At 38.5% G+C, this 288,358-nt stretch overlaps 2 protein-coding genes across 5 annotated transcripts; one reads left to right on the top strand and one right to left on the bottom strand.

Annotated features, from left to right (window-relative positions):
- Positions 1–41,120: 41,120 nt before the first annotated feature.
- On the bottom strand, positions 41,121–205,360 carry COLEC10 (collectin subfamily member 10). Of its 4 annotated transcripts, none has more exons than XM_059901186.1 (7): positions 205,275–205,360; positions 80,156–80,231; positions 58,331–58,402; positions 56,866–56,937; positions 47,465–47,518; positions 45,756–45,851; positions 41,121–43,892 (listed from the first exon to the last, which is right to left on the bottom strand). In XM_059901186.1, the coding sequence occupies exons 3-7, from the start codon at positions 58,341–58,343 to the stop codon at positions 43,501–43,503; spliced, it is 627 nt and encodes a 208-aa protein (XP_059757169.1). In that variant the 5' UTR covers positions 58,344–58,402; positions 80,156–80,231; positions 205,275–205,360; the 3' UTR covers positions 41,121–43,500. The 4 variants fall into 4 exon arrangements, with proteins under 4 accessions (XP_059757169.1, XP_059757167.1, XP_059757168.1 ...); XM_059901184.1 differs by lacking the exon at positions 205,275–205,360 and adding an exon at positions 86,007–86,081; XM_059901185.1 differs by lacking the exon at positions 80,156–80,231.
- On the top strand, positions 188,422–216,520 carry TNFRSF11B (TNF receptor superfamily member 11b). The gene is made up of 5 exons (XM_059901182.1): positions 188,422–189,086; positions 207,141–207,510; positions 211,345–211,536; positions 213,231–213,455; positions 215,374–216,520. The coding sequence occupies exons 1-5, from the start codon at positions 189,057–189,059 to the stop codon at positions 215,760–215,762; spliced, it is 1,206 nt and encodes a 401-aa protein (XP_059757165.1). The 5' UTR covers positions 188,422–189,056; the 3' UTR covers positions 215,763–216,520.
- The last annotated feature ends 71,838 nt before the right edge of the window (positions 216,521–288,358 follow it).

Consider the following 288,358-nt stretch of genomic DNA (forward strand, 5'->3'; position numbering starts at 1 on the left):
CCCTGCATTAGCAGGCAGATTCTCAACCACTGCGCCAGCAGGAAAGCCCTCTTACCAATTCTTATTTGGGATTCAATGGCATTTGACGAGAACCCAAGATCCACAGATTCAAGAAAGCATTATGCCAAAGGGATATTCTAGGGGAAAAAATCATTATTTTTTAAAGACTTTCCATCAAATCCCAATAGAGTCTTCTTATCGTACAATGCCATGAGAAAGTCTTTAGCATGGGCTATAGTCAGCAGTTCAGCTGGTCTCTTTGGCCTCATTTCTCTAGGTCTGCACCCTACTCTCAACTTTCCATCTTAATGCTGTGATGATGAGTAAAACAGTTCCCAAAGAAAAGAAAGGAGAGCAATTATTTGTTTATACTTCTTATACTAATGATTCAGTAATATGGCCTGAGTTGTTCTCGGACTTGATCCCTGTAAAGTAACAGATCTTTTGTGGGACGATGAGTAAAGATGAGCCTTGAACACCAAATGCTACTTCCTTGCAAATATCATGAATTGAATCTGCACCAGTCCCTCTGCATTTTCCCTTTTCTAACTGAATATATACAGGTCTTCAATTCCAGCTTAGTCTTTACTAGTTTTGTCAGTTTGAAGCAGTTATATTATCCTTGAGTATTAATTTGTTTATCTGGGAATGGAGATAGCTCACTCTAGGGTTGTTTGGGGGAGGAATAAAAGATTATAGAAGATATTTTTGGAGCTTAGCTGGTACTCAGAAAGTGTTAATTCTCCTACAAAACTTTTTCAGATTAATTTCGTTTTCCTATAGTCACCTCGACCTTAAGAAAATTTTGATATAAACAAAAGGCAAGGGTTAATGGGGAATATAGGAAAACCGAAAGATCTCAAGATAATATGCCAAATGAATATCTACCCCAATGAACAGTCATTGCCTTGTCTGTCCAGTCATCCTTCCTTCCTTCTGGAAATTGTTTCTCCTTCCTTATTCCCTCCTGGGAAATAGCATTTATCTCATTTTAGCCATCTAGTTTGAATGGGAGCTACCACTCCCAGACACACAGAATGATCAAGGTGAATCAGTAAACTGTGAGTGACATCACACTCTGCCTGACCTTAGCTGATTGGTCTGGGAAAGAAGCTTTCACTCAACCTGGACAAACTAGAGGTCTTTTTCCTGATTTTTTGATTTGGGCAAAGAGACAGCAGGAGTCAGTCATTTTCTGGTGATGATAATAGAAGATTGAAGATGGAGTTGCTGCCAGATTCCATGTTTCCTGCTGGTGGGAAAGCCTTTCCTAAGAAAATGAAGCCAACATGTGAATAAAGGACATGTAGTATGTTCTGGAGATGTTGCAATTCCTACTCCCAGTCGGTCCCTGAGCCACATTTGCTCTTTTAGTAGTTCCAAGTCTTCCAATAAATTTCCATCTTTTGGCTCAACTGGTTTCTTGTTGGCTTGCTGTCACTTTCAACGAGAAATAAACCTCACTTAGGAAATTCTTTTTTAAAAAATCAAGACTACATAAACTTTCACTCCAGGGCCGATAGGAGGTCTGAGAATTTGCCCAGACAGGAGATGCTGAGGTTGGGGCAGATTGAGGAGTAGATGTAACTCTTGGCTGGCTCTAAGCAGAACTAAATTGCAAGGCATTAAAGATAGGGGCAAAGGAGAAACTGGGAACTAAGAGACCATCCAAATAAATCTTCTAACCTTATGAGCCCAACTACAGAGTAAATAAGAAAAATAACAGGGACTTCCCTGGTGGTGCAATGGTTAAGAATCCGCCTGCCAATGCAGGGAACACGGGTTTGATTCCTAGTCCGGGAAGATCCCACATGCCATGGAGCAACTAAGCCTGTGCGTCACAACTACTGAGCCTGCGCTCTAGAGCCCACACACCACAACTACTGAAACCCAGGAGCTCTAGGGTCCACAGGCCGCAACTACTGAACCTGTGTGCTGCAACTACTGAAGCCCGTGCACCTAGAGCCCGTGCTTTGCAACAAGGGAAACCACCGCAATGAGAAGCCCGCACACCGCAAGGAAGAGTAGCCCCCGCTCGCTGCAACTAGAGAATAGCCCACGAACAGCAAAGAAGACCCAATGCAGCCCCCCAAAATAAATAAATAAATAACAAGCACGCACAACAAACAAAGAGAATCAGAGTCTGTGACTGGACATAATTAAATGGAGATTTGAGATGGGTAATTGAGAGACAATATCTACTATACAGATGCTGATGTTCAGGTACTGATACAAAGAGGCCAGTACTCCAATCAAACGGTGACCGTGACTCCAGTTGTGAAGGAAAGAGTGTTTGCTGTTAAGTTGATGATATGAACATGGACAGACTGTTATCCCACCTAAGATAATAATTTCAGTAAGACAACAGTTAAATGACAGAGTTCTAATTCTTCATTTTTATTGTCTCTTGGCTCAGTGTAGGTCCTTCTAGATCACGAGTGAGGCTCTCAGGTCAAGAAAAAAGTCATAATGAAGTTATATTCCCACTTTTAGAATATTAGGCATGTAAAAATCTAAATTTACAAGACCATCATTTTTCTATACTGAAGGGATTCTTTACTCTGCAAAAGATTTACCACAGCATTTCTTTAATCTAAATAAAAATCTCTTTCCAACATAGTTAAATATGAGTCAATTTGTATGTAACATCTCAGGATACATCTCTTACATGAAGAAAGGCAAACCTATCAGCACAATAAATTGTCCAGTGTATTTAATCTTGCAAGGTCTAGCCTGTTGTAGATGATGTATGAGAGTTCAAAGGCTGAACACAGACCCACCTCATTGCAGATGAGATGAACACACTTTACTATTTTAGCAGTTCTCAGATTCACTCATACCTACAATCAAGAGGAAGAGGTTGTAATGTCTTTAGATGGGGCTTTAGAACTCAACATCCAAAGTTGTAGATTCGCTGATACTATGGCAAAGACTATTGTATGGAAAATAATAACCACCATTCTTTGATGAGTGTCCTTTATAACAGAAAGCATTTTCCATTTATAATCTTACATGAGCCTTATTGCAATCCTTTGAAGCAGGTATCATAGCCTTTTTAAGGATGATAAAATTGAGACTAGAACATTAAATGACTTGCTCAAGATTATACATGGAAGTAGTACATGAGAGAGCCAGGATCCACATCCATTCGTCTTTTTTTTTTTAATTAAAGTATAGCTGACATATAATATTATGTTAGTTTCAGGTGTACAACATAGTGACTTGACATTTAAATGCATTATAAAATGATGCCATGATAAGTCTAGTAATCATCTGTCCCCATACAAAGTTATTACAGTATTATTGACCATATTCTTGATGCTGAATATTACATCCCGTGACATTTATTTTATGACTGGAAGTTAGTTTGTACCTCTTGATCCCCTTTACTTATTTCCCTCAACCCCCCCAAGCCCCTCCCCTCTGTCAATTACCAGTTTGTTTTCTGTATCTAAGAGTCTGTTTTCATTTTGTTTCATTTGTTCGTTTGTTTTGTTTCTTGTGACTATTTTGCTTTCCAGTACAATACAGCTGCTTCCCAGCAAAATACCTTATCTGTCTTTGAATGAGCTGTCTGACATATCTTACAAATGACACTAACAACTTCTGCTTAAGGTAGTTTCCTGTTTTCCAAGCATGATACTGCATAATTGGCCCAGGACTGAACTTCCTGAAAATTGTTCAGAAATCAAGGGCCAAAATGCATTCAAGCAGTTTCTCTATTACCTGGCACCAAACTTTTCTTGGATCTGATTCTGCTGTCAGATAACTGACATGCCCCAGTTTCTAAATTAACTTCTACTATTTGTCTGTGTTAAACAGATGTAGCAAAATATATTTATTCTACAACAGCTCAAGTGTACTAAAGTAGAGTAGAACTTTTGGTTGTTAATTTTGTGTAACTAGGTTGAAGAAGAATGTTTAGCAATTTAATTTGTATTTAAATATTTGGATATTTTATTACATTTAAAAGAGGTTTCATTACATTTTAGAGGTTTATATATTCATCATGAATATATATTTTTGTGAATCTGAGAGATATATAGTCATTATTTTTATAGCAATGTGTTTGTTTTATTGGTCAAATCCCTGGCTAAAAATTCATTAAGGGGAAGGGATAATCACATAGGATATTGAGATTGTTTTATTTTAATTGATGGATAGATTTGGGAAAGAACAAAATATTACACCCTTGGTAGAACTAAAGTACTTTTCTGGCTTAATCAAAAGTATTAAGGCAAGTTAAAATGTGCTTATAATTTCAGGCAAGAAAAAAATTGGGAAATAGAAAAATAGTTGATTAGTTGGGTTGTTTAATAAACAACTAGAAAAAAATTCTTCTCTAGTCAACCTGTTACACCATATCACTTCTTTTCTCCAAATGGGAAGTTTTAATTATGTATTAAAACACTGTTTGTAGCAGGGAATGAATATCATTAGGCTTAACATTTTCTCATTATGGTTTTATATTCACATTTACAAGTTGAAAAAATGAAAGGAAGCAGTTAGTCACTTTACACAAGAGATTTTTGAAGGAAGCAGAGCATTAAGCAGCCATTATTAATCTTTAAAATTTGTATTAACTCAATATTAATGATGGTGACATTCAGAGAATCCCTTAGTGGATATGTTCAATCCTCAGCTAATTTGAATCTGTGAAAGATAAAGGTTTTTCTGAATAATCCTGTTGCAATAGTTGCTTCCATCTTAAAATCATTATCTGGTAAGGTTGTCTGCTGAGGTCTTTTTCTTCAGTCCAAGAATGTATGCACAAGACATTTGATTTATTACTTCATTTAAATTTGTTATTTACAGGACAAATCTTGCAGCAAGGATTTCATGCTTGGAAAAGTCCTCTTGAAAATAACGGTGTATTTTGCTTAATTCACAGTGTTGCAATATGCAGTCAGTTTTTCAATAAATGCCATATTAACAGGATAATTATTCACATGTGCACTTCATCTTATAGTAGGAAAATCCAAGCCTTCCATATACTGGATCAAACATTCTGTGTCACAAAATTAAGTCGATAAAACATCACACCTGTGTATGCTTGACATAGGTATTTATAAAAATTTCTTCTCAGACATTTGGCCCATATTCATGGCCTTAGGGAAAGGGAAAGTATCTCTCAAGGGAAACCAACCAGTGTTGGCACTTTATCCTGTTTTGGAGTGTGATATTTGTGGGTTGGATTCCAAATGTTATTGAAGTTGCCTAGCTACCACATCTCAATAGAAGGAGAAACTGAGAGTTTTGACAGCAATTGGCCATGAAGCAAATTACCAGGGCCTTTTTTGACGGCTGGGTGGTAGGGAGTTTTCTGTTTTCACCTACCATATCTCCTTTTAATAAGACTGACTGTGGGTAAATGTTAAGGTGAAAGGTCCTCCACTGCTCGTGAATCACATCAAGTTTTAGTAGCTTTCAGGTCTTCGTGAACTGGGAGAGAGTTAAAAAGTCGGTGAACAAATATTTTTGAGCCCTGATTATGTACCAGGCTATGATACAGGGGTACATAAGGCCTGATCTGAGGGAGTGGTGTTGGTGAAGAAAACTTCCCTGAGGAGGAGATCACTAATCTGGGACAGGAAGAGTGTGTTGGCACAGAAAAGAACAAGAGCCTGATAGGCAGAACTGCCCGTGTGAAGACTCAACGAAAAGAGCTTTGTGTGTTCAAGGGTCTCAAGAAAGCTTAATTGGGCTGAAAAGAAGACAATTGTATGAGAGGAGCAAGAAGTAAGTCTAGGCCAATTCTTACATGGGCTTAAAAGAATATTAAGGAGTTTGGGCTTTATCCTAAAGATAACAGGAAGTTAATAAAGGGCCTTAGCAGAGGAACTTCATGAATCATCATTACAGTTTTCATGAGATCCTACTACTATGAAGATAATAGATCAGTGGTAACATGAAAGAGGCAATATTAGATGCAGGAGACCAATTAGAAGACCATTATGTATTTATTGTATTATTCCAGACAGAAGATGATGGAGACATACACTAGGGTGGTGCCACCAGAGATGGAAGGGAGGAGATGGATTCAGGGGGCTGTAGAGGTAGAATTGGCCGAGCTGGATGACTGGCTGTATGATGTGATAAAGGGAAAGTAGGTGTCAAGTATGAACACACATTCTCATGAATGATCATGAGAAACAGAGGAGGAGCAGGAATTCTTCTCTGGGAAAGTAGAGTTTTGGATGCTGTAAGAAGTCCAAACGGAAAGCCTGAGTGGGAAGTTGGATCTATGAATCATGGACTCGGACATAGATTTGTACTGGAGACACACATAGCAATGGAAGCCTTGAAAATGTTAGGGCTTGTCTAGGAGGAGAGTGGACAGAGAGTACTGGATAGAGCCACAAGGAACTCCAATACCCTATTGCTACTTGGAGGCATGTGACCCAATAATGGAAATAGTGTGGTCAGAGAAATAGAAGAAAAAAATGAAAAGCAAAGGTATCAGGGAAGCCAAATGAAATGACTGTTTCAAGAAAATCAGAACCAAAAACGTTTCTGTTGAATGAGGCTAAGAAATAAGATGAAATGAGGACTGAAGAGTATACTTTAGTAATGTTTACTTTTAAAAGTATACTTTTAGTAATGTTTAAATTATTAGTGACTTGGCAAGAACAATATTAGTGAAATGGTAAAAGAAAAATGCTAAATAGGGAATGAAAAGTGAGAAACCACAGGGAATGAATATAGACAACTCCGTGAAATTTTGTTGTGGAAAGGAAAAAAGTTAAGATAGTAACTAGAAGGGTGGTTGGTCTTAATGGAGGAATACATACATAATACATGCATATGAACACATACATACATACATACATACATGTAAAGAACAGGTGAACACATTTGGCTGATGATGGAGAAATAACTAAACTTGCGAGGGTCCTAAGAAGGTCATTAAAAGGATTAAAAGAGAAAAATTTTGGAGTAGACTTGAGTATTTTTATAGATTTCTAGACTGGACGTTGAGACAAATTTCATCTGATGGCTTCTATTTTTCTGATAATTTGGAAGATAACTTGAGGTCATCTGATGAGAGGGAGTGGGGTAAGGAGACATGAAATGCTTGAGAAGAGTAGAAAAAGAATTATTGTAAGGAGGTATGCACAATGACTTTCATAACAGGGTAGTCCTTTCAATCCACACTAAAGGCTCAGTTGAGAATGCTGAGCACATATTGATAGCGATGTCAATTTGCCCAATAATGGGACTTTCCCAGCAGTACTCATCAACCTAGGGGTAGTCACAAAAGAGATGAAGAGCTGGATTCTTGGCTATTGGTTGTCTATTTGCCATGGAGGAGCAATGGAAGAACAAAAGAGCAAGGGAGTTTAGAATCTTAGCATGGCATACTATAAAGTCAAAATGAATAGGAATAAAACTAAAGAAAGAAGATAACACCAGGAAAGGTGGCATACTTGATTTATTTCCCATCAGAAAACACACACACACAGACACACACACACATCTTTATCTTATTTATTCTCCTTTAATACTTGCCTTCAATATGTACTTCTGTGTGATATGAGACATTGACGTAATTTTCAAGTTCCTTTTATTTTTCTTATTCTTCATCCCCCTATTGAAGCATAATATTCTTTATGACAGAGGATTTAAAATGTTCACATACATATGCACTATCGTGGTCCATTATTTTCCTAGACCATACCAGTCTGTGAGATGCTAATGTGGTCACATTAACTATAAAAAACAACAGATTTTCTTTTGTCCCATTCCCTTTTCAGGACCTTGAACTCTCCCATTATTTCTGGGTGTCCCTGAGGGTATTTTGTATATTCTCTTAGTCACTTTGGCTGCAGGTGCCATCCATTAAGGAAAAGAATACAAATACCAAGTATGCTATTTCCTGTTTCTTTGAGAATAATGCTACCTCTTTCCTTTGGTCCTCTCTCCTTCAGATTCTGTAGTCATTCATTCTGAATACAATAATGGTTCCCCTCTGGATACCAAATTTACTGATGGCAGTAAGGGGCTAGAACCCTAAGAGTAACAAAGCTTCATTGGATTTTCTGTAGTCTACAATGGGAAAATTCACTCTATGTTCCATGCTGAGAAAATTTTCTCTCTAGAGATACACCGAGTACCACTCTCTGCTTCTCATGTGGGTCAATTCTCCTTTTTTCTTAGCAGATTATTTCCTAGCAGATTGTTCCTTATTATACAAAAAAATCTTGTTGGGGATATCAACCATTGTAGACCTATGAATAAACTGGTCCCCATGCTAAAAATTCCATAATCAAAATCTAGGATTTCCCTTCATATCTCTCTTCCAATCTACCCACCAACCAGGAGAATCAGCACTTCCCTTATATGCCCAGTTCTTTCCAGCCAAATCTACTAAAATCCCCCTATAAGCAGACACCAATCCCAAACCAATGTGATAGTGGGAGCCATTTTTATGTACTTCTTTCTAAATCTTGTGGGGTTTTTTTTGCCATCTTTCCTCTTCTCCATCCTGAGTGATCTCTGGTTTTCACTGGCTCTCCCTGATCCATGGCTTGAAGCCAGTTGGCTCATCTGGATCTCTTGTGGAGCTGTCTTTATGTTCATTGCTGTTGCTGTTTCTTTTTATGGTTAATTTATGGATATGATAATAGGATTTAGGTGGGAAAGAAACCTCTCCCTTATTTCTTTCTCAATAATATTGTCCCCAAATTTCTCTTTTGAGACCGTCCAGAAAGGGTATGAAGGAGAGAGTGGAAAGTTGTGTGGGTGGGTGAATGAATCACTTTTCCTGTTTTGGGAAGTTTTAACTTGTGGAGATTCTACTGATGATTGCTAAAAATCATCTTAAACCCATCACTCTTAAGACTTAAATGTGAAAATGTATGATATTTCAATATAATAGTTCTGTAGGGGATTTTCTAATAACTGACTTTTTCTAGTAGAAAATGCATGATCTCTTGTTACTGAACTTATGATACTGATGATACTGAGCAGGACTCTGTGAGGGTCCTGGGCACAAAAGCCTTTCTCTGTTCCCCATTTCTTGATTACAGGAAATAAGCTTCATTCGGCCTCCATGACCTTCCCTGAGTTCCAACAGGCAGGTTCAAACAAATGCTAGTTAGGGAATTGGGGGAATGTGGAGACAAGGGAGGAACAGTCAAAAGAGAAAGTAATGCAGCCTTGGGGCAGAGTCCTTGTTCCCCATCAAGTGATTATACATAACAATATCTTTGAGCTGTTTTGCAGATACTGAAACCCCCACCAACTGTGCAAGAGGGTTCCCTTTTCTCCACACTCTCTCCAGCATTTATTGTTTGTAGACTTTTTGATGATGGCCATTCTGACCAGTGTGAGATGATATCTCATTGTAGTTTTGATTTGCATTTCTCTAATTAGTGATGTTGCACATCCTTTCATGTGTTTGTTGGGAACCTGTATATCTTCTTTGGAGAAATGTCTATTTAGTTCTTCTGCCCATTTTTGGATTGGGTTGTTTGTTTTTTTGATATTGAGCTGCATGAGCTGCTTGTAAATTTTGGAGATTAATCCTTTGTCAGTTGCTTCATTTGCAAATATTTTCTCCTGTTCTGAGGGTTGTCTTTTCATCTTGTTTATGGTTTCCTTTGCTGTGCAAAAGCTCTTAAGCTTCATTAGGTCCCATTTGTTTACTTTTGTTTTTGTTTCCATTTCCCTAGAAGGTGGGTCAAAAAGGATCTTGCTGTGATTTATGTCACAGAGTGTTCTGCCTATGTTTTCCTCTAAGAGTTTTATAGTGTCAGGCCTTACATTTAGGTCTTTAATTCATTTTGAGTTTATTTTTGTGTATGGTATTAGAGAGTCTTCTAATTTCATTCTTTTACGTGTAGCTGTCCAGTTTTCCCATCACCACTTATTGAAGAGGCTGTCTTTTCTGCATTGTATATTCTTGCCTTCTTTATCAAAGATAAGGTGACCATACGTGTGTGGGTTTATTTATGGGCTTTCTATCCTGTTCCATTGATCTATATTTCCGTTTTTGTGGCAGTATTATACTGTCTTGATTACTGTAGCTTTGTAGTATAGTCTGAAGTCCAGGAACCTGATTCCTCCAGCTCCATTTTTCTTTCTCAAGATTTCTTTGGCTATTCGGGGTCTTTTGTGTTTCCACACAAATTGTGAAAATTTTCGTTCTAGTTCTGTGAAAAATTCCATTGGTAGTGTGATAGGGATTGCATTGAATCTGTAGATTGAAGCTCAGGTTCTTGATGTCTCATCACAGAAAGAGTTCAGTGAGAGACAAAGTGATAGGTAAGAAGTGGATTTATCTAGAGAGAAACACACTCCACAGAGTGTGGGCTATCTCAGAAGGTGAGAAAGGCCAGATATGTAGATTTTAATGAACCAAAACTTAAAGAAAACATTTTCTTTCTGTTCCTTTTCCTTAAATGTTTTAAAAATAAATAAAACTAATCAAACCTGTTAGTCTACATTCTTAGTAAAGCATTACCTGTTTCTTGACACAAGAGTATAAAAATACACAATCTATATAAAGACATCTTTGATCAAGGGCATGTACCTTACTGCTTATGTTGGCATTTGAGATCAAAGATAAAAAACTTCCTCTTTCATCTTACATATTCTCTTATCAGCCATGCTATTGATTCAATGGAGATGCTAACTACACCTATGCACACAGGTAAGGTTTTAGTGTAAATGGGGAAAGGAGCAATGCAGAAATGTTTGTGGGTTATCTTTTCACGGCATTTAAAAGTGGGAATAAATGAAAGCTGTCACAAGAGAGAATTAGGTGTGGATGCCAAGTAACGGGTGTGGTGTTCATGTCAGCAGAAGGGGAAGCTTCTGTTACTGCTTAGATTTGTCTGAAGAGCAGTGGAATAAGAAGACAATTTTCTCACCATGTCAATTGTGTCTTAACTTTTACAAAACTGAGCACATTGCATAATGACAGATATTCTCAAGCTACTGGAAATAGTTGTGTCAATAACAGGTGTTCGTTTTAGGCAAAAATATACTTGCTAGTAGTTTTTCATGGCTGCCTCTCATCATACATGCATATACACATCTTTTTTGCCCTTTTTATTTAAGAACTCTACACTTAGATGTCTGACTTAAGGTACTCGTATTTGGGAATTTTAATTAAATTAATATGAGTTTTGGTGGCAATTTGGAATGAGTTTAGAGAGGTTTTGATGTGCTAATGGCCATTAGAATAAGCCAATTCTGAAAATAATAAAAGAAAATGTATTAGTTGCTAATGCCGCTGTAACAGATTAAATTCAGTGGCAGGAAGCAACATAAGTTTATTATCTTAGAGTTCTGAAAGCCAGAAGTGAAAACATATGTTCATGAAATTTGTAAAAACACGGTCAGAGAAAGTTTTTCATAATAGCCCCAAACTGAAAACACCCCAAATATTTACCAGTAGGTGAATGGATAAGCAAGTTGTGATACTACTCAGTAAAATAAACTATTGATACACGTAGCTACATGGATGAGTCTCCAAAACATTGTGGTGTCAAAAGAAGTGGGACAAAATAGAATACATTCTGTGGGCTTCCATTTATAGAAAGTTCTAGAACAGGCAAAACTAATCCATGGCTATAGAAATCAAAACAGGGGATTTCCACGAGTTGGAGGTATTGATTAGAAAGAAACATAAGAAACATTTCTGGGATGATGGAGCCATCCCATATCTTGTTGGGTACGTGGGTATACTCGTGTGCCCAAACTCATTGAACTGTGTTTTTAAAATGTGTGAATTTTAGTGTATATTAGTTTTACCTAAATAAGCAAATAAAAATAATAACACAAACTAAATATACAGCATTATTTTAATTTTATTTTAAATAATGTGAGCCTGCTTTATGTTTTCCACAGACAAATTACTAGAAATAAATAAACTGATTTATAAACAAAGGTTATTGTCAAGTGGTAAAAGCATTGATATATTTGTTTCTTTACACTTCCAATATTTTCTACTCTTCATTCTTTATAATAAAATCACTTAATAAATAGTGCAATCACTATTGTAGTCTATGGTTAGACTATCTGTAATTTTTGATATCCTATTTTATTTATGTGTTATTTATTGATAGTACTTATATATTATTATTTATTTATATTATATTATATATCTATAATATATTATATTTTTATTTTACTTATTTCATTATATTTATTTATACTTTTATTTTCTATTTATATATATTTATATTATTTTACTTTAAAATTTTTATTGTATTTGGTTACTATTTTATTCAAATGATGTTTATTGGAATCCAAGCATAATTTATTAGTATAAAAATTGTTTAATAACTAAGACCAAATATTAAAGAATCTCTTGAAGAAATCAAGCCTTGATCTTGGGAAGCATAGCAGAACTCTTCAAATGCTGGTTATTTCTAGGGTTCCTCTCCTTGATTTCCTATCTTTTTTTCTACTCTATGTATAATTTTGAGGGTTTAATCACATTTAATAACTGCCTCACCCCCAAGCTAACAATTCCCAATATCTTTTTCTATAAGGTTAATCTCTCTTGAGTTTCACTCCTACATATTTATCTGCCTTCTTAGTATCTCCAACAGAAGGGCAGTTACCTCAAATACAACACTTTTCTACTGAAAATAATTAACAAACTGCTTTCCTAAATCTTTATGTATTTGGGGGGCACACTTTCTCATCACTTAACCAGGAACCTAAGGATTCTCCTCTTTCCCCCATTACCTTTACATCTAATGTATGCTAAGTTCTAGCCAAGCAGTCTCCTAAATAGCTCTTGTGTCTGCCTCTTCCTTTTCAACCCGACGGTCACACACAGCCACAGTCGGGCCTCTTATTAGCTCAAGTTTGACCAAGGTCAGTAGTAACCTGCAGACTTATTTCTCTGCTTCCACCTCAACGTTTACAGTAATTGCACTAGGGCCAGTTGTTGGTGTGCCCTTATCAAATGCAACTTTGCTTCCAAAGAGTCACAGTGACACAGTGTGAGCAGTAGAATCAGCCCGCCTATGTTCAGATGGAACTCCACCACTTACTCTGTGTAAACTGGGATAGGTTATTGACTTCTCCTTCCTCATCCTCACAGTGAGGACGTAATAACACCCTCAAAATTAGGAACCATACATGAGATAATCCAATGAAAAGTACTCCATGTGATACCTGGCTTATGTAAAGAGATTAATAAACTATATTTTACATGAACATGAATTTATAATATATTATATATAAACACACATTTAAATATATATGTATAAATTACATTTATTAACTAAACGTCACTCTCTCCTCAAGGTGGCATACAAAGCTGTTGCTGATAGACTTACAACATTGACTAAACTTATTTGGCTCATATGTTAGGAGTCTTCAGGACTCAATTTCCATTTTACATCAAGAGAAACTGAGTTTTCACTTCATAAAGGGCAGTGGAAATGTCCACCTTGTGTTATCTTTCCCTGTGATACAATCTTTTATTTTCCACCAGTTATTGCTAAATTTATCTTGATTCTGTGGAATTCTTTAGCATATGTGAAATCTTGGAATTACTTAGTGCAATTTGCCATTTTCTGTTTACTCAGTCATTTCTGTCTACTCTGTACAATACAAAAAGCAAGCCTGAAGTGAAAAAGAATCAGTGACCTATGGAACATACTGCAGTGTACATACTGCAGAACCACACCCAGTTAAACTGCTTTTTCTTCCTGCAACAGGGGACATGACCTAATTTCTAGCTGAGTGGTCTATATTGAGGTGTATTTAACAGGTTCTGATCAGGAACTAATTAATTAATTACCTTTCTCTTCTCTCTCTCTCTCTCTCTCTCTTTCTTTCTTTCTTTTTATCTTTCCCATAGTATATGAGAAGCTGGCCAAACTGTAAGGGTGACATGGCTTTCCATTGACTTTATAGTGCCTATAGAATTAGGCTGTTTCTTTCTCTGTCAAAAGGGATAAAACTGTACTTACCTACTAGAGCAGTTGTGAGAGTTAAATGAATTAATATATGTAAAGCACATAGTTCCTGGCACATAGTTAAGGACTTGATAAATGTTTACCTATATTTTTTATTATTCCTATTATTATTATTATTATTACATTCTAAGCATTCAAACTCTATGACAATCTAGAGATGACATCAAATGGACACATGCACATTCATACTTATATATCAAAATCAGAACCAAACACAACACATATATTAAATATATGAAAGATTTTAGTTAATTTCCTTTGACATAGTTTTAATTTCCCTTGCAGGTAGAAATGTCTCATTATATTTTCAGTAAATGATTGGAAGAAGTTCTGTATTACTTTACCTGTTCAATTTTGTTCTTTTCAACTGATATTTGTTGGGTTGATTATTATGTGTCATATACTTTTGTGTGGCATTGTACATTAAGTGACAGACAATACTAACGCATCCCTGCTCCTGGGGGGTTTAGAATCTAACAGTGAATATACTTATTAAACAAGAGATTACAAGTTTGATTAACGCTACGTTTGGGGAAATATTATGGGAAGGTACAACTGTCATCCACTGATTTATTAGTTTCCAGGTAATGAATAAAGTAAGTTACTTAATTCATTTTGATAATAGTTTCTCAGACAATATATCTTAAAGAAGTAAACTTTTGTGCATTTTGCCTAAATTATTTTAAAAACAGACCCTTGTGAGCAGTGGACTTATCCTGGCAATCAGACATTCAATAGCTTAGAATAAATGAACAAAGCTTTTGAACCAAGTTATTCACAAAATCAGAGCATACAATGTTAATGAAAGAAATTTAGGCACAAATTTCTCATTAGTAAATGATACTCTGGAATGATCAGTGCACTGAATGAATGAATGAATGAATAAATGAATTTAGCAAACAGAATAGAAATTTAATTCTGAATGCAAAATTCTGAAATATATTCTTTAATTTCAGATTGACGCCCCCCCCGCCCCAGATTGACTTTATAAACTTTGGCAAGTCATATTTTATCTCTTTTACAAAGATTTTGCCCTTTTAAAACAGAAAATAATTAACAGAAGTAAAATGTGTTCTTCAGAGTTTACAAACTACATCAACTATTTTGAATGAAAGTAGGTAATAAATATAAAAAAATAATGTTATAAAACCTTATAAATTTCAGCTTTATTTGACATTTAAAAGAGGTATGTTGACAAATATTACAGTAATAAACAAGCCTTCAATATCATAATGTATATTGTATTCTTCAAAGAAACTACAATCCCCTTCAAGGCAGAGACTGTCTTACTGATCCAATTAACTTAAAGACAAAAAATATCTTTGCAAGGAATGAAGGGTTTTGTTTAGAATTAAATAACCAATGAATGATCGTTTCCCAGTATATTTATCTATATATTCATGCACAGGTATACCTATATAGCCAGGCAGCCAGCCATTTGTTTTAAGTTTTTACAAAGGTAACAGTTATTCTTTTGATAAGCTTTTTTTGAGCATCTGCTATGTGCAATGCTAGGCTAGACATTGAGGAGAGACAAAAATGAACAAGCTTGGTCCCTGGTTTCGAATAGGTCATGATTATTATCTAAAGATTATTCTGTGAATATCATTAATTATGTTAGTCATTTGTTTGCTCAAAGGTACTAAATTTTCTTGATTGAAACCATTCGGTTCACATAATTTGGAAGTACCATAGAATATAGTGTGAGTTGAATAAATTTCTTGAAATAATTTTCAATCTTTACACTGAAATTCTTTTACAGTTGAAATTTCTGAATTTGAATTTTAGGACTGCCATCAGCCTAAAATTTCTGTGTCAAAGTCTTGGTCTTGGTTTCTCTCTTACTCTCACTTGGCTACATCTTCAAGTATATTAATATAGTTATAATTTTCTATCATTAAATCATTAACTTACAACCCTTTCCTTCTTTATACTAGATACTTTATGCCTTATTCTCTGTGTGTTTGTATGTGTGTGTGTGTTTGCATACAACACACTCTAGTATTACATCAAACATGAGGCTACCTCTGTAGGTAGGGCACAGTGAGCTAGACAAAAATGAGTAAGAGTGAATGAGGGAGCGGGGGTGCGGTGGGGAGAAATTCTATTTGCTGAGAATCTAAAAGAGCTGGCAAATAGCACAGCTTAGAAAGTCAATGAAATTTACTACAGGAGGGCTTTTCATTTGCATTTGTTTTCTCCAGTTTACACACAATTCCTCTTCTCTAGCAAATAAGGGCACCAAAATGTAGTGACTAGCCACTGAGATCATAAGCGTGTTCAAGCAATAATAGAAAGAGATAAGTAGTAACTTCCTATTACTTTCAGGAAGAAAGTAATAATAGTAATAATAATAATATTAAAATCTAGACACCAAAATTCTGAAAGCACAGACATCTGGATTAGTAAAAAGTTTCAAACACCTTATAAGTCCTCAAGGCATTCTTATTTTACAATACCATAATTCATATTTATAGTAACCACTTCAATTATCAAAAATGTTTTTACATTTCACATGTTCTTTTGAAGAACAAACGCAATTATAAAAATTCCGTGTATAAAGTTTTCCTTCAAAATCGTTAACATTGTTTAAGAGTCTGATTACTGAATAGTGAAAGTTCCATCAAGCTAGACACTCTTCTGTGAAATAATTTACGTCTGTGAAATAATTACTTCAATAATTGTCTTATTGTAAATAAGACATTCACTCACTTTTCCAGGGGTCCAATCCTATGCATTTCTTTCTTTTTGGATCATCTCCATTGAACTGCCTCCCTCTGATAATGAGATTTCCTTCCACAAATGCAATGTTCTAAGTATCAATAAACAGAAAGATTTGCCTCTACTGTGCAATGGGTATTGCTTTAAGTTTGCCATACTTTGTCATGACAAAGTTTTTAGAAGTTATTACCATAAATATTGTATTTTCAAAGTTGCTCCACAGTCCAGAGTTTGGGTAGATCCTATGATTTTCCATTTGCTGTGTGCAATTCTATTTATTCACTGTGGCTTTTTTGTTAATGCATCCAGTTTCCCTGAATGACTATAACATTTCTTGGCTGTTGATACCATCAGTCCTCCTGGAATCATGAAATGTAAAAGCAGAAGACAATAAATCTTAAACATATATAAAATCTACTGTCTATTTCATCTATTTTATTTCTTTAAGCAACCACCAAGTTTGAGCACAATTTGGTTTTCAATCCAGATTTGGTGGCTTATAATTTTCTTTTTTCCCTTCTTTTTTGTTTTCTTCCTGGTCATTCACATTCATTCCTCTTTCTTCTGTTAACCCCAATTTTCCTCCTTTACAGAAAGTAGCCTTTGTGGGATATCCATCAGGTTTCCCTGACCTTCCTAAACCAAGAGGTGTCTAAAGACTTAAAAACTGAAGTCTAAATTAGCATAAATTAGTCATTTAAGAATGCAGGGAGATTCTAGATTTTATACTTTACATCAGAGAAAGGAGTGGTAATAATGTATATTTTTACATGCTAAATTAGGTGATTATGAGTTCTTCCTACTCTTCTCCTAGCATAGGTGGCTTCCTCCATTCAAGAAGGAAAGATGTCTGTGACAACTCCAGTTCCCATCACCTTTATTACTTGTACTCCTAGAGGAAGAGAGATCCATCATATCTCCCATTATCCGTATGTTAAACCTTGACAAAAAGTGATTGGCCTTGTGCTTGAGTCACGTTTTTGAACCAATCACAGTAATTAGGAAAAGAAGTTTATTTGCTTGGCCAGCCTAGAACATGTTCCCATCATGAGGGAAGAGACAGAGTAACATGTTTACCAGATCCATCACAACCACACAGAAGAACAAATATTGAGCAAATAACCAATACCCACTATAGGGAGTATTCCAGTATTCCAAGTATTCATTCCAAGTATTCATTTTTTCTTCTTTCCTTTCAGACCTACAGGTGGGAACTGTGCTCAGTTTTTACCGGCCCTTGTGCACTACATTATTGCTTGTGTTTCCCCATACTTTACTCACACCTTTGTTCATAGTCCCTTTTTAAAACTCACCTTGACTTATCCATTTTGAGTGTACCAGTGATTTCCTGCCAGCACCATGACTGATATGCTGGAGGAGGATAAAGTATGTGGGTGCTGGCATGAGACAGTCCTGGATGTAAATCTGAACGCTATCATTTCCTATGCTAAGTGGAGAAAAGTAGAGCATCTATGGTACCTTTCCAAACTCCAATTTCTTATTTATTAAAATGTAGATAATGATGAATTCTACCGCATACGCACACAAACTATTCAACCACCATAGGGAAAATCAATTATTTACAGCTTTTTTGTGTAACTCAGTGCCTAGCATGTATGAAATGCTTATTAAATTTCGGTAAATGAATAAATCATTTTATGAATGAAAGACAATGTTTTCTCACACAAATTCAATTCCTGGTAAATTTGGCAGTCATTAATCAGATAATTCCTCTACAGCCATTAGGAAGAATATTCCTTGAGTGAGTACTGGATTAGACCCATCTGAAGAACTTTCACTAGTGTCTCAACCTATTGGTTTAACACACAATCTAAAATAAATCATGCAAAATTGAAATGAGTTAAAATAGAAAGACACAGAATGAGAGGCATGCATTATTTTGGCCTTAGAGCCACATGGGTTGGGGTTTTTATTTTTTGTTTATTTATTTATTCTTTAACATTTTTATTGGAGTATAATTGCTTTACAATGGTGTGTTAGTTTCTGCTTTATAACAAAGTGAATCAGTTATACATACACATATATACCCATATCTCTTCCCTCTTGCGTCTGCCTCCTTCCCACCCTCCCTATCCCACCCGTCTAGCTGTTCACAAAGCACCGAGCTGATCTCCCTGTGCTATGTGACTGCTTCCCACTAGCTATCTATTTGATATTTGGTAGTGTATATATGTCCATGCGACTCTCTCACTTTGTCCCAGCTTACCCTTCCCCTCCCCGTGTCTTCAAGTCCATTCTCTAGTAGGTCTGCGTCTTTATTCCCATCTTGCCCCTAGGTTCTTCATGACCTTTTTTTTTTTTTTTTTTTTTTAGATTCCATATATATGTGTTAGCATACGGTATTTGTTTTTCTCTTTCTGACTTACTTCACTCTGTATGACAGACTCTAGGTCCATCCACCTCACTGCAAATAACTCCATTTTGTTTCCTTTTATGGCTGAGTAATATTCCATTGTATGTATGTGCCACATCTTCTTTATCCATTCATCTGTCGATGGACACTTAGGTTGCTTCCATGTCCTGGTTATTGTAAATAGAGCTGCAATGAACATTGTGGTATATGACACTTTTTGAATTATGGGTTTATCAGGGTATATGTCCAGGAGTGGGATTTCTGGGTCGTATGGTAGTTCTATTTTTAGTTTTTTAAGGAACCTCCATACTGTTCTCCATAGTGGCTGTATCAATTTACATTCCCACCAACAGTGTATGAAGGTTCCCTTTTCTCCACACCCTCTCCAGCATTTATTGTTTGTAGATTTTTTGATGATGGCCATTCTGACCGGTGTGAGATGATATCACATTTTAGTTTTGATTTGCATTTCTCTAATGATTAATGATGTTGAGCATCCTTTCATGTGTTTGTTGGAAATCTGTATATCTTCTTTGGAGAAATGTCTATTTAGGTCTTCTGCCCATTTTTGGATTGGGTTGTTTGTTTTTTAATATTGAGCTGCATGAGCTGCTTGTAAATCTTGGAGATTAATCTTTGTCAGTTGCTTCATTTGCAAATATTTCCTCCCATTCTGAGGGCTGTCTTTTCATCTTATTTATGGCTTCCTTTGCTGTGCAAAAGCTTTTAAGCTTCATTAGGTCCCACTTGTTTATTTTTGTTTTTATTTCCACTTCTCTAGGAGGTCAAAAGACCTCTAGGAGGTCTCTAGGGTCAAAAAGGATCTTGCTGTGATTTATGTCATAGAGTGTTCTGCCTACGTTTTCCTCTAAGAGTTTGGTAGTGTCTGGCCTTACTTTTAGGTCTTTAATCTATTTTGAGTGTTTTTTTGTGTATAGTGTTAGGGAGTGTTCTAATTTCATTCTTTTACACGTAGCTGTCCAGTTTTCCCAGCACCAGTTATTGAAGAGGCTGTCTTTCCTCCATTGTATATTCTTGCCTCCTTTAGCAAAAATAAGGTGACCATATGTGCATGGGCTTACCTCTGGGCTTCCTATCCTGTTCCATTGATCTATATTTCCGTTTTTGTGGCAGTACCATACTGTCTTGATTACTGTAGCTTTGTAGTATAGGCTGAAGTCCAGGAGCCTGATTCCTCCAGCTCCGTTTTTCTTTCTCAACATTGCTTTGGCTATTCAGGGTCTTTTGTGTTTCCATACAAATTGTGGAATTTTTTGTTCTAGTTCTGTGAAAAATGCCATTGGTAGTTTGATAGGGATTGCATTGAATCTGTAGATTGCTTTGGGTAGTATAGTCATTTTCACAATGTTGATTCTTCCAATCTAAGAACATGGTATATCTCTCCGTCTCTTTGTATCATCTTTAATTTCTTTCATCAGTGTCATAATTTTCTGCATACAGTTCTTTTGTCTCCTTAGGTAGGTTTATTCCTAGGTATTTTATTCTTTTTGTTGCAATGGTAAATGGGAGTGTTTTCTTAATTTCACTTTCAGATTTTTCATCATTAGTGTATAGGATGCAAGAGATTTCAGTGCATTAATTTTGTATCCTGCTACTTTACCAAATTCATTGATTAGCTCTAGTAGTTTTCTGGTAGCATCTTTAAGATTCTCTATTTGTAGTATCATGTCATCTGCAAACAGTGACAGCTTTACTTCTTCTTTTCTGATTTGGATTCCTTTTATTTCTTTTTCTTCTCTGATTGCTGTGGCTAACACTTCCAAAACTATGTTGAATAATAGTGGCGAGAATGGGCAACCTTGTCTTGTTCCTGATCTTAGTGGAAATGGTTTCAGTTTTTCACCATTGATGAAGATGTTGGCTGTGGGTTTGTCATATATGGCCTTTATTATGTTGAGGTAAGTTCCCTCTATGCCTACTTTCTGGAAGGTTTTTTATCATAAGTTGGTGTTGAATTTTGTCAAAAGCTTTCTCTGCATCTATTGAGATGATCATATGATTTTTCTCCTTCAATTTGTTAATGTGGTGTATCACATTGATTGATTTGCATATATTGAAGAATCCTTGCATTCCTGGGATAAATCCGACTTGATCATGGTGTATGATCCTTTTAATGTGCTGTTGGATTCTGTTTGCTAGTATTTTGTTGAGGATTTTTGCATCTATGATCATCAGTGATATTGGTCTGTAGTTTTCCTTTTTTGTGACATCTTTGTCTCATTTTTGTATCAGGGTGATGGTGGCCTCACCACCATGGTTTGGGAGTGCTCCTCCCTCTGCTATATTTTGGAAGAGTCTGAGAAGGATAGGTGTTAGATCTTCTCTAAATGTTTGATAGAATTAGCCTGTGAAGCCATCTGGTCCTGGGCTTTTGTTTGTTGGAAGATTTTTAATCACAGTTTCAAATTCAGTGCTTGCAATTGGTCTGTTTATATTTGCTATTTCTTCCTGCTTCAGTCTTGGAAGGTTGTGCTTTTCTAAGAATTTGTCCATTTCTTCCAGGTTGTTCATTTTATTGGCATATAGTTGCTTGTAGTAATCTCTCATGATCCTTTGTATTTCTGCAGTGTCAGTTGCTACTTCTCCTTTTTCATTTCTAATTCTATTGATTTGAGTTTTCTCCCTTTTTTTCTTGATGAGTCTGGCTAATGGTTTATCAATTTTGTGTATCTTCTCAAAGAACCAGCTTTTAGTTTTATTGATCTTTCCTATCGTTTCCTTCATTACTTATTCATTTATTTCTGATCTGATCTTTATGATTTCTTTCCTTCTGCTAACTTTGGCGTTTTTTTGTTCTTCTTTCTCTAATTGCTTTAGGTGTAAGGTTAGGTTGTTTATTTGATATGTTTCTTGTTTCTTCAGGTAGGATTGTATTGCTATGAACTTCCCTCTTAGAACTGCTTTTGCTGCATCCCATAGGTTTTGGGTCGTCGTGTTTTCATTATCATTTGTTTCTAGCTATTTTTTGATTTTCTCTTTGATACCTTCAGTGATCTCTTGGTTATTAAGTAGTGTATTGTTTAGCCTCCATGTGTTTGTAGTTTTTACAGATTTTTTTCCTGTAATTGATATGTAGTCTCATAGCGTTGTGGTCAGAAAAGATATTTGATATGATTTCCATTGTCTTAAATTTACCAAGGCTTGATTTGTGACCCAAGATATGATCTATCCTGGAAAATGTTCCATGGGCACTTGAGAAGAAAGTGTATTCTGTTGTTTTGGGATGGAATGTCCTATAAATATCAATTATGTCCATCTTGTTTAATGTATCATTTAAAGTTTGTGTTTCCTTGTTTATTTTCACTTTGGATGATCTGTCCATTCGTGAAAGCGGGGTTTTAACGTCCCCTACTATGATTGTGTTACTGTCGATTTCCCCTTTTATGGCTGTTAGTATTTGCCTTATGTATTGAGGTGCTCCTCTGTTGGGTGCATAAATATTTACAATTGTTATATCTTGTTCTTGGATTGATCCCTTGATCATCATGTAGTGTAATAGTCTTTATTTTAAAGTCTATTTTGTCTGATATGAGAATTGCCACTCCAGCTTTCTTTTGATTTCCATTTGCATGGAATATCCTTTTCCATCCCCTCACTTTCAGTCTGTTTGTGTCCCTAGGTCTGAATTGGGTCTCTTGTAGACAGCATATATACGGGTCTTGTTTTTGTATCCATTCAGCCTGTCTATGTCTTTTGGTTGGAGCATTTAATCCATTTACATTTAAGGTAATTATATGTTCCTGTTACCATTTTCTTAATTGTTTTGGGTTTGTTATTGTAGGTCTTTTCCTTCTCTTGTGTTTCCTGCCTAGAGAAGTTCCTTTAGCATTTGTTGTGAAGCTGGTTTGGTGGTGCTGAATTCTCTTAGCTTTTGCTTGTCTGTAAAGGTTTTAATTTCTCCATCAAATCTTAATGAGATCCTTGCTGGGTAGAGTCATCTTGGTTTTAGGTTTTTCCCTTTCATCACTTTAAATATGTCCTGCCACTCCCTTCTGGCTTGCAGAGTTTCTGCTGAAAGATCAGCTGTTAACCTTATGGGGATTCCCTTGTATGTTATTTGTTGTTTTTCCCTTGCTGCTTTTAATATTTTTTCTTCGTATTTAATTTTTGCTAGTTTGATTAATATGTATCTTGGCATGTTTCTCCTTGGATTTATCCTGTATGGGACTCTCTGTGCTTCCTGGACTTGATTGACCATTTCCTTTCCCATATTAGGGAAGTTTTCAACTATAATCATCTCTTCCAATATTTTCTCAGTCCCTTTCTTTTTGTCTTCTTCTTCTGGGACCCCTATAATTCGAATGTTGGTGCATTTAATATTGTCCCAGAGGTCTCTCAGACTGTCCTCAATTCTTTTCATTCTTTTTTTTTATTCTGCTCTGCAGTAGCTATTTCCACTATTTTATCTTCCAGGTCACTTATCTGTTCTTCTGCTTCAGTTATTCTGCTATTGATCCCTTCTAGAGAATTTTTAATTTCATTTATTGTCTTGTTCATGATTGTTTGTTTGCTCTTTAGTTCTTCTAGGTCCTTGTTAAACGTTTCTTGTATTTTCTCCATTCTATTTCCAAGATTTTGGATCATCTTTACTATCATTATTCTGAATTCTTTTTCAGGTAGACTGCCTATTTCCTCTTCATTTGTTAGGTCTGGTGGGTTTTTACCTTGCTCCTTCATCTGCTGTGTGTTTCTTTGTCCTCTCATTTTGCTTAACTTACTGTGTTTGGGGTCTCCTTTTGGCAGGCTGCAGGTTCGTAGTTCCTGTTGTTTTTGGTGTCTGTCCCCAGTGGCTAAGGTTGGTTCAGCGGGTTGTGTAGGCTTCCTGGTGGAGGAGACAAGTGCCTGTATTCTGGTGGATGAGGCTGGGTCTTGTCTTTCTGGTGGGCAGGTCCAGGTCTGGTGGTGTGTTTTAGGGTGTCTGTGACCTTATTATGATTTTTGGCAGCCTCTCTGCTAATGGGTGGGATTGTGTTCCTGTCTTGCTAGTTGTTTGGCATGGGGTGTCCAGCACTGTAGCTTGCTGGTCGTTGAGTGGAGCTGGGTCTGGGCATTGAGATGGAGATCTCTGGGAGATTTTTGCCATTTGATATTACATGGAGCTGGGAGGTCTCTTGTGGACCAGTGTCCTGCAGTTGGCTCTCCCACCTCAGAGGCACAGCCCTGACGCCTGGCTGGAGCACCAAGAGCCTGTCCTCCACATGGCTCAGAATAAAAGAGAGAAAAAAAGAGAGAAAGAAAGAAAAAGATAAAATTTAATTTAATTTAATTTAATTTAAAAGTTATTAAAATAAAAAAAATTATTAAAAAAATTTTTTTAAGTAATTAAAAAAAAAGAAAGAAAGAAGAGAACAGCCAAACCAAAAAACAAATCCACCAATGATAAGAAGCACTGAAAACTATACTAAAAAAAAAAAAAAAAGAACAGACAGACAGAACCCTAGGACAAATAGTAAAAGCAAAGCTATACAGACAAAATCACACACAGAAGCATATGCATGCACACTCACAAAAAGAGAAAAAGGGAAAAATATATATATCGTTGCTCCCAAAGTCCACCTCCTCAATTTGGGATGATTCGTTGTCTATTCAGGTATTCCACAGATGCAGGCACATCAAGTTGTTTGTGGAGTTTTATCTTGAGGCTGCTGGGAGAGATTTCCCTTTCTCTTCTTTGTTCGCACAGCTCCCGGGGTTCAGCTTTGGATTCGGACCCGCCTCTGCGTGTAGGTCGCCTGAGGGCATCTGTTCTTCGCTCAGACAGGACGGGGTTAAAGGAGCGGCTGATTCGGGGGCTCTGGCTCACTCAGGCCAGGGGGAGGGAGGGGTACGGATGCGGGGCGAGCCTGCGACGGCAGAGGCCAGCGTGACGTTGCAGCAGCCTGAGGCGCGCCGTGTGTTCTCCCGGGGAAGTTGTCCCTGGATCACGGGACCCTGGCAGTGACGAGCTGCACAGGCTCCCGGGAGGGGCGGTGTGGATAGTGACCTGTGCTTGCACACAGGCTTCTTGGTGGTGGCAGCAGCAGCCTTAGCGTCCCAGGCCCGTCTCTGGGGTCCGCGCTGATTGCTGCGGCTCGCGCCCGTCTCTGGAGCTCCTTTAAGTGGCACTGTTGATCCCCTCTCCTCGCGCACCAGGAAACAGAGGCAAGAAAAAGTCTCTTGCCTCCTCGGCAGCTGCAGACCTTTTCCCGGACTCCTTCCCGGCTAGCTGTGGCGCACTAGCCCCCCTTCAGGCTGTGATCACGCCGCCAACCCCAGTCCTCTCCCTGCGATCCAACTGAAGGCAGAGCCTCAGCTTGGGCTGGGGTTTTTAAATATCTGTCTTTCTAGTCAAATAGACTTATTATAAAATGGCTCATTTGCGGGGACTTCCCTGGCGGCGCAGTGGTTAAGAATCCTCCTGCCAGTGCAGGGGACAGAGGTTCGATCCCTCATCCTGGAAGATCCCATATGCCACGGAGAAACTAAGCCTATGCACCACAACTACTGAGCCTGTGCTCTACAGCCTGCGAGCCACAACTACTGAAGCCCCCGCCTAGAGCCTGTGCTCCACAACAAAATAAGTCACCGCAATGAAGAGTAGCCCCTGCTTGCCGCAACTAGAGAAAGCCTGCATGCAGCAACGAAGACCCAACACAGCCAAAGATAAATAAATAAATAAATATATTAAAAAAATAAATTAAATAAAATGGCTCATTTGCTAATTATCCTGGTGTGCTCTCTACTGGCATTTCAACAACTTGCTATATAACACTTATATAACCTTACATAGCACTTACCGTATGCCAGGCTTTTTCTAATTATTTTATATATATGTATAAACCTATGACCGTCTGATGTAGTTACCCTTTCATGATCCCCACTTTACAGGGGAAGAAACTGAAGCACACAGAGGTTAAGTAACTTGCTCAATGTCCCATGGCCATTATATGGTAAGATCAGAATCATTACACTTAACTACCAGTTTGTAGTCGCAGGTAGCAGAGAAAGTGGTATGTGTTTACTACAACATTTTCCTCTTCCAGATCACACAGAAAGGCTACATTTCCTCGATTGCCCTGAAACTAGATAAGGCCCAATGACTGAGTTCTGGCCAGAAGAACGTAGGCAATAATGATGTAAACTTCCTTCCAGGCTTGGCCTTTAAAATCATCCTTTGCGGTCCTCCAGAACTCTCTCTTTTGGCAACTAGGAAGCCAGGGGTTCCACGTGGGACCACCAAGAGATGGAGACGGACTCCCCAATCTCTTTTCAATGATAATATGAATGAGAAAGAAACATTTATTACATTAAACCACTATGATTTGAGAGTACATTTACTTGCACATACCTTGATATATCCTGACTAATAAAGAAATTGGTATTTTGAATCAGATTGCTTTAAAATAAATTATATGACATTGGCTTCATTGTTAGGCATCAAGAAGGTCCATATCAAAGGCTAGGATATATGAGAAATAGCTATTCTTTTTATACTGTGGAAGAGCAACTGGAAATAACTGTTGCTTTTAGTAACTCGGGAGACAGAATAGGAAGATTTAATTTGTAGTTTTAGGAGAAATGGATGAATAAAAGACGACTAGTGTCTATTGGCTATTACTGGCTGCCTTTGGCAAGGTTATTATCAAAAAAAAAAAAAAAAAATGGGGAAAAAAACTGGCCAGTAATAAATAGAATTGAAAGAAAGTAGAGTGCAGAAATTGGGGTCTTGCTATGTCAGAAGATGCCAAATAATTAAAGAAGATGAGATGTCAGAAGACATTCAAGGAAAAGGTCTAATAAAACTTCTGAGATGAATAAAGTAATCTGAGCAAAGACAGATGAAGACTCTAGACTTCCCAAACACAGTTCCAGGGAGCCTCAAAGAGAGGGGATGAGATAGGCACAGAGCAAGGAAGCAGAGAAATACATGAGGCTTGAAAATTCTTCCTATAATTTTGTGTGTGGTTGCTGATGGAGCCTAAAGCAAGAAGATCAGAAGCCTACTAATTTTTTAAGGAATTGCATTGTTAAAGAAACCATAACTCTGGCTTAAAAAAAATCCTTTGACTGGATGAGACCTAAAACAACCCATAGGTCCCAAAGTTTTGAGGAAAAGAGTCAAGCTTCAAAGGCTATTTAACCCCCAAAGAAGGCATGGTCTCTAACACCCACATCAGATATGGCCAAGGAGAATAATGAACTAGGAGGAACTTCCTTGCAGATAGAACCAGGGGTGGTAAAGTACAATGGTCAAATGTATTCCCCCTACGAGTAGAATGAGAGTGGTAGGTCAGCAGAATAAAAGAGCACACGTGCATTTATTCTTGCAGCCTGAACAACTTTAGATTCTTGAATTGGCTGATGGCCCTGTCAAATTGCCAGGTATAATATGTCAATTTAATAGCCATATGCTGCTTTAAATCATAGAAAGAGCCTTTTTCACCTCAAAAATGTCAACTTGATTAAAAAAATAAATAGATAATAAGATCACCATGAACATTATAACAACTTGAAGTATCTCATGGCCGTTGCAATAATTGCTAGTTCCTCATTCGGGAAATGTCTAGTAATTGTCAAAACACTCAGAGCAACTAAAATTTCAGTAAATGTGAAAGTGGTACTGCACAATCGGATGGATTTCCAGCTGGCAATCATATCCCCGTGGTCTTCCCAACTTTGCTTTCCATGTGAGACAGTAGCACAGCCTTGCTTATTGGACTGAGGTATACCAAGCAGTATGCCACAAAGGTACAGTGGAAAGCAGAAATGCGGTCTGCTTTTCTCTGCCGCCAGTTTTCCTGAAACAGCCGGTAGGCACATTGTTTTATATTAAAATAAACACACTATATTGTATATGAGATTGAGACATTTAGATGAATTTTGGAGATGAGCTATGGAACTGCAAATAAATGTATTTTTGCGGCATTGGCAGACTTCAGCTTCCCTGGGCTGAATCACTTAGCAGAGACAATTCTGACTGCCTTAGTTAACTGAGAAACTGGGAGGTGAGAAGGAACAGAAGGAGAGAAGGGGTGTAGGAGGCATTTCACAATTTAGCAGGATGGATATTGGTGCCTCCTGTAGATATTTATATCTAAAATCCCACTGGTCTTAAGTCACTGGGTAGAAGAACAAAATTCAGGCCTAGGACTTTTAAGGATGAATGTTCCTTACAAGGAATTGGGGTTTATTGTGATGTATGATGTCTCCCAGGTGAAATGAAGGTGGAGTAATAGCACAGCTATGTCCTTTATCCCTTTTCATTTCTTTTCCTTCCTGCTATTCAGCCCTTCAGTCCACTTCAAATCAACAGCATTCAAAATATTATTACTCCATACAAAGATAAATGTATTTCAAGATAGATAGATAGATAGATAGATCAATCAAAATATAGAAAGAAAAAAAGAGAGACACACAGAAAGAGATTCCATGAGTTAATGGAATTGTTACTGCCCCATCCCACCTATTCTTCTTCCATAGTGGAGGGCATAAGACCAAACCGAGCTACTTGGGGCCAACAACAGGACATTGTGTCCCAGTCAGCAAGACACACTGTATTTTCCTTGAGGTCAGTGAAAAGGAAGAATGAGAATCAACATGAGGCTTACAAGTGACCAGCATCCCATCATGGGACGAGAGTCTGTAAGGAGACAAAGACAAGGAGAACCCAGAGAAGGCAGAGTTCTTTCAGGTCCTGGATCCAGATGAGCTCAATCCAGCTGCAGCCCTATGTTTCCCACTTTCCTTCCCTACTTCAGTTAGTCTGAGTTGAGTTTCTCTTTCTTGCTATTAAAATATTCTGGCCCAAAGAAGTACAAAGGGAGAGCTATAAGCCCAGAAGTGGTGGTGCACAGGGAATGGGGAAACACATTTCTAGAGTAACCATACTACTTGCACAAATGACTTTTGCTTGATTGAGCTGATTGTGATTGAGAATAAAATTTTGATTCTTGACCTGTGTGTTGAGTTTTAATTAGAATTAAAATAGACTCATGATAACGAACTTATTGGTAACTTTTTGAAGAATTTAAACATATAACTGTATATATACATTTTCATTCTATAAGCACGATGGCCATGACAGCAAAGAATTTCAGGGCCTTGTGGAATTTTTAAAAAATAGTTCTCGGGCTTCCCTGGTGGCGCAGTGGTTGGGAGTCTGCCTGCCAATGCGGGGGACACGGGTTCGAGCCCTGGTCTGGGAGGATCCCACATGCCGCGGAGCAGCTGGGCCCGTGAGCCACAGTTGCTGAGCCTGCGCGTCTGGAGCCTGTGCTCCGCAACAAGAGAGGCCGCGATAGTGAGAGGCCCGCGCACCGTGATGAAGAGTGGCCCCCGCTTGCCGCAACTGGAGAGGGCCCTCGCACAGAATCGAAGACCCAGCACAGCCATAAATAAATAAAAGTTAAAAAAAAAAAAATTGTTCTCAAGGACTGGGGATCATGAGAGTGTCCTCCAAGACCTGAGAAGCCAGGATATGCCAAGGGGTGGATGGCACACCTGAATTCCATCTGACCCTTTTGCGTTGGCAATTTAGAAAGCTCCTAAAGTTAGGACTCATACATTAGTCCCCTTTGCATATGCCAAAACCAGCTCTGTAGACGTAATAGCTCCTTCTTCTCCTGTGAATAAATCTGTAAACATTTTGTGAAAAGTCCCTACAATGAACCCTATTACTTTAGAGAGTGTCTCCTGGCCCCACCTTCTAATTTTCATTGAAAATTTCCTGTTCAATCCTGGGTTCATGTCCCATTGCCTCACAAATTGTATCCACAATTCTGCCTATCTCTTTATTCTGATGCTTTATTAGAACTGTCTGTATTAATGCTGGCTGTCCACTGCTTGCTGCCTTTCTAATTTCAATGATCTTCCAACTTCCTTATCTTATCCTAGTTCCTAAAATCCCTAATAGGCATTGTCAGCCTCTGCTTGCTGAAGAAGAAAGCTTGGACTCCGGTCTCTGTGCTAGATATTTTTGTTCGCCCTTCAACTACATCTTTACTCGGCTCCACCATGTTTAGAGACTGGGGATGTTGAATTTTTTAGCCTACAACAACTGGATCCTTTACTCTCTGGTTTCTGGTTGGGATTGGCCAATGGGAAGCACTTGTGGGTTAACAGGAAGCAGTAGGAGATGCTAGTCAGCTAATGATCTGTTGGTTTTCCTCCCTACCTGGCAGCAGGTTGCTTTCCTACCCCTAAGGCCACAGATCCTCTTAGGTAGCTCTCCCATGAGCTCTCTCCAGGTCTGGTAACCCATTCCTCACATTGGCCCTACAGGTCCTGCTGTTACTACCCTACATGCTTCATCACCTCTTGGTGGTTTCCCTTAACTCTGCCTACACCTTTGTAAAATTTCCCTTTTCAAGGCTTCTCAATCACCTCATTTACATGTGCCATCTCTTTCCCATAAGGACCCTGAATAAGACACCCCTTTGTCCTAAAGTGCTGCTCTGAACATAGTAGGACCAAGGTACACCAAGAGACTTTGAATTCTGTGCCTGGATTCACCCTTTATAAGGTAGTTATTGAGCTAACATATACTGGTTACTTATTATATCCTAGATATTTTCCTCAGCCATTGTGCTACAAGGATGAATGTGGTAAAATCCCTGGCCTCAACAGAAATGCCCTGACAGGAACATATAGAATTGTGTGGAGAGAGAGCAGTGGAAGAAACCCCTGAGGGTCTTAGAAAGCTGAGATGTATACGTTGCGTTTCATTGGATGAGTGAAAAGTTGCTAAGCAGACAATAGGGAAAAATACGCAAAGGCAACATACACAAATCAGAGAGATGAAAATGCCGTGGAAACTTCTAGTACATGTGCAGATTTGGAGGTGCGTACTTAGAAGGGGAGGGGAACGGAGGGGCTGAAAATGTAGGCAGAAGCCATATTACAAAGATTGCATATTCGTTCATCAAGTATCTAAGTTTCATAGTATGTTATATTATGAATTCTTGGCTTTATCCCATAGGACTATAAGAGTACAGGTCAGGATTGGAGGCAAGATTTCTGTGATGTAGAACTGCAAAGGCTAGAACATTATTGCCTAATGGAACAAGTGGAACAAGTGGAACAAGCATGGAACAAGTGATATTTCATTCTTAAAATTAAATAAAAACAGCATATCCCACTATATACATCACAGTAATAGAAGAGGAAGATAGGGAGTCGTTTTTCCAGGCTAGAATACTGTCTACAGCAGCGGGACCCGAATGCTTTCAGAATCCCAAACAGAGGACTCAATGTCCTCACTAAGGGGGACACACACGGCCACACTTCCCTCCAGAGGCACTCACAGTGTCCTTTAAGAAGACCCCTGAGCTCTCCATCTTCCTGCCACACTGTATCCCAGGATCACATCACTTCAGCCTAGAGGACCCCAATTATGTCATTTTTCCTCCTCTTGATCAGAGCAGTTGCTTCTCAAGGTTCTTTTCAGGAACTTCCTCATGTCTGACTTTAAGTGCTTTCCACCAGATCCCCTCGGAACGCTCTGTCTCTATTAGTCACTTCCTTTATGTGAAGCTGTAATTTTCCTTGCCTTCTGAGGGACAGAGAAAAGAGTAGTCTTCAGAATTCTTGAAATATCTATTTGTTCCTTTTGAGGCATGGACAATATGTTCTTAAGTTTCAAACCTATTCAGGACTGATGGAGGTGTTGTGAAACAGGAATATGTTTGTACAGTTTTTCCTCTTTTCCATACATCCATCAATAAGTGTGTTGTACATGCTGAAAACATGCCCAGAAAAATTGAGTGAGTTGTGAAATTCATCTAGAACCTAAGTACCAAAGCCATAGCAGAAACTCTGGACTTTCCAAATATGCCCATTATCGTATGGTAAGATGGGATAGTGTAGTGATTTAACAATGAAAGCACTGAACTGAAATGCCTGCAATGAAATCCCAGCTCTAAGGCCCAGCACTGGACCTTAGAGATGCTACTTAATGTCTGTGTTTCTATTTATTCATAGGTAAAATGGAGGTAGTAACAGTGTGTACTACATAGGGTTGATTTGTGGATTAAATTGAAACCACATATAAAATGCTTAACATAGCACTCAAATTATATTAGTTATTACTATTATTTTGATTGACAATGTCCAACTTCCATTCTTGATTGGATTGCTTCAACTCTCCTTTACTGAAAAGCTTCCGGAAAATATTACCTGTATATACTATCTCTACTTCTTTGCAGCCCATTTCCCCAACAACCCAGCTCTACTTTGTCTCTTGCCTCCCTCATACTATTGAGACTTTGGCTAAGTTCCTTTAGGATTTCATGTTGACAAATCCAATAGGTGCTTTTTAACTGTTTGTCCTTGAACTCTCAGAGACATTCAATAAATTTGATGCTCCCTTCCTGAAATGTTCCTGATTCTACTACTATTCTCTGCCCACCCTTTATCAATGAACCTTAAGAAACCTACCTTTATCCTTCTTCCTAACCTTTAAATATTAGAATAACTGAGATCTCAGGCCTGGGATATCTGCTCTCCTCACTCAACATTCTTACCCAAAGCAACTTCTCCCATTTTTGTACCTTCAAATCTCAGCTCTACACCCAGGATTGCTGTGGGGGACTCTCGCCAGGACTGCCCATGGAAAGTCTCTAAAACAAGATGAATGGGAAATGTCTACGTGTTATGATACAGACTCAAGTAAACTGAAATTTTAAAATTGCTAGCACAGAATTTCAAGGTCTAGAACCTTGTCTTCAGGCATATATGACATGGCTTGCTGATTTGCAGAATTATTGTTATATAATAGCATATGTTGTTTCTGACAAGGTCTTTTGAAGAGAAAGAAGCTTGATTGCTCAGGACTTCTCAGACATAGTGCATTACTCTCCTTATGTGGGGTGCTGAGTATTACCACTGTTTTGAGTGATTCTTAGTGAGAAATAGAAAGAAAACTTGCTCGGATGTATAATTTGGTGTATATCACTCTTCCTAATTAATAAAGTACAAATGAGTTTTATTTCTTCAGTCTTTGAGTTCATCCTTGATTTCTCTGATCTAGGTTTAAGACGTTTAGCAACACGAGCTAGATGGTAAAAATGATCTAATAACTTATATGGGAGGAAAGGAAAGAAGGATAATACAGCACTCTCCTCATGTCAGAGTAGGCTAATGCTAAGCCTGGTACCTGGTGGTAAAAGAATCAAAGTCTTATTGGGCACATTCCTTTGATGAGAAAAAAGAGGAATTTATGGTGATGGATTCAAAAGGAGATAGATTAGAGACTAACTCTTCTTTATTAGAGACTAACTCTAGGATAGCTAGAGAGATCAAGTTTAGCAGAAAGGTAGGACGCTGAGAATAGAACAGGGAAGCAGAAAGCAGAAACCTCCACCTCTCCAGATCACATAGTAATCAAAAAGGCAGTACATGGAGTTGCTGATAACACAGGTGATGGGGCCATGGCCAGAAACCTCAATGCCCACCAGGAATCTTTAAGTTAGAGGGAATTCATTAAACATGAGATTTCTGAGGAAAGCCCTGGAAGAGCTGGGATACAGAAAATGATCAAATATGACAAAGTCTCAAAGCTATAATTCCTTGAGGTCTCTAAAGTCCATTGGGTATCCCAGGTTCTTCTGCTGTTTGCCACTGAATAGAGTATTTTCCACATTATCCTTTACCACAACCAGCAGCTTCAGCTGAGATCATCTTGTAGGAGTATGGTGAGAAGTGTTTGAGACCCAAGCTAGACAGTATAACTGTAAAAATGGCATTCTTCTAGGACAAATATTTCCTGAAGCTGGGATACAAGTTAGATAATCAATTTGACTGGTTTTGGTGAGTTGAAGTGGACTTTGTTGAACTTGATGGGAAGGAGATTCTCTAGATCAAAGGTTTAACCAAAAGTCCTTTATGGGCACTGAGCACATAAGCCTAAATGAGGGTGGGGTTACTTCCAGTGATCTTTGCACAAAATAAAGTAGAATTGCATTTTACTCTTCATCATTGGATGTCAGTGGAAGAAGTCATGTTAAGAGTAAAGGAACTAACCAGACAAAGATGTCACAAAAAAGAAAACTACAGGCCAATATCACTGATGAACACAGATGTAAAAATCCTCAACAAAATACTAGCAAACAGAATCCAACAGCACATTAAAAGGATCATACACCATGATCAAGTGGGATTTATCTCAGGAATGCAAGGATTCTTCAATATATGCAAATCAATCAATGTGATACACCAAGTTAACAAAATGAAGGATAAAAACCATACGATAATCTCAATACATGCAGAAAAAGCTTTCGACAAAATTCAACACCCATTTATCATAAAAAACCCACCAGAAAGTAGGCATAGAGGGAACTTACCTCAACATAATAAAGGCCATATATGACAAACCCACAGGCAACATCGTTCTCAATGGTGGAAAACCTGAAACCATTTCCACTAAGATCAGGAACAAGACAAGGTTGCCCATTCTTACTGCTATTATTCAACATAGCTTTGGAAGTTTTAGCCACAGCAATCAGAGAAGAAAAAGAAATAAAAGGAATCCAAATTGGAAAAGAAGAAGTAAAACTGTCACTGTTTGCGGATGACATGACACTATACACAGAGAATCCAAAAGATGCTACCAGAAAACTACTAGAGCTAATCAATGAATTTGGTAAAGTAGCAGGATACAAAATTAATGCACAGAAATCTCTTGCATTCCTATACACTAATGATGAAAAATCTGAAAGGGAAATTAAGGAAACACTGCTATTTACCACTGCAACAAAAAGAATAAAATACCTAGGAATAAACTTACCTAAGGAGAGGAAAGACCTGTATGCAGAAAACTATAAGACACTAATGAAAGAAATTAAAGATGATACAAAGAGATGGAGAGATATACCATGTTCTTGGATTGGAAGAATCAACATTGTGAAAATGACTATACTACCCAAAGCAATCTACAGATTCAATGTAATCCCTATCAAACTACCAATGGCATTTTTCACAGAACTAGAACAAAAAAATTCACAATTTGTACGGAAATACAAAAGGCCCCAAATAGCCAAAGCAATGTTGAGAAAGAAAAATGGAGTTGGAGGAATCAGGCTCCCTGACTTCAGGCTCTACTACAAAGATACAGTAATCTAAGCAGTAAGGTACTGGCACAAAAACAGAAATATAGATCAATGGAACAGGATAGAAAGCCCAGAGATAAACCCACACACATATGGTCACCTTATTTTTGATAAAGGCGGCAAGAATATACAATGGAGAAAAGACAGCCTCTTCAATAAGTGGTGCTGGGAAAACTGGACAGCTGCATGTAAAAGAATGAAATTAGCACACTCCCTAACATCATACACAAAAATAAACTCAAAATAGATTAAAGACCTAACTGTAAGGCCAGACACTATCAAACTCTTAGAGGAAAACATAGGCAGAACACTCTATGACATAAATCACAGCAAGATCCTTTTTGACCCACCTCCTAGAGAAATGGAAAGAAAAACAAAAATAAACAAATGGGACCTAATGAAACTTCAAAGCTTTTGCACAGCAAAGGGAACCATAAACAAGACCAAAAGACAACCATCAGAATGGGAGAAAATATTTGCAAATGAAGCAACTGACAAAGGATTAATCTCCAAGATTTACAAGCAGCTCATGCAGCTCAATAACAAAAAGATGAACAACCCAATCCAAAAATGGGCAGAAGACCTAAATAGACATTTCTCCAAAGAAGATATACAGATGGCCTACAGACACATGAAAGAATGCTCAACATCATTAATCATTAGAGAAATGCAAGTCAAAACTACAATGAGATATCATCTCACACCAGTCAGAATGGCCATCATCAAAAAATCTAGAAACAATAAATTCTGGAGAGGGTGTGGAGGAAAGGGAACACTCTTGCACTGTTGGTGGGAATGTAAATTGATACAGCCACTATGGAGAACAGTATGGAGGTTCCTTAAAAAACTAAAAATAGAACTACCATACGACCCAGCAATCCCAATACTGGGCATATACCCTGAGAAAACCATAGGTCAAAAAGAGTCATGTACCAAAATGTTCATTGCAGCTCTATTTACAATAGCCAGGACATGGAAGCAACCTAAATGTCCATCGACAGATGAATGGATAAAGAAGATGTGGCACATATACAATGGAATACTACTCAGCCATAAAAAGAAATGAAATGGAGGTATTTGTAATGAGGTGGATGGAGTTAGAGTCTGTCATACAGAGTGAAGTAAGTCAGAAAGATAAAAACAAATACAGTATGCTAACACATATATACGGAATCTAAGGGAAAAAAAAAAAAAAAGGCCATGAAGAACCTAGTGGCAAGACGGGAATAAAGACACAGACCTACTAGAGAATGGACTTGAGGATATGGGGAGGGGGTGGGGTGAGATGTGACAGGGTAAGAGAGTGTCATGGACATATATACACTACCAAATGTAAAATAGATAACTAGTGGGAAGCAGCCGCATAGCACAGGGAGATCAGCTCAGTGCTTTGTGACCACCTAGAGGGGTGGGATGGGGAGGGTGGGAGGGAGGGAGATGCATGAGGGAAGAGAAATGGGAACATATTGTATATGTATAACTGATTCACTTTGTTATAAAGCAGAAGCTAACACACCATTGTAAGGCAATTATACTTCAATAAAGATGTTTAAAAAAAAAAATCTACAAACAATAAATGCTGGAGAGGGTGTGGAGAAAAGGGAACCCTCTTGCACTGCTGGTGGGAATGTAAACTGATACAGCCACTATGGAGAACAGTATGGAGGTTCCTTAAAACACTAAAAATAGAACTATCAAAAGATCCAGCAATCCCACTACTGGGCATATACCCTGAGAAAACCATAATTCAAAAAGAGTCATGTACCACAATGTTCATTGAAGCACTATTTACAATAGCCAGGACATGGAAGCAACCTAAGTGTTCATTGACAGATGAATGGATAAAGAAGATGTGGCACATATATGCAATGGATATTACTCAGCCATAAAAAGAAACGAAACTGAGTTATTTGTAGTGAGGTGGATGGATCTAGAGTCTGTCATACAGAGTGAAGTAAGTCAGAAAGAGAAAAACAAATACTGTATGCTTACACATATATATGGAACCTAAAAAAAAATTGGTTCTGATGAACTTAGGGGCAGGACAGGAATAAAGACGCAGAGATAGAGAATGGACTAGACGACACAGGGAAGGGGAAGGGTAAGCTGAGACAAAGAGAGAGTGGCATGGACATATATACACTACCAAATGTAAAATAGATAGCTAGTGGGAAGCAGCTGCATAGCACAGGGAGATAAGCTCGGTGCTTTGTGACCACCTAGAGGGGTGGGATAGGGAGGGTGGGAGGGAGACGCAAGAGGGAAGAGATATGGGGATATATGTATATGTATAGCTGATTCACTTTGGAGTGATTACAGACAGCTTGACAGTAAAGATTTCCAGTGTAAGGTGTTTCCGTACCAGGGCCCAGATATCACATTATTCCTCTCCATATGGAACTGAGGGATTGTTTGTGGTGATCAAAGGAACACATCCTTTTTTCATGTATAATTTCACCCTCCAAATACTATCTTGATAATTCATACAGGCATGAATCAGTGAGGTCTGGACATTAGTGCATACTGAGCTACTGAATTTTTGAAAATGTAAGAATGAGGAAAACTTACAACAAAACTTTTTAAAAGGAGCAGTAGTGTAACGCTCCATCCCGTCCCCAGTAACACAGATTATCTGAGGAAGGAAGAGCTTAGGTATTTTTTCTTTTACACTTTCAAAGATGGAGACACAAACATATATATTTACCCCCTGCCCTGCACTTTTTATAAAATATCTCTATGCAAGGGTGTTTAGGGTTAGAAACCCCAGAAGAAATATTTTCAAGCTTCTTTAAAAACTGTGCTTTTTGATATTTCATTCCAGTGTCTCAAAATGTATTTTTGGATCTCCTTTTTCTCAAATGTAGAGATCAAAATTTTGGACTCTTGGAAATAGCTTCCTATGTTTGTTCACCCTATTCTTTAAGCCCTAAGGTCCTTTAAGGCAAAGATAATATCCCTGTTCTGTGGAAGAGAGAATTGTGGTGATTGTAATTTTGTGCCTGTACAAAAATCCTTCATTCTTCCTGGAGACTGAGTCCCTGAAAAGTACCAACGTCAGCAGAATCAAAGATAAGGTCAGACAAACCAGGGAGTTTGGGGAAACATATTTTGAAACATTATTATTTTAAACATAAACATTTCCAAAAAGCATCTATTTGTAAAACACATATGTTTCTCCCGGTTAGCTTTCTCCAGAATCATTTTCTCTGACTTGATTCAGGAAATATCCATATGAAATTGTGATCTCCTAGGAAAAAGTCTCCCACAGTTGTCTATTATGTGCCCTACACTTAGTAAAAATATTCACCTAGACTTTATTGGATGTAAACTGAATGTGTTTTGCAATTACGTCTCCACTTACCTCATTTTCTCAAGACTTAGGAAATTTCTGTGCCTGCCTTGGTTTTTCACATATCATGGCGGAGCTTATGAGTATTCTTCCCGACTGACGTTCTATCAATATATCGAGGGGTGGGTTGTAGACAATCCTCATCTCTATCACCTCCCCCAGAAGCCCACCAACCCAGTTTGTACAAAGGATAAGGCTTACCTCTTGATAAATTCATCTGTTTAAGGGTTCTAAAGTGAAAAACACATAGGCCAAAGCATTACATAGCTTTAAAATTGTGTGGACACACATGAATCTGCATTATTTCCCAACTGCAGATGCCAACGTGGTGATTAATTTAAGGTCGCTGTGCTCACATTTTAATAAATTATAAAATTCTGATTCCCTTCCCCCTTCTCCCTACCTGTCTTTATTTTAGTATGAAAGTGACAGTCAGTGGGAAATCTGGGTTTCACTGAATGTCAGCTGTAGGTCACCAGAAAAAAATAATGCGGAGGAATATTTACCAAGTGTTAACGCTCATCCATGCACAATCACAAGGATATATTCTGTCTTGTGAGGAAGTGGTGTGGGTGAGTATACACAACGACGTGAGAACTTCTTGTTCACATCAAAATTAGCCAGCCTACAGGAAGTTATAAATGTATATGAAGGGACGTGTCAATGTTGCTCTTCAAGAAATGGTAACGTTGTACTTTTACAAAAAAAAAAATTCTCGTTGTCCAACTTATTTCAGTATAATTTTGAAGAGGCGTTATGTTGAAGAGGAAGTAGGAGTAAAAATAGAATAGGTTTATATATTCCATCCACGACAGTGGATTAACTCTTGGGCTTCAGTGTGGTAACCTCGATGTTCAATGAGCCGAAGGAGATGCTCTGTTCTTGAGGCTAGAAGTCTGATCTGTCTTCTTCTCCACTGTGTCTCCAGCCCTCATCACATGGTAAATGCTCCATAAGTACATTTGATGAATTAATGAGTTAGTGAGCTCTACTAGCCACCTAAGCCAATTGTTCACCATGTCAGTTTCATGAACCTGGTCTCTGACTTGGACTTCATCCCACTGGCACTGGACATCTGCCTTGAACCCTCTCAATCAGGTCTTACCAAACCATCAACCTCTTAACAGATACCTCCCTTAGGGTTGAACCCTCTCCAATGAATACCCTCTCCTAATAAATAGATTATTTATCATTGAGATGCCCCACGTGACTTTCAATCCCAGTTCTACTCTGTATCTGTGCCTCTAATGCCTCACCAACAAAATTTGAATTCACTGGGAGTGGGGCATACCATATAGGTTTAGAGAAATGTACAAAACTGGGTATCCACCTTAGTAACCAGTGCCACAGTGAGCACAGTTCCCCTGTCCTGATTTGTACTTTCATTTAGAGCCTGCTGCAGCTTGTCTCGGGGTCAGACCTCTCAGAGTTATGAACAGCAGAAGGGAGAACAAGGACATAGATGGAAATTAGAGACAGCGTATTTTATTTCACTGTAAGGAAAAACTTTCTAATGGGGTTAGAAAATTACCCAAAACCTTCAAATATGGACCGTGTGACCACCTGTTAGGAGTGCAGTAAAAGAAAGTCCTATATTCAAAAAAAATTTATGTATACCTTATCTGTGGCAGATGCAGTGGATGCTGCTATTTAGTTAACCTTTCCTATTCCACAGACGTCTTATGGTCTCCAGGTACGCAATCCAGAGAGCTGAAAATTAATTGGTTAACAACAATCAAAGAAGCTCATACATCTAAGCAGGAAAAAATACATTTTCTTTAATGCCAGTAGTTTTTATGGGTGAGTTGTCCAAAGTGTAATCAATGTTTGTTATATTTCTCTCAACACAGGATGTATACCTTTCTACAGTGTTTGGGCAATGACTCTGGACATAAGATATTTCTTCTTGTCTGGCTATAGAGTGTGTTGCTTTGAAAAGGCAGCATTGTGCAATTGTGAATAAATTTTTAATTTTCTTCCCCTGGAGCCTTTATGCCATCCTTGGGAAGTGCCCAGATATGTTCCTGAAAAGTTGAATATACATTGAACTTTTGAGAATGAAATTGATTTTAAATGCTAATTATTTAAGGGAATTATCTACTTTATTCTCTTATGGGGCAAATAATTACTTGCTCATTTTTATTTTTGGCAAATCTTAATTTTAATATATCTGCCTTGCTTTCCCTAAATCTGTAGTTATTTGCAAAACTGTAGTGACACTGTACTAAATCACCTCCTCAACATTAATGACATGTGTAGACATTCCTGAATTTAAAAAGAAACCAGTGAGTACCATATTTGTAAGGCAAGTTTCTGAATCCCCAGCATTTCTATTAATTAACCCTAATCTTTAACTTTGGAAAGTAATCAAGAGAGATTATTTGAGCCCCTGTTATCACAAGAGAATCGTGGATGAAATTCCATTCAATATAAGAGCAAAAAACATAGGCTGGAGAGAACACTGGATCGACAGTTTCAATCAGCAGAGTGAAATCCTGCTTTTCTTTCAAATGAGTTGATTTTGGTAAACTGCTTAGCTTCCTTGGACCTCAGTATTCTCATTGGAAAGATGGTAGTAAAAACGTCTGCCCTTCATACTTCACAGAGTTTACCAGGATCACATGGAAAATGTTATGTGAAGGCATTTATTCTGTAAAGCACAAAGTAAGTTTTATAGCAAATCTAATTAAGTGTGTGGTGCCTTCAAAATTTCTCCCAGGCCAGGTCTCAGGATGAATCCTATCTTTGAAACTCTGTCATCTTCTCTTGGAAGCACTGGCAGCAACGATGAGTCATTGAGAGAAATGTTGCTATTATTATAATAATCATAATAGAAATTAGAATAGCATGGACAGTACACACAATTAATATTCATTCTTGGGGGGCTTAGAACAAATCAGAATATGGATCCCGGTGTGAGCTGCCCATAGGCAATGTTTACTGTCTGTTCCCTCTCTCCTCTTTTCTAATCCCTTTCTTTTCCTCTAGGTGCTTCTAGATTCTTGTTCCTCAAGCTCTTGGCTGGCATTCTACCCCAGGATACTGGATTTGATATGGTGTCCTGCTTTGTCATTTTGATTTAATTGCCCTGCGTTCAAAATATGCCACATTCTCAAAAGTCTGAATTAGTAACTAATCTATTAACCTGAGGAATGACAAACATTGACTGAAGTCCTGTTATGAGCTGAATTGAATGAGGCATAAATGGGAGATCTTGACTTTGATGTCACTGTGCCCTAATGACATCCTACACAGTTAGAACCTTCAGAACTTTTCCCCAGAGGTGAGAAGTGGAAAGGTCACAATTTTGGTTAGCAGACTGTTTTGTATAACTTAGAATGTGGATTAAGAATTGATTAGTTGCCAACATTTAAAAATATAAAGGTATCTTATAAAGTTCCAGCTTTCTGACTTCTCTTAAATATCAGAACATGTAGCAACATTGGGTCCTCCATGGCAAAAACAGCAGTGACTGAGAAGCAGCTGGTTCCTTTGGGAGGGCAAGCTGTGTTCAGTGTCCCAGGATCCCCACCTGCTCCATTTCATTTATTTATGTCATCTGTATGGCCTCTGTAGAACCTGAGTTTGTGACCCTCAATAAACTCACAGAAATAACCTAATTAAGTCCTATCTCATAACCGGTTAGTCATGGTTGAAATCATAGACAGGTGGTTTAAGGTGAACATATGTTGTTGATCTGTTTCTCTTACTTCATTAACTGTTTTGCCAGCATTTTAAACGTCTAATTATATGTCACAAACTATAACTGGAGCAGCAGTTTATAAGGGGATAATCTAGGGTTTTGTTGAATTTTTATTTTTAAATTTCAATTTAGAGCTGCTTTGAGGTTTGATCTGCAGTTCAAAGTAGAATTTTACCAGCTTAGTAAATGTGAGTCTCAGGCATGTTCCAAACTCCACACTTGACACATTCTTGCGATGTCATAGTACTTGAAAGCATCACTGATGTGAGATTTTTACAACATACAGTTACAGAGAATAAAGGGCCTCCCACAAAATGTCACCGTGCATGATATATTAGAGGCAGAGAAGGGTCTTAGAGACTTGGTGTTGGTAGCACCCTGAAGCTTCTAGAGTTTTCTGAAGGCTTCACAAACCCTTTCCTTCATTCTCCATGCCCAAGGGGAGAAAAGTTGCTATGGATAAACTTAAGATGAGGAAAAATGGAGCCATATTAATAGAAGGGGACAATTTAACAGGAGGATTATAAATGATATTGTGTGGGAGCTAACCTTTTCTTTTTTTCTTTTCAATTTCTAGAGTTCCCTTTTCCTCAGATCAGAGGGTTAATATCTGGAGGCCTGGAATTAACCTGTGGGCCTACAGAAAGGGGGCCAAGGCTTGGTATACTTCAGTGAAGGCTGTCAACCAGAAGAACAAAAGTTATCTGTATGATTCCATATGGTCTGGAACAGGGCACTAGGCTAGAAGTTCCTCATATAGAGGCTTAGAGTTGAAGTATTTCTGAGTCTATGCAAAGAAGAGGACCTTGCATGTGTGGCTATGGCCATGGTGGATTGGGTCAAAGAATTGGGGATTTTGGGTTCAAAGACAGATAATACCTTGACATTCCTAAGAGAAGAGCCTCTCATATGCCTGGCTTGGAGCCTAATCATCCCCAGCCAACTATCCAATTATCCACTGGGCTAGACAGACAGTGGTTTATGGCTCTAGGGAGAGGTGGCAGAGCAAATGCCAAGAGAGACTTTCATTTGAGACACAGACAACCACCTCCTGCACAGCTAGTAATTCAAACTCTCTCTTGGGACCCATAACCTGGTGAGCTTATGGCTCAATACCATACCGTGTATGAAAATGTTCAAAATCGTCATGGACGAGCATGGCGATGGAGATTGCAAACCTCAGTCTAGCATTTCTCACTTGCCTTGAGTCAGAATGAATTTAGTGTAATTAGCCAGAAAAAGGTGGATAAAAATAACTGCCATGGTAGTCACAGGGAAATGACAACTGTGCAGCAAGGGGGAAGTTACTTTTTCTTCTTGACAAACTCACAGACAAAGTACATGGTAAGATGGCACTCTGTGTCATTCCACCGGCCTGAACTCAGCATTTCCACGCAGTCCTCGTGGCCGTAGGGGTCGCTGGGCTCACCCTCCTTCCAGTTGCTGTAGTTCTGCAGTGGAGTGTTGTCGGTGAACACATACTGGCCCTCTCTCTCGAGGTCATTCACCCCGATGAACACCCGGAAGAAGCCACTCTTGGAGACGTAGTCTGCCAGGAGCGTGTTGGCAGCTTCGTCCTTCGGCATGGCTAGCATTCCACCCCGGATCCGGCAGTGGGTCAGGGATTCCCTGTAGTTCTTTTCCTCCTGAACGATGTAGTAGAATTTCTCTTCGGTTTCCCGAATCCTTGCTATGACTTTGCAGCAAGGAAAAGAAGAATGTGATTATATATGTCAAAAAGAGAAATGCTAAGTATAAAATATTGCTAATTGAAATTCATTTATTCAACGTTTAAAATTCTTTTCCAAGACCCTATCATGAGGTGGGCACTGGTTCAGTATTTTCTCCACCTTTCTAGTTGTTGGACGGAGAACAAACGCCTGTCATTGGTCCTCCCTTGTCTTTTTCTCCTTCAGTTCCCTCACAATGTGAAGCAGAGAGCTATTTTGACAAAGATGTGTTATATGAACTGTCACTCAGCTCATCTCAGACAATTTTTCCCCTCCTAGTTTATGCTTTTGCCACACTTACAGTTCCATGAGCATGACCTTCTCTCTTCCACTTCCGTGCCTTTCATGCCTGGAAGGTCTTCTTACTGCTTTATCCGGCAAATTCCTACCTGTCCTTTAGATCTTAGTGGAAGCGTTCTCTCCTATGAGAGCCTTTTCAATGCTCCTGGACAGACATGAGCACTCTTGTGCGTTCTCCCCTGTGTTTCCATTGTCCCTTTCACTTCACAGCACCTGACACATTCTAGTCTAATTGTTTGTGTGTCTCTTCTACTGAACTGTGGGCATCCTGAGGCCAGTGACCATGTCTTTGCGACTCTGTAGCCTCAGTGCCTGGAACAGTGTTAGGGGGTGGTAAAGGCTTATTGGACTGATATGGAAATAATACAGAAGTTTGTCCCTATGGGCCAGATTCCTAGATTGTGAACATATACATCAACTGAGATGGTCTATACTTCACTCCAGGTACATGAAGTAGACTGAGCTTCTGAGTAGGATTCAGGACAGAATTGGGGACTCAGAATCATCCCGGGCTCATAATATGCTATGTACGTTTTGGCCTATGGGGGCATCTACATACATCTTTTTAGGGTCTATAAGTTAAAATTTACAAATCAATCTATGAGCACTCAAATGTTAAGGACTATTGTGCTATGTTGAACCTCTGGGGTCTGGTTTATTCATTAAGGGCCAAGTCATGTCAGATGCAGCATCTCCTGTATAGGTTATAACCAGAGTTATAACTGAAGGTTAGTTCATATCAAGCATTTCCTATGCCTTTAGTATTACAAGATGAGAATGGACACAAGATGGCATCTGTGTGCCTCCAGTATTGTACAATAAATATGGCTGGATTATAATAAATTAAAGTACAACAAAGTGAAACCAACTGTAACAGTAACTAAAACAGTTACCTCATTCATACTGTCTCAGGAGAGGGCACATAAGCCCCACTTTAAGGGCTTTATTGCGAACTTTAATAGGGAAATACAAGGGAAAACAAAAATGACTAATATGGAAAACTGCACAATTTAGAGAAATGCATAATGTTCTTATTGATTTGCACTGAGGGTAGAGGAGTCATGAAATCTGTGTTCAGATCCGTGCTCCACTGTTCATTAGCTTGTATCTATGGGTAAGGTAATCTCTCTAAGCTTCGGTCTAATCATAAAAATTATTATTATTCCAAGTACTCAAGAAAGTAGCTGTTGTTTTTATTATTACTTTTATCTTCTGAGATGCTGGCTGTTTGAAACCTGGGCCCTTTTTTTCTTAAGGCCCAGCTAGCCAAACTCTGCCTTTTCTTCATTCCTCTCTCTCACTAAAGCACCCTTTTCTACCCATAGGAACGCACATATGTATGTCCACAGGAAGTGGACCTGAAATGTCCTAGAGTGAGTGGATAATTAGGATTTTGAGAGACCTTTAAACTGGTGACACTATCTCAGTAGGCCTTTGCCCAAAGTTATTTCCTGCTAGGGAGTTGGAATTGCAGTGTTGAAAGAGATAAATCCATGGATAAATAGTACAAAGCAATAGAAGAGACTCACCATTCTTGACAAACTTCATCGATGTCTTGAGGCGAGCCACACTGATATCCAGTTGTCCAACAACTTTTCGGTATCTTCCGCAATCACAGACAGTCCCTTTTAAATGACAAAGCTGTGAATTCATGTTGAAGCACAAGCAGACTGGTTGAAAAGAGCAATTGCTCTCTTCCCAATATTTACTGTCTTCTTCTAGTCTGGCTACGTCTCTCTGTGAACGGCTATGCTTTCGTCTTTTATTTAAGACAGGGTTTCCAATATACCTTGTCTTTAGGAATTCAGAAAATATCTTTTGAAATATTTTAAATTAGTTAAAACACAGTTCTAAACCAGATTTTTTAAAAGAACAGTAAATATGACTAACCACTGTACACATATTGTGGACCATTTGGCATTTTTTTGAACACAGAACATGCCAGTCTCAGAATAAAATCTTTACAGCTTTTAAAAAACATATTTCTAGCCAGTCTTCTCTTCTGTTACTGCATTGTTCACTGGCTCTCACAACTCTCCCAAGACAGGAGAAAACTTTCACGATGAAATAAATGTTAATTCTGATTATCCATTTGGAGTATAGCTTAATATTTCAAGGACTAAGTTTAAATCTTGTGAATAGATCTATGTTACAATTTCAAGAGTCAGTTGTCCCATTTGTGGATAAACTATGATTTTAACTTCTGCCATTAATTCCCCTTTGCTCATTTACCTTTTCAATTACCTACTGGTAATGTGGCAGAGAAAGAATTGTAAGGAAAATGACGTAAAATTCAAATGATTCCCAGATAACCAACAAGGGCCTGCTGTATAGCACAGGGAACTCTGCTCAATATTATGTAACAACCTAAATGGGAAAAGAATGTGAAAAAGAATAGACACGTGTATATGTATAACTGAATCACTTTGCTGCACACCTGAAACTAACACATTGTTAAGCAACTATACTCCAATATAAAATAAAAAGTTAAAAAAAAATTCAAATGATTCCCTTTTCCTATTTAATGGCTGCTTCATGTCAACATTTCCATTTGCTTTGTTTCTTTGGTTGTTGAAAAGCAAATTGAATTCTATTAGCCAAAGGAAAAAAAATATATCTGTGGCTTTATTTATCCACATTCACAGTTAAATATAAGGAAGTTAAAACAGCTCTTAGAATTAGTCTGCACTACACCTTTATGGATAGAAATAATTGAAGCTCACCAAGAACAAGCTACTTTTTTCCTTGCATCAAGCGCTGGAAATCGACCTCTCTTTCAGTATCAGGGAGAAGCTCCCGGCCATTGAGGCATGTTCTGTAACCACAGGGCCTCAATGGATCAGGGCAGTTTGCTGCTGGCAAACCGCTTGGCCAGTATTTGGCTGAGATGCTGGTGGAATGTAAGACGTGCTGGTCCAATTGTTGTGGCCCTCATGGATTTTCCTCCTGGTCTCGGAGAATGAGGGCTGCTTCCTGATGTGCTGGGTTTGCTGCCTCATGGTAAGCACAGTGGGGTGGGGGTGGTGGTGGAATGCACCATCCTCCCCTTCCCCAGAGGCTTGGAAAGTCACCAGCAGATAGAGAGGAAATTTTCATTCTTCCCTTTCTTCTGGCCCAAGGAAAATGAGGTTAATCCCACTGAAAAGACTATTGTTTTTCTACAAACTATATTCATTTTTAAGATGAATAGATTTGGAATGATGCTAAAAATTAAGAAGAAAAACTGAGTATATTATACCTGCTTTGCCTTTTCCTCCACGTATCCCAGGCAAACCCTTTTCCCCTTTGTCACCTGAAGAAAAACCATAGCCATGAAAAGAACAACTACATAAAATAGTGTTATTGATGAATAGAATGCATAAAATATAATGAAATTGAATTATTTCAGGCACACAATATCTTATACACTTAAAATAACAGGAAAGAGGTTTTAAAATTCATTGCAATGTCTCCGACAAATATTCCTTGGTTTTATAAAAATAATTTGATTTTGAGTTGGCTGTACAGGTACAACAAATCAAACAAGTCATAATTTAATTAGATGGAATGCAGAATTCCAGTTGGATGTATAAACGTTTAAGTTTGTGTCACTGATCTTACTAACATGTTTTTATAATGTGGCCTTCTGGGCAAAGCTAAGACAATATTCTGCATGTTTTTAATTTAAAAAGTGCCATTGTTTTACATATCTGGATCAACTGATTAGCACTACACAGTGTCTGTGTATTTATTATGCCCCCAAGTTCTTCCATGTGGCTTTGCCCTTGGATTTTCAAAAACATGTATCGTGCTTTTTCAATTTAATTCAACAAATATTTACTATTTACTTACTCTATGCAAGACAAAAGACTTGATTGGTACTTGAAAGGGTATAAAGAGAGACAAGATTAAACATCTGGCTTGAAAGAGTTTATGCTTTTTGGAAGAGATGTGATGTATGCAAATATCTATAGTATAAAGTTGTGTCAAAAATATTATACTGACATATCAACCTTGATAATTTTCCTCTCTGCTCTTTTTTGTATTTGACCCTTTTCTTATTCAGTCAGAGACATCCACAAAACAGTTCTCAGAGAATCAGAATTATTAAAGCAGAGAGAAAAAAAATGTTGATTTTTTTTTTTTCAACTTCAAAATAAGCTCTTGAAGCCCACATCAGGCACAATAATTGAAAGCAAAAGCTTTTGATTTATAAGAGGAAATGTTTGCCGGAAGTTTTGGGGACTCAAAAGAGAAGACCCTGATAGAAGTAAAATAGAGTTTATGCTTCATCGGTGATCTGGAAAAAGAATAAGAAAGAATTCAGGGGGATGAATACAGGATGAAGGTCACCCAGGCTAGAGAAGAGTATGAGGCTTACTCGTGTAGGATAATGACGTGGCCAGGAATTGGGTATATGACCGAGGCTGCAATGTAAGGGGCAATGGAGTCAGCATTGAGGTTCTGCCTAACGCCTTCCTTTCCCAGCAAAAGGGAAAAACTGGGAGCCACTCTAAAACCCAAAGGGTTCCCCATGTTGCCTGCTCACTAGCTATTCTTTCATCACTGTCTGCTGACTGCTTTTCATTGAGTCCCGTACATATTGGCCACTGATCATGCAGAAAGGTATGCCTGCCAGGGCCCCCAGGACTTGCTGAGCTTTTCCAAATTGACCCATGTGGACACTTTTCTTTACAGTGATGCCAGACATCCATGAGCTCCCCAGACCAAAGGAGGGGAGTCCTTGAAACCCCAAATGTAGTTTAAGGATGCTGGGGAATGCCTCAGAACTTGTACTTGGATGAAATGAGACAATGGTGAAATCTATGACAACAGAACGTGATAAATATTATAAGAAAGACCATGAACAGAGATAACATACTCTGTCCAATGCAGAAGGGAGTTGGAAGAGGTAGTGCCCCAGCTGGAAGAATGAAGGAAGGCTCTCCTGAGGAGATGGCATTGGAGCTTCAGCAGGTGAAGGTGAAAGCAACATAGGAAGCAATGTACAGCAGAGGTACAGTTGGGAAAGAAGCATAAAACTATGCCAAGCACCCTGATGAGGAAGATTGATCTGGACGCACCTAAGCTGTGTCCTGCAAACTCCTCATTTCCCTTATATGTAAATTGGAAAAGATAAGACTAGATTTTGAGAGTATGTTAATGGAAGAAAAGGAATATATATTTGCTGAGTGCCAATCATTTGTCAAGTACTGTTTAGATACTTTATAGGTATTATCATATTAAATCCAATGAGCTAGGTACTATCATTGTCTTTATTCTACAACTGAAGATATTGAAGATCAGAGAGGCAAAATAAATTGCTCAAGGACATCCAGCAATTCAATAGCAGTGCTGGTATTGAAACCCAACCACTTCTGACTCCCCAATTCATGGTGTTTTTCAAATAACTTAACCAATGACTTAATGAAGGGAAGCAAAGACTTCAAAAAATGTTATAAAAAGTTGAAAGGAATATCAGTCCTATCATCACCAAAAGCAATATGGACTTGAAAGTTCATATGAATATGGCTTAATATTTTAATTAAAAATAGTTTATTTTCTTTATATGTGAATCGTTTCAATTCAACATAGGTTGAAAATTGACTCTAGTTCTGCTATGATCCTGGTTCTGGTCTAAGGCCAATAATGAACATTTAAAAAAAAGCATACATAGAGTATTTGCTTTAGAAAATGATAGGTTTTGGGGGACTTCCCTGGCGGTCCAGTGGCTGGGACTCTTTCACTGCCGAGGGTGCTGGTTCAATCCCTTGTCAGGGAACGAAGATCCTGCAAGCCACACAGCACAGCCAAAAAAATAGGTTTTTAAGGAAAACAAAGTGCACATAAGAGACCAAGGAGATGAGACATTAGCACCATTGTCTACAAACAGAATGAAATAAAGGAAATGCCTGGTAGTTTTTCAGAGAAGGTAAAGACGGCTGTAGATCAGAGCAGGGAAAGATTCATTGAAGCAGTAGCCTTTAACTGGATCTTAATGTGGGAAATAGATACTTGAATTGATACATGGATTTTTTTTTTTTCTGAGAAGATGTAAGCACTGTGACTACTTTCCAGTATTTTGACATGAATTCCTTTCCTTTTTTTTTAAACAGATGGGAAAGTCAAAGCAGTGTGGTGGAATGAAAAACCATGGAAGTCTGAAAAACCAGGGCTTGAATACTGACTATGCCATTTAATAGCTAAACATGGACAGGTTACTTAATTCCTTTAAGCCTCCATTTCTTTCATTTTTAAAGTGGAATAGTGGTACCTTAAGTCATAAGATCATTAAGAAGGATAAATTAGATAATGTTATCATGGGATTAGGTCTGTGCTTGACTCCCAGAGGATGTTCAACCAGTGCTAGCTTCTGCCCCCTAAATCAGAGTTGTGGTAAAGGAAAGCATGCCAAGTACTTAGCCAATTCATGGTGAATGTGAGCTCATAGTGTCTACTTCCCCAAAACGAAATCTGGTTTAAAGCATACACAAAAACTTATTTTTGACCCATAAGTGAGAACACCTCTGTGTTAACTGTCTTAATGTTGAAGAATTAGAGGTTGCATTTAAACAAACAAGCACCATAATACTTTCACTGTAAAAAGGATTATTAACCTTAAGTAAAAGCATCTGTCATGAGATTGAATTTACCTCTACTAAATCATCCTTTCCTATTCCTGAAATGAAATATTGACATCCAGAAAGCTACCTTATCCATTCAAGTGACAACATTAAGTTCAGCCCAGAAAGCTGAGATTAATCTGAGTCAGTGAAAAATTTAGAAGGACCAATGACAAAATGAGAACAATAAATTTCAAAGTTCAGATTAAAAATGAAATTAATCCAGGTGAGCCAGAGCACTGAACCTCCATTTTTTTTTTTTTTTTTTTTGAAATTCCAGGACATGACATAGCTCTGGAGGAGAAAAAAATCTTAACCAATGGTGAAAACTGATGTTAAGGGAAAGTGGTACTTAGAAATAAAGAGTAGAAAAGAAGGTCACATCATAGGAAATAATGTATATCATTTAATTTTTCATCCTTAAGGCAACAAACATTTAGAAAGTTTCTACTGTATAGTAGACATTAGAATAAAATGATTAAAAAGCAGCATCCTCACATACACCTTATAATTATTTAAACAAAGAGATCTGATATAGCTTTCGTTCATTTGTTTCCTCCAGAAATCCACAGTGTATTGGATGAAACAGACAACTTAATAAGCCATAACGATAATAAAGTGGTGGAGGTGTGCTCTAGGTGTATAGGCAACTGAGTTTGAATAAGGAATTGCCTGAAGAAGATAAGGTTAGTTAACCCTATCCGTTCCAGACTGTTACTTCTCCAATTTTTGGAAGTTCATCCATTTTAAGGCTCAGAAAATCATACGAAAACTTTTGATCCTACCCTTTGACTCTGTCGTCTACCACCTTTCCTTCCAAAGTTACCTAGTCTTATTCTATGAAAGGATTAAGACTAGGCTCAAGATCATGAACTTCAACCCTCCTGGTTGGAGTCTCATCTAGATTTGGCACATCTAAATCTAGGAATGTGCAGCATCTAGAATAATTAATGAAGGTCTTGAATTCCGGACGTGTTCGTGGCAATGACTTAGCCTCCCACTCTACCTCTGCTCATCTCTAGGGCAATACTTGAGATCTTAACCTTATATAACATGGTCGCATCTCAGAAATCTTGAAGTCCAACATCCCACACTCTGGCTACACCTTTCCCTCCCTTTAACCATTTGTTAAATGAAGCTGATAGAGCCAGAAGCAGAATCATGATGTATTTTTATCTGAAGCTTATACAATTTGAGGAGACTTCTTTAAAAAGAAAATACTAAATTACAAATGATGAAGTACTTATAAAAATGAATCCTTATTATAAGAAAACTAAGTCACTAAATTTTAAAAGTAGCCAATTACCACATTACAAAATTCACTAAAAACCATAAAATTTTAATAAAAGAATCTTGTACCTTTATAATTCATTTTTTTCATATATTATGTGCTGCATATGTTTGGCTGCATTCATATACATCCATTGACCTATCATATACATCCATTGACCTATTGATAGCTGCATCATTTCCCATTTCAAAAAAAATATCATCTTTGCATAATTCAAGTTTGGGGTCTGTTTCTGTATGCTGTATTCATATCCATTGGTCTATTTGTCTCTGCACTAAATCAATACTATCTTAATTGTTTAACTTTATAATAAATATTTAAATTCAGTAATTTATGTCTTTCACTTTTGTTTTTATTTTTCAAGATTGTCTTTGGGTATTCATGGTCCTTTTCATTTCCATATAAATTTTGAATTGGCTTATCTTATTCCAAGAGAACTACTTCTGGGATGTGAATTGAAAGAGCACTGAATCTATTGATCAATTTGAGGATCATCTTAATAATATTGATCATCTCAACAATACTGAGTCATCCAATCTATGAATGTAGCTTTACCTCCATCTCCTTAGATATTCTTTAATTTCTCTCATTATCAACATGTGGTGTTTGTTGTAGAGAGCTTATGCATCTTTTGTTGGATTTATTCCTAGATATTTGACCATTTTGATGCTATAATAAATGGAATCTTTTTAATTTCAGTTTTTAAAATTGTTTCTAGTATTTAGAAACAAAATTGATTTTTATAAGTTAAAAGTCTAAGTCTAAAAAACTTAACACAAATAGCTAATCTGTAGATTCTTTTGTATTTTCTGGGTACGTTATCATGTCATCAGGAAATAATCACCCTCTTCTTCATTTCCAATTATTATGATTCTTATTGCTTGTTCTTGCATTTTTGCTCTGGCTGGCACCTCTTCTATAATATAATGTTTTTTTCTTTTTTAACATCTTTATTGGAGTATAATTGCTGATTAGACTTGGTGATGAAGGCTATGCTCATCTCATTTCCAATATCAGGAGAGACGTGTTCAATCAGGAGAGACGTGTTCAGTAGATGTCCTCTATTTCTAGTTTGCTACATTTTTTAAACATGAATGGGCATATGTTTAATCAAATGTTTTTTTCAGAATTCCTGGAATTCTAACTGGAAACTTTTGTTTTTGAAATGAGAAGAAGAGTGGCATTTCCTGGGCTACTCACCTCTGGCAGGCCTTGAATTCCCAATGCAGTTTGAGTTGCTTTCTGCTCAAGCCTCTTAGTCTCTTAATGCTGCCTCAAGTATGAATTGGTAAATGTGGAAAATCAGCACAGGATGTAGAGCTTACCTTAGCGTGGCTCCCCTAAAGTCTTTTTCAATCTGGTTGCCCTCTCATGCCTTCAGATGTGGTTTTATTTATTTTTTGACTCAACTAGTCATTCTTAGCAGAAGGATTAATGCAGGTGAATCTCTCATGGCCCATAGCAGAAATCTGAATTTAATTTTAATTATTAATAACGTAAGAAGTTACTTTCACCTTCACAACTTGTTATTGATGGTGTATGTAAATTAAGAATATTGTCAACTTTGAGAATACCTCTGTAAAGTTTTGTTCATATCTGAGCTGTTAGATTTGAAAATTTTTTCCACAGATTAACTCTGGCCTGGTACATTTCAAGCCTTGTTTCTTTTGCACAATCGACACATTTCTTGGGCTGAATGCCCCGGACACATTCTTATAATGATCTGACTTCCGCCCCTGCACTTTTTCATTATGACTTTGGATAGATCTGCACAGTCGGTGGTAGGAGTATTCTTGGAAGTTATTCCTACTTTGGAACTGTTAGCAAGAACTTAACTGTACATGGAAGTAACTGAAAACTACACAGATATATCTCATTAAGTCCAAACAAAATATTTCCCCCACTCAAGTTCTTCTTAGCTAGCTCCCAAAATACTTGTATACACTCCACAAACTGATACAAGGAGAAGTATGTTGGAGGGAAGTTGGAGCAGGAGACAGTGCTCTCTCTCTCTCTCTCTCTTTTTTTAAGGCTGTTATTGTCTTTATTTTGTCCGTGAGGGAACTGAAGCACAGATAAGTAAGAAATGTATACAAGGTCACATGGCAAGAAAGACACTGAGTCAGGATTGAAACCCAATCATTCTGATTTCAAACCTCAAGAGTTCAAATATTCTGCTGTATGGCAGCCCAAATAATCCATGATGGAAGATGTTCACACCTTAACAGATGTTCAAACTCAGGTTGAGAGCACAAAGGAAGGGCTCAGGAAAAGCTTTATAAAGGAGTCTATTTTTCATGGTCTTGAAGAATAAGTGGCATTTTGACACACAGTGATGGACTAAGAGGTGTGTAGGGGTAGGAAACTGTCTGAGCAAAGGCAGAGGGCAGAAGAAGGCACCTTGGCATGCTTGGGAAACAGCAAAAGGAGACAGTACCCTTAATCCATGCATTCCAATGGGGACAGTACCACCTCATGGATGCAAAAGTCAGTGCAGGGGGGCTGAAAAAAATCTTACTCTTTTTTAATATATAAAGTATAAATATACACAAACTACATAACATATAGTCCATGGATGGTGTTAAAATTTCACGGAGGGGTGGGCAAGAAGGAAAAATATGTCTAAACATCTCATTAAGGGGGCGATACATCTCAAAAGGCTTGTTGGCAAGGCATTGATTTTTTAAAATGTTGAGAGGCACCATTTTGATGAGTTAAGGTTACTTTACAAATTTCACCAAGACTTGTGGCCACGTGAACCCATCGCTGAGGCTCCTCTTGGCGGCTGGGGAAAAACCCAAACAAGTGCGGGGCTCTGAAGCCAAAACTTCATCAGCTTCTTGGTAAAACCACCACAGGTGCATCCTACAGCAGGACCATGAACTATGATAAGTCCGCGTAGCTCTTCTTCAGCTACGAGGATTTCAACTTCAAGTGAATATACACTCTACGGTGGATATAAGCCACTGGATCAAAAGTAACCATAGTAAGTTCTTTCCAGTGGTACTGCCTTCTGTTTCTGCCCTCAAATGCAGGTCGAAGGAAGTTTTTCCAAGGAATGAGTTGGAGGGTGTTCCAAGCCACAGAATGAGAGGGGAGGGGCCACAGCTGGAGAGCACACCTCTGGCCACTGCTGGTTTAATTATGCAGCTGCTCAAGCACGTATGGAAGGCTGCAGGGGACATCAAGGCTGAAGAATTCTATTACCCATAGCACTGAGTTTCCCCACTCTGCACCTTTGCACAAGTATCTCTTGCATCTTCCTCAAATGCTTTATCCCCATTTCTGTAAACATGTTACTATTCTTCAAGACCTCGGTCAGTTCTTCTTCATACCAATCTGGCTTTACTCTCTGACATGGTTCCTATAGTAGTCCTGTAGTTATTCAGCATTATACAGTTGACCCTTGAACAACACGGGTTTGAACTGTGCGGGTTCACTTATGTGCAAAATTTTAATATAAATATATTGGGGAAGTTTTGGGAGATTTGCAACAATTTGAAAAAATTCACAGATAAACCATGTAGCCTAGAAATACTGAAAAAAATTAAGAAAAAGTTAGGTATGTCATGTATGTATAAAATATATGTAGATACCAGTCTATTTTATCATTTATACCATAAAATATACACAAATTGATTATAAAAAGTTAAAATTTATCAAAACTTACAGACATGACTATAGATCATACATGGTGCCATTCCCAGTTGCGAGAAATGTAAGCAAATGTAAAGCTGTAGTATTAAATCATAACTGCATAAAATTAACTGGAGTAAATACTGTACTTAGGTCATAATTTCGTAGCCACCTTCCACTACTACTGTGATGAGCTCCAGTGTAGCAAGTATCTGCTTAAAATGCCCCTGTGATGCAAATCATCCCCCCTTGAGCCCGTTCTCCTATGCTCAAATAAATTGTGTATCCAGGTAAAAGGAGATCGCTTTGTAACTTCAAACCAACAGAACGATGTCTGTACGAGTTGCTGAATATCAGAAGCAATAAGGGAGGGTGGGATGGAGGCTCAAGAGGGAGGAGATATGGGGACATGTGTATGCATATGGCTGATTCACTTTGGTGTACAACAGAAACTAACACAGTATTGTGAAGCAATTATACTCCAGTAAAGATCTATTAAAAAAAAAAAAAGAACCTGCTACCATTGTGGTGTTTTAGGAGAAGAAGATGGGATAGGGTGCTTAGATAATAAAGGGGAGGCTACCTCTGTTTTATAATATTGAAGCAGGAACGTGCAGGGTCAGGATATGACTAAAAACAAAAGGATGTATATACACACACCTCAAATTCCTATCCTGTTAATAGATCTCAGACACAGACTTATTATTATTCCACTCACATTAAAAAGGAATATTATACTATCCTCAGCTACATTGAGTTTTATGAATAATTGTTTTCTACAACGGAGTGTGCTTCATGGTCATGACACCCATTTTAATTGCATAAAGGATTGTAACCAGTAGACCCCAGGAGAGCGTTCTGGGTAGAGACTAACTGAACTTTATGTTTGAATCTGTCCCTGAATTTCAGCTGAATTTTGCTCAAGGCCTTTTTTAAAAGACACATTGCTTACGTATGGAAGAAACTCCCATGATAGGAGGAAAGAGAAAACTCGTGTTTTAAAAGAAAGGAAAGGGATCATTTTTCACGATACAGAACATTTCAACATATATTGAGGGTAGGTTCAATTGGCTTTAAATTGCTACTGGAGAATAGTAAAATATAGCTTACCCTTCTTGCCAATGGGCCCGGTCTTGCCAATATTGCCTTGGTCTCCTACATCACCCAGTTCTCCTTTAATTCCTGAAAAGCAAAGCATGTCATCTTTATATCCTAAGGTTTTATATTCCCTTTAATGATGTGCCTAGTATATCATATTCACTTGAAGGAAATACCAAAAAGTGCATTCTTCTATCTGTGGTATATAATATACATCCTGTGCTATATTAACTATTTTAATAGCATTATAATGTACATATTAAAATTAAAATGTGGGTGAGTGTGACAGTCCTGGGCCTGATGATATTAAAATGCAATATTTCTAAAGGACTACAGCAGAGGATGTTTAATCTAAAGGTCAGATAAGGAGCTGAGCAAAAAAATTCTTGCCGTTTATTCTAATTCTGTTCCTCCTGAGATCCAGTTTGGCTTCACTTTGGGATTCTATTTCCTCGCTACTTTAAAACAAATTGGACTATCTTAGCCATTTTTTTAAAGGGGAGGGAACATACAATCATAAAACCTAGTGATTAAAGGGACATCAGAGATTGTCCCACCAAGTTTTCATCCAAAAAAATATAATCAGGGGTTCCTGAGTTAAAATATAATCAGGGGTTAAAAATATATAATGAGGGGTTCCTACAAAATTGTTACTAATTTGCATTTTTAATCTATGATTACCTACAAAATATTTACCAGTTGTAAAGCTATCTAGTTGTGAGAATAATTTTGCGGTTCATTATACATATTTATAGAATAAGAAGAGTTTAAATCAGCCTTTCTCAAATTGAAGTCTCAAAATCCTATGAGTCTTTTCCTCTCTTTAACTTACTGAAGATTTTAAAATCAGGGGTCTAGGGCCACTACCTTGTTGCAGATGGCAAGGAATAGTTCTAGGGCTCGGAAGACACGCGCTTACACATCACAATCTAGAAGCTGTATTCTGGCGAGGCTGAGTCTTGGCTTGGGAGTAAAACCATTCCCTAATAGCCTTTGTGTTATATTCTCATTTTCTTTTCTCCTGTTCTTCCCATATACACCCCACCATTTGCCAAGAGATCTTGGAGAAAAGTGAGTAAATCAGCGGGTCAGACAGTTCTTTCTGCTGTTGCGCATCTTCTTCCTCACGCTCTAAGCCCACCAGCCAGCGGTGCTTAGCATGGCATCTGAGGGGGGACACAGCGATGAACATGGCTGTGTTTCTAAACCTCAGAGTTCCTTAGATATTCCCAGAGACTGCAATTCCCCAGGGCTCCCAGGGTGTTCCTCTCCCACCAGCCCTAAGGATGAAGCTTGAGAAATGTGTCCAAGTCTTGTCGACAGGCAATCTCATAGGAACTCTCTGGTGGCAAGTAAATTCATTTAGGAAACACATCTCATGAATCTTTGGAGCAGAGGGTGTTATGAAAGCTGCTAACTTCCAAGGCAAGTCCAGTAGAGAGAGAGAAAAGTGTCAAAGTCATATCATGTTACCTACCTTTCGGCCCCATGCGTCCCACTTTGCCATGCTTTCCCTCCTCTCCTGGATCTCCTTTTTCACCCTCATCTCCTTTTGAAATGGAAAATGAATGAGTGGAGCAGCTCAAATAGTAACATAAGCACAGACTCCCCAGGAAAAGCTGAACATGGTTAGAATCTATCCCTCGGCTCAGTGCTGGCCTTACAACTTCGATTTGATTATGTCTATAGGCCCACGTGAACGGGACACTCAGGGAAAGAGAAGAAACTCCCATTAACATTTTTCTTTCACTTCTCCCATGTTGTTGGAAGAGGTAATCAAGAGGATGTGACCACTGGTTGACCAGCAAGCTAGACCCTGGCAATCAGAGGTTCCTTACCCTCTCCCCTGTCCTTGGAATGTATGTTCCATCCAGCTCCCATAGCCCAAGCCATTTCAAGGATGCAGCCTTGAGGCCACCTGGACTGAATACATGCCTGAACCCAGTTAAAGCATCTATATAAACATTTAAGATTCTGGTGGGTGAGTGCAGAGATCGACTAGTCTTAAGGCCACTCAAGACAAGCCTTGTAACTTCCCTTGCTTATTAAACCTCTCACCTACCAATCTGGAGTGGCCTGCCTCTTTCTTCATCTCCCCTTGATCTCTGTGTATGGGGCCAGTTTCAGATTTCACCGAGGAAATTCCCAAAATTGCGAACCAACACACATCGAAATCTATATTTAAAGAATTCCCCTTATTGGCAAATCCCTGAGAAGTTTGTTTGGCCTGGCAAATCTTTATTCTTGCTGGAGAATCTGGCAAATTCTGGAAGCCTGTGCATGTATATATATCCATGTACATGAATATCTATGCACAATACGTATAAATATATAATACAAATCTATATTTATATATTATGTAAATATATATACATTGTATACATATATAATAGATAGATAGATATGTAAACATATATATAACTTTATAGCCCTCTGACTGCATGCTTGAGAACCCCCAAATCATAGGCATGGACCTGGAAGATAAGAGCAGAAGATTAGCTAGGAATGGGGAACAGCTGCAAAGCAGTTCTGTGTGAGCAGAGGCTATTCTAGTCATAGGTGGGTCTAGGTCTAGCAACTTGCCCAGTCAGGAAGAACTGAAGGAGTGGTTTGATGAAAGGTGTCCCGAACTGTGAATCAGGAATCCTGGATTTTAGTGCCATTTTAGTCACTGATGGGTTAATCAAATTTTCAAAAGTCAGTGACTGAGCTTATTGGCTTTGGAGTGAGGTAGATCTGGAGTTTCTCAGCTCTACCGTTCAGTATCTGGAGAAAGTTGGCTATGTCACCTCCCTTTATGAGCCTCATTCTCCTTTCCTCTAAACTGAGCTAATAACACCTACTAAAGAAGGCTCTTGATAAGTTTAAATAAGATATTATGTGTGAAAGACCTGGAACGTTGCTGTACACCTGAAACTTACACAACATTGTTAATCAACTATATTCCAATATAAAATAAAAGTTAACAAAAAAAGACCTGGAATATAAGTGCTTAGCAATGGTGGCTATCGTTGTTCTTTCCTTTATACTTCAGTTTCCTCATCCTTAGTGTAGAGATAATCCCCACCCTCCCTAACTCTCCCAGTTGTATTAGGATCAACAAGGTAAGCATGTGAAGGTGCTTTGAAAAGAAAGAGCCCAACAGACAATATTGTTAAGACGAGCTACCTGCCTCATCCCCACAGCAATCCCAGGACAGGAAGGTATCCTGGTCATCACCAGTGGAAAGTGGTAGATAACAGACTTCGTAAGACAAAAATGAAATTCCCGGGATTAGATTAGATTAGTTTGGGAGACAGAATGTTGTGATGTTCGTTCATTTATCCAGAAAAAGCATAACAAGTCATTCTCTACTTTTTTCTAAGAATGAATGTCAATATTTTATTTTTTGTATTTTTTAGAATGTTAATATTTTAAATGAAATAATATTTTAAATGGAGCAGTTAGATTTCCAGGTTGTGAGATTGGTCAGGCATTGGAACCCTTCACACATGAAACTCTAGTATCTCCTTCTGGGGAAGGATTTCAAAAAAGATGCACAGATGATTTGTGTGATCAAACCAGTGGGGTGAAGTGGATGAACTAGATGGTGTTTCTCTAGCTAAAGTTATTAGTGAATGTTTATCAAGTGAATGTTTATCAAGTGAATGTTATCATGTGTGCCAGCACTGTGCTAATGTGATCATCACAGCAATTCTAGGAGGTGGAAACAATTACTGCTCCACTTTCTGAATGGAAAAACTGAGACTCACCGAGGTTAAGTTGTTACCCTATTGTCATAGAGCTTGTGAGTGGTAGAACTAGGATTCAACAATATGTATGTCTCTGCCCCTCCAGATCCCTACTAGCAAGTAATTGTTCCTTCTAGTCTAGGATTCTGTGACTCTCAGCGGACTGTGGATTTTACAGAACTTGGCGCTGTGCCACATTTTTCAGGGAGAAAAGTGGAGATACAGAAAGTGCGTCTTGTTCTTTTTGAAATAAGATGGATAGTGGGGAAGATGAAACCAGCTCAATGTCTCAATGACTTAATTCATAGGGAATGTATCCTTGAGGTAATTTAGTATAAGTAAGACCTGGCTTTGCCACTCATGAGCTGAGGTACCTTGGGAGGTCCTTGACCTTGAGCCTTGTTTCATCCGTTTGTAGAATGGACAAAATAATACCTTTTTCAGAGAGTTTTAATAAAGGTAAAATTAGAAAAGTATTTTCCTTCAGGAAGTTCTCTCTGACACTCTCAGGCTGGGCTAAATTCTCCTTCTGATTATCTTCATTGTTTAAAGTACCGCCTTCTACTGAGTGAGTCTGTTTATCTCTGCTATCCCTTATACTCATCTGTGACCTGTGGGATAACCGGGGCATGAGTGTTTCTACCACCTCCAGAATTTAGCAAAGTGGCCCTGGAGCTTAATAAATATAGTTGAACCAGACATGTTTTATGAGCCATAAAACATTTTACAAATATAATGGTAATGTTTATTGAATATTAAGCACCAAAGGAGTTCCTCGTACTGGACATGCATCCTATCATTTGATCCCCACAAAAACCTTTAAGATGGACACTATTCTTAGCTCCATTTTATGAAAAAATGAGGTCAAAGAGAGGTTCAATCACTTCCCAATGTCACATAGCTCATAAGTAATAAAGCCAGAATTCAAACCAGGGAAAATGCCTTCAAAGCTTTTGTTCTGAACAAGGTGTATGGTTAGGAACACATTTCTGTTTTAACATTTCTGGGTTTGGGGATTGCTATTCTGCACAACGGGACCAAAGATGCGTGTCCTGCTTACCAAAAGGCAAAATCAAACGCAGACATGTACGTGGTTTGGTGAGTCATAAAACCACACTAATGTGAATTATTGGTGCCATTATTATGTCTTCTCTCCCCCTTCTTATGAGCTTTCCCATTCATTTTCAAGCAAGTATCTAACTGGAGGCAGCCAGGTGAGTGACTTAGTCATTTGCTGCTCCCTGTTGGTTCCTGATGGAGACCTGGGAGGGTGAAAACAGGATTATTATTCTTCTGACCAGTGTGCCTGAATCCCAGCCCGGTGGTGAGAGGGCTGCTGGCAGCGATGAAGTAAACAACGTGTACCCTTGCCTTCAGCTTGGGTCCCAGCTTCATTTGATCTTTGGGACTTGTTTTAATGAGAACAGAAGAGAGGCATAAAAGCAGGCTTTGGAAAGGATCTCCCACATGGCGCACAGTTGTCTGCTTTTACCCTCTTGGCAATATTTCATTGGATTAGTAGGGCAATTTAGACTTACTTTCCTTCTTTTAAAAATAGCCACTTACATTTTAAAATTAAATGAAAAGCTATAAACTGTGATGAACTAATTTCAGTTTTACAAAAATTATTGGTTTCAGCTCCTGCCAGGCCACCAGCTTGCTGTGATAATCCCTCCAGCAGAATTCCAGCAGAGCACACAGCTGACCAATTTTTCTTAGGTACAATTTTTTTCCCCCAAAAGCAAAAACTCTTTTAAAATGAAATTCTAGTTTGAAATGAAATAGCCGAACCTAGATCATTACCCCTGCTCAAAGGAAGTAATTATTAAAACTTAGTGAATTGGTTTTGGAAATGCTAAAGAAAATTCACTGGAAGCTGTACTTTTCCCACTGCCAGAATAATCTTATGGACTGGGGGCAAGTTGTTAACAGTCCTTCTCCTGGTCAGCCTTGGAATTGAGTGATACAGGTGTTATGGTGTGCTTTATCAATGAGGCCAGATTCCTACCTAAAATATATCCTCCCCAACCCTACTTATGCCCTTTTTCCATGTATGCTGATTGCATCTTCATTTTTGGAAATTTTCATAGTTGTATCAATTATCATCTGGACCTCTCATATATATGAGATACACTAGTAAGGTCACAAAGTGGACCACATCCCAGTACTTTTCCTTCCTCAATCACGACCTCATTATTCCACAGAAACATAAAAAAGAACAAAATAATGCTATTTGCAGCAAGATGGATGGACCTAGAAATTGTTATACTGACTGAAGTAAGTCAGACAAAGACAAATATCTTATGATATCGCTTATATGTGAAATCAAAAAGAAAATGGTACAAATGAACTTATTTACAAAACAGAAATAGAGTCACAGATGTAGAAAACAAACTTATGGTTACCGGGGGAGAAGAAGGGGAGGGATAAGTTGGGAGATGGGATTGACAGGTACACACTACTATATGTAAAATAGATAACTAATAAGGACCTACTGTAGAGCACAGGGAACTCTACTCAATACTCTGAAATGACCTATATGGGAAAAGAATCTTAAAAAAGAGTGGATATATATGTATATGTATAATTGATTCACTTTGCTGTACACCTGAAACTAACACAACATTGTAAATCAACTCTACTCCAATACAAATTTTCTTAAAAAAGGAAAAAGAAAACTTTTAGGCCTTCCTGGGACCTGCTATTGTTTGCCTTTCCTCTATTCACCCAGCTTACCAGTCCCTCTGTGCCTCGACCTACCTCCCCATACGTCCTGGATCCCTTCAACTCAGTCACATTCACAAGGCTTGCCCTAAGGAAAAAGGAGTGCACTGCACTGGAGAAAAGAGCTCTGGAAAAAGTCATTTCATTTCTCTGAGTCTCAGTTTCATCCGTAAAATGGAGGAAAAAATCCTTACGTCAAGGGATTGTCAGGGACTAAAGGAGACAATGCATGAGAGGTGTTCAGCACAGTGTCTGGTGCTTGGTAAACTCATCTATTCTTGTTTTAATGAGAACAGAATGGAGGTACAAAAATGATGATGATGATGACGATGAAAGGTAATCTCTTTTGAACCTATCTCAATCCTTATTTTAAAATCATTACTTACTTTTTTATTTGACTATGCATTTTTTTTACTCATTACTATGAAGATTTTCACGCAAAGATAGCTAAGTAAATATACACCCATTAAAGATACTGAGGTATCTTTAACAATTAACAAGTTGTCATTGCTTCATCTATGTATTTTTGCTGATTTTTTTTTGCTTGGTGCAATGAACAGAACAGGAGTTTTATAGTCTGTTATGGGCTGAATTGTATCTTCTCCCCCAAATCCATATGTTGAAGCCCTACCCCAGCACATCAGAATGGAACTATATTTGGAGATAAGGCTTTTAAAAAGGTGGTTAATTTAAATTGTGGCTTTTAGGGCAGTTCTAATCCAATCTGACTGGTGTTCTTATGTGAAGAGGAAATTTGGACACGCAAAGGAACATGAGGGATGCGTGCACACATCTCTGAAAAGGCCATGTAAGGACACAGTGAGAAGACAGCCAACTGCAAGCCAAGGAGAGAGGTCTTGGCTAACAGAGACCAAATCTGCCAACTCTTTGACCTTGGACTTCCAGTCTCTAGAACTGTAAGACAATAAACTTCTGTTGTTTAAGCCCCCCAGTTTGTGATATTTTGTTATGGCAGCCCTAGCAAACGGAATCATAATCACAGAGATCTAGGTGCAAATTCTAAATCTCCACTTAACAGCTCTCTAATCTTATACTAAATAATTATCCCCTCTGCTTCAATTTTCTGGAAAATTAAGATAGTTACACGTGTCTCATGGAGTTACTGTAATATTACATAATACTATGGATGGCAAAATTCATAGAGGAGTCCCTTGCACTGAGGGGGACTCATTAATCCACAAAATCTGTAACTTTCACCTACCTGGGAGCTTCTACCTGTGCTTCTGGTAACGGCCCCACAACTTGCCATAGGAAACAATACTAGCTTATTCTCAATCCATGTAGTTTGAACCTTCTCCACAGTAACTGGTTCAGCAATGGACATGTGGCCCAATGAGAGCCAACAAATTTCAATTGGTAGATAAGTCTCCTCAATCACTCAGACAGTTATGAATTTCAAGACAGAGACTTGCTCTTTCTGCAGGGGTTGCAGAGAGGATAGACTATTACTGAAGTATCTGAATCTATTTTAGCACCACAAAATAAGAACCTTCTTTAAAATGAAGTCATTATAGGGGAAAAGAGAACCAAGGTGTGTTTGATTCTGATCACATCACTTGAGCCTGGATATAGCTCTGCCTGAAACCCTTCCTGTTACATGAGTCTATAAATTCCTCTTCTCTCTTTTGTTTGTATGATTTGGCTTTGTTTCACTTGCAAACACAAGTTTCCTTACTATTATAACTACTAGGCACTGATCAGGATCTTCTTATGAGGAGATCAAAACTTCAGGAGAGAATGCGCGAGTAAACATAATTACTGTGATAGATGCTGGAAAAGTAGCAGTTATGGAAACATAAAGGAGAAAACATCTAACTCTGCCTGCTCACACCTAAAACTCTCCCGTATTCTTTCACCAGAAGAAGTAAACGAGATCCCTATCCTTGGGCTCCACCAGAATAAACTATATCTCAAGGTAAGTGCAGAAGAAAATAACCTAAAATACAAATTTGTCAATATATTAGGGCAGGCTGATACTAAAACGTTCTCATCAATAAAATTCATGTGGATTTTAATCTTTTGTCCAATTCCATGCACCCTGTAGGTCCAGCTAACGTGTCACCTCCTCTACCCAAGAGTCTTCTCAGCATCTGCCCCCATCTCCCTCTTTAGCAGTCTGGATTAATCTCATTCTCTGCAGGTAATTCCCCTCGGACTTCATAGCATCCACCACATTGTGTCACAGATGATGGGACGGGTTGGGGATGATATATTATTTTCTTTGTATCCCTAGTACTTGGTACAGGGTCTTACATGCAATTTCTCAATAAAGGTTTCAAAGTAAAAGGAATAACATCCTTAAAAACAAGATGGATAAATGTGAGGTTAATGAAAATACAGTCAAATTAATTACTAATTGATTGAAATGTCATTCTTAATAATGGCTGATTAATGAACTGACTTCAGCCTGCTGGGGGTGGGGGAGTCTATGGGAAAGGCTTATCATCTAGTAAGGCAGCCCAGGCAAATACAGACAGTCCCCGATTTACGATGGTTTGATGCAACAATTTTTTGACTTTACAGTGATGCAAAAGTGATATGCATTCAGTAGAAACTGTACTTCAGATTTTGAATTTTGCTCTTTTCCTAGGCTAGCGATATGCAATATGATACTTTCTCTTGAGGCTGGGTGGTGGCAGTGAGCTGCAGTTCCCAGTCAGCCATGCAATCATGAGGGTAAACAATCAATGCACTGACAACCCTCTGTACCCAGACAACCGTTCTGTTTTTCACTTTCTTTTTTTTTTTTTTTTTTTAACTAGGATTATTACTTATAACATTATACCAGAACATATAAGATTTTTAGAAATTTCATGTAATCTGTTTTTCACTTTCAGTACAGTAGTTAATAAATTACATGAGATATTCAACACTTTATTTTTTAAAAGATAATTTTGCCCAACTGTAGGCTAATGTAAGTGTTCTGAGCATGTCTAAGGCAGGCTAGGCTAAGCTATGGTGTTCCCTAGGTTAGGTGTATTAAATGCACTTTCAACTATGATATTTTCCACTTAGGAAGGGTTTATCAGGATGCAACTGCATTGTAAGTTGAGTAAGATCTGTACACAAATATCTGTCTCTACTGTTCCCTCCACTTCATATTTTTGTTTCCTCTTCTGATTTACCCATCTTCCAATATCACTGCCATGCTCCAATCCCCCAGGCTCAATACCCAAATTGGCTTTGACTCTTCCTCCTTCCTAACTCCCACCTTGATTCTTATTTTTTCTCACGTCCATCCTTTCTTTTTCCTTCCATCTCTACTGCCATTGTTTTACCTCTTCCTGTCCTCGTACACTAACCCGTGTTCCTTGCAGGTGAGCCCTAAATGGTCTTCATGGTGTTTTATTCACTGGTGGTTCCAAGGGCCTAGAATCGTGTCTGTTCTATACATAGTTGTTGAAATATTGGTTTCTTTGGATCTGAACTTCACTTTTTCAAACCATCCTGCAAACTAATCTGTATAAAATCACATTTTCATTATAAAGCTGCCCCATTCAAAACATTTCAGCAGTTCCTCTGTGTTTATAGGCCAAGTCCAAACTAATTAGTCTAGTGTTTGGACTTTCACAGACTGGTATCAATGGAACTTTCTGGCATTATTTTCTGACATTGACCTGCATAACCTTCTATTCCTGCCCAACTTGTCTATTCATTGTTCATTAAAATGTCTTTCAATGTTTGCTCCCACTGAAAGGTACATGGTTTTGTGTTTGAAATTCATCTCCTCAGGGGAAAAAGTTATAAAATAAAAGACATATATGACCATATGAGAAATTAAAAGTCTTTATATGACAAAAGATGCCACATAGATATATAAAGTTTATCAACAAAAATATGAGAGACAAGGAAAAAAATCAAACACTAAGACGTAAAAAATTTAATATTTTTAATGTACAAAAAGTTTTTGCAAATTGCTTTGCAATAAAAAGACAACAAATGAAATTAAAAGGTAATCTAAAAATATAAATAGTAAATGATGGATGAAAATGCCCAGACTCACTATTAGTCAGAAAAACATATACATGTAAATGTCAATATCATATTTTTCCATCATATTTAGTAATAATTACAAAAGATTAATTGCATCTGAAGTTGCCATAGCTACAGAAAGCACTCGGTCATTGCTTTTGGCAACATAAATTGCTACAACATTTCTGCAAAATAATCTGTCAATCATGATTAAAATAAAAAATCCACATACTCTATTTTACCTTAGCGAACCTATTTTATGGGACTTAACTGTAAGAACAAATGTATACATGAGAATGTTTGCTTGTAGTGGCAAAAACAAAAAAACCATAAACAATCTGAAAGTTTATCATCACGAGACTGATGAAAATATGAGGAATATTGTGCAACTACTAAAAATAATGAGAAAGATCTCTGAATAAGGAGTGAGCTCCATGTTATATTATGTAAAGAATGCCTCTTAGAGAGTCATATGCATATGATCCCATTTAGAAGAAAGAACAAATGAACAGAACAAATATAGAGAAAAGTGTTAATACCAAGCTATTAATGATGGTTACAGGAGAGATTTGGATCTGTAAAGGGAAGCGTCACAGTGAAAAGAGAGATCATTAGCTTTTTCTTTATATATCTTTATTTTGTACACACTTATACATGCTATGTGTTACGACAAGCCTGAATTACTCTTATGATTTAAAAAATAAATTATAAATAATATAAAGGAACTGTGGCCCTTTTCTCCTTTTATAAGTCGTACCAATGAGTCATCTCAAATTAAATTCTAAATTATCTGAATTTACTGGTAGGATTATTTCCTTGGTAATTCACCATCTGGCTCCTTGTTACTACTTTCTAATTGCTGCCTTGAAGTATTATTTAAAAATGCATTGTTATTTAACTTCAGAATGTAAGTTCCTTGTGATAAGGGCAGACATTCTACACTTTGTTCTCAAGAGCTGTTCAAACTTCACAATGTGCTCAATCATTCATTCCTTGGACAAATATTTACTGAATTTCTACCAGCTACCAAGTTCTGTGCTGGATCCTAGGGATACAACATTAGCTCGGACAAGACATGATCTAAGCCGAAAAGTTTGGTGGGAAGGAGGCACCAAGCAAGGTCTTGTAAATGTCATGAATCTTCTGAAATGGAAATTACTGCCTGCTTTGTTGGAGTCTAACAAGGTGAGCCTTTGGAAAGATCAATGATGTAGGGGTAAGGAGACTAGGCTTTTACTCATCTCTACTGCTCTCTCCTCAGATGACAAGATAACATATCAAATAAGAAAATAAAATGGAAGTGCTTTTTCAATATTAATATGCTAAACAAATGCAAGGAAATACAAAATGTAAGGAGATATGTATATTGTGACTAATTTATCACAATAATAATAATAATATCAACGTCAATAATGATAACAGCTAATGTTTATCGGGTGCTTGATACGGCCCTAGCTGGGTTGTTAGTATACATGGCATGTTGTCAGCCAGTCCCTTTACTGTGCCCCCCTCATTCCAGGGACCCATAAACTTCATTCCCCCTTCACCTCACTCCTGTGTAACCTAGCAAAGAAAAGTGAGAATTTCAAGAATCCTGCAATCTTTCCTACTTGAATTACAAAGCACCCACTCTTTGTTTTCAGGCTTATTTTGTTTAAAAAGAATTCCTACTTGGAACCTGCAAGTCTTCTGCAGTCACTGCATGTCTGAGTAACAGGGAGGAAAAAAACAAAAGGCAAAACACACCTAACATTATCCTTAATGAAAAATACAACATTAAGTTTTGTGGAGCAGGTTTTCTTCTGCCTGAACATATCATTCATTATTCAAATGCATTCACAGCCAGGTCAGCAGAAACAAATGCAAGGAGGAGGTATCCCATCCACCTAGGACTGAGTGCTGTGTTTCTGCAATGCAATGCAGTGGTTAAGAACAGGGCATCTGGGATCAGCACTCACTGGCTGTGAGATTTTGCAACTACTTCAATTCCTTCAGCCTCAGTTTCCTCGTTAGTAAATCAGAACAGTGAAATCTCTTCCCCAGGGTGCTGCGGAGAGGAGTAAATGTGATGATACATGTGAAGGGCCAAACGGTGCCTGGAATGCAGTTAGCACTCAGCAAATATTACCTTATGACGGCATCATCCAATCGGCCCCCAGAGTTCCTAGCCACTGGAAATTAGAGGGATACATATTTTCTAATAACCTATAAGGGAAAAGAATCTGAAAAAAATATATATGTATATCTTGGATATATATACATATATATGTACACCTGAAACTAACACAACATTGTAAATGAACTATACTTCAATCAAAAAAACAATAAAATAAAGAGAATGAGAAACCCCCCTCAAAAAAGAAAGAAAGAAAAAAGAAAAGAAATTAGAGGGATAAAAAGAAGAGGCCAAGGAGAAGCAATGCATCTTTTAGCTCACACCTTGGCTGTGCGGATTTGCCATGCCCTGGCTGATATATACTTTTTTTTTTTTTTTTAATTTTATTTATTTATTTATTTTATTTATGGCTGTGTTGGGTCTTCGTTTCTGTGCGAGGGCTTTCTCTAGTTGTGGCAAGTGGGGGCCACTCCTCATCGCAGTGCGCGGGCCTCTCACTGTCGCGGCCTCTCGTTGCGGAGCACAGGCTCCAGACGCGCAGGCTCAGTAATTGTGGCTCTCTGGCCTAGCTGCTCTGCGGCATGTGGGATCTTCCCAGACCAGGGCTCGAACCCGTGTCCCCTGCATTGGCAGGCAGACTCTCAACCACTGCGCCACCAGGGAAGCCCTGATATATACTTTTGCTTCCAGAGATTTGTGTATCTGGCATTGAAATGTTTACAATACTCTATAGATGTAACATACAATATTCTGTCTAAATTTTCTTTCAGTACAAAGTGGGGCAGAAAAAAATTTAAAGAAAAAGAGTAGTGTTGTTATTAAGTGTAAGTCATAACTGCTATTATATAAACGAATGTCCTGGTCCATGGATATCCCAACTATCTGTGAGAAAGGCAGTCCTCCCTGCTATCACTAAATAAGACAAAATATAAAAACTAAGAGTCGAGGCTACAGGTCATGTGATGAGCTTTTATTAAGAAAAAATGCCTAAAGAGTATTTATGATGTCTATTTTCAACTGCCTATTGGACTTTTCCATCTGGATGTTCATAGGTGGCTCAAACACAGTTTGGAACTCATTATAATCTGCCATTTTGCTTCTGAAATCTCTCTCTAATACACCCTCTTCTCCCTCTCCCGACAGCCTTAATGCATCCCTTGTTTTTAATTCATGTTGCACCAGGAGCTTCTCACATCCTTCAGTCTATCATCACCCCTTCCAAGAGATTTATCTGCCTGAAAAACAAATTTAATTACATCATTCTCCTACTCAAAAACTTCCATTGGCTGCTCTGGTTTAAATGATCATTTGGCTGCTCAGACCTGATAAATATCACTTCTACAGAATAGCTATGAAACCTGGGGAAAAAAATTTAAAAAAGAAAGAAAGAAAGAGAGAGAAAGAAGAAAAAAGAAAACCCAAGGTACAATGAAAATTAGGTTAACAAAGCATCATGAAGCATATGAATATTTACATAGAAGCCACTGGAGCTGGGATAGGGGAAATCATTCTGTCTTCTTCCTTATTAAAAGATCACTCCTATTTACCTAAAAGGAGGTAGAACGACACTTAGTTCCTCTTCCACTGGACACCCCTGCTCCAAGACTAGGTCTCTCCTGGCAAGAAAATTGAGTCAGTAACTTTGTTACATTAGTGATGTTTTTTGACATGGCAGAGCACTGCGCCCTAACCTAATGCCGAAAGGTGAGACAGAAAGGGATATAGGAGGACAGGCAGTGGAACGATGCATTTGGGTAGCTTCAGTTCCCAGTAATAAAACGTTTTAGGAAGGCACAGGGACACCTTGGGAGCTGTGAATGCTGGACATTTCAGTTTTGCATACGTTCATTTGTTCAGAGTTAAAATGTTAGTCAATCGGAAAGAGGGAGCAGGAAAAAGTCCCATGTTAGTGTTGTTGGGCAACATTAGAATAATACCAACATGGTATTGCTTTCCTTGATCATCAGGAGATGATAGATATAGATATAGATATTGTTGATTAAAAAATATGTACAACCTAAAAGTGGAGAGTTATGTTTTATTTGGCAGACAAACTGAGGACTTCAAGCGCCGAAGGCAGCATCTCAGGTAACCCCGAGAAAACTGTTGCGAGGAGGCGAGGGGGGAGCTAGGATATATAGGAGTTTTGCAACAAAGGGCAGGTAGTCGGAACAAAAGATTACTGTTTATGAAAGAAAACTAGATATCTCAAGTTTAGGAATTTAGTGCCTTTCTATGTATGGGAAGATGCAAGGGTCTGGGCTCACAGAAATCATTCCTTTGATATGCACCTCAGCTCTCTGGGGCCAGTATCCTGTGTTTTCTCATCTTGAGTTTCCTCAGGGCTCACCGTTGGGAGCGGCTGCAGTCTGATGGCTGCTGGATGGCAGGTATTCTTTCCTTCCTGTGTTCCCTCAGGGCTCACCAGCTGGCCTTTGGAGGTGGCTGCAATCTGTAATCGCTGATAACTGTGACATCCTTTGTTTACTGATATGACAGGCAATATTTTATTTCTCAATATAGATCTAGATACCTATGTATATGTTAATCAAAAATTGCCCATTTTAATAAAAATATAATGTCCCCTTAGGAGTACTCTAATGTAGGCAGGCAGGTCATATCCCTTGCCTTTGTACACTCTAGGTGAGCTTTATTTCAGTGTATTTGGTCTGTGCCTATGGTCTAGTACTGGCTTTTCCCCGAGATCATTGGTGGCATTGCCCAGCCTTGTTCTTCAAGTGCTAGGGCAACACTGATAAAACAGTTCCAGAGACGCTCCTTTGTGGTGTATCAAAGTCTCCCAGTCTCTTTGGGGACTCTCATTTTGGTCTGGAGCACATTGTCACACTTGCTGCCAACTTCCCATTGGACATATGGGCCTCTTCCTTTTGGTTGTCCTGTCATTTGGTCACTCAGCATGTGGTCTGATGAGAGAGAGATGACATTGTCATAGCTATTGGCTCTGAATATCAAAATCTTTTTCTCATCCTCACTCATCTCAGGCCAGGCAGAACAACACCATGTAAAATATTTTTGACTGCAACCAATATTGTAATGTCTTACACATACACCCATCCCTGGGTGATATGTTACATAAATGACCTTCAGAAGGGTCACAAACAAGAGTACTGTGCTTTAGTTTCCTTCTCTTTAATAGGGATAATGATTCCTATAATACGTCAGTGGAGCTAAAGCGAAATAATGGATAAACCCTTTGTAAATTCTAAAGACTCGTATTTATATGATTTATTTCACAGATACAAGCACTGTCAAGAGACCTGAAAGGATGCTTCCAGAGTTTTCAAATCAAGAACAATCACGATAAACAATTTGAAAACAATTAAATTATTCAGATGTTACTTGAATTGAGTCTCTGAGTGTCAGATTTTAACCGCATATATTTATAATTCTTTTATAAAAGAGCAGAGAAAGCTGTAAAATATAACTGAAAGAATTTTGGAAAACTATAGAATATTGCAGATCATATAGCAGTGTGAAAACCAGACAGACTGGTTATCAGTTGGAATATCCTGAAAAGAGGTAGAGGCCAAATAAAACCATTTCTAACAGAATTAGAAAGTTTCCAGAAGTAGTATTTCATAAACACAAATAAAAAGAGACACCTAAGTTGTATCTGGCCTACACATATGGCTAATGACCTAAGGCCAACAGAATTGCCTACCTAGGGCACAGACACTGGCTAAAGGAAAATATTCCTTAAAGGAAAAAAAAGAAGAAGAAGGAAAAATGGAAAAATAATTCTCATTCTCCCTTGGGTTTTGCTAATCTGTGGTTTTCTAATAGTTAAAGAGTCCTTAACAATGTGTCAGAGATGGTGCTAAATGCTTTATGTGGCTTAGCTGATTCCTCCTCATCACAATCCTATGAAGTAGTCATACCATTATTAACCCATGTTACAGATAAGAGGACTGAGGCTTGGTTTTTTCTGTCTTAATTCATTTAATCCTACTAGGGTGTATTTACACTATTATTATTCCTATTTAATTGATAAGAAGCCCCAGGCTCAACTGGAGAACTACAGAAAGAAAGCAACATTAGTGAAGAGAAAGGGTGGTCTCAAGTTCGTGAGTGTCTGATGAATAAAAGTTGACTTTGCAGTGAGACTAAAATAGGTAGGAAATGGCAGCAAGGAGTACAAGGTGGTGCATTTCCCTGGTAGATTTCTGTTTGTAGAACCAACGTTACAACCTATGAGCCTTTGTTTAGGGATGTGGGAGAGAAGGCTTATGGTGACTAGTAATAGCAATGGAAGCTAATGAAAAAAAATGATGATAGCTGAGCTGTACGCTAAACATGTCTTAATTTTCAAATTAAGCTGTTGAGATTGGCAATAAAATTATCTCCATTTAAAAAATGAGGACACTGAGACTTCAGATCACATAGGTAGGTAAGTGGCGGAGCTCAAATTCAAAACCATAGATTCTGTCTCCAAAGCCCATGACCTTTACCAACATGCAAGCACCTATTACTACAGTCCCTAGTAACGATTGATATATAGCCAAATTATTATGTAAGTGAGCTGGGGAGAGAAATGGTATAGGTAAAGGATACAACTTTCTTAAATGAAACAAACTAATTTTTTTTTTTTTTTAATTTTTGGTTATTACATCCTCACTCATCTTTGCCCACACTTTGATTGACTGGACTTTTATTCCTCCCCTGGTGACCTAACCTTGAAATGTTTTCTTGGCATCTATTCAAAGGGAAAAAGAGGAGAAAAATTGGTTCAGAACATCCATCCATTGGAATATAAAGTTGAAAAAGCCAAGCCTCTTAAAATTTTGGTCTGACCTTATGCATAACATACATATTAAAACTCTTAATGAAAGAATCCAGTGAATTAATACAATTTAAAAAAAGGTTTTGGGAAAATACCTACTTGCTTAACCTCTCCGATAAAGTCACCAGAAAGAAATCAGCAACTTAATTTGTACCAAGGTGACCGAGCTAAAACAATTCTGTACCATGTTTATACATTGACCTCCTTTTCTAATGTTAATTTATAAAACCGAAGGAAGGATCATTTCATGCCTAATGAGGATGATAAAACGTGAGGACAACGGTAGAACACGGCGGAATGAAACAATGACTGGCTTGGGAATCTGGAAGAGGAGTTTTAGCTCTGCCACCAATGAACAGCTGTGTGACCTAGAACAAGTGATTTTACCTCTCTGGGCTTCAGTTTACACAAATGTAAAAATAACTGGGGTTAAACCAAATAAACTCTGACAGTTACTTTCCACATAGTGAGACTTCTGACTGGAGTGCGAAAGTGACCCAGACCTTGCTCGGCATACTGGCCATCTGTTTGGAGGCTGAGAACACTTCTGGGAAATAACTCAAGTGTGTCAATTGCTGGGATCCAGAGCCATGTTCAGAAAAAATACTGGCCAGATTGAAGTCCATTTCCTAGAGGTAAGGGGTTTTCTGGGAAAGAAACTATCCCGTAAGACACAGGATAACGTCCTGGCAAAGCCACATGTACCTCGTAGTGTCTGGCACTTAGATGTGGGCCCTGGACCACCCATGCATGGGTTCCATAGGGACCAATAGGAGCTTTAAGCAAAAACTAAAGTAGCTGTTTCATCCTGCCCTGTAAAATCCTGTGATGCAGTCAACACTGCTTAGGGGCCCCTCCAGCTGATTAGACGGTTTAGCATTCTGATTGGAGCCTGAAGTCCAACTAGAATTGAATTGGGTTCCAACCTGCCACCTTCCAGCTGTGTGACCTTAGGCTAGTGACTTAATAGTTCTGAACCTCGGTTTCCTCATCTGTCAGATGAGAATTATAATGCCTTCTTTCTCAAAGTCTATTGAGATAGTTCAACTTAAAACTGGCCGGATAGCACTCACGCAGGGCCGGGTCAATGGCATCTATTCAATGTGTGTTAGTATTGCTGTTGCCGCCACCATGATTGAGGTGGTCATTACAGTCATGCTGAAGGGGAGAGAGCCTTTCTTGGCCCCATGAGTTCATCACAGGCCAGTTGCGTGGAGTCAAGATGGTTACTTGTAGGAGTTGCAGTGCCCTCAGAAGCAAAGGAAAGCCTTCCTTACTGAGGGAAGGGCACTGAGTTAGTGGCCAGGCCAGGTTGAGACAGGGGTACCAGGGAAGCGGTGGCACGGCTGTGCTTAGAGAAAACCAGTGGCCACTGGTGGGAAAGTTCTTTGACCACTGAAGTGGTACAATGACAGTGTCTCCCAAGACCAGCTGTTTTCTTGGAAGCATTGCAACACATTTTGGGGAACTGCAAGACATCCTTGGAAAGTATTTTCAAGGAACGGTCAGGGGATCTTGGAAAATTTGGGTTTGTTTATTTCATCAAAAATATTTATTGAGGGCTTCCCTGGTGGCGCAGTGGTTGAGAATCTTCCTGCCAATGCAGGGGACACGGGTTCGAGCCCTGGTCTGGGAAGATCCCACATGCCGCAGAGCAACTAGGCCCGTGAGCCACAATTACTGAGCCTGTGCGTCTGGAGCCTGTGCTCTGCAAAAAGAGAGGCCGCGATAGTGAGAGGCCCGCGCACCGCGATGAAGAGTGGCTCCCACTTGCCGCAACTAGAGAAAGCCCTCGCACAGAAACGAAGATCCAACACAGCCATAAATAAATAAATAAATAAATAAATAAATAAATAAATAAATAAAATTAAAACTCACAGCCCAGTCTCCAGAAGGCTAATGGAGGAAAGAAGTAGAGGGAGGGAGAGGGAATAAGAATTACAGTGACTGTAACTTAAAAAAAAAAAAAAAATTTATTGAGCAATCGCTATGTGTCAGGAACTCTTCTAGACAGCAGGAAAACACACTCAGCAAGATGAACAGGGTCCCTGCTTTCATGAAGCTTGTATTCTAGGACTGACTGTAGATATATAAAAACACAAGGGATTTCATTTAGTAATAAGTCTGTGAAAATAACAACAAAATATCTTGGGAACTATGACAAAGAGTGAAGGGGGTCGTCAGGCAAGGCCCCACTGTGCAAATGGCATTTGAGCTAAAACCAGAATGAGAAGAAGGAACTCTCCTTGGGAAGACCTGGGGCAAGTTTGGGTCAGACAGAGGGAACATCAAGTGCGAAAATCCTGGGTCGGGAATGGGAGACAAAGCAAGGATGCCTGAAGCAAACTACAATTGGACAAGTAGTTTGAGGTGGGAGAAGTTGGGAGAAGCCAGATGGATCGCAAAGGAGCTTTAAGACCACATACATGGACATACACCCAAATTTCATTGAAAGAAAAACCTCCTAAACCAAAAACCAAAATAAGCAATAGGGTGAAATATCATTAATTTCCAAACAAACGAATGAAGTGATGGAGTTCATTATCAAAGAGGAGGCACGTCATCACTTTCAGCATGTTTTAGGGTCCAGTACAATGTTGGGCTGTGAGCTTGCATAAATTCCATGTTCTGAGGCAGAGTCCTATCCATTTATCAAAAAGGGGTCAGTGGGCTGTATTTCCAAACATGATTCTAATAGACTCTAGTAGATGTCATGGAATGATTGTGGACACAGAGCCAGAAGGCCAGGGGTCAAGTTCAAATTGCATGACTGTGCAACATCTACGTGGAAGACCTTGGGACCTCCACTTGGCCTCATAGAGACTGTTTCCTTACCTTTAAGGTTAAAGTAATTGCTACCACGTAGGAAAACTGTGAAACTTAAACAAGATAATGTATTTGAAAGTTCCTTGGAAATTGTGAAGCATCACCCAAATATTGCTTATTGGTTTTACATTTCTTTTTAACAGTTCTTGTTAAAATTTCTTGTCATTGCTGTTTTCAAGTAAAACCACTAGAGGTCAGAATTTCACACAAATTGGTTAAAGAAACCACCAACGTGGGGGAAAAAAGAAGAGAACATTTTCCTACTAAGCAGCATAAAATAATAAGTTTAAGGCATAGAAAGAAAAATAAAAATGGCTTTCAATGAAGAATTTTTTTACAACTAGAGCAATACTCATTCTCAAAATTACTACTCAACAGACTTAGACAAATAGGAAGGAGAAGGAAAGATAAATAGAATCTGTTAAGTATCTATTCATAATGTCTACACAGCTTAAAGTTCACTTTGATTATCCGATGTTATTCTTAAAAGAGGTCTGTGATGAAGCTCATTTTGCAAATAAAGAAACTGAAGCATAAACAGATGTAATACCATACTGAAGATCAAGCAGATTCAATCCAATGTCTTTTTTTCCCACTAAGTCAAGCTTGGGAAGTAATGCAATAAAAAATGGTGTGTCTGTCTTAGACAATACATTATATGACAGAGTAGCATTAATGGTTTTCCATTTGCAACTCTCTATATTTTTATTAAATTCCAAGTCTCCCAAATGAATTTAGGGAAAACTCCTTTTATTGTTTGTTTCTCAGAGTATCTGGAAGTTTCTGTGCACAGTGCTGATAAATAGGGTATTGAGATGATTAGCCATGGAGAAAAATATAGACCAGCTTGCTCTTAAAAAAATATATTAAACAAAAGCAAAAGCAGTTCTTTAAAATGTTTAAAATGTTTGCTTAGCCATCAAGCTTTTTTTTTTTTCTTTGTCATTTTGTAGAGATAAATATACAAATCTGCCTTATTCATGGGTGGGGAGGACTGTCACGGTGTTCATGACAGGAGGAAGTAGAGTAGATGGCAGTTTATATCTTGAGAGAAGACAAAATACCATGCCTTGTGTTTTGGTGTATCCACAATGTCTAGCACAGGACACAGAACAGAGGAAGGGCAGTGATAAATAGGTTTTTGATGTTATGCATGTGGTACCCATACAGGCAATTTGCAAATTAAAAATGAGTTAACTGACCCCAAGAGTTTGCACTCTAACACCAGCTTTCAATGTAGGTACAAGTTCTAAGACAAGTTCTTCCTTAGCTTGAAACCTTTAGAATCCCACATGATGCCTGGGACTTAGTTGGCATTTAGTACGTTCCAGAATCTTGGAATCTTTTTAATAAGAAAGCCACTGAGAACCCATTTGATGCCAAGTCCCCAGGTTCTAGGGGAAGAAGAAATCATACCAAGTCCATAACTTAGTTCTGAAACCCAGAGTTCTAGAGGGCTTCTTCCCAAGTCTTTCTTCCCCAGGAGCACTTGCTTCTTCATTCTGTCACATTTCTGCTTGTAATCATCTCATAATTTCTACACAGGCTCAGGAAGAGAGTTAAAGAGGTTTCCACTGTCTGAAACCTTAGAGTTTCTAATGGGAAGGGAGAAGTTTTGTGTTAAGTTAAAAAATGAGGGTTGGAAGACTCATAGTGGACCCCACGCTGGAATCCAGCAAATATTAATTGCCCTCTGCTCTCCCTCGTAAATTATTTACATCTCCATTGCTCATGACACTAATGCATATAATTTAATGCATCGCTTGTGCCTAAAATAGTGCTTAGCACTTAATAGGTATTCAATATACGTTGGCTGAGTTGGAATGAATAGAATTGTTGAATTGGACGATATTTTGGACATTATTTGAACAATTCTTTGTCCATTCTTCTTCCAGTTTGAAAGTTGCAGTTTCTCTGCAAGGAAAACTGCTTAACAGTTCTATTCTAAAATGGATTCTCCCATTTGAAGGGACAGAAAAATTTTAATTTTTAGCATTTTCCATGAAACCCAAGGAATAATACAAAGTTTCCTCTATTCTATGAAAAGTCCAGTAATGGTTTTAAGTACTTTATTTCTAATTGAAACTTTGTTTTCTGAACATTTACCCTCGCATTATTCATTTATTCACCCAAGAAATTATTTGGAAGCCCCAAGGCCTCATTGTTCTTCCCTGCATTTATTTTATGGTATCAAAGGTTAAAACTTGGATTGCAATCTTAGGAGGAAATTAATTCACTGATTAAGAAAAATGCACTTTAAGCAATACACATTTAAATAACTGACAAGCATGGGGCAATGTTTTTCTATTTTTTTTTTTTAAAGACCCTTTTTTTCCTACTTAAAATTTTAAGCAGATGCAATTCTTCCACCATGTAGCCTGGAGAAACATAGCATGAATTACTAATGAGGGAGCACCAATTTGTACTGCAGTGACCACTTTCAGAACAAAAGGGTCAGAGCTGAAACCAGGAAAACAGCAGCATTTTTTACCAACCAATTGCCTGAAGCGCATTTGGACCTTGGCTCTACTTGAAAAAAAAATGTTTGCAATATTCTATCATCCTTCAGCTGAAGGCACTTGGCCCTAAAACTCCACTTTCAAATAAAGAAATGTTCATTTCTATGCCACCTCCAATCCTTGATGAAAATTTTCCTCTTCATTGGAACCCAGAAGCCCATTAATTTATGAAATATATGAAAGAATTCATTTTTACTTTACTGAGCTTTTGTCTAGTAGCTTTACCAAAATCAGCCTGAGAAAGCAGTTGGAGTAAAAACAGCCCATGAACAGAGATGTTCTTAAGGAAAGGATTCCTGAATGTCTTGCTTGTGTATCTCCCCTGGAGCAGCATGGAAGATGAAACTTCCCCCTGCCCTGGGTGAATTCCATCACATCCCTGGAGGCCTTCCAGCGCCTCCCCACGTTCTCTTACCTAACATCAAGGGAGATTTTAAAATAAGTAACAAGACATTGATTTTTCTAAAATAGAAGGAAAGTGAGAGAACTCTAAGGAGGGGAGTAGAGAAAGTCATTGGGGGCTAGAGTGGGGTTGAGAGATGAAGTAAGAGCTTACTTACTAGATATGAACATTTCATTTTTCTTTCCTCACCTTTGGGTCCTGGTGAAACTGTGTGTGTGGCACAGACTTCAGTCGTAGGACGACTATCAACGTCCAGACCCAGACTCTGAATTTGCAAAAGAAAGAGCACCAGGAGGATGAATTGATTCCTTCGAAGATGGGCTCCAAAGCCACCCATTGCTGTGGTTCTTCAAAAAAGAGCTGCCCAGAAGTGCCAAATAAACAGCTTTATTTTAAATAAAACCTTCTTCTCTGGTGAAGAAGGGGAAATATCTGGAACACACATTCCAAAAAGGGCTGTAAAAACAGGAAGGAAGCATATCCTAGGTTGTTTATTTTCTCAGTGTTCCAAATGAACCATACATTGTCCAGACTGTTTATTTTCAAGTGACAACAGTTTATTGAAAATTATCTCTGAACTAAACACTCAAGTGTGCAGGTCAGCAGAAACAAATCAGAGAATAGAGGAGACAGAGATACCTTCAACTCAGTGCATGAATGGATAATTTAATACCCAAATTGCACTTAAATGTTGGGGTTCCAGAAAGATTGAGCCAGAGATTTCTTGAATTACCTACATATTATGTAATCGTTATGCATGGCATTGAGCTTTTTCACAAGGAAATATTCATTACTTGCTGCTGGTGGCAGTTGAACACTAATACTCCCACTGATCTCCATGACCTTATTTCTTTCTTCTCTTGCTACAAAGAATTGTCTTGGGATTGAACCCCAAAGGAAGGAACACCACTTCACTGCAAAGCAATTTTGCAATAAGTATCAAGAATATTAAAAATGTTTATGGCCTTTGCCCTAGTAATTGGCCTTCTGGTACACTTTCTGAAAAAAATATTCTGAAATGTGGGCAAAGCTTTATTTAAAAGATGTGGCCAAAAGGCGAAAGGACATCAGTTGCTTAATGATATGTTAATGGTTGGCAAATCATCGTTAAGTACAAATGCATGAGAGAATAGCACGACAATTTTATTAAAATGGTGTTTTCAGCAAGTTTTTGATAAAATGGGGAGAAAAAACCTTGTGGTATCACATTTGTTAAAAGCAGACCAGATATAGATACAGATAATGTAACTACAAATATAGACATACATACAGAGATAGAAATAGAGATCTCCTTCTCTCTCTTTCTACATTTATCTGTTATCTGCCTATCTATCTACATATCTATCTATCTATCCATCCATCTGTCTGCTTACCTATCTGTTCCATCAACCCCATGGCCTGTATGAGTAGCCTAGACTTTGTATGTGTAGCCTAGACTTAGTAAGATTCTGAAAAACTAGAACCAGGTCATATAGCAGGGAGATTTCTTACCTTCTCCATTCTTGAAGAGGCATGTTAACTAAGAGTTGGGCCAGAAGGGGTTTTGGACCTAGTTTCTTTGAAATTGGAAAAGAAGAACCTTACATATTCTGATAAGAACTAATAAGGAATTATCCCTAAGAGATGTCATTTCAAATTATGGTCAATCTAAGAAATACAGGTAGATTTGTTTCTTATGGCTACTGTCACAAAGTATCACAAACTAAGTGGCTTAAACAACAAAAATTTGTTGTCTCACTATTCTGGATGCTAGAAATCTGAGATCAAGGTATTGGCAAGGCCATGCCTCTTCTGAAGACACCAGGAAAGGATTTGTTCCAGGCCCATCTCATAGCCTCTGAGTGCCTTGGCTTGTGAAAGCATAACTCCAATCTTCAAGTAGAGTTCTCCCTGTGTGTGTGTCTCTGTGTCCAAATGTTTCCCTTTTTATAGACATACCATTTATAATGGATTAGGACTCACCTTAATGATCTCATTTTAACTTGATTACCTCTTTAACAACCCTGCGTCTAAACAGAGTTACATTATGAGGTATTGGGTGTTAGAACTTCAACACGTAATTATTTTTGCCTGGGGAGACTCAATTCAATCCATAACAACAGGCGTGTAGTGTAACTAAACTGATCTTTTCATAAGCAATACAGGGAAAGGGAGGGAAAGGAACTGGCATTGATTGAACAGTCATTATGTGCAAGGATAGGTCTCTTAACTTGTTTATCTTATTTAAACCTTAAAATAGCCCTGTGGAATAGATAGTAATTCCCTCATTTTACAGGCAAAGTACCTGAGGCTCAGAAAAGTTAAGCAGTTTTGCCAAGGTCACTGTGATGGTTGATTTTATTAGTCAACTTGACTGGATCGTGGGTGCCAGATACTTGGCTATACATTATTTCTGGGCACGTCTGTGAGGATGTTTCCAGATGAGATTAGCATTTGGACTGGTAAACTGAGTAAAGCAGGTTGGCCTCCCCAAAGTGAATGGGCCTCATCCAATCCTTTGAGGGCCTCAGTACAACAAAAAGACAAAGAAAGAATTTGCTCTCTGCCTGAGCACTTGAACTGGGACTGGCTTTTTCCCGCACTTGGACCGGAACTTACAGCATCATTTATCCTCGTTCTCAGGCCTTTGGACTGGGACTGGGGTTTACACCATTGTCTCCCCTGATTCTCAAGGTCTTTGGGGTTGGACTGAAGCTACGCCACTAGCTTTCCTGGGCCTTCAGCTTGCAGATGGCAGACTGTGGGACTTCTCATCCTCCATAATTATGCAAGCCAGTTCCTTATAATAAATCTTTCTCTTTCTAGAAATAGATATATACAGATAGATAGAGACAGAGATAGTGACAGAGATGGAGATATTTCCTGTTGGTTCTGTTTCTCTGGAGAACCCTGACTAATAGTCACCCATTGACAAGGGGGCAAAAGAAATTCAAATACAAATTATGTTTAAAATTTCCTGCTTTAAAATGCTATTTGGATTCCATAAAGCTGAATATTCTCAAGCTTCAAAGGTGCATTCATTTTCACACATGCTTAAAATGTCAAAAGTGGGTGCATTTGTCATGTTAACAGTGATAGGAAAATGGTGGGAATTAATAGAATGGTATTAGAGGCCTCAAATTCCACATTTGTCATAACCAACTGTATGACATAGAGCAAATCACTCAACTTCAATTGCCACAAGGCATATAAAGTGAGTTTGGACTTGATATTTAATGTACTTTCTGAATTCTACGATTCTTTGAAAATAGGTGTTCTTTAAGCTATTTAGACTATTCTAAATCTATTTTACTTCTTTCATTTCTTTTTGAAGCATTGCCTGGCACACAATGAACATACATTCTTTACATTTATATGCAGAAATCCATTGGTAACAGTTTGAAGCAATAGTCCTTAGTATTTTTCCTTGGATGTCCTCTTCCTGTTCTTTCCGACATTTTTTTTAAACTCAATGATGCATATAATATCTTTTTATATTAATGAATAGACTATTACAACAAAATTTAAATTAGATTTCATCACAGATGAATGAATGAAACAGATTATTCATCACATGTTTTATATGTAAAACATGATTTAGTCAATCAATGCTCTAGTGTTGGGAATTTAAAATTTCTAATATTATAACACTGTGGTAAACATCTTTAGAGCTCAATCTGTGTTCCCAGTCCTTTTGATCTTGAAGAAGACAAATGTATATGGCTTGGTAAGTAACTGAATGTTGAGAGCAACAGATAAAGAGAAATTAAAAAAAAATAACTCATATATTGTAATCATATAGTGCTTTCCTTTCTCATGGAGACTATGGTCTCCAGGATTAATTTTTTTCTCTTCTGGCTTGGAAATATAGTTCCCTTTTTCCCTCACTGATAAATATGGGAGCTTTTAAATAGGTAGATATTCAAAGTAGAGGACTTTCATAGACTAGAGAGGACTGCTCTACTTTTAGCTAGGATTTACCAAGAAATGTGATCTTAAAAAACACTTTTCAGTTTCAATCTGGGTGACAGGAAAAACACTATTGCCACTAAGAAACCCTGGTTGTGGAAAAAGATAATTTTGAAGGGAAAATAATGAGGCTGGGTGACTTTAAGGGTCAGGGAAATAACAGGATGGAGATTACAGGCAGGCATTTTGGAATGCGGGTCTTGATTCTAGGGGGAAATCTAGAATTTGAGATTTCAATCTGAGAGTCGTAAGTATGGAGATTATAGATAAAAGTGGAATTTTGAGTGAGAAACGAAGTTCAAGAGTATGAATACCAAGAGAGTCTATATTCAGGGGCCAGAAGGCAAAAGAAGGGCTAGCAAACAGATCACAGAGGGAGCAAAATGCCGTGGAAGCCAAAGAACAAGAAAGTCTAAATGTATAATTGGTTCCAATTAATGCATGGAAGCATAAGATGAAGGTTGAGAATAAGCCATGGGATTTAGAAGTCAGCAATTTATAAAATACCACCTTATGAATGAAAGAGATCACTCAGTGAAGAGATTTCATCAAGATGAGAGGAAAGGAGTGACAAGGAGTCTCATAACCCCTGGGAAAGTCATTACTGAACAGTCACAATAATATGAAAACTAATAATATCACTTACCTTTACTGACCTGTATCTCTCCTGCTTACTTACTCTCAGCATCTAAGAATATACTGTATTTCTTCTTAAGTGTTCTAAACAGTGTTTAAACCAGAGTGCAGTTAAAACTGAATGGTGTGGTAAATGAGACAGTGGAATCTAGCATAATTTACTATGAAATTTGTCGATGAAGAAAAAAAATTTTGTAAAGAAAGTATTAGTGGAACCTGGTCTGTGAAATGTTGAAAGTTGTGAGCCTGTTGCTATTGTTTAAAAACGTTGTACAAGTTCCTTGATAACCCAGTAAATATGGAATAAATGAATGACATAAATTTTAAAAGGGAAGAGAGGATTGAGTAAATGAAAGGAAGTTGTCAAATGATGTTAAGTGTATCCTTTTTAGTGTGTGAAAAATATCTAACGCCCACTAGAAAGATTTCTACTGAAACTTTAAAGACTTTTAACTCTCAGTTATCTAGAAAATGAAGTTTGACGTTGAAATACAAGTCAACTATGCTTTCTCTTTAAAACATAATTCTGACATAAACAATAAACCAATCAAGTTTTCAGCTGGTATAAAATTAGAAGAGGTTAATGTAAAATAGATAGCTAGTGGGAAGTAGCCACAAAGCACAGGGAGATCAGCTCAGTGCTTTGTGACCACCTAGAGGGGTGGGATAGGGAGGGTGGGAGGGAGACGCAAGAGGGAGGAGATATAGGGATATATGTATATGTATAGCTGATTCACTTTGTTATACAGCAGAAACTAACATAACATTGTAAAGCAATTATACTCCAATAAAGATGTTAAAAAAAAACCTCAAAAAAAATAGTAAATCTAAAAAGATAAGAATTAGTGGCTCGTTTATGAAATTATCTCTGTGATTCCACATTTTCCTGAATTTTTCATCTTCCATTTCCCAAGGCATTGAAATTCCAGGTTTGAGATTTGTGCTTGTCCAAAAATGACATGCCACTGAAGTGAATAACAAGTGATATTCTGCCTCCTTCCCCATTCTTCTACCCATTTTTCATGGGTTGAATGGTGGCCCCATAAAAGATATGTCCACATTCCAATGCCTGGAACCTGTGAATGTGATCTTATTCGGCTAAAGCGTCTTTGCAGATGTAATTAAGCTAAGGATCTCAAGATGAATTATCTGGGTTATCTGGGTGGTCCTTAAATCCAATGACAAGTGTCCTTATAAGAGACACTCAAAAGAGACACAGGGACAAAAGGAGAAGGCCATGTGAGGACAGAGGCGGAGGTCGAGGTTATGCAGCCTTTAGCTAAGGAATACCTGGAGCAACCAGAAACTAGAAGAAGCAAGGAATCACCCTCCCCTGCCAACACCTCGATTTCATACTTCTGGCCTTCAGAACTGTGAGATAATAAATTTCTGTTATTTTAAGCCACCGAATTTGTGGTAATTTTTTATGGCAGCCCTAGGGAACTAAGATACCTACCATTCTTGTGATATTCATCCACAGTTACTGGGAAGGAATGACACATCAGACATTTATTCAGTGCCTGACAGAGACTGAATAACATCTGTTCTTGTGCATTTTAATTATTACGCATCCAGCTTAGGTGATATCTGGAGGGAAATGATGAACAGAATATGAAACAAGCATATCCCAAGGCTGAAGTGTTTTACTAGTTAAAACAGGATAACAGCAAAATGACAACCTCATCTCCTGAAGGAATTTCCTAGCAAGGTGATATAACTCAACTCTGGACTTGGTTTTACCTTTGTCCATTCACATATAAGCATCTTATTCGATTAAAGTTCTCTCTCATAAGTTAATTTAATTGCATGCAGTTTGGAAAAAATGGAAATTAATAGAATGGCTTTTACAATGACACATATTTAGAAAGCAACATGCTAACAAACACTCAAAATTATTTTATTAATTTTTACATTTTAAACCTCATATTTATAAAAACACATTTAAAAAAAATCAAATGGAAATAAATCCTCACATTGATTGTTGGCAAAGGTACCAAGGCAATTCAGTGGGGAAAATGATAGTCTTTTTAACAAATGATGCCACATGGAAAATTGAATTGCCACATGAAAAGAAATGAACTTAGAACCACATCTCACACCGTACTCAAAAATTAACTCAAAATGGATAAAAAAACTGAAATATAAGAGACAAAACTGTAAAACTTACAGAAGAAAACATAAAAGAAGAACTTTGTGACCTTGAGTTAGGCAAAAATTTCTTAGATATTACACCAAAACCATGGTCCATACAAGAAATTGATAAATTATACTACTTCCAAATTTAAAACATTTGTGCTTAAGCACACATACACCTCATTAAGAATAAATAGACAGGGCTTCCCTGGTGGCGCAGTGGTTGAGAATCTGCCTGCCAATGCAGGGAACACGGGTTCGAGCCCTGGTCTGGGAAGATCCCACATGCCGCGGAGCAACTGGGCCCGTGAGCCACAACTACCGAGCCTGCGCGTCTGGAGCCTGTGCTCCGCAACAAGAGAAGCCGCGATAGTGAGAGGCCCGCGCACCGCGATGAAGAGTGGCCCCTGCTTGCCGCAACTAGAGAAAGCCCTCGCACAGAAACGAAGACCCAACACAGCTAAAAATAAATAAATAAATTTATTAAAAAAATGAATAAATAGATAAGTCACAGATTGGAAGAAAATATTTGCAAATCATATATTCAATGAAGGACTTGTAAAAAACTGAGTAATAAAATGCAACTGACTAAATAAAAAAACATGAGCTAAATAATTGAACAGGCATTTCTACAAAGACAACAAATAGCTAATATATGTATGGAAAGATGCCCAATGTCATTACTCATTAAATTCCAATGAGATACCATTATACACAGATTAGACTAGCCATAATAATTTTTAAAAAGTGATAGTACTAAGTGTTGGCTAGGATGTAATAAACTGGAACCCTCATTCTTTATTGGTAAGGATGTAAAATGGTACAGTCACTTTGGAAAACAGTTTGGCAGTTTCTTTAAAAGTTAAATATAAACTTAAAATATAAGCCAAGCTATATTGATAGCTATCCAAGAGAAATTACAACATATGTCCACACAAATTCTTGTACATGAATGTTCATAACAGTATTATTCATAATAGTCAAAAACTGGAAACAACACAAATGTTCATCATGCAGTGGATGGATTTTGTCCATCAAGTAGTGTGTCCATACAATGGATCAATACTCTAAGGAACAAACTACTGATACATGGAACAATATAGATAATGGCTTCCCTCCAAATTATTCAAAGTAGAGGAAACCAGACAAAAATTACTAAGTATTATATTATTCCTTTTATATGAAATTTCTAGGATAGGCAAGACTCTCAAGATAGAAAGCAGATGAGTAGTTGCCTGAGGCTGGGGGCGGAAGCAGGAATTGATTTCATATGGGCACAATGGAACTCTGGGAAGTGATAGCTGTGTTATAAATTTGTTTTACAGTGATGGTTGCACAGCTATATAAATACACTAAAAATTCCAACTCTTCACTTACAATTGGTTAATTGTATGGTATATAATTTATACCTTCATAAAACTGTAAAAAAACAAAAAAAAAACTAACATCAAAATTACATTCCAGGGCTTCCCTGGTGGTGCAGTGGTTGAGAATCTGCCTGCCAATGCAGGGGACACGGGTTCGAGCCCTGGTCTGGGAAGATCCCACATGCCACGGAGCAACTGGGCCCGTGAACCACAATTACTGAGCCTGAGCGTCTGGAGCCTATGCTCCGCAACAAGAGAGGCCGCGATGGTGAGAGGCCCGCGCACCGCGATGAAAAGTGGTCCCCACTTGCCGCAACTAGAGAAAGCCCTCGCACAGAAACGAAGACTCAACACAGTCATAAATAAATAAAATAAATAAATAAATAAAAGAACGTGAATGTCTAAAAAAAAAAAAAAAAAAATTACATTCCAAACTCTTGGAATATTTTAATTCTCAAGAAGTGTTTGTAAGCCTGGAAATCATCAATTAGAAAAATTTGGTTTTGCTTCCACTTTGGAAATCAGTTCTTATAGATTCAGTAAGTCATCAATCTTAAGATTGTTTCCAGGTCAGTATGTACTGATTCAGTGCACCTAAAGAGTGTCTTTATGAGAGGCTTTTTCAATCAAAGCAATCAATAAAAAAAAATAACCAGAGAAAAGAAAAGATATTAATATATATAAATTACTAAATTCTATTATTTAAATACATCTAAGTATAAGCTTAATTACACTAAAGAGCACGGATATCCCCATTTACTTACTCAGGGATCAATACCTTCTTCTGGTTAAAATGTGGCTCAAGGCAAGCTCCTGACTTTCATTATTTTTGTTCTGTGTTTAATTGTACACAGCAATTTCTTGAATAATAGTGGATGAATTAGAATGGATAATTATATGGGCACATAATGAGAGGGGTTTGAGTTTGAATGATAGATATGTGTGAGGTAAATTCATTCATCTACTCATTCAACAACTATGTATGATTTATCAGATACTGTAGTACAATATCTGGAGTTACAATAGTCCTTAAGACACAGTGTTTTTCTTAGGGAATTTATTGTCTTTTGGGGAAGACAGACAAGTTTAAAAACAGTTGCCATTACTTTTTAAATCTTTTTCCCATTCTGATAGGGGTAAATACCAGGTATCCAGTTGTCATGGAGACCTAGATGAGAGGAACCTGATTTAAGCTTGGTGGATTAGGAAAGGTTTCCTTTAGGGGATGTTTCCTAAGCAGGTTTTGGAAAACTATTGGAATTAGCCAAATAAAGTTGAGAAGGTATAAAAGGAAGACATTCTGCATAGAAGGAGTACCATATGCAAAGTCTTGGTTGAGAGATAGAATGATATGTATGGGGAACTGAAAGTAGTTCATTGAGCCTAGCGTTTGGAACTTGATGGGGCAGATAAGGCTCAAGCTGAAGGTCAGGAGTAGATATGAAGGACGTTGTAGGTGCTGCTTAGGAGTTTGAAAAAGATACCAAGGGCAGTGGGAGCACATGAAGGATTTTAAGAAAGGGAATATTGGGACTTCCCTGACGGTCCAGTGGTTAAGACAGCGCTTCCACCGCAGGGAGCACGGGTTCAATCCCTGGTCAGGGAACTAAGATCCCGTAAGCAATGCGGGTGTGGCCAAAAAAAAAAAAAAAAAAGAAAGGGAATGTTGCTGCTGGATCTGAAAATCAGAATATGAGAGGTGTGTCAGAGGTAGGCCTTCTTGGCTTCATGTAATAGAAACGCAGCAAGTGACTTGCTCAATGAGATAAGAGATGGATTTTTTGGTTTATTGGTTTGTTTTTTCAAATAATAAGAAATCTGAAGGCAGAGAATCCTAACATAGTAGTACTACGTTGTCATCAGGGACCAAGACTTCTATTTTCTGGCTTCACCATATTTTACATGTGGCTTTTCTCCTCATAGCCACAAAAGGGCTGCTATAACTTCAAACATTGTACCTACATTCTATGCAGGATGAAGGGAAAAATTGTAGGCCAAGGGCTGAGACAACGGGACAGCTAGTTAGTCATCTTTTCAAAGAACCATCCTGGAAAACTTATGGGGTGAAATCCACTTACATCTCATTGGCTAGAATTATGCTAGCAGCAAGGGAGGCTAAAAGATCAAATAGTTCAATTAGGTAAATCAGGGCTTTGGAAGCAAGGGTGAGTATCAAGTGAAGCAAATGGATTAAAAAAAGAATGTGGAAGTAACAAGACTTACTGATTGCTTGGAAATGGAGGGTCAGGGAGAGGAAGGGGTCAGGGAAATTCCCAGGTTCCTGGCTTGAACAATTGGATGTGATGCCATTTACTGAGACAAGAAATGCAAATTTCAAAGAAAAGATGATAAATTAAATTTTGGGTATGTTGAGTTCAACATCCTTCTGGAATATTCAAGGGGAGGTATCTGATGGCCCCAACAAAATCTCAGCCAGAGGTACAGATTAGAGAGTCATCCACATATAGGTTGTAATTAAAGCCATCAGAGTGGATGAGATCTTGAAAGAATAGAAAGTGAGACGAAAAGATAGCCAATGTATTATAAAGGAAGAGTCAATAGAGTTTGGTAACTTGCCAAATCCATATAGAGGAAGAAAGTTCACATTTTATAACTGAGAGATTCTTTAATGCTTTTGGCAGTGTGAAAGGGAAATTAATACTTTATGCACTCTGTTTTCCTTTTTGACACGGCATCTTTATTCTTTGTAGTCAGCTCAAATACATGATCTCTTTTAAATTGCTTTATGCTCTCTAGTTAAACTGAATATTTTTAATAGAAACTATGCTAAACAATAGTGGTGACTCGACATTTAAGAAACCTGGGCCCAACTTTCAATACCATTACAGATTTTTGCCTTGGGGAAGATTATTTACTTGTGCTACATCTTAGTTCTCTATTTTTGCAAGTGTGGAGACCAGATCCATGCTCTGCTTATGGAGATGGGTCAAACAAAGGTTCATGGTACCTGAGTTCCCTGGAGACAGGCACTAAACAGGTACAGGTTGAATTACTAAAGGGCATCTTTGCCTCTCTCCTTGCTGTGTATGGAGGTCAGGGATGAACGTTCTTCAGCGTAATTGTTGTTGACCACTTCTTTTACGCCTTGCTTCTGAGAATCCTTAGCAACAAGGTCTCCATAAAGATTGAAGAGTGTGTGGTTGACCTGATGTATTTGTTTGACATTCAACACAGAGAAGTTAAAAGAGATCATCAGGCATTTGTTGAACTGATAAAACACAGAATATAACCCATTTCTGGGAAAATATTTCCTGCATTATAGAGATAAATATTTATTTCAGCTCTGCTGGGAAGCATGTGCCTAATAAATGATACCTTCTTTTTTTAATGGTCTGTTTATATTTCAGAGATTTCATATTATGAAATTTGGCTGCTTATTTTATATATAATTTTCAGCACATCTTTTCATGAACTACTTCTGAGAAGATCTAAACTTACAGTCAAGCAAATATATTTTCTAAGTTCAGATAAACGACTCCAAAACTTCTCCTTCATAACAGGCATAGATACTGAAGTCTTTTACTCCTATTTCTCTTTCTTCCAAAGGATCCAAAAGCTTACAAGGACATGTAACAATGTATACAACACGGGGGAACAATTTTGCTTAAAAATGAGCGTTTAGTTGCTAAAAAATATTTTTTAAACACGTTAATTTCAAAGGCAAGAATACATCATGGAAAACGGAAGCCAGAATTTAGGGACTCCTAGAAATAATGCTGTGTGTGTTTTGGGGCACCATGGGGATATGTACAGGGTTAATGTTTTAGGATATCTTGGCCACACCATTGAACTCAACTCAATTTTGGTTTTGTGTTCTATCCTTCAACCCCAGGTCCATGGTGTCTCTGTTAAGTGGCTCCTTGTTTGTCACATGCTTCCTCTATGAATATGTTTAATACATGTATTTTAGATTACAAACATTGGTTATATGACCTGTTGGCAATCTGTTGCTGTGGAAGAACTTCCCTGATGAATAATCACATTCACAAATTGAATCCTTAAAGTAAATTATTTCAAGTTGATCAACTAAATTAAGACTGAAGGAAAGACTAAATCCCATTTTGTAAATTCAAGTATGTGCAATCCATCACACAAGGGAACTTTATTTCCTGACCCCAAAGCATCACCAGTGCAAGACAGTTATACACAGTATCTTTCTACCGAAGTGCTGAGGATAAACAGAGGATGATTATTTCAAGAGCACATCAAACAATTTAAAATTGAGTATTAGGCATTCCTCTTCTTCAAAATTCTCTAGCCAATAATATACTAGGAATTTCCCCTTTGCCATCTTCTCTCAGGCCTTTCCTTCTCAACATTTTTCTCTAGAACTTTACCTCTGATCCTCTCTTCTTGGTTCCATGTAACCTCACTCTTCCTCCTTCTTGGGTTGCCAAAATAGCTCCCAAATCTTTTTTTGTGGCATTTTGCAGATATTTTTGCTTTCTCACTGTGTGCCTTCCACTAAATTTGCCCAGTAACCTCTAAGATAAAACACCCTTTTTTCCTTAAGATACATACCGTCACCAGCAACATTTCTTTCAATTAAATTAAAATGTAAAAATACTTAGTTTTCTCTCCTCTGAAAACGGAATGGGCACTAAAACAACATCATCAACTGACCTTGGGAGAGAGCATTGGCTTGGTTTGCTATTTGTAATTTGTTCCACAGATATTATATTAATCTGAGAATCTCATTAACTCCGTGAGGAAACAGAAACTCACAGACTTTTAAGTGACATAATAAATTTGTCTAACTAATAAGTGTCACAACCAGAACTAAAGTTCAGATCTTAGAAATTAAGGTCAGTAGTGATAGCCTTGGAGCTTTAGAAATTAAATGAGAGAATGCCTTGGATAATGGAAAGACTTGTTTTTTTAACTTAAAATACTTACCTGGCAGAGAAGACTAGTAAGTAGCTCTCAGAGTTTTACTTAAGTGATGTTAACATGATCTTTACAAGAGATCAGTATATGCACAGACTTGGTGTTGCTATATTTCCAAAATTTGTCTAGCATCTGACCTCCTATTAAAAAATGCATGTATTTTGCAAGCTGTAGCTGAAACTGTGGAATGTTGCTGGGACCATGTTGGCTAAAACCAAGCCAAATAACTTTGCCTAAGAATGAGAAACTTCGATAGTGTTGATAATGTTGTAGGTGGAAATAATTATAGCAATGTTGCCATCTTGGTGTATTTTCTATCAGTTCTCCCTGATGAAGTTACCCCAGAAAAGCGTTTATTTTGGGGAGTACCAAGTGATATACTTCAGCTATCTCTTTTGATGCTTAATTCACTATAATAAAACTGTTATCCTTCCTATTTGACGTGTGACAAAACTGAGGCACAGAGTATTTAAGTGACTTGCTTAATATCACACAGCAGTTGAGGTGCAGAGGTGGGATTCAAGCTCCAAAAGCTATACTTAGGCTGGGCCTGAGCATCTCCACTCTCTGCCCCTGGATTCAGAATCTTTACCTTTGTAGCTTGCCGTATATTGAGCCATGTGCCTGTTATGCATTAGAGAAACTGACAACTTAAATAGTATAGTCACTATCTAAAATGGGGGTGATGTTCCTGCTTCTATTATTTTTATTTTTTTTTCCGCTCAGGCTGGGAAATAAATGTCACAGTCTTTTATCTACTATACATTCATCTGTTTATTCATGCATTGATGAACATTCAAACGAACATATATTTCACTCCATCTCTGTGCCAGGCACTCTTGTTTGTGATCAAGGCCCAGACTTCCTGAGTCAGAAACTTTTGTTGCTGTTTTAAAACACTGATAACATTTTCATTAGGTTCATGATCTCTATCTTCCTCATAAAATTCTGATTTTATCGGTATATTTACTAAGGCTCAGGAAGGTCAAGAGACCTGCCTTCAGCCAGATGGATGGGAAATAACAGGGATCTGAATTCAGATCTTCTGATTTGCTATCCTGATGCTTTTCTCACTGCATCACTAAAAAGGAAAACGTTTCAGTAATCCAAGAACCACCTAAAACAGTAATCTGGAAAGAGCAACAAATGGGTACATTACTTGTAATTCGTGCTCTTACAGTGTATTTCTATTTGAATTTTTATAACTGATTAATTGCGTTTTAGATTTTGTTACAGACTCTTATTATCCATAAGTAAATGAAAGCATTTTTCTGAATTTTGCAGCTCTTATCCCTCCAACCGGGAAACCGGTTTCAGTCCATAGCTCTGAAAGACACGTGTGTTTCTCTTACGCACTTGGCTTTGGAAAAAGGATTGACGTCAGGATTTATTCATTTTTAAAAAGCAAATAGCTTTCACTTTTCTCTATTTCACCCCTAACCCAAGTATTTATTGATACTTTAACCTTTCTTGTTGGTGGTGAGACTCTTAGAATATTCAGATGTATGAAAAATTAATTTGCTTAACTGAATAAGGAGCACAGTAAGAGTGATGGAAAGATCACAGCTACCTGACCAACAGAGGCGGCAAGAATATAACTTTGGTCCTGTTGTTCACGTTCTATAAACAAGTCAGTAATCCCAAGACAGAACCACTCAGACATGCTTCCATAGTGGCAGAGAATTGTTTGGTATCAGTGACCTGGATGTGAACTGATTTATCGGAATTTTTATCTCCAAAAAAAAAAGAATATTTTTCACGTGGGTCTTAGAATCATAGTCATTTTATTGAATTTTTCATTGTCTTAAAAAGTATTGGCTATATTAAAGTAAAATAAATTACCAGGCCAAAAAATAGAAAAATTTTTTCCTAAGAAAAAATAGCCATCCAGACATTTAATCAGACTATAAATGCGTATATACTGTTTCTTGCAGCCTCTAGCTAATGATTTATAAGCTTCTCTTGGATAAAAAAATCTCTTTACTAACTTCTGAATAAATCGTATCACTTTAAGGCTGCCATAAGATGATTTCAAGAGATAATGGTGGGTTTATATTTAAACCAAAACTTTAGAGGTCAAAGTTTATTTTTTCTTGACATCCAGGAATATATTAAAAAGCAAATCAGTTATTCTCTGGTTACTCTAGAAATCCTTAGAAATTATAAGTGATAAGACATTTGAGATATAATGCTTTCCTTTTATGAATCTCATTAAAAATAAAATAGTTAAGACTTACGAAGTGCTAGGGAACATTCATTTTACAAGTGGTTTACATATATGAACTAGATTCTCACAAAAAGCCAAGTAGGTAGGCACTATTCCTACCAGGAAACAGGTATTTAGATGTGAAGTGGCTTGCCCAAGGCTTCACGGCTAGTTATGACCATCTGGATTATGAGTACAGGCAATCAGCTTCAGGGTCGCAACTTCAGCCCGAAAGCCAGTCTGTCTCTCCTGGCCAAAGGTAATTCAACCATACCGACAGTGTATTCCTGAAAAATGGGGGAAACTGAATTTTTAGATAATTGAATTCTTGGATCACTGATGGAGACACAGTAGTGATAGAAGTTATAGCGTGGTTCTTTTCTAGATGCAATCAATGCTGAGATGACTTTTTGTTTCTTCTTCAGGGCAATTATACAGCTCCTGCAATTGGTGTTAAAATTCCTTTGATTCATCAAGAATTTATGAGTACCAACTCTGTGCCATGTACTTGCCTAACACTGGAGGCAGTACAATGAATACAACTTAGTCTTTGAACTTGAGAATTCCTCTTTGTTAAAAAGCCAATTAAAAAAAAAGAAACCAAACTTTAAAAATTCTATTATGCTATTCTTGTGGCTTAGTAAATAAGGATGTTAAAAAAAATCACCTCTTTCTTTGATGATTGAGCATCAAGGATTTGGAGCTACCGTGTGGAATGATGACTCATTCTATAGTAGATGGGTTTATGTATGGAGATAGATTTAATTTGTTCAAACTCTAGAATTTACCTTGAAAATCATACTTCCCTAACATCTATGAGATAAGCTTGTTTTTCTGACATTTTTTGTTTTTTAAATAAAAGAGGGCAATTCAGACTTTCCACTTATTTGCATTATTGCTGAGAGCTGTGTTTTTATTAATTGAATTTTTACTGTAATTGGCATGACACCTTTGACATTGGACTCTCAAAGTCATTTGTTTTCTCCTATTGGTTTTTAGTTTTTCTTTATACTACGTAATCACATTCCTATAGAAAAAAATGTAGAAAACTGGAGAGGCTTAGTACAGAAAGAAAACAACACCTCTTGGGGGTTTATGTTTAAAAGAGTAAATATATCCTTTTTCGCACATTTTTCAGAGAGGAAACTTCTCTATTCCAGCTGATGTGTGGAGTGTTGAAAAACCTGCATCTACATATTATGTATATGTTAGTTCTATAAGGAGACAAAAGTAGATATGCTACTATTAAGAGCTGGCAAGTGAAAGTCCAAATTGTATTTTGAGTTTTAGTCTCTCTACCTTTCTGCTTCCTGATCCCTATAATTCAACTGAAGCTTTCTTGCTAGCGCACCAAATGCAAGAAAGACTCCCCTAACTTGATCTGGAAGGCTAATGGCTGGATCTGACACAGCATATGCTGTAACATACTCTTGGTTACTGAGTACACACAGAGGCTCGAGACAGCTGGCCATGGCCACGCTTCTGGCTTGGAGTCACGCCCTGAACTTCCACAGTTGAAATGAGTCCATGCTTTTCTGGCTGCCTGATCCACTACCCATGTGGCAATAGAGCCAAAGTGGTAAACCAGTTTCACCAAGGCTCGGATGTACCCAAAATGTTTACCTTGTACACTAATCCATATACTCTTTTATTTGAAAGTGGCTGCTCCTTTGTGATAATGATGTACTGTCTCTTTTGAGAAAGCACCCATTAATACATGTTGGTATATATTCCAAAAAAAAAAAAAAAAAAAAACATTTTGGAATAGAGTTCAAAGTAGGAGAGCCAGATTACTTAGGAGAGCTAAATCAGCATTTAGGAGTTTCCTAAGGGAATGCTCTTCCCAAGACCTCATCATGTTATTAGCTGAATTCTTGACATGCAAGTTCATGTTGGTTACTTCATACACAAGCTAAAGGTGAGGTAGAAAATTCTATGGTTCAATGTGTGGTGAAGTCATTGACTAACCCATAAGGCCATTGGAAGACAGTCAATGGCTCAGGATCAGGGTTAAATGAAAAGAAATTGATTCCTAAATAGGCAACAACATGCTGGAATCCATTTTTTATTTGTGTGTTTAGTAAGCAGGTAAACAAAGCAAATACCACATAAAAATCATGAAAGTCTAATTTTAAAATTACAGTTGTTTGAAAATCAAGGCATCTTTTTTTCATATTTGGAGAATTCTGACATCTCCAGCTTCAGTTTAGAGATTGGATGTGTTGAGTGAATAGTTTGAACTGTCTATTGTTTCTTTAAGTGGCACCATTAAAAGGAAGGGTTGGCCACTATAAAATATGGGCAAAGCAACTGTTGAAATAAGATGCAGCCAATATTTACCTGAATGATAAATTCATGTCAAGAATTCCAATTTACTATACATCTATGGACTTATGATACCCACCATTAATCATACTTTTTCTGAGAGAGCCCATTATAATCTGTACAGAGCCACCAAGGAAGCAAAAGCAAGGATAAAATAAAAAGAGGTTGCTAGGATGAAGGTTGTAGATTCTAAACAAAGATGAGTGACACATGTTGGCTAGGATAAATCTACAAATAGCCTGGGGCCAGACATCAGACATTATTTGAAATGACAAACTTCACATTAACTAAAAGAAAAAAAAAGATCATAGATGGAGACAGACAGTGGTGCTAAAAGTTATACAACTGCATGATTCATTTCCAGAAGAAATCAATGTTGAGATGACTTTTTTCCTCCTTCAGAACCAATAATGAGCCTCCTATAATTAGGTAAACTTTCTCTGTCCTATCAAAACAAACCGTTAAGCCACAGAGAGGCCACTGACACATCTACCCTTCAACCAAAGCTATAGTATTTTAATTTAAGTACAATGCAAAGATGCATGAGTCAATCTACCGTAAATTTTCAGCAAATAGTGTGTGTCATTGGAAATAACTTCTGCTTTTCTGAAGACCGTAGATTTATTCTGTAGGAGTTTTAGAAACAAGCAACAATAATTTTAGCAAAAGCAATTCCCTGCGTTCACTAAACCATAACTGTCTGAAACTAGTTATTTCTAGAATTACACAGAACCAAAATAGCAAACATGTAAACAGAGAGCTATGGGTTAGAATTCATCAAATGAGGGGGGAAAAAGTTTTGAATTTTAAGGTATAAAATATCACAGCTGTTAACTATTTATAGTTGCCCAATTTTAATGCACAATTCAAGCACTAATTAAAAACATTCTCCATAAATAGAAAACCAATTTGCTGTGTGTGCAGATTGAATAATACAATCAACTTTCCCCAGCTATCAATTTTCTCTTCATACAGTCGGTCAAAAAGTAATTGACCTTTGGACTTCTCATTAAAACTCAGCAATAGAGTCTGGAAAAAATGAGGCTAGGTCTATTCATGCCATCAAATGAGGTCATAGCATATCTAATCCCATAGTTTCAGTTTTGTCTATCGTCATCATGAGTTGCTGGGCTGTGGTCTGAACCAATTGGGGGTAAAAGCAGAGTTCAGCTGATTGGCCATGCCATATTTTATCCATTCCACACATACAGGCAGAGCCTTAGTTTGCCACTGAACTAATAAAATAAAAACATGAGACATGCAAGTGACATCTGTCCCAGTCAGGACACTGGGATGGAGAGATGGGCTCTCATTGTTTCAACCTTATGTTGTTAGGTTGTGTTAAGTTGTATTAAAGTCTAAGGCAATTTCCAGGAGGAGAAATTCTTTGTGGTTCTCATTTATCCCGCTTTCTGAAATTTCTGAGGCCATTTCATTGAGAGCTTGGGACAAACTGGTGATGGTGGAGGTGAGGGTGTGGGGAAGGGTAATACATTTTCTTGGGAAAGGATAAAATCATGGAAGTTAATTAACAAATCCACGGGAGTCTAAAATTGGAGCTGGAAAGAAACAGATAGTCTCGTTCAATCCTTTTATCTTATAGATAATAAGATCCAGAGATTTAGAGCAACGAGCCTCAAGTCACACTTTGCTGAGACATGAATTTGGGTTTCAACTCCCAGCTGAGTTTTTACAGTCACCCAGCATAGCTTGACTACTCTTTCATGTACTTTCATGTTGTTTGTTAAAAACAAACAAAAATAAAAGCAGAACGAAAATTCTCATTGAAGACATCTTGCAAAGCCACACATACGTGCTTGGGTCTTTCTGGCAACGGTTAGCTCTACTATGGCCATGGTGTGTGACCTTGCTCATTTTCAAGTACACAGTATCTCCCACCCACACCGCCTTTTTAATCCCAAGCTCTTGTAATAGGTTGTGTGCATTTCCTTATGGGAGGCCAAGTTTTAGAATGTACCTTCAGATTCTTTGCAAGTAAAATGTGGCTCTTTACCTTCAACAAGAAACTTGTGCTTTCATTAAGGTGACCCTATATATTATCTTCCAAATCACACATTTGTGAGAGCAGATGGGGTAGTACTGATTATTACAACAGGACAACAGGTGCACACTGAACTACTCTTGGCAAACTAGGATATGTGATCTCCCTAGCTTTGGTGTTTCCAATATCCACAATAGTAAAAATTCCCCTGTACAGGTATTTGTTCTATTTTGCAGTTTTTTTTAAGGTTTGTTTTTGTTTTCTTATTTTGAAAGGCATCATTATATAGTGGAAAGGTAGAAAAAAATACAAAGAAGAACATCTGGGGGGCTGAGTCCTACTTCTGTGAGACAAAAAAAATGATCGTCCTTTCTTGGATTTAGTATTTGCATCTATTAAAAGATAGAGTTGGACTAAGTCACTATTAAGTTTTCTTCTAGCCCTAATGGTCTAGGATTTCTTTGCCCCCCAGATTTCCATTTAACATGTGTGTGTGTGTGTGTGTGTGTATACACACATATATACATGTTGATATGCATATATAAGAATAGAGGTCAGTTATGAAAAGAATATGAAGTTTCAATAAATATTGAATAAGAAAACAACCAGAATTTGAGTCTGGAATACACTGTTGGTAATGTTATCTTTGAAAAAAAAAGGAAAATTGTTTAACTATATTGAAAGTCACACCCAGACACATAATGTCACAGCAACTTGGTAGTTCAGTACAGACAGGAAATGTTTTTTCATGTGTGTTTTTGGCAAAATTCTACAGCTTAGGGTACTGGTGGGTTTTTTGTTATAACAGAGTCTTTTATGTGGCAAAGTCACATTAGACGCTGTCTGGTTGCTCCTGGTTACGAAGACTTTTCCTATTTGACTCACCTTCAATTTTTAGGCAAATTCTCTGGCTTCCTGCTATTGTTTCTGGTGTCTGCAAGTCCTTGCAATCTTTTATGTGTCTTTTGAGAGGAAAGTCTGGGTGATAAAAATGTTACATGCCCCGTGTAACTTCAGAGGTATTAATGGCTAAAAGCATAAAAGTGATTGGATAAGAAGCAGAAACAGAATTTATCAGAAATTCTAGATCCTTATCTAGTTTAATAAATCCCCCATTTAAATTATAAGTGATAAGCCTTATCTACTTTCTGCATATACTACAGGCACAATTTGGGACAGTGTTTTGTCTTTCCATAATGCTTGTCTGAATTCTAACATTTCAAAACTTCCTTAAGTCATCTTGCTGAGCCAGGGAGACAAATACAAATATGGGTGGTTTCTCTCTTTTGCTATGACTCTTGGTTGTCAATTTTAGGTGCAAGATTGCTTCTTCATTTGATTACTACAATACGTTCCTACCCAAGCTGCAGTATAAGGAATAGTTAAAAAAAAAACAGCTTATTGAGCCATGAGCTTAATAATGTGCTAAGCATTTTCTACATACAACCTCAAGCAACCCTCAAAATGATCCATTAAATAAAATGAGGTTCAAAAAGATCATTTACTCAACCAAGTTTGCACAGCTGATAAGTGGCAAAGCCAGGATTCAAACCCAAGTATATCTGAAATCCAAACCCTGTGTCCTGAGCAACTATAGTCTCATCTCAGGGTATATCATGGGGTGACAACTTCCTTCTCTACATTTGCACAAAGTCTTATGTTTTTAACACTCTTACTAGCACATCCATTTAACTTATTGGTCCTCATAATGTTCTACAAGGGCAGCAAAAAGGGTGGATGTGAGGATGGTCCAGCATCACAAAGCTAGTAATGTGTAGCGCCAGCAAATGAACCTGTGTCTTTGGGCTGCTGCCCTAGTGAAAAGTCCATAAAACCAGAGTTATTTCTCGAAGACTTTTTAAAAAGTAAAATAAAACCTTAAAGAAACAAAAATTCAAAAGCATAACTAATCAATCATAAATAAGGAACAGCTGCCATATTAATCATAAATGCTAGAGGTAACGTTTAACAAAATTTGGTTTTCCCTTCTTGCCTATTTCACATCTCAACCAATGTCTGGCCAGTCTGAATTTGTGACAACACTAATAAATGATGGTAGTTAATATAACCCAGACCTCTATGACTCCCTCTGTCTTGTCATGCACCACCTTATATCGACAGTCTGTTTTTCCTACCAAATTCTGATGTTAAGTACAGAAACCATTTCTTATCGGTCTTCCCATAGAGTGGGTACTCACTCTAAAAGTTTGTTGAATAAAAGCAGACGGTGTTATTGTTAAGACATGTAATAATAACATGTACTGAGTCTTGTTTAATATATACCAACCACTCTTGTAAGGACTTTAGCTGTATTAAAATATTTAATCCTGAAAACTATCTTATTTTACCTCAATCTCATAGGTACAGAAAATGAGGTACAATCAATTCAAACAGTTGGCCAGAGTCATAATACAGTAAGAGGCAAGGTAAAAATCTGAACCCAGTTAGTAGAGTTTAGGAAAATTAAGATTTCAAACTCATTAGCACTTAGCAATTCTGTTAGGTGGTATTCTTTTAGTCTTGGATCCATTTCCTAAAAATATTGAAAATGCATTCCTATAGTGTTTTGCTACTGAATTGATGTATGGAGGAAATGCCATTAAAAAAAAAAAAAACAAAACACCTTCAGATTCTCCTGCAAGAATTAAATGGTACTCCATCATCTGGAGATCAGACTGGAAAAAAGAAATGCTGCTTCAGCAGATTCTCTCCTGAGGATATGACAGCAAGAGCCAGCATGATGTGGTGGTAGATAATAACATGGGTTTTGGAGCAAGGCAAATAGGTTTGAGACCCAGCTCCATCCGTGTCTGGGGCTAAGTTCCCCAGAAGTCTGGTCTTAGACAAGGATTTGTGTACCCCTTTGGCATGGTGCCAAACTAAATGTGAAGTTTCACCCGGGGTTATGTCCAGGCACACGAACTACAATCCCATATGTTCAGAGCTTATTCTATGTTAGTTATTCTCCATTTGCTCCTGTTATTTTTTTCCTGGGGGACTGTCCTTTTTAGACCAGATCACAGTCTCACTTGCCTTATGGCTTCCAGGTTTGAATTTGCCAAATTGGAGGGCAGCACCAGTTGGAGATCAGGAGGTGGGGAGAGAGAAACACGGAGGTGCTCCCTCCACACTCCCCCCACAGGGCCATAGTCTGACAGTGCCTCTTTCTTCTATCAATGGCCACGACTCCTGCTGAATGACCCTCTTGTGTACAGTTAAAACTCTTACTCTGTGGATCCCAAAACCCATCTCCCCCTTCTGGTCCTTCACCTCTGTTGATGGTTCTTGGTGCTTCTCCATCTATTACTGGTTCCTTTAATCCTGCCCACACCTCTCTGTAAATGGTCCTTTCATCAAATTTTCTTTGCTCAAAGCCTTGAATATATATCTTGCCACTAAGGACTTGACTAGTAAATCTCGTATCTGTATGGGTATTCTTGTTATGGATTTAAACAAAGCAGAGAGCCCCAGAATACCTGTTTTACTACATGTTTCCCCTTGACCTTCCTCTTTCTCCCTACATGCCACTGGACCAGGAGGAACGGGCTTTTGCTCTTCTCTTTGTGATAACTACATCCCTTACATCATATCCTGAATTTCATTTCGAATGGTTTAGAATAAAGCACAATTTTCAATCTTCCACCTTGATGTGCCAATGAGATATTAAAGAATCGAGAACAACTTTTTCTCTTTAAAGAATGTCTGCTTTTAAGACTATAGCCATGCTAGGCCCCCCAAAACAAAAACAAAATAATAACTCATTTAAGAGTCAAGCCCAACTAATGATGCCATTGTTGGTTGGTTGGCATCTGCTTTCTTCTTTCCGGGGTTTTATGTCTCATGACTTGGAGTTGTTATAGCCAAACATAATTTACAGGAAGAAAGGAGTAGAATACATCCATTTAATAATTTAATATTATCTCTACTGCTTGGGCCAGAGATAGATAATTCCTTTGAGGTCCACTAACCTCACCTCTCATTTTATAGATACGAAGGTGAATAAAATAGTACCATTCTTATGATAGGCAGAATGTCGGCCCCCAAAGATGCTCATGCTCTGATCTTTTAGAATCTATGAATACTTTAGGTTACATGGCAAAGGGGAATGAAGGTGGCAGATGGAATTTAGGTTACTAATCAGCTGAACTTAAAATAAAGACTTCATCTTGGATTATCTGGATAGATCAAATGTAATCGCAAGGGTCATTAAAAGTAGAAGAGAGAGGAAGAAGAGAGAGGTAAAGAAATGGCAGCATGAGAGGACTTGGTCCAATGTTGCTGGATTTGAAGATGGAGGAAAGGGCCACAAGCCAAAGCTTCTAGGAGCTGGAAAAGGCAAGGAAACAAAATCTCCCTCAGCGTGTCCAAAATTAAATAACTCCACCAACACCTTGATTTTAGTGTGGTGAGACCCATTTTGGGGCTTCTGACCTCCAGAACTGTGAGATAATAAATTTATATCATCTTAAACTATTAAATTTATGGCAATTGGTTATAGCAGCAGAAGGAAACTAATGTCATTCTAAACCAAATACCCTTATGTCTTTAGCTTAGAGTTTTAATTGGTAATTATTTACTTAGCATCTTCTATGGATCATGCACTATGCCAGACACTGGGTATATAACAAGAAATAAGACAGCCATAGGTTCTCTCCTCTCAGGTCTTATAGTCTGGAGAAAGAGTCAGAAAGTTAAATCACATGTATATGTATAACTGAATCACTTTGCTGTACACCTGAAACCAGCACAACATTGTAAATCAACTGTACTCCAGTATAAAATAAAAATTAAATTAAAAAAAGAAATTTAAATCAGCTTTAACAGTGACATAGGGGAAGTGCTATCCAGAGAAGGGCAGTGTGCTATGGATGACCTAGCAGGGGGTGTGATCCTAGGAGGGGTCAGGAAAGCCTTCAGTAGAAGCGACTGTTTCAAGTTGAAAACTGAAGGGTGAGCAGAGGAACTGACCCCGGGGATGTAAGTGGAATTGGGAGTTGAGCTGTGGCACAATAGATATAAACAGAAGGAAGAGCGTGCTCCAGAATAAAAAAGAAGGCCTTGGTGAAGCCAAGAGAAGGTTCTGCATGACTGGCATAAAGGCTTAAGAGAGAGCATGGCAAGAGAGGGGGCTGCTGACATCAGCAGGGGCAAAGGGACAATGCTGTACGTGCCACAGACTGTGAATCCCGAGCCTTCAGAAACAGAATTTGGGTGATACAATTTAATGCTATTAGTAAGACGGCTACTATTGTGTACATTTAATTTTATGTATATTGTAATTTCCTATATAATTTTAATGTATATTGTAATTTTATATGTATCGTAATTTTATGTATAATACTTAGACGGTCATGCAAAATTGCAAGGAACTCAAAGAAAGCTAATGTGGCTGGAGATAAGCAAGAGAGGAAGAGCAGCATTTGAGGGGCAGGGTCTGGTAAGGTTGGGAAACAATTCAGGTGTGTCTATTAAGTCTCGTGGACAGGTTAGCTCAAGAATAAGATATCCATGATTGATCTAAAGATTCACAAAGGTGGATCACAAGATTCACGAATGAATGAGAATGAGGGTATAACATTACCATTTCAACACCAACATCCATTCACTGAAATGTGTTCTTAAAACAAGTTTAAATACCAGCTTGCATAGAAAAAGGGGGAGTGAATGTATATAAACCCCTGTGGTATTTTGTTCAGTTGTTCATTTAATTAAAGTAGTACTAAGATTAAGTCTTCACATCTCCTGGAAAGGGAAGTTTAATGGAAGAATGTTGATTCTCATTATGCCATGCCCTTTTTCTAAAATTACAAGAAGCTTCTTAAATCCCCCATTTAAGTCCACTGCCCCATCCTTTGACTTTAACCAGAGCACAATTTTTGATACCCTTAAGGGGAAAGAAGGTGATAGAAGAAGGCAAGCTGATATTTTATCAGCTGGGATAAAATCAGCTCTCTCTTAAGCCTTTATCAGCTCTCTCTTAAGTCTTTATGCCAGTCATGCAGAACCTTCTTTTGGCTTCACCAAGGTCTTCTTTTTTATTCTGGAACACGCTCTTACTTCTGTTTATATCTATTGTGCCACACCTCAACTCCCAGTTGCTGTCAGTGAATTTACTGTGTACATAATCCTATTACATTCTCTCAGCAATCTTAGAGAAGTTGAATAATACTCAAGGTTATCAAGCTAGAAATGGCAAAACTGTGATGTGAGCCCCGCTTGGTCTCATATTAAAACCCCAGTTTATTCTATGCTACCATGTTTGTTTTCATGCTCTCTATTCAGCAGCAGAAGAGAGTGAGGATCAACTTTCTTGCTGCATCTCCAAAGTCTAGGGATATGTCCAGAAGAGCCTAGAAAAGGGAAGAAGAATGTTGAACTCCTGAATAAATTCAACTTCTATTTATTGAGCTTCTGTTAAGTGCCAAGATTCATGTTGTGGATTTCATGATCAAAAAGACAGGTCCCAAATCTTCAGACAGCTAGACAACAAAATTTTGTATTTAACACAGTCACTCGAGAGAAAAAAATACAGTTCAATGTGATCATTGCTTTTATGGAATGAGTGTCAATCAGAGAAGGCTTCCAAGAATAATAATCTAGGTGTACACGGGCAAAAGAAGAGAAGTTTCTACCAAGGAAGTTCATACTGTGTATAGATGCTTGAGATGATCAATTTAGGATTCAGAAAACTTTGGGGACTGAGGAGCTAATGTAGAGCGTGGTAACTATAGTAACCATGGGAGGTGATGAATTAAGTGTTAATTAATTTGTGGTAATGATGTATCAAATCATCACATTGTACACTTTAAATACATACAATTTTATTTGTCAGTTTAATCTCAATAAACCTGAAGGGAAAAAAAAAACATTTTGGAGAGAGCAGGAATGGAAACATCCCATCACCTCGAATGCCATTTATATGTCTGTAATTATTCCCATCAGCTATGCTTTGTATATGAGTAAAATCCCATACTCCTGGGAAGAACCAAGTTAAGTATGATTTCACCTCTAAGGCTGGTGTCTCATGAAAGCACTAGAGTCCAGCCATCCTCCAGAAGATAATTTCCCACAACCAGCACTGAATAATTCATTAATAATGAAGAAATTGGCTTAAATTAACATTATAAAATGTCAAATTCAGAAACAAGAAATTTTTTCTGGCATTTATTTATCCAACAACTAGTTATTAAGTGCTTCATCTGTGTCAGGCACTGTTCTGGGTTCTGCTAAATGTGTGATGAATAAGTTAGATATGGTCCCTCCCCTCAGACAACTCACAAAATAAAATAATTAGATAATGGAAAAGATACACTTTACCAGAAAAAAATACAGACTTTTCTCCTAGATAGGTATAAAGGTTGTATGGGTCCTTATCTGGTTTGGAATGGGTGATTCTGGAAATCAATAGTGATAGAAATCATCTTTGTGTTGGGGTGATGTGAATTTTTTTTCCCCTTCAAATCTACTCTTCAGCCTTTTCAACTGCCCTATTTGCCGTGTGAAGTTGACCCATATGGACCCCATTGAAGGGCATATATTTTGGCTTCTGCTTGGCTAAGTCAACGGGAAGCCCCCGTGACACTGCAGGGATGGGAACTCTCATGGCACCTTGACCTTCAATGTAAGGCTACTCCTCCTCTCAAGGTGAACTTCTCCACGTGACTCCCCTTGAGGTCCAATATCTTCTCCTTCCTCTCTCCATTACGGCTCAGAGGTGGTAACAGCTCAGCTGCTATTTACCACCTGCAGATTATTGCATGATTCCATGGGTTTCCCCTCTATCCACTTGCATCATTGTAAATAGTCTCCTTGTAAATGACTCATCCTTAAATTATTTTAATTTGAGTGTGTCTTCTGTTCCCCTTTGGGACCCTGACTAACACCTCTGTTGTACCCAAGTTTCTATCCTTTATTTACTTATTCTGCTTACATCGACTGACACCACACCTTCAACCTGGTGTCGAGGACAACACTCAGATAGCGACAATAGAATACCTGCCTAAAATAAGCACTCGCACATACTCTTAGTAGGAACTTCATTTATATGTATGTCAAAATTTTAAATGCACTTATCCTCTGACCCAGAAATACCATGTAAGGAATTTATCCTGTTCATTACAGTGTTATTTGTAGTAACAAGATACAGAAATCACTGGTTGTATACATTATGGTATATCCAAACAACAGGATGATGTGTAGATGTTAAAAAGAATACAATAGATCTGTATGCAATAATAGTGAAGTCTCCAAGATATGTTAAGTGAGAAATCAAAGTACTCGATAGTATTTTATATACCTATTTGGGTAAAATATACAATATAGTGGGTCTGCTATATGACTGGGTCTACACATAAAATTTGTGTTTGTTTTCATATTTTTGGGACATATTAAAAAAAAAAAGAGGTTTTGAAAGGGATATGATGAGAGACTAGGGAAGGGAGATTGTTACTTCACATTCTTTTAGCTTTCTGTGTCTGTTTTACTTTTTTAAAAAAAATAACATGTGCTTAAATTAATTTTTTAAAATAACATAAAAATAGAGATAGAGATGTAATTTCAACCCCCTGTTTTGCTTAGCTTAATAGAGGAGTTCTGAAATAATAGTCAGAGGAAATAACTCCCTAAAACATATTTACAAGAAACAACATCAGTACATTAAACAATATCACTTGTGAAACCTGAAATGGGAGCATTTTACTCCGCTTATTTCACATGAAAATCTACTGAAACTGACTTCAAAGGCTGAACCACATGTCCTTGACGGCCACCGGGGGCCTGTTAACATAACCTCTGCCTGTTTCCTCTTATTATTTTTGCAATACAATTATAACTGAAAGTCCCCAAACCTTGTAATTGTCAACTAACTTTTGGAAAATGCAAATGGTTGACCAAGGATTTAATGGGAAGGCCCCTCCCACCCTCTCTGAACTTTGTGGTGGTCTTTGGGTACAAAATGACCTAGCTGCAGCAATTCTCAAAGATGAGCCAAAGAAGAAAATAGTTGTCTTTTCAGAAAGGGTTTCTCTGTGGACATCAAAGATCGCAGAGAAAAAATCTGTATAATATTGTTTCCTTTTCCCGGAATTTATTGGCATCTATCCAAGGTTTTTCACTGAAAATTAACATCCTCCTGTATACAGATAGGCTTGATATCTGAGCTCAACTGGGTCAGCCCATTTTTGTGCAAACTATATTAATATTCTGTCCATGCCTCAGGCACTCTTTTTAATCCAGCACAGTTTCATATCTCTTCTTCCTGTTTCTGCTTTTCACAAATAATCACAACCAACCATAGATATCGGATATTCCCGAAAGTACCAAATAATAGCTAATGCACATACAAAGCGTTCTGAGCTTAAATTTCCTTTTAGAAGAATTCAGATCATAAGCATTGTAATTTCTGATAGAAACTTCCATGCACACAAGCATATTGCATTAATTATTTTCCATTCTTCTTGCTTATTGACACAGCATCTATTGTGATTGGTACTCATACGCTATAAAGAGGCTAAATAGGCAAGGTGGAAGAAAACATTTTGTAGGTAGTCTTGCCCAATGAACAGGGAATACTATGTTATTTGTATTACTTCTGCTAACTCAAAATATTAGTCTTTGCTATTTTTGAATGATGTGATTAGTTCTCATCTATTGAACTACAGGCAGGCACTGGACTAAGCACATTACATGTATTATTGCATTTCAACTGCATAATAAACTTTGAAATAAAGATTCGATTCCTATTTTACAAATGAGAAATGGAAGTTCAGGAATAGTATCTGGGCTCCACACAGCTAATAAATGGCAGAGCCAGTGTTTGTCTTCAATGTACATGTCTTTTCTTCTAAAGCCCAAGAGTAGGACTAACATCACAGAGCTTTAAATGACCAAAGTGGCCACTATTTTATCTCTAAAGAAAGTGAATTACCCCAAAGCCCCAATAACTTCCCTGCAGCCAAAATGAACCAGCAGGTAATATCCCAATGTAAAAAACCAAAGTTAGAAATTTCTGAGATTCTTACCCCCCTGATATTTTTCTGTCCCCATCTGCAGCCTGAAAAGACCCTTCTGTGGGTTTTCCTGGAAATATTCAGACTCTCCAAATCTCTACTTAGAAGGGCTTTTAGTCTACCATATTTGGGCAGCAGAACTACAAGGTGAAAGAGAGATGACAAAATTCAAGAGAACATATCACAAAAAGTCCCTTTCTGAATTGTTTTAAAACACAGACAATGGCCAAGAAGACCTTTGCTTATTAGAGAACAAGATTTTCCTTTTCCAGAGAAACTGCTCTTATTCCTTTCTCTATTAAGAAAAGGGCAATACTTAGGCTGAGTATAAAATCATAGCCATGAGAATCTTGGAGAGCAGCTTTAAAAAATGCATGAACTAAACCAACAGCCACACTGACTGGACAATGGCATGCCTTCCTTTTGGTAATGTGCCTGTCCTCTCAGTAGACTGTGTGGATCAGTCACCATATCCCTTTGAGCTCAGAGTCACTATCAGAGTGAATACTCCATTATACAGTCAAAACCACAGAATGCAAAGGTTGAAGGGGCTACAGAGCCTTCAAAAATTTCAACTTTTCCAATTTCTCCCTACCCTAGCAACTCATCCCTCAACTCATATTTTACAGACGAAGGGTGACGTGATGGTTGCCTTGCCAATAAATAGCTAAACTAGGACTCTAAACCAAATTTCTGAATTTCCAACCCTCTGCTCATTCCACAACATGGGAGGACTTCACTTTGAATCCTGGTTAACTTCTTAACAGTGGGTGACCAGACTCTCTAAGTCTCAAATTTCCCCAACTGTAAAATGGGAAGATTAATGGTACTTGCAGGTTAATGCTGTGCTTGATATACAGTAAGTGCCAAGTTAGTATGTTATCACCATCATCATCATCATCATTATTAATACAGTGTTTTCCAAATCAAAGTCTTATTCCATAAGATGTCATATATATGGGCTTTAAAAATTACATTTACCCTCTGTGAATGCTCAATTGTCATTGTAAGTTGAATTAAGGTCAAGTAGAGCATAATACATACATAATACGAAATTCTTCCTCCTATTTACCCTTCTTCTGGATTAACTTCTAACATGATCAAGAGAAAGAACTCTGAATAACCAGGATAAGTGTTTTCAGTAAGACACAGGGGAATGGGGAGGTCCTCTGTATGTATTCTCAGAGGAATTCCTGGCTCCCAGGTGCCTACTTTTCAGGCCTCGAGCACTCAGCGTCTCTCATCATATTCTCGTCAGCCACTGGGTAACTGCAAGAAACCCCCAGTTTCTACTTCACACTCCTGACTCCAAAAGCCCTTTATGTTGTGATACCTGCAGTTACAGGAAGCTGTTTGTTTGTTTATTATAACTGCTCAGCCTCAGCTGACCTGGGCAGGGCTCCCAAACACCGAAGGGAGTTGGCCTACTTTACAAGAATACCACACCTATCAGTAGCCCATTTCCTGGTGATTCCCAGAAAGCACTGACTCTGCACACTGGGTGTGACCCCAGGATTCCACACTGTTCCGGAGATGCTCACTGGCTACTTACCCGTCCTCTGCCCTGTTTTGGTGCCTACTTTTCTCCACTATTCATTTCTCCCATTTGGTTAAGATCTTGTCGGCATCACACAGGAACACACAGTACCCAGCAACATGTGAGCACAGAGAGGATGGTGAGATGATCTACCCCCAGTAGGTGAAAAATGGCCCCCCAAAGATGTCCATGTCCTTCCTAATCCCTGGAACCTGTGACTATGTAAACTTATGTAGTAAAAGGGACTTTGCAGATGTGATTAAGTTAAGGATCTTGAGGTGGGGAGATTGTCATGGATTATCCAGATGGGCTCAATGTCATCACAAGGGTCCTTATAAGAAGGAGGCAAGAGAATCAGAGTCAGAGAAGATGTGATGATGGAAGCAGAGACAGAGAAGGACATGTGACAACATTACACTGCTGGCTTTGAAGAGGGAGTGAGGGGCCCTGAGCCAAGGGATGTGGGCAGCCACTAGAAGCTGGAAAAGACAAGGAAACAAATGCACCCCTAGAGCTTTCAGGAGGGACTCAGGACTGCTGATACCTTGATTTTAGCCCAGGGAAACTTAGTTTGGACTTTGACCTCCAGAACTGTAAGATAATAAATATGTGTTGTTTTAAGCCACTAAATTTGTGGCAATTTGTCACAGTGGCAATAGGAAACTAATATACTACCTCAACAGAAAACGGAATCCTAAAGAAATGAAACATGGGTCAGAAAATATTTTATATTGTAACAGTAACCTAACGTTAAAGAACTGCAAAGTCAAAATAAAATTTATCCAAGTCCCATCACCCTATGGCAATAAGTCTGTCATTAGACCCTGTTTCCTTTCAATATTTGGCACTATGTATTTTTAAAATGTGGTTAAAATTAGAATACATGTAAAATGTTGTGATTGCTTAATCATAAGCATACTTCTAAATTGCTACCATGTCTTCATAATTATCATCTTAAATTACTCCACAGTACTCCCCTGGGAGAATCTGCCATTAACTTACCAAATGTTTCCATGGCTGTTAAGCATTTTGGCTGAAGCAAATGTTTGCTCTAATAGAAAATGAGTTAAATGAACGTGGATCATAGGTGAGCACAAGTTTTGGTAGCTCAGTAGCTGAACGGACTTGGGAAAAGTACTTCAAGCCTCTGGAGCCTCACTGAAAAATAAGACCAATAGCTGCTATGCAGGGGGGGTGCTGTAAGAATTAAATGAGATACTGAATGCCTGGTGCCTTGCATGGTGCTGAGCACATAGTGGATTCCTAATAAATAATAACGCATGTTATCCCCTTCTTTAAATGGTAGTAGTAATTTGATAATAATCCTTTGTCACCCAGGTACAAATTTCTGCAGTTGTTTCATAATTATTATTATTATTGAAATAGGTCGATAAGTCTTTTAATCTACAGATTTTCCTTTCATATCTTTTATATATGTATTTACTTCCTTTGCAAATTATTTGTTGAGGAAACGGGGTCCTCTGTCCTGAAGAATGTCCCTCAGTCTGGTTTTGCTGATTGCATCTCTGTGATGTCATTTGACATGTTACTGTTTCCTCTGTATTTTCTGTAAATTGGAATTAGAACTAGAGGCGCTATCAGATTCAGGTTGAATTCTTTTGGGAAGAATACTTCATAGATGATGCTGTGAACTTTCATAAGGAGACACATGAGGTCTGGTTGTCACTCTTTTGACGATGTCAGCCTCACTCATAATTTTTGCCTAGATTCATTAATTTGTTAGGAATTGCAAAATAATGATATTTTAATTCTTTTTTTCCCCATGTATTAGCTGGAATAATTCTGTAAACTTCCTCTCATCAACTATTTGGTACCCTGAAGGATATTTTGTAAGGAAAATGCAAGATAAGTGCTTGATTCTTTATTTACCAATTATTTTTAAATGAGTTGGTTTCTAGCATCTGCTAATAGAAACAATACATTTTAAAAAAATCAAAAAAAAAATTACATTTACCCTCTATGAATGCTCAATTGTCATTGTAAGTTGAATTAAGGTCAAGTAGAGCATAATACATACATAATACGTAATTCTTCCTCCTATTTACCCTTCTTCTGGATTAACTTCTAACATGATCAAGAGAAAGAACTCTGAATAACCAGGATAAGTGTTTTCAGTAAGACACGGGGGTATGGGGCGGTCCTCTGTATGGCCTGGCCCTTCATCTAACTTACCATCTCCTTCAACTACATGTCCCATGACAGTCATCGGCGTCACTATTCACCAAATGATATGCTTATGTCAGAAATACAGTGATCTTTTTCAACGACTTTTCTACTTTTTCATCCAACACTTCAAGCTAATCAGTGACTTAGTCCTATAAGTTTTATCACTGTAATCTGTGTATAATCTACCCCTTCTCTCCATCTTCACTCTGATGTTGACTCTCATCATTTATCATTTTAATTATGCAAGCATCTCCGATTACTCCCCCCTCCCCATTTTCCACACTGCAGCCAGAGGTAACATTTAAAGCAAAAAAATAAGATTGTGTTTCTGTTTTGTCAATCAAAATCATTCAGGGGCCCCAACTGTCCACAGAATAAAGCCTAAATTCCTCAGCAAGACATACAAGACAAAAAGCCCTCTTCAGCCTCAATCCCCAACAATTTCCACATCAAATTGTATGTCCAGAACACATTGAAATACTTGTAGTTTCCCAAACACACCAAGATTTCTGGCCTTAATCCTTTCTTCTGATTAAAATGCTCTTCTCATTACACTATCTTGTTTGATGATTAACTTTTATGTATCCTTCAAAACTCAGCTCAGGTTATACCTCCCTGAAAGCAGCCTCCTCTGTATTCAACAGCGCCCTGTTCTCACTTCCCAGGTCTCATTACTGTGAATTTTATATGCCTCTATTATTGTACTGTTTTGGAATTTTTTACTTGTCTGTTTCCTCCACTAATTGGAACTTTCCTGGCTAGAGGGTAAGTGTTTTCTTCTTATTGGTACCCTCATGTCTATCCTAATACCTGGCAGAGAGTGAGTACTCAATTGATTTGTTTTAATGAATGAGAACGGTCCAGACTCGTGATTGATAATCAGTTATTGCCACGTGATATTTCATTTGGTCTACATATTTCAGAGACGGAATGTTGGAGGAAGCTCCATGTACCCTTGGTTGCGGAGTGGATTCTCACAACCATAAAACAGGGTGTGCACAACCACAACTCCAGAAACCTTTAATCTGGTCTGGAATATGATGTAACACTGGCACCACCCTACGTCTTTCCTTCCAAAGAATACATTGGACCTTTAAATATGGTTTCCATCTGGGGTGATTAGAACGCAACATGATGTGATGCTCTCTCACAACTTCCATCCTTCCATCCCAGAGTCATCAGTGGAATTTTGAAATCTTCATATAAAATACAGGATGAATAATTATAAATACTTTTTCACACAATAACTCCAAATTGTAGGTGAGGGGTAGGGTAGTCATTATCTTTAATATGAAATATGGTTAGTTCCACAGGCATGCATTCACATGTTCAGAGCTTTATGGCAATTTGTTGATAGAAAGGACTACAGTTTCTTAAAAATTTTCAAAACAACAATATGATAATAAGTACTGTTTATGTGCCAAGACTTATTCTAAGCTCATTACACGTATTGACTTATTTGATTCTCCCAAAAACCACAATGAGGTAACTACCATTATTACCTCTCTCTTCGTGATAGAAATTGAGGCTCAGAGACCTGTCTTTGTTCATCTTTTAATTGCTTGTACCTAGTATGGTTAACATTCAGATAATTTTTGAATGAATGAATGAATAAATAAATACCACACTACCATTAGTTAGCCATTGTGATTTTTATTCCTGTCAGCGGGAGGAAAATAATGTTTCTCTACCTGAGATGACATGACCACATATGAATTAACCTTTGAAATGTCTTTCACATTCTCAAAGAGAAGATTATGAAGCATTCTCATTTTAAAATAGGGATAACAGCTCCTTAAGTTTCTGTGTCATACACTTGACATTTCACTTTTTCCAAAAGTCTGTCCTTTACACTACTGTGCAATTTCAGTATGATATATGATATGTATCAAACCTTTCCTTAACCATGTATCCAGCAATTAGTCACTTAATGTGCCAGACACTCTCCTAGATGTCAAGGAAACCAAGACGTATAAGATAAAGCTCCTCTTAGGAGCTCGTAACTAAATGGAGGAGACATGCAGGCAACCATGATAATACTCGTATCTGTTAATACTGAGTACATGCTTAGTGCATTTTGTACACATTTTCTCATTTAATCTTGACAGGGAACTTCCAATGTAAGCTGAGAAAATCAAGCGTGTAATTGGTCCAAGGTCACTTAACTAATAAAGGCTGAGTTAGGATTTAAACCTAGGACTGTCCAATCTCAGGGCTCACCATAAGACATTATGAGACAACATGTTAAGGACTTTAATCCAGGCTGAATAGAGGAGGCAGGGTAACATAGAGGAGAGAGAAAGTAATTTTTCCACCGGCAGAGAAAGGAAAGTCTGTGTGTATTTCTACACTCACATATATGAGTTGGAGAAGGCTTCATAGAAGAGAAGATATTTTAGCTGTGGAGAGAAGTTAAACTCACAAAACAATCGGTTAAGGTCCCAGAGCTATGCAAGAGATTGATGACTTCAGAGTAATTAGCACAATATTGTAAATCAACTTACTTCAATAAAAAAAAGAGTAATTAGCTGTTGCTGGAAAATTAGCTACATATAAGGGAGTGGCAATAGATGATATGGTTGTCCATATGCTAAGAAAATTGTACTTTGCCTTATTGGAAATGGGATTTTAAGCAGGAAAATGATGGTTGGGTTTGAAATTGTATAAAAGATCGTTAGCTATCTATAAAGGATTATTTGGGAAGGAGAAAGATTGGAGGCAAACACATTAGTCTCGACAACAGCAACTAAGGATCTGACCCAGAGAAGTAGCAAGGTTGGGGCTGGAGAAGAGGTCACGAGTAAGAAAGACATTTAAAACAAAGAATCAATAGAATGCATGGATTGAATGTGAGCATGCTTATGGTTTGGCAATCTATTGAATTTAGCCCTGTAGCAGTAGGTTATTTCTGCAGCTATCTTGAGTGGCTATGGAATTAAGATAATAACTGATTTTACCAGGCACTTACTATGTGCCAGATATCATTTTAAGCCATCACAACAAACCCATGTGGTAGGTACTATCATTATTCCCATTCCATAGCTATAGAAAGTGAGGCACAGAGAATTTAAATAATTTCCCCAAGGATATAGAGCTATGGTAATGCAAACTGTGAAGCTCTGCCCAGACTCCCTTCAGGATCAGGACATATGCCTCTAATGGCTGGCAGCGTTGCTACCTGACAGTCCTCAGCTCCTAGCCCCAGTAAGGGAAGACAGCCACATTGCCCAAAGTCATGATACCCTTCCTAGTGGCAGCCTGCAACCAATGATTGATAGATGCAGGGTTACAAAGGCCCTCCCCAGCTTCACTTAACTCTGAAAGCCCATCCCAGCTTCACACAGGTTTGGCTTTGATGAGAATCCACATAGCTCTACTGCTTTTTTTGCCCAATCCTGCTTCCCTCCTTAATCCCCACAGTGTTGATCTCAAGAGCACTCCTTAATTAACATCCTACACGCCTATCTTCATCTCAGAGTCTGCTCTCTGAGGAATCCCTGCTGAACAGCCACCAAATGACAGGGCTAGCATTTGAACTCAGATAGATTGGTTGTAATAGCCATGGTTTTAAACACTTTTCTATATAGCTCTGCAAAGTCAAAGACCCTAGGGCAATGCCCAGGACTGCAAAAATGATTCTCAACTCATCATGACTTCTACTTTTTGTATGAGTTCATAATGCAGAACAGTCATTCAATAAAATTATACTTGAAAAGAAGATAATTGAGAAGATGTTGAACCAGGTACTGTCAAAATCAGAGGAAGAGAACGTTTCGAGAAACAGGAACTAGTCAACTACGCCAAGTACTGAAGGAAGATTAAATGGGATAAGGACTAATAAATGTCCAATGGCTCTGGCAATGGGATGGTTTGAGCAATCCAAGTGAGTTCTGTTGACGTGACATAATGTAAGCATAAATTATACTGCTGTGTTACAGACAGAATGGGATGATGAAAGAATGAGATGATGAGAGAATGTAAAGATGAGGAGTGATCGTAAACCATGCTGTCAAGGAGCTTGGCTTTCAAAGGCGCCAGGATAGAGTCTTGGTGCTTTCTAACATTGCTCATGTGTTAAGGTTGAGTTGGGTCTATGTCTGCTGCATAAGCACAAGAAGCCTGGAGTAATACAGTTTGTAATAAATTTTAAGCAAACATCTGAGCTTCTGTGAACACTCATTTGCACCACATCTTCTCCTTTCTCAAGAACTGGAGGTTCCCAGAAGTGAATCCTCAAACCCCACACTGTGATGTGGTCAAGCCGAGTGCTTAGTCACTTTGCGCTTGGTGTCCGTACTGTCGATTTTTTGGAAGCCCAAGTTTCCCCTAACATCTTGCCCCACCATTACACTATGAAGTACACCAGGAACTGTTTCAGGTAAGAAGTTCCTGACCTAAGGCCACAGGGGTGGGTGGCCCAGGGGAATTAACCACAGAAAGTATTTCCCACAAACCCACAGAGCTCAGAACCCATGTTTGAAATGCTGGTGTTCGTACTTGTTTATTCTCAGCAGAGTGCAGTACCAAGCATTATGTAATAGAGGCAATAGCAGCTAAAACTTTAAAAAATAATCTCTGTGGTAAATTTGAAAACAAATGTTGGACTGGAATATTTCAGATTTTCCACTCAGTGGATTGATTTGCTAGATATTTCAGTATCACTTTCTTTCCATTTAGCTTTGGAAAGCAAAGATCAAATGCATGACCTCACAGTCAATTTCCACATTCTGGAAGGAATAGACACTGTAGATTTGAGCTGGAGACCGAGCTCTGAAGTATGGTACTATGCAGATGCAAATACATGTTACCTCAGTTGTATGAATATCTTATAGAAAGTGGGATCTTTTTGTTAGTTATAATAATCCATGTAAACTCCCAGCTCACTGTAACTGGGTTGAGAGATTACATGTCAATGGTCTTGCCCAGACCTCTTGTAGCTTAAAAAAGACTAGTGTGAGAACTTGATAAATTATAAAACTTCCCTCAGGTTCCCTTTCGAACCATTTTAACAAGTATAACTTTTATTCTACAAAACTTGGAAGCAAGAAATTTCACATTATTCTCTTTCAGTAAATCAGATGGCCTGTTCTGACCCTCCATGTTTCTGAAAAAAGTAAGAAAATGTAACCAAGCTTCAATATGACACCTCCTCCTCAGTGTAATACAAGAACAGTAGAGGTTTCATGCCATCTAGGACATTCAGTGAAGGTCACTCTGCCCACTACCCTTAAAAGCAGGTGGTGGCACATCATTATAGATGTGTCTGTGTGCACATTTGTGTATGTGTGTTTGTGTGTCCACGTGTATGTGTTTTGTGTGTTGGGGCGGGAGGAGGCAAGTCTACCTTCAGGGCTGAGCCTTAATAGTCAGCGCCCAGCATCCCAAGACAGTCCATGTGGCCATTCCCATTTGAGGCCACACACATAATCGAGGCCCTACAAGGGGTCCCACTATTAAAGACCACTAGTAAAATGTCATCTCCCCCAATCTCTGGGAAAGCTCTAAAATTAATAAAAAATGTTTTTTCCTAATTTGTTCCACTTCCACCTTTCCCAATTCTTGAAGCCTTTCTTCATAAAAAGTGAGACCAAAGGTCCCAAAGAATATTCTAGGAATGGGTAAGAAATAAATGCTAGGTAACCATCAACTTTGTCTTTTGTCAAAAGCTACTGTCCCCTACCCAACCAGAGGCATGGAAACACAAAGTTTAAAACACTTTCTTGAAATGGAAGCCTGAAAAAGTCACAGTTTTTTCTCACAACAAAACCAATTTAAAATCTAAACTGTGCTGTATACTCTTCACCTCCCAGCCCTTATCATATTAGCATGTTTCTGACAAACAAGACCTCCCAGAAGGAATATGTGTCCATGTGAGGTTTTGACCTGCAGTGTCTAGCTCTGGACAAAAGCAGCTTGAGTACAGGACTGTCACAGCCTCTCTTAAAACAAAAACAGCAACAAAAATACTGCTTCTGCCTCTTACAAAGCTATTTCTCTGATTTCAAATGAGGGTCTGTAATTGCAGCTTTCACAGATTGTCTTTACATCAAATAAATTGACTTAAAGATAAATACAGAATGGGATGCTTCTTTTGCTGAAAGATGTAATGATTGAGATACACATTCTAACAGAAACAACATCATTGTTCCGTTTCACTAAATGTTATCCATTCTTTCAACATCACTAAAATTTAAAACCAGAATATTTTCCAATTTTCACAGAAATCACAAAGGGAGAACTAAGCTGAGTACTTAATGCGTTTAGAAACTGGAGGTTTTAAGCCATTCTCTGGAACATATATAATCTCAGTTTTAGTTCTGTTCATTAAATTCTATGGCACCATTTCTCCTTCTACAACTCACTCACTTTTATCCCACATTTAAAAAGTACTCTCTACCAAGCTCTCTGCTTCTCTCTGAAGTTTCCTTTAAAAATACCAACCTCAAAAATATCTGGTCAGGAATATCATCCATTTATTCATTCTACAAATGGGATACATAAATAAAACAAATAAATATAAATCCTTGCATTCTTGGAATTTATATTGGGGGAAATGGATGGAAGACAGGCAATAAATAATAAACAGAGTAAATAGGTAAAATATATGGCATACTACACAGTGATTAGTGCTACAGAAAAAACACAGCGGAGTCAGCAATATTGGGAAGAAGGAAGTGGTTTGTGGTTTTAAATAGGGTAGTTGGGTGAGCTTTATTCAGGCAGCAATATTTAGGGAAAGGTTTGAAGCAGGTGCACGTACAACCAGGTGGGTGTCTGAGGGATGAGCATGGATGACGGTAGCTGCCTCCAGTGGATCAGGTGGCCAGTGCAAAGGTCCTCAAGCAGGAGGTCCCTGCTGAATATGAGGAAGATCAAGGAATCCAGAGTGAGCAAGGGAAGACTAATAGGGGACAATGCCAGAGAGACAGAAGTTGGGTAAGGAGGGTCTCCTGGCATTTTCAGGATTTTGGCATTTACTCAGTGAGATGTAAGCCACTGGAGGATTTTTTCAACAGAAGAATGTCACGACCCTTCTTACATTTTAGAAAGATTACTCTGACTGCTGAGTTGAGAATAGTCTGGGGAGGACTGGTTAGAAGGCTACTGCAACAATCCAGGCGATAGGTGATTGTAGTTCATACAAGGGTGGAAGAAGAGGAGGTGGTAAGAAGTTCTCACTTGGTCACTTTCTAGATCTTTTTTTTTTTTTTTAATAAATTTATTGATTTATTTTTGGCTGCGTTGGGTCTTCGTTGCTGCGTGGGCTTTCTCTAGTTGTGGCGAGTGGGGGCTACTCTTCGTTGCGGTGTGCGGGCTTCTCAGTGCGGTGGCTTCTCTTGTTGCAGAGCATGGGCTCTAGGTGCACAGGCTTCAGTAATTGTGGCTCACAGGCTCAGTAGTTGTGGCTCGAGGGCTCTAGATCACAGGCTCAGTAGTTGTGGCGCACTGGCTTAGTTGCTCCGCGGCATGTGGGATCTTCCCAGACCAGGGTTCAAACCCGTGTCGCTTGCATTGGCAGGCGGATTCTTAACCACTGCGCCACCAGGGAAGTCCCTAGATCTATTTTGAAGGAAGAGCCTAAAGGATTTCCTTAGAGATAGGATGGGGGATGTGAAAAAAATGGGCTGCTTTTCCCAGTGTCGTTACGCTGCATGAATGATGAACTCTTCTTTTACCTCTTCCCCACCTCAAGCAATTTCTTCTGCTTAGCGCTGAAATCGTTTTTATATAACGCTAACATTTCACCTAGATTTTTGTATCTTTGCTGTTTTATCCAGCACAGACTTAGATGGGAAATAAAAGGTTTAAGGGGCACAAATGCTTGACTGTAGGAGGGGCCTGCCTGTCTGGAAGGGGATGCTGATAGTTTCTTTGTTATTCATTTACTCTCCTTAAAAAAAACTGGCCAGTGCTTAAATTGTCACAGAACAAACAGAACAATTTATGAGGCAGATCTAATTTACTTTTGACAATTCCATCACCGTCTGACAGTTAACAGCTTTTATTTTTCTCTGAAACATCAAGATATTCTATTCGGATGTTGCTGGGAGAGAGGCGAGAGGAATCTTGGCATCTGAGCAGACGATTGCCGGAGGGAGCAATACCAAACCATGAGACGGTCTTGCCGATTTTTGTCCCAAAGCCAGCTTTATGCGTAATGATGATCAAGAATATAGATCAGTTGACTAAGCTGTTTTACAGACGTCAACCTATGTAATCTTCGCAGCAAACCTGTGGATTATGTGTTGTTGGCTGCATGGTACAGAGGAACATATTGTCTCACGGAGGTGTATTGATATCCCCAAGTCATGTCACTGATAAATGACAGAGCCAGGCTCAAAATTGGGGTCAAAATTTAACTCTAGTAATATTTCTACAATGTTGCAGTTGATGGATCTGGAAAGAGAAACTGGACCATAAAAGAACTTTGTTATTTCACAGTCTTGTTAAGGATGGGTCTTCCCAGGAACATAAGGTGATGGTGGTTAATAAGTTTATAGGATTTCTAAGGCCTTGACCTGAGATGCAGATTCAGCCAGGATGAAACCCTGCCTATTCCACTTCCCTCCAGAGGGAAGCCTTCAGCCTCTACTGGCTCCAGCAGGAGTAATTCCTGCCAGCCCCTATGCTTTGATTACAGAGGACATTCATTCTCTGCCCCTAAACTCCTTAGAATGTCCCTATCTTAGATATAATTGCTGCAGGGACTAAAGTTCTATGACAAATGAGAGGACCTGTTTATGAAGTCTGCAGTGCTGTGAAGCCCTTAAGAAAGTTTAAGTCCTGTTAGTATAAATCTGGAAATAATGTAATACATGTCCCCTTGACAGAATAGAAGAATAAAAAGTCACCATCTGCCTTTCCCCAAAATAATAGTAATGGGGTTAACATCATGGATTTAAATGGAGGCAGCTTGTAAAATTAAGGAAATAGAAAGTACAAAATTCATTCCATCAGAAGTTTATTGATTTTCCAATTAACACTGAAGGTTTGCTCCTAAAATTTGTGCTTACTGGCTCAGAAATGAAGTATGCCAGTGGATAATAATTGACATGAATTGCTATATTCCATATATCATCCACAATGTCAAAATGGCTGGTAATGAGCAAGTTCTAGTTGTTTAAACACTCTACAACTGAAGTGGCATCATTAGAAAAGATAAAGATTGCACAGCATGAAATTCTTGTGCATTTTTAATGATTCTAGTTTAAAACAAACATACAAAAACAATATATTTCTAGGTGAATTTGATTTATGCACACTAAAGAGAAGCTTAGTTTCTCAAGAAGGACTAGGCACTTTTAAAAAAACAAAATTTAATTAAGTACAATTTTTGGAACTGATTCAAGATTGCTAGCCTTTTAACCTTCAGGCCATTTTAGGACGCTTATAATGAAAAAATGAAAAGAATCTTCACCATTATACTTGTGCCCATGGTAAACTGGTAAACAGAAATCATTTGCTAACTTAGCTACCTTTTTGTATTGCCTTTATTGAATACACAGCTTCAGGGTACTAGGTTCATCCATAACTGTAGAGATACTATTAAGCTTAACTGTTAATCACAACCTTGGAATTTAACACCTAGTATTTAGCAACCTGTACTAGGTATCTGTGTGCATCTCTTAGGTAAACACAGTTACAAAACAAACCTGGAAACCATTACTCTAGCTTTTGGAAAAGTTAAAAACTTCTAAAATGTTTATTTGAATAGGGAATTTTTAATTGATGTATTCCAAGCACCAAAAACAGTTCCTGGTAAACAGTTGGGTTCTCAATAAATATTTATTGAACGTTGGTTAAATGAATAGATGTTCTATTTTTTGCACCAACATTTAATCATTTCAGCAAATGTAAGTGCTTACCCTATGCTAAACAATATGCTAGGTCCTAGGAAAGGTAGAATGAGGCGGAAGAACCAAAGACCCAGTTCACAACCTTAAGTAGCTAGCGACCTAGTAGGGCAGGATAAAAGGAGATAAAGAAGCCAGGCTATGAATAAGCCCTGTGTGATCACGGAAGAGAGGACTACTGCCTGTCTGGGGAGGTCAGACAAGACTTTGAAGAGGATAGGATACTTGATTTCGGTATTGTGAGGGAGACATACTGAGAAATGAATGAAACCTCATAGCATCAATGATGAATCAGTTTCCTTTTTCTTTCTTTGTTTCTTCCTTTCTTTTCTTTCTTTTTTTTTTTTTTTCAAAAGTCAATTCTTATCACTCTTTAAGAAGCCAGATAACATCAAATTGAAATTTTAACTGGGCTGCAAAGCTTTATTAACTGCTTGTTTCTTGGGTTAGGCCTTCAAATGAACACGATGTATTAAATGTCAAGCACTTAGAGAACGAACTTATGGTTACCTGCGGGGAAGGGTGGGAGGGAGGGATAGTTAGGGAGTTTGGGATCGACATGTACACACTGCTACATTTAAAATGGTTAACCAACAAGGACCTTCAGTACAGCACAGGGAACTCGGCTCAATATTATGTAACAACCTAATTGGGAAAAGAATTTGAAAAAGAATAGATACATGTATATGTATAACTGAATCACTTTGTTGTACACCTGAAACTAAACAACACTGTTCATCAACTCTACTCCAATACAAAATAAAAAGTTAAAAAAAATGCCAAGCACTGTCTGTGCCCAGTGTCAGGCACTCATCAATGTGGGAGGCAGCACAATCCCTGCCCTAGAGGATACCCCTCCTGTGTGTCATCTGAGCACGTCCTTGGGTTGGGAAGACATCCCCTCCCTCAGGAAAAAAGCTTTGAAGCTGAGACCTGATGAGTGAGAGTAGAGACAAACGGGGGCGGGGGGCGGGGAACAAAAACCAAACAAAAAACAGGAGCGGGTGGAAAGAAAGGAGAGAAAGACCTTCCAGGACGACAGAGGAGCATGTGTGATGCCACCCATTCCCATAGGATCCAAAGACCAATTTCTTGGGAGTCCTTAAAATGAATGGCTTCAAGAGCAAATGGAAAACAGGTTTTCCTGTCACTCCTCCCCCCCTTGACTATCTCCCCTCACTGCACTGACAGCCTGGACTGACAGCGAACTTGCTTTCCCTTTTCCGGTATTCTCCTCCCACTGACCCGGAAGTTGCAAGCCACAGGTTTCTTGGAACTGCGAATATTGTTTGAACTCCAGCTAAAACTGGAGATGTGTTTTGAGTCACAATATGCAAGCATATTTATACCATCTGTTTATGACACTTACAGGTGGACACTATGATTCATTACACATACTGCATACTAAACATAGACTCTTGGAAAATCCTGAGCCCTGGAGATTCGTTGGGTACCTGTCAAGTGTGCAGAAGGAGAAGGTAGTGAGACTCTTTTCTTAGAATTTTATAACTTGTCAAATAAAATCCTTATCTTGAAGAAAATGTTTTTTGAAAGTGTTTCATAAAATGGATGAGGTAGATGAGGATGAGGACGAGGATGGAGGAAACAGAGTGGCAAAATATATACTATTATGACCAGTTATGGAAGATTCTCCTCTTCTGTGGGTTGTGTGTATGTATATACACATGGGCACATGTATTAAAGAATCAGAAAATATTTGGTAACTATGGGGCCAGAAACAAGTCATCTCCGTGTCAGAAGGAAGGATTCGGTTCTAAGACAATTACTTCTTTCTCCTCAGTAATGTTTCTACCTGATTTGGACTTAGCTTGTGCTCCTTATCTTCATATGCAAGTAATTCCTTAGTTGTTTTTTTTTTTTTTAAATCATATTAGGACCCTTTTGATCACAATACACAGAGACCTAAATATCAAGCCACAGGATATATCCATCCTTTTGTTTTTAGAGATGATTCTCCCTTTCTATAAATTAGGAATACTACCGCCACAAGCCAAGGCTGGTATCACTCCAGCCGTTCTCTGTTTCAGCCAAATGTGCAAACTTTTAACAGCCTCATAAATAACAATTTTTAAAGTAGTTTCAATAAGCATGTATCTCAAAGTCAAGCTGTCTGGTGGGGACCCTTCCCCTTGGGGAAGTAGAAACATCCAAAAGAGTCAAGGAAGAAAGAACTCACTGCTGTATTCAATTAGTTGAGAAACCATCGAAGTAAATAAGGCAATACCTTCAAGAACACACAAAAAAGGAGGCAGTGAAGTAGAACAGATTAAAAGAAAAAGGAGAAGTCTGTTTTAGCTACCAAGTGACCCCAGGGGTGAAGAATAATTTCTTCTCCAGGACAATTTTAGTAAAGGTCTCCTAGCAAGATGGCTCGGTGGAAACGATTTCTTTTCATGTTTGTGGGGAACTGATGAAGTTTGCAGGAAACACAGGAAGTTTAATTCCAAACAAAGTACAGTAGGTCAGTTAGAGGGAGCAACTTCAGAACTCTTCTGTCCTCTCCTAGAATACTAATGGCTTTGAGAAGTCCCAATGGTCATGAGGTAAGTCACTTACATCTTAAGAGACAGTCCAGAGGAAAAGTTCCTTAACTCTGTATCAACTCAAGATGGCTTTCACAGAATTCTCAGCCATCTCAAACAGATAGCTAATAATATTCATCTCACAAAATTATTTTTAGCCGTAAATTTTTCAGTAACTATTTATTGAGGCCTACTATCTGCCAGGATTTGTGTCAGGCTGAAGAAATGCCCAGATACACAAGGTCTCTGATTTCAAGAGTGAGAATGAGAAAAGTATCATTAGATATTTATACAGTTATTAATATAAAATCACAGAAGTATGCCTATAGTGTTATAGAATCATCAAAGGGATAACTCTATCTGGAAGAAGCAATAAATAAGAGAGCAAATTCCAAAGCATAAATCTCAGTAAGAGGTTCACTGAATATGCTGTAAGTTTTCCCTCAGTCACTGCCTATGTACCTGTGAAAGTCACAACAAATCAATCACTGCACTCATTTTGACAGAGCTGAGTTTCAGCCTCAGAATCCTTCTCAACACAGCTGATCACCACCAATAAGTCAAAGCTAGTATGGACCCTACTTGCTAATCTGGCTCTCTACAAATGCAAGGAATTGTTATTAGTACAGTTTTGAGGGCAGTTATCCATCCAAATTGCCCATTGTCAAAGGGTATCAGTTGGATCAATTATTTAAAGGGCACAAGACCAAATATCAGATGATCCACATTCATGCCCTAGCTTTGTGACTGTGGCTAAACCTTACATCAAAAATTCCTTCGTTGTCAGAAACGGGAAATTATTCTGAAAGTGTTAAATGTTAAATATACAAGTATTATATATAAGAGTACTTTGAAAAATGAAGTGTTAAACCAACACAAGATGTGAGTGCTCATGATAATGTCCCTCATTATACTCGTGGTATTGGTTTTAACTAATTTTTCCGTAGTATTCTGGGAATTCTCCCATGGCATTACCTCTCCTCCCCACCTTGCAAAATCCAGGATAAGTATATTAAAATGAAACTCAAAGGTATCCCTTAAAGGGGAAAAGAAGTTTAAAAATGTGAAAGAGGGAAGAGATGGGAGAGGTCCTGTGTAGTAATGTAGCGGTTTCAGAGCAAGGGTTTGGAAGCCAGATTATGTCGGTGTGAATCTTGCATCTGCCACTAGCTGTGTGACCTTGGCCAAATTACTTACTCTCTCTGGTCTCTATTTTCTCATCTGTCTATTAAGTGAGGTTAATAGAACCTGATTCCTAATGATGCTGTGAGGCTCAAAGGAAATAATATGTGTAAAGCTTGCAACAGTGCCCATTATGTAGTTAGCACACAATAAATAGGAGACATACTTTTATTCATTAAATAGAAATTTGTTGCGTGTCTGCTAAGTGCCATATCCTCAGCAGTGTGCGACTGCTTCCCTCAACTCTCAGCAAATCTCAGATATGTTCTGTTTAAGATGAACACTGCAATAGGATGAACCCAAGGATAGTCTGTGTTTCTTATTAAGAGAGTTTCCTAGCTGTGGGGAAAAGATCAAGAGTGTTTACAAAATCTGTAATCTTAAAGATAAAATGCTGTGTAAAGAAGAAGTCACCTTTCCTTCTCTTCCTCCTTCTTCCCTCCCTTTCTCTTTCCTTCCTTCCTCCTTTTCTCCCTCCCTTCCTCCCTCCTTTCCTTCCTACTATATCCTTTGAGAGTTTATTATGCATTAGATTCTATGGTAGAAATCTCAGAATTCTGCGCTATGGTGAATCCCTCAGAAATATTGGTAGCTTTGTTATTGCCCATAAATCCAGTGATTCTTTAGACGGCAGCTTAAATTATCCTGTGAAAGTGTAACTTGATTCACCGTAGTAAAGCATTAAAGGTTAGTTTCCTAAATTCTAGGGTCTCCAACTTTGTTGTAATATTCTTCTTTATCAGAAAAGATATTATTGAGGATTAATCTCCAATATGAGTATAATATGAATTTATAAATTACATAGAACTACTATGATAAATAATATATTGCTTATTAAAAGTCACTAACAGTGGAACAAATGAGATAAAATAAATAAATGCTCTAGTATTTCTTTTTGTACCTCAATGGATTGCTCTGTGCACACCCATTCTCATACCTCATGTAGAAGACCTCTCTTCTATGGAATTTATATAGGTAGAAGAGAAATATATAACTATAAAATGAAGAAAAGTCTTTTCTTTTTATAAGGCCAACACCTTGAGAAATAATTGGCAACTTTTACTCTCTGCCATGCCAAATAAGACTTTACTAGAGGTTCAATATGCAATAAAAACTTCTCAAAAAATGCAACACATTTTCTTGTGATGCGTTGCCTTTTAATTGAGTTGCTAAACCCACTTGCCAAACTCTGTAGTAGAGCATAATGGTTAAGCTCAAAGTCTCTGGAGACCTATTTCCTGGATTCAGATTCCAACTCTACCACTCCCTAGTAATGCATCCTTGGACATGTTACTTAGATTCTTTATGCCTCAGTTTCTTCATTTGTAAAAGGTAGAATGATAGTATGCCTACATCATACAGTAGTTGTGAGGATTAGATAACTTCCTAGCACATACTATGTGCCCTAGCGTGAGTTTTTTTTAAATTAACTTTGATAAAGACAGCATTAAAAAGCTAAGCTTTCTTTGCTTCATTTCTGAGTAAGTTGTTAAACTGCTTTACAACCATCAAGAGCCAAATCACAGTCTTCAGTCTTCTTGAAGTAAGTTTAATCCTTAATCCACAGATAAGCAGATCAAAGGTGATTTACTCAGTTTCCCAAAGGAATAGAATGGAAATAAAAGCCAGATCCCCACTTGTGCTGTGCCCCCTGAATCTGTCACTTCTATAGGCTTTATTCTAACTTCCCACAAAATCTGTTCTTAAGGGGAAGGGATTTGCATAGAAGGTTCTGAGCCAGTGGTCCCTTCCTCCCTCACTCACCTGTCTGTGTGTGTGGGGTTTTATTGAAATGAATCTCAAAGGTGAATTTTATCGGTCAGTGTTGACAGCAGCAGATATCAGGGTATGAAAGGCACTGCCCCAAAGGAGGAAAATGGGACTGTGTGTGTGTTTGTATTCAGGAATTCCAAGTTAGTGCTCAATGAATTTGCTAATTAGATTTACTAATTGAGGCTATCTCTTTTCACTCTTGCTTAATAAGGAAGCAAGGAGGGAAAGGAAGGAAGGAAGGAGGGAGGGAGGGAGGGAGGGAATTGTTTTTGAGTACCTATTAGGTGCCGTATATTTAATCATCACAATTTGATGGGGGCAGGTATCATCATCCCTATTTTACACATGAGGAAACTGAGTCTTAGAAGGTTGAATTAACTTTCTCAGGATCACAAAGATATTAAGAGACATAGCCAGGATTTATTATCTAGGTGTGTCAGAGTCTAGACCATCACACACACACCTGTCTTGATGCCTCCCATGAGACACACACCAGTGTCCCAAGCACCCAGGTTCCTGGAGTGATCATTCCATGACTACTCTCTAGGAACACCTCTCTGAACAACTGCAAACCTCTGAGCTATCATAGACCCAAAACTTAAGCACAAGCTGAATCCCAATGACACAAAAGTTACTCTTTTGATAATGATTCAGTCAATTTAGCCCTTCCCTGACCCTATAATTTTACATTTACTAGATTACTCATTTTCATGGGAATCATGAAGAATACTAATTCAGAGTAAAATGGAAACTAGGAAGCTAAGAAGGGGAATGGCATTCTGGCTCCACAGTGAGTTCCCAGATTCGCTCTTTCCCATACCTCTTCCACTCACTGCTTGCAACTGACTGGAGTCACATTTATAAAAATATCTTTCCAGAGAGTTCCCAGTTTTAAAAAATTATTGTGTTCCATAATTCGCTTAGAATTCACTGGTTTGGGCCTTGAACTGCATTTTTCCATAGGATTCACATTCTCAATTTAGCTACCAAAAACTCTCTGACATACAATGTAGCTGAAATTTACTTAATACCGTACCAGTAAAGTAAATAATAGACTTGAATAAGAAATATTTTTGTAATGATTAAAATTATAATAAATATGATAATAACAATTGCAAATTTGTACCAGGCTCAGTATTTAACACAATCTCATGAAAATCTATGAAGATATCATATCCCATTTTTATAAATGAGAAAACTTTCCTGAGCCAGATTAAGTAATTAATCTAAAAACACATAATTATTAAATTGTCAGGATTTGAACTCAGATCTATTGCATATTTGATGTTCTGGTTGCTCAGACTCTCTGAATTTTAATGTAATAAAGTACTGGTGTCAGAGATAAGAGATTCAATTTTACTTCCAGTTCTGTTGAGAACATGCTTTGGGCAAGTCCTTTAACTTCCCTGGACTTAATTCACTAGTAAGTTGAACAGTTTGGACAATTGGCTAAAATTTTTAGTAACTTTCTTTTCCTAGTCAATCAAAATATATCTCCAAATAATTTCCAAATACTTTTCTCCTAGAACCCTACAAGGTAAATCTATACACCCTCCTCCATCCATCCAGTCAGTAACTATGTAATGTAGTACCAGCATTAGGGAATCCAAAAAGGTTACAGTCAAATGAGTGGAAATGAAATGAGATTATTAGAACTGATATTTACTTATTTAATACAGACACATCTGAGTCCAGTAGGAACACAGAGAAACTCTTTATGTCTGCCTGGAATATACTAGTTAGGGCGTAGTAGGCTATACTGAAGTAGAAATAAAGACTGACATCTTAGGGGCTTGACACAAATTTATGTTTCACTCAAGTAAAGTTCAATGTGGTTTGGTGATAGTTCTAGGCAACTCCCTTCCAAGTGATAAACCAGGAGCCAGGTTGCTTCCAACTTATAGTTTTGTCATCTTTGTTCCTTCACTTACAACTCCATAGTCAGAAACAGAAAATGGAAAATCGTGCATAAGGTTTTATGGCTAGGGTCGTAAATCTCTTTGATCGCCTCTGCTCACATCTCCCTAGCGAGAACTCAGCCACATGGTCCTAGCTACATGCAGTGCTGACTGGGAAATGTACGCTTTCAGTATTTCCAGAAATCAAATCGTTTGGTCACCAAATTGCATTATGTTTCCTACAGGGACTCAGAGAGTTTACATTGTAGAGTTGCAAATGAGTTAAGATTTGAAAAATGAGCAGGAGTTTTACAGGTGATAAATCTGATGGAGGTGCTTGGGTTAGAAATAAATTCCTGAGCAAAGATCCAGAAAGAGCACGGCATGTCCAGAGACCAGTATTCATTACATAAATATTTATTGGGTCCATATCATGCATCAGTCCCTTTGCTAAGTACTGTACTTATTTTGGGAATACTATTTAAAGCAGATGTCTTAGCAAGAGTTCCCCCGAGACAAATTCTTGAGTGAAAATACTGTATTTAGAAAGTGATCCCCCAAAGCAAAAGTGATGGACAAGGGAAAGTGAAACAGAAAAGGAAGATAAGCCAGTTCAAGGTTGCATTGTCTAATTGGCCACTGCTACAAGCAACTTGTTGCTTGAGCCTGAGGGTTGGAGACTTATGTGTCTCATAACTGCTCTAAGAGGATTTGAAGTTGTGCACAAGAGATATCTAATATCATCCTCTTCCAGTACCATCTACCTCTTATACTACTCAGGTCCACTTTGGTCTTCCATTAGTCCAATCCATCATAAAATCCCATTCAAAACAGTAGTCAGTTATTAAAAGTACACTAGTGGAACTAGCTCCAGTTCCTGCTGCTGTAATTGGTCCTGAGGCACATGATTTTAATTCATTCTCTCACTCCTATACTATCTGTTATGGCCTGAATGTTTATGTCCCCTTAAAATTTATACACTGAAACCCTAACCCTATAACCTAACTATATTTGGAGATAAGGCCTTTATAAATTAAGGTTAAATGAAGTCACAGGGTAGGGCCCTAATCCAGTAGGATTATAAGAAGAGATACCAAAGAGCTTGCTCTCTCCCGCTCCCTCACCACCTGGACCAAGAAAAGGCCATGTGAGCACACAGTGAGAAGGAACCATCTACAAGCCAGGAGGAGAGCTCTCACCAGGAACCACATGGGCCAACACCTTAATCTTGGACTTCCCAGCTTCCAGAACTAGGAGAAACAAATTTTTGTTGTTTAAGCCACGAAGTCTCTGGATTTTGTTATAGCAGCCTGAGAAAACGAATACACTATCCATTTAATATTTTCCTCATCTAAGGATGAGGCCTATAGTTTGGCTGGTCTAGTAGTCTTTCCCAGTGGTCAAGGTTGCTCGCCTAATGATATGGCCTAGACCTTCAATCCTGAGGGCTTGGGATTCATGTCCTTGTCAGGTCATGGTTGCTATACTTGCCCATTCATCATTTTCAGTGGGTACAGAACTCCAAGTAAATTCACTGGTTAATAAATATACTCCAACTTACCTCCTTTGTATAGCAGCAACCCTAGCTCCTCCTGGAAACCAGGATCAATTACCCACAGCAGTGCTGTAATCATTGCTTGCTGGTTCACTAGCATGAAGAATCCAGAGTGACTAAACTGTAATCCTAGCTTCACATAGAGTAGAACTCTTCCTTTTTCCTTTGGAGGTAAACCCTTTAGGAAAATAGGACCTCATGTCCATCAGAGTTTGAGCATAAATTTTACAAGTGGGTATCAAAGAATGATGATAAGAGTGCCTACCTTTATGTAAATCTCTTGCTTCCTGGATTCATGTATTCTACCTGTTGGGGAACCAACAGCATCTCTTAACCATTTGCTCAATATATTTATTCTGAAGATAGTACTGAAACCCTAAGGGCAACATCAGTGAGCTGGCACATTACTCGAGTGTTTAATAAGCATTTCCACTACTCTATTAGGTCAGTTGCTTCTGGATGATTGAGTATATACTAAGTCAAGTAGATCCCAAGACTATGATAGCATTTCAAGCATTCTGTAAGCCTTCAATTGTAGTGCTGACTGTAGCACTGAAGGCAGAAAAGGCAAACCAATATCTTTATATATAATAATTCCAGTAAAAATAAATCACTCCTCCTCCAGGGTAGAAGAAGTCTGATGTAATGAATCAGCCACCAAGCGACTGGTTTCACTCAGGGAGTGTCCCATTACAAGGGCAGGCTCAGCTTTGGTCTCCAGTAAAGATTGGGTATTTAGCCACAACAGTACCTAGATCAGCGTTGGAAAGAGGCTCCCATGCTATTTGGTCCATGCATATAGACTCTATGTCTGCCCCTGTGGCCACTTAATTCATGAGCCCATTGTGCCAGCATCAGGCTGGCAGAAAGTGAGGCTGGGTGTCATCTTCTCCACTTATTATTGAGTGTTTCCTCTCTCGTTCACCCTTTCCACATGGTTTGTGTCTATGGCCATAGATCTATCCATATGGATCTTCTACAGACTTTCTTTTTGTCCTGCTTCTTATTTACTCATTCCAAATTCCTGACCAATAGGCAAGCTATTTTCTAATAGTCATGAATCCATACATATTAATACCTCAAGTCACTTCTCTCTCCATAAAAAGTGAGCAAACCAAGTGTTTTACTCATAACTCTGACCACTGGGAGGATTTTCCCCAGCATTCTCCTTTAGGAATACCTGTGGCTGTATCTGTCATATGGCAGTTGTCCTTTTAAACTATTGTCCATATAATGAACCAACACCAAAATATTCATTATTGAGGCAGTACCCTGAATCTTTGTAGAATTCAGTTCTCACTCTCTGGCTCTGGATCACATGTCTAAATGTATAAATAGAAAGGTATTTATATTTCTGGCTACTTCATGTTTACAAAGTCCAGATACACAGAAGTATCCAATACAATATGAAATGGAGAGGAATCTTTATGATTGAGAGCCCATGTCAATCAAATGCTACCACATAAACCAACATCCCTCCTACCTGTACCTTATCACAATTTACCACATGTGACTGTCTTAATATTGAATAATTATGATGTTACTGCATGCCAAAGATTATCATCACCCACTTCCTGCAAGTATTAAGCGTTTTAGTTCTTTCTTATCTATGAGTAATCCAGCTTTAAATCCCATCACAGGAGTCTGTTTTATACAAACACTTCTAGTAATTACAGTTTTTCATATTTCTTTGAAAACAGAACCTCAGTCAAAGGATTACATAAAGGTAATTTATTTGGGAAGTAATCTCTTGGGCCAAAAATTATGGAAAGAGGGAGTAAAAAAGAAGAGAAAATATATAAATATGAATTGTTGAGTTGGCCATTGGCACAGATGACAGGTGCTCAAACCTGCATAATGCAGTAGAGATTTATAAAATATGTCTCTGAACCATTGGCCCAGGCCTCTATTACCCACATGTCAAGGTGGCTCCATGCGTGTAAACATCCACTGTTGAGCTACACAAGTGTGATAATAAGAGGCTTCCTCACATATGCCCTAGGGGAGGAAGAACTATGTGGCTTGAGGACAAAGTGAGGCATTTGGAAATGTACCTTGGTGAAACTAGTCAAGTTCTATACGGAACTGTTCATAATAACATGACCATGACTGATATAAGAGATGAGAGTTGAGAAGATCTGACATGGTATAAAAGAAGTATCTGATGCAGTCTAATGCAAAAAGGATTGAGCAAAATTAGGCTTGACACTTAGAGACCTGATCCCAAGGATACTTCCATGTGATGAAAATTATTTTGGATTTCATTCGTCAGCAGATAAAATTGAAGGATTTTGAGCATGGAAAAAATATGCTCACCCCTGCATGTTAGAATGATGACGTTTGTAAGCAGTACGAAAGACGCTGGTACAAGTGATATAAAGACCAACAAATAAGACTATTTTCAGTAAGGAGATGAGATATGATGATAGTAAAAATCGGGGCAGTAAGAATATACAAGAAATGCCCACTTGAAAGCTGTTTGGAGGAAGAGTCAATGGGCTGGGTTTGTGTTGAGCAGGAAGGGTATAGGAGAGAGAGGAACCTAGGATTCCTCCCAGATGAGTAATTTGAGACTTCACGGTGCCATACACAAGTTAGAGACATAGACTAGGGAAAAGCTGACTGGTGTCGGTGAAGCACTGGCTGCAGAGAGTTCACTTTGGATATGTAGAGTTTGAAGAATGGTTTGGAAATTTGGGTGTATACATTCAAAAGATAATTGGGAATATCAGCATGGAGTTCAAGAGTGAGACCTGGGCTGGGTAGGGTGGGAATGAATAGCATACAGGTGGTATACTTAGAAAACAATATCAGTCTCAGAGAGATCGCCACTCATTCATGGGGATCTCTCAAGGATAATTCTTGGCAGCTGTAAGGAAAAAGGGAGAAGATTGAAACTGAAGCAACTTCAGTCTGTGATACTAGAAAAGGTGATATAGGATTCCTAGGATCGTTGTTGTTGTTTTCCTTGACTGCATAGTTGGAGTAGCTAGAATAGATGGTGGGCATTATTGCTGAACTAGTATCTCCTTTGGAAGAAATTATTTCCCCAAGGGTCAGAAAAGCTCTTCGCACTTAGTTTCCCTGTAAATAACAGCAACAGCTAACCACTTTTGAGTGCTTAATGTATCAGGTATTGAGTCTAGAACTTCCCTAAAAGTATGCCACTTACTGTGGATGTAGTTATAGTTTGGTTGAACATGTTCTGGTTGGCTCAGTTAAATTTCAGCTTCTGCCTAGTGTACCAACCCAAATGTTATTATTAATGTGTCCAATTTTGCTCTCAGAAGTGTCCATATCTACATGATAAATTATACGGTCCTCCTAGTTATAAATATGCTGAGATATTGATCTCTTCAAGGAGGCTGGACAGCTTACCATAGTTGGGAAGCCCCAGGTTAGTATCCTCTGACCTCATCACCATTTGTCTTAGTGTGCTAGGCAATATTACAATTATTATGTGTGCCAAGATGTGAAAAAGGTAGAGAATCTGGGCAACTTGCTTGGTATTATTATGCCAATTTTATAGATAAGGATATGGGTTAAGTGGCATAACCAAGATCAAACCGGAAGAGAGAAGATAAAAATGCAGATCCCTCTAAGTGATACCACCTTGCTTTCCAAGCATCCTCCTATAAAAAAGGACATCCAGCTAATTCATCCTGTACTCAGGGATGCAAATCACAGACTCATTCTGTTTACGCTGAAGTCATTTTGTGACAATGATATCAGAAAGTATTCTCCTTTTAAGACTCTATCAAAAAGAGAAATACTTCTTACTTTTTGGAAACAATTGTGCCATTTGGGGCCCAACCAAGGGTTTCACAGGAGCCTTAAAACCAATAAACTAGAACCAGTAAACTAGAGTGTAATTTATTCTGCACACTATTTACATTTATGTGGTCCCTGACTTTGAATCTTCACATCACATTGAAACACAGCTTTCTTATTAAGTACACTTTCAAAGTCATCTGACTTAGAAGATTTACAAAAAGCAGTTGAAAAACACAATCTGGTACTTAGACTTCTTCTTTCCGTTGTAACTGGTCACACAAAGAGGTTTTTCCTGAATGTTTACCTATACATTTGTCACTAAAAGTAGTAACTATATTCAGTGAGAATATTTGTCCTTGCAAAGTGTAAATTCAATTGGAACTAAGTCAATGAAGAGAAAATTAAATCAAATATGACTACGTAAAGAACTTTCCTACTCTAACTTGTCTGAAGTTACTCAGTTACGAAGTGGAAGAGTAGGGAATTAAAGCCAGGCTTAGAGGATTTCAAAAGTCCAGGGCTTTGCCTTCCCTATTGACAGTACAGTGTGTACTCAGTTTTGGAGCATGGAAAATATACGTACTTGTTTTGTACCTGTAGTTTGGATATATAATTGACATCTTTGTGCTCTGGTATTTCAAAAATTTTAAGGCTGTAATGAGGGGTCACATTTACAATCATCAATATATTCTCTACAATGAATATGCTCCCTTAATTAAATCATGATTCTGGAAAAACACACCAAAAAAAAAAAAAAAAACAAAGTGAAATTGAAATGATGTTTGAAGCTGTCTTCAGTGATTTATGCCACTCGTCTGGATTTTCATCCTCATGAGACAATTCCTCAGAGCTGATTCAAATCCTTTTCTTTGAATTGCTTCTCCAACTACAACTTCCTATTGTTTTCTAATTCCAATAAAATATTTTCTTCAACATCATTAAAGTTTCCAGTTCCTCAGTTTCCTCTCTCTCCCCAATCTAAAAGCTTTTATCTATTTCTGGCTTTACTTTCCTACACTAGCCAGGTAGTACCTTTTGGCCAAATATTTCAACAAAGCTTTCCCCAAATATTATTTGATTCCTTTTCTAGCTAACCCGGATAAACTCCACCTGCCCTTTTAATGAGATTCCTTTGTGGAGCAATGTAATTAATCAGATAAGAACTTGGAGAGACTTGAAGGCATTTGGTTACTGGAATAGAACATTCAAGCATTGTAAATAAAATGCCATCATCCAGAAAGTTTGGTCTCATGATCTTATTTATTCTAGTCCATTAAGTGATTGGTTAAATATGTTTAGCAGATGAGTGTCAGCCCCTACCCCTGGCTGTTCAATTCCTTTTAAGTACAAATAATATTTAATATCTTAATGGAAAAGTAATTTGTTTACTCAGAGAATTTAACATTTAAAAAGTTTCTTCTGGTAATATGAAACATATCTTTTAATAACCAAATGCTTTTAGATATTTCATTAGGAAATGTTTAAGTTGTATTATTGTGATATAACTGTTTCAAGAAATAGCAGGCTAGTGATGTTTTAATAATTCCCCCCAAAATAACTGCAGCAACATGGATGGACCTAGAGATTGTCATACTGAGTGGAGTAAGTCAGACACAGAAAGGCAAATATTACATGATATTGCTTATATGTGGAATCTAAAAAATGGTATAGATGAACTTATTGCAAAGCAGAAATAGAGTTACAGATGTAGAAAACAAACTTATGGCTACCAGGGGGTAAGGGGGGGAGGGATAAATTGGGAGATTGGGATTGACATATACACACTACTATGTATCAAATAGATAACTAATAAGGACCTAGCACAGGGAACTCTGCTCAATACTCTGTAATGGCCTATATGGGAGAAGAATCTAAAAAAGAGAGGATATAGGTATATGTATAACTGAATCACTTTGCTGTACACCTGAAACTAACACAACATTGTAAATCAACTACACTCCAATACAAACTTAAAAAAAAAGAAAAAAATATATACCCAATGAAGCAATTCCATAATCTCAACCAGATCTCCATTACTTTCCCCTATTACTTCTTTAAAAAATATCCATCACCCTTTTCTTCATTTTGCTCCCTTTCCTGCTTAGATCCCATGTTCAGAAATGCAGTCACTTCCTTGCAAATGCTCTCAATTCTCTTTCCTCTCCCTCTATCTTACCCTGCCATTTTTGCCTGGTGAAACTCAAGCCTGGTTAACTCAGCTATCCACTTGCTCTGTGCTTGCACCTAGGAGGCTATATGATGCTGGAAGAAAGCACAGAAGTAGGCTGATTGGCCTCATTTTAATTTATGCCCTCTGTAATGTCTGATAATCCTACCACACTTCTCCAGGAAAATTATTTCCCCATTCTCCACTCTACCACCCTTTTCAGATAGCCACCCTTTCCTCTTGTCTCATTCTCAGTTGAAAACATTGTGCAATAATTCCCCCAAAAATAATCAGAAAAGAACAACTTCATCTTCTTCTCTCTGATGAGAGGCACTTCCTTCCATTTGCCTCTGTATTCTGCCCTTCTTCCTGTCTTAATGAACTAGGTATCCTGCTCTCATGTAAGGCCTTCCCCTTCACTGATGCTCTGGAAACCAGGACTATTCTCTTTCTTTACTGCAGCCTCATTTTCTTCCTCACCACAGGATCATTCCTATTTGCCCACAGATGTGCCTTAGTACTCATCTTTTTCTTTTTTTTGAATTTTATTTTATTTATTTTTTTATGCAGCAGGCTCTTATTAGTTATCTATTTTATACATATTAGTGTATATATGTCAACCCCAATCTTTTAAAAGACCCCATAATTCTTTCCAGTTATTTTGATTTCTGCTCCCTTTTCCACTTGAAAGAACTCTCTGTACTCATTGCTTCCACTCCCTCACATTCTATTCTTTGCTAACCTGACTGTAATTGAACAATCATTAACTGAAATTATTTTTACCAGGGTTACCAACATCTTATGTCTTCCCAAAGTCCATGGCAAATTTTCGGTTCTCACTTTTCTCAACATCTCAGGATTCAACAAATCTGACTACTATCTCTTAATTTCATTTTCTAGGCTATGAGACCATATTTATATAGTTTTCTTTTTTTTCAACCTTCTTGAGGGACACTCTTCCTCAATTTCCTTTGCTGGCTCCTTCTCTTTTTCAGACCCATAAGTATAGGAAACTTCTAGGGCTCGGTCCTCTAGGAACACACATCCTGAGGTGATTTTAACCATTCCTATGGCTTTAAATGCCATCTAAACACCAATTTCCCTCATAAAAGGACTTCAATTAATCTTGATAAATAAATAAATGAATGGCAATAGTGCAACTATTTTGATAATCTTGCATGTATCTTCTATATATCTTACTGTGTAACCTTGGGAAAATTACTTAATGAGTTTATGCCTCAATTGGTAACATTACTTAATGTCTGGAGTTCTTATGAAAATTAAATGATAATGTACCGGAAGCACTTAGCATAGTGCCTGGGAAACAGGAAGCACTCAATAAACGCGAACACAAAAATAAATGTTAGTTATATGAGGGATGGGCCATTATTTGGAAAAGCACAATTAAGTCAAGCAAATCCAAGTTCTTACATTTTCATCCCAAGATCAGATGCACAAGGTTATCAAAATCACTTGGCATTTCAAGAACTTCTATTCATGAGCTTTCCCAGCACAGTATTTAAATGATTAATCGTTTTATTTGGTCAAGGTGATGGTTTCATGCTCTACCACACATGTCCAAAGGCAATCCATTCCTTCTCTTTTACGTAAGAATGGAGTCAACTGAATAGAAGCTTAGGGTTGGTGTTACATGGAGTTTGTCTATCCACACTGGGAATAATCAGAATATTTACTCCTTCTGGGGAATATGCTATAAGTAAAAGGCAAACATAACTTATTCCTTCTAAATTCTTACAGTTTTATAGGGATACAAATACTTTTTACATACAATGTCTCATTTTATCTTTAAATCAACCTCATGAGGTGGCAAGAAGGATTTAATTTTTATTTTATAATTGAAAATACTGAGGTTAATTGACTCCCATGGTTTATAATTGGTAAATTCATTCCTGGAATGCAGTTCTTGATTGCTAGTCTACTGAACACTCCAGTACGAGTCCTCAATTATGCTGCCTTGGTAGAGTCTGTGATGAACTGATTTTATTATATGAAATAGAATGGGTTGCTTTTCACTTGTTAACACCAGCACGTCTCTTTTATTGCCATCTAAAAGGTCTCCTTAATACCCCTTGACTGAGAAGCTGCAACTATCTGTGCTTCAGTCTACTGTCTATAACTTTACAAACCATGAAACCTGGTACATTAGCACTTGAGAGTTTCCATAAGGCAAGACACACAAACACCCACCAGTTATAAAGCATAACCAACGAAGGAGAGAGGGCTATGGCAAAAGCAGAGCCTAAGGAAAAGAGATTTCTTTATAAGGCAGTGAGTAAACAGCAGGCTCAGAATCACTCAGAGCTGGGTCATCATCACCTTGCTATGGCATCTGAAGCATAAATACTTTGTTTTCTCATCTGAAAATGAGGATCCTAATAACGAATTCACAGCATCATCCTGAGGATTAAAGTGCCGTACACATTACTGGTGCTTAATAAGTATTTGTTCCCACTGCAGTCCCCTCAGTAACTACTGGTTCATTTTGGTTAAAGATGTCACCCTGCAGGAAGAGGGAAGACCATCTCTAACCGGGCATTTTATTACAAAGTGCAGTAGAGAGTAATTAAAATCAAACGTGTACTCTTGTTTTGTTCTTTAATTGTTTGGAATGCATTCATCTTGTTTTTAAAAATTAATTGTAAATTTCAGTGCCGGAAAAACTGAATGAAAGGTATTAGAATATTTATAATCCCCAGCCCACTGAAATGTCATTTTAAAAGTAAATGCTTGGGCTTCCCTGGTGGCGCTGTGGTTGAGAACCTGCCTGCCAATGCAGGGGACATGGGTTCAAGCCCTGGTCTGGGAAGATCCCACATGCCGCGGAGCAACTGGGCCCGTGAGCCACAACTACTGAGCCTGCGCGTCTGGAGCCTGTGCTCCGCAACGAGAGAGGCCGCGGTAGTGAGAGGCCCACGCACTGTGATGAAGAGTGGCCCCCGCTTGCCGCAACTGGAGAAAGCCCTCGCACAGAAACGAAGACCCAACACTGCCATAAATAAATAAATAAATAAATTTTTTTAAAAAAGTAAATGCTTAATAAAAATTTGATTATATTTAGTTTGAAGAAGAAATGACCTCTTAGACCGGTATTGCTTTGATTTCCTCAGCAAGATTTTTGCTGATAAATGAACATAATCTCATGTATCAGATGCAGAGACTCCTTTAAAAATCTACCTCTTTTATTCTTTCAAAAATGTCATCTTTTACTCATCCACATCATGGTTTTTCTCCCTCAATTAGCCCCTAAATTATTAGAAAGGACAGAAGAAAAAGGACAAGAAGATGAACTGTATTCCTTTTCAGAATCTAGAAATCTGCTTAAGATGTATTTCCATAATTACAGCTTACACAGATATCCTGGAAGTAAAAGAGGCTGAGTGTTTCTACTATAAGTCATCAAGTTAGAAGAGAAAATGGCCAAAATACTTAAATGAGCATCTTTTTGTGAGGATCAAATTGATAAAAGAGTCAACAACCTTTATTAGCGAAAGAGAATTTCCACATTCACATCATAAATGGATCAATTAACTTTTTAAATTGTTTTAAAGTTCTAACTGTTAAACTGTGAAAGTTATAACTTTTAAAAATTGTTTTACTCATAGCACTTATAAATTACTTTTTAGTCTTAAAAGGCATTTTATATTTATTTCATAACAATCCAGTCACAGGGTGTTATCTTTAGACCCGTTTAGTGAATGGCTAGAAACTGATCACGGATTTAAGTAATCTGTCCAGGATACACTTCAAGTAAGTGGAATGAATAGTTAGAACTTGAGCCTGGGTCTCCAAATACTAAATCCTTTTCACTAGTCACCTTACTTTAGACTTACAAGAACTTGGTGTGAGCCCCACATTAGTGGCTTCTGGGCAGTCAACTTTGGGTAAGTCAACTGACTTCTCTGAAGCTCAGGTATCTTATTTTATTTTTCAATATTGTACAGTTTTATTTGTCAATTATACCTCAATATAGGGATGGTGGGAGACCTCATATCATTGTGGTTCCGATCTTTTCTGGTAGGTTCCAGTCTTTTCCATAGATTCTGCAGACAACTGTGATTTGGGTGCGCTCATAAGAGAATGTGAGGTCAGAGTTTTTCTATTCCACCATCTTGCTAATGCAAAAAACAGAAAGGTCAGGTACCTTTTTTTTTTTGAATGGGGAACGTGACATCTAGTTTCCTTTCAAGGCTTTAGAAAGAGCAAAGGACATAATGAATATGAAAACACTTCACACCAGATTTTAATTTTCCTATTCCAGGAGTCAAACGTTTGACAGTCAAGTGATTATAGAGACTGATTGTCCAACAAGACGGAAAGAGCAAGTTATCTGGTGAGCCTCATATCTAAATCTAGGTCTAAATCCTTATTTTTTACTTCCTAGCTTTGCACCTTACCCAAATTCCTTATTTATTTTCTGAGGCTCAGTTTCCCCACCTGCAAAATTGGCACACACAATAAACACTGCTCCATGATCCATCACTGATTTACTCCTTTTTAAACTGAAATAGTTATTATCCAGGATTTATTATATTCTGGATATTTGTTTAAAGAGAAATTTAACAGCTATTCAGCAAAGGCATACTTGCCTTCTTTAGTGTGACCAAATTTCATTTTTTAACTGCAAATTCCGTCTTCACATTACAGACAGGTCTATCAAATTGAATTAAAATAGAAATAATTTATATCCTTTTCAGTTAAAAACAAAACACAACAAAAACCTATCCTGAAATCCAAGCAAATGATAGAAAGATCGGAGAGAGAAAAGAAAAGATCTGTATGAAAATGGCACTTTTGCCCAGCTGTAAAAGCATAAGGAGAAACACAGAGGTTTTGATCGCTAGGTGAAGGGCAGACTGTTGGGATCCTTTTCTCGTGCAAAGCAGTAGACTCGGGCCACCGAGGGAGGTGTGAGGCCTTAGACACCTGAGCCGCAGGAATGACTCAGGTGCAGTGAAAGCTCTCAGAGCAGCTTGCTAATGCTAATTAACTTCTCCTGAAGCCCAAGAAAGCCAACCCTAGCCAAGTTTGAGCATCAAAACATCTATTTGCTTTTCTGGGTTTTGTATTATTTGATTCTCAAATTCCTTCTTGCTAAAGCAACACATGACAAAATAAAAATTCTGTAGATACAGGGACAGCCAAGACTCATACCTTGCCATCACTCTACTAAAACGCTTTCGTAAAATGCCAGGGGGACCTGGCATATCCCATCTACGAAATCTCCTGCTGAGACTCCAGCAGAAAACAGATTGCTTCACGATCGGCAGCCCAGAGTTATTTTGGGTCTGCCACTTACCAGCAATGTGTCCTTGTGTGGATCTTAACCTTTTGGGGCTTCTGTTTCCTTATCTATAAATCTAAGAGGATGGGTTGAATATTGAGTATATGCCAGACCCTTCCTGTCCCAATGTTCTCTGATACAACCTATGAACCAATAATAAGGATTCCCAAACTAAAACAAATTCAATGCTGCCTCCAATTTGGAATGCACTGACTGACGTGATGTTACTAGATTTAGCATATCTGTGGAGAGGGGAAAAAAAAACCCAGTTTACTGGCAGCCTGGGTGAGTCAAAAGGCCAAGCTATTTTTGGTAAAGACCACTAAAGTGGCTCAGGCATTTACATGCATTTTCTCAGCAATAGGACAAAGGCATTCTGCCCAAATTCCAGGGAAAGACCTACCAACACCTTTGCTACTGTCCAGTAGTTAAATAAATGTACTTAGCTGAATAAGGACAACACACTCTGAATGCTGGTTTTGTAACATTGGTCATGCTTTGCAGTCTGCAAGTTGGTAAGGTTGTCAAGTGACCTAGTCATCAGGTGAGACTCATAGCTTCAGCAGGGAGTAAAGAAGCATTTTTGGACTCTCTTTTTCCTCTTGCCTATATTGAATTGAATTAAGAAGTTGTCGCCTTATGAAGATTCCCATGGCCAGGGCTAAGAGATACAATGACCGTCGTATATTGAGTTTGGAAGACAACTTTGCAAGCAAAAGTCAGACAAGTAGCCTTTCTAGTACGTGTAGATAATTATGATAAAGAATATGTTTTCCTTTTATCCCCAACATTACTGTCATATCAAAACTCTTGAAATTTTAGGTAGCGCAGCTTTGCTAAAGAGAGCTAACTCTGGGATATAACGTATAATGTGCCGACTCTAGCTCACACTGCTGGATGGTATATTTGAAAGCTGCTAAGAGAATCAATTCTAAAAGTTCTCTTCACAAAGAAAAAACTTTTTTTGTGTGTCTATATGAGCTGATGGATGATGAAACTTCTGGTGGTAATCATTATGCAATACAAGCAGATCAAGTCATTATGCTGTATACCTTCAGCTTATACAGTGCTGTCTGTCAGTGACATCTCAGTAAAACTGAAAGGAAAAAAAATTTACAAGGAAAAATTTAATTAATTAATTAATTTTAGAAGAAAGAGTGCTAACTCCCAAAGCTGGCATGTTAATGAGGCAGCAAAATGTGACACTTGGAAGCAAGAACTTGAAAACCAAAGAGCTGAGACGTGAATCCCAGCTCTGCCTCCTTCACCCAGTCTGCCACCTTGGGCAAGTGTACCCTCTGAGAGACTCAGTTTCCCTGTCTGTATAATGGCGATAATAACTGCACCTAATGTGAATACACATATCCATGTGATGCACTCAGCAAAGAGGCTGACACATAAAAGCACGAAGTTAACACTATCAGTATTATTAAGCTATTACTAAACTTTGAATTATGCTTTCTATAATTGTATACTTTGTATCTTTTGTATTAGGTCACTTGACAACTTCACCCAAAAGCACAAAAGTTCACCCATTTTTATCCCTCCTCTATTTTGCCTCTTAGGATCCAGTTTTGTAAACTGACATTCATTTTGCCACTTTATGGGTAAAAAGTTAACCAGATTTCCCCTCAACTCTACTAAATATGAACCTCTGAAGACATAGGGGCTGCGTCAAGCCATCTTCCAACCACAAGGGGACCAAAAATGGAGGTAACATTGAGAAAACAGACGGAAGAAATGTAGAAAGAGGCTGTTATAGCATCGTTTATACTGTAGTACCATTTAGATTCTTGATTAAGGTCGCCCTGAAACCTTATTCTTGAAATATTCAGTTGTACAAGCTAAGAAATTCTCTATTTTGGTTGAGCCAGCTTGAGATACACCTTATGCCACTTGCAAAAAAACAATTCCTAACTATTAGACACTTGTTAAAAATGCAATTCCCTTGACCTGGTGAATGAATATTCAATAGAAGAGCTGAGAAATTCTGAATCTTTAACCAGGGCCCCAAGTGATTCTCCTGCAGAACCAGGGTTAGGGACTGAATTGTGTATCCCCCAAATTCACATGTTGAAATCCTCACTCCCAGTGCCTCAGAATGTGGCTGTATGTGGAGATAGGGTCTTTAAAGAGGTATTTAAGGTTAAGTGAGGTCATTAGGGTGGGCCCTAATTCAATACGACTGGTGTCCTTTTGAAAAGAGGAGATTAGGGCACAGATACACAGCGGGAAGACCGTGTGAAGACACAAGAAAATGATGGCCACCTACTAACCAAAGAGAAAGGCCTCAGAAGAAATCAACTCTGAGACACTTTGATCTGGGACTGGACAAAATAAATTTCTGTTGTTTAAGCCACCCAGTCGGTGGTACTTTGTTATGGAAGCCCTGGTAAATGAATATAATCAGCTTTGGGAAACATCGATTCTGGGACTCCTCATCCTGTGCTAACATCTGTTTTGTAACCTTCCGGGCAAGCAATCCTGCAGCATTTGTTTGAATCTCCCTGCAAAAGGAATCCACAAAATACCAGCATTACCCATCTCATCTTGGAACTGCTCTCTGTGAGAAAATCTTCTTTACTTTACACTGAAATTTATGTTATCAAAACAATTAAGGTTCATAGTGATAACACTGGGACACACTAAGATTCTAATGCAGTTTCAGAATAACCAAAGAAAGCATATTACTCACTGAAAGTTTAATGCTATGTTTCCTATTGACAGTATAATGTTTGATATGAATATTCTAGCTTTTAATTTAGGATATTTGACAAATATTATTTGATTGTAACTAGCACTCTCAATTTACTGATCATTCTGGATAAAACACAGTTTATCATAGTTTCTAAAATAAAAATACTATGTGTGAAGTTTTCTTCCCCAAGGGATTTTGAACTTCTGAAGTGCAATCAACAAATGATGATAAAATCTCAATAGGTTTGGCTGCATAGTTTCTTTTGAGGTCAGATCCTTTAGCTTCAGAGGAAAAGCTTGTTCCATACAGATTTCTACCTACACATCACAGGCTGCCTGTTCCTATAAACCCACAGGCAACACTCCTGTCAGGAAGTAATATTTTCACTGTTTCATTTAAAAAGTAATATTTCAACTGTTTTACTGAAACAATGATTATTTTGGACAGGTACTGTCCCCCAGAGTCATTTAATCTGATTCAATTACCTGTGTAATTGACCTCCAAAGCTTTCCCATTCTAGAGAGGATATTTCTCATTTTAAAACAGACACTGACAGTCAGGTTAAAGTTTAATAAAGGTCCTTTTACTTCAGCTGACTCTACTAAAACTCATATTAACAGTAATAACAATAGTAATAATAATAACTAACATTTATTAACTGCTTACTGTGATGTTATAGAGGGCTTTAAATGTATTGCCTTATTTAATACAATTATCCAATGATAGAGGTTGTATGTAGTCTGCATTTTACAGATGAATCTCAGAGAAGTTTAATAATTCAAAATCACACACTTCAGTAAGTAGCAGAACCAAGCTTCGTACCAAGTTTGATTTGGCTTTAAGGTCCTGCTCTCATTTACTGTGTGCATTCCACAAAGAGAATACATAGTCTGAGGAAAGAAAAATTTATCCTCTTGGCAACATCTGTAAAACATCTGTAAAACAGGGATATTAACACCTTCCTCGAGATTGTTGTAAAGATTAAATATAAATGTAATTTATCTCAGTGTCTGGCCATAGTTCTTGGCAGACATTTCTTAAGTGCTTTATAAATGTCAATTTCCTCTTTTTCAGCAACTTTTTGCCATGTATTTCCAGGGCACTGATCTGGGTCACACGGGAAAACCTACAAGTAGAAGGTACAGTTACTCCTGACTTACTAGAGTTTATATCCAAGTATAAAGGCAAAAGACTGTGATATGAAAAAGTTACAAAATAATCTATTTTAATGAGTGCTTAGAGCAGGGGTTTTGTAGCCAGACTCCACTGGATTTGCATTCTGTCTCTACCATTTCCACCTACCCTTTGTAAAATCTTGGACCAGTTACTTTCCCTCTCAAGGTCTGAGTGTCCTTGTCTGTAGAATGAGGGGCTCAACTCCTCATGGGGTTGATACGAGGATTTTAAGAGCTATTCTTCATTGATGTTAATTTGCTTATTGTACCTCACTCAGTCCTTATGACGACGATGAAACGTGTTCTAGTTCACAATTCTCAAGTTCAAGACACAGGGAGGTAAATATTTGATGAATGTCACTTGGACAGTGTCACAGCTGGGATGCTTTCTCAGGCAGTGTGGCTTTACAGCCCAGTTTCCTAACATAGTATACAACACTGACTTTCAGGTTATAAATGATATATGTGATGTTCCAGAAATATTTTAAATGCTAAAAAAATATAAATGTGTAAATATGTAATATGTAAAAGATGTATAAAGATAAAAACAAACTAATTAAACAATTCTTCCTTGGGCTGAAAGAATAAAAGGTTGTACAATTTGTGAGGATAATAATGCCTTTAAGCACACTGAATAGCATTATGCTTTTTTTTTATTCCCTAAAAGAAAGAAAGCCTCAAGTCTATGAAATGGATGGCCCTTCCAGACTTTTTCAAAATTCCTGCTTCTTCATGTCATTTCAAAAGATGACTTCTAATTTGATGACTGTTCCCATTAGCTCTGGGCCACTCAGCTTGCTTTTTCTAACAGAGGTCCACAGATTAATCGTGCGTGGCTGATGTGATTTCCTTGAAGTTCTCAGTGGTCTAATCTGCCTTGATGTGGTTCCTTTCATGGTTTTATATGGCACTTGTGGGACATGAGAGGGCATAAGGCCAGCAGGGCTATATTGTGTCTATTTGTTTTCTCTTCAAAATGAAGATTGTGTTTAAATGAAAAATTGTGTTCCAGGAACAAATTATTTCCCTTTGAAACTCTGTCTCCTAACATGACATTTGGAGGTTTTGTGGAGAGAAATAATTTGTGTTTTTACATAGTCCTCCATGTTAATTTTGCCCTTCCATTTACAGTGAAAAATGAGAAATTTAGACCCACCCTCCATTCTTCAATATTAAGACAGGATCTACTCCGAGAGGCTGGTAGTTTTAAAAAATCATTTTCCAAATTACATACACTCTACACAAATATATGTGTGTGTGTGTGTATGTATGTGTGTGTATGTATATGTATATATATATATACATATATATACATATATATATATATGTATATATATATATATACACACACACACACACACACACAATATAGGAAAGAAAAAATGTTTTTTCTCCCTCCCCCACTTCAGTTCCCTTCCCCTTCCTAGAAGTATATTCTTCTCAGCTTTTTTGTGCATTTACATATATATGTATATATATAAATATATATATATGTTTTTTATTAAACAATATCAGATGAGATTTTGATCTCAGTGGATATAAATCTATCTTGTTCTTTTTAATAATCTCAGATTCTTCAGTATAGATGTAAATTTGCTGATACGTTTTTCTTTTTTAATCTTTTTTCCTCTAGTGTTTTGGAAGTTATATGTCCTCTTTCAAACTCCCAAGTTGCTATCTTTACAGTTTTACAGTATGTACAGGCATATCTCCTTTCTTTATTGCACTTTGCTTTATTGTGCTTCACAGATATTGCTTTTTTTTTTTTTTATGAATTGAAGGTTTGTGGCAATCTTGCATTGAGCAAGTCTGTCGGCAATATTTTTTCAACAGTATTATTTCATTATTGTTAAATTAAGGTATGTACAGTTTTTTTTTTTAGACGTAATGCTATTACATACTTAATGAACTACAGTATAGTGTAAACATAACTTTCATATGCACTGGGAAACCAAAAAATTCATGGGACTTATTTTATTGCCATATTCACTTTATTGTGGTGGCCTGAATCCCTAGGCAATATTTCTGAGGTACACCTGTATATACAGAGTATATGAAATTTATTACTACATAGAGCTAATCTGTATATATAGCTTACCAATAAAAAAGAAAATTTTTGCTTAACTTTATCCTTTCATCACATGCTAGTACCACACTAACACAATCTGAGAATTTTCAAGATTATGATTTTATTCATTCTTCCAAGATTTTCTTTGTCCTTGGTGTTCTGCAGTTTGAATGTATTATGCCCATGAATGAGGTTTTTTTGGAGTTTATCCTGTTTGGTATCCTAAGCTGTCTGGATCTGTGGTTTGATGTCTGTCACTAATTTTGGAAAGCTCTTGAGTATTATTACTCCAGATATCTCTTCTGCTCCATTCTCTTTTTCTTCTCCTTCTGATATTCCAATTACAGGTATGTTACATCTTTTGATATTGTTCCACAGCTTTCCATATTCTGCTCTCTTTTGTTCATTATTTTTTATCTTTGTATTTCAGTTTGGGAAATTTGAATGATTTTCAAGTTCACTGATCCTTTCCTCAGCCATGTCTAGTCTACTAATGAACCCATCAAACACATTCTTCACTTCTGTTACTTTGTTTTTTATTTCTAGCATTTCCATTTGATTCTTTCTTAGAATAGCCATCTCTCTGCTTATATTATCCATCTGTTCCTGCATGCTGTCTACTTTTTCCATTAGAGCATTTAATATATAACAGTTATTTAAAATTCTGATAGTCTGTGTCATATCTGACTCTGGAGTTTGCCATGTGACCCCAGTTCACCGGTGGGTCCAAAAAAGTTTGTTGATTTTTAGTTTGTTCGCTTTTTCTTGTTATAAGGGCAGGAGTGCTGACTTCTAAGCTCTACCACTTGGAGCTGAAATCAGAGTGCTGTTATTCTTAACAAAAAGTTTTACTGGTTTTGTTGCTTACCAATGTTTCTGATGAAATGTAGCTTCTAAGTTTTTTTTTTTTAAGTTTGTTGAAATATAACTTTAATAAACATTTCAGATAGAGTTTGTGGTGATAAATATCCTAAGTCAAGGAATGTCTTCATTTGTCTTTATTTTGCCATTTACATGAACGATAATTGGTCTGGGCATAAAATTCAAGGCTCATAATCTTTTTTCTCAGCATTTTGAAAATTTTGCTTAAATGTTTTCTTGAGCCAGTTTTTAAAATGATAAATCTCTTATCAATCTTTCTTGTACCTTTTAAGTTACCTGTTTTTCTCTCTGGAAGCTTTTAGAATTTTCTCTTTCTACATGGAGTTCTAAAGTTCCACTTAGACTATATCTAAGTGTGGGTCTTCTTTTTTTCCACTCTCCAGAAGCAGTTCCACAAGCAGTCCCATTGTTACCGAACATAAGTACATGTGCCCAAAACACAGTGAGGCCAAACAATACCAAAACGTTGGGAGTTTGGAGCAGAGAAAGGTTTATTGCAGGGCCATGCAAGGAGACTGGTGGCTCATACCTTAAAATCCCCAAACTACCAGAAAGCTTTCAGCAAAGCCCTCTTATAGGGAAGGTGAGGGAGGGTAGTTGTTCGTTGTTGCAAACTTCTTGGTGTCAGATCCTTTGTTCTTGAGGTCAGGTCATGATGTTCCTGTTAACCTCCACCGAAACAAATGTTATCCTCTGTTCTGACAAGAAAGGGCAAGGTCCCAAGGCTCAACTTTTGCCCTCCAAGGTCCAGGCGGGGCTAAAGGGAGGGGTTCCTGCGTGACCGGGTTACCCTGCCTGGGAGCGTTTGCACAGCACCCAGTATGGGTCCTCCCGCCAGTGCCCAGGCCCGGCTGAAAAGGCAGATCTCAGCTGGCAGCGCCCTCAGGGCCAGGTCCCCAGACTCTGCCCAGCCATCATCACTGAGGGAGCCAGGCGCCCAGGACCCAGCCAGCCCTCAAACTTTTCATTTAAACTGGAGAGAATCATTTGTATAGTATCAATAGGAATACGTGTTGTAGCAAATATCAATCAGGTTAATTCCCAGCTCACAACAATTGCCCTTCTTTGAGAATAGCCCAACCACAGAGGTTGTCCTGAAGTAATGTTGTGCAATGTCCTTGCAACTGAACCCTGACCTCTGGCCACCTCCTAGAGGTAGACAACTGATCTAAGCTACTCCAATTTTTGAAATTTGAATGGAGAGAGTGAAGCTGGTTGAAGCTGTTACCTTAATGGCAGTGTCCATATGCTCCAGTTGCTGAGGCCTCTGTGGACGCGACCCATGGAGACTGTCACTGCTGTTAGGTCGCCGAGGTGGGGGTTGGGGAGAGGTTCGCTGCTGCTTCAAGGCCTGGGCCCCGCCAGCGTGTGGCCATTGCGAGGGCTCTGGAGCTCTGCGAGACACAGCCCTCAGCCTGTCCCCGGGCGCCGCAGCTCACCTGCCAGCCGGAGGGCCTGGAGGGCCCCAGGAGAAGGCCGTGATCCGCCTCTCCCTGCACTGTCTGCCGTGAGGACCATTGCGAGCCTGACTGTTGGTGGAGCGGGACCTCTAACTGCTGCGCTCAGTCTCGCCTGCTCCGTCCCTGTTGCATCATTGTGTCCCTCAGAGGCAGGAGGAGGTACACTCCCCTCTTCCCCTTTTTATTTTCTTTATTAAAAATTAAGGTGAAATTCATATAACATTAACCATTTTAAAGTATATAATTCAATATTATTTAGTAGATTCACCATCTTGTGCATCTATGCCTTCTATCTAGTTCCAAAACATTCTCATAACTTCCAAAGAAAACCCAATACCCATTAAGTAGCCAGTCACTATTCTTGAGTTTTACATAGATATTTCTGTAATTAAGCAATATGCGTATGACACTATTTTAAAAAAGGAATACCTGTTAGAATTGTGGTCATTTATGAGAGTCATATTTTGAAAGGCTCAATAACCAATGATATCTTTAAACAGAATACTGATCGGTGACAGGAGGGTACAGTATTTCATAGCATAGTGTCTTACTTCATTTGGGATGCTATAGCGAAAATACTATAAACTGGATGGTTTATAAAGAACAACAATTTTTTTTCTCACAGTTCTGCAGGCTGAGAAGTCCAAGATCTTGGTGCTGGAAGATTCAGTGTCACTTTCTCACAGATGGCATCTTCTCACTGTGTTCTCACATGTTGGAAGGGGCAAGGGAGCTTTCTTGGGCCTTTTTTATAAGGCACTAATCCTTTATGAAAGGCTCTACCCTCATGACGCATTCACTTCCCAAAGGCCCTATATCTTAATACCATCACCTTGGGAATTACAATTTCAATACATTAATTTGGGGAAGACATAAACATTCAATCTATAGCACATGGGACTGCATAACCATCATTAAGAAAATGAAATGGCAAGCCACAGGCTAGGAGAAAATATTAACAATACATGTAGCTGACAAAAGATTGGCATCTAGAATATAAAAAGAACACTTACGGGGCTTCCCTGGTGGCGCAGTGGTTGAGAGTCTGCCTGCCAATGCAGGGCACACGGGTTCGAGCCCTGGTCTGGGAGGATCCCGCGTGCCGCGGAGTAGCTGGGCCCGTGAGCCACAATTGCTGAGCCTGCGCGTCTGGAGTCTGTGCTCCGCAGCGGGAGAGGCCGCGATAGTGGGAAGCCCGTGCACCGCGGTGAGGAGTGGCCCCCGCTTGCCGCGGCTAGAGAAAGCCCTCGCACAGAGACGAAGACCCAACACAGCCAAAAATAAATAAATAAATAAAAACAAAGTAAACAATGCATAAAAAAAAAAAAAAGAACACTTACAACTCAAATACAAGTTGCAAATGCAATTTTTTTTAAATGGCCAAAAGATTTGGCCAGACACATCATTTAAAAAAAAGTATTTGAGTGGTTAATAGGCACATGAAAAGAGGTTCAAAATCATTAGTCATCAGATAAATGGAAATTAAAACACGTACTGAAATGAGATGTCCTACTAACCACTAGAACAGCTAAATTTAAAAATGCTGATGCCGAGATTGGTTCAAGATGGCGGAGTAGAAGGATGTGTGCTCACTTCCTCTTGCGAGAGCACCGGAATCACAACTAACTGCTGAACAATCATCGACAGGAAGACACTGGAACTCACCAAAAAAGATACCCCACATCCAAAGACAAAGGAGAAGGTACAATGAGATGGTAGGAGGGGCGCAATCACAATAAAATCAAATCCCATAACTGCTGGGTGGTGACTCACAAACTGGAGAACACTTATACCACAGAAGTCCACCCACTGGAGTGACAGTAATGAGCTCCACGTCAGGCTTCCCAACCTGGGGTCCAGCAATGGGAGAAGGAATTCCTAGAGAATCAGACTTTGAAAGCTAGCGGGATTTGACTGCAGGACATCGACAGGACTGGGGGAAACAGAGACTCCACTCTTGAAGGGCACACACAAAGTAGTGTGCACATCGGGACCCAGGGGAAGGAGCAGTGACCCTATAGGAGACTGAACCAGACCTACCTGATAGTGTTGGAGGGTCTCCTGCAGAGGCAGGGGGTGGCTGTGGCTCACCGTGAGGACAAGGACACTGGCAGCAGAAGTTCTGGGAAGCACTCCTTGGCATGAGCCCTCCCAGAGTCCACCATTAGCCCCACCAAAGAGCCGGGTAGGCTCCAGTGTTGGGTCACCTCAGGCCAAGCAACCAACAGGGAGGGAACCCAGCCCCGCCCATCAGCAGACAAGCAGATTAAAGTTTTACTGAGCTCTGCCCACCAGGGCAACAGGCAGCTATACCCACCACCTGTCCCTCCCATCAGGAAACTTGCACAAGCCTCTTAGATAGCCTCATCCACCAGAGGGCAGACAGCAGAAGCAAGAAGAACTACAATCCTGCAGTCTGTGGAACAAAAACCACATTCACAGAAAGATAGACAAGATGAAAAGGCAGAGGGCTATGTACCAGATGAAGGAACAAGATAAAACCCCAGAAAAACAACTACATGAAGTGGAGATAGGCAACCTTCCAGAAAAAGAATTCAGAATAATGATAGTGAAGATGATCCAGGACCTCAGAAAAAGAATGGAGGCAAAGATCGAGAAGATGCAAGAAACGTTTAACAAAGACCTAGAAGAATTAAAGAACAAACAAACAGAGATGAACAATACAATAACTGAAATGAAAAATACACTAGAAGGAATCAATACCAGAATAACTGAGGCAGAAGAACAGATAAGTGACCTGGAAGACAGAATGGTGGAATTTACTGCTGCAGAACAGAATAAAGAAAAAAGAATGAAAAGAAATGAAGGCAGCCTAAGAGACCTCTGGGACAACATTAAACGCAACAACATTCGCATTATAGGGGTCCCAGAAGGAGAAGAGAGAGAGAAAGTACCCAAGAAAATATTTGAAGAGATTACAGTCAAAAACTTCCCTAACATGGGAAAGGAAATAGCCACCCAAGTCCAGGAAGCGCAGAGAGTCCCAGGCAGGATAAACCTAAGGAGAAACACGCCGAGACACATAGTAATCAAAGTGGCAAAAATTAAAGACAAAGAAAAATTATTGAAAGCAGCAAGGGAAAAATGACAAATAACATACAAGGGAACTTGCATAAGGTTAACAGCTGATTTCTCAGCAGAAACTCTGCAAGCCAGAAGGGAGTGGCATGATATATTTAAAGTGATGAAAGGGAAGAACCTACAACCAAGATTACTCTACCCAGCAAGGATCTCATTCAGATACGACGGAGAAATCAAAAGCTTTACAGACAAGCAAAAGCTAAGAGAATTCAACACCACCAAAGCAGCTCTACAACAAATGCTAAAGGAACTTCTCTAAATGGGAAACACAAGAAAAGAAAAGGACCTACAAAAACAAACCCATAACAATTAAGAAAATGGTAATAGGAACATACATATCGATAATTACCTTAAACGTGAATGGATTAAATGCTCCAACCAAAACACACGGGCTCTCTGAATGGATACAAAAAAAAAGACCCATATATATGCTGTCTATAAGAGACCCACTTCAGACCTAGGGACACACACAGACTGAAAGTGAGGGATGGAAAAAGATATTCCATGCAAATGGAAATCAAGAGAAAGCTGGAGTAGCAATTCTCCTATCAGACAAAATAGACTTTAAAATAAAGACTATTACAAGAGACAAAGAAGGACACTGCATAATGATCAAGGGATCAATCCAAGAAGAAGATATAACAATTATAAATATATATGCAACCAACATAGGAGCACCTCAATACATAAGGCAGCTGCTAACAGCTATAAAAGAGGAAATCGACAGTAATACAGTAATAGTGGGGGACTTTAACACCTCACTTACACCAATGGACAGATCATCCAGACAGAAAATTAATAAGGAAACACAAGCTTTAAATGACACAATAGACCAGATCAATTTAATTGATATTTATAGGACATTCCATCCAAAAACAGCAGATTACACGTTCTTCTCAAGTGCACACAGAACATTCTCCAGGATAGATCACATCTTGGGTCACAAATCAAGCCTCAGTAAATTTAAGGAAATAGAAATCATATCAAGCATCTTTTCTGACCACAACGCTATGATATTAGAAATCAATTACAGGGAAAAAAATGTAAAAAACACAAACACATGGAGGCTAAACACTACGTTACTAAATAACCAAGAGATCACTAAAGAAATCAAAGAGGAAATCAAAAAATACCTAGAGACAAATGACAATGAAAACACGATGATCCAAAACCTATGGGATGAAGCAAAAGCAGTTCTAAGAGGGAAGTTTACGGCAATACAAGCCTACCTCAAGAAACAAGAAAAATCTCAAATAAACAATCTAACCTTACCAACAAACAAAATGCAAAGTTAGTAGAAGGAAAGAAATCATAAAGAACAGAGCAGAAATAAATGAAATAGAAACAAAGAAAACAATAGCAAAGATCAATAAAACTAAAAGCTGGTTCTTTGAGAAGATACACAAAATTGATAAACCATTAGGCAGACTTAAGAAAAAGAGAGAGAAGACTCAAATCAATAGAATTAGAAATGAAAAAGGAGATGTAACAGCTGATACTGCAGAAATACAAAAGATCATGAGAGATTACTACAAGCAACTATATGCCAATAAAACGGACAACCTGGAAGAAATAGACAAATTCTTAGAAAAGCACAACCTTCTGAGACTGAACCAGGAAGAAATAGAAAATATAAACAGACCAATCACAAGCACTGAAATTGAGACTGTGATTAAAAATCTTCCAACAAACAAAGTCCAGGACCAGATGGCTTCACAGGTGAATTCTATCAAACATTTAGAGAAGAGCTAACACCTATCCTTCTCAAACTCTTCCAAAATATAACAGAGGGAGGCACACTCCCAAACTCATTCTACGAGGCCACTATCACCCTGATACCAAAACCAGACAAAGCTGTCACAAAAATAGAAAACTACAGGCCAATATCACTGATGAATATAGGTGCAAAAATCCTCAACAAAATACTAGCAAACAGAGTCCAACAGCACATTAAAAGGATCATACACCATAATCAAGAGGGATTTATCCCAGAGATGCAAGGATTCTTCAATATATGCAAATCAATCAATATGATACACCATATTAACAAATTAAAGAATAAAAACCATATGATCATCTCAATAGATGCAGAAAAAGCTTCTGACAAAATTCAACACCCATTTATGATAAAATCTCTCCAGAAGGTGGGCATAGAGGGAACCTACCTCAACATAATAAAGGCCATATATGACAAACCCACAGCCAACATCGTTCTCAATGGTGAAGAACTGAAACCATTTCCTCTAAGATCAGGAACAAGATAAGGATGTCCACTCTCGCCGCTACTATTCAACATAGTTTTGGAAGTGTTAGCCACAGCAATCAGAGAAGAAAAAGAAATAAAAGGAATCCAAATCAGAAAAGAAGAAGTAAAACTGTCACTGTTTGCAGATGACATGATACTATACATAGAGAATCCTCAAGATGCCACCAGAAAACTACTAGAGCTAAGCAATCAATTTGGTAATGTTGCAGGATACAAAATTAATGCACAGAAATCTCTTGCATTCCTATACACTAATGATGAAAAATCTGAAAGAGAAATTAAGGAAACACTCCCATTTACCATTGCAAGAAAAAGAATAAAATACCTAGGTATAAACCTACCTAGGGAGACAACAGACCTGTATGCAGAAAACTATAAGACACTGATAAAAGAAATTAAAGATGATACAAACAGATGGAGAGATATACCATATTGTTGGATTGGAAGAATCAACAGAGTGAAAAATGACTATATTACCCAAAGCAATCTATAGATTCACTGCAATCCCTATCAAATTACCAATGGCATTTTTTACAGAACTAGAACAAAAAATCTTAAAATTTGTATGGAAACACAAAAGACCCCGAATAGCCAAAGCAGTCTTGAGGGGGAAAAACGGAGCTGGAGGAATCAGACTCCCTGACTTCAGACTATCTACAAAGCTACAGTAATGAAGACAATATGGTACTGGCACAAAAACAGAAATATAGATCAATGAAACAGGATAGAAAGCCCAGAGATAAACCCACGCACCTATGGTCAACTAATCTATGACAAAGGAGGCAAGGATATACAATGGAGAAAAGACAGCCTCTTCAATAAGTGGTGCTGGGAAAACTGGACAGCTTCATGTAAAAGAATGAAATTAGAACACTCCCTAACACCATACACAAAATTAAACTCCAAGTGGATTAGAGACCTAAAGGTAAGACTGGACACTATAAAACTCTTAGAGGAAAACATAGGAAGAACACTCTTTGACATAAATCACAGCAAGATCTTTTCTGATCCACCTCCTAGAGTAATGGAAATAAAAACAAAAATCAACAAATGGGACCTAATGAAACTTAAAAGCTTTTGCAAAGCAAAGGAAATTACAAACAAGACGAAAAGACAACCCTCAGAATGGGAGAAAATATTTGCAAATGAATCAGCAGACAAAGGATTAATCCCCCAAATATATAAACAGCTCATGCAGTTCAATATTAAAAAAACATACAACCCAATCCAAAATGGGCAGAAGACCTAAACAGACATTTCTCCAAAGAAGACATACAGGTGGCCAAGAAGCAGATGAAAAGCCCTTCAACATCACTAATTATTAGAGAAATGCAAATCAAAACTACAGTGAGGTATCACCTCACACCAGTCAGAATGGCCATCATCAGAAAATCTACAAGCAACAAATGCTGGAGAGGGTGTGGAGAAAAGGGAACCCTCTTGCACTGTTGGTGGGAATGTAAATTGATACACCCACTACGGAGAACAGTATGGAGTTTCCTTAAGAAACTAAAAATAGAATTACCATATGACCCAGCAATCCCACTACTGGGCATATACTCAGAGGAAATCATAATTCAAAAAGACACATGCACCCCAATGTTCATCACACCACTATTTACAATAGCCTGGTCATGGAAGCAACCTAAATGCCCACCAACAGACGAATGGATAAAGAAGATGTGGTATGTATATACAATGGAATATTACTCAGCCATAAAAAGGAACGAAATTGGGTCATTTGTAGAGACGTGGATGGATCTAGAGACTGTCATACCGAGTGAAGTAAGTCAGAAAGAGAAATACAAATATCGTATATTAACGCATATATGTGGAACCTAGAAAAATGGTACAGATGAACCAGTTTTCAGGGCAGAAATAGACACAGATGTAGAGAACAAACGTATGGACACCAAGGGGGGTAAGTGGCAGGGGTGGTGGTGGTGGGATGAATTGGGAGATTGGGATTGACATGTATACACTAATATGTATAAAATGGATAACTAATAAGAACCTGCTGTATAAAAAAATAAATAAAATTCTAAAATTCACACACATACACAAAAATACTGATGCCATCAAGTGGTGGCAAGAATTTGAAGCAACTGGAACTCTCATACATTTCTGGTGGAAATGTAAAATCATACAGCCGCTTTGGATGACAGTTTAGTGGTGTCTTAAAGTTAAATATACACTTATCATATGAGCCAACAATTGCACTTCTAGGTATTTACCTACGAGAAATAAAAACATCTGGCCACACTATGACTTTTACATGAACTTTCACAGCAGTATTTTTTAATAAAAATCCCCAAACTAGAAACAAACCAAATATCCAATAGCTAGTGAGAAGATGAATATTGTGGTACATCCATACTATGGAACACAACTCAGCCATAAACAGGAGCAAACTACCGATGTACAAACAACAATGATGAATCTCAAACCATTATGCTGAAAGAAAGAAACCAAACATGAAAGAGTATCTACTTTATAACTTCTTATATATGAAGGTCTTTATAAATCAAATCTATTCTTTATAGAGTAGACAGAAAAGAGATACATGTTTGCCTGGGGCCAGAATGGGGAGATCGACTGAGATCAAGCACAGTGAAACTTCCTTGGGCGATATATATGTTCTATATATCTATGTATATGTTCTATATCTTGATTCTGATGATGGTTACATGAGCGCAGGCATTTATCAAAACACATTCAACTGTACACTAAAATGTATACATTCTATTGTATGTAAATTATACCTCAATAAAGCTGATTCAAATAAAAACAACAGCCTGGGAACAAATAAAAATGCAAATGGCTATCTTGGAAGAGATGAAAGTTTTTAGGAAAAAAGAATGCTTTTATCCAGTGTTTGACAGACTGCCATGTGTTAGATATATGTATTCAACTTGTTCTGTGACTCCTCAGATGATAAGTAAGAATAAGAATGACTTTTGGAGAATATAAGTAAAATGTCCTGAAAACTGGAAGTTTTTTAGTTTGATATTTGAGAACTTTCCAAATTTTCTGATTTGATAAGATGCTGCAGCCCTCTAACGTTTGGAAAGTTTTGACATCATATTGATTTAGTACAATGAATCTTACTAACAAAATCCTTTGCTAAAATTGATGTTTTGTAATTTCCCTTGAAATATCTGAATTATGAAACCAGAACTTATAATTCTATTCAAATATGCATTAGAATGGAAAAAGCAATGAACTGGGTTCTATCCTTGCCTCTGTGAAACCTAGATATATAAACTTGGAATGAGTTGCCTCCATACAACTGCATTTTGTAGCATGTAAAACCAAAGTCTGGGTTACATTTTTTGGATCTCTCCACTAATTAAATCCCTCTATTAACTGCCCTAACTAAAGACTATGATTTTATGTTTGGCTCTAGAAGGATCTGTGTAACCATAAGAGGGCAGTATTCCATTTAAACAATTTCTTACACAATTTCCTGTAAGTGCTCAGTATGCTAAAATTACAGGACTTTGAGACTGGCATAATATTTGCTAGTATTAATCCCCTTAGGATTATGTTAAGAAAAGTAATTTGTCTTTTTTAAGTATGAATACATACATTTATCACAGCTAGAGGCAAAAGGGAGTCATCTTACTCTTTCTCTGGCTATCAGGCTTGCATTTACTTAAATTGAGGAGATCATGCTTCTATCTCATCAGGACTGTAGCATATTAAAACACACTTGTCAACCCAATTAAGGGGGAACATCCTAGGGCTAGGATGTAGATTTATAAAGAGATATTTTTCTATGGATTCTGTGTAAACTGCAATGTACATGGTTGCAACTAATTCAAAATCAGTGTCAATGTCCCGCATCAAAATCACATTTCAGTAACAGGAGGTAAAGTGAGAAAATAAAAGAGGGTAAAAAGTCATTTTTGGATGAGAATTTACTCGGGTCTTACTTGATGCTCAACATATTTTTAAAGGAGTGGAAGGCTTAGAAACTACTGTTAAGGCATTTACACCATTTAAAGAAAATGAATACGTGTTCCTTAAACAATAAAAGATAATTTATGAAAAAATAGAGTCTATCACCATGAAAGGGATTCTAATTTTCTGTATCAGTGTCCCAATTGTTAGCAATTTTATCTGCTTTATAAGCCCATTATCTTGCAAGGACAGAAGGCCATGGAAGCTCGCACAGCTCAAGGTTGCAATAACAAATTCATGGTTTATGGAACTAAATCCGCTCTTCCCTCTCTTCTGTCCTTTACACTCGTTTATTATCTCCTGGTCACTCATCTCAACCTAAGAATGTCCCTTTTCTGTCTCCTTGACATTCAGTTCATCCTTCCTCTACATAATGTTAAAGTATCTTCTCACTGTCTTAGAAGACCACCTCCATCTTCTACAGTTAAGAGGAAAAGAATGTTTAATAGTTTAGAAAGGAAAGATCCAAGCACAGGGAAATCAAGGAACATTTACCAGTTCCAGGCTATGCCCATTCCCAAAGGATAATCTGTCATCCTCTTGGCTTACTAGGGATATTTGAAGAATCCATTTGACTTGCTTAAAATCACTGTTTTCATTACACTCATTATTGTGTATGGCTTCTCACAATAATGGAATGAATATAAGCAAATGATCAACACAATGAATCCTGAAATAGAGAGCCTTGCTTGGGCAAAATTATCCATAGGATGACACAGCAGAACTTACAAGTTGAGGGAATTTAGAAATGCTATATAAGTTCGTGCCTTGCTACAAGACCAGAGGGAAGCCATGACTAAAAATGAAAAAAAAAAAAGTCATTTGATTACAAATGTTACTCTAATTTTACTCTGACTTCATTTTGATATTTAAAATTTATTCTGATGTAGTGTTAGGATGTTAATAAAATGTAAATTGCTTTTATCCTGACCTTCTGTTTTATTGTTTCTCCTCAGCTTTTATTACAGAATTGTTATCGCTATGGAAATGTTAACTTCCTGTTTGTATTTCTGGAACCCTGAAGGGCATGGAAGTTGGCCAGTTTAAGCTTTATTAGGTAGCTACTGAGAGATAAATGCCTGCAGCATTTTTGTGTTGTTTTGCTGCAGTTCACTAAATGAAAATCTGTCCATTAAAAGCAAACTGTGCGGTCAATGCTACAGCAATGCCTCCCTTTTCTACCAGTAACACACTATAAACCTTAAGCTCATTTAGGTTAATTATGAAGATCCACTATTGCTGCATCTAAGCCCATATGAACTTGAAACTAACCAGTCTCAAAATGTGTATGCCTCTCCGGATAGCAGATGAGAGCCATGGGTAAGGTTGGATAACCTTTCCAGATGTGTTTCATCACGGCTGCTACCCATTGGAGGGAAATCACAGTGGAGACTTGAGACCTTGGCTTTCCAGGTTCATAAACCTGGTTTTGTGAGTTTACCTAAATTTTAGCTCTGATGCTTCCTTATAAACAGGAACACCACTTTACTGATTACTAAGGGAGATACCGAGAACAGTGGGAATGAACAACTCCAGTGATCAGAATGCTTGTGCCCCATAGCCCTTCATTCACAGTCTTTACTAGGAAAAAGGCAATTAGAAAACTGACTTAGTGATAGAAAGTTGCTTGATGAGAGAGCAGTAAAGGGAACTGAATGTCCTTAAAGGAATTCTCATCTTAATTAAAGGAAGATACACCTCTCGGCAGTGATCAGAACATGGTACTTTGGTCTACTTTTCTCAATGATTACAGAACAGTTATTAGCAGAAATCTGTATTCTCTTTTTTCTTCTTTCTGTAGAGCTTGCATTTGTCCTAACAAACTTCCCCTTTATTTAACCAAGTAGGTCATTTTATGTATATTGCACTAACAAAATAGACAGTCTTTGCTCCATGGAGCTTTAATTTTAGTGGTGAAAAACAGACAATTAAATGTGGTATATAATATTTTATGTGGTTAAAAAACAATATTGAAAATAAAAATAAAGAAGAGTAAGGAGGCAGAGAGCAATGAAGGAATTGCTGTTTTAGATGGCATGATCCAGAAAGACCTCTCTCAAAAAATGACGTTGGAGCAAAATGACATTGAATTAAGTGAAAGGCAGGTCATAGGTGTATCTAGGGAAAGAAGGCTCCAGGTACTGAAACAGGTGTACTTACTATGGTGACATCACCATATCCCAACACTTTCTATATTGGGAAAACCAAATTAAAGTTACTACCGATGGTATCCTTGAAAGAGGAAAAGAGTACCAAAAGGACACTGTGTGATGGAGGACTTTGGTTTGGTGATGGATAAAGAAACTGATTATTGACAGCCATCATCTACCTAGGGTACATTTTCCTAGTACCATTTGGAATTACTTATTGTCACTCAGGGTCCCATCAGAATATTAGGCTAAATTTAGGAAGGTTTGATAAGGCATTATTTACACTGCTGTGCAGTACCCTGAGAACTTGACCCTCCTAGGCCCTCGAAAATGAGGAGATGGCATGATTAATGAAACTCAGAAGAAGAGAATGATAGCTTGAGACAAGCTATCATCTTTGGCAGAGAAACCCAACCATTCCCAGGTGACCCTGTAAAGAGGGATGTAGTCCATGAAGATCAGCATCCCCAAGATGGGGGTGGGGTTTGGGGGAAGGGATGAAAAGACAGCAGGCACACCTTCTTTTCCCTTTTTGATTGCCAGTCTGAGACCCTATGGAGATTAAAATGTGGTGTTCCAGTCCTACACACTCAACCTAACACTTACGCAACTGCCCCTTCCCCGATGAAGGCTCAACATGCCTAAGGTTGACCTTATATCAAGTTGTTTCTGATAACAATGGAAATATAAAGACCAGTAGACAGAGATAGTGCTAAACATGGCTTAATCTTTGGCCACAACAAAGTCAGACTCCATGCAAATCTCAAAGAAAAATCAAGGACTATAAAGAGAAGGGGCTTTGGGTCTAATACTTGAGTGCAAGTCATACCTGTGACAAGTACTATCTTTGTGATCATTGATCAAGTTGCTTAGTCCCTTTGCACTCCACTTTCTTTATCTATAAAATGAGCATCATTATAGTTCTTACACATAACATTATTGGGAGGATAAAGAAATATATGATGGATGCAATGGAAAGGGCATTGTAACCCTCAAAGATGCATAATGCTTTCTCCCACAGATAGAAGAGCAAAAAGAAGTACTTACTCGTACCTGCTTTAGAAGGAAAAAGGAAAAGGCATGAACACATAATAAAAGTCCACTATGCCCCAGACACTGCTTAACATGTATTATTTAATTCTTTGAACACCACCTATAAGATGTTAATATTACCATTTTACAGATAAGAAAACTGGGGTTCAGAGAGACCAAACAATTCACTCAAGATCACACATCTTGTAAGCGGCAGGGCCAAGATTCCTAATGAAGCAACATGAATCTCAAGACGATGTTTTTATTCCTGACGTCATCAATTCTGATTAAGCTACTCCAAGAACACAGAAAAACTGTATGTTTCACTTCAAACCACGCCTGGGCATAAAGAAGAAGCTCATTAACAGCTACCTTAGAGTCCCTCCTCTCCCTCTCTCTGTGAGATGCCCAGAAGAACACCCTGCTAGGTAGCGGCCAGGGCTGGGGCATCTCTGCTGAGCCCAAGGTGCTGACTGTTAGATTCAACGTGAAAGGGTGTTCTTCCTTGATTTTCAAAGTCCTGAACCTCCAACACTCCTTCTCATGTGGGAGCAGGCAGAACTGCAACAGGGACCTCTGCCTTCCCACCTTGGTGGGACCAGGCCTCCACATCACAGAGCTCAGGTCCGCTGCCAGGAACCCAGTGAGGATCGTCACCATGCTTCACCAAAGGCCATTCGTTTCCAGAAAGGGAGCGAAGTAAACAGCCTTTTGATTTGTTGCTTCTCAGCTTCTTCTGAAAGCTATCCTAAAGGCTATAGTTCAGGGGGTCTAATACAGCCAGAGTATATGTATGGTAAATCAGGCTGGGAAACATTCAATTTTATTTTGGTCTAGTAGGATGGTGGAGGCTAGGCAGAGTGTGAGTTCATGTGAGTGGAGTGAACAGGGCATGGGCTCCATTAACGAGGGCCATTTTGTTGGGTGCAGTCGTGACATGTTGGGTCAGGGAACTCAGCGCAGAAGCATCGATAATGGTGCCACAGCCAGACAGGAATCACACCTTCAGGCATGCCCAGAACCAGTATCAACCAGGTTACATCCACTGTTCCCATCCAATCTTTGGTTCTTGGGTAGGGATAACTATTCTTTGCCCTTCTGTCTTTGTATGAAGAGTTCTGACCAGCCCAACTTCACAGTTTTTTCTCTCCTGCAGGGCTGTGAAACTTTTCTGATTGTTTTTCTCAATTTTGGAAGGGTAGCAGCCTCAGCACAATTGTGAACTCCATGAAGGCGAGGACTCTGTCTCCCCCTTCACCATGATATTCACCCTGCATAGCATCTAGATGTGATAGTAAACTTTTGTTAAATGAGTAAATGAATTACCCCCATGACCTCACCTCTCATCCAACCTGACAAGTTACTGTGTGTTAAGTGCTTTACATGGGATTCCAAGCAGTCTAGTTTGTTTGGTAGATACAAACAGCTCCAAAATATATCAGTGGCTTAAAACAACAAAGGTTTATTTCAGGTCCGCTGGTGGATGAGCACCACATCACCTTCAGGCTAGGACCCCACAGGATGCAGAAGTCACCATGTGGAAACCTGATGTTGCTGAAGAAGACAAAGAGCCAGTGAATCTAATCCTGGCTCTTAAAGGGCTCCTCCCAGAAATGACATGTGTCAGTTTTGCTCATATGTCATTGGCCAAAGTGAGTCACTTGGTCATCACCCTCACTCCACAAGGGGTGAGAAAGTTCAGTCTTAACCCAGAAGAGAAGAGAACCAGACTATTTGTGAACATCTCTATGACTTTCATCCACATATTAGTTCATATAAACCTTATAATTCATCTAGAACAAAGACGCTATTATTGGTCCCACTTGTTTTTTATTGAGGTGTAGCTGATGTACTATGCTGTGCAAATCTCTGCTGCAGAGCAAAGTGACGCAGTTCTACACAAGGATCTTGAGGTTTAACAAGGTTAATGAGTTGATCAAGAAAATCAAATGGTGAAGCCTGGCTTCAAGTGTAATCACTTAACCAACCTGTTGAATCTTGCTATCACTGGAGTCTGGCAAGCTCTGTAAGGGGAGACACAGTGAATTCTCAGGGTGTCTAGGACCAGATTCATCAAGGGTCCGTGCTTGAAATCATTAAGCTTAACCTTATAGTCTGAGTCTCTGTAGGCAGTACCTCTGCTCTCTGACTTATCCTTTCTCTTTATTGGAAGAACTTGCTGTTCCGTGAGGAGGATGATAGCTACTTATTTAAGACATTAAACATCTGCCATCGTGACATGTTGGGTCAGGGAACTCAGACTATAAGGTTAAGCTTAATGATTTCCATGGCCAGTTTTTTAGAAGTTATCCAGCAAGGCAATTTTCTTATTTGCTGGTGGTAGATAATATTCATGGAATTATTATGAAATTCATATTTATTCTTTCCATAACACATTGGAGCAGCTCAGACATCAGAGAACTGCAAATTCAGTCTGTGGTTCACATTTTTCTTCCCACGTAGACAGAGAAAAATATTTCCCAAATGCTGAGATTAAGATGTGGACTTAGCTTGTTGGGGCTGAAACATCAGTGCGCTGATGACCTGAAGACTATTTCTGTGGAATCAAATGAGCTTGCTAAAAATAAATTGTCGGTCTAAAACACCATCACAAACCTTTGACATGATCAGAGGTCACTATCAGCTGACTATTTATTTAGAAAATTTATTAGGGTTGGCGTAACAGCCACAGAAACTCACTCTAGCCAACTTGTGTAAATGAAGGAATTTGTTAAGTCCTGGGCAGTTCAAAAAATCAAAAGAAAAGCAAACTACCAAGGCCCTGGAAGGAATGGAAACAGTGCATCTCTGGGGATCAGGCCTACCACCATCAGTATTCATCAGCTCCAAGCATCTTTCTTCTGGGGGTCTCTCCGCTCCAGATTCTGATGCCTAGGGTCCTGGGAGAAAGGTTCAGAAAGGCATAGCATGGATCATATATGCCTATTGCTCACACTGCCTGGCAGATGTTAGTAGCTCAATAAATTTTTGTTGAATGAGTGAATAAATGAATGGCCAAGGTCTCTGGGCCTCATATCACTCACTCAAAAAAATAAAATAAAACTTGATGATTCTATGAAGTCTGTATTGGTTGCCTATCATTGCTGTAACACATTCCCACAAATTAGTGGCTTAAAAACCCCACAAATTTATTATCATATGGTTCTGGAGGTCACAAGTTCAAAATGAGTCTTACAGGGCTAAAATCGATGTATCACCAGGTTGTGTCCATGTCTTGGCTATTGTGAATTGTGCTGCAATGAACATTGGGGTGCATGTGTCTTTTTAAATTATGGTTTTCTCTGGATATATGCTTAGGAGTGGGATTGCTGGATCATATGGGAGTTCTATTTTTAGTTTTTTAAGGAACCTCCATACTGTTCTCCATAGTGGCTGTACTAACTTACATTCCCACCAACAGTGTAGGAGGGTTCCCTTTTCTCCACACCCTCTCCAGCATCTATTGTTTGTAGACTTTTGATGGAAGCAAACTAAATGACAGAGGAATGGATAAAGAAGACGTGGTGCATATACACAATGGAATATTACTCAGTTATAAAAAAAAATGAAATAATGCCAACATGGATGGACCTAGAGATCATCATACTAAGTGAAGTAAGTCAGAGAAAGACAAATACCATATGATATCACTCATATGTGGAATTTAATTTTTTAAAAATGATACAAATGAACTTATTTACAAAACAGCAACAGATTTTCAGGTATCAAATACAAAATTATAGTTACTCAAGGGGAAACGTGGATGGGGAAGGATAAATCAGGAGCTTGGGATTAACATACACACACAACTATACATAAGATAGATAACCAACAAGGACCTACTGTATAGCACAGGGAACTCTACTCAATATTCTGTGATAAACTATATGAGAAAATAATCTGAAAAAGAATGAATATAGGTATATGTATAACTGAATCACTTTGCTGTACCCCTGAAACTAACACAACATTGTAAATCAACTATAATCCAATAAAATTTTAAAAAATAAAATAAAATAAACTCAATGTATCATCAGGGTTGGTTTATTTCGGAGACTCCAGGGGAGAATCGGTTCCTTGCTTCTACCAGATTCTAGACGCTGCTGGCATTACTTGGCTTATGGCTCCATCACTCCAATCTCTGCTTATATTGTCACAATTCCTTCTACCAACTTTGATCCTTTTGCCTCTCTCATAAGAATCTTTATGATTAGATTGGGCCCACCCAACAATCCAGGATAATCTCCTCATCTCAAGATTCTTAATTTAATCAAATTTGCAAAGTCCCTTCTACCTTGTAAAGTTAAGATAGTCACAGGTTCCGGGTATTAGGATGTGAACACTGTCGGGGGACTATTATTTGGCCCACCATAAGACCCTTTTCAATTCTGAAATTCTGTAATGCTCTCATTGCTGATATTGATACTAGGAACCATGGGGACCACCTGCTCCTGTTGTATGTGGAGCTTACCGTCTATTACAAACAAAGTTGGCAAAGCTGTCTAATGGTAAATCAGGGCTACTGAAAGAGAATTTACATATCAGGTGATTCCTGTCTGTTGGATGAACCAGATGCCTCACTGTCTATGCCATACATTTGGGGATAAGAGCAAAGATTTTTGTTACAGCATTTCTACTAACTCCACCCCAAAATGGCATCACTATGAGAGGACATGGTCTAAAGAAATCACTCACGTGGAATTCTCACATCCCCAGAAGGGAGTCTGACTCAGGGCCAGACTAAGAACCACAGGAGACTCCCAGGCACTGAAAAGATTATTAAAGATTATTGTGCTCCACTTCCATTTGTAATTTAAAAAAACACCCTCTAAAGTACAGAATAAATATAGAGAACTAAGACGAATATCTAACTTTATCTATGATGACTACTGAATGCTTGTTTTGAAATATCTCTATCAAATAATTTTAAGAATTGCCATTTTCTTCTCCTGCCTTCTTGTTGATGCACTAAATGCATTCTTAATCCTCTTGTTGGATAGTGCAGCCCAAAACATTCATGACCTACCAGAAATAATACCATCCTTAATTAACCAAGCCAGTAATTTCCAGATGTCATTTTATGATACCTTAGGGTTTTACTAATACAATTAAAAGGGACTCTGGCATTCTAAATGCTAATATAATTATTTATATTAAATATGGACCCAAAATTTATAATACCTAGGACCTAAAACAAAATCCCACTATGGATCTCAGGCTTTAAAATGTTGTATCTATTAAACAACATGCCTTTATTTACAATCACTCATGTTTTCATTTTTTTATCAAAGATATTATTTGACTTCGGATCTGAGCCTCTGAGCAGACTGAGATACTAACAGTTGACATTGTTTGAAAAACCACTTTATGTCGGTGTATCAGCAAATACTTTATACGTTTTTAATCTTATATGTAATACTTAATTAAACCCCCAAATTACTACAGGCATTATTATTATACTCATTGTAATATGAGTAAACTGAGGCTCAGAGTGGTTAATTAATTTGATGCAGGTCACACAACAGAGCAGAAATTTGAATCCAAGGAGTTGGTCTCTTAACCATCATACTCTGCTAATTCCCAGTTTTCCCATACAGGTTAGCTGTCACAGTAGTCAGATACAAGGGCTGTCTATGCAGCCTTTGTTTTCTCTCTGTTTCTTTTCTTTCCATTTCTTTTCTTTTTTTTCTCTTTTTTTTGAGAGTAAATTTATTATTTCCAACAGTCTAATGGTTTGAACCAGACCTGTACAACAGAATAACTCAAAGAAGTGTTTTCAGGTATGTTTTTGCCAGGCCCAACCGCAGAGCTTCTGATTTGGCGCACTAAGGCAAGTAGATGCCTGTGTGTAGGTAAAAGACCCCTGCATAACTCTAACACGGACTCCTGAGGAAGAACACTGCATCAGGTCTTATTAGATACTGAAAGGAGGGCAGAAATTGCATCGCTACCTTCAAGGACCTGGACGAATCTAGGAACTCCAAGTGGTGTTAGAAAATTGGTCAACAAAAACATATAACAACTTCAAAAAGCTTGTGAATCTAGTCTAGATGGAAAGAAAACTTAACAGCAGAAATGTGGTACCTGGCTTGACACCTCATAGTAAACACCATGAAACTGGAAACATTTCACCATGAAACTGGAAATAATCAACCACCCATGGTCCTTTGTCGCCCCTTTTCCTGAGTTATTACATGCCTTCACATTCATGAGAAGAAAAGTAGGGTGGAACGGAGCAAAAGAATAAAACTCTAGATAAAAGAAAAAAAAAAACCCACTGGAAATACATTATGGTTGGAGTTAAATAGTCCCAGTCACTTAAAAATGGAGCAATCTCTTCAAAGAAAGAGCAATGGGAAATAAACCCATAACTTTTATTCACCTCTAATGCTTTCTGTTCTCCAGACAAGCTCTCACAATTCTGCAAAAGGGTTTAGCAGTCTTAAAAAGACATGGCGAGAAGTTATTTCGAAGGATCGGTGTGTTGTGACATGCTCATACTAATTTTGCAGTCTCTCTGCATTACTTCATATGAATTATTTAAAATAACCCACACCCTACCAACACAATGACTTGCGTCTCTTTCATTCTCTATTTAATATTCTTGTTGTTGTTGTTATAGTCAGAAGACAACCTTCAGGCTTTCTGTTTTGTTTGTACTTGTGAGAAAGGCAAAGGAAGTTTTTTAAAAAAAATGTTAATGTCTGCTTGTATATATAGTTGATTTTTTTTAAATGCACTACTTTGGTGTCCTTTTCTGCTTCCTTCTTGTGAGTTTCCATGTGTAATCAACGGACACTAAGTACATCATTAGGACACACTAAATTTTTTCCATAGCCCTGGGGCCATCTTGCGCTCTGTTTTTTTCATTAGAGCCCCACACATGGTGTTTTCAGTAAATTTTCATTTCCTAGGATCTGGTCTTTTTCCACTGAACTCATATTTTTCCCTGATTTCCTTTTAGATTATATAACTGTTGCCAAATTAGACATGGTTTTTTAAAAAACACCACCACTACCTCTCCTGGTGTTGAATTAGTATTTAATTTAGCCACCCAGTAGGAATATCAACAGTCACCCATTCAAGTGACAAAATTAAAAATTTTTTCATCCAGTCATGGCCTGGAAAGAATAACTGATTTTACTACTCAGTTACCTGACTTGACATTGATTTTCCATTTCCATGACAATGATCCCACCATCAGCAAATATCAATTGAATGCCTACAATTCAGAAAGCAAAGGGCGGTGTCAAGGTCTGAGTATGAGGTCCATTAATAACTCCCCACTCCTTCCTTTCCTGTTTGGAAGACATAGTTGGAGGCTTACCCAGCAACCACACCATTCCCCGCTTCCCCACTCCCCCTTCACACGCACACTTCCTCCCAGCAGACAGAATCTGCCATGCGACATGGAGACTGAAAATGCCAGGTACATGCTTTCCCAGCCTCCCTTGTGTTTACAGCACCAGCCATGGCCACTGTGACCTGAAGGGAAGTCTGCTGAGACTGGGGTAAGAAACGGGGGAAACAGGGCAAAAGAACATGGTTCTTCTCTTTGATTAAAAGGATTTTGAGAAAAGTCACCCCTTTTCAGCTTTTTAAGATACAATTGTTTAAAAAAAATGCTGAGGGATTAGGCAGCCATCTTGCAATCATGAAGGAAAAAGCTAAAGACCGGAAAGCAATATTCTGAGGAAGACCAAGCCAAAATGCAAGAAAGAGATTGAGTTCTCAATGACATTTTGAGCCATGGCACTAAACCTGGAATTTTCCTAACCCCTGCAATTTAAATTATGTGGAATAATGATTGCATTTCTTATCAAATCCATCTTCAAATGCCTAGTCTGCATTTTGCAGTTGAAGGTATCCCAACTAATATACCTGCTTAATTCTTCTTCCTTCAAAACTCAACTGAGACATCAATGCCCTATGAAATTTCCCTCAATAGCATCTTTGGCCCACCCCATAGCAACCTCACTCCCATCCCCATCCAGGTGGAACAAAATGACCCTTACTTTCAATTCCCACGTTACCCTGGCATACAGATGCTTATTTTCTTACAAAACTTAGGTTCTCAAAGCTCCCTCTCATTCACTAGCTCTCAAGTCCAATGCAACAGGGTCTAGTTGATGTGACCACTTGCCCCATCTGTTGGCGGCAGGCAGAGTTAAATGTCTTTACTAAGAGGGAGAATCTCTGCTCACACCTAGGAAGGACAATGACAGTAGTTGAAAGTTCAGAAGCAGGGGAAATTCTTTGTTGCTCTATATTGAAGCCATCAACATATCCGTCTCCTCTTCAAGATCATAAGCACCTTGAATGAATGGATTGTGTCTTTCTGCAGAAAGTTCAGGAGTTTAGCACATAGTAGAGCCTCAATAACTGCTCGTTAAAATGAGCTGATAATTATAGAATTTAAATGTTAAAGCTCAATGACACCTTAGAGATTATTTAATATAACCTCCTAATTTTATAGGTAAGGATATTGAGGACTGGAAAGTTTAAATAACTTTCCCAATTTGTAAAGTAGGGGCAAAGCTAGAACTACTACCAAAATCTCCTAATCCAGTGTTCTTTCTATTCCACCAGAGGTATGAATGCATTTGTAATCTAGGTGGACAGAAAGGATATCTTCAAAAACATAACTAAAAACGCATGCAGATACAATAAGTGTCACATGTTGTTGCAAGAGGGGAGACAACGTTTTGGACTAGGATGGATGGTGAACATTAGCTATTACACATGTCAGGTAGCGCAGTAGTATGGATTCTTGGACTTGCTGCCTTCACCTTTTGATATCAGCTCGTAGTGGGCATCCCTGACTTTCCAGTCTAAATTTGGAGAACATCCCATTTATTCTCTCCACAGCACCTGCGACATTTTCACTTCTCTCAATTTACCACATAACACTGCACATTTATTTATGTGCTTATGTGTTCACTTGTTTGTTTAATTTGCATCTTCTCCAGGAGAGCAAAGGCCGTGTCTTTTTTGTTCCTGACTCTACATCCAGCACTTCACAGAGTCACTGATAATTAGTTGACACTCAGTATCTAATCAGTCATTAATTTATTCAGCAACATTCCAGGTGATGGGAGTACAAAAATGAAGAAGAAAGGCAGAAGTCCTGCCCTCTTGGAGCTTATAGTCTATTTGGGGAAGACAGAAATTAAGCAATATAACATAAGCACAATACTGCATATTTAAGGAATTTCAGATGCCACCAACTTGAAGATGCATTGTTACTTTTATGCGTGAACAAAGAAAAAGACATCACAAACTTTGCCATGCCATTGGTATTTTTCGATGCATCATAACCTCAGAGAGTTCCTTGAATTGATGAATGAATGAGGTTGGAATTAGGTCTGGAGGGATAGTGGAATATCAGAGAAGTGCGTAGTCATAAAGAACTGACATATTAATCAAGAACTAACCTTGTATTTACAGGGTATGTAGTAACTTTGGTGGCAGATATATCCTGACCCCAGCCCTGGCAATCATTTGTTGTGTGGGCTTGAGCAAGTTCTTGAGTCTCAGTTTCCTAATTTGGAAAATGGTTACTATAAAATGTGACATTTCAGATAATGTATGTAAAAAGACCCTGAACTTAATGGAGACTCAATAAATGATGGTAGTTTTTATTACCTTTATCATTTTACTCAGCAACTCCTCAGTTGAATTCTAGTTGATATCCTGTTTGTTTATTTTAACTGTTGGACCCTTGTCTTGATTTGCCAGTTCTGGGCTTCCCCACCTCCCACCTCTCCCGCCCCCATGACCTCCCATAGACTCTGTGCTCATCTCGTGCACCTTCTGTTTCAACTTGTCACTTGTCTGTCTTCCCTACTAAATTATAAATTCCTTGAACATGTGAACCCTGACTTATTTATATCCATCATACCCAGAATACAATGCTTGGAACCTAGAAGGTTCTTATAATATTTGTTGGCTGAATGTGAGACCAAATATATTTTTGTTGGGGAAAGGGCCTTCCAGGAAAAGGAAAAGTTTTTATAAAAGCCCTGGTGATAGATACATTAGGCATCCATCTATTCACTCAACAAAACTTCTTTTGAGTGTTAACTGGCAATAGATTCAGAGACGATTACTGCTCCTTGGAGTACACAGGGAACATCCCGTGGAATACAGGTTAGTCCTCATCTTGGGCTTTCTCCATCACACTAGTTAATCTCTACCATAGGTGGTTACTCATCCAGTTTGATTTGGATGTGCTGCTCCAGCAGTCCCTTTCCATGGAAAGCTGTTAACTCTATAAGGTTTTAAAGAGACTGCAGATGCTTCTCAACACTTTTTTATGGGTGCCAGAATTTACATCCACCACTGCTCCGTGGAAGGGTTGCCTTTTAGGTAAGGCAAAACAGCAGGGGGGTGATTGATTTGCCTGCTTCCTTCAGACAGGTGTGCCTCAGAGAGCATGAGATCAGCTGTAGGCCCATGAACTGACATGCCAACCTGCAAAGTCACTTCTTTGAAAATGATTTAGCTTTTTTCATTACTTGAGAACTAAGCAGCGCATTAAAAAATGTCCAAAACCAAACTCCCCATTGAAATGTTGAGGTCTCTCTAAGCAAAAATAACCTTTTCCTGGCTTTGCAGGTCAAGAAACCATTAGAAAGGAATCATCTCAGCTGCCCAAAAATGGTCTCGAGTCCAACCGCCAAGGCGCCAAAGCCAACACCACATTGACGCAGATGGATAGCCAGCCAGAAAAGGTAGAGCTCCAGTGTTAGGCTCTCTCTGCTCCTCCAGCCCGGGAGTGAAGGGAGTGGAAGAAGGGAGGAGAGGAAGGCAGACCAAAAAAATCAACATAGTGCAACATGTCTCATAGTCAAGTCAGCCATGGCAGGGTCTTATAATGCTGCTCACCAGTTTTTGCATCGTGCAGACAGAGACAGCTCGTGTATCAGACGAGCCACTTATTATCTTCCATCTTGGTACCTGCCCACAGGCCTCAAATAATCAGACAAGGAACAGTTCTGATGAGAGTTGAAAATACCCTTTAACCTAGAGAAGCTTACTGTCAAATGATGGATAATAGCTTGAATTCAGTTAAGCAGAAACAGCTAGCAAAATATAATGGAGCATAGAAGTTGTGAATCTAGAGTTCAAGCTCTTGTTTTAATTTTAAGTCTATTTCTTGCTAACTTTGCCACCTTGGACTGGTCTCTGGTCCTGAGTGCTACTTTCCTAATTTTTCTAATTTTCTAATAGAAATATTTAACTTACCTACCTGTCAGTTATTGGTCAAAGGTTAAATGATTAAATGATCTCATGATATCCTGTTGATTTAAAAGAACTGTACAGGGAATTCCCTGGCAGTCCAGTGGTTAGGACTCCTTGCTCTCACTGCCGAGGGCTAGTTTCAATCCTTGGTCGGGAACGAAGATCCCACAAGTCTCGGGGCCATAAATAAATAAATAAACAAGCAAAAATTTTAAAAAGAACTGTACAAATGTTGGATTGTGTCTTATGGCTTAAATGGTAAAATAAGAGGGTATATTTAAAGTTAGCATGACAATATAGATCTACTTTAGGAATAAGAACATCATTCTTATTTAAACTTCTGACGCAGTTTGGAATGGAAAGCAGATTTTATTTCCAAACAAGTGGCTTTGCAGAGTGGTTCACAGGGGGTCCATATTCTCCCATCCCCTTCCTCCTAATCCTTCTCTGGGAGCAAACAGGATAATCTTTTGATCTTTCTGCTTTATTGGCAATGTGTATGGTGTGGCTAGAAAAATATGAGGCAAAGAATGGCTCCTTTACATTTTGCACTGTCTTGCTTTAAGGACTCAGTGAAATAAGGTGTGGAAAAAGTACTTCAAAAAGAATAAAGTGAAAAAAAAGAGTGAGAAAAAAAAGAATAAAGTGGTTTACAAATGATCTCTTAAGCACAGTTTTGATCATGCTCAAAAACCCTTTGAGCTTCCACTGCCCATAAAACAACAGTAGCACCTGGCATTCAAAGTCATCCACACTTCCTTCAGCCTCTTCCTTCTCTGTTGCTTTAGCACAAAGACAAGGTCCTCTCACACCTGTGCCTCTCACCTTCCCTCTGCTGGGACCATGCACCCTGCGCTACCCATTCTTCCACCACCACCACCAACGCACCCCACCCCTGCCCACGTCTGGGCCTCCAGGAGCCTAGTTTTTCCTGCCTGGAATCCATTTCCTTCTCGTATCTTCCTCTTAAAAGCCTGCTCATTTTTCGGGACCTCCCTGGTGGTCCAGTGGGTGGGACTCCACGCTCCCAGTGCAGGGGCCCCAGATTCGATCCCTCGTTGGGGAACTAGATCCCTCATGCGTACCGCAACTAAGACCGCATGCCACAACTAAGACCCAGCGCAGCCTAAATCAATCAATCAATCAATCATAATTTTTAAAAAGCCTGCTTACTTTTCAAAGCTCTTCTCTTTCAGGAAGCCTTTTCAGGTAGCCTCCCGCCCCCTCCCCACACACACCATCAATCCCATTTCAAATGTATCCTTCCTACCCCCTCAACTCCTAAAGACTTCATACCATACTCGTATCATTATGCCTTCTGACCTCCTGTACCACTTCTTTGCTGCAATTTTTTTAAAGCGTGTGTAATAGTATAGGCCAAACTCTGATTAAGAGACCAGGTGATAAACTCCCAGAAGGCAAGGAAGACACCTGGACATCCACTTTCCATAGGTTTCCTCAGCGCTTGCACAGGATTGAACACTTTGCAGGCACTCCTGGATGCGTATGCCTCAGCTGATTTGACTGCCGTGGTTGCTGGGGGAGATTTTCTGCTTTAAATATCTAGTTTATACTTTTAAATAGGTAGTAACTGTAGCATGAACAGTCTTTGAAACTATAAAATCTCTCCTTTCGATGGCCTAGACAGCCGTGTCCGCATAGCACAGGTACAATCATTCTAAAGTAATACCTCAGTGAATTTGATTACAGAGAAGTGCTGATGTTTGTGGAGAGATTACTGCTTGCCAAGCATTGTTCTAGGTGTCTCACATATATATTCCCGTTTAATACTCAGAACAATCTTAAGAAATGAATACTGTTATTAGCTTCTCCATTGTATAGATGGAGAAACTAAGACCCAGAGAAATGTAAGGACACAGAGCAAGGCAGCAAAGATTCAGATGCAAAGAGTCCAGCCTCAGAACCGGAGCTACACTCTGCTTTATTGTTTTTCATCTAAAAGCGCCCCAAATGACTTGACTACTTTTGCTACTAAACTGATCTTTATTCCAAGCTACCTAAACCTTATCTTACTTGCGTTTGAAGGGAAGGCCACAAAAACCCCCTCTTCCACACTTCCCACTGTGCCTGCCCCTTGGGACTTCTGCTTTTGTGTTCCTTTCATCTCCCCAACATCTAACAACCACTAAAGAAGCAGCAGAGCTTCCTTCAAATGTAAACTGTGGTAAGTACCAGGTTGTTTGGAACCCAAGGAGCTACTGAATCAGTCACTGTTTGCTGCTCCCTCTAACAAATATTTCTTTGACATCCTTGAATGACTCAATCACACATCCCACACCTGCTGCCCTGAGACAGGAGAATCAGCTGCCCTGAGATCTGAGCTGTGCTGGGAGTACACAGTGTCAAAGGGTGAGCCCATTTATAGACTCAGTTAGTACAATGATGCACTAGTGAGGAGAAAACAACCCTCATTTATGTAACATTGAAAATTCAGGATGAGTGACCTAGACGAGAACCCAGGAAATATAAATATTGAAACATGACAAATGATGATACAACAATATTATTACTAACCAAGGTACAAACATCTCTTTAAAACGGTGCCACAAAATGTTTCATCATATTCCAAATCAGTTTCCCTACTGGAGTCATAGGTCATGAACCTTCTGAAAGTGAATGCAAAATTTATGTGAACTTAACATATGTTTTTTTTTGGCCAGAAGACCCACAGCTCTTATGAACTTGAAAGCCCCAGTCATGAGGCTTTCTCCTGCTGCATAGTGACTGGGGTTAGAACCACTAAGTCATGATGTCTAGGACCAGCTTTTGGTCCCACTGTGCAAAATCCTTTCAAATGGTCTGGTTTAGAAGTGTAAGTACGTCTGTGCCTCTACTGGAACTCCTCCCAACAGAAGCAACATGTCTTTTAAGAGAAAAAAATCATAACACAGATAATGTCCTTCCTACCAGGACCCAAAAGGTGACCTTGACTGTTCTCAGGTTCTATTGACTACATAATTCTTATGGACTGCCACGTGGTACCTACAGAATTACGAACCTTCAAAGGCCATTTCATGTACTAGAGGAGGAACTGTAGTGACAGAATTTGTAAATGAAACTGCTTTTCATTTACACATTGTTTACATTCCTCCAGAGCCAAATCCCATCCTTTCTCTTCTATCATAGTCTAAGCTATTCCCTGTACACAACTCTTTTCTCTGCCACTCCCTTGCTCTGAGTTCCTGTTAGTAGGTCTGAAATTTATTTTCAAATATTTTGGCACAGTGTGATGTTATATACACATTAGTCATGTTAATCTACCCTGTACATGTAGACAGTTGATTTAACCAAGATTCCCACTTTCCAGAGGGTGAATTAGCATTTCAACAGAAGGTCCACATTCCAGGAATTCAGCGCTGTCCATCTTCCAGCAACACCAAAGACTTCCTTCCTTAGCATAATGGTGGTAAAATGGGCTCTCATGGGTGAAATCACAGGTATTTACGTCACGGGATTGGCTAAAGCATGCATTCTCAGTGGGAGACATATATTCCGCAAGTGGGCAAAATTTGTTTGGTTGAGGAGGGGTAAAAAAAGCTTGAAATATTGCAAGGGTTTCACGTTCTTCCAAAGCACAACCCTACCTGAAAACATCTTATGCCTTAGTATTTAATTTCTCTCAAGTTAAATTGACTTAAAAATTTCTCCTTTGGGTGTAGTAATGAAAAAATATGTGGAGGAACATCTGGCTAAAATATTTTAACACCCTCTACACCCTTGTAGGAATACAGAATATAGCCAATTCTCTGTCCTTTATTTTTAGGATCAGTGAGTATGTTAGCTCTAGGCTTGTCGTATGTGACCTTTATCATGTTGAGGTACATTCTTTCTATACCTAATATGCTGAGAGTTCTTATTATGAAAGGATGTTGAATTTTTCTCAAACGTTTTTTTCTGCCTCTGTTGAAATGATCATATAATTTTTATCTCTCATTCTGTTCATGCCCTGTGTCACATTTATTGATTTGCATATGTTGAACCATCCTTCCATCCCAGGGATAAATCCCACTTAATCATGTTGAGTCCTTTTAATGTGCCATTGAATTTGGTTCGCTAGCATTTTGTTGAGGATTTTTGCATCTATATGCATCAGGGATATTGACCTGTAATTTTCTTTTCTTGTAATGTTGCCTGGCTTTGATAGCAGGGTAATGCTGGCCACATAAAATGAGTTTCAAAGTGTTCCTTTCTCTTCAATTTTTTGGAAGTGTTTGAGAAGGACTGGTATTAATTTTTCTTTAAATATTTCGTAGAATTAACCTGTGAAGCCATCTAGCCCTGGGCTTTTACTTGTTGGGAGATTTTTGATTACTGATTTAATCTCCTTACTGGTAATTGGTATGTTCAGACTTTCTATTTCTTCCTGATTTTAGTCTTGATGGGTTGTATGCTTCTAAGAAGTTTTCTGTTTCTTCAAGGTTGTTCAGTGTGTTAGCATACAATTGTTCATAGTAGCCTCTTACGATCATTTGTATTTCTTTGATATCGGTTGTTATGCTTAATAGTGAAACGTTAAAAGGCTTTTCTCTAAGATCAGAAACAAGACAAGGATGTCCACTCTCACCACTTCTATTTAACATAGTACTGGAAGTCCTAGACAACAGTTAGGCCAAAGTAAATAAATAAATACATAAAAAGGCATTCAAATTGGAAAGGAAGAAGTAAAATGATCCGTTTGCAGATGGCATGATCTTATATACAGAAAACCCTAAAGACGCCACCAAATAGCTGTCAGAACTAATAAATAAATTCAGTAAAGTTTCAGGATATAAAATGAGCACACAAAATCAGTTGCATTTCTATATACTAACAATGAACTATCTGAAAGAGAAACTAAGAAAGAAATCCCCCTTACAATGACATCAAAAACAACAAAATATTTAGAAATAAAATATTTTTAGTACCAATGCCCTAGATTTGATCCCTGAACTGTCCTGTATTCTACCTCTGATTCTAGGAATACTTGTTTGCCTGATGGAGGCATTGTTGCTACGTCCTGCCACTGGACACTGCATGGTCTGGCCCTGCCCACCTCTCTGAGCACATATGGTTTAAATCTCCCTCTCACTCCCTTAGCTTTAGCCCACTGACATTTCTCACCTGCGTTACCACACTTGCTCTTTGCTCTACCTGGAGGTCCACCTCCCAGAATATGCAATGCCCTCATCATTCCATTGTCTGATCAGAAGTTGCTTCTTCTTTTTTTTTTTTAAATTTATTTATTTATTTATTTATCTTTGGCTGTGTTGGGTCCCCGTTTCTGTGCGAGGGCTTTCTCCAGTTGCGGCAAGCGGAGGCCACTCTTCATCGCGGTGCACGGGCGCCTCACCATCGTGGCCTCTCTTGTTGTGGAGCACAGGCTCCAGACGCGCAGGCTCAGCAGCTGTGGCTCACGGGCCCAGTTGCTCCGCGGCATGTGGGATCCTCCCAGACCAGGGCTCGAACCTGTGTCCCCTGCACTAGCAGGCAGATTCTCAACCACTGCGCTGCCAGGGAAGCCCAGAAGTTGCTTCTTTAGAGAGCCTTTCCCTAAGAAACTCAGCTACGGACTTCCTTAGTGGCGCAGTGGATAAGACTCCGTGCTCCCGACACAGGGGGCCCGGGTTCGGTCCCTGGTCAGGGAACTAGATCCCACTTGCATGCCACAACTAAGAGTTTGCATGCCACAACCAAGGAGCCCATGTGCCGCAATAAGACCCGGCACAACCAAATAAATAAATAAGTACTCTCAAAAATCTATAAACAAAGAAACAGCTAAAGTAGCCCCTTTCTAGGCACGCACCATTACACTAACTTGAATTATGGACTTCAACCCTCTTATCACTCTCTGAAACTGGCTTATCACCAACCAAAGCGTTTATTTCCTGATTTATTTCATTACTCTCTCTCCTCAACCTGACTGAAAGCTTCTGAAGTGTGGTAACCATTTCTGTCTATATCGGGGGTGCAGTGTCTGGCACCTACTAGGTACTAAGTACTTTATCATTTATTTGTTGAATAAATAAATGATAAAGTACTTTATGTGTACTGAAACTGGTTATGTTAATAGTGCCCCTTCAGCTGAATATTAAATAACTTCATCCCCCTCTTAAGCTTAATATTCACCTACAGATGCTCCTTTAGGCTAAGTCTTTTCTAGGCAAACTCTTGTTTCAGGAAGCAATTCTCTCTTGCAGGCTAGTTTTTCTGAAAATTATCACATCAAAACTTTTGTTTCTAAAGGCTTGTTTCAGTTAAAGGAGGGGACTTTCCCAGGTAGAAGCACCTAAGTGACTACTAAGAAAATGGTTCTAAGGATTCTTATCTATCATATTTTCATTAGCCAGGTGCAGACAAATTGCACGGGGGTTGGGGGAAGGGGAGAATCTTTGAATTGACCCTAGAGATGACCAAATTTCCTAAAGGACTTTTGAAGAGGAAACTCTGAGTAGGCAGGCAGTATTTTCTAACACTCTTCTGATATGCAAATATCAGATATATTTGTTCAGAAGCCTTCAGGTGAGTGGTTGTTTGGGATATGCATCCCTGTTTAATTAAGGAACCCATTTCCTGGGACTGAGTAGACACTAGATGGGTATCTAAGTTTCAGAAAACCCCGGATGAAGTGACTGGAGCTATTGGCAGACAAGGTCAAAGTGTTTATACGCAAGGAGTTAAGTTTCTTCTTCTGGCTGCAGAGGAATGACAGACACCGTGTTTTGGTCTATTGAGATTTTTTTTTTTTCTTTTTCCAAACTTCCCCACCCAGAATTAACATGAATTTGGCACTGTCTTGACAGAAATTTCAAACAGAAAATTGTGATGGGTTTTGCATGCACGGAAAGGCTTGATATATGTTCTCCTCTGTTCAAGCAGGCAGGGTATATATTATGCTATTTAACGTAATTGAACTCTACTATTAAGAACCTTTATCAAAGAATGTACAAGATTTTCCCCCTGCTAGTAGCTTGCCAACCTCATACAGTCAGAGAAACCAGAATCTGCGAATGGGTGATGCATTTTGGAAGGAAATATAATCATAAGGTGAAACTGCCTGAACTGTGGAGGTTATTTTCTTAGACTGAAGGGGGAAAAGAGAATCCAGAAAAGGAGGAAAAAAGAAATTTGAGGGAGAGAAAAAGTGTGACTTTACAGTTCTGTATTCATAATATTTAGTGCGCACTCTAGCAAGTATTGCAAAAGTCTAAATTCCCTTGAAAATTAATCATGGGACTATAAATCCTAAAAGAGGGGAAGAGACCTATGCTGCTATGGATTGAATTGTGTTCCCCCAAATTCCTTTGTGGAAGTGCTAACCCCCAATGCAAACTATATTTGGAGATAGGGCATTTAGGAGGTAAATAAGGTTAAATGAGGTCATAAGGGCGGTGGTCTACAGAACTGCTAAGAAGAGGAAGAGAGAGATATCTCCCTCTGAACACACACAAAGACGAGCTCATGCTAGCACATGGCGAGACAGTGGCCACCTACAAGCCAGAAAAAGAGGACTCACCAGAAGCCGATACCCCAATATCAAATTTTCAGCCTCCAAAACTGTGAGAAAATACATGTCTGCTGTTTAAGCCAGGGGTCCCCAACCCCTGGGCTGCAGGCGGGTACCAGTCCGCGGCCTGTTAGGAACCGGGCCGCACAGCAGGAGGTGAGCGGCGGGTGAGCGAGCGAAGCTTCATCTGCTTCTCCCCGTCGCTCCCCATTGCTCCCCATCGCTCGCATCACCGCCTGCACCATCTGCCCCATCCCGTCCATGGAAAAACTGCCTTCCACGAAACTGGTCCCTGGTGCCAAAAAGTTCAGGGACCGCTGGATTTTAAGCCACCCAATCTATGGTATTTTGATATGGCAGCCCAAGCTAAGACAGATTTCCCACCCTCCACTTCTCCTGGTGGGCTGATAGAAGTTCCTAAGCCCTGGATCATAAATGAGGCAGCTTTCTTTATAGAGCTTGAAAGACCAGGCTTCCCACTTAAAGAATGCAGTGCTCCTTCCAATGCTATGTGACATGGGTTACAGGGAGTAGTATTCACTTTTTATAAGTTATCCCTCTCGCACACACACACAAAGTGGTAAGATTAATACTAAGAATAGTATGGTATTTGGGAGACAATCTGACAATACCTATCAAAATGTAAAATACATATACAGAATGTAAAATACATATACAAAAAAATTGGGACAAAGGTCCCAATTACATTTCAAAGAGTTTATCCTTAAAAAATCCACTCACCTAAATGTGCAAAGATGGACACATAAGAATACTCACTGCCACATGGTCTGTAATAGAAAAATACTGGAAGCAGCTGAATTGTCCATCAGTAGAGCACTAGTTAAGTAAATTATGATATAGTCATAGGCTAGAGTATTGTACTACAGTGAAAAAGAATGGGACATTTGTATATATGTCTGTACCCATCCTCAGTCTGTTCACCCTCACAAACCATCCCCCTGTTCTTCTCTGTATCACGGGAGAGCCCACCAGCTCATGCTGCATCCCATGTCTGCGGGTACCTGCCTGTGCTTGGCCAATGGAAAGCTCTTGAAGGAGATTCGAGGGGCAGTATTTCTGACTGCAACTCTGTCTCCATAGAGCTCAGATCCCACTGGACAGAGCCACTGTGGCTCCGGCTTCCTTCTGGTGAGACAAGCCCCCAACTCTTCCCTTTGACCCACCACGGTAGGGAGGTAATAGCTTCATGCTGTTGCTCACGTCTTGGTTGCCTCAGCATCCTGTCTGACTTCTCAGCGATTCTATAACCTGTGTAACCAGTTACATGTATTAAGTTCTCTCTTTTGAAGCCCTCAGACACAGTGCCGGTATGGAACAGAAACAGTGTCAAGTGGCGAAGCAACCTTTGGGACACTGTAGTGTATGCTCCTTTCTGCACGAAACAACAGGATATCTATCCATAAACATGTATTTGTGTATGATCTGAACAATCATCCAAAAATCATTCATAGTAGAAGCTTCTGTAAATGGGCAGTGAAGGTCTGAAGCAAAATGGAAATTTACCCTCCACTGTATATGTGTTAATACTATTTGAATTTTTACCATATGCAGGCATTTAAAAAAGCTTAAACTTAGTTAAGCTAATAAAAATACTTCTCAATTTATGCTGTGGTTTTTAGTTTAAGAGGGCTTTCTCTTGTATGACTATGTTTGGACCTATGACCCTGAGGCTGACAGGATGAAGGTCAGAGAATTTCCACCCCACAGAAGCTATAATGATCATGTCACTCCCGGGCTTAAACCCTCCAGGGCTTCCTATGGTTTTCTGGAGGAAGACTAGAATCAATTACACTTTGCAGCCTGACCACTGTCAGGCTGACCACTCGTCTCTGCAGCCTCTTCCAGCCTAGGCAGCACCTTGCTCTCCATGTACCAGCCATACTGGGCTTCTCCTAGTTCCTGGAAATTACAACTCTCTTCCTCTCACCTCGAGGTCCGCTGACACCCCGTCCTTCCTGCCCAAGGGCTATCTTCTCACTACTAGTTAACATACATGAGATGTGGCTTAAAATCATACTGGCTCAGTTGCTCCAACTGTGACTTATTTCTTTCCATGTATTTATATTTGTGTGATTGTTTGACTAATACCAGCTTTCAACGAAAGGGTTATTTTAATGAATGACTGACAATGCTGGAGTCACACTACCCTTGAGTGGGAAACCATAACTAGCCCTTACTGACCCCTGGCAGCACTTCCAGATCCTTAAGCAATGGGTGACTTACTCAAGCAGAAAGTGCTTGCCTTTCTGCACGTTATTTTGAAAGCAAGTACATGTCCATTTCTGTACAGAGTCTATAAAACCTTGAAAGTTAAATAGCTTTGTGTAGAACATTAATAGTTAAAATTGTGTTTGTTAATGAAGAAACGGGCAAACATTAACAAAAGAAAATCAATAGGTTAACTGCATATTTCTCCTCTTTTCTTTCTGTTCCTTCTCCTACAAGATCAGAAAAAGATTTAATAACAATGAAATAACAAGGAATATGTTCTTGTTCTTCTAGTTAATAACCTTTCCTCCACGTAACCTCAGAACTTGTATTTCCAGTTTTCAGGTGTGGGAGCCCAGGTGTAATATGTTCTAGACATTCAATCAGTCACTTCAGAGCCCACTGTGTGCGTGGTCTCCCAAAGGACCTAAGTCAATCCCTGTCTTGAGTTTCAGGCATTTCTGTTATAATGATGATTACAAATGGCCTCCTGTATCAGGTGCTTTGCTGCTATGCTAAAGAGTGGAAGTGTTTTCCTCCTGGGCTTCCCAATATTCAGGCACCATTTCTTTAAGCCATACAAACGGCTGAAACCGAAGCAAGGACCATCAGAAATACGTGCAGTGAAAATGCGTTTAACATGGGGCCAAACTCAAGAGTTCAGGGAGGAGAAGATGAGGGTTACCTGATTAGGTGTCACCTAGAAAGTCAGCATCACACGTCTCTGGTGCCCAGAAACAGAAGGTTAAATTTACCGGACACTCTGTTCAATGGCCCCTGCCAGTGAAGGATCTGTCACAGGAAGATGGATATAGTCTGTCTGCCAAGTGAATGTTCAGACTTTCCCACTTGGATTCAGTCCCGAATGCCCGGGTCCCTTCCAATCCAGGCTTAAGGTGAAGTCCAGCTTCTGAGTGTTCAGAGCCTGCTGCCCACTGTAGTGGGTCACATGGGAAGAGCCAGGGGGACCGGACAGATCGCTCCAAGAATATAACAAATGACGTGACGGATAACTCAGAGTGTCTGTTTCCTGGCGGTGGGTGATTAATAAACAGCCCACGGTCAGGCCCCGACATGCACAGTGGATACACAGACTATTCTGTGACTCTAGACAAATGGTGCCCCGGCTTTTCTCAAGATGACAGTGAATTACACTCCCTCCCACTCTCTCTCTCACACACACACACACACACACATACACACACCACCACCACTATTACTATTATTTATCAAATAGTTACAGGGAGGCCAGACGCTGAGCTAAAAGTTTCAAGGAATATCACAGGAAAATATATGATTCCTGCCCTCAGGAGCTTGTAGTCTCGCCTTACCGTGTGCTTGTATAAATGTCTCTACGAGCACCTCGGATAAGAATGATGATAATAGCTAGAGTCAGTGAGCACTTACTACGTGCTAAACACTATGCTGAGTGATTTACACGTTTTATCCAATTTCATCCTCATAATAACCCTTATAATCCTCTGAGGATGGTATGATTTTTATCCTCACTATACTGATTAAGACACCAAACAGAAACACAAATAAGTTAGTTAAAACTTGCCCGCGGTCATAGAGCCAGGATGTAGTAGATCTGGGGTTCAAGTAGAGGAGTCAGTCTGGCTCTAAAGCCTGGTATCTTACTTACTCCCCGGGAACAATCAGAGCTGTAATTTAGTAAATATTTCCTATGGGCCAGGCACTGTGCTGAGTTATCTTACATGCATTCCTTTATTTAGTGCTCACAAGTAGTGATTAATCTCATTTATGGAATGCTTTTTAAAATACTTTCATTTGCTCCTTCCCACATTTCTGTAATAGCAGTACTGTTTTTATCTTACAGATGAGCAACCTGAGGCTTAGGCAGTCATAAAACTTTCCCAGGGTTAACACTGCGGGATTCAATCCTTGATCAGTTTTCTCCAAGGCTTGACTCCTGCACATTAGCGTTATATGACAGTTCAAGGAAAATGCCTTCAGATAGTATCCCAGACAAGCATTATCCTGAGAAAGACAGTAATACTGCCATTTATATAGTGCTTTATTACTAACACTCAAATTTACTTGAGTCCCATGGTCAGTCTAAGTGCTAGTAGCTCAGATTGTAGATGTCAAACTGAAGTTCAAAAGTTGGGGGGCAGGGCTTCCCTGGTGGCACACTGGTTAAGAATCCGCCTGCCAATGCAGGGGACACAGGTTCGAGGCCTGGTCCGGGAAGATCCCACATGCCTCGGAGCAACTAAGCCTGTGCGCCACAACTACTGAGCCTGTGCTCTAGAGTCTGCAAGCCACAACTGCTGAGCCCATGTGCCTAGAGCCCGTGCTCCACAAGAGAAGCCACCGCAATGAGAAGCCCGCGCACTGCAATGAAGAGTAGCCCCCGCTCGCCGCAACTACAGAAAGTCCCTGGGCAGCAACAAGGACTCAACGCAACCAAAATTAAAAATAAATAAAAATTTTAAAAATGAATAAAATCTATCTTTTTAAAAAAAAAGCTGAGGGGCAGGTCTAGAGTCATACCACTTTGTCCCCACTCCCTGACCTTCATTCATTCACTAGTTCACTTAAGAAACCACCATGCTCTGGAGAGAGAAAGCTGAATAAGATCTTCTGTCTTCTGTAATTCACAGTCAGAGCAGAAGAGCTGAATTCTTTCCCTCTAAATATTTTCTACTCTTGTCTATGGATCCACTTTGACCTCCTGGTGGAAAGATGTGGGTTTGAAAGGGCAGATACTCTGATCCCTGCTGGTAATACTTGCCCCTCGGGCCACTCTTCTGATTCTCTTCACCTTCCTCTCCTTGAACTCTGGTGAAAAGCAGAAATTGACCTTCTAAGGAGACAGAACTGAACACTTGGCCCTGTTGGGGAGACTGGCTCTGCAGTGGTTTTTCAGCATCCGCAAGCAAAGAGTTCTGGTAGCAACCTGAGAGCAAATCAGTAAACTGCAAGCCCTCAAAATGAGTCTACACTTTAGATGTCATCAGGTCCAACTTTCAGATAAGCAGCTGGTGGGAGTGGATGGGGGAGACAAGAACACTTCAGGAAAAGCACCAGACTTCCACCAACAGCTTGGGGGCGGTGGAAAGACCTCGAAGAGGCAACTCCAGAAGTTCAGTAGGTAGGACAAGAAGGTACCAATAACCCTTTGATGATGATGGTGTTGATGAAGAAAAGAGCGGCGAATGTATCCCCACAGCCTGCAAGGTGTTTCCTGCCCTAGGCAGGAAGTCTTCCTGGGCTGATTCTCTCTGGCTCTAACTACCCCAGGCAACAAACAGTGAATAGGAAAAAGCATGGGCTTTAGAACCAGACAAGTTAGAGGAGTTTTCTTCACGTGTCTATGCAACCTTGGAGATTAATGATTGCAAACTCCCAGAGCAGTGCTCTGAGACAGTGCAGTGCGTGAATGAGAAGGCTTGTTATTGGAGGGCTCAGAAACCGCTGAGGAGGGGGTCAGACAAGAGTGGAATACAGTGTCTGAGACACACTGCAGGCTGCGCCCGGATCTTGGCTGAATCTGACGCTCGGGGTGGAGGAGCCCAGCACAGCGGCTACCCAGCGTGCGCCCAGCCCTCCCACCGCCGGCCGCGGCTGCCAGGAGGCCGGCCGCTGGCGGGAAGGGGTCAGGAAACCTCAGAGCCGCGCGGAGACAGCAGCCGCCTTGTTCCGCAGCCCGGTGGCTTTTTTTAATTTTTTTTCGCCTCCCAGGGGCCAGACATCCCCGTCCCAGCACCGCCCACCGCCACCCCCCACCGCGCCGTTTCTTTCCTTCCTGGCTCTGAAAGCGTTAACCCCGGACCCCAGCCCCACTCCCCCGCTCCCGCCCAAGGTTCCTAAAAAAGAAAGGTGCAAAGTTTGGTCCAGATAGGGAATGAATGATCAAAGCCAAGCCGATACTTCCTGTTGCCGGGACACTATATATAACGTGATGAGTGCACGGGCTTCAGAGACGCACCGGAGCGCTCACCCCGCAGCCGCCGCCTCCGAGCGCCTGAGGTTTCCCGGGGACCACAATGAACAAGTTGCTGTGCTGCGCGCTCGTGGTAAGTCCCTGGTCCGGGGACGCGGGCACCGGTGCCCCGGGCGCCGGGGGAGGCTTCTCGCCTCCCGGTCTCCCGACCTCCCCGAGGACTGATGGGGAAAAAGCTCGACTTGCTTCCTCTCCCGGGACAGATTTGGGGTCAGGTTGGAACAGGAGACCTCTTTCAAACTGACTGTGCTTCTCCTAGGGTGTCCCTTTACACTGGAAAGTTCCTGCTGGGTTTATGGAGAAGAGACGAGCTCTGGACCGTTCTTACTGGAATGAGTTTTATCCATTCTATTCATTGTCTTTCTTCATCTCAGATGGTTCATACCATCTTTGCTTAGCTAACCTGAGCGTCATTATCATCACCATCATTATTATTATTATCATTAGCAATAAAGTGGTCTCTTAGAATCAAGATAAGTTGGGAGATGTGAGTCTTCTTAAAACTACCGTAATTAGAATGAAGTTTGGATGCAGTGAATATGATATATCATTAGGCTCATTCCCCACTTAAGCAAATGCTATGGGAAATTTTGAATAAGTGGCACCAGAGAAAGGATCGCACATGCACACACGTTCTTTACTGTGCAGTTTAACATTTTACTAACTTTTTATTATCAAAATGGGATATTTCAGTTCTCAATTTGAATGTAATGTGGAAAATATTGGTGAGATAATGTTAATTGGGTTCTAAAATATGTTTAAATAATTGAAGTTCAGCACTAAATAGAACTCAAAGTTATTTTACACATGCAATTTGGAAAAGAAGGAATCTCTGTAACTTTTAGCTTCTTTTTTTGTTTTTAATTTGGATTTTGACCAATCAAATTAATGAGATTTGTATGTAGATTATTCTATGACCAATGGCTTATTTCCTTTATGTCACTAGAGTGTGGAATGCATTGAGACATGAATCAGACATTCATGAAAGGATAGGAAAATCCATATCTAAGCCACATATGTGTTTTGGAAGTTGTTGCAGTAACTGCATGAATATCAATGTCCAACCCACAAAGAGTGAATGGAAGGCTAGGAAGTCTTCCAATTAGTTCCTGGGATACACAAACATAAATAAGTAAATAAACAGCAAAGTCACTAAAGAAAAGGTAGATTAACAGGAGTCCACACTTAAGTATGCTAATCTTATGCACCACTACATATAGTACCTACACGTGTGTGTGTGTGTGTGTATATATGTATATTATATAAAATAACTTCACTAATATGGATAGTATGCAGAGCTTTTTAAAAAGTGAAGCTTTATTAAAACAGGACACATATAGAGAATTGCACAAATCGTTAAGTGTCTGAGTTTCTCAAAGTGAACACTTGTGAGCCAGCACCCAGATCAAGCAACACCACATTACCAGCACCCTAGAAGCTTCCTGGGCTTTCTCCCTGTCACCACTACGGCTGTGGCCAGAGGAATCAGTATTCTGATTTCTAATGCCAGAGATGAGTTTTGCTTATATTTGAACTTTATATAAATGAACTTTATGTACTTTTTTGCATCTGTTTGCTTTCACTTAAGGTTCTACTGTGAGATCGTCTCCAGTGTTGGATGTACAAAAGCTCATCCATTTTCATTGCTGTGTAGTATTCCATTGTGTGGCTACACCACAAGTGACTTAATCATTCTAGTTTTTGGCTAGTATAAATAATTCTGCTATTAAAATGGGTACCCTTTTATTCTTCCTAGCCTTTTATATGCTGTCAAAGATTTAATTCATAATAAACATATTATCAGTAACTTTTAAATTTTAGAATGTCCATTAAATAATATATATACTTAATAATAAGTGTTTCAAAATAATAAGTAGACAAATGTTTTGATATCTGGTCTGTATATGGATGAAGATATACATTTAGATAACACAGCATCTACTAATTGTAGATGATACAGCATTATCAGAAGAGAAACATTTCATTGTGTCTTGAACACAGTAAATACTTTAAATAGGAATGATTTCCCTTTCCCTTTCTGTAGTTTCTGAGATTGACTTTATTTTATAAATAATTGAAAAAAGATACTTTGTCCTTACACATGAAGAGTCCAAATGCCCTTCTGTAAACACCAAGATGTAGTTCTAAGAACTGGAAGCATTACAGCTATTTAGTCCTCTGTACCAGGCATGCCACTAGGCACTAGGGACAGAATGGAAAACATGGACACGATTTCTGTCCACATGGACCACATAGCCTAATGGGGAAAGTAGATATTGGACGTATAATAAGAATAACAAAAGGAGAAGTACTAGGTGACTGGGGAACATAAAAGATCTTGCCTTCCAGGACCTCATAAAGAAAGTTGTTGTGCAGTGGTTATGAGTTTGGTAACTTTGGATCAAAATTCAAATACCAGTACCACTGCTTACTTGATAAAAGATTGTGTGGCAATTTATATCTCTCTTGAGTTTTAGTTTTCTATAAAGTAGAGATAATAATATGTACACATGCAAGATAACCACATAAAGTTCCTGTTCCATATTAACACTAGCTTCTAGCCTTATGCTCACAGATAACTGTAGGATGCTCTAGACCCAAGTGAATTATGTAAACAAAGTGCTGACGAAGCTCATAGGAGGGAGAGATGGCCACCAACTATGACCTTGAAGGAGCAATAGAATGTTTCACTGTTGGAGATAAAATCAAGGCATCCTGAATGTAAGAAGTGGAAGAAGGTAAAATTGTGAGGCAAAGTTACAATTCTAGATTCTTTTTGTGAAAGCAGAGGATATGCCTGTAAGCAAGCACTGAGGGGGTGTGGTCATTAGGACTAATGCCATAGTCATGGGCTTTCTGGAATGCTCACTGATGTAGCTAATTAGAGACCTACTCTGCAAGATGAGGTGGTCACATCACCAAGTCATTTCTTTCATGGTTGCTCAAGGAGACTCCCTAGACTGGGAACATCCCGGTCTAGGCCTAGATTTTAACTGGTGGCTGAAACGTCCCATCATGGAGGTCTAGAACCATCCATTGGCCTTCTCAAAGCTAAGCTCTGAATTAATGTGAGACACCAGGGTTTGGGGTTGGGGGGCGGGGTGAAGCACTGGGGGGCAGTAAATGTTTTTTCTCTGGACAACTGCCTGATGTATCGGTCCTCCTTTTGTTGTTGTTGTTTTGGTTTCCTTCCCCTCCCCCCGTGGTTGAGTATATCTGTCTAGCCTTTTTGTTTGTTTGTTTAAGAGAATGATAAATCTGAAGTTTTGGGGAGAATCTAACATATACTCAGTCCACAACAGTCCTGAACCTCTGTCCCTAGCAACCTTTCTGGCCTCTATCACCCATGAACCGTCAGCACAATTCCTAATTTCAATCTGGTCTTTAATTTTACTTCTTAGGTTAAAACCACAGTTGTCAAATTCCACTGGTCAGGGAAGAAGGCTTTCTGTGCCAGATGTTTTATCCACTTAGTTCTAGAAGGAGAGCTATGGCAGTGTCTATCAAAGGGGCGCTAAGCACACACTCAAATATTCTTGCTCTCCTATCCACTAACTTGCCAGCTGGGTTTTGCTCTAAGCAACTCTCAGCGCCCCCGCCTGCATGTTCCCTTTTTGTGAAAGCTTTCTGTGAAAAGCATTATTTCCTTTTGCATCTCGTTGACCAGCAGTATTTCCTTTAGCCTGAGTTTCTCCTTTGCAGCCCCAAAAAAGAGGACTGGAAAGTATATTTCAGAGAAAGAGTAGTTTCATAAAAAATTATGTTTGCATTATTCAGCGCCTTACCTAATGATGCTTGGCTACCCCTGATGTTGTTACTATGGAGCAGAGATGCCAACATTATCTGTGTACTTGAGTGCCTTACCCTGTAGAGCAGTAGTTCTCCATCAGATCAGACTTCTTCCATACACTTATTAAAAAAACCCTTTGTAACAACTCCCTTGCTCTCCTGAAATGAAACTTAGAGCACATATATTTTACCTACATACAGAATTTTTAAAAAATCAATATACTGGTATAACTATACTATAAAGGAGAAATAAAAAGAAAGTCATTTATAATAAAATAAGCTTCACTAGAAGACTTAGTGAAGTAATGTTATATTAGCATCTTTACGTAGAATTGCCATGAACAGACTAGGAGGAACAAAGACGGGAGCACATGTGTCACATTGGTGTTCAAAACCATGATCAGTCCTGGCTTTGGTGCTGTGATTTTTTGAATGGAGAACAAATCTCGCTAAAGTTTTAAACAAAACAAAGTACAACCCTCTATCAAATTTTATGTTGTTAAATTCCTAGAAAATTCAATACGTATAAAAATCATGCAAAAACCACTTTATATGTATATACATATGTATACGTGTTTGTGTATATATATTTATATATATTTACATATGTGTATATATGTGTGTGTGTGTGTATAAATATATAAAATGGAGTTTGAATCCAGGCTCATATAATGATAAATAGGTTTGTTTGTTTTTTTTAACTTAGATCACTTATATCAGTCAATAGGACATTTGAAAGTATGTGGGACATGGGATTATTCTTGATCATTGGGGACATTTAGCAGCACATAGAAACTGTGACAATAGAAATCACCCACAAATTTCCAGAACTTCTAGGGGATAGTACTACACCTGTGGTAAACAAAATATGAGCTCTTTGCAAACATAAATTTTCATCTGATTCATATTTACAGCCCCCAGGTCTGCACAGTGCCTGACACTAAATGTGTGTTTGCTGAGTCAAAGGAGCTATGGTGAGATTTGCTGGGGTGTTTGTATAACCTACCAGCAATTTCCATGGATATCCCAACAGAATGTAGCTTACTGTCAGAGATCTAACATTTTAATGTTAGCTTTGATCTATTTCAAAATATAAATATAACACCTTACCCACCTGACCAGTATTTTAAATATTCTTTTGTCCATTTCTACTCTGAAGATACATACCATTACCGTCGTGGAGGTCCATTCTTAAGAGAGCAACAAAAATGAACCAGATTTATATGTATACCCTTGCAGGTGCTACCTAACCTCAGCTGAATCCCCTTTTTGATCTTCCCATCAAGTGTTCATTCTTGGTTTGATAAATTTGATACATTCGTAAAATATCCCAATGGAGATGTCAAATAGGCATTTGGGTTCAAAAAAGTTCAGAGCACAGGGGAAGCCTACACTTGAGATAAGAAAATCTGGGTCATGAGCATAGAATGGGTTTTTTTTTTGTTTGTTTGTTTGTTTTTTCTGTTTGTTTGTTTTTATGCCATAGGGAAGGATATTTCACAGGGCAAGAGAGGAAAGGAGGAAGCAGCTCCAGAGTACATTTCTGATATTGATAGTCAGGTAAACAAAATGCAAATATGAACAGTAATAGCAGCCATGTTTAGAAAAGAAAACAAAAATCAAAATAAAACTTAGCAACCCACAAGAGCAGGAACTAGTCAATCAGAAATCCTAGCAACATCTGTAAACTATCTATGCAAGAAGAAAGAGTGAGGTATAGCCAACTTGAAATACACACGGTATTTTTATGTGACATGTAATTAGTTTTTGGAACTCACTACCACAGAATATTTATTTTGGGGTAACTAGCATAGAAAGTCTAAAAAAAGAATTCTTTTAGACAGTTGTAGGGATAAGAATAGTGTTACAACACATTAGGTAAGAAGCTGTGTGGTACCCGCTCCCTCTCACTTTTACCTGGCCTTGCTAAAATGAATGTTCCAAAGGCCAGAACAGTCTACAGACACACTAAAATGGTTTCTCTCAACTACAAGGTGACATAACTTTCCAGGTGCTTGGGTAGGTTTTTTTTTTTCACCCCAATTTCTCAGAAGCACCTGAATCAGCCAGACCATAAATGGATAGAGGATGCAGGAGGAAATGAAAGGTCATTTCTGAAGGTCATACTTCCAAAAAAGTAGTGTGCTCCAAAAAGCCCTGATTTATTACTTTCTTACTGGGATTTAAAAAAAAATCCATCTCTTTAGTGTTATAGTTTTAATACTGTGAAAACATTGTTTAATTTCCTTGAAGCATCTTCTTTAAAACTAAAAACTACTGCCTTAGGATTTTCACTACAATTTAGTCTGCACCTTGGAAGCATTTTCTATAAGAGCCCCTTAAATAATCAACTTTAAAGTAGGAAAATCTGTGTCACGATGAATTTAGATTTAAAACAAGATAGTAATTCATCTAAGCTTTGTGACCGCCTTTAGTAAATTCAGTTTTCTTCTCTGGTCTTTGATCCCCAAATCTCCCTTGCCATGTAATGGTACTTTCTTGTTCAAAAAAACTATTTTATTCTTAGAAAATATGGATATCGAGACCTTATTCTTTAGAAAGCCCCCCTCCACCATCAGTTGGCATCACCACCAACACCAACACCAACAAAAGTAACTTAGGAATTCATTTGTGAGGTGTAATGACAGTAAGAGCTCTACAACAGCAGACAAGAAGCAAGGGATCTTATTTCTCAGTTTTGCCTTAGACTCTGAGGTCCAGTCAGTGACTTCACTTCTCTGAGTCTTACTTTGTTCATCTCTAAAATAGGGGTGTTGGACCAGGTGATGTGTGGAAGGTCTGCTTTAGTTTTAAGCCTTTGTCATTAAAAAATGAATCAAAAATTTTTAGTATATACTAGCTAATATTCCAGACATACAAAAATTAAATGGACTTAGTTATCTATGAAAAAAGTATACCAAAGAAATATTTTTAAAAAATCTATTTTGTTGCAATTGTCAAAGTTTCTTCTGCCCAATTGGTTTCATTTATAAGAAATTCTGTTTAAGTCAATGAGATCACAAGAGGAAGCAGCTTTTGAAATGTCTCCTGCTTTTAAGTAGCAAGACTTCTGGGCTTTAGGATCACAGAATATTCTTTTAAACCAAAAACTATTTTTTCATTCTGAAACAAGTCCTTTTTGTCTTCAGCGAGCATAGAAGCCATTAATGTGTGTATTTTCATATCCCACATAGTTAGAAGCCAGGTCCGAGACATACCCTCAGGATTTACTAAAGCGGTATAATTACGGTCACCAGCAATCTCCTTAGACTCCTTTTGAGCAGAGTTTTCAATCTGTATTCACAAGGAAGTACTTGACAACTGCATACTGCTCTTTGGAATAAGTGTCAAACATTCAGGTGAAATAAGCATGATAATGGGTGGGTTGGCATGACCATTAAATACTGCACTGGAACTCTACATGGGCTGTTAGACACATCCCTCTGCTCCCACACTGTTTCCTGTCTCTTCTAACACCCAGTAAAAAGGAAAAAAATCAACTAGATTGTGCTAAAATAAAGGTCAACTAGAAAGTGCGAGTGATGGTTATTGAACAATGATGTAGTCGTTAGTGCCGTCTGTAAACATTTTCCATTCTCCTCCCTTCCAGAAACATGGTAAGATTGTACTTCTTAGTTTTCTCTGGGGAGGAAGGGGGTAGGGGTGTGAATAGTTCTGGCAATGACTTGTGAGTGTAAATGATAGACGTCACTTCCACATAGGAGCACTTAATTGCCCGTATATGACCCCCCACATTTTTTTCTCTTTCCCTCTTTCACAGCAAACCAACCATGTTCGAGATATTAATTTCTATATCATCCTAGGTCCTGGACAGAGGGCAATGCTAACAGCCTTCATTTTCACAAAAATCCTCTAATGCGGAGATTGGTATCTATTTTACAGGCAAGGAAACTGAGGTTCAGAGAAGTTAAGTAATTTTCCCTAAGGTGACCTGGCTGAGAAGTTTTTTCTGTCCTGTAGGAGCTTACATCTAGCAGCTGAGTCCAGTGAAAAATACCCATAAAGCAGAGCAAAGCTCCTGGGTTCCTTCAACCAGAGTTCTCTTCTCTGCCGGGTTTAAGAATGTCCTGGGATGCGGCTCAGAGTCATATCCTTGGTCAAAGTGATTGCAATGTATTTTTTCATCCTTTTTTCAGCTCCTCCTTCAGCTGGAGGGGGTCACCATATTTTTGTCTTTGTTTTTTCTGTTGAAATTAAATGTCCTGCCCTCCTTACTGGACTTGAATTCTAAGTCCAGACCCATTAGGGCATAGAGCATGAGGCAAACACTTTATATTTTAGCTCCTTATTAGAAAAGTGCAATCCTAGGGAAGCAAGAGCGGGCGAAAGAAGAGTAAGCAAAAAAGGAAGGAAGGCAACTTCAAGGGGGTGCATCACTGAGAAGCCGCTGCTTAGTATAAAGTGCAACTGATTGCTCAGTCTCACAAGACCATCTTCCAGAGAGGCTATGTGAACTACTGCATTCCAGGACAGAAGAGAGAGAATAATTTATTCACAGGGATAAATGATAGATAGATATAGATAGATAGATAGATAGATAGATAGATAGATAGATGACAGATAGATAGGGGATGGGATGGCATGGATGGATGTATGGACGGATAGACAAAATATAGATCTTACTGAATTTTACATTGTGTCATAGGTGATCATTTATATGCCCATCTCCTTCGTAATACTGCAGGTTCCCAGGGGGAATAGTCAATTGTTAAAGGCTTAGGTTCAGACAAGATTGGATTTGAATCCCAGCTCAGATGTGTACTAGCTCTGTGACTTTTGACAAGTCACTCAACTTCTCTGAGACTGTTTCTTCATCTATAAAATGGGGTTAATACTATCACCTCAGAGGTGGTTGGAGGGGATGGATGACAATAGCATGTGAAGAAAGGGCTCAGTATAGAGCCTACTATGTAATGATGTTATAATATACTATGTTATTATTATTCAGCATATCACCCAGGGCTTCCAGTTTGATGTTTTGCATGTTGTAGGCACAAGATAAATGTCTACATGTTTAAATCACATCCTGTTTTATTCCATTTCCATTTCTAGTTTCTATTCCATTTCATAACCACCATGGCTGTTTTTTTCTAACTTTCTCTCACCAGCTGCCCTTGACCATATATTGATTGGGCTTCCATCTAGATCATTAGCAACCAGACTGACTCATAGGATGATGTGAGCAATGTATTATCTTTGAGGAAAGGTAGATATAAAATGGAATTTAAAAATTGATGTTCAAAAATATCAACATACTGAAATGTATTGCCCATTCTGAGCTCAAAATGCCAGGGACTGTAGCCAGAAAACTGAACTAGTGATATCACCCTTGTGCTTGTCAAGTGGGTCTGAATGGACATAATTATAAGGAAAATTGCAACCAGCCCTGCTGTTGAGTTGAAATTTTCAGAATTGATGCTATATCTCAAATCTGGTGATTAATAGAAGTCCAAGAGAAGAAATATTAAGATCTGAGATCCAAAATGTGGGAGATTTCTACACATCTCCCTCGGGAAGTTTGAAGTGTTTACCTGCATTACAAGTTCTTTTGTCTTAGGGAGTATCTCATTTATTTGTTAATCTATCAAATGTTAATTATCTGTAAAACTCCTCTGAAGCAGCACAAGCCTCCTAAGCAAATCTGTTCTGACAATTCTGGTTGATTCCAAACATAAACAAGGTACTGCTAATTAATTTAAAAAGCCTCCAAACAACTAAAGGAAACTTCTTGAAGGGAACCAAAAAAAACGCATTTAAAGTTAAGTTTTACCTGGAGACAGTTCTTCAGCCCCAAGGGAAGCGAAAGAATGTAAAATTTGGCCCAGTGATTCATCTAATAAATCATAATTGCTTGTGTTTCCTTTCTCCTGTTTACCTAGCAAAAGCTGTTGGCAGCAAATCAGTTCCTAGTAGATGAACAGATTTAACGCATTTGCTCTACATCCTTACCTAGAGACCTAATCCTGGCTATTGTGGAAATTATTAAGCAGTGGTAGACCCTCAGGTGGGGAACTGGCAGCAGGAGATAAACCTCTCAAATAAGCTACCCGCTTTTTTACACATTTACCTTTAAAATAGAAGCTAAATATAAATGGAACAGTACATGCAAAATGCCAAGCAAAATGAAAGATGCTTAAAAAAAATCTTCCTTTAAGCAAATTCTGTCATCACTCTCATTTTACAGACGAGAAAACTGCAGATTTTGTGCTTGTCCTTGAAAATTTATCCTTTACATGGAGGATATCTGTGTTATCTGTGTCTGTAGAATCACCAGTAATCCTAATGACACATAGTAGGTACTCAATATCTACTGAATTGAATAAAATTAAAATAGATATATTGAATACTTGCTATGTATAAGCACCATGCTAAGCATTTAAGGTGTATGGAAACAAATCCTTTTCTATCTGAGCCCTCTAAGCAAATCTGTGGAACTGCCTTGAAATATTTTACTTAGACCAAGCAAGTGATACAAGTTGGGAAGATACTGAAACTGATTTTAAAAACAAGTCAGAGATGCTTTTCCTGGAGATGATTAAGAATAGGATAGATAATCGACTTATGGCATATTTTAGGTGTGTTACTCCCTACTCAACAAGAAACTTCAAAGTGTCTCCTAAAATGAGTCTGATTCAAAATGTCCCCCATTTCCCACCTCTTATGTAAGTAGCATATGTAATAATGACTCATTCTTGTCTGGAATCTTATTCTTTACCAAGTTTATTTGTGTCCCTTTACTAATTTTAAAACAATTGTATAGGGATAGATAAAATAAGGATTATTCTCATTTTAGAGGTAAGATAATGGCCAACGGTTATTAGGCTGGTGGTCGAACTGAGCTTGGAACCCTGGTATGCAGGTTTCCAGCTAAAAGTGCTCCTGTTAATTCACATCAATCTAATGGATCTAACAGCTGTATGCTTTTTAGATATTATTATACATTATCCATTTAGCATTCTTCTTGAAACTTTCTGTGATATCCCTACTTTTTTTTCCCTCCTCTTTTTCATCCCATCTTGCAAATGTTTGTAGGTTCCAAAGGTTAACATTTTAATCTTTTTTTGCTTATGTACAATATCCTTGGGTAATGCCATCCTATTCTCTGTTTCTAGAGCCATTCATGTGTTCATGACCCTGAAATCTGTGTCTTCAGCTGCGTTTCTATCCTGAATACCCAGTACATGTAGTTAAGTGTCTACTCGACATCATCACTTGAGTCTCATAGTTGGAAGATCCAAAACTAAATTCCTTGTCTTCCTCCATAACTGTTTCCTCCTCCTGCTGTTGGTAATTAACGGCAACAGCACATATCTAGTAGTCAGAATTCATGGGCATGTTCTCTGTTTGCTCTTTCTAGTACCTCCCTCCCCATGCAATCAGCTAATATATCATACCTATCCCTTCCTCTCCTCCTTACCACTGTCTAATGTCAGCGTCTCCTCATTTCTGACCTGTTTCTCTACTGAGCCTTTTCTTGATCCTCTTTTTCCTCTGTTTTACCTCCAATTGTTTTGCAGTGATTTATGAGTCTTTTACATCAGCCTAGGCTTTTGGATGAATGTTCTAGCAAACAGGAACATTAACTTATTCAACCCCATTGCTTAACAATATTTCCAGAGCATAGTAATTGTTTCAATAAGTGTTCACTGAATGAATGAATAGATAAATTATTTAAGGAATGGAGGAAATAGGAAAGAAGTTACTACACTATAAGACTATAGAAAGTCAAGTAAACTAACCTTCATAGGAAAAGAGGTTTTTTTTTTAAAAAAAATAAGCTTTATAGTTTATACTACAAGAGATCTTTAGGAAACTCACCATGATATATATCCTGAATGTTTCCTTTCTTGGCTAAGATGAACTGTAAAATACTATGGTTTCCAAACTGACCAGAAGTTTAGCTAACTCTGGATAGTCCTCAAATAGTTTTCTGCGGCAAAGATCATGACGAGGGATCACAAAAGGAACTCCCAAACCAAGTAGTTATTTCAAGCTTTGTGTGGGCTCCTTTTAATGAATTTTCCATAAACGGAAACCCACTGGGTCACTCATGGTTCTGCATACCAGAGAGAGCAAGCCCAGTGGTATGCGACTGGCTGTATTGCATCATGCAAAAATAAATTTGCTGGAGGAAGTGTGTTCTTGTGTCCTTTAAGGAGAAGCACATACTGGTAGCCTGCTGTAGTGAAATCACTTGTCATCTAAGAAATTTCCATCTCAGTAACTTTGGACAAGAGCTAGTCTTAGCACAAAGAAAGAAAAATCATCATCAGTTCATCTAGACTTTGGGAAGGCTTTGGTTGATCTTCTCACTTTCGTGATCTCCTAACACTATGCTCTCGAATCTGAATGAAAAGTTAGCATTTTAGGGCTTACTTTTGGACTATGCATGAAGGCTACAGCATAAGTTAGAGCATTTAGTAAATGTCAAAGGATTTGGCCAAACAAGAGTATTCTATGGCACGTGCTCTGGGTTTTAATTCTGCCTCTACTAATTAACTGTGACCTGGGATGGTTGGTCATTCTAAGACTCATTTTGTAGCTTGTGGAGACCTAATGATGATAATGGTAAAACATCATAAAGTAGGTACCAACCAATGTGTTATAAAGATTATTTTTTAGTTCACCGCCTGGCACAGAGATTTAATGTGTGTTTGTTAGAATGGAATAGACAAAACAGAATTCTACCTTCATATTGCCCATTTTTCTTTCCACTACCATATGACTCCTAAATATGGGGAATTTTTGTTAGAAATTTTCTGTTTGGGACTAAGAGTTATGTGATTAATTGAAAGATCAGTTAAAGCATTTAATAATAAAAATTACATACCTATATCTTAAATATTTTATTTTGACTTAAAACATTTAAATAAACATTCATTCACCTGTATTTTGAGATACAGTCAAGGCCTTTCTTAGAATCTCTGTTGGCTACCTGGAGTCCCACGCTGTCTTTCTTACAAAACCCTCATCTAAAATGTATTGTCCATCCATTTCAGTTTTGGAACTTAAAGACATTTTTGAAATAAATTGATCATATAATCCTTCTGGATGTTTTCCCCATTTTGTTTTTGCAGTTGTCTCAGCTACCTCAAATTCTATGGTAGGGTTTTGTTGTTGTTGTTTTGTTTTTCCATGCCTCATCTTTATCAAGTCATCCCCCAAGCATTCAATTTACTTTTCATAGAAAAATAATTTTTTCACGCCCGTGTTTACTGGTTTACATAATATTTGAGTCTCCTAACTATAGTTACAACTACAGCATATATAGACACATACATACAATGAGCATCAACAGAGTCAGCAGCAAACATACAACTGACTTTTTTTTAAGAGAGCAAATGGGAGTTGGAATGCTAAAGGAGAAGGCATGGCTAAGAATTCAGCGTGCTGGGGCAGCCCTTGGTTTTACAGAGGAATGGAAGGCATGGGTGAATCTGAGAACTGGAGGTTGATAAGAGAGTTCTGCAGTATAGGCGTACCTTGGAGATATTGTGGGTTCGATTCCAGACCACCACAATCAAAGGAATACCACAATAAAGCACATCACATGAATCTTCTGGTTTCCCAGTGCATATAAAAGTTATGTTTACACTATACTGTAGCCTATTAAGTGTGCAAAGGCATTATGTCTACAAAACAATGTATATACCCTAATTGAAAAGTACTTTATTGTCAAAAAATGCTGTCATCTGAGCCTTCAGTAGGTCGTAATCTTTTTGCAATAATAACATTAAAGATCACTGATCACAGGGAAGCCCCTGGCGGTCCAGTGGTTAAGGCTCTGTGCTTACACTGCAGCGGCACGAGTTCCATCCCTGGTTGGGGAACTACGATCTCACATGCCACGTGGCACGGCCAGGGGAAAAAGAAAAAGATCACTGATCACGGATCACCACAGCAAAGAGAATGATAATGAAAAAGTTTGAAACATTGCAAGCATTACCCAAATGTGACACAGAGACACAAAGTGAGCAAACGCTGTTGGGAAAATGGCGCCAATGGACGTTCAACACAGGGTTGCCACAAACGTTCAGTTGTAAAAAACGCATATATTGTGCTGTGAAGCGCAGTAAATCAAAGCACAGTAAAGCAAAATATTGTCAAAAGGGGTTTTACAAATAAAAGAGTGGAACAAGAAGTAGGAGGAGGGGTTAGAGCAAAACATTTGTTTCCAAGTTCATTGGCTACTTAAACTCTGTCAATATTACAGTGATAGAAAGAAAAATGGTAGAGCCAGAAAATGCTTCAGAGAACAACTAATTCAGCCCACCCATCACCTTCACCCACGACCATCACCTGCTAATATTTGATAGATGAGGAAAGATGGTTGGGTTTGAAAGAGAACATTCTTTAACACAGTCCAACATAAAAGAAAAATGGAATGTGAGGAGAGGGACAAAGCTACTATAGATGGAGCCTGAACTGTCCTTTCAAGAAAAGAGACATGGGGGGCTTCAGGAAGGATTCCTGGACTGGTGGGAAACACTAGATTAGAGGACTTTTGGATTCCCTTCAAGGATTAGGGGTCTACACCAGAGGATGGACGGATAGGGAATGGGGAGAGGAAGAAAGAAAAAATGGAGAGAAAATACCATTTAATTTTTCTCTAAAAATCAAGCATAACCCAAAACAGACTGGCCTCTTTTACAGACAGCACTTTATGCTTCTGCAGAGACACCTATGTACGTGTCCTAGCTTTTGCAGATATTCATCAGTGGTTATGTTATGCACTTCACAGAAAAATTTATTTTTGAACTCTTCTTAGACTTCAAATATTATCAGCTGGCAAAGGAGATAGAGCCAGTGTTAAGAGGCTCTGTCCTCCTTTGGCTTCTTCTTCATTGCTTTTCTAGGAAAGGCAGTAGAAAGTGAGAGAGAGGACTGAGATGAAGAGCTTTATTAATTTTGCCCATCCTCTGTCCAGTAACTGGTTCCAGAAATTCGGTGCAGGAATTGGGGCTAACCAGATAGGGAGACTCAGTATCCAATTTTGGCCACACAGAGTTCTGTCTTTTTACCAAAGTGGAAAATTTTCAAATAAAACACAGAGGCCCAATGGAACTTGCTGAAAACAAGTCTGCAGTTCCTTACGGCTTTCCGAGTTTTAAAAAATATATACGATCATTCCATGCGGTAGCCGAGGAGAAATGACCTTCACCGTTATAATTGCTCTCTAATCCTTAAGTCAACCTGATTTATTTGTTTTTTCTCTGTGGATTCGTTTCACCTAAGCTTCCCTGTATTTTGAAGAGATGGCAACTAATTTCCTAAGCATGGTTTCAGGAAACCAACAGTGTCATGTCCAACTGCCTAGAAAAATACAAATGGCATCAGTGTTCTTGGGCAGGTCTTGCATTTGTGTGGTTGCTTGTAGTGAGCAACACAAGCACCATCTGTGCGGTTTTCCCATCTCACCCTCATCACTTCTTGGTGAGAGAGAAAAGGGTCAGCCGATGAGTAAATGAGCCATGTTGGTGTGAGAAAGGGGGGGTGATGGGAAGTCAGGCGGGGGTAAGTCTCAGGAGTGCTAGCCCTACCAGGATGGGGCTCACTCAGCAGCAGCAAGCAAGACAAAGGCGTCCCTATGCACCTCTGAGCTGAGCTTCTTGAAGGAACAGAACCCTCAAAAGTGGCTTTTCAGGAAACTGAAAGTGAACATCAAGAGAAAAAAAGCATTTTTCATTGCTTTCCTGTGTCTTTGCGAGTTGCATCAGGAAAACTTCATTCCCTAGTGTTGAATATTTTAGAAATATTGGAGCCAAACCCACACAGGGGCCTTGAAAAATATAGCATAATATGATTCGAATGACCAAGAAGCAACAAAGTCAGTTCATCTTGCTTCATTTCCTTCAAAACATTGATCGTTATTTGTAGTTATTTATTCCTTTACTTCTATGTTCTCTGCCTCCTCACTAGACTGTGAGCAGTTTGAAGAGCATCTTTGTTTTGTGTGCCACCATATGCTAAGATCTTCCGCAATGCCTGGTACACAGTAGATGCTCAATAGATATGTGCTGAATGAACAGTTTCCATCTATTTCCGAAAAATCCATACCAAACCAGAGCTTGCACTCGTTACTGGTCCACTTCTCTCTCCTAATGTTGACCCAGTTTATCTGAGCCAATAGAAAACCCCAGGGAAATTCAAGAACATACTTTTCCCCAAAACCCTCGGGTCATGAGAGCATCCTGAAAATACCACCTAAGCAGCCGCGGTTTTGCACTGTATTCTACTTTTTGCTGGTTAGGAGTCCCTTACATCACAGCACTCTGAAAATTCCTCTCAGTTAAAAAGTCCATGGCCCTACGTGAGATATTTTATTCTTTCAATCTGGTTTATCAGCTCATATTAGGTCCAGACATCCCTGACCCTTGTCATGTCCCAATAAGAAGTGAATAGAATTACTTATTAAAATGCCCAAATGCTTATGAAAAAGGCCTTTCTTTACCTTTGTTATTCCTCTTTCAAAAGGGAGTGCTGTTTCCCTTGCTTGGCACACTTCTTCCAGGTCAATGGGTTTCTGTGAGATTTCCTGAGTTCTGCAAAGAAGAGAGTTTGGAAAAAATTATTGTGTTTGGCCTGCCACCTTTCCAAAGCCTGAAAACAGTCAGTGTTGATCCCTGTACCAAAAACAAACAATAAAACCCAAACAAACCACCCCTACACACAAACAACACTTTTTCTTCTAATTAGTGTGAAGAACTACTTCAGTGTTCCCTTGAAGACCTTCTGAGATCTAGACTACAAGATAGAATACTCATTTGGAGCTGCTTTCCCAAGCAGCACTCTTGCCTGCAAAATCTTCTTTCTCCTATGCACACAGCTCTTCGGCCATTATGGATGGAAACTTCTGAAACCCTGCCTGCTCCCTGAAGTTTTTGCCAATTAACCTTAAGAGAGGTGGTCATTTAATTTTCTAGACATCATTCACCTATGAGATTCAAGACTGCACCATATGATGTTATGGAGGAAATATGCCTTAAAATTCTAAGAATTTTCCAGTAGATTACCAGCTGCACAGAGACAAAGATCATCTTTTTTCTCTTTTTTTTTTGGCTGTATTGGATCTTCGTTGCGGTGTGCGGGCTTCTCATTGCAGTGGCTTCTCTTGTTGTGGAGCACGGGCTCTAGGCCCGCGGGCTTCAGTAGTTGGGGCGCGTGGGCTCAGTAGTTGTGGCTCACGGGCTCTAGAGCACAGGCTCAGTAGTTGTGGCGCACGGGCTTAATTGCTCCGTGGCACGTGGGATCTTCCCAGACCAGGGATCGGACCCATGTCCCCTGCGTTGGCAGGCGGATTCTTAACCACTGCGCCTCCAGGGAAGTCCCAAGATCGTATCTTACTCACCAGCATATTTCTGGTATATTTCTGGTAGGCATGCAGTACATATCTGTTGCATGAGTGAATGAATGATCGGAATGACTGTAATCACCAACTGTTTACTTTACCATGTTTGGAATCATTACATCTTAGAGCGGGAAAACTAAAAGAAAAATATCATCTCGTCCTAAATATGCTACTGTGACCACCCCATTTAAAGTTTGTAATCTCTCCACCTTCCCCTCCATATTTCCAATCTTTTTTACCTGATCATTTTTTACAACACTTATTTTCTCATGTATAATTTATGTGTAATTTGTTATTTATTTTCTTACTCCCCCAGTTGGATGGTAAACTCCATAAGACAGAGTTTATTGACTATTTTATTCACTACTGTATCCCAATTGCCCAGAACAGAGCCTGGGACATAACTATCGTCAAGTGAATAAATTATATTTATTGCGTATGGGCTCCACACATGGGAATCACAGCAGTAGATTTTTAAATCCCCAGCCCCAACTTCACATCTGTGGAACCAGAATGTTTAGGGATATAAATCTCAGGAATCTACATGTTATCAAGGTGTCTAGGTGATTCTGGTATAGCTGTTCTGAGAACCACTAGTTCACCCAACTCACTAATCTAGCGATAAGCCTGAAGCCCAGGGAGGTAAAGTGTCAATCAGGGCACATGGGTTATTTAGCAGTGCATCTAAGTGTAATCATTTCTGTTCTGATGAGCTTTCCACTCCAGCCATCTATGAGCTAGATTTACTTAATATGTTTTACTGCTATTGCCATCGTGGTCTTTGAGATTAAGCTACTTAGAGGCAAGGATTATGGCTTCTGAACTCACTTTCTGTGGTTGTAGCTCAGTAGGCAGGAAGGGCATGAGGCTTCAGGTATTAAAGGACTCTTTGAGGTTAATGATGCTTTTGCACAGAAGGACCACCCCATTTCCATGCTAACATGCCACGATTTCCCTTTCTCCTTCTAGTTCCTGGACATCTCCATTAAATGGACCACCCAGGAAACCTTTCCTCCAAAGTACCTTCATTATGACCCCGAAACCTCTCATCAGCTGATGTGTGATAAATGTCCTCCTGGCACCTCCCTAAAACAGCACTGCACAGCAAGGCGGAAGACCCTGTGTGCCCCTTGTCCTGACCACTACTACACAGACAGCTGGCACACCAGCGACGAGTGTCTGTACTGCAGCCCAGTGTGCAAGGAACTGCAGTACGTCAAGCAGGAGTGCAATCGCACCCATAACCGCGTGTGCGAATGCGAGGAGGGGCGCTACCTGGAGCTGGAGTTCTGCTTGAAACATAGGAGCTGTCCCTCTGGATTTGGAGTGCTACACACTGGTATGCATCCGCTTCCAACATGTGGCCAAATTCATTAGCATCATACAAAGTCAGGTGGTAGGGAAAGGTTAAGGGAACACGTTTGTCCTGGTGACATTGCAGGACAGCAAATTGCAAAGGTAATGGAACCTGCTAGGTATGTACTATGTGTCTGGATGGCTGCCAAAGAACCATTCCTCAGAGGAACACTTTGCCACTAAGGGGCAATTTAGTTACAAATCTCAAATGCAGCAAATCACTCTCTAATGAGATGCATGATTGATTGCTCTTTCTTAAAGGGACACACTCTGAGTTGCACTGTATATAGCTGAGCTGTACCTCTGTGTTTCACTTCAGCATGGACAGCTGCAAACTGCAGTGCTTTCTGACGAACATCAAAAATGTTAATTGATACCAAGAGAGTAATTATGCTGATATTAATGAGGCTCTGGCATGCTAACAATGGGTAGTTATAATTAATTATGTAAGAAATGAGAATGGCTAGGGGAAATGCAGTTCATTATTAAAAATGAAGCTAGTTCTTCCTTTGGCATGGCAGTTGAGTGTCTGGGAGGATAAAGATGGTAGCAGCATCTCTTCAATGAGCTTATTCTTTATCTTAGACAAAGCAGACTGTCAAGCCAAGAGTAAGTACTTGTCTACAAACAAAGTACTTTCTCTTTTTGCATTTTGCATAGCATAGGTTAAGGCCAGTGTGCACTGAATTTTTTAAAGTTGCAACCCACTTTTTTTTTGTTTTTTGCTACATTCACGAAGCTTCGGTATAGTCTGCATGCTCTCCTGGCCTGGGAAAATTAAGAGTGTTCACTTACTTTTCTGGAGGAAGCAGTAATAGGTACAGATTCCAATTACACAGTCTGAAGCAGTGTTTCTCAGCCTCAGCTCTACTAACGTTTGGGGGCTGGATAATTCTTTTTGTGGGCAGCTGTCTGGTACATTGTAGAGTGTTTAGCAGTATTCCTGGTCTTGAGCCACTAGATGCTAATAGCACTCTTCCCCCAGTTGTGACAACCAAAAATGTCCCAGACGTTGCCAAATGTCCCCTGGATGGCAAAATCACCCCTGGTTGACAGTCATTGGTTTTGAGGATGCTAATTATTCGTAACTATTTTGACTTTCAGAAGTTGTAATATAGAGTCTAAATTATTATAAACATTTTAGGTTTAAAGGCCTACAAAGGAAACATATTCAAAAATTGAACTACTAAGTTTCCTAAGTTGTGAATTTTATAAAGTTAATCACAGAAGGTGCAAATTGCATGACAATTCCTTAAAATGGCTCTAGTATGAGTATCTGAGGAAGAAATTGGTGACACTTCTTAGCTTTTATTGGATGATACTTTGGGACTCAAAAGCTAAGCCAAGATGTAGAGGGGGAAGCCCAACCAACAGAAACAGATCCATTTAATTCAATTCAGTAATTTATATATGTAGGAAAATTAATTAAGCAGGGGCTATGCAGCTTGGAAACTGGAAAGTTTTGAAAAATAATGGAAGTAGTAAGGATTTTTCTCACATAAGCATGAAAATTTGTTTGTAGAACGAAGTAAGCAGGCAGCCAGAAGACTTAGTACAAAGGTACACATTTATTCATTTACTCACTGCTCCCTCCCTAGAAACCTACAAAGGAGTTCCTCATGGAAAATACGAGGTTTCCAGTCCAAAGACAAGGCAAGATTCTGTAGTGTTATTCTAAAAAGTATTTAATAATCCTTCTTTGTTGTTGTTGTTTTGAAGCCAGATTGTCTTCTCCTCTCCATATTTTACAGCTGACCCTTGAAAACATGGGTTTGAACTACGCAGGTCCACTTGTATGCACATTTTTTTTCAATAGTAAATACTACAGTACGACACGATCCCAGTTGCTTGAATCTGTGAGTGCAGAACCCCGACTACAGCGGGCTGACTATAAAGTTATAATGGGATTTTCGACTGTGCAGACTGTTGGTGCTCCTAACCCACCATTGTTCAAGGATCAACTGTCCTTCATCCTGTTAGTCCTGTAATTCTTATGTAATTGCTTATGGCTAGCATGGTGAATTCTCCACTGAAAAGCAGAACTCCTCTTGCCATTCTATTTCACATTTTGCCTGCCAGATTGTACTTTGTATGTTTCTGTTGATATTAATAAGGCAAAATCATTTACTTAGATGGATACATCTTTTTATAAGAAGTTGTATCAATCATAGAAGAGGGGAGTCGTTTTCAGAAAGGTCATTACATAAAGCCTCCAAATACATTAAGAAACTTTCCTTCTATAATTCCTGGATTCCTCCTGGTAAAGAACTTTAAAGGCTAAATTACCTGAAAGAATGTCTTGTACCTATGACTTTCTCATTGGGACACATGAGAACACCCAAGCCATCAACATGTATGTGAAGAATGACAAGATTCTTCTTTGTGAAGTTGGCAAAGGGAGACTTGGATCCAGATGTCCAAGACCATTTATCCCCAGCATATTAGCAATGAAAGAATACCATGGAATCTCTGTCCAAATACTTCTGCTTACGATACTGTAGAATTTGGTATCAAGTTGGATCCCATTTAAGGAGAGGAGTGTAGCAAGAAAGTACTTAAAAAAATAGACTTCTTTTTAAGGTGGTTCCTAAGATCATGTCACTGCAACCCTGGAAATGGCATTTAACATGTGAAGGTTTCATGCATGGTTCCCCCTTCTCTTTTTTTTCTGCCAACCGTCTGTCATTTTTATTGGTCAATGCATCATCAATCCCTTTAGAAAAGAAAGAAGCCAGAGTTGAAACTAAAACCGATCCACTGTGCTCTTTTTTTCTGGTTTTGGTAAAGGATACAATGAGATGGGAGGTTGAAAATTTTAATAAATGAAATTTATTAACTTTCTGTAGCTTTCATTTGTCCCTTTAGTATTTGGTATCTTGCGTCAGCCAGAATTGGCCTGTAAAAGCTACATTTGAATATTAAAGTCTAAATCTGTTCAACTAGCTTACACTAGATGGAGGTATTTTCATATGCAAGTACACTGCAATGTATGATCTACACAGGCATAGAGTCAAGGGTTTGAAGATATTTATTTTTAATAGCATCTTTAGTTGTTGACTGGTTCAAGTTTTCCTGCCAATGATTTCCCCAAATTTATCAAGTATCTTTCCACCATGAAATAAAATGCCCTTACAGTCACCCTTCCCTGAATTTTAACGACTGTGCTCTTTTCAGACTCAACAGTTTAAGCAAATGGTATATCATCTTCCATTTACTATGTAACTGCAGGCTTACGCTTTTGAGTCTACGGTCAACTTTATTGCCACCTTCAAAAGTTTATTATAATGTTGTAAATTTTTACTTCTCAAGGTTAGCCTACTTATGAGTTGCTTCAAAATTAGGATTCAGGAAAGAAGGAACTTCAGTAGGAACTGATTGGAATTTAACGATGCGGCATTCCATGGGTACTGATTTCAAAGAATGATATTACAGCAGTTACAGAGCAGTTATCTTCATGATTTCCCAGGAATAATTGTGTGGAGAATATGGTTGACGAAAAGATCTTACTGACAGTTTAGCACAGGCAGGACTAATTGAACATCATACCCTTTTTTTCTTTCCTCCCCAATTTTGTGCTTGTAGGTAACAACAAAACACATTTGTGTTTGTATTACAAGTAGGGGAGACTGCCTAAGGGTCTAACTCTAGAAGTTTTGTTCTGTCTAATGAAGTGAAAAATGAAAATGCCTCAAGTTCTGTGCAATATAATAGTAGCAGTAAAAACCAAGTGAAAAATCTTATCCAAACTCTGTTAAGATGGTATCTGCTGCGAAAGTATTTGAGAAGAATGTGCTAAATGGCTTGGTATTTTCTGTAGGAACCCCAGAGCGAAATACAGTTTGCAAAAGATGTCCAGATGGGTTCTTCTCCAATGAGACGTCATCTAAAGCACCCTGTAGAAAGCACACAAATTGCAGTGCATTTGGGCTCCTTCTAACCCAGAAAGGAAATGCAACGCATGACAATATATGTTCTGGAAACAGTGAATCGACTCACAAATGTGGAATAGGTAATTATGTTTCAAAATATCAGTCTTTGTACCACCTCTGAGTTGAATACAAGACCCTCCGGCCCTTCTTAGTCAAACTTATATTTTCCCTTTCTTGAATTTTAACCAACTAAGGCTATTCCCTGTGCATCATCGCTAAAGCCACAACTCAAAATCTTTCAAAAAGTTCCCATCTTCTCACAATCATGCTCCAAACCCTGGCTTTCACACTTGAATCAAATGTTACCCACGGAGAACGGGGTGGTGTAAAGATTTTGTTTAAGGCTCGATGATCAGAGTCCAAATTGCAGAATTTTTTAAGCTATGCATTTTTATCACTTTTAAGAATACCTGTATTATTAACCAAAGTATAAATTGGCAACAAAGAAGCATAGTGACATACATAGATGACAAATTAGAAATGCAATACTGGCTTTGTTACCTGTGGTATTACTGCATCTGTTGCATGGAAGTTCTAAGTTCCTGTACTTGTCTTAAACTCTTTATTCAGGAAAGGTCAGTAGCTTCAAGCTCAAGTTACCTGAATGTACCTCATGTTGGTGATGGCACTAATCAGGTTGCTGTCCTCACCTTGCCACTCCTACCACCACACTAACCTCAGACCTTCTACCAAGGACTCATCACACCAAGGAGGATTGACCTTTTAGCATTTAATCAGCTTGACTCTCCCCAAACATCTTTTTGTGCAACATAGAAGTATATAAAACATAGGAATGTGGGTTGGGAGATTGAAGATTCAAACCCAGTTTCAACATTCTTTCACTGTGTTGTAAAAATCTTAGATAAGTCATTCAGCTTTTCTGCTTTCTTATTAAATAATGGAACGAGGGAAGGGATAGTAAGAAGGGTGACCTCTAACATTCTCTTTAATTCATTTATAATTTTATTTCTATCATTCTTTGAGCACTTACTATATGCCAGACATTTTTGCTATATGGGCTTTAATCTTTATAAAAATACTGTAAAGTTTGTTCAAGTTAATGTATGAACTTGAATGGCAGAGTCAGGATTCAAACCCAGACCTAATGAATCCAAAATCAAACTATTAATCCCTGGGATATACCAACCCTACCCAGACACTCAGGCCATTGCACTTCTTTTCTAAATGACATGTTTTTGTGATTGATTATTTTCCCACTTAATGTACGCTTATACATCGGTATCCATCCTTGTTCCCAAAGGTAAACTATGTGTCTGTGTGTGTGCAGAAAATAATACACTATTTCAGATTACTTTTCAAGCTCCCTTAAAGACAGTGATTTGACATTGATCTTGAAGTAACCTGTAGACACCAGCTAAACCTTTAACAAAATATTTCATAGTTATATTAAAATATGTTAATGTATATATTAACATATATATACACATTATGCTATATATATAGAATTTTTGCTGTAATTTATTTATAGCAATAATACATTCTTATTAGATGTTTGTTAAACTCTCCCCCCACAAAATGCCCTAAAAGAACATTAAAAAGGACATAAACCCAGTTGGACTGGTGATCTGCCACTAAGACCAGGCAACAGAAGATTGATTTTATTCAAACTTCTCATTTTAGCATGCAATATCCTGGAAAACTCAACTGTGTTGGTTTTTATTATTACTATTATTATTATTATTATTTTTGTCCCTTGGACGTCCAAGAATCCAATTATTGAGTAAATCTTCTTGGTTTTCCCACCTTCCTTTAGACATGACCCTGTGTGAGGAGGCATTCTTTAGGTTTGCTGTTCCCACAAAGCTTACCCCGAACTGGCTCAGTGTCCTGGTAGACAATTTGCCTGGCACCAAAGTGAATGCAGAGAGCATAGAGAGGATAAAACGACGACACAGCTCACGAGAACAGACTTTCCAGCTGCTGAAGTTATGGAAGCATCAAAACAAAGACCAAGATATGGTCAAGAAGATCATCCAAGGTATGGTAACCTGAAATAAACAACTCGATCAGAAATCAGAACACCTGTTTATCATACAACAGAAACAAGACTATGTACCTGTTTAGTTGTGTGGATGATGTTTCCCTTTGGGAATGATTGTTGGACTGAAAACGTATTCATCAAGTGATAGTGGATACGCTATTCCTAGAGCAGTCATGTGAGGCTTTATTCTCACCTCCTCTACTCCCCAATTTCTTTTTCAAGTGTCTCTCTAAAGGGAGAGATAATACATTTCAAATGCGGGACTAGACCTCAGGAAATCTGACTCTGGATCCCCTTAGCAGTTTCAGGAGCATCCCTTCTGGACTATCTAGAAGTTCTTTAACCACTTTAGATCTTACTTTGCATTTCTACCAAGAAACTATGTTGTATTTATGTGGTAATTCTCTCCAGAGAGCCTCTAAGTGTCTTACAGGTATCCTCTCATTAATCCTCACAACACAGCCTATTATATTTTATTTTTATTTTTTAAAATTTATTTACTTATTTATCTATTTTATACATATTAGTGTATACATGTCAATCCCCATCTCCCAATTCGTCCCACCACCACCACCTGCCACTTTCCCCCCTTGGTGTCCATACGTTTGTTCTCTGCATCTGAACACAGCCTATTTTAAGATTACCATTTTAATAGCATATGTCGTGAGGATTGATGAGATAAGGTCTGCAAAGTGTTTGAGCTTCTTGGAGAAAAGGGCTAGTTAAAACCAAGTACTCTCATGTTTTAGAGTTTTATAAAGAATATCCTTTAGAAACTCTGTGTGTGTGTGTGTGTGTGTGTGTGTGTGTGTGTGTGTGTGTGTGTATTACGATGGGAGAGAATCGGAGGGGAAAAGGAAGTAAGTTTCATCCAGTGTGGACCATAAGCTTTAGGATACACAGTAGAAAAAGTTCTGACTTTAATTAGCATTGGGAGGACATGGCAGAAAAAATGAGGGAGCGTTTTCATAATGCAGACAGCGTCAAGGAGAAAGCCATTCTGCTCTTCACATGTAGTTAAATGACTGAGGAGTCCTACGCAACCTTAAAGCCTCAAACATCTGAAACTGAGGCAACAGATCTTAGGCGACTAACAGTTTTAACAGTTGAATGGTTTCACTTGTGCAAAGAGTAAACTTGTCTTCTGTTTTTGGCAAACAAAATGTATTCTTTGAAAGTATAATCAGCCCTGAAGCAAAAAGAGAGGGAAGGAGAGAATCAGAGACTGTTAGAATTGGAAGGGACCGAATTTCCTATTTTATAAATGAGGACATTTCAGCCCAGAAAGATGAAGAGACTTGCCTTAGGGCCCACAGATAATAAATGACTCATGTCATCAATAGAAACGTTATTTACTCCCTCTTAGGTTTATGTCCTAGTTCATTACTGAAATATTCTCCAGGCCATGTGTATCCTACTGTTCTTTGGCCTCATATTATTGGGTTTTCACGGCTCCTCCTTTGTGTTGATGATCTCCTGGTGCTATTTATTAAAGACCGTTTGAAGGGCCTAATTCTTCAAATAGCACATGTATTGGGTATCAGTTAATGAAAGTTTGTATTATAAAATAGCGAACTTTGTGTTTTTCCTAAAAGGTTACACTTTTAATTTCTCCAAATTTTCTTAGAAAACGGTATGTCTGTAGTTTCCCACTGTTATCTTCCAAATTTGGGCTTTTCACAAAGCTGTGTTGGATACCTAGAATATGGGCAGGCATATTACCCTAGCGTCACACAAAATAATATTTAACTCAATTCCCAGAAATAACTAGCATGACTTAAGTCCTCCCCAAAAGGAAAGGAGGAGGTTATCCTTAAAGTTACGAAATTCTGGGGAACCTCCTGTTGCCTCAGGGTAGTTTTCCGGTGGCTTTAGGTGGATTACGTGAATGTCTCTGGGCTTTTGCTTTATGCAGATATCGAACTCTGTGAAAAGAGCGTGCAGAGGCACATTGGGCACATGAACCTCACCTTCGAGCAGCTTCGAAGGCTGATGGAAAGCTTGCCGGGGAAGAAAGTGACGACAGAAGACATTGAGAAAACAATGAAGACGTGCAAATCAAGTGATCAAATCCTGAAGCTTCTCAGCCTCTGGAGAATAAAAAATGATGACCAAGACACCCGCAAGGGCCTGATGCATGCCCTAAAGCACTTGAAGACATACCACTTCCCCAAAACTGTCACTCAGAGTCTGAAGAAGACCATCAGGTTCCTTCACAGTTTCACCATGTACAGATTATATCAGAAGCTATTTTTAGAAATGATAGGGAACCAGGTCCAATCATTAAAGATAAGCTGCTTATAACCGGAAATGGTCATTGAGCTGTTTCCTCACCATGGACCAGATCCAATAAATGAGTAAACTGTTTCTCAGGCGCTTGAGGAGGGTACAATGATTTCTTTCTCATCACCAAGGACTAGATTTGGCCACAGGGCCTGAAAAGAAACTATGGTGCGGAGAAAGAACTCACATCTCTCCCCAAAGTTTAATAAACCCCAAATAATTTATCCAACTAACAGATTTGGTCCAATATCTACTGACTATATTTTTCCTTGTTACTGCTTGCAGTAATTCAACTGGAAATAAACTAGACTCCATTGTGCCTTACTAAACATGGGAATGTCTAACTTAAATAGCTTTGAGAATTCAGCTGTACTAGAGGCTTTTATTAGAAAGCCATTTTTTTTCTGTAAAATTTACTAATATATCTATAACACTATTATAGTATTTGCTATTTATATTCATTCAGATATAAGGTCTGTACATATTACCATCCTGAAGGGAAACTGTGTAAGACTTAATTTTAGAAAGAAAAAAATATATATTCTGTTTATTATTATGACAAATGAAAGAGATAAAATATATTTTTTAACAGAACATTTGTAACATTTCCTAATAGGTACTGCCATTCTTCCTGTGTAGAGTATTTTTGTAATATACTTTTACCTGTGTAAACTGAATTATCATTTTATAGAAAATGCATTATTTAGTCAATTGTTTAATGTTGGAAAGTGTATGAAATATAAATTATCTGAATATTAGATGCTCTGAGAAACTGAATGTACCTTATTTAAAAGATTTTATGTTTTTACTATATAAACAACATCATTAAAGTTTTCAAATTATTTTTCATCGCTTTTCCTCTTGCTTTTATGTGAACGGGACATGAATGGGTCTGAGCTTTCACAATTTTCCCTTTCTTTTATCATCAGGACCATCTGGGAATTGTTAAAAATGAAGATTCCTGGACCAATTTATTGAGAAACTCTGGAAAGGAGGGCAGAAACCTGCATTTTTAACAAGTTCCAAAGTAATTTTTACTACACTAAAGTTGGAGAACTTCTGAAGTCAAGCTTAGTATACAGATGGCACAAACAACTTATAACTACTGCCACTAGCATCAAGAGACCAAACTACTTAAGTTCTTTTGGTTGCAAGTAATAGAAACTGGCACTACTTAATAAGAAAAAATTAATTGGAAGCATGGTGTATTTGGTTGAGTGGTGCCCCCTGCCCAAAATATGTTTATGTCATAATCTCCAGAACCTGTGAGCGTTACTTTATTTAGAAAAAGGATCTTTCTTCGTATGTGTAATTAAGAATCTTGAGACAATAAAATCATCCTGGATTATCCAGGTGTGCCCTAAATCCAGTGGCAAGTGTCTTTATAAGAGACACATAGAGGGGAAAGACAGGAGAGAAGATGATGTGCAGACAGAGGCACAGCTGGGAGTGACGTGGCTACCAGCCAATAAGCCATCAGCTAGGGAAGAAAGGAACAGATTCTCCCCTAGAGCCTCTGTAGCGAGTACAGCCCTACTGATATCTTGATTTTGGATCTGCCCTCCAGGACTATGAGAGAATTAATATCTGTTCTTTTAAACCACCCAGTTTGTGGTAATTTGCCAGAACAGCTACAGGTAATAATACAGGTTGTATCCAAGCCTCAGAAACAGTAGAATTAAGATAACTCTGGGTTCCTTGATGGCAGAAGTTCCTACACTTTCTCCTAGTCTTATATTTCTGTATCTTTTAGTTCAAAATGTCAAATTCCTAGCAGAGAGACTCTGGCTGTCCTAGGTGAGGACCGGTGTAAATATTCAATACATGGCTAGTGAGGGTCTCTCTTCATCAGCTGCAGTTCCCAAGAAGGGGATATTACTGGGAACAGGGTCCATTATACCCCATCCTTTCACAGTCTGTGTTTCTCTTTTCTCTCACTTTTCTATGATTCAGAATGTAACACAGATCGACCTTACCTTTGTGAAACCAGATCATTATGGCCGCTTTGACAGAAGGGTAGATCCAGGTAAATGTCACACAAACTCATAAATCTGGGGAAAGAAAAGGCAGAGGTAAAGTCAAGAGGCTCAAACCTGGAGAATCAGTCCCAAGGCTGCAATACGGGGAGTGGAAAATATTGTGGAAATTAAGTGCTGAAGTCGTTAAGTAGGAGGACAGGGGTTAACTAACAGCCATCACGTTCCCTTCAGAAGTTCCAGTTCTTCCACCAAAGTTCTCGTGCACAGAAAATGAAATGGCCTCATATACATCAGCTAAGTTTAAGAAAAGTTTGGTAGTTAATGGTGTCAAATATAAATCCTTCAAATGTTAGTTTGATTGGCTTACCTGCTGCTCCTTTGGGTTCAGTCTGCCTCAAGCTTCTCCTCCAAGGGAAATATAATACGTAAATTCATGTCAGTTTCTCTTTTTCAAAACTTTTAATGTTGAAATAGTTTTAGACTTAATAGAATCATTGAAAAGCCAATATAAAATACCCCTAGTGAGCCATTTTGTAAAATATGCCTCAATTTCAGTCTGTCTGTTTTCTCGTGAATAGATGATGTTATGGATTTGGGGAAAGAGTATCACATAGGTAATGGCCCTTCTCACATCATACCGGTGCAAATGATATCAGCATGACTAATTACTGTTGATATTAACCTTGATAACTGAGTGAATTTTTACATAAGATGTGAGATATGTATTGAAGTCCTTTTTTTTTTTTTTTACATATGGTCATCCACTTGTTCCCATAGGATTGGTTGAAAAGACAAGCATTTCTTCCTTAATTGCCTTTGCGTCTTTGTCAAAAATCAGTTGATTATATTTCTGTGGGTATATTTCTGGACTCTCTATTCTGTTCCATTTATCTGTAAGTCTATCTTTTCACCAGTACCACACAGTCTTTTTTTTTTTTTTTGCAGATGGGAAGAGTGACATCTTTTTTTTTTTACACACACACACTGTATTTTATTTTTACAAGAGATAAATAAACTGACACCAAGCATTGTAAATGGATGACCACAACAAAAGCAACAATGACTGCAATTACCAAACATGAAACACACTCATACTATGTCATAATATTGACATTCAGTCCAGTAATCCTCCACTGTAACAGCTCCTTTACTTTGCAGTGAAAATTGATTTGTATAGTTTTTGCCTCTGAGTCCTTGTGGGATTTTTTTTTTTTTATTCAAACAGAAAGTCACAAAAATCATCATCATCTTCATCAGTTCACTCAGTTTCTAGTTTTCTTGAGATACAATCAACATACAGCACTGTATAAGTTTAGGGTGCAAAGCATAATGATTTGACTTGTACATCATGAAATGATGGTCACAATACGTTTAGTGAGCACCCATCATCTCATATAGATAGAAAACAAAGGAAAAAAAAAAGTTTTTCCTTGTGATGAGAACTCTTAGAAGTTACCCTTAACAACTTTCATATATAATATATGGCAGTGTTAATTATGTTAATCGTGTTGTACCTGACATCCCTAGTAGTTATTTATTTTATAACTGCAAGTTTGTACCTTTTGACCACATGCGTCCAATTCCCCCTCCCTCTACCCACCCTCACCCTGGTGTCTGGTAGCCACAAATCTAATCTCATTTCCGATGAATTTCTGAGTTTGTTTTGAAGTATAGTTGACCTACAACACGATATTAGCTCCAGGTGTACAACATAGTGATTTGATATTTCTATACATTACAAAATGACCACCATGATAAGTCTAGTTACCACCTATCACCATACAAAGATATTACATTATTAATGACTATATTCCCCATGCTGTACATTTCATCCCTGTGACTCATTCATTTTGTAACTGGAAAGAGGTACACCTCTTAATCTCCCTCACCTATTTCATTCATCCCCAAACTTCCCCAAATCCTCCTCCCTCTGGCAACCACCTGTTTGTTCTCTGTATCTGACTCTGCTTTTGTTTTGTTATGTTTGTTCATTTGTTTTGTTTTTTAGATAACATATATAAGTGAAATCATATGGCATTTGTCTTTCTCTGTCTTATTTCACTTAGAATATTATCCTCTAGGTCCATCCATGTTGTCACAAATGGCATGATTTCATTCTTCTTTATAGCTGAATAATATTCAATTGTATATATACCACATCCTCTTGATCCATTCATCTACTGATAGCAGTTAGGTTGCTTCCATATCTTGGCTATTGTAAACACTGCTGCAATAAACATATGGGTACATGTATCTTTTCAACTTAGTGTTTTTGTTTTCTTCAGAAAAATATCCAGAAGTGGGATTGCTGAATTGTATGGTAGTTTTGTTTTTAATTTTTTGAGGCACCTGCATACTTCTTTGCATAATGGCTGCACCAACTTCCATTCCCACCAGCAGTGTACAAGGTTTCCCTTTTCTCCACATCCTCAAAAAAACTTGTTGTTTTTTGGTTTTTTTTCCTTAGATCAACTATTTTTTTTTTATTTTAATAGATCTTTATTGGGGTATAATTGCTTCACAATACTGTGTTAGTTTCCGTTGCACAACAAAGCGAATCAGCCACATGCATACACATGTCCCCAAATCCCCTCCCTCTTGAGCCTCCCTCCCATCCTCCCTATCCCACCCCTCTAGGTCATTGCAAAGCACAGAGCTGATCTCCCCGTGCTATGTTGCTGCTTCCCACCAGCCAACTATTTTATATTCGGTAGTGTATATATGTTGATGCTAGACTGGTGTGAAGTGATACCTCATTGAGGTTTTGATTTGCATTTCCCTGATGATTATTGACGTTGAGCATCTTTTCATGTGTCTGTTGGGCATCTGTATGTCTTATTTGGGAAAATGTCTATTCAGGTCCTCTGTCCATTTTTTAATTGGATTGTTTGTTTTTTTTTATTTTGAGTTGTGTGAGTTCTTTGCATATTTTGGATATTTACCCCTTAACGGATACACCATTTGCAAACATCTTCTCCCATTCAGTAGGTGACCTTTTCCTTTGTTGATAGTTTCTTTTGCTGTGCAAAAGCTTTTTAGTTTGATATAGTCCCATTTGTTTATTTTTGCTTTTGTTTCCCTTGCCTGAGGAGACATATCCCAAAAAATATTGCTAAGACTGATGTCAAAGGTCATACTGCCTATGTTTTCTTCTAGGAGTGTTATGGTTTCAGGTCTTACATTTAAGTCTTTAACCCATTTTGAGTTTATTTTTGTATATGGTGTGAGAAAATAGTCCAGTTTCATCCTTTTGCATGTAGCTGTCAAGTTTTCCCAACACATTTATTGAAGTGGCTGTCTTTTCCCCAGTGTATAATCTTGCCTCTAAATTTATTGACCACATAACTGTTAATTCATTTCTGGGCTCTCTACTTTGTTCCTTTGGTTTATGTGTCTGTTTTTGTGCCAGTACTATACTGTTTCATACTGTCTTAACTACTGACTTTGTCTTTTCTGATGATTACTCTGTCACTTGAGAATGCGCTGATATTTTTCTTGCCTTTTTGTCTGTCTCATGATTTTTTGTTAAAGCCAAATATATTGGATAGGTCATTGGAACTGAGGTAAATAGTTTTTATACCTGGATATGAGCATGCCTTTCCTTCTGCTAGAATTGTAAAGGAAGGCTTTCCATTAATCCAGTTAGTAATTGGACTAGTTTTGTGATTTGTTGCTGCTGTTGCTGCTATGGTTATACGCAGTGCATCACAGGTTTCCAATGCCTACAGACACTTGTTTTTAAGGTGGCTGATGTACCTCAGAGCAATGGCTGTTGGATCCTGAGTTTCAGGTGTTCCCTTTGAGTTGTGCCTCAAACTGGTTCTCTTTGCACATTCTCATTCCTCTCCCAACCCTCGCCCAGCGGGTATTTTGCTGTTGTCATTTGAAGTTTCTTAGCTTCATGGTCGGGGGTGGGAAGTGCAGTCACCACTGTTCTGATTAATGCCCTTAAGCACGCCTGTGTCCCTGGGGTGTGTGGCATTCTCAGTTTTGCTGCCCCTCCCCTGGCTGCAGTTCTGGGTTCAGCACTTAATTCTGCACTCTCTCCCCAGAATAGATTTTTTCCCCCTCCTGTTCCCTTTCCTCAGCTGCAAGGAGTGCTTCCTGATATCCTAAAGCCAGCAGTTTTGCCCTTTCCCCAGATTAATGCTTTTGTTCTTTTGGGTGAGGTGTCTTGTTCTCCCTATAGGGCTGCTGTCCCTCCGTCCAAGATCTCACCGTTCTTTCTGATCTATTCTGAGAACGCTCAGCGGCGTTCATGGAGAAAGAGCCTGCAAAAGTGTTAGAGGACGTGGTCCAGAGGATGTGACCCCCAGTTGACCTAAGAGCTGGACCCGGGCAATCAGAGGCTCCTCACTCCACCTGTCCTTGGAACATATGCTCTGCCCACCATTCTCAGAGTGGGACTGTTTTCAAGGACTCAGGCTTGAAAGAGTAACGTGTCATTGAGACCACCTGGACTGAATATGTGACTAAACCCTGTTAAGGACTCTGCATAAGCTTTTAAGATTCTTGTGGGTGGGATCAGAGATCTACTCATCTTGCAGTTACCCAAGACAAGACTTGTATATGAGTTCCCTTGCTTCTTAAACCTGCCACCTACCGATTTGGAGTGATCTTCCTCTTTCTTTGGTCTCTCCTTGCCCTCCATGTATGGGGGCCAATTTCAGATTTCACCCAGGAAGCTCCTGAGGTTGCAAACCAACAAAAGGGTGCAGACTCCCCCAGTTTCTGCAGCACCCAGGAGTCTCACACTGTTCCACCAGCCCACACACAGCCTTCATCAATTTCCAACTACTAAGAGCTCTTCTTACTACTGTCCAGTTACATCTACTCCAGGTCAGCACATATTTGTATGTCCTCTCTCCCTGGAATCACTCTCTTCTTAGATTTCGGGTCTGTTATTTGTTCTGTGACCTCAGGTCTCCAATGAGTGTTTGCCTGTTTTAAATTAAGATTATTGTATAAGAACAGTTTTAGGTTCACAGAAAATTGAGGAAGGTGCAGAGATATCCCATTTATTCCCTGCCCGCACACATGCATGGCCTCCCTCATTATCAACATCCCCCCACCAGAGTAGACTAGAGTAGTAGGTTTGTTACAATTGATGAACCTACACTGACACATCAGTATCACCTAAAGTCCATCATTTACCTTAGAGTTCACTATTGGTGGTGTACATCTAATGGGTTTTTTAAAAGTCATGGATTTGAATTTAGTTCTGTTCTTTTTTGTCAGAAGTTTGAGAACATCACTCATTCCAGCTCTGTACATCCTCCAGCTCTACACGTTCTTCCCAGGAGGAAGCCAAAACTTAGCCAATTTTGTTGTTTAAAGACTTGATGTGAAAGATTGGATGGGAGTTAAAACTATCCACATGAGTTCAGACCCACTATCTCCTCTGGTCCGTCCAGAGACCTACACAAGTTGTTAAGTATTTTTAATGAATTAGTATTATGGAAAAAAAGGATTCAGACCAAGAAACAATTTTTAAATCCTTATTCTAGACCTGTCATGAAAAATATTCTATGAAGTTTTAATTTATATACCCATGCTTTCCTATTCTACCTATTTTACTAAGCATCTTATTCAATAGACTATCTTCAGTATTTTAGTCATATGATAAAAATCTAATTTGTTAATTTATTGAAAAAATATTTGAGTGCCAAATTAGAGTATTCAATAGAATGTACTTTATACCCAGTTTTAAACAAGAGACACAGTGGCAAACCATCATTGCTCTCAGGAGTGTAGTCTTAGGTTATTTTAATTTGCTAATTGTGAAACCATCCCTGTCAAACACAAAGGTATTTATGCTCAGGTGTAGAGATGAGTGTGAAAGAAAGGACTTTAAAAACAGAGAACTCTACACTCCTTTACCAATGCAGAGATAGCTCTGGAAGTAGCTCTTTTCAAAATACTTAGCACCTTTGAAGATTTTCCTAAACTGATAGCCAAACTCTCTGATAAACTTTTACTATTCTTTTCCCTTGATCAAAGTTCATAACAGTGGCTGTTATCAGTTCAATTACTATAATTATGACTGTTGATATTGAATACAACTATATTCTAATTCTTTGACTTTCTTGCTGTTGTTTGCCAAATTTCTCTCTCTCTTCATATCTAGTAAACAATAAAATAGGGATTTAACAATAATAATAGCCAGCAGCAATCATCTCTGTAACTGAGTTTAAATACATCTGTTCTGAGGCTGGTTATACTCTATTTGGGAAGACAGGATACACACGTGAGAGAGTAATTGCTAATATCAGACAGGATATACTTTGTGCCAATTGATTTGTATAAACATGGCACAGTCATCAAATGTCATCTTTTAAGCTCAGGGAAGGCCAAGAAGCAGTAAGTTCAATTAGGTCTTGTAGACACACTTAGGCAGAGAGAACATGTAGGATATTTTAGACATAAGAAATTGTATTGGAAAAGTCACAGAGGCTAAAAATGTACATAACATGTTGAAGAAACATTGTCTAGACTCATGTAGTTTATATAAAAATTCAAAGAGTGATATTAACCTAGCTTGTAGAAGTTTATTTCAACCCACATAGTTATAGATAAAATTGCTTGATTTACCTAAAACTCTTCCTTTTAGTCTGGTAAGCACCTCCTTCTTTTAAGGAACTACTCTCTCCCATTCCACCCCAAACTCAACACGTAGTTCCAAAGGGAGCTGATCCTAATAGCCTCTCTTTCTGCCAGCCTCAACCCTTCCCCATTGTTATTCCAAGGTATTCAATGAGATACCTTCTTTAGGATTTGTGCATTTGGAATTACTTGAATTTTTTTTTTTTTTGTTCAATGAAAAACTATAAAAATGTGAACCTAAAGCCATTAGAGCCCACAGAGAAAGGGAGCTAACAGAGAGAACTAAGAAGAAGAGATAGGCAAAGAATCCTAATGATGTTCAAGCCTCTGGTTCTGGCCATACTTTTTCTTCCTGTTATTTATTTTTGTGAACCACTGACTTTTCCTTCTCACTCAAGCCAGTTTCTGTCATTCATAAACAAGAGTCCTGACTAATATGTGGAGTAAATAAGAGGTCCCTAAATGCCAGACAAAGATGTTTGGATTTGAGGAGCTAACTGTGATGACTGTGAGGTCCTATCCACCTGAGAATCTTTAGTTTTATAATATTTACAGCTAAACATAAGAGGAGCCATGGAGGTCTTAAGAAAGGTATTGAAGTTTGCAAGGCAGCATTTCAAGAAGATTATCCTGGCAGGAGTGTATAGAATGGATTGGAGCAGAAATAGGCTAGAGACAATGAAAGCAGAAGAGGTGACTATGAGAACAGTTCAGCCATGAAGTAAATACACAACTCAGACTGGGGGTGGGAGCCCAGAGTGGAAGAGGAAGATCACTTTAAAGAATCGTTAATCTTTCCAAAAGAGTCATCAAAGGAGGAGCACCATCACTGGACATTTGGTTATGACTAAGGGATTGAGATTCCGTCTTTTTCCAAGTATTTAATACCAAATACATCTCCCATTTCCTTGGGTTTCTTGAGTCTTTTCCCAGGGAAATCCACCTCATCTTTTGAGACACAAAAGCTTAAGTCATATTTCCACAAAAATCCTTCTAACTAAAACAAAGACGTCTTCCAAATTGACATTTCTATAGCAATTTTGGTTTTGTATGACTCACTGATTTCAGAAAAGAGGAGGTAAACAGGGCAGATCATGCATAAAACCCGTGTCATCCTGATGGAATCACAGGTTTCTAAGAGACAACATGAGGTCATCTGTTCATCTCTCATGCCCTGGTCCAGCCATTCCTAAACCATCCTGGAGAGTGATGACCTCGGATTTAATAATTTTAAAAGTATCTTATTGCTTAGTGATTCCCCCACGACATATACCCATGGACACACGCAGCCAATGGAACCCAATTCCAGGACTTAATTGCTCTCACTCTGAAATTGAAACTGGGAAAAATGGTTTCTTTAATAGAAATTCTTACTTGGAATTTTAGAGCAGGTGGGCCTTTCTAGATTGTTCTAACCCAGTGTTTATCAGACATAACCTAATATAAGCATACTTATTCAAAATGCACATTCCCAGTACCCTTCCAGAATGACTTTGATTCCATGGGTTAGGAGTAGGATGCTAGAATTCTTACTGGGCAATTTTGGAAATAATAATCCTTAAGGATCCAAATGAGGCTGTGAGACATTAAATTGCATAGCTGGAAGAACTGAGACCTCCTAAGACTCAGAACTCTACTAAGACTCTTGTTTAACTTTGTGCTTCTCTTAATGAAGATGGGAAACAACTAGCTTCCCCTCCTTGGGTGCACTTAATCACACTGTGCATGTATCTATTCAATATCATCGCACTTATCAATTGACAGTTTAACTGTCTCTTGATACTGATGCTAATGGTAATAATAACAACAGCAGTAATAATAATCGCTATCATTTATTACATGCTTTCCTGTTATCCCCAGATTTGGGTCCATTTAGGTTCTTAGAAAACAATGTTTTGTAACTGAAGTAAATCAGAAAGAGAAAAACAAATATCGTATAATGTTGCTCATACGTGGAATCTAGAAAAATGGTACAGATGAACTTATTTGGAAAGCAGAAATCGAATCACAGATATAGAGAACAAACTTATGGTTATCAAGAGGGGAAGGGGGCGTGGCATGAACTGGGAGATTAGGATTGACATATATACACTACTGTGTATAAAATAGATAACTAATGCGAACCTACTGTATAGCACAAGGAACTCTACTCAGTGCTCTGTGGTGACCTAAATGGGAAGGAAATTTTAAAAAGAGTGGATATATGTATACATATAACTGATTCACTTGCTGTACAGCAGAAACTATCGCAACATTGTAAAGCAACCATACTCCAATAAAAATTACTTAAAAAATAAAAATAAAATAAAATAAGAACACAGTGTTCTGTAAAGCCAAAAGCCAGGAAGTCCCTGATTCATCTTCCAACTTGCCATTGCTTCTACACTGACCTCGGAACTCACAGTAAATGCCCTTTAAAAACGTGCTAGGAACATAACCCTGCACTTCAGCCCATTAATAGACATCATCTCATTAAATCTCAACAACCCAATTCCTTAACTCTCCCTAACCCACTTGTGATGTCATTATTTCACTAAATCCTTACAGCCCTACCAGCTGATTTCCCCTGACAGCCACCATTTTTTTTTTTTTTTAAATTAGATCTCTATTATTATCTACTGCATGGACTGGGTACCATATTTGCCTGATCTAGTCACAGCTATCCCAAGTCTTATACTTCCTACCAACGATCTATCCTGATGACACCTTTGGATTTTAGCTCAAGATGACAAACATCACTCCTGAAATAGGATGACAGTAAGAGGCAAGAGAGGAAAAATTCACATTTTTGAAAAACAAAATCCACTAGCCAGGAATCCAAGAGTAATGGTTTTGTATGGAAAATTCCATCTGCTTTTTGTGGCACCTGGATCAGATTTTCCCCTCCAGCCAGGAGAATATGCCACTCAAAAAATCTGCCTTGGATGGTGGCATGATGTATTCTGCCATTAAGCACTCGTGGCAAGGAACACATCCAGGATTTGCTTACTAAGAGGAGATGGCAAAAGAAGCAGCTTTGCTAAAGTCTCCAGAATAAATTTCTGTTTAAACCCAAACCATGAAGTTGAAACTGGATATTAAAAAAACGTAAAGCCTGCAGACTCACACTTGGGTATAACTGGTACTATACCTTTTCCCGATTATTTGAAAATCGCCTCTGTTGATTAAGCCACATTTAAAGAATAGGGAATTTCACAATAAAGTTTCTAGAAAAAATAAAATTTGATGGGGTCTGGGAATTAAAAAATAAGGGCAGATTCCACTTAGAAATAAGTAGCTGTCTTTCTCAGGAGCAGGTCCACGTGAGTTAATAAACCTTTAGTAAAGGAAAGGGCTTTAAAGTGAGACACACCTGATTTTAAATCCTGTCTCTTCTCCTAAACAACATGATTGCTTTGGGGCTCAGCCTCTTTGTCCCCATAATCCATAGACTAGAATCTCAGAAGCTTATCTGGACATGCCATGTAAGTTCCTAACACATTACATGGCATAGTAAACAAGTGCTTTTTAAAACTTCATAAAAAGGATGGTTCCCAGCTATTCTGTGTAATCATTTTGAGGGAAAAAAGAAAGGGGCATTCCTCCAGAAAACTATGCTGGGTATTTGGTTCAGAGTTGTAACCACTTCACCCCAAAATGGGAAGAGAGGCAAGTCAAGAGAAGGCAGTTAAGGAGACAAAGAGGTATCCACAGGCCTGGCTTTCATTATGGACCCCACTGAAGCTTTGGAGTGCCTATGACAATGGTGCTATGCAGAGTACGGACACAGTGCAGCTGCAGCTCAGATGGTTTGTGACAAATGCAGCACCAAGCAATTGCAGGCACCACGAAGGTAGCAGATGCAGACATTGCAGAGATGTTGTCTGTTTGCGTTCTTAGCAGAGATGGTGAATTTTTCAATTATGAGAAGACTCTCTTTAAGACAAAAGTCTAACAGTCACTGACATTTGAGAGGTTGAGTTAACCTAGCCCCCCAAAGTTGGACAGTTCTTTGAGTGTTCAATGAAGCCACATCAATCACTTTGACTTCCATTTTGATGAATCTGGATAAAACAAAATCTCTCTGAAAGAACCATTCCAATTGGAAATCACCTTAAAGGACAGGAGAAAATAGCAATCAGTGAGTATCTGTCATGTGCCAAGATCTTACCTTCCTATATTCATTCTCTTAACAGCTTTACACATTAGGCCTTAATATTACCATTTTAAAGATAAAGGGCTATGGCCCAAAGAGAATAAATTATGTGGCCACTATTTCATAGCAAGGAAGTAACAGAGATAGATTTTGAACTCCATTTTATCTTTAAAACTCTTGATATTTCATTGTATCACACTGGTCCAAAGGCATTGGGGGAAGTCAGACAGCAGTAAATTAAGAATCAAGAAGTGGGCATTTAAAAGTTGCATTTAATGTTCTCTGCATTTTCTTTCTGTGCATTTGCCCTAGTGTGGAGGGGTAACTGATTTCACACAATTCTGATTTTTGCCCACAGATAGTTACGTCATGTTAGTGTCCACCTATTCTGTTTTCCCCCCGAGTGGGTGAGCAGAAATTCTATTCTGATACTAACTAGCCAGAGTTAGCACGGATCTCATAGATTAAGGGGAAAAGTCCTCCACAAGCCTGCCCAGCCACCAGCCACAAGTTTCAGGGGGTCCCCAGGCCACCCACACTTCTGACTGGCTACAAAGAAGGGGTTCCTACAACCCCCTCAGGTTTGATAATTTGCCAGAATAACTCACAGAACTCAGGGAAGCGCTGTACTTACGACTGTAGTTTACCATAAAGGATACTCCTAGTGACAAGATCTGGGAGGGTCCTGGGAGGATCCATGGCTTTGCCCTTTGGAATCAGATGCACCACCCTCCTGGCACATGAATAATGTGTTTACCAACAAGGCAGGTCCACTGTCCAGAGTTTTTATTGGGGTGTTATTACATGAGCATGATTCATTGAACCCAATTTCTAGCCCTCTTCCACAACCCAGAAGTCAAAATAACTCAAAGTTGCAACACTAATCAATATGGTTGGTTTATCTTATGACCACACCCTACACTAAAACTATCTAGGAGCCTACCATTTGTAATTATATAAGCATAATAAAGACACTCTTCAACAGTTGGGATAGTTTAAGGATTTAGAGTCTCCCAGGAACAAAGGCCAGTAAAATTCTTTATTATATACCACCACCCTACCCTATCCCACTCTCCAAACTTGTTCTCTTTCCTAGCATCTCAATTCTGTCATGGGCACCACCAACGACCCTTTAAGCCTGCCACACTAAAAACCTGAAGTTGTCTTTGCCTTTTCTCTGCTCTTCTTAGGTAGGTTAATTTCCCTTGGGCTGATTTTCTTCTCCAGGTTTCCTGGGTTCATCCTCTCCTCTCCATTTCTACTACCACCATTACCACTGCCATTCAGAATTCAAACCCATAGGAGCCTAAGTTGTTGTCCAATTTCCTGACTGATCTGCCTGGCCCCAGCTTCATCTACTTCAATCCTTCTTGCACAAAACTATCAGATCAATCTTCATTAAACATCCCAGTAATTAGCAGTAATTTGTTCCTCTGAGCAACCTGTATGAGAATCCTTTTCTCTATACCATAAGGTCCCCTGTGATATCATCCTTCCTTGCTTTTTGCTCAAGAAAGATCAGAAAAGCAACCAGAGTTCTAAATGGTCTTAAGGAAAAGCACACAGGATGGTAACTGGAATGAGCACTGATTCCAGAGTCCAGAAGGATTAGGTTTGAATCCTGACTCAACTGCAAGCTACAGATACCTACATCGTAGAGGCATTGCATAGGGCAGAGATGTAAGGTGCTCAGTACCTAGGTTATTTGACACAGAAAATCTAATCTGCAGTTAAGGGGGTGTTTTTCACTCTCATTTCTCTAAACCCTTCCTTTTTAAGGTACTATATTAACTTTCTATCACTGCTGGAACAAATTACCATGAACAGGGGTATCATTAATTTTCTTTCAGTTCTGGAGGTCAGAATTCCACTGGAGTAAAATGAAGGTGTTGGCAAGGCTGTGTTCATTCTAGATGCTCTGGTACAAAACCTGTTTCCTTGTCTTTCCCAGCTTCTGAAGGCCATCTGCATTCCTTGAGTCCTTTCTCCACCTCCAAAGCTAGCAACTGTGGGCCGAGTCCTTATGGTGTCATCTCTCTGGTTCTCCTTCTTTTGCCTCCTTCTTCCACAGTTAAGGGCCCATGTGACTACATTGGGTCCAACTGGATAATCCAAGCTAATTCTCCAGTTTAAAGTCATCTGATTAACAACCTTAATTCCACCTGCATCCTTACTTCCGCTTTGTCATATAAGGTAACATATTCAGATGTCCCAGAGACTAGGATATAGGCATCTTTGGCCAGGGGAGGGCATTATTCTGTCTCATGCTGAGTTCAGGTAACCCATTACCTATGAAGCTTTCCCTGAGGGCTCTCACCTGCATTGTTCTCTTTCCTCTAACCCAGTAGTGTTCAATCTTGTCTGCACACTGGCATCACCTGTGGCACTTCAAAAACGATTGTGTCTCATTCTTGAGAAATGTGGATTAAATTGGTCCAAGGTGTTACCTGAGCAAAGGATTTTTTTTACAAAACTCCCCCAATGATTCTAATATGCAGCCAAAATTGGGAGACACTGAATTTGGGGGGATTTTTTTTTTTTTTTAATGTCTGAAACATTTATATTAACATATTTCCATACAAATACAAATATAAGATTTTTAGAAATTTCATGTAATGTCTGAAACATTTATATTAACATATTTCCATACAAATAACCCAATGGAAGTTTAGTATTAGTTGTTTTGTTTGTTTTTTTATACTGCAGGTTCTTATTAGGCATCAATTTTATACACATCAGTGTATACATGTCAATCCCAATCGCCCAATTCAGCCCACCACCATCCCCACCCCACCGCAGTTTTCCCCCCTTGGTGTCCATATGTCCATTCTCTACATCTGTGTCTCAACTTCTGCCCTGCAAACTGGCTCATCTGTACCATTCTTCTAGGTTCCACATATATGCATTAATATACGATATTTGTTTTTCTCTTTCTGACTTACTTCACTCTGTATGACAGTCTCTAGATCCGTCCACGTCTCAACAAATGACTCAATTTCGTTCCTTTTTATGGCTGAGTAATATTCCATTGTATATATGTACCACAACTTCTTCATCCATTCGTCTGTTGATGGGCATTTAGGTTGCTTCCATGACCTGGCTATTGTAAATAGTGCTGCAATGAACATTCGGGTGCATGTGTCTTTTTGAATTACGGTTTTCTCTGGGTATATGCCCAGTAGTGGGATTGCTGGGTCATATGGTAATTCTATTTTTAGTTTTTTAAGGAACCTCCATATTGTCCTCCATAGTGGCTGTATCAATTTACATTCCCACCAACAGTGCAAGAGGGTTCCCTTTTCTCCACACCCTCTCCAGCATTTGTTGTTTGTAGATTTTCTGATGATGCCCATTCTAACAGGAGTGAGGTGATACCTCATTGTAGTTTTGATTTGCATTTCTCTAATAATTAGTGATGTTGAGCATCTTTTCATGTGCTTCGTGGCCGTCTGTATGTCTTCTTTGGAGAAATGTCTATTTAGGTCTTCTGCCCATTTTTGGATTGGGGTGTTTGTTTCTTTAATATTGAGCTGAATGAGCTGTTTATATATTTTGGAGATTAATCCTTTGTCTGTTGATTCATTTGCAAATATTTTCTCCCATTCTGAGGGTTGTCTTTTTGTCTTGTTTATGGTTTCCTTTGCTGTGCAAAAGCTTTGAAGTTTCATTAGGTCCCACTTGTTTATTTTTGTTTTTATTTCCATTACTCTAGGAGGTGGATCAAAAAAGATCTTGCTGTGATTTATGTCAAAGAGTGTTCTTCCTATGTTTTCCTCTAAGAGTTTTATAGTGTCCAGTCTTACATTTAGGTCTCTAATCCATTTTGAGTTTATTTTTGTGTATGGTGTTAGGGAGTATTCTAATTTCATTCTTTTACATGTAGCTGTCCAGTTTTCCCAGCAACACTTATTGAAGAGACTGTCTTTTCTCCACTGTATATCTTTGCCTCCTTTGTCATAGATTAGTTGACCATAGGTGCGTGGGTTAATCTCTGGGCTTTCTATCTTGTTCCATTGATCTATGTTTCTGTTTTTGTGCCAGTACCATATTGTCTTGATTACTGTAGCTTTGTAGTATAGTCTGAAGTCAGGGAGTCTGATTCCTCCAGCTCCATTTTTTTCCCTCAAGACTGCTTTGGCTATTCGGGGTCTTCTGTGTCTCCATACAAATTTTAAGATGATTTGTTCTAGCTCCGTAAAAAATGCCATTGGTAATTTGATAGGGATTGCATTGAATCTGTAGATTGCTTTGGGTAGTATACTCATTTTCACAATGTTGATTCTTCCAATCCAAGAACATGGTATATCTCTCCATCTGTTGGTATCATCTTTAATTTCTTTCATCAGTGTCTTATAGTTTTCTGCATACAGGTCTTTTGTCTCCCTAGGTAGGTTTATTCCTAGGTATTTTATTCTTTTTGTTGCAATGGTAAATGGGAGTGTTTCCATAATTTCCCTTTCAGATTTTTCATCATTAGTGTATAGGAATGCAAGAGATTTCTGTGCATTAATTTTGTATCCTGCAACTTTACCATATTCATTAATTAGCTCTAGCAGTTTTCTGGTGGCAGTTTTAGGATTCTCTATGTATAGTATCATGTCATCTGCAAACAGTGACAGTTTTACTTCTTCTTTTCCAATTTGTATTCCTTTTATTTCTTTCTCTTCTCTGATTGCCGTGGCTAGGACTTCCAGAACTATGTTGAATAATAGTGGTGAGAGTGGACATCCTTGTCTCGTTCCTGATCTTAGAGGAAATGCTTTCAGTTTTTCACCATTGAGAATGATGTTTGCTGTGGGTTTGTCATATATGGCCTTTATTATGTTGAGGTAGGTTCCCTCTATGCCCACTTTCTGGAGAGTTTTTATCAGAAATGGGTGTTGAATTTTGTCAAAAGCTTTTTCTGCATCTATTGAGATGATCATATGGTTTTTATTCTTCAATTTGTTAATATGGTGTATCACATTGATTGATTTGCGTATATTGAAGAATCCTTGCATCCCTGGGATAAATCCCACTTGATCGTGGTGTATGATCCTTTTAATGTGTTGTTGGATTCTGTTTGCTAGTATTTTGTTGAGGATTTTTGCATCTATATTCATCAGTGATATTGGTCTGTAATTTTCTTTTTTTGTAGTGTCTTTGTCTGGTTTTGGTATCAGTGTGATGGTGGCCTCATAGAATGAGTTTGGGAGTGTTCCTCCCTCTGCAATTTTTTGGAAGAGTTTGAGAAGGATGGGTGTTAGCTCTTCTCTAAATGTTTGATAGAATTCACCTGTGAAGCCATCTGGTCCTGGACTTTTGTTTGTTGGAAGATTTTTTTTTTTTTTTTTTTTTAAATTAAACCTTTCTTACAACACTTCTTAATTTTATTTATTTATTTATTTTTGCTGTGTGGGGTCTTCGTTTCTGTGCGAGGGCTTTCTCCAGTTGCGGCAAGCGGGGCCCACTCTTCATCGCGGTGCGCAGGCCTCTCACCATCGCGGCCTCTCTTGTTGCGGAGCACAGGCTCCAGACGCACAGGCTCAGCAGCTGTGGCTCACGGGCCCAGTTGCTCCGCGGCATGTGGGATCCTCCCAGACCAGGGCTCGAACCCGTGTCCCCTGCATTGGCAGGCAGATTCTCAACCGCTGCGCCACCAGGGAAGCCGCCCAGTTGGAAGATTTTTAATCACAGTTTCAATTTCATTACTTGTGATTGGTCTGTTCATATTTTCTGTTTCTTCCTGGTTCAGTCTTGGAAGGTTATACCTTTCTAAGAATTTGTCCATTTCTTCCAGGTTGTCCATTTTATTGGCATAAAGTTGCTTGTAGTAGTCTCTTAGGATGCTTTGTATTTCTGCAGTGTCCGTTGTAACTTCTCCTTTTTCATTTCTGATTTTATTGATTTGAGTCCTCTCCCTCTTTTTCTTGATGAGTCTGGCTAATGGCTTATCAATTTTGTTTATCTTCTCAAAGAACCAACTTTTAGTTTTATTGATCTTTGCTATTGTTTTCTTTGTTTCTATTTCATTTATTTCTGCTCTGATCTTTATGATTTCTTTCCTTCTGCTAACTTTGGGTTTTGTTTGTTCTTCTTTCTCTAGTTTCTTTAGGTGTAAGGTTAGATTGTTTACTTGAGATTTTTCTTGTTTCTTTAGGTAGGCTTGTATAGCTATAAACTTCCCTCTTAGAACTGGTTTTGCTGCATCCCATAGGTTTTGGGTCGTCGTGTTTTCATTGTCATTTGTCTCTAGGTATTTTTTTATTTCCTCTTTGATTTCTTCAGTGATCTCTTGGTTATTTAGTAACGTATTGTTTAGCCTCCATGTGTTTGTCTTTTTTACGTTTTTTTCCCTGTAACTCATTTCTAATCTCATAGCGTTGTGGTCAGAAAAGATGCTTGATATGATTTCAATTTTCTTAAATTTACTGAGGCTTGATTTGTGACCCAAGATGTGATCTATCCTGGAGAATGTTCCGTGCGCACTTGAGAAGAACGTGTAATCTGCTGTTTTTGGATGGAATGTCCTATATATATCAATTAAATCGATCTGGTCTATTGTGTCATTTAAAGCTTCTGTTTCCTTATTTATTTTCATTTTGGATGATCTGTCCATTGGTGTAAGTGAGGTGTTAAAGTCCCCCACTATTATTGTGTTACTGTCGATTTCCTCTTTTAGAGCTGTTAGCAGTTGCCTTATGTATTGAGGTGCTCCTATGTTGGGTGCATATATATTTATAATTGTTATATCTTCTTCCTGGATTGATCCCTGGATCATTATGTAGTGTCCTTCCTTGTCTCTTGTAACATTCTTTATTTTAAAGTCTATTTTATCTGATATGAGTATAGCTACTCCAGCTTTCTTTTGATTTCCATTTGCATGGAATATCTTTTTCCATCCCCTCACTTTCAGTCTGTATGTGTCCCTAGGTCTAAAGTGGGTCTCTTGTAGACAGCATATATATGGGTCTTGTTTTTGTATCCATTCAGCCAGTCTATGTCTTTTGGTTGGGGCATTTAATCCATTCACGTTTAAGGTAATTATCGATATGTATGTTCCTATGACCATTTTCTTAATTGTTTTGGGTTTGTTTTTGTAGGTCCTTTTCTTCTCTTGTGTTTCCCACTTAGAGAAGTTCCTTTAGCATTTGTTGTAGAGCTGCTTTGGTGGTGTTGAATTCTCTTAGCTTTTGCTTGTCTGTAAAGCTTTTGATTTCTCCGTCGTATCTGAATGAGATCCTTGCCGGCTAGAGTAATCTTGGTTGTAGGTTCTTCCCTTTCATCACTTTAAGTATATCATGCCACTCCCTTCTGGCTTGCAGAGTTTCTGCTGAGAAATCAGCTGTTAACCTTATGGGAGTTCCCTTGTATGTTATTTGTTGTTTTTCCCTTGCTGCTTTCAATAATTTTTCTTTGTCTTTAATTTTTGCCACTTTGATTACTATGTGTCTCGGCGTGCTTCTCCTTGGGTTTATTCTGTATGGGACTCTCTGCGCTTCCTGGACTTGGGTGGCTATTTCCTTTCCCATGTTAGGGAAGTTTTCGACTATAATCTCTTCAAATATTTTCTCTGGTCCTTTCTCTCTCTCTTCTCCTTCTGGGACCCCTATAATGCAAATGTTGTTGCGTTTAATGTTGTCCCAGAGGTCTCTTAGGCTGTCTTCATTTCTTTTCATTCTTTTTTCTTTAGTCTGTTCCGCAGCAGTGAATTCCACCATTCTGTCTTCCAGGTCACTTATCCGTTCTTCTGCCTCAGTTATTCTGCTACTGATTCCTTCTAGTGTAGTTTTCATTTCAGTTATTGTATTGGTCATCTCTGTTTGTTTGTTCTTTAATTCTTCTAGGTCTTTGTTAATCATTTCTTGCATCTTCTCAATCTTTGCCTCCATTCTTATTCCGAGGTCCTGGATCATCTTCACTATCATTATTCTGAATTCTTTTTCTGGAAGGTTGCCTATCTCCACTTCATTTAGTTGTTTTTCCTGGGGTTTTTTCTTGTTCCTTCATCTGGTACATAGCCCTCTGCCTTTTCATCTTCTCTATCTTTCTGTAACTGTGGTTTTTGGTCCACAGGCTGCAGGATTGTAGTTTTTCTTGCTTCTGCTGTCTGCCCTCTGGTGGTTGAGGCTATCTAAGAGGCTCGATGGGAGGCTCTGGTGGTGGGTAGAGCTGACTGTTGCTGTGGCGGTCAGAGCTCAGTAAAACCTTAATCCACTTGACTGTTGATGGGTGGGGCTGGGTTCCCTCCCTGTTGCTGTGGCGGTCAGAGCTCAGTAAAACCTTAATCCACTTGACTGTTGATGGGTGGGGCTGGGTTCCCTCCCTGTTGGTTGTTTTGCCTGAGGCAACCCAACACTGGAGCCTACCCGTGCTCTTTGGTGGGGTTAATGGCAGACTCTGGGAGGGCTCACGCCAAGGAGAACTTCCCGGAACCTCTGCTGCCAGCGTCCTTATCCCCACGGTGAAACAGAGCCACCACCCGCCTCTGCAGGAGACCCCCCAACACCAGCAGGTAGCTCTGGTTCAGTCTCCCCCAGGGTCACTGCTCCTTCCCCTGGGTCCCGATGCACATATTACTTTGTGTGTGTCCTCCAAGAGTGGGGTCTCTGTTTCCCCCAGTCCTGTCAAAGTCCTGCAATCAATTCCCACTAGGCTTCAAAGTCTGATTCTCTAGGAATTCCTCCTCCCGTTGCCGGACCCCCAAGTTGGGAAGCCTGACGTGGGGCTCAGAACCTTCACTCCAGTGGGTGGACTTCTGTGGTATAAGTGTTCGCCAGTCTGTGAGTCACCCACCCAGCAGTTATGGGATTTGATTTTACTCTGATTGCGCCCCTCCTACTGTCTCACTGTGGCTTCTCCTCTGTCCTTGGACGTGGGGTATCCTCCTTGGTGAAGTCCAGGGTCATCCTGTCAATGACTGTCCAGCAGCCAGTTGTGATTCTGGTGCTCTCGCAAGAGGGAGTGAGAGCACGTCCTTCTACTCTGCCATCTTGGTTAATCCCCCTGGGGGAATTTTTGTATTTTCATCTTATCTGTCAGTGTACAGAGGAGGTATTACAGGCTGATTAAAAACAAGACTGCAGTCAAATTACCTGTATTCACATTTTTTGGCTCCACTTCTAACTAGTGGTCAGATCTTGAGCTATTTAAGCAATCACTTGGTGTCTATGTTTCTTTATTTGTAAACTGGGAAGAATTACAATGCCCCACAGAGTTGTTAAGAACACTGAATGATATAATGCATGAAAAGTGTCCAGTGTAGCACACGGCTCAGAGTGTGCTCCCAACCAATACTAGCTCTAAGAGTGTTTCATGGCCATTCACTTTATCTTTGAAACTCACCTACAAGCTTTGCCTGGGCATAATCAGCCCCTCTTTCTGTGGTTCTCAAAAAACACTTGTTATTTGATGGATAGGAAACAAGCAAGTGTAGCCAAACCACATGATTGCAGCTCTTTGAGCCATAAATCTTATTTTAGTTTTAGTATAGCTTTGTCGTATCTTTGCTTTCCAAGTATGTTTAACCAGTGTAATCTGGATGCAGGTTAGAAACATTTTGGAAGCTTTTTAAAAATATTAGGCCCAGGGCCCACCTCCCTGCAGAGATATTAATTCAGTTGGGCCCCAGGCATCAGTGTTTTTTAGGTCTCCAGGTAACTGCAATACACAGCAAGGTATGAGACTCTCTGACCTGGACTAAATTTCTACAACTGCTGCGCTCTGGGTAGTCGTCCCTCAGTATCCACGGGGGATGGGTTCCAGGACCCCCACAGATATCAAAGTCCGAGGATACTCGAGTCCCTTATATAATATGGTATAGTTCATTCTGCCCTCCGTATCTGCGGGTTCTGCATCCATGGATTCAACCAACAGTGGATTCAGCCAACCACGGACTGAAATCGCAGTCAGTTGAATCAGCAGAGGTAGAACCTCTATACCGAGTCTGACTGTACTTCTAATGAAGCTAGCGACGTATGCCTGAGAATGCCATGGTGAGTCTATTGATTGGGAGAGAGTTTAGTGAAGGGAAAATAAGAAAAGAGAAGGGATTTAAAAACAGGACAAACCAGAAAGAGAGGAAGTAAGGAAAAGGAGATGGTGAAGCACACCTAGAAGGTATCTCCTGATCATTTATTGGCACTTACGCCAGTTATTAACTGTGCTCTTCCATCCCAATTAGGTCCTTAAGGAGATATGAGGATCTCTCTTTAAGGAGGATCTCATTAGAAGATTGGTGTTTCTGTGTCCTTCCCAGAGCATGTACTCATATCAGCAAGCCTGAATCCAGCCACTGCACAGATTTGTTCTGTGGCTACTCAGGTAGGTAGTATTGGAAGAGGTGTAAAAAAACACTAAGTTGAAAGTTTGGGACTAGTCCTTAAACAACTCTAGAGAGGAAATTCCTTGCTCACCCTGGGTGGCTCACAGGTCACTAAGGGGACTGCAAGGAATGTGAGTCAGAGGAGACAATTACTCAAGAAAGTTGCTCAAGCTCCTAACATCTGGTGGCAGAGAGAGGCTCTAAGTAACCTCAAGGTGACTCCCAGGCATGGGACACCAACAGCATCAGGCAGGTGGCCCCAGCACAAAGAATTTTCCTATCTGCTGCAAAGGGATCTGTAGCAACAATCACATCATAAATTAAATTTTCATATCTTTTATAATTTATAAAATTCTTCCCCATTTATGTGTTCACTTGTTATTTTTTTTCAGAAAAAAAAACCACCTTTGTAAGATACATAGTTCAAATATCATCCCCATACTTGAGATAAAGAGCCAAGTCTGAGGCAGTAAGTGACTGAGTGATAGAGGTAAAGGCTTCTGATCTTATCTGCTTTCTGGATGCGCCCTTTTTTAAAGAAAAGGATAATTAGTCATGGCATAGATGATTACAAAATAAACTATAAGTATTTAAAAATGAATTATCAAGGTGCTGAAAAATAAGCATTAGGAGGGCACCAGTAAGACTCCATTTAAGAAAACTTCCTAGGAAATGTGAGTTTGGAGAGGTATTTTGACACCGAATAACAGCAATTTCCACTGGGAAATGGAATTTCAATAAACAGTGTTTTGTAAGCAGAAGAAAGTCATATATATATATATATATATATATATATATATATATATGGAAAACATACCACCATACACATACTTCTGGAGTGAAAATGAAATCTCATTTGCCAAATGTCATTGTGTTAGAAGTCAGACACTTTCTTCATCATAGCTACTGATCGTTAAATATCTGAATAGCAGCACAATACAAGATTCTTGACACACATTAACCACCTAACCCTAATGACTGCCCTACAAGATGGGTAATTACTTCAAGACTGTTCTCAGTTCACATACGAGGAGACTGAGGCGTCCCCAGCCAGTGCCCCGCAGCTGGTGAGCTGGTGGATGGCGGAGCCATGATTCAGACCCAGGTCTCTGACTCCGAGCTCATGCTTTTTCCACTGCTCTATGCCATCTCCTCAAAGCCCATAATTAAGCAAAATAATATGCTCTTCACAAATGAAAAGATCTCATGCATGAAAGTGATGAGACAACATTTGGCTGATGGGCTTCCAAATATGCGGCAGATCCTTTTTCTGGAAACCGCATTTGGATTAAGGGGCCTAAAGTCCAGACAGTAGTGGTGATGTAACTCGAAGTCTCCGTGGCTGTTGGCCTTGAGTCTGAAATAGCTCAGAGACCTCCTGTCCTGGCGTCTCTCCTGCACCCGCCACCCCCCCGCCCCGACTGCCACCGAGCTCAGACTGCCCGCAGGACTTGCAAGTGGCTGAGGAGACAAGCTCATGGGGTTTGAGACAAGGTACACTGCGATCTCCTTCCTCATCCCAGTAACTATTTCCACTGCTCTCACTCTCTCCAGAGCTTATTCTCAGCTCTGTAGGACTTCATGTTTGTTTATTTGCTTTCAGCTCTAAAAAAGACTCTCAGCAGCAGTTCAAGACTCTTATAAAATTATTTCTCACTTAGAGCAATCCTGAGGGTGGCTGAAAAGGAATAATGGACACTCTGCAAGGTGGTGCTTGAGACCAGATTTTAAGCGTAATCGGCTGTGATGTCTCCCCACTCCCACTCCCATCCACTTTGTTTTAGTCAAAGAGCATCTTCCCTCAAGTCCGAAAGTCAGTCAACAAACAGTCCACCCCAGGGTTCTCATCACACTCAACAACTTTACCTTCGAGTGCTCGTAATTCTGCAGCTATGGTATCTCTGTGTGTTGCCATCTCCCCTCAGTCTTCCTTGGCCCAGGTCTTGTCTTCCTTGAGAGCTTATCCTTTTCCTACCAGGGTTAGTGTCTGTTAAAAGGAAGCAATAAAAAGTAGTGAAAAGGGGCAATGGAATTAAAGTCCAAAGAACTCAGGCTATGTTTACTTCCCTTTTCCATCACATGGATGGGATGACTACGGACTAGCCACCTAGTTGTGGGAACCTCCTTTGCTCATATATAAAGTAGAGATCACGTAATACTTGCCCTACTTATCTCACAGACCTTTAGTGAGGATCAGAGAAAAGAGTAGATGGAAAAGAACTCAATAAAGTAAAGGTAAATTCACTGGCCACTCATGTGACTAGAGACTGTGCTTTCACAGAGCTCCCTTTAAAAAGGGGGAGGCAGAACTGGAAGTGAAGTATTATATGGTGTAATGTGGTGAAGAAATGTACAGACAGTCATGGGGGCCTGGAGGAGGGAGACTGGCTGATGTCTGGGGACATGGGGTGCCAGAGGTTCTAGAAAGAATCCAGAGAGGAAGTCAGATTTAAGCTGGGCCATGAAGGTTGAATGGACATTTTCTGAGAAAACAAAGGAGCAGAGGGCATTTCAGAAGAGGACCCGTGCATATAAAGAGCCTTATATGTTAATATGAATTTGGCTTCCTAAGTGCCAGGAGTGGGGTCAACAGCTACTTTGAAGCAGAAAGTGAAATAAGAAACATCTTTTAAAAACAGCATTTTAGAGGCAGAAGGGCAAGGAAAACATGAGAAGAATTAACTGTTGTTGTTGTTATTATCATAAGAGGTTATCTCCACATGAACCTGAATAGAGACTGAGTAATGATTGGGTCCAGAGTTCGGTTATCCTCTGCACAAAGGAAAGAGAGTGATTCCTGGAGCAAGACTGGGAAGGGAAAGAGACACTGGTCTTCATCCAGAGGTAAGGTGACACACTGAGTAGGATAAAGGCTCCCTTTCAAGGGAGTGGAAAAGAAAATGAACCCCAGAATGGCAAAATTTATCTCTGAGTCTGGACTCAAAGGAGTCTAGATAAGTTCAATGACACTCTTTTGATGTGCAGGGAAGATGTCTTCTGTCACCAGTAGGGATGCAAGGAAGCCCCTGGAAGGGACCCCAGAAGAAGAATGCATAATACGCCCAGAAGAAGACGTATTATGTCTGAGTCTTTGTATTAAATAGCAGTTGCACTTCCCCTAATCTTAATCCCCTTCTGTTATCCCCGAGACATCAGCCATGTCACAGAAACCTTATCAACTGGTCTCAGCTGTGCTGTGGTGAAATAAAAATGAAGCTTGTCCAGGCAGGGATTATAATGATAAAGAGAGAAGCAGCGAGAATAATGGTTAACATGTATTGAGAATTTTCTATGTGCCAAGAATGAAGTGTTAGGAGCTTAAGGGGATTACCTTATTTTCTCAACAATCTTGAGATTACAGAACTCTAGTTATTCTCATTTTACAGGTAAGAAATCTAAGGTTTAGTGTGGTCAAATAACTTGCCCCAATTACACATCTGAGATGTGGGCTTCTGTCTCGAGAGACACTGTCTTTGCTGCTACGCTGGATACCTCCCAGCTGAGGCTCACAAGGGGAGCGGAGGCTTCAGTCCAAGGGTGCAATGGCCACATCCAGCACGGAGTGGACGTGAAGGAGACTGGCGGCGGCCTGGGGAGCTCTCTGAGATGCAGCAGCCATTGGGGTCTATTGCTGAGCGATGGAAGTGCGGGCAACGACCCACATAAACATTGGGGATGAGTGGGGAGGAGGCCTGGGCCTTCTCTGAGAGCCAGTAGAAAGGTCAGGGGGCCTTAAAATGAAGACCAAGCACCTGTTCATAGTAATGAGTGACATCAAGGCAGCAAACTTCAGCCTGACCTATGTGGCTGTCTTTTATGCCTACAAGATGGTGAGGCCCGAGGGACATCCAGACTGTCATAATATGACAATGAGTATGTGAAAGTGAGCAGAGAAAAAGAAGAAAATATCAAGAAATTATGAACTGGCCCATAAGCAAATTTCAAACTTGAAAATTCCCGAGAAAAAGGCTCACTTCTACATAGATCTAAACAAATTACACGCCGATAGCATGCTGCTTCTAGAGCCCTCTGACTTTATCTGGTGTTCTATTATCAACTCTACTGTTACTAATGGATTTTCTTGTGGAACTCAACACTTGGAGGTGCGAGGAAGAAACTGGCAACCGCATCAGAAATTCCCTTAAAGGCAAGTAACATCAATGTCTACCCAAGGGGCCTTATAGACATGCCACTGCTTTCCAAACCAGTCCCAAAGGAGACGTATGGGGTCTCCTTTAGCCAAGGAGTCTTACTCTCTCATGGTGAAGCCTCTCCATTTCCACAGTCCCTGTAGAAACTTCTACTGTTCATAGATGGCTCCACCATTAGACTGTCTACAAATAAGGCAACTGAATATTAAGATCCCTGCCACTCAAAATGTGGAAATCCAAACCATCAACAACAGCAGCATATGGAAGCTTATTAGAAATTCAGAATCTTACGCCCCACCCAAGACATGACAAATCAGAATCTCTATTTTAACAAGATCCCCAGGTGATTTTGTGTGCATGTTAAAATTAGGAAGCACGGCTTAAAATTGCCGAGACCTTTAAATATCAGACACCACGTAGGATATAGTGTCCATGTTACAATATTAACTCAAGTATGAGTTTGTGCCTCTCAATCAATTAATGAATCCATTAACTATTGCCCTCTTCACGCGTCCCTGACTCTGCTAAGCACTGTTGGTGAAACAAACAAACAAAAATCCCCAAAAGCAAAAACAAAAAAAAGTCAAGATATGACACCTGTTAGGCATCCTTACGATTCTGTTGGAGAAAGAAAACATGCATATGCTTAGGATGACCTTTCAGAAAAGTAAATCAGACCCTGTCACAGCCCTGCATACAATAACCAGGGTTCCCCATTGCCAACTAGATGAAGTCTAAACCCCAGCAGAGCGTAAGAGTTCTGTTAACAGCTTGGCACACACCTTCCTCCCCAGCCTCTTCCACGGCCACCATCTCTCCCCCAGTGCTCTGCTCCCATCACACTGAACTTGATGGTCCTTGAATGTGCAGAGCTGGTGCTCATCTCCTCATCCTACATTTGCAGAATGTCTCTGCCGCTCTCTGCCCTTCTCTCTTTTTATAACAACTGCATTTAATTCTTGAGACTTTCTCATCTTCTTTCTCAGGAAGCTTTTCTTTGGCTTCAAATTTGAGGGAATATGCTGTCTCTCTAGTATATTTCCATTACAAATTCTGTTTATGACTGTCTCGTAGGTACAAAGACACCCAGTAAATGTCTAGTTGGAAGAAATTAAAATGGCGTAGGAAACAGCTATAAATCAATGATGCAATCGATCGGCATCACAGCCTCCACCTCAGACACACCCTGTTCCACATTTAAGTGCCCTAATCCTTTGCACTCAGGATTCTCCCAGGAATCATCTGACCTGCCTGCTAAGCCCTGTGGGTGCTGGAGGCCTATTTCTCTGTTTGGGAAGTCCTTCCAAACCTCCTTCACTTGGGAGAGACCTACACATCCTTTATATTGGGTTGGCCAAAAAAGTTCGTTCTGGTTTTTCCATCACATCTTACAGATGTTCCACTTCAAGTTGTTTCACTTCAATATTTCACTTCAAATGTGACATCCTTTTTCTTTTTTTTTAACATCTTTATTGGAGTATAACTGCTTTACAATGGTGTGTTAGTTTCTGCTTTATAAAAAGTGAATCAGCTATACATATACATATATCCCCATATCTCCTCCCACTTGTGTCTCCCTCCCACCCTCCCTATCCCACCCCTCTAGGTGGTCACAAAGCACCGAGCTGATCTCCCTGTGCTATGCGGCTGCTTCCCACTAGCTATCAATTTTACATTTGGTAGTATATATAAGTCCATGCCACTCTCTCACTTCATCCCAGCTTACCCTTTCCCCTCCCCGTGTCCTCAAGTCCATTCTCTACTTCTGCGTCTTTATTCCTGTCCTGCCCTAGGTTCTTTGGAACCTTTTTTTTTTTTTAGATTCCACATATGTGTTAGCATACGGTATTTGTTTTTCTCTTTCTGACTGACTTCACTCTGTATGACAGACTCTAGGCCCACCCACCTCACTACAAATAACTCAGTTTTGTTTCTTTTTATGGCTGAGTAATATTCCATTGTATATATGTGTCACATCTTCTTTATCCATTCATCTGTCGATGGACACTTAGGTTGCTTCCATGTCCTGGCTATTGTAAATAGAGCTGCAATGAACATTGTGGTACATGACTCTTTTTGAATTATGGTTTTCTCAGGGTATATGCCCAGTAGTGGGATTGCTGGGTCGTATGGTAGTTCTATTTTTAGTTTTTTAATACTGTTCTCCATAGTGGCTGTATCAATTTACATTCCCACCAACAGTGCAAGAGGGTTCCCTTTTCTCCACACCCTCTCCAGCATTTATTGTTTGTAGATTTTTTGATGATGGCCATTCTGACTGGCGTGAGGTGATACTTCATTGTAGTTTTGATTTGCATTTCTCTAATGATTAGTGATGTTGAGTATCCTTTCATGTGTTTGTTGGCTATCTGTATATCTTCTTTGGAGAAATGTCTGTTTAGCTCTTCTGCCCATTTTTGGATTGGGTTGTTTGTTTTTTTGATACTGAGCTGCATGAGCTGCTTGTATATTTTGGAGATTAATCCTTTGTCAGTTGCTTCGTTTGCAAATATTTTCTCCCATTCTGAGAGTTGTCTTTTCATCTTGTTTATGGTTTCCTTTGCTGTACAAAAGTTTTTAAGTTTCACTAGGTCCCATTTGCTTATGTTTGTTTTTATTTCCATTTCTCTAGGAGGTGGGTCAAAAAGGATCTTGCTGTGATTTATGTCATAGAGTGTTCTGCCATCCTTTTTCAAATTCTTTTCCAACTAGGTTATTACAGAATACTGAGCAGAGTTCCCTGTGCTATACAGCAGGTCTTAATGGTTATCCATTTTAAATATAGCAGTGTGTACATGTCAATCCCAAACTGCCTAACTATCCCTCCCCCCCACCCCAAACCTTCCCCCCTGGTAACCATAACTAAGTCTGTGAGTCTGTTTCTGTTTTGTAATTTGAAAAAGAATAGATACATGTATACCTATAACTGAATCACTCTGTTGTACACCCGAAACTAACACAACATTGTTAATCAACTATGCTCCAATATAAAATAAAAAGTAAAAAAAACAAAAAAACAAATGTGACATCCTCTAGGAAGCCTCCCCCGCTTCCCAAGACTGAGTTGGACTTTCCCATCTCTGTGTTCCTATGTCACTTTGTGCCTATCTCTAAGATCTTATCTGGTTGATTGTGTATCTTTGCCTGTCTCTCCCACCTGACAATCAGCTTTTCTAGGACTGACACTTGTCTTCTAAGGCAGGAATAGAACTGGTTGTGTTTTATTCATGTCTGTATTCTCAGTGTTCTGCAAATATCTGGCACAAAATAGACCAGTGCTTCCCAACCCCCTGCTAACTAATCATCAGAGCCAACCATATGTCACTCAGAAATCCATATGCCTATGTTTCATCCCCCAATTCCTGCTTCCATAAGTCTAGGATAGGGTCCAAGCATCTATATTTTTCAAATGCTCCCCAGATAATTCTGACGTGCAACCAAGACTTAGAAACACTGCAGTAAGCCCTTTGTAAAATTTGTTAGTGAAGGAATTTTTCATCCTCTACCCCTGGGAATGACTCATTGCTTTTCTAGATAACCCTGAGGTATCTCCTTGACATATTCTGCTTGGTTGGATTGCCTTGGTCCTTTCTGGCTAAATATATCTTATACCTACCCCACATCCTGGCATCACTACAGTGATAGGAAGCACAGTGTATACAATGATAGGGCTCAACTGTGTGTGGCCACCTCTATAAATAATAGGAGGCAGAGAAGAATGTTCCCAAGACATCATGCCCATACCTCTGCAACATTAACCCTTTACTTTCCTGGAGTGAGCATATCTGTGCTCCAACTAGACTGTGCCCCAGCTACACTCCTTGAAGGCAGGGCTATTCTCTTTGGTGCTGTAATCTCAAATTCTCTCCCAGTGCCTGCCACATAATAAGTGCTCAATAAATGTTTGATGACTCACTGACTCCATTCAGACTAATTGTCTAAATGAATAAATGAGTGAAAGAGAAGATCTGGATAGATGGAAATGAGGAAGAACATCCCTGCAGGGGTGGGAATTAGGAATCAATTTGTTCACAGGTCTAGAAAAGAGAATGAGCTTGATGCATGCACAAGACAACAAGATAACAGTTTGTGAAGATGGCTGCACCTTTTTGGTGAAAGGTAGAGCCCTCTGTGGTTCCTTGCCATGGGATTTCTAACAATGGGCTGCTGTACAGTGCAGGAGGAAGCTCTCTTGGGAGTCCAGGTAGAGTTACTTCTAATTCTGCCTTAGAATTACTCTACTCCTATCAACAAAGGGAATAAAGAAAATGAAAGGGAATATTTATTTAGTATTTATTTTGTGTCTGGTGCTGTGCATATGCTCTCTCCCTGAATCAGCTTCTTGAGCCATTCCTGCAGCTTTTCCAGTGCTGGAAATTAAAGTTAAGAGAATTTAAATGACTTTTTCAACTTGTACTTTTCCCTGCATGTTTTGCTGCTTCCATTCACTTAAGCTATCTGAGCCTTGGTTTCTACACTTGAAAATGAATGGACTGTGCTAGATTATGTCCTAGGCCTTTTTAGTTCTAAAATCAATGTGTTTAACTTGACAGTGGAGATTCTCAATCTTAAGGCAACTTCCTTTGAAGCCTGTCTAATACAGTACTATGCACCATTCAGTAATAGCTCACTGAATGAAAGAACAGAGTTTAATCACCTAGGTGTATCTGGGAGATAAAGACAGTATAACATGTTGTTCTAGTTAAAAAGGTTTGCTCTCAGTTCCTGAACAAACCTTGCATATTCCTGTTTCTTCACTATTGCCTGTGTTTTGCTCTCCACTTATCAAAATTCTACTCTGTCTTCAAAGTCCAGCTCATCCATGCAGGCCTCTCTGGCTGCCAATGAACCAATCAATATGGTAAAGAGGATAGGATTATTCCAGTTGATTTAGGGATGGAGTCAGTCCCACCTAAACCTTGGGCTGCTGCATAATGAAGGAAGAATAGAATGGAGGACAGGAGGCAACCTCAGTGTCCAATATATTTCTTCATGGGGATTTAAAGAAAAAATGCTCCCAAATTGCTCTTCCCTAGAAACTCTGGGCTTCAAAGACGACCCTATTATTGCCTCAGAAATAAAATGACTGTATCTAATTTAAAAATTGACATCACCTTTAGTTTTTACGATTCTTCATAGACTTTTCATAACCAACCTCTGCTCTGCTGTCACATACAATTAAATCTGCATGCACCCAGCTCCCTCACGTGGAAGAAGTCCCTCAGCCTTCTATAGTGGTAGAAGATTACTGAAGACGACTGACCTTATTCATTACATCTCTGCCTAAGGACATCCTGAAGAGGTCCAGGTCACTATGCGTGCAAGCAGAACCACCTACCTATGGAAACATTTATTCTTTTTAGTGCATCTTTGTTCAGTCTTAATAAAACAAGATGGAATTAGCATTAGATAGACACAACCACAAGAGTAAAGTGCTTACTCCATATATACACACATATTATGATGTCTGATATTCAACATAGATGATTAAGGAATGTGTTAAACATTCTGGATCACTGTGATATAAGAATCATAGTGAAATTCTGCTCCTGGGAATTTTAAAATCAGACAATAATTTTTTGTCCTGTGAAGGTTATCATTTAACATTTGCTCACTTTTGTATCCCTGACACCTGGCACAACGAAAAAAAGAGTCATTCAGTAAATATTTGTTGACTGAATCCAACAATCAATGGATTCATCTCTATTTTTTTCTCTCTTTCTCCGCTAATATGACTCTGAAAATGTGTCATCATTATAATAAACACATTAATTTAATGCCGGAAAATGAGTCATAAAATGGAAGAAACTTCTGTCCTCTGTGCTTTGCTAATGTTTCTGTAGTTATATTTGCAATTCATTTGTTTTTACATGCCTCTCTCCTCCACTGGACCTGTGTTTTTAAGGGAGGTGACTGTCTTACTCATCTCTGTATCATCAACATTCATTATAGTGTCCAGCACATAATATGTTTAGCAGATGTTTATTAAACGAGTACGTAAATATATTTCTGAAATGATAGCTGTGCCTACCTTGACTTCCCGCTCATCCCTATCCTAGTTATTTTTTTAGAATTTTTAGATCTTTCTCTGTTATATTTAGACAGGCAGCATGTGGGAAATTTAAAAGTAAATCCCTCTCTACAAAAAGTAGAGACTCCTGATATAATCTTTTTAAAATTGTTTTTTAAATCACAAAATTGTAATGCTTGAAAGAATCTCATTGATCTCTCAAATGCAAATAATACATTAAGAATCCTACTTAGCAATAATATGAGATTGGTATGATATTTTTTAAAAGGAATATGTATGATATACTAAAGAATGAAGACTTTGAAAAAATGTGTGACCAATCATTATGCAGGAGAAATTAAAGAGCAAGGAATCAGCATATAGAAAATCTTTCATAGAAACAGTGGTAGGGATTGTGGGGGAATATGAGCTCTCATGCTCCGCTGATAGGAGTGCAGACTGGTGATGCCATTCTGAGGAGCCACCTGGCATTACTGGCTGCATATGAATATATCATATAACCCAAGATCCTGAGTGAATAATCCAAAATTCTCACACAATCTCCATAAGTAAGAGAGTTTGCAGGTAATCAGAGGCAACCTGAGTGTCCATCAACTAGAGCATGAATAGGCAAAATATGATTCATGAACCCCAGGAAATTTAGTATGGCAATATAAGTTACAGATCAGATTTTCATATTGCAATATGATGAGCCTTGGAAAAATAGTACTTGATGAGATACATGATACAAAACCATTTATGTTTTCTTCATTTCTTTTTCATTTATTTCTGATCTGATGTTTATGATTTCTTTCCTTCTGCTAACTTTGGGGTTTTTTTGTTCTTTCTCTAATTGCTTTAGGTGTAAGGTTAGGTTGTTTATTTGAGATGTTTCATGTTTCTTGAGGTAGGATTGTATTGGTATAAACTTCCCTCTTAGAACTGCTTTTGCTGCATCCCAGTGGTATTGGGTCATTGTGTTTTCACTGTCATTTGTTTCTAGGTATTTTTTGATTTCCTCTTTGATTTCTTCAGTGATCTCTTGGTTTGTTTCTAGGTATTTTTTGATTTCCTCTTTGATTTCTTCAGTGATCTCTTGGTTATTTAGCAGTGTTTTATTTAGCCTCCATGTGTTTGTACTTTTTACAGTCTTTTTTCCTGTAATTGATACCTAGTCTCATAGCGTTGTGGTCAGAAAAGATACTTGATACGATTTCAATTTTCTTAAAATTACCAAGGCTTGATTTGTGACCCAAGTTATGATCTATCCTGGAGAATGTTCCGTGAGCACTTGAGAAGAAAGTGTATTCTGTTGTTTTTGGATGGAATGTCCTATAAATATCAATTAAGTCTATCTGGTCTAATATGTCTTTTAGAGCTTGTGTTTCCTTACTTGTTTTCATTTTGGATGATCTGTCCATTGGTGAAAGTGGGGTGTTGAAGGAAACAATAACAAAGATCAATAAAACTAAAAGCTGGTTCTTTGAGAAAAGAAACAAAATTGATAAACCATTAGCCAGACTCATCAAGAAAAAAAGGGAGAAGACTCAAATCAACAGAATTAGAAATGAAAAAGTAGTAACAACTAATACTGCAGAAATACAAAGGATCATGAGAGATTTCTACAAGCAACTATATGCCAATAAAATGGAAAACCTGGAAGAAATGGACAAATTCTCAGAAAAGTACAACCTTCCAAGACTGAACCAGGAAGAAATAGAAAATATAAACAGACCAGTAACAAGCACTGAAATTGAGACTGTGATTAAAAATCTTCCAACAAACAAAAGTCCAGGACCAGATGGCTTTACAGGCGAATTCTACCAAACATTTAGAGAAGAGCTAACACCTATCCTTCTCAAACTCTTCCAAAATATAGCAGAGGGTGGAACACTCCCAAACTCATTCTACGAGGCCACCATTACCCTGATACCAATACCAGACAAAGATGTCATAAAAAAAAAGAAAACTACAGGCCAATATCACTGATGAACATAGATGCAAAAATCCTCAACAAAAAACTAGCAAACAGAATCCAACAGCACATTAAAAGGATCATACACCATGATCAAGTGGGGTTTATCCCAGGAATGCAAGGATTCCTCAATATACGCAAATCAATCAATGTGATACACCATATTAACAAATTGAAGGAGAAAAACTATATGATCATCTCAAGAGATGCAGAAAAAGCTTTTGACAAACTTCAACACCCGTTTATGATAAAAACCCTCTAGAATGTAGGCATAGAGGGAACTTATCTCAACATAATAAAGGCCATATATGATAAACCCACAGCCAACATCGTTCTCAATAGTGAAGAACTGAAACCATTTCCACTAAGTTCAGGAAAAAGACAAGGTTGCCCACACTAACCACTATTATTCAACATAGTTTTGGAAGTTTTAGCCACAGCAATCAGAGAAGAAAAAGAAATAACAGGAATCCAAATTGGAAAAGAAGTAAAACTGTCACTGTTTGCAGATGACATGATACTATACATAGACAATCCTGAAGATGCTATCAGAAAAATACTAAAGCTAATCAATGAATTTGGGAAAGTAGCAGGATACAAAATTAATGAACAGAAATCTCTTGCATTCCTATACACTAATGATGAAAAATCTGAAAGAGAAATTAAGGAAACACTCCCATTTACCATTGCAACAAAAAGAATAAAATACCTAGGAATAAACCTACCTAAGGAGATAAAAGACCTGTATGCAGAAAACTATAAGACACTGATGAAAGAAATTAAAGATGATACAAACAGATGGAGAGATATACCATGTTCTTAGATTGGAAGAATCAACATTGTGAAAATAACTATACTATCCAAAACAATCTACAAATTCAATGCAATCCCTATCAAACTACCAATGGCATTTTTCACAGAACTAGAACAAAAAATTTCACAATTTGTATGGAAACACAAAAGACCCTGAATAGCCAAACCAATCTTGAGAAAGAAAAACGGAGCTGGAGGAATCAGGTGCCCTGAGTTCAGACTCTACTACAAAGCTACAGTAATCAAGACAAGTATGGTACTGGCACAAAAACAGAAATATAGATCAATGGAACAGGATAGAAAGCCCAGTGGTAGAGAATGGACTTAAGGACATGGGGAGGGAGAAGGGTAAGCTTGGACGAAGTGAGAGAGTGGCATGGACATATATACACTACCAAATGTAAAATAGATAGCTAGTGGGAAACAGCCGCATAGCACAGGGAGATCAGCTCGGTGCTTTGTGTTCACCTAGAGGGGTGGGATATGGAGGGAGGGAGACACAAGAGGGAGGTGATATGGGGATATATGTATACGTATAGCTGATTCACTTTGTTATACAGGAGAAACTAACACACCGTTGTAAAGCAATTATACTCCAACAAACGTGTTAAAAAAAACCCTACTAATTTAATTATGCTACACACAATTTATCTAAAGAACCATATATTGTTACATTTAGAAAGTATTTTTTTCACAGCTGAACTAAAAGATCAGTTCTATATTTTAAAATAAATAAATAAATAAATGAAGTATTGTCTCTGGGTTATCATACACAAAGCAAGAATACTAATCAGACTTTCCTATCCTGGAAGAGTTAATGTAAGTGAAAGATCATGGTAAACTTTAAAGTAATATATAAATATAAAGAGTTTTTGTTTTTTCTATAACTCTGAGACACCTGCAAGAAATTTACTCAGGGCTTTAAATTTATATATTGATCAATTTGTTTTTCTAAATTGGATTGTCCTTTTGAAAAACTTTCAATTGATTTTATTTCTTCCCTTTTTGGGGATTACAGTTATGATATATACAGTCAGCACTCTGTATCTGTGGGTTCTGCATCCACAGATTCAATGGACCGTGGAGCAAAAAAATATATATGTATATAAATTCCAGAAAGTTCCAAAAAACAAAACTTGAATTTGTCACACGCTGGCAACTATTTACATAACATTTACATTGTATTAGGTATTATAAGTAATCTAGAGATGATTTAAAGTATATGGGAGGATGTGTGTAGGTTGTACACAAATACTACACCATTTTATATAAGGGACTTGACTATCCATGAAGTTTGGTATCTGTCGGGGTACTGAAGCCAATCCCCCATGGATACTGAGAAATGACTGTATATGATGACTAATAGTGATGATCAGACCTTATAGATATATATGTATATGTATGTATATATGTGTGTATATATACATGTATATATCTATATGTATGTGTGTGTGTGTGTGTATATATATATATATATATATATATATAAAATCCTTGTGCCTCTCCAGATAGATCTGGATCTATCTGGAGAAGCACAATGATCTGTTCATTGCTTCTGTTTTCCAATTTCATTAGTCTTCAGAACTCAAATTCATGACTCTAGCTGTCTTTGAGAACAAGGGAATTTTTCCACTTTAACACAGTCAGTAAATCAGGAGGAAGAACTCTTTTTAGGTGGAAGATGATAAGCTTCACTTCAGATACAGTAGCTATGATGTGCTGGTGTAACTTCCACATGAAAATCCCTAATGGGTTGTTAGATATTAGCAACTAGTGGAGTAGGAAGAAGTTAGCAAGAGTTATTTATTGGGTGTCATCTGAATGGAGATACTAGGGTTAAATGTGAAAACTAGCCATTCCCCAGTACACGTTCAATATTAAAACACCAACTTGAATGACAGAGAAGTGCCAAGTGCTTACTGTATGCTGGTATCATGCTTTGTGGTTTTAATGCACTGTTTCATTTAATTTTTATAATAACTGTATGAACAGGTGCTGACTTTATCCCCATTTTTAACTGAGGTAACCAAGGCTTAATGAAATAAATTAATTTGCAAAAGCCCCCAGAGCTAGTGAGAATAGGAGCTGGAATTCAAACCCAGGTTTTCTAACTTGAAAGCCAAAGATTTTAGTCACTGTATTAGACTGTATAGTGTGTAATTTATTCAGTAAGAATTAAAAACATATTCTCAGCAGGAAGGCTGTCCCCCAGCAATACATGAGGAGCCCGTGACTCCTTTAAATGACTCCAGTTTTCCAGTTACAGGCAGACCTCGTTTTACTGCGCTTCCCTTTACTGAGCTTCACAGATATTGCATTTTTTTACAAATTGAGGGTTTGTGGAAACCCTGCATTGAGCAAGTCTCTAGGTGTCATTTTTTTCCAACAGTATTTGCTCATTTTGTGTCTCTGTGTCACATTTCAGTAATTCTTGAAATATTTCAAACTTTATTATTATTGTTATATTTGTTATAATGATCTGTGATCAGTGATCTTTGACTTTACTACTACAACTCTCCAAAGGCACAGATGATGGGTAGCATATTTTAGCAATCAAGTGTTCTTTAATTAAGATATATACATTGTTCTCTTAGACATAATGCAATTGCACACTTAATAAACTACAGTTAAACATAACTTTTATATGTACTGGGAAACCAAAAAATTCGTGTGACTTGCTTTATTGCGATATTTGCTTTATTGTGGTGGTCTGGAATGGACCCCATAATATCTCCAAGGTATGCCTGTACTTGGCTCTCTCAGAGTAGAGTCCAATATGACATCCAAAGGAAGATTTCATATTTCCTACTTATACACTCCTTTAGGAAAAGACTATCACTCTTTCTTTAAAGTGCCAGGGCAACTGCATGTGACGCAGGCTTTTGTGTCGAGTCACTTTTAGCTCTGTAAGTACTGGAATATGTATTATATGAGTTTTGTACCTCTCTGAAAAAAATACAATATGCATATTATAACTAAACTGAAATAGTTCCTCGCATGAAAGCAAAGAATGATGAATGAAACCTAGTGTGATTTGCCTATAATTGTGCTCCTCTGTGTCTGTCTTATGTCCTTTTCTCCACTTCATTCCAAGCAGGTCTAGCACAGAACAAATAGCATGCTAAATCATACTAAATAATTCAATACAGCACTTGTGGGTGTTTGGGAGGCATGTATATTAAAGATGACAGTAATCTTTGTAGAGGAGAGAAAGATCAGAGAGCTTGTACATATTCAGGAAATGTGTTTAGACATCCATTTATATTCTTCGCTTTGTTTCTTTTAAAGATTTAGTTTCTTTCAAGCTTTTGTGAGTGTCATATAGGAGGAGTCAACATACGACCTTTCTTTTAGTTTCTGTTAGATATTCAGGGGACAGATACCATACCAAAGAGTTTAGCCGCAGGGGAGGTAGTGTGGTTAGACAGTGTCCCTGGGTTCAAAACATACACATCAGGAGGTGGCTAGAGGAGAGAGAGACTTGAGGAGGTGGGGCTGGAAATCCTCACAGGCCAGCAGCAATAGGCAAGACAGTCATCTGGTAGCCACCTTTGTACTTGGCTAGGATTTATGGTTAAGTCTCCAATTCTTGACAGGTAGGACTGCCAAGAATAAAGCAAGTTTCAATCACTAGGTAGGTTATCACGATGGAGATGAGACCCAGACAGAAGAAGAAAGGACAGTTTTCAAAACCAGGGCAGGAGAGCAGGCTAAATTCTCAGTATTTAGCTGGAGTGGTTTAAGTGTCTCCTGTCTTCTATCAGCATTGGTGCAAAAGATCAGTGAGACCACTTCTGTAGGTGGTGTTAGAGATTCAGTCACAAAGCACCATCTCTTCCTCTGGTTTGCATCTCATTGCCTCTTCAGTGAACAAACCATGATCATACTGACTTGGACTAGCAAGGTGATTGATTAATAATGGGCAACAGAGCAAATCTGTGAGAGCTGCTGAGTTAATAAATATATACAAATGAACAAATGTTTATCCAAGTCATAATTGGTCTTTATCAGTTAGGGTCCCAATAAGAAACAGATGGCACAGTCAAATGGGGTAATTGAAAAAAGTTTGATAGATTATCGACAAGGGTGTAGTCAGGGAAGGGAACCCAACCACAGGATTGACGGAGCACTTGGATGCGGCTGGGACCAGTGGGGAGATGTTACCATCCTCGAACGGCTTGAAAGGATGGGAGCTGAAAACAGAAGCCAGCTACACCCACACAGCTTACAGTCGACATTAACATGACTTGGTTATTTCAGGCAACTCATGCCCAGGAAGATCAAGTTTCAAATAACCTTATTGCTTGTTTTAGGAACTTCCTGAAAGTCCATTCATCTTACTACCATACTACTTAGCTTATCCTCACTTGAGTAAATATCCCCTTCTCAGGATAACAGTTCAACTAAGCTTATCAAGCAGTTGTTTATTATTTAACTCACCTGAAAAACCTTGTCTTACTATATCCACCAACTCCAAACTATTATATCATGAGTTTTGCCCCATGCTAACCAGGTCTGCACATTGAAAATTCCACCTTAAACCAGACCTTTGAAACCTCATATATATCTGACTTTGTTCTCTCTCTTACAAGTTGCTGCTAGGACTCTTATCAGAGTGATATGCCTTCCTATGATAAGCAAAACACTCAGCTTTGCTTTATCAACAGATTATTTTGGTAATATTTGGGGCAGCCAGCATTTGACAGGACCATTACTAGAAACTAGGACAAATGCGCCACTGTAAGAGATTGGCCACCCAACAGGAGCTGTGACCTCTACAGTGGAGAGATGCAGGTTTCATTGGCCAGGTTGGGGTAAACCCGGGAATAAATACCCAGTGTCACTGGGCTTTCACCTTCCAATCTCCTGCTAGTGTCTACCCCTTTTTCACATCCAGCTGGGAACCAGAGGGCATTGCAGCTCTGGACACAGCTCCTAGATTCAGAGGAGGGTAGCAAAGGGCAAAACACAGATCTGAAGAGAAAAAGGACACTATCCATCACACTGTGACCAGAAATAAAAATCAACACAAACCCCAACACAGTGTAAACTGCATCCTTAAATAATCAGATCTGCAAAAATTGACCTAGAAAAACTGGACTTTCTAGAAATACACTGAAGTATCACGTTTTAAAAACTGGTTGTAAGTTCTAAAATAAGTTGAAAATCACATATAGTGAAAGTTACCCTGGAAAATCCCTAAATTGCCCATCAATAGAGAGTACAAAGAATCTTGGTACAGTGCAGTAATATGTATGTATAACTGGATACTATATGCAACGTGCAACTCCAAAGAAGGACCATAATCAGCAAGTAAATAATTCAAATGTTTTGCAACACTTCACAATTTAGTGAAAATTTCAAATTGCTCGCTCTAGCATTATCATTATTTTCTACATTAGATTTTAACAATTTTCCCAAATTTGGTCAGTGTTCCTCTAAAGCCTTCAAATAGTTCTTTAAAAAAAAAAAAGAAAAACTTTACTTTGAAATAATTTCCAATTTAAGGAAAAATTTTATGAAATTACAAAGAACAACTATATAGCCTTTACACAGATTTACTAATTTTGAATATTTTGCCACATTGGCTTTTTTATTCTCTGTGCTACACACACACACACACACACACACACACACACAGCTTTTTGCTGAACCATCTGAGAGAAGATTGCATCCATCATGATTTTTTATCACTCAGTACTTCAGTGTGTATTTCCCAAGAACAAGGGTGGTTCTTTGTTTTTTTTTTTTTTAACATCTTTATTGGAGTATAATTGCTTTACAATGGTGCAAGGGTGTTTTTTTACATAACCACAGTCTAGTTATCAAATTCAGGAAATTTCTTATGCTACACTGATTTTATAAAATGTACAGTGTGTTTACAGTTTCATCAGTTATCTCAATATCAGTCAAAGCAATTTTTTTTTTTCCAGTACAGAATCTAGCCCAGGATTGTGTATTGAACTTAGCTGTCACATTTGTTTGGTCTTATTTAATTTGGGGTGGTTCCTTAGCCTTTCTTTTAGCCATTCCTGACCTTGATAGTTTTGTAGATTACAGGCCAGTTATTTTGCCGACTGTCCTTCAATTTGGTTTGCCTAGTATTTCCTCATGATTCTGGGCATGTACTCTTTTGGCGTGATTGCTAAATAAGTGATGTCATGTGTTTCTTAGGCTATCATATGTGTAGGCACATCATGTCTGGTTGCCCTTTATTCCTAATGTTAATTTCCATCACTTGGTTAAGATATTGTTTTGTTTGTCCACTGCACAGTAAATTGTACTTTTTGTAAATTATAATCAGTAGGGAGATATTTTGAGATCATGTTGATAAACTGTTTCTCATCAGCATTCTCCTTGCCCACACCCCACATTAATTCCTTAATTTCTTCTTGGAGGAATCACTTCTCAATTCTATCCTCATCATGTATAAAAACTTTTAATGTTTGGAAATCCCTTGCGGGTGGATTTGAGAAATCACTGAAACTCTTAGATATATTTTAATTTTTGGCTAAGCCGACTGAATTCATGTAAATTAAATGCAGGTCTGTTGAAACCCCATTATAATAACCGTAAAAGAAAAGTCCTACGGGTAGAAGCTATAATCAGTTACATTTGATATGGACAAAATGACTGACCAATAAATCAGATGTTCAGTGTACGGTTTACAGAAAAATGACCTTGATGAATATAATTTCAGTAAAGTAAACATTAAAATGTTTTAACTGAGTTGAATAGAAAATTCAATAATAAATTAAACTGCAATAGTAAATTAAACTGGCCTAATGATATTTACTCTGCAGAGTGCTTGCTTGACAAAAATTTTTCAGTGCTGTTATAATTCTGAATAAAATGTCTGCATTCATAAAAATGGAACCCAGAGGCCCATGGCATCAAAAAACTGGGGTTAAAATGGCAGTGAGACAGTAGAGCTGGGTGTTTTAGCACATGGATATTACAGCCTGGAATCCAGGGTTTAAATTTCCCTCCTGCCTGTTACTAGATACGACCATAGGCAAGTTTTATAATCTTGGCCTTGATTGCTCTTTCTGTAAAATGAGAAAATAATCATATACAACATTATATAGTTGCGATGGATTGAAAGATTTAATATGTGTACATTGTCATCCATTCTCCTCATGTATCCTGTCTTGTGTGCTTCCATGTAGGGAACCCCATGCCACGAGCCTGCTTGGCAGGATTTTATTCATGTGAAGGAAATCAAATATGAGTACTGACAGATTTTCTTCTCTTACTCGTTTAGAAGATGGTTCATATGCCTTCATTTTAGTGTGGTGTCAGCAACCTTTCATTTTATTTTTCTACCTTTGTACTCCCAAAATCCACTTCTGAATTGGGATATTTTCTGCTCTAACCTAGCATAGTGAAACAAATGCAGCCTTGGTCATACCCTAACAGGCCATGAGGCTGAGCCTAACCCAGAGAAAGCCTTCCTGGTAGGAGAGAACTGAAAACTGAAATCCGTTAATTATTTGCCAAGCTCCATCTTTTCTCATCTCAAGTAAAGTGGTATAGTTTAGGCACTGTGTAAATCCTTTCCATCAATGCCTTCAACTTATGTCATATATCCAAGCGGGGAGGAATTCCCAGAGCTAATCGAGAACAATGGGAATTTATGAATTTAAGAATTAAAGTAAAATGAAAAGGTGCTGCTAAAACGGAGTTGAGGGAGGAAAAAGAAAGGCCAGGTTTTCTTTCTATTGTGATGTATTTTGTCAACATTCCCCTCATTTTAATTTTTCCAACTATTGAAGCACTTGGTTTAGGGCAAAGAAATATAAATCGATAGAGAAAACTTAACTAGGAAACGCAGATCAATAGCGACTTCCTTATACAGGTACTTTTTGGTCTGAAATGTTTAGCAAGATGTTATTTGTTCTAAAAATGTGGCTTTAATAAGTGATAGCTTGTAGTGATGCTATTTACATTTCAAAGCACTGTACAATAATATTTCATTTATCTCAGGGCACAACCAACTAGCACTTTTTCATGCATCCTATATCTATGATAAAGAGGCAACAGAAAAGTAAACAAATCAAATCAGAATAGCAGTAAGAAAAAAGAAGACAGTTTCTAGTATGAGTTAATACATAACACATGGCTTACCCAAATGTCCTGTATTTTCTATTAATAAATCTCTAATGAGAATTGACAGATACAATGATCATTCAGAAGAACTTTAAGTGGCTTTTGAGTGAAAAAACTAAGGTTATTTTTGTATTTGGTTTTGTTTTGGTATTCGGATAATTTTCTGACAATAAAACAAATTTCTGAGCCAGGAAAATTCAATTTAATATTATCTGCTATAACGAATTAGAGAAAAAACATTGTACTGGAAATGGACCTTTATATTATGATCCTTAATATACCTCTTGCTAGCTGTTCAGCGTTGAGTCCATCATTTATGGAGTGGTTGTTTTGCCTTTCCACATTCTCACTGGCTCAGATACCTTCCTGTGCTGACCATGTGTCAGTGGTTGCCCCCATGTTTTTATGACTCTTCTCCTCTGACAACAGTTGACTTGGACCCAACTGCACCAATTAAGGTCCTTCCCTAGGATTTGGCTTGGCCCAGAGAGAGCATCTCAGAAGTGGCTGAAGCTCTATGATGCATAACTTAACTATCAGTAGCCATGTTTTCCTGCTTCTGAAGACTGCCAGTCTACAGTGAGAGGGAATAAAGCCAACGTGCAGAAAGGAACAGTGGCAGAAACAATCCTGGTGAAGTTCACATCTCTGGCTCCAGTTGTCCCCGAGGCCTCTCTGCTTCCCTGCACTTCCAGAGACTGGGCTGTTCAACCCTTACGTGGCTTTTGCCTTTTTAAGTTGGATTTTTAATCTCATTCAGTTCTGTTTGGAATATTAACCCCCAACTTTCATGAGCCACGTTCAAAGTCCTGGATGTAATTTTGTATTTGTAATGTCATGTTAATTTTTTAAAAGATGACTCTCCAAATTGTGTAAGTTTAATGCCCCCATAAATCTGGACTCACTTTTGATCCTAATTAACACAACTTAACTTCTCTAATTTTCAGTTAACTCATTTGTAAAAGATGGGAAATCAATCTTAAAAGTCGCTAAAATTCTGTGCCTTTACTACTGTATAAAGTATAATTTCCTTTCATGTTTCATTCATTTTTACAACCATTGGGAAATGGCTCCTTTTATTCAAACTTACATTGCGACTGTGAGGAAGTGTCACTGATAAGCAACAGGAAGAATTTTGAGGAAGGAGTGACCAAGAGTACTGGAAACTTGAGGGGATTTCAGGTAAAATCCTACCTTTCATTACCCCTCTGGAACAGACAAAGGGTCTCAATATTGAAGGGACAATTGCTGAAATGAAAATTCTAGGTAATATACGTTGGGGATTTTTTTTCATTAAAATATCATACTTCCTCCCTGGTGATTAGATGATACTTGGAAGTTTTGTGGTCTAGTGTTAGATTCTTGCTATTTTGTATTTTATTCATTTTAACATATTAAAAATGTAACACCTTTCAGAGGTATTGCGTATACTGTAATTAGTTCACTATGAGAAAAGTTTTATTCTCAAGAGATGAATATTTTTTATCATTGTTTTAGCTTCTGCTGTCCAGCTGTCAGACACTGAATTTTTGTCATTTGGTTCTGGTGACCTCTTACTTTTCTTATTGCATAATACACATATATTTTCTGGTTCTAAAGTTTATTGTAGTTTTTTCATTGATATGATTATGGTTTTATTCACTTTTAAGGAAGAACTTAGAGTCACAAGATAGTAGTCAGCAAAAGGTATTTTAACTTTAAAGAATCAACAATAGTTGATATATGGGGTAATAAAATGTAGCTTTAATTGGATATGATTTCTTTATTATTCTCATTGTCATGTCCTGGATCCAAGTCACAAGGTGAGTACTCTATTCAGAATAAGGAGTTAACTACTGCCAATTTACATACGTATGAAATTAGCCAAGGTTAAGATTATCTGATAGAACTGATTACTAAGAATCCAAAGTAAGTGGAGGAAAATGTCTGCCTAACCCAAGATGCCATGATTTGGACTTTGAGGGGCTGGGATGGGACAAATGGAGAATGGCTGGTATTCAGAAATGAAAAAGATCCACCAGGATAGCACAGGCAATACTGGAGGCCCAACCATTAGCATAGGTGACATTTTGGGGAGAACGAGGGGAAGCAGGCTGTGACCCAAATATCTGGCAGGGCATGTAAGATACAGAACCTAATAGACAGTAGAGCAATATATCCATTTGATGGAGGGTCCAATAAATGGAAGGCCAATCAGTAGGGTCCTGACTTCCGGGAAGGGAGGCGCAGGCAGAGAGAGTGGGGTCCTGGTGGTCTGAGCTAGCTCAGGATCCCACCACTAGAAGACTAAGGATGAGCAACCAGAAGCCACTCCACTTCTTCCAAGTGTCAGACCTGCAAATTTAATCATACTCTTTCCCAGTTTAAATATTTTAATGACTTCCATTGCCCAAATTCCTTAGCATGACCCCAAAAGTCTTTACTGAACTGAGTTATGCATTCTTCACAAGCTTCACTGTCCATTCTCTATATTCCAATACACTGAGCTATTATAATTCCAAAAGAGTAACTCTACTGCGTGCATATATTTTCTGCATATGCTGTTAACTCTGACTGTAAGACTTTCACCTTGAAAAAACCTTTCTTGTCCTTCAAGTGTTAACTCAAGCAGCACTTCCTTTGTGAAGGCTTCTTTCCTCATTCTCCTAGCTGAGTTGATCTCTGCTTTCCTTGTACATTCTCACATTATAGTAGTACTGTGCCATGCTGAAATTTTACTTTACATGGTTGTCTCTTGTACTAGAAATATCACGTCATTGTGGATAGATTCCATGTATTATTCATTAACCCTAATCCCTAATGTTGTGTCTGGCCCTTATTGGGCCCTCAGTACTTACTGAATGAATAAGAAGACAGTTTTTCAATTAATAATTCTGGGGCATCAGCTGAAGGTTTGAGACAAATAAAGCAAGATCTAGTTATAGAGTGGTTTTTGTTCTCTCCTTATATATCAAATCACAACTACTTACTGGCTCTTTTCTGACTTCTCAGAATTTTGAGAAAAAAAATCAGGTCATAGGTAAAAATACACATCAAAAGTGGTATACAAAGCAAAATCTTAAGTATTGAACACCAGCTACTAAGAATGGTGATATCACTTAATGTCAAACACTGAATATATTTGAAATGTTATCCATAAATATAAAAACATACAAAATATATACATAAATATACAGCTATTGTGTATGACTTAAAAGTGTGTGACTAGTAACTTCAATAACATGGATAAGGTTATATGAACATACTGAACATCAAGAAAACAGTTTGCTAGTAAATTGTTTTATCCTCAGGACACAGCTGGAGGTCTTAAATAGAAAAGATTTTACTTCTGTTGAGCTTCACAGAGAACTTAGCAGCGACAGTAGCTTAGTGAAAGGCATCGTCTTTCTTCTGAGAAATGAAAGATGCTTTATCTAATTATGTTCCCCAGTTTTTCCCCACTCAAGTAACTTCACCCTGTATTTCAGTCAGGGTTTGATCAGAGAAGCACAGCCTCTCTGAAATATACACTAATATCTCAATAAGGGGTTTATTATGGTAGCTTGGCCCCTTGCACAGTTGTGGGGCATGGTTAAACCATGAGGTGAGGCGATTTCTTCCAGGTCTGATGGTGGAGCAGAAATCCTCAGGGTGGGCAGTTACAAAGGAAGATGGATGTGAAGCGAGGGAAGTGAGCACAGGTGGGAACCTGGGAAGCTGACTGGGGCCCATGAAGACAGGCTAAAATCTGTGACATTCTCCTGCATGATCAACATGGTGGTCTTTACATGAGCAACGTTGATGGTGGGGTATCCTGCAGGGGAAGCTAGTGCCCTTCAACATGGAGCTAAATTTGCACCTAGCACAGGAGCCAGAGAAACCAAATGAGGATCTGGCAGGAGCTGCAGGAACTATAGGAGGGGATTTTACCCCAAGACGCTGAGTGAGCAGCAAGCAACAATGTGTATAGACTGCAAGGAGCCTCATTACCTACTTTGACCTTCTGAAGACAAAAAGAATGTGGCTGATACTTCATGATAACCAGGAACTATGCAGAGAAGGCAATTTTGAGACACTTAGTTCCACTTGAGCTAAACTGACATAACATAAATCCACCACTTTCTGAATGTTTGTGTAAAGTTCCATCTCTGTACCTCTTAGTTTTCTTAACCTAACTTGTTCTTACCTACATCCTTGTGATAAAATCGTCTCCCCAGATACCCTAACTCTCCTTGCCAAAACTGAGCTTTATTTGCTGTTCAATAGATAAATGAATTCAACTCACTGTATCAATTTTCCAGTGCAATGTTTAACTTTTTTTTGTTTCATAATGGGTTCCCAGAACTGGTAATCACACTCAACCCACACTGTCTAGCAGAAACTTGTTTAAAATGAATTCTGATTTAATGTTTTTTCCATGTTACTTGGAAATGTAGTCCTTGCTTTTTTCCTCATTTCTCTTGCAGCTAAGTCTTTGTTTTACAAATGTGGGCAGATCTGTATTATACTGAAAACCTGAAATGGATTAGTGAGGTATCCTGGATATTGAAAAAATGAATTTACTGTTTAGAATGAAAGTAATTTTTCCTGGTCCAGCTTTGAAGAAGAACATGGAAAGTCATGCCATTAGCAATAATTTACTCATTTGTATATTTTATACAGATTTAATAAGTTTTTGCTTAAACTTGACTTTGGAGTCAAGTTTAAAGTATGGAGATTATAAAGCGCTGTATTTGCAAATACAGTTTGAAAGCTTAAACTTGACTAATACACCACACTGCTGTTCCCCCCTTCTTTCTACTTCTACATGATAGAAGCTGAACACACACAGGAACTGGTGAATTAAGGGAGCAGAGGTCATGAAAAGTTGATGAGACGGGGTACCAAGGAGGATGTAGAGCCCAAGACCTAAAACCATCATGATGCAACATATCTAGGCCAAGAGAGTACTGTAATTTCCTATAGAAGTTTAGAACTTCTTGCAAAACAGAGCACCAAAATTGATGGGCAGCTGTTGGCAGGAGGATGGGCCAATCCTCTGTAGTCCTGTCAGAAGCTCCTCTTGGAGGAGGAGAAAAGACAGAGGGAGCACCAAGAAACTCTGGAACAAGGGGAAAAGGAAGAATTCAGATGTAGCATCTGGGAAACTCTGGTGCTCAGAGGTGGTAAGTAAAGGGCAGGCCGGCGCTTGCAGACAGGAGAGGTAAGGAAGAGGCTGTGGGCAGCAGTGTTCCCAAAGGACCTCAGACTCGTCTACATATAATCATCTTACAACACTCACAAACCACTTCACCATCACCAAGGCAAAACCTGGACCCATCACATACAAGTAATCTTCAGGCTAATCTTTACACCTCTCATTCACCCTTGACAGTCATTTTGTCCAGATCTCGACTGCACAAAGACTCTTTGGTTGGCATCATGAAGAACACGAGAGATAGATGATATGGCTTGAGATGCTAGCAATTTCATTGAAATACTGTTAATAGAATTTATTTCCAAAATTGTACTGTGAATGCTGCCATTTATAAAATGAATGCAAGAATTTCTTCTGAGATTGCTCATTCCACAAATATTTATTGAGTACCTACTATGTGCAAACACTTAGGAGATACAAGGGAGAAAAATTCCTGACCTCTTGGACCTTGCATTGTAGTAACCTTGCCACCTTCAGTCTTTTCTCCCATTCCCCAAGATAGTGAATCCAAACCCATTTAGCCTTTACAGCTCTAAGTCTCCCCATCTTTGTCTCATATCCTTCACTCTTAGTAGGTAACTCTGTACATCACTTCACAAAGGAAACAGAAGACAGCAATGCATTTTCCCCTCCACCTCCCTGTAGAGTAGAATCCAGCCTCATTCCCTTTCTTCCTGACTCAGAAGACTGGACAATAATTTTGAAACTTCCCCCAGGGATTGGGAAGCCATGGAGCTATGAACATGCCTAAGTGTACCATGGACATTTGTCCGTAACATTGAGGGTACCCAATATTTTGCTTAATCCAAGAATGTCTTCATTTGCTAACGTACTCCAAAGCTTTAGCATGCCCTCAAAGCATCTACTGCCTTTGACTAACTCATCTGATAACCTTAAAGAAGACTGTACCCACTGTTATTCAGCATAGACAATCGCTTCGTACAACAAATCTTTTATCAGTTGTTAGTTAGTAAGTAATATAACAGAAGAGTGATGGGATTATAAATAGTGGTGTCATTAAGAAAGGGAGTGTCCACAGAAACTTCCCTTTTAGTTCCCAAGTCACAGAGATGCCAAAATTTAAGAGCTCAGCACTAGACCCTTAGTGTATACTAGCTAACCTGACACAGAGTGATGTAGTCAAAGGACGATGGGCTTTGGTACAGAAAAGTCCTTTGTTTAGATTCTAGCTCTACTACTTAGTAGCTATGTGACTTTTGTAAAAGCTACTTAATATCTGAAAAAAACAAGTTTTATCACTTGTAAAATGAAGATAAAATACAATTCCATCATGGTTATTGTAAAGAGTAGATGAGATAACACACCTAACATATCCAGCACCTTACTTGGGTTTAATGGCAACTGATTCAACATTAAAGGCAAATTTTCTCTAGAATTCCTGTCCCTGCTCCCTCTCTGCCTCATATGTTTGGGTCATAACTCTGTAATTGAGAGGCAGCTGATGGCTGGAGGTTCCCAGAGGAGTTGAGCAAACACACATGTTCCTGAACAGTTAATCCACTTATACACAGCATTTGAGTAATTTTGGGTTGTTGTGTTGAGAGGCGGATCTTGCCTATTTGACACAAGTTTGAGTAATAGAAACCCAATGAGCCTTTTCTCAACAGAAGGCTCTTGCTACCTCCAAACAAAATGTGTTTGTGAAGAGTCAATTATTTTTATGTTGTCTTGACCAAAATTTGAGATGATCAGTTAGTAACAGGAATTAAAAGTAGAATATTGAGAGGATCATTCCATTTTCTACCCATGGAAATCCTGCTACTTTGTTAGTAAGATGTAGGCTGGAGCAGAAACATGGATCAAGAAGCTTGTGCCTTCAGATTAATTTAGATATATTCACATGTTTTTGATTAATGTGGGAGTTCTTGTCCTTCTAGATGGACTTGTTGATTCATTTGGTGGAATCTTAACTTCCTTAGTGAAGTGAAATAAGGATCATTTGCAAGGGATACAGCAGAGACTGGAGCACCACATTTGTTTTAATCCCTGGTGATATGCTGTGCTACAGATGAAAAATGCCCCATCTTTAGTCTCTAGAATTGGCTTGAAATTTACCAGTCTAATGCTGAATTAATATGGGAGTAGGATGAAAGTGAGAAATGGAAAATATTCTCAGAGGAAGCTGAAAAATAAAACAAAAGAAAATTTTGTTTTGATATATGTTATTAGCTACCATTAATGAATCTATTCAGTTGATGAGGTCCCACTGTTTATCTGCATTACTGTAGGGATAGAATTTGGGGGAGGGGCTTCTTTATCCCCCCTTACTTCAGAGTTTACCGTTTCTACCAACAATTCATATTCATTTGGTCTTAGAGAAACATTGGTATTAAATGATAATGGCAATGATAATCCTTAGGCCCATCTCTTTCTTTTCCTAGGACTTACCTATTCAGTACAAGATGAGAATAAGGAGTGAGGTAAATATACTCATATATTAATTCAAATTTACAAACTTTTCTTTTCAAGTATTTATTATCCATCACGCATTGAGTTAAGTACTGGATATGAAGAGCCAAATGTCATAATTTCTGTTTCTGTAATGAGTTTAATAGGAGAAAAAGTCAATTTATCATAGAAATCAGTGCACTTAGAGCTATGTCTTAGGTCAGATTTCCTAAAAGCACAGCCTGAGATGGGGGTCTTTGTGCAAGTGATTTACTGATGGTGTGTTTCTAGGAGAAACCTGGAAGGAAGTGAGGGAAGCAGATTAGGAGACGGGAAGAAGCTAAGCAGAGATGTGGGTGCTTAGCTGCTTGGCTTAGAGATTGTGAAACTGGCAGATCATTTATTTGTGTTCATTATTTATTACTGGAGATTTTCATATTTCATATCCTTTTTAATGGTGTTCCAAAGATTTTTGCACAATTTTCTTTTTTTAATTTATTTTTTATTGAAGCATACAGTAGTTGAATTACAACGTTGTATCAAGTACTGCTGTAGAGCGAAGTGACTCAGATATATATATATATATATATATATCTCCTTTTTCATATTCTTTTCTATTATGGTTTATCACAGAATACTGAATATACTTCCCTGTGCTATATAGTAGGACCTTGTTGTTTGTCCATTCTATATATACCAGTTTGCATCTGCTAATCCCAAACTCCCAATCCAACCCTCTTCCACCCCCTTCCATGCTTGGCAACCAGCAGTCTATTCTCTATGTCCTTGATTCTGTTTCTGTTCCGTAGATAGGTTCATTTATGTCATATTTTAGATTCCACATATAAGTGATATCATATGGTATTTGTCTTTCTCTTTCTGACTTGCTTCATTTAATATGATAATCTCTAGCTGCATCCATGTTGCTGCAAATGGCATTATTTCATTCTTTTTTTTGTGGCTAAGTAGTATTCTATTGTATATATGCACCACATCTCCTTTATCCATTCATCTGCTAATGGAATTTAGGTTGTTTCCATGTTTTGGCTATTGTGAATAGTCATACAATTTTCTTTCAATTCATAACCTAAAAATGCATGCTTCATTTAAAAACAAAAGTAGAAAAGAAAAGAGATTTTCTGTGACCTCCATAATTACCTTCTAGTCTCAGCCTGATCTCCAGGGGAGCTCTAGAGTATAAAGAACATTACAGACTTGTCCAACCTTGGGTCAAGAGACTGTGTACCCGGGCTTCCCTGGTGGTGCAGTGGTTGAGAATCCGCCTGCCAATGCAGGGGACATGGGTTCTAGCCCTGGTCTGGGAAGATCCCACATGTCGCGGAGCAACTGGGCCCATGAGCCACAACTACTAAGCCTGCGCGTCTGGAGCCTGTGCTCCGCAACAAGAGAGGCCGCGATAGTGAGAGGCCCGCGCATCGCGATGAAGAGTGGCCCCCCGCTCGCCGCAACTGGAGAAAGGCCTTGCACAGAAACGAAGACCCAACACAGCCAAAAATAAATAAATAAATAAATTTATTTAAAAAAAAAAAAAAAAAAGAGACTGTGTACGCCTGAATCATCCAGTCATTTAATGAGGGATCTCCTCGTAGGCATTTCTGGGTTCCTATTAGCCAAAGACAATGCTCTGGAGAAAGGTACCTATGGGCCATTAGCAGCCAAGACTCACAGCAACTGGGAGACAAGTGCCCTGACTCAGTAAAGACAGCCAGGTTAAGGCAGCACCTGCCACTGACCTACTAGAGTATGGACTTGAGGATATGGGGAGGGGGAAGGGTAAGCTGTGACAAAGTGAGAGAGTGGCATGGACATATATACACTACCAAACGTAAAATAGATAGCTAGTGGGAAGCAGCCGCATAGCACAGGGAGATCAGGTCGGTGCTTTGTGACCACCTAGAGGGGTGGGATAGGGAGGGTGGGAGGGAGGGAGATGCAAGAGGGAAGAGATATGGGAACATATGTGTATGTATAACTGACTCACTTTGTTATAAAGCAGAAACTAACACACCATTGTAAAGCAATTATACTCCAATAAAGATGTTAAAAAAAATGAATACAACATGGATTCAGATCAAAGTAAGTCAGAGTTTCTCATTCTATAGACTGGCATTAAACAAACAACTATAGTACAATGTGAGAAGCGTAATCATAAGAGTTTGTACAGGGTGGCATGCACGAGAGAGTGATTACCCGATTACATGTTCATTGGCACTTTATCTCATTGCACAAAATACTGGAGGTATTTTTTTTTAATAGCTTTATCTTTCTAGTGGTAAAGAGTATGGTCATGGAAGTCTTTTCAGAGAAGGTGATAACTGAGGTAGATTTACAAGGAATAGGCTTTGAGAATGTGATACTGGTGAATGGGGAATTATTAAGGGTGCAATGTCTAATCCATGACCCTGAATTAAATCTCAGAGGGAACACTTTTTCAACCCTATTGTTATTCTATTCCATAATGGTATAATTAAGCACTTATATTTAGATAATACTATAATATTATATACATTATATTAAATGAGACTATAAGAAAGGAATAAGATGGGGTTTTAAGGAAGCTGGCCACTTACAATCCAATGATAAAAGCTTTTGTAAGAGAGTAAGCTCATAGTGATAGTATTTTTTTTTACAACTAGGAAGAAAGCTGTCAACATGAGCTTAATGCTACCAAATTGAGTCAAGATTTGTTGAAAGATGTAGATACATTTTTGTTTAATAATGGACTTAGCCAAGTTAAATGATTAAGGTGTGTTTTCATAAAACATTTTTCCAAAGACAGTCTACAATATCCAGTGATATTTTCATTTAATAATACATTGTTTGACTTGATACATTTTGGAATTAATGTTGACTGTAGGTTTGTAGAACCTCCAGGGAAAACAGGCCTAACCCAGAACTGGGAACATCTCTAATTGGATCCAGGTTTTCTTTTCTTGTCTTGTACTCCTCCAGAGTTTATTTAGTTCTAGTGGTCATAAATAAAAGCTATGTTTCAGTGTACTTATCTGAAAAAAGATATTTTCTCAGCCTCATTCTATTATTAAAAAATAATGTGTCAGGAATCATGCTCACATTTGGTTCATCATTAAAATAATTTCCATAATAACTCTCTGAGGTAGGTACTTCTATTGTCCCCATTTACCCATGAGAACCTGACCTCTCAAATATCCATGTTTTAAGAACACAATAGAATTAAGTGAGATTTCTTTGCATGTGTGGCTAAGCATCAGTTTCTATGGTTTTCTTATTCATTTTAAATCCTGGAACACAGTGCTTGGCTTAGCGATTGAGAAACTGGAAGACCATTTACTTAATTGTGTTCATTAGTTATAACTGGAGATTTTCATATCTCATGTCCTTTTTAATGGTCTTCCCAAGATTTTTGCACAATTTTATTTTGATTCATGACCTAAAAATGTACGTTTCATTTAAAAACAAAAAGATAAAAGAAAAGAGATTTTCTGTGACTTCCATAATTACCTTCTACATTTGCTTATTTTTTTGTGTATGTGTGAATATTTTGAACAACTGCTGGTATATCTGACATTCTACTTAAGAAACAAAGTTACATCATCCAAGTGTTGTGTTCATTCCTCTATTCTTCATGACTTGAGTGGTAGATGACTATAGAGAGAGGAAATTTCTTATGAAGAGAAATGTGAGGAAAGAGAGAAAGGGAAACATAAATACATATACACTCAAACACACATATACACACACACATACACACTCATGGGTAAATAACTTTAGGACAAAATGTCCCGATTTAAGTAATATTTGAAGCTTGCCATCAGTAGGACTTTTACAAAAGTTTCTGGAACAAAGCTACATTAGGAAGTATTAGCAATTTATGCCTTTCTGAATTTTGTTATTCTTGCTTATTCTTTCCTGAGACAAGAGAATACATTAGATTTTATTTAAATATAACAGGACAGACAGGCATAGGAAAATTGATCTTTTTATTTGCATACCTTCTGTCTTTTATTGCATAATTCCCCTATGGGTACATGAATAGTTTAAATTTGGGGAGCTATGCCTTTCAAGGCTGTGTTTCTGTAGGCAAAGTGGAAAGTTTAAAGTAAGCATCTAAGTAATTTATGAGAGGGGTAGAAAGAATCTTTATAAAGAAATTCTCTTAGCCAAACTGGCTATTAAAGAAATCCCTGATTAACCTACTTGGATATCTACTTATGTCCATTTCACCTGCAATGCTTAGACTCAACTTCGTGGCCTCTTGAGCAAAAAACTCCTTTGTGGTTCCAATTAAATCAGAATAGGCCTTGAATTTGCCTATTTCTCTTTTATATCTCCACATTTTAATTTAGGAGCAAGCAAGCATTCAGAGATGCTTTCATTTCTCTTGGCTAGTAATATCATCCTATGTTGGTCATCCATGGTTGGTTTAGTCCTTTTAAAGTTGTTTCTGGTAGCAGCACCTTGATTTTCCTTTATCTCCTCTTTCACTCTCAGTCCATGTGGTTTGGGTAAGGCAGTACTCCCTTTCTTACCCCCTCATCCATCTCAGCCCTTAAGGAGGTCATATGACCCAGGCCAATGACCAGAACCTCTCACCCTCATTGCCAGAATGGGCACAAGATCTGAAGCTGGTCCAAACCGTAGATATTCTTGTCCTTGCAACTAGACTATTCAATTAACAAAGTTGACCCTTGAACAACACAGGTTTGAACTGCGTGGGTCCACTTGTACGTGGGGTTTTTCAATAGTAAATACTATAGTACTACATGATCTGCAGTTGGTTGAATCTATGGTGCAAAACTGCAGGTATGGAGGAATCGTGGATGCGAAGGGCTGACCGTAAGTTATATGCGGATTTGCAACTGTGCAGAGGGTCAGCACCCCTAACCCACATGTTGTTCAAGGATCAACTGTACATTTTTAGGAGAATAAAGGGAATTTCGCTTCTCTTTTGGTTTTAATTCCTAAGTCCTTATAAACTGAACAGCCAAATGAAAAGATATTTTCTCAGCCTCATTCTATTATTAAAAAATAATGTGTCAGGAACCATGCTCACATTTGGTTCATCATTAAAATAATTTCCATAATAACTCTCTGAGGTACGTACTTCTATTGTCTCCATTTACCCATGAGAACCTGAAACTTAGACTTTCGAAGGTCACACGTGAATAAATAAATGGTAGTCTGGCTTGAACCTACTTAGTCTGACTTGAAATTCATGCTCTTAACCACTACACATTATCTCTAGAAATTCTAGTGAGCAGAAAGAAAGTCTACATTTTGTATTTTTGCAAAATAAAATGCATGTTTGGAACAGGGGAATGAAGGACAAGTGGGGGAAATATATGATAATCACAGAATCAGAGGGACCTTATTCTTTCAGCTATTGGAGATCAAGATCTGAGCATCTTGAATGGCGGTGGGACAGAGGTGGGTAACACTCAGTTAAACTGAATCCTGGCTGAGTACCTGCCAGGCTAAATCTACAACTCGAGGCAGCCTCGGGGCATCACATCACCTTCAGTGTGAGGGCCATAGTCTAGAGTATTCTGAGGTTTGCTAGAACTAAGTATGAGTCTGATTTGGTACCCTGTTGCTTCATATGTTTGTTGATTAATTAATTTCTTTGTATGCAGTCAGTCATCCTTTCACTTTTTATTGAGCATCTGCTAAGTGCCAGGAATTAGTGGCCTAGAATATACCAAGGTATCTGCTTTCAAGGAACTCCTAGAGCAGGAAATAGATGAGTTAAAAAGAAATTACAGTGAAGCAGTAAGTGTTCAACAATTTTAGAAAAAAGAAAGAAAGAAGAAGAAAGAAAGAAGAGAAAGTATAATAGATTTGGTAACTGGTCCTATTTTGGAACATACAGTTGAGCCAAGGAAGATACTTCTAATATTTACTTTTAATAATTTAATTAATTTAATTATGGATAAATTTACTTCTGGAAATGTTCCAAGATGCCCTTCCTTGCTGGGGAACACAATAGTTTTATAAATAGCAATCTTCTCCTCTTGAGGTGGCAGGGAGCCATCTAAATTCTTCAGTACCTCTGCTAGAAGCTACATTTAAAGGATTTTATGCTGAAATACTGTGATATACTTGGGAAAAATACAAGAAATTAGACGCACATGAGGTCCAATTGATGACTAGTTGTATGATATCGTGCAAATTATTTAACATCTCCCAACCTTAGTTTCTGTAACTATAACATGGGGAAGAATATATAAAGTTGAAATGAATTAAGACATATGAAGTGCCCCTCATGTTACTAGTCACTTGCTCAACAAATGCTAGTTTTCTTTCCATGGTCCCACAGTTTCCTTTTTCTCATTTATCAAACTGGGAGGATAAAGCTTACTTGCAAGACTGATCATTCAATGAGAGAATGCATGTCAAAAAATGTTGGCATATAGTAGATGCTCAATAAGTGTCAAATTCTCCTGGTTTTTCTCTTACAGTCTTAAAAATATACATGGCTTTCTATCTTCACTGGCAAAAGTATTTCCCTGATAAATTCTAAGAAGAAAAAATTCCACAGATCTGAATAATTATATTCTTGGCTCAGGGTCAATTATAACTCTACATTTTGCCTGGAAAGGCACAATAGAAACTTAAAGACAAAGCATGAGGCAGGTCACAAAGACATATAATGTATACTGGAACTAGTCAAGACTTTAGGTAAGATGATCTATATCTATACCCTCAATGGCTTCATTAATATTATCCTAGTCTTACCAAAAATAAAAGCAATGCATTGGAAATATAGACGGTTCAAGGAAAACCACTGCCTTATTTGTACTACGGAAATAGTAATTTAGAAATAAAATTTTTATTTCTTTATCATATGTATTTTTGGAGTATTGGGCCTAAACCTTGTGGCTGACAGTCTGGTTATGTAAAAGCCCTCTCCCTGATGAAAAGTAGTTTCCTACTCTAAGTCCACTCTATTTTCATTTATGCCAGAATGATGAATAATGCATTGTGGACTTACTTTTTTTCTGATTTAACACTAGCATAGGAACTCCTCTCTGGAATAATATCTAATTAAAATTCACTGTGGCAGATGTGGGCTGTGGACCTGGTCAAAAGGCATGAACTTCCAACCCACCTCGTGATCGTTTTAGTAGAGGATTTCCCGGCATTACTTCAAATGATCCCAACCATGCATTGCAGGTAATGAAATAACAATTGGTAATAACAATTTCATACCCAGCTTCTTAACTCCTTGGCTGCTGTTGAATATAGCTTTATTCTCCATTTGCTGGGCTGGAACATCCCCTCAGATTAGAGAGAAGACAGCCCTTTACGGTTTATAATAAGCACAGCTCTTTCTGGAGTGAGAAACAACAGCATGGAGTCTGATTTTTTATAGTCAATTTTATTTCTACTTTAAGGAACAAATTATTTTCATTACATTTGTAAGTGAAGGCAGAATGGCTCTTGGTAAAAGTTAAAGTATGAAGAGTACCAGCAAGGATAACTGAAATCTACACATTTAAATCTATTCTATTTGATTTTTTTCCAAATAGATATTAGCCCCTATTAAATGCAAAAGAGTATGCTCAATACGTGTATGTTGGATTAAGTGTGTCACTATCCATTATTCAGATTGGCCCACCAACATTAAATAGGATCTTCCGATTTTATGCTGTTAAACAACTTAACTAGTCATAGATAACTTTTATTTCTTTTTGTCTTCTTATTGTTACCCATAAAGTTTTAGAGCCATACTACATTCTCAGAATATATTTGCATAAGTAAAAGCTAATTTCATGAGGGAAATCTATTAAGATTCTAAGAGCATATCAAAGAGCCAAACAGGAGTGCTTTCTGTTTACCTAGGCTCTTTCATTCCTACCAGTATGATTTAAAATTGACTAGTGTGGCAGGTAGATTCTGAGATGTCTCTCAATGATCCTTGCCTCCTGGTATTCACATCCTCTTGCAGTCCCTACCCAATGAATGTGGGCTTGCCTAGTGACTTTCTTCTAACCCTGAGAACAGGGAAAAGATGATGGGCTGCCACTTCTGAAATTAGGTGGCATAAAATTATGACTTCCATCTTGCTAGCAGAATCTCTCTAGTACCTTCTCAATTTGCATACTGCCGCGTTAGGAAAGTACCTGTGGCAAGGAACTGAGGTACACTTCCAGCCAATAGCCAGCTGGGAACAGAGGTCCACAGTCCAACTGCTCGTGACAAACTGGATTTTGCCAAAAAGGCTGGGATGTGACCTTGGAAGTGGATCCTTTCTCATTCAAGCCTTCTGATGAGACCACAGCCCTGGACAAATATCTTGACTGAAGCCTGTGAAAGACCCTGAAACAGACAACTTAACCAGGCTGTGCCTGAATTTCCTGACCCACAGTAACTCTGAGACGATAAATGTGTGTTTTTTTAAGCTGCTAAATTTGTGATAATTTGTGATGCAGCAATAGATAACTAATACCATTAGATAATTCTCAAACCTTTGAAGTCTCATCAGCCCTAGCACTAACTTAACTGATAAACTACTTAGTATTTACTTTACCTTATCTTTATTTTGCCTTTATGGGAACACCAATAAATAGTAAAATGGCCACAAGTCTAAGGGAACATAAAAATTATTCCTAGAGTCTCTATTTTCTTTTGTCCCAAGTCAGCTATTGAAGTTTGGTTGTCCAATGTTATCCGTGAGGGAGGACTTTGTTGCTTATTTTGCACTTAACCCCTTTGAGCCTCAGTGCTTTTATTCACAAAATGAAAATAGAGTAAAAATGGCTAACCTCTGTTAGTGCTTTATATTCATCATCATACTGCATTGAGTGCTTTATATTCATCATCAACTTCAATCATCAAATAAATCTTAATTTGTGTGCTAAGAATCTCTGAGACAAAGAAAAACAATAAAAAGTATATTATTGAGTGATGTAAGTAAGACGGTAGAATAGAAAGCTCTGGGCTCTTCATTTACCCAACATACTAATTCAGTCATGACATGTGGACAAATTCCCCTTGTGAGACATCCAGAAACTGTTCAAAGACTCCTGTAACCTTGGCAAGCATGAAACTAGGGACACTGAAGTCAATAAGGAAATTTGAGACACCCTCTCTCTATAATCCCTACCCCCAGAACAGCACTATATGATTAGGAGGAAATCCCCAGGATTGTAGCCTCTCCCAGGGGAGGGAAAGAGTTGAACCTGACATGTAATGACCCAACTTTTCTGAGGGCTTCCCAGAAGACTGGCTTCTGTATTGCTTGTCTCCAAGTGCTGATGGGACCTGGAATACTCTAGCTACCTCCAGACTACTGAGATCAGAGATGGTGATTTAGGCTAGCAATTATCATAGCCCTCCCCCCAGATCAGCACAGAGTGAGGAGAGGAAAAATACCAGCTTCCAGTTTCTCCCTGTGGAAAAGAAGATCACACATCCAATACCCCAACTTTTCTGGAGACAGCCGAAAGGATTGACTTCTGTCTTGTCTGCCTTAAGCACTAAAAGGACCTGGCATACTGCTTTTGTCTGGGAGCAAATGAGAACAAAGATGGCAATTTGAACTAACAGCTGCCATAGCCCCTCCACCCAGTTCAGCACAGGGCAAATGGGCAAAGAACCCCAGATCCCTGCCTCTCCTTGGGGAGGGAAAGAGTTGTACAGAGCATCCAATAATATAACTTTTCTGGAGGCTGCTTGAAGAACTGGCTTCAGTCTCACTTGTCTTGGAGCACTGATGGGATTTGGCATGCTTTTGATGCCTGGGGACCACTAAGAACAAAGAAAGGGCATTTGACTATCATGAAGGTTGGAAAGGCCATCAAAATCTCTAGCCAGCCTGAGACTCAATGGATCCCAAACAAAATGAACCCAAAGAAATCCACACTGAGACAAGAGGAAAGAGGTGGAAAAAGTTACTGTACTTACTCTTCAAATATAATTTTAATGATATAAGAAAATAGTAACCTCACTTAAAAATCTCAAAATTAATGAAAAATAAAGTGACACAAATTTTTTTATGTGACTATAAGCATTTTTGTACCCTCCCTTCTAATCTCTTTCACATACACATATTTTTACCTGCCTGTTATCATACTTTTTATATGCATTGCTATATGCAACATTTTAATGTAATTTTGAGTAACGTAGGAAATACACCCTTGACATTCAAGTGCATTACCAAATTTTTAAAACTTTTTCTATTTGACAGATGAAAAGTGTAATTTCTTGTACTAGTAAGACTGAATATCTTGGCATTTGTTTAAGAGCCATTGTTATCTTCTTTCTTTAACAATATACATTTCACATTGAATTAGGCAGAATTCTAAGATAAGAATTTAGCCTGGTTGATAACTTGATTTCATCCTTGTGAGAGGTTGAGCAGAGAACCTAGCTACACTGTGTGGGACTTCTGATCTACGGCACTGTCGGGGAATACATGATGTTTTAAACTGCTAAGTTTGTGTTAATTTACTATTTAGTAATAGGAAAGTAGTACATTCATGTTTCTATATAACTTTCATATTTTTTTTTAACATCATCACAGAATATGCCACATTTGCACCTGACATAATTAACCATTTTTTCACAGTCGAACATTTAGGTTGCTTTTAATTGTTTGCTATTATAATGCTGCAGTGATGAACATGTTCATGTACATAGCTTTACCCATTTTTTATCATTTATTATTTCACTTGCTTTTATATTGAACAGGTAATGTATTACTTGTTTCAAAATTCAAATGTACAAAATGATAAACAGTAAAGAATTTTCTTATCACTTCTATGCCTTGGCCATATACTTTCCCAAGCTCAAAACAATCCAAATATTATTTTGAATCCTTCCAGAGGTGTTTTATGCTTAAATATAGCATACTGTATCCACTGTTCTGTACTTTGCTTTCTTTACAAAACAATGTATCTTAAAGATTTTTCTATATCAGCACCTAAATAATATCCTCTCTAATAATGTTCTTTGTATAAATATACCATAATTTATTGATTGATGGGAATATTGAGCTTCTTTGGAATGTTGCTCCTGGTCATGATGGACAAGACAATATGGATCATATTCCCATTAGGACAACCAGAAAAGCTAGATAAATGTTAAAGGGAAAAAATACCTGCCTGAAGATAGTAGAGGGTTAAAATGAGAGTGAGGAATTACTTGGTCAGAACCTGAGAGGAGTGGAAACCCTATGAGCCCAGCATTTGAGGCTGCTTTTTATCTGGGCTGTGAGAAGGCTTGAGAAGGAAGTTGTAGCCTCACGGGGTTAAGAGGAGTCATGGACCATTCAAGGAAAGAGAGCCCTAGTGAATCCCTTGGCTCTGGGCTGGGACTCCAAAGGGATGAATTTTAGGAATAAGAATTAATCCAAAGTGATATGACTCAAAAGGGACTTGACACATTCTCTTAGTTTTTGAAATTGCATTGAGATGATTCAAGATTGCTAATAGCTCTTGGTGGAAGCAAAAGTAAATCTTCTTTGGAGACGATAACAACATACTTGGGTTCACATTACTTTTAAAAAGAATTTTACGAGTGCAAAGTTCCAACCACCAAAGCCAACCAAACCAAACAACAGGCACATAAGGAGACATGACCACCTGAAGAAAAATTAATACAAACAATAGAAAATAGACACATATCCACAGGGGTTCCAGAAATTCAGAGACCAACCTGAAAATAAGCATTGTTACAATGCCCAAGACAATAATGGAAGAGGAAAAATAATCACCGGAGAATCAGAAACAGTATCGTTTTCAATCATTTGCTCTTACAAATAGGGCAGCAATGAATATACTTGTGCAAGTGTATTTGTAGAGGAAATAGTAGATGTGGTATTTCTGTGTCAAAAATATATGCAATTGTAATTCTGATAGCTACTAATAAATTGTCCTCCCTAGAGATGTTACCCATTTAATTTCCCACCAGCAATGTAGGAAAGTGCCTGTATCCCTATACTCTTGACAACTCATATATTAACAATGTTAAAAAGTATTTTCTAATGTGATGGGTGAAAATGGTTTCTCTGTAATTTTATTTGCATTTATCTTCTAGTAAGGTTGAACATAATTGCATATGATTATTTTTGTCTGTAAATTCCCCTTTAATATTTTTATTGATTGTTAATTTTTTTTCTTTTTTTTATTCCGAAAATGAACGGTATCTTAACAGAATACAAATTCATTTGATTTGTTATATCAGTGTCTCTGCCACACGGCAAGTTTTGGTTCAGTTGGGAGGACAAATTGTCCTTAATCAGAGAATTAAGTACTCAGCTGGTTACAATGATTTTTCATTCTATGGGAATGCATTACAATTTGGAGTAGTCACGGAAGTTTATTATAGTGCAGATGGGGGCACGGTTTTATTTCTTTCTTAACATCTTTATGGGAGTATAATTGCTTGACAATATTGTGTTTCTGCTGTATAACAAAGTGAATCAGCTATACATATACAAACATCCCCATATCCCCTCCCTCTTGCATCTTCCTCCCACTCTCCCTATCCCATCCCTCTGGTGGTCACAAAGCACCGAGCTGATCTCCCTGTGCTATTCGGCTGCTTCCCACTAGCTATCTATTTTACATTTGGTAGTGTATATATGTCCAGGTCACTCTCTCACTTCATCCCAGCTTACCGTTCCCCCTCCCCGTGTCCTCAACTCCATTCTCTACGTCTGTGTCTTTATTCTTGTCCTGTCCCTAGGTTCTTCAGAACCTTTTTCTTTTTTTAGATTCCATATATATGGGTTACAATATGGCATGTATTTTTCTCTTTCTGATTTACCTCACTCTGTATGACAGACTCTAGGTCCATCCACCTCACTACAAATAACTCAGTTTCGTTTCTTTTTATGGCTGAGTAATATTCCATTATATATATGTGCCACATCTTCTTTATCCATTCATCTGTCAAGGGACACTTAGGTTGCTTCCATGTCCTGGCTACTGTAAATAGAGCTGCAATGAACATTGTGGTACATGACTCTTTTTGAATTATGGTTTTCTCAGGGTATATGCCCAGTAGTGGGATTGCTGGGTCGAATGGTAGTTTCTATTTTTAGTTTTTAAAGGAACCTCCATAATGTTCTCCATAGTGGCTGTATCAATTCACATTCCCACCAACAGTGCAAGAGGGTTCCCTTTTCTCCACACCCTCTCCAGCATTTATTGTTTGTACATTTTTTGATGATGGCCATTCTGACTGGTGTGAGGTGATACCTCATTGTAGTTTTGATTTGCATTTCTCTAATGATTAGTGATGTTGAGCATCGTTTCATGTGTTTGTTGCCAATCTGTATATCTTCTCTGGAGAAATGTCTATCTAGGTCTTCTGCCCATTTTGGGATTGGGTTGTTTGTTTTTTAGATATTGAGCTGCATGAGCTGCTTGTATATTTTGGAGATTAATCCTTTGTCCGTTGATTCGTTTAAAAATATTTTCTCCCATTCTGAGGGTTGTCTTTTCATCTTGTTTATGGTTTCCTTTGCTGTGCAAAAGCTTTTAAGTTTCATTAGGTCCCATTTGTTTATTTCTGTTTTTATTTCCATTTCTCTAGGAGGTGGGTCAAAAAGAATCTTGCTGTGATTTATGCCATAGAGTATTCTGCCTATGTTTTCCTCTAAGAGTTTTATAGTGTCTGGCCTTACATTTAGGTCTTTAATCCATTTTGAGTTTATTTTTGTGTATGGTGTTCTAACTTCATTCTTTTACATGTAGGTGTCCAGTTTTCCCAGCACCACTTATTGAAGAGGCTGTCTTTTCTCCATTGTATATTCTTGCCTCCTTTATCAAAAATAAGGTGACCATATGTGTGTGGGTTTATCTCTGGGCTTTCTATCCTGTTCCATTAATCTATATTTCTGTTTTTGTGCCAGTACCATACTGTATTGATTACTGTAGCTTTGTAGTAGAGTCTGAAGTCAGGGAGCTTGATTCCTCCAGCTCTGTTTTTGTTTCTCAAGATTGCTTTCCCTATTCCGGGTCTTTTGTGTTTCCATACAAATTGTGAAATTTTTGTTCTAGTTCTGTGAAAAATGCCATTGGTAGTTTCATAGGGATTGCGTTGAATCTGTAGATTGCTTAGGGGAGTATAGTCATTTTCACTCTGTTGATTCTTCCAATCCAAGAACATGGTATATCTCTCCATCTGTTTGAATCATCTTTAATTCCTTTCATCAGTGTCTTATAGTTTTCTGCATACAGGTCTTTTGTCTCCTTAGGAAGGTTTATTCCTAGGTATTTTACTCTTTTTGTTGCAATGGTAAATGGGAGTGTTTCCTTAATTTCTCTTTCGTATTTTTCATCGTTAGTGTATAGGAATGCAAGAGATTTCTGTGCATTAATTTTGTATCCTGCTACTTTACCAATCTCATTGATTGGCTCTAGTAGTTTTCTGGTAGCATCTTCAGGATTCTCTCTATATAGTATCACATCATCTGTAAATAGTGACAGCTTTACTTCTTCTTTTCTGGTTTGGGCTCCTTTTATTTATTTTTCTTCTCTGATTGCCGTGGCTAAAACTTCCAAAACTATGTTGAATAATAGTGGTGAGAGTGGGCAACCTTGTCTTGTTCCTGAACTTAGAGGAAATGGTTTCAGTTTTTCACCACTGAGAACGATGTTGGCTGTGCATTTGTCATATATGGCCTTTACTATGCTGAGGTAAGTTCCCTCTGTGCCTACATTCTGGAGGGTTTTTATCATAAATGGGTGTTGAATTTTGTCAAAAGCTTTTTCTGCATCTATTGAGATGATCATATGGTTTTTCTCCTTCCATTTGTTAATATGGTGTATCACATTGATTTGTGTATATTGAAGAATCCTTGCATTCCTGGGATAAACCCCACTTGATCATGGTGTATGATCCTTTTAATGTGCTGTTGGATTCTGTTTGCTAGTATTTTGTTGAGGATTTTTGCATCTATGTTCATCAGTGATATTGGCCTGCAGTTTTCTTTCTTTGTGACATCTTTGTCTGGTTTTGGTATCAGGGTGATGGTGGCCTCACAGAATGAGTTTGGGAGTGTTCCTCCCTCTGTTATAGTTTGGAAGAGTTGAGAAGGATAGGTGTTAGCTCTTCTCTAATTGTTTGATAGAATTCGCCTGTGAAGCCATCTGGTCCTGGGCTTTTGTTTGTTGGAAGATTTTTAATCACAGCTTCAATTCAGTGCTTGTGATTGGTCTGTTTATATTTTCTATTCCTTCCTGGTTCAGCCTTAGAAGGTCGTGCTTTTCTAAGAATTTGTCCATTTCTTCCAGGTTGTCCATTTTATTGGCATATAATTGCTTGTAGTAATCTCTCATGATCCTGTGTATTTCTGCTGTGTCAGTTGTTACTTCCCCTTTTTCATTTCTAATTCTGTTGATTTGAGTCTTTTCCCTTTTTTTTCTTGATGAGTCTGGCTAATGGTTTATCAATTTTGTTTATCTTCTCAAAGAACCAGCTTTTAGTTTTATTGATCTTTGTTATTGTGTCCTTCATTTCTTTTTCACTTTTTTCTGATCTGATTTTTATGATTTCTTTCATTCTGCTAACATTGAGGGGGTTTTTGTTCTTTCTCTAATTGCTTTAGGTGTAAGGTTAGGTTGTTTATTTGAGATGTTTCTTATTTCTTGAGGTAGGATTGTATTGCTATAAACTTCCCTCTTAGAACTGCTTTTGCTGCATCCCATAGGTTTTCGGTCATCATGTTTTCATTGTCATTTGTTTCTCGGTATTTTTTTATTTCCTCTTTGAATCCTTCAGTGATCTCTTGTTATTTAGTAGTTTATTGTCTAGCCTCCATGTGTTTGTATTTTTTACAGTATTTTTCCTGTAATTGATATCTAGTCTCATAGCCTTGTGGTTGGAAAAGATACCTGATACAATTTCAATTTTCTTAAATTTACCAAGGCTTGGTTTGTGACCCAAGATATGACCTATCCTGGAGAATGTTCCGTGAGCACTTGAGAAGAAAGTGTATTCTGTTGTTTCTGGATGGAATGTCCTATAAATATCATTTAAGTCCATCTTGTTTAATGTGTCATTTAAAGCTTGTGTTTCCTTATTTATTTTCATTTTGGATGATCTGTCCATTGGTAAAAGTGGGGTGTTAAAGTCCCCTACTATGATTGTGTTACTGTCGATTTCCCCTTTTATTGCCGTTAGCATTTGCCTTATGTATTGAAGTGCTCCTATGTTGGGTGCATAAATATTTACAATTGTTATATCTTCTTCTTGGACTGATCCCTTGATCATTATGTAGTGTCCTTCTTTGTCTCTCATAATAGTCTTTATTTAAAAGTCTATTTTGTCTGATATGAGAATTGCTACTCCAACTTTCTTTTGATTTTCCTCTTCATGTAATATCTTTTTCCATCCCCTCACTTTCAGTCTGTATGTGTCCCTAGGTCTGAAGTGGGCAGAGACAACACTTTAGATCAGACTATTAGGGAAGCCCAATGCCACTGAGAAGGTGAAGAAGTACAGGTGAAGTGAGGGACCAGCCATGCAGCTCTCTGAAGAAAGAGCATTCCAGGGAGAGGGAGCAGCACATGTAGGCCCTGAGACAGAAACACGCTTGGTGTGGTGAAGAAATGGCAAGGTGGACCATGGGGCTGGAACAGAGGTAGCCAGGAGCCCCACAGTGTACAGCCTCATAGGCAACATTAATAGCTCAGGAATCTTTCTTTACCCAGTACCTTTTCAAAGATCTCTCAACTCTAGCAAGTGGCAAATCTGGGGCATGACTTGGCTTCTTTCACTTCAAAATTTGGGATGGTGGCACATAAAAAGTGTTTCTTAGGTAAGCAGATAAGACACTGGATGGCATTGTTAAGTACCACACTAAAGCCCATCATTTTATCAATTTCTCCTCTACTACACCAGCATCCAGCATATCTAGAACCTGTCTGGTTCCATCTCTCCTAAGAAAGCAGTCCACATTCTAAGGGCTTCCTCTGTTCTTTCCTTTTGCTCAAAGTCTGCTCATGAGACCACAAGGGCCAGCAGAGCGACCACAGAAGAATATCTGGTATTTTCTGCTTTAGCTACTTGTCAAAATATAGTTCTAATCCAAACTCTGTCACACTCTCTAGTTGTGACACAAGACAAGCCATTTAAACTTTTGTTTTCCTCTCTTTGCAAAACAAAGATACTGATATCTATTGATATTTTCAGAGGGCGCTTTATCCTAGAAAAATGAAGTAATAACTATACAGCTGTTTCGGTCTCTTCTCCAGAAAGATGATATGTCAGCAAGTATTCATTAAGCAATTCTATGTTCCCTGCCTGTGCTGGACACCATGGAGCATAAAAAGAAGTAAACTGCCCATCCCTGACCACAGAGAACTCAAAATTCTCTTCAGGAAAAGAATGTGTCTCCATAAGTAATGACTAAAACTTAAGAATCTTCAAATTAAGAGAGAGGCCACAGTGATTTTACCAGGTCCCTTGCCCTACCCCCTAATGGAGCTGTCGTAGGAATCAGCTGACAACTGACTGGGCTCTAGGCTTCTGTGGATTAATAGGAAGCTTTGGTCCCCATGTCCCCTGTAAAGGTGTATAAACTCTTTGTTTAAAAAAAAAATTGGGGGCTTCCCTGGTGGCGCAGTGGTTGAGAATCTGCCTGCCAATGCAGGGGACACGGGTTCGAGCCCTGGTCTGGGAAGATCCCATATGCCGCGGAGCAACTGGGCCCGTGACCCACAACTACTGAGCCTGTGCGTCTGGAGCTTGTGCTCCGCAACAAGAGAGGCCGCGACACTGAGAGGCCCACGCACCGCGATGAAGAGTGGCCCCCGCACGCCGCAAGTAGAAAAAGCCCTTGCACAGAAACGAAGACCCAATGCAGCCAAAAATAAAATAATTAATTAATTTAAAAAAAATCGTATCGAGCTTTACAAATAGAAAAAGGATGTCAAGGTTATTTAGTCTTTCCAAGGATGTCAGGAACGTAAAGCATTTATGTTCTGTTCATCAAGACAGATCAAGTGGTTGTTTTCTAGTGTTTTCTGAGAAGACCCTGTATCCATCCTCACCCTCAACCTTTCCCACTGGCCCAACCAAAGTGCCTATGATTTCCAATTCGGGGTCACTTCTTTGGAATAAACATATTTTGTTTATTGAAAGTCCTTGTTAGAATTCAAGCAAGTGACTAAGAAGAAGTAACCCATTAACTGATTAGCCTGGGTTAATATGTCATTTTCATGCCAAGGAGAAAGGCCTTAGGAGACTGTAAATACGAAAGATTTGAGAACAAGAGATAATGTTTGAGAGAACTGGGGCCAATGAACCCAGAATCAGAGATTCTAAAACCTTCATGGGGCAAGATAAAGACATGTGTCTACTGGGTAGAGTGCTCAAAGGAGAAAAAAGAACGTGAAGAGAAGATAAAGCGCATAAGACCAACTCTGGCAACTTTCTAATTTTGTCTAGGGCTGCTCTGGTGTTCTAGAATGAGACTGAACAACAGAGGCGACTTGGAGATACCTTGCTTCAATTCCTCCACTTTAAGTATAGAAAAAACATTACCTGGCGCATTTAAGTGACTTGCTCAAGTCCATTCAATGATACCCCACCTGCTTTGAGAATTTTTTTTTTTTTTTTTTAAAGTGGTGCTCTCAAGATTAGCAGCTTTGGTTAGGGATTTTCCAGATCCTATTTTCAAGGCTTTTAGTCTTGGAATTAAAGGTTATTTTATTTTGGCTATGCTGAATGTTTTTTCCAGAAAAGGCTACCAGACAAGGTTCAGGTTGGGATTAGTATGCAAAGAAGCTTAAACCCCTGGCAGAGTACATCTCAAAATTAGAAGTAGAAATGCTCTCCTGGATCAGAGGTGGGTGCAATATGCAGACACATTTCCTCTTTTCTTCCCACACTCTCATCTTAAAAATAATACCAGACAGTACTAGACATCAAAGATAGACAGCTGAGACAGGAGGAAGTGACTGTTCAACAGGGAGGGATTCAGCAAGGTAAGTCCCTAAAAAATAAGGCCTGGTGATAAATGAAACAAAGGCATCACCCAGTTTATCAATGTCTCCAAAAACATATGGACCTAGCCCACAAACACCATGAAAGTTCTTCCTGTTAATGTTGGTGACTGATTCAATTTTGCAGATGAATAGTGCTTGATACAAACAGGTTAAAAAAAAATAAAAATATCCCACTTTCTTTTCTTTTAAGCTCAAAGGAAGGCATCATAGTACAATGAAAAAAGACTAGTCTTTGAGTCACATAGATCTGTTCTTTTCATTCTCGGCTCTGGATAAAAGAAAGAGTATCATAAGGAGAAGTGTGAAGTGGGAAATATCAATTTTGTTTTACATGTTCATCAGCATCTGTAATTCTCAGGAACAGTATACACCTTGGTTAAAGGCAGTTTTAAGAAACTAATACGACCTGGACCCATAACACAGATCTGCTCTTTATTGGCTATGTGACCTTGGGCAAGCTATTAACCTAGCTTCTCTTGAAATAGTAATAATAAAAACCGATTTATAGGATTGTCATAAGGATTAAAATCGAAAAAAAAATCACATTTAAAGCCTCTAGGAAAATGCCTTGCACACAGTAAGTACTCAACAAAAATATATTCCCTTTCCTTCAGGTGCCCTAGCCCTCTAAATATCTTGTCAACAATTTAAAATTTGAGTTTTTGCACTTTTAAAATTTCTTGGTCCTTTAAGAAAACCACTGAGAACAACACCTGGGATTTTAAGATATAAAAAATTGGAAGGTGTTCAATTTAAGAGTGACTTAAATGATGAGATAAAGATGTTAAACTCCTATATGGGAACAGATATTCTAAGCAACGTTAAAGATAACCAACAGACTGGAAGAAAATATTTGCAATGCAAGGGTTAATAGTCCTATTTTAATTAAGAGCTCCTATTAATAAGACAAATACGAATGTCAATGGAAAAAAATGGTCAAAAGATTTGAATAGACAACTTACAAAAGTCCTAGAAATAGTCACTAAGCCAATAAAACATGTTCAACTCAATTAATGACAAAAAAAATACAAAGTAAAACAATGAGGTATTATTTTGCTTATCAGATTAGCAAAATTAAATAGATTGATGATATCCAGATTGGAAAATTTAAAAGCCAAAGAGAGGGCAATATTTCTGGAGAAAAGGATGGTATTATTTGTGAAAGATTTAGATGCTTATACTCTTTGACCCAGAAATACAACTACCTAACCAATGATAAATGTACAAAGATATTTGCTGCAATATTATTTGAAATATTAAAATCATAGGAAACAAAAATATCAACATGTCTTAGGATGCTTTTGGCTGCAAGTAACAAAAACATTTCAAAGTGGCTAAAAAATAAAGTTTTAGTATCTCACATGTCAAAAATTTAATGAGACGTATATCTCAAGTGTTGGTTAATTTATTTGCTCAGCGATGTCATAACAATGATTGCTCCCATCTTTTTCCTCTGCTTGGCATGTAAACTTTGTTCTCACAATCACCCTACTTGCCAACATATGGTACCACAAATCAAGGTTTTTAACAATGTTGAACAAAAGATGAACAGCCACCTTTTTATAACCTATGGAAACATCTTTCCAAGAAACCTTCTGTTAGAATTCTTCACATTTTCCCTTGACCAGAATCATATCACATATCCATTCCTAAGCAAATGCCTACTGAGAGGAATGGGATTCCCTTCCTTGGTTTAAGAAAAAAACACCGCTTCCTAGCAGTAAGTGGGTCACCTAAACTGCATCCGGGATCTACCTTAAAGGAACAGGAAGAAGACATGACATAGAAATATTCTAAACCTTGATTGAAAATTTGGATATATAGTTAGTTACCTCTGTTGAGTAAGATTGAGAGGTAAATGAGTCAGAATAGGAGAGGTTATGTTAAGATAACAAGTAGGCCCTGAATGCAAGAAGCTTAATGCAATAGCAATATAGGTTTCCTTTCATTCATGTCACAGTCTTATGCAAGTTGCCTGGCTCTCTTGGTATC

This window comes from Balaenoptera ricei, chromosome 17 (assembly GCF_028023285.1).
Source record: "Balaenoptera ricei isolate mBalRic1 chromosome 17, mBalRic1.hap2, whole genome shotgun sequence".
Taxonomy (NCBI): domain Eukaryota; kingdom Metazoa; phylum Chordata; class Mammalia; order Artiodactyla; family Balaenopteridae; genus Balaenoptera; species Balaenoptera ricei.

Excerpts from the sequence above, each read along its gene's own strand:
- COLEC10 (XM_059901183.1), bottom strand. The coding sequence starts at position 80,303 with ATGGGTGGCTTTGGAGCCCATCTTCGAAGGAATCAATTCATCCTCCTG. Across the intron at positions 56,938-58,330 it reads GGGACGCATGGGGCCGAAAG|GAATTAAAGGAGAACTGGGT; the intron begins GTAGGTAACATG and ends TTTGCTTTTCAG. Across the intron at positions 47,519-56,865 it reads CGGGCCCATTGGCAAGAAGG|GTGACAAAGGGGAAAAGGGT; the intron begins GTAAGCTATATT and ends GTTTTTCTTCAG.
- TNFRSF11B (XM_059901182.1), top strand. The coding sequence starts at position 189,057 with ATGAACAAGTTGCTGTGCTGCGCGCTCGTG. Across the intron at positions 207,511-211,344 it reads ATTTGGAGTGCTACACACTG|GAACCCCAGAGCGAAATACA; the intron begins GTATGCATCCGC and ends TATTTTCTGTAG. Across the intron at positions 211,537-213,230 it reads GACTCACAAATGTGGAATAG|ACATGACCCTGTGTGAGGAG; the intron begins GTAATTATGTTT and ends ACCTTCCTTTAG.